The sequence below is a fragment of the Pseudophryne corroboree genome, chromosome 6, assembly GCF_028390025.1.
Source record: "Pseudophryne corroboree isolate aPseCor3 chromosome 6, aPseCor3.hap2, whole genome shotgun sequence".
In the NCBI taxonomy this organism is placed as follows: Eukaryota; Metazoa; Chordata; class Amphibia; order Anura; family Myobatrachidae; genus Pseudophryne; species Pseudophryne corroboree.
Genome location: NC_086449.1, coordinates 215,352,551 through 215,640,908, shown reverse-complemented (window position 1 = coordinate 215,640,908; position 288,358 = coordinate 215,352,551). Strand labels below are relative to the sequence as shown.

General features: G+C 44.4%; 1 long non-coding RNA gene across 1 annotated transcript; it reads left to right on the top strand.

Moving 5' to 3' along the window:
• Window positions 1-81,832: 81,832 nt before the first annotated feature.
• On the top strand, window positions 81,833-284,230 carry LOC134935138 (uncharacterized). Its single transcript, XR_010179926.1, has 3 exons — window positions 81,833-82,088; window positions 267,962-268,133; window positions 283,609-284,230. It is a non-coding gene; the product is annotated as an uncharacterized LOC134935138 (long non-coding RNA).
• Window positions 284,231-288,358: the final 4,128 nt, after the last annotated feature.

The window sequence follows — 288,358 nt, the reverse complement described above, 5'->3', positions numbered from 1 at the left end:
ATTCAAGCCTATACAATTGAGCACGATATAGGAGGTGGAATGCACCTGTCTCAAGTGCAGTGGAGAATGATTTCAACGTTGTGCAAGGTTCTGATGCCCTTTGAACTTGCCACACGTGAAGTCAGTTCAGACACTGCCAGCCTGAGTCAGGTCATTCCCCTCATCAGGCTTTTGCAGAAGAAGCTGGAGGCATTGAAGAAGGAGCTAAAAGGGAGCGATTCCGCTAGGCATGTGGGACTTGTGGATGCAGCCCTTAATTCGCTTAACAAGGATTCACGGGTGGTCAATCTGTTGAAATCAGAGCACTACATTTTGGCCACCGTGCTCGATCCTAGATTTAAAGCCTACCTTGGATCTCTCTTTCCGGCAGACACAAGTCTGCTGGGGTGCAAAGACCTGCTGGTGACAAAATTGTCAAGTCAAGCGGAACGCGACCTGTCAACATCTCCTCCTTCACATTCTCCCGCAACTGGGGGTGCGAGGAAAAGGCTCAGAATTCCGAGCCCACCCGCTGGCGGTGATGCAGGGCAGTCTGGAGCGACTGCTGATGCTGACATCTGGTCCGGACTGAAGGACCTGACAACGATTACGGACATGTCGTCTACTGTCACTGCATATGATTCTCTCAACATTGATAGAATGGTGGAGGATTATATGAGTGACCGCATCCAAGTAGGCACGTCACACAGTCCGTACTTATACTGGCAGGAAAAAGAGGCAATTTGGAGGCCCTTGCACAAACTGGCTTTATTCTACCTAAGTTGCCCTCCCACAAGTGTGTACTCCGAAAGAGTGTTTAGTGCCGCCGCTCACCTTGTCAGCAATCGGCGTACGAGGTTACATCCAGAAAATGTGGAGAAGATGATGTTAATTAAAATGAATTATAATCAATTCCTCCGCGGAGACATTGACCAGCAGCAATTGCCTCCACAAAGTACACAGGGAGCTGAGATGGTGGATTCCAGTGGGGACGAATTGATAATCTGTGAGGAGGGGGATGTACACGGTGATATATCGGAGGGTGAAGATGAGGTGGACATCTTGCCTCTGTAGAGCCAGTTTGTGCAAGGAGAGATTAATTGCTTCTTTTTTGGGGGGGGGTCCAAACCAACCCGTCATATCAGTCACAGTCGTGTGGCAGACCCTGTCACTGAAATGATGGGTTGGTTAAAGTGTGCATGTCCTGTTTTGTTTATACAACATAAGGGTGGGTGGGAGGGCCCAAGGACAATTCCATCTTGCACCTCTTTTTTCTTTTCTTTTTCTTTGCATCATGTGCTGATTGGGGAGGGTTTTTTGGAAGGGACATCCTGCGTGACACTGCAGTGCCACTCCTAGATGGGCCCGGTGTTTGTGTCGGCCACTAGGGTCGCTAATCTTACTCACACAGTCAGCTACCTCATTGCGCCTCTTTTTTTCTTTGCGTCATGTGCTGTTTGGGGAGGGTTTTTTGGAAGGGACATCCTGCGTGACACTGCAGTGCCACTCCTAGATGGGCCCGGTGTTTGTGTCGGCCACTAGGGTCGCTAATCTTACTCACACAGCTACCTCATTGCGCCTCTTTTTTTCTTTGCGTCATGTGCTGTTTGGGGAGGGTTTTTTGGAAGGGCCATCCTGCGTGACACTGCAGTGCCACTCCTAGATGGGCCCGGTGTTTGTGTCGGCCACTAGGGTCGCTAATCTTACTCACACAGCTACCTCATTGCGCCTCTTTTTTTCTTTGCGTCATGTGCTGTTTGGGGAGGGTTTTTTGGAAGGGACATCCTGCGTGACACTGCAGTGCCACTCCTAGATGGGCCCGGTGTTTGTGTCGGCCACTAGGGTCGCTTATCTTACTCACACAGCGACCTCGGTGCAAATTTTAGGACTAAAAATAATATTGTGAGGTGTGAGGTGTTCAGAATAGACTGAAAATGAGTGTAAATTATGGTTTTTGAGGTTAATAATACTTTGGGATCAAAATGACCCCCAAATTCTATGATTTAAGCTGTTTTTTAGTGTTTTTTGAAAAAAACACCCGAATCCAAAACACACCCGAATCCGACAAAAAAAATTCGGTGAGGTTTTGCCAAAACGCGTTCGAACCCAAAACACGGCCGCGGAACCGAACCCAAAACCAAAACACAAAACCCGAAAAATTTCAGGCGCTCATCTCTAGTATGCAGTCTCCTCAGGTCCAAAATGACTGTATGTATATAAATATATGTATATATAAGTATGTATATAAATATAGTGCTGCTTCCATCCCTGACGAGGTACCATGAGCGGGTGGAGGTGGGCGGACTGATGGATGAGGCGGATTGGTGGATTAGGTGATGTGGCCGCGTTTATCATTCACCGTTGGGCCCCTCTGGAGCATGGTGCCCGATACAGATGTCCCCTTTGGCCCCCCCTGTTGCCGGGCCTGGAACCTTCTATAATCCAAGCCTAGATCTGCTGTTCTACTTTAAAGAAGCAGTGATAGACAGCTATAGTTTGTTCATTTTTATCCATGATAAAGATGATCTTAAATACAAGGTCAAACTAACTACAATATTTAATAGCTTGAGAACAAGAAAATCCTATAATGGCCCAGTTAAAGTCCTGATCTCAGTCCAACTGAAAATCTGCAGCATGATTTGAGAATTGGGTTCAACAAACATCATAGGAGGACTAACATAACAAGAAGGAAATCTACCCAAATCACTCTAGATCAGTGAGCCAAGCTGGTACATACTACTTATCCCTTTTGGCTTAAAGCTGAATGACACAGCTGTACATAAAATTAGTGTGTGCGGATTGAATAACAAAATTTCAGGATTTGTAATGTAAAATAGTTTTGCTTGGTCTGTTATGCTCTCTGCACCTATTTATCTCTACTACGCTGTTGTCATAAAGAGATTAAAAAAGCAATCATTTGGAATGTTTTGATATAGAAAATATCATAGAGAACAAAGTTTCATGTAGATATTCTGTAACATGAGAAAATGAGTCAATGATCCCTTTTCTGTACTCAGTAAGAAAGGAAGGACAATATTACTGTCCTGTTTATAGAAATTGTAATGGGTTAACCAGTTTCATTTTCACGTATGGAATTTACAGTGCATCTTGCCATATATTTGTATCATGGAAGAGGTCACAGTATTTATTTAGTATTCCAGCCTTGTCAGTCTTCCTGGTCCTTATACATATTCTGTATGTCTTTAATCTTCCACTTCAGTGCATACCTGCTGAACACCTTTCTTCCTCTGTCCTGCATCTGTAACCATCAGCCTCAGGCCATGTCAGATTTATGGGCAGATTTTTGCCTAGGATCTTGCACAAAGAAGGTATTGAGTTGATTTGAAAACAGGTACTTCAGAATGCCTGCCGTGAGAGTGATAACTGTTAGTGACTGGTCTCAAGTAATGTAATCTATAGTGAGAGACCTAATCCCCAGGTACCACTCAGTCGATACTGCAGTGTGAAAGCTTGTGTTGTGGTGTGCACAGGTACAATTTACAAGGATTTCACACTCACTTTATCTGAATGTAATATTTATAATTTAACATTGAACTCAACAATGTCAAATTTCAGCAAACCAGTGGTAGTACTAGTATCCTTCTTGTTTATAATTATTTATAGGTACAATATGTTCATACATGTATTTTCTGTTTTATCACAATCAGACTTGGGAATTTCTAATGCAATTTGTATTTTGCAATCATTCTTTCTAATGGTGGGTACACACGGTAGAGATGTGTGCTGAGCGATCTAGTACAGACCGCTCAGCACACAATCTAGAACCGGAGATACAGTAGAAACGCGGGGCCGTGCATTGCTATTGCTATGGGCATACACACGGTGAGATCAGTGCTTAATTTCTAAGCAATCTAGGTCAGGTGATGCCAATCATATATTAAGTGGGAAGTCCCAGTAGAGAGCATTTTGTCCCTCCTGGAATGGGACATGTTGGGAGGTATGCACAATTTAATATAAATTATTATTATTATTATTTTTATTATTATTATCGTTTATTTATATGGCGCCACAAGGGATCTGCAGCACCCATTACACAGTACATAATCAAATGAGCACACAAGAAAACAGCACTTACAGTTCAAGACAATATAGGACAGGTATGGAAAACCAGGGGTTAGGTGCCATCAAAGGGAGTATGGAGTATAAGATAGTGTAAGTAAGAAAAGGAAAGGCACAAGAGGAAGAAGGCCTTGCTCTTGCAAGCTTACAATCTAAATCCCCTACCTTACATCGGGCCACCCCTGTCTTAAGTGTCCCAGGCACCCCCAAGGCTTAATACCGGCCCTGTACCAGTGTAAGGTAAAAGGGAGGGGGGCACTATATTGTCTATCTGTGTAGATGTAAATAAGTATGTGACTGTATGTGTGTGACTGCATGTATTTGTATATGTGTGTGACTCAGGGACTTGCAGTCAGGGGAGGCAGAGCATCCCCTGTCATACTTTCAGTTAATCTCCTGAGATTTTCTATAACAATTATTAGAAAAATACTAAGAAGATATTTATAACATAAACAGCTTTGTGGAGATCCCTGGAGCTGAAGGGAGACGAGAGATGAGGCAGCAACAGCTCTGCCTCAGCTCTACAGTCAGACACTTCTTTGCAGAGCTGGGGCGGGGCCACACCATGGGTAGTAAATATGCACAGAAAGGGGATAATTGAGGCAAGCCTCTGAGTGTGGGGTGTGCCTTATGCACTGATGGACACTTGGATGTGCCATGTGACCAGGAAGTGCACTGTAGTCGGAACTCAGTCAGCAGCAGCAAGAGAAGCCACAGGGATGCAGGTAGGAGACTCAATGGACAATGTAGCTTAGTGTACAGAGAGTTACTGTGAGTAGGGGATGAGACAGGCTCTCAGCATTCAGACCCATCCCCATGTGTGCCTCCCCAGCTATTCACCTCACAGCACATCATTGGTGTGACTGTATATATGTTTATATGTGTGTGAGAGTAAGTATGTATGTGCATATGTGTGTGACTGTGTACTGTATGTATGCATACCCTCAAACCTTCATGATTTTGGTGGGACAGTTCTGTTTTTCAAGTACTGTCCCACATGTGGGTTGGAACAGATTAAAGGTAAGGAGGGCAGCCCAACAGCTGGGGAAGCAATGCACACAGCCCCAGTGTGAAATTAAATGAGGTTGTTACATGTGCATGCCCAAGGCTTGCACACAAGAACCCAATGCCCATGTCCCAAATGTTGCCCTTTAGGGCCCCACCCAATTGCGTATCTGTTATGAGTGTAGGGCAGTGGTTACCAAACTTTCATCAATTAGAGTATCAGCATTTTTTTCACGGCACCTCTAAAATAAAAGTTTTTTATTGATACATTTGGTAGAAAATATTAAATTGTGGAAATTGTGTCTACCTGTCATACTGAGGTTTAGCTATGTGGGGTGTACAGTTGTACTTCTGATTGGCCACATGTTTTATGATTGGCAGCCACTAGCACTGGTTTTGCCTGTCACTCTGACCATAAATAATTAGATTTGGTCTTGGACCACCAACCTGAGGCACCCCTGCAAGAGCCTCCTGGCACCCCAGGGTGCCTAGGCACACAGTTTGGGAACGGCACAGCAGACAGCAAAGACACTGACACTGTGCCAGAGTGCACCATTTTTCCAAATATGAAGAGAAAGAATGCTGGGATTAGGATCACTTACAAGGGTTCTGCCACACGACTGCCAGCACAGGGTCCATGGGTGTGTGTGTGGACCCCCTATCAGCACTGAGGTGATGACTTTGATTTCAGCACGGCTCTAACTGTGTAGAGCTTGTATATTCTTTCTGTGCTTGTGTGGGTGTCCTCTGGGTACTCCGATTTCCCCCCACAATCCCAAAATGTACCGGAAGGTTAATTGGCTCCCGTACAAAAGTATCTATCTATCTATCTGTCTATCTATCTATCTATCTATCTATCTATCTATCTATCTATCTATCTATCTATCTATCTATCACAATGTATAGAGAATGTACAACATAAAAAAACATTCTCTGAAAAGGTAATATAAAAGAACAGTCAAACATATTACGTCATTGTTTTTAGAACGTGCATTAACTCCATGTAAGGCTACACAATGGAATCATGCAGAATTCCAGAACGGAACTCTCAGTAGCTGTATTATCCTGGATCATGGTAACACAGCATGGCCCATGTTTTCCTAACAAATTGCAATCGGACACTTTCAGACACTTTCATTATTTTAACTCAGGTAATAATTAGTCACTGTCAGAGCTGGGACAGAGGTTGTACATATCAGAATAAATCTACCTTGCTGTAGCAGACACAAATGAAGCAATAAATTAAAAATAGCAAATTGTTACAGACCCTAGAGATCGCAAATCAAGATCTTTACCTGAAACTGAGAAATATTATCAGTGCAAGATAATTTCATTCATGTCTGACATAATTAAGCATCAACAGAAAAAATACTCTGCACCTTATAGGCCTGATGCAGACTGTAATGCGGGTCGGTTATGCAGATGTATCTTATTTTTTTCCCCAAGGCTCATACTCTGAGTGGAGGCCATGCAAGTATGGGCAGAGCTAAGTCGTACACAGCTCAGTTGTACCTTATTTGCAGCTGAAAGTGTGTAACTGTGCATATAACCAGTCATTCACTTGTCGACTAAATTTACCAAAGGTGTTGACGGAATTGCTGGCTACACATATCTGAGCATACGTGTAAATGCTCCAGTTTTCAGATGGATTCTCTGCACCACGGAAAGCACTCGTGCAAGTGTGAACTGATGGTATGCCCAAGGCTTACACATTTACTTCTGTACATGCATTGCTGGTGCAGTTATGGCTGACTTGCACTCAGCCCTGTAACTGCTTTGTAAGTATTTATTTATTTATTATTTATTTATTACCAGTTATTTATATAGCGCACACATATTCCGCAGCGCTGTACAGAGAATATTTGCCCATCCACATCAGTCCCTGCCCCAGTGGAGCTTACATTCTATATTCCCTACCACATGTACACAGACACATTCATACTAGTGTTAATTTTGTTGGGAGCCAATTAACCTACCAGTATATTTTTGGATTGTGGGAGGAAACCGGAGTACCCGGAGGAAACCCACGCAAGTACGGGGAGAATATACAAACTCCGCACAGTTAGGGCCATGGTGGGAATCGAACCCATGACCTCAGTGCTGTGAGGCAGTAATGCTAACCATTACACCATCCGTACTGCCCAAGTATATAGATATTTAATGCCAAATATAGGACATCTTTACAGAAATTATTAATTAATTAATTAATTAATTTGTTTGGACTGTACAAATTTACTTTTAACATTAAAAAACAGATCTACATCTGTATGATCAGTATGGATTACTATATAGTACTGCTGACCTCTATGATTGAAATATATTGTAGTTATCTTCAGAGCAGCTTATTGTTGTATCCAAAGACAAAGATATACACAAATCTTCTTCTTGTTAGACATTTATAGAGAGAAAACACTGAAGAATCTAATAGAAATACCCCAAAGGAGGCTTCAGACCACACCACTCAAGCCAATGCCCCAGGCCTACCTTTGGAATCCAGAGATTTCATCTTCCCTCTAGACCAACCGAGAACAGTCTTCAACATACTGTAGGCCCTCTACATCCAGGCCTCTTTCTGTATAGCACTAGACCACCAGAAGGTAAGCCACAGAACAGGGTCACGAGATATAAGTCCCTTTATGCACATACTGTAGGTAGCAGGCACTATGCATAACCCTAGTTATATACAGATCTTCCCTGAGGTTTTCCACTAAAATCAGACCGTATATATCCTATTTTAAGGCTACAACAAGTACATTTAATTAACAGAGATTTCTGTGTTTACCCTTTCAAATAGTTTCCATTAGTCAGGCCTTCAGTAAAGGCAGGCTTTTGGTCTGTTCATGTTAGCTTATTTTTATTTTAGTGTTCTGTCTTTATTCTGCATCTTCCCTGTTTTGTTTGCTTGTCATTTGCAATTGTATTTGTATGGTTCTGTAGCAGAGTAGTGCATTGCATTAGTCAGTTGTTTGTTGTGCATTGTCTGGCCGCATATAGTAGTTTTTTGTTAGGGTCAGCTCATCTTGTTTGACTAGCATGGGTCCAGTTAGTTAGCATAATACTCTGAGTTGTATTTTTATAATTGCACAATAAGCTAACAGACATCAGTCACGACAACCCAGCATCAATCATGGTGTGTAACTTAATTTTGTGTTCTGTTCACTCTTGGTGTGGCCCCCATATCTCTGTAAGATATCTGTGTGGCAGTCTTCAGTGCAGTGGACACTTGTAGTTCTCAGGTCTCCAGCTGCAGTAACCAGGGTTGTAGCACCATGCTTCGAGCGACAGTGCTTTGCTTCTGCTGCACATTTAGAGCACAGCTAAACAGTGTACCCCGGATATTCACCTCGCTCTTCCACAAGATTGAAGACTTGTCAGTCAGGTTGATGTGTTAAAAGGGGAAACTGTCCCAAGCGCTGTAAGAAAGTGTGGGGCGGGTAATGGGAGGAGGAGAAAAGCTTCCTCCTGACACTGGGGATAATGGGTGGCCAAAGCTCCTGCATTCATAGCTCCAAAACAGAATAACAAAAAGTGCTATAGTAAATATGAGTATGGAAATTGGTAACAATTTTATGAGTAAAATACATTTGCAATACTATCTTCTAGCTTTAGTTGCCCATAGACAAGAAGGTGCATAGAAGTTGCACAGAAATTACCACTTTTGGGCAAAACTCAGCTCCTTTTCAGGTCAACTAATCTGGACTGTTCTGCCAAAATCAAGACATTTGGGAATATGTTGTTTGCTATAAATACTATATATAGTATTAATAGTTATATGCATAATTAAATAATAATAATAATAATAATAATAATAATAATTATTATTATTATTATTATTATTATTAATAATAATAATAATAATAATATTGTTATCATGACATATAAATACATATTATTGTTTTTGCACATTACAGGTAATAACACAAATAAATATCATAACATGTTGCCATGGTCGATGTTGTCAGTGAGGGGACTCTTACTGATATGTTGATGTTTTATTATGTTTTTAACAAGTTGCTATTAGAAAGCGGAAAATAAATGTTTGTGTAACATGGAGAAGTTTGTAACGAGGGGGTTGTTAGAAAGCAGTGCACTCCTGTACTATCTCCACACTCTGCATACATGCTTGTCACTAGGACCAGGAAGCCTGCTCTCCAGTTTGTTTCTGTCACCCACTATCTCCCTGTCACCCCTGCCTGACTCACCCACTACCTGTCACCCCTGCCTTATTCACCAACTATCTCCCTGTCCCCTGCCTCAGTCACCCACTATCTCTCTGTCACCTCACCTAGTCACCCACTATCTCCCTGTCACCCCTGCCTCAGTCATCTACTATCTCTCTGTCACCCCTGCCTCAGTCACCCACTATCTACCTGTCACCCCTGCCTCAGTCACCCAGTATCTCCTGTTACCCCATATCAGTCACCCACTATCTCTCTGTCACCCAGCCTCAGTCATCCACTATACCCTGTCACCCCTGCCTTAGTCACCCACTAACTACCTTTCACCGCTGCCTCAGTCACCCACTATCTACCTGTCACCCCTGCCTCAGTCACCCACTATCTCCTGTCACCCCTATCTCAGTCAACCACTATCTCTCTGTCACCCAGCCTCAGTCACCAACTATCACTCTGTCACCCCTACTACAGTCACCAACTATCTCCCTGTCACCCCTGCCTCAGTCATCTACTATCTCTCCGTCACCCCTTCCTCAGTCATCCACTATCTACCTGTCAACCCTGCCTCAGTCACCTAATATCTCCTGTCACCCCATCTCAGTCAACTACTATCTCTCTGTCACCCAGCCTCAGTCACCCACTATCTCCCTGTCACCCCTGCCTCAGTCACCCACTAACTACATTTCACCCCTGCCTCAGTCACCCACTATCTACCTGTCATCCCTGCCTCAGTCACCCACTATCTCCCTGTCACTCCTGCCTCACCAGTTACCCACTATCTCCATGTCACCCTGCCTCACCAGTCACCCACTATCTCCATCACCCCTGCCTCACCAGTCACCCACTATCTCCATGTACCCTTGGGGATACAGTTGTGTGGCTATGCCCCTTTCTTGTGAGACCACACTCATTGTGCACGCCGTCCCTTTAAACAAGTTATCCCATCAAGGGGCGCCAAAATTTACATTTGCGGACCAATAAGAAAAAGCTCGGGATGGCCCTTGTTATACCTCAATAAACCAACACTACTGGTTAAGTAACTGGTCTGACAGATAGGCCCCATAGTAACATGTATGATGCTGTGTCATTGCTTGTTATATAATGTTGCTGTCTACACTAACATAATGTTACATACCCCTCTCTGTATACCTATGAAATGGGAAATGTATATATAGAATATGCCCCTACACATATTGCTGTTCTAGATACATACTTACATGACTGATTTATGATGATGTGCCATTGGGCCTATTTCTTATTTGCAAGCAAAGCACAAAAGCAAGCAACTGGGCAAAACCTTGTTGCACTGCAGGTGAGGCAGATGTAATGTGCAGAGAGATTTCATTTTGGGCGTAAATCTAATTTGCAGTGTAAAAATATAGCTATCTAATATTTGTAGGCTACATGAAAAAGCAGCCAGTATTTACCCTGCACAGAAAAAATATAAATGTATTTGCTCCCCTTGCAGTGCAATATGGAGCCACTGGTGGGACACAGGCAGTGAGCTGCTGGAGTGACAGAGATGTGTATAAGGGGCACTACTGTGGGCATGATGTGTAAGGAGCACAACAACTGTGGGCATTCTGTATATAAGCAGCACTACTACTGTGGGCATTTTGTGTATAAGTGCCACTTCTGTGGTCATTATGTGTAAGGGTACTACAACTGTGGGCATTATGGGTAAGGGGCACTACTGCTGTGGGAATTGTGTATATGGGGCACTACTTCTGTGGGCATTGAACATAAGGGGCACTACTGTGTGGTATAATATGTATAAAGGGTACCATTGTGTAGCACAATGTGATTAAAGGGTACTACTGAGTGATGTAAACATAATAAGGAGAATTACTATGTGGTGTAAAATGAATCAGGGGCACTACATGCAGTGTAATGTGAATGATTGTGCTACTGTGTGGTGTAATTAGAATTGGGGGTACTATTGTGTGATCACACTGCTTCTTTGTGAGATCAATGTCACTTTAGAAAATATGGTAAGGAGGGCACTAATTTATAGTTTGCAGGGGGGGGCCGAGAACACTAGCAATGGCCCTGGCTCTGTTTAATGTGAGGGCTGGGGGGGGGGGTAGGTGGTGGGGTAAATTAGTTCCACCACCTCTCCAGTAATACTTTAAGCCCTGCACATCAGGATGAGTGTAGGATAATGGGAGGGGATTTTCCCATAGGATTATAACAGCAACATATGTAAGCAGTGATCTGTTAGGAAAGTGGGTAACATTAGCAATGTACAGTGAGGAAGTAATGCATGTGTATAATGGATTGTAATGGAATTTTATGGATTGCTGAACATAACACATAGTAAATATAATAACTCATATACAGAAAACATTGTTCTTTTTTAACAAGAGGGGTCCACAAGCAAGGGTGGATTGGGATGGAAAACCAGCAAGGGAAATTTATGGAAGCAGCCCTAATGGAGGCTAGGTCTGTTGTGGGGATGCAGTCTGTTGAGGGTGCAGAATTCCTTCTCATAGAGTCTGATTCTGAGATAAATGCAGTTGCGGTCTTCCTTGTGTCCTTTGCTGTTGTTGTGTCTGTGACTCTATGCTAATGATGGTACAATTCAGTTCAATTCACTAGTGTACATCCGTGCATCCAAATATGCAGGGACTGAGATGCCCACTGTTAGTGTCTACAGACACTGCAATCATACTTTATACTTCTCTAGATGCCACCACCAGTTACACCATTGAAACTTTCACCAGTCTTGTGATAGGAGCAGATCATCCGTCTGAGTATGGCCCCTAATGTGAGAAATTCCATGTCTCTATATGCAACATCTTTCAGCAACACGCTCACACTACGTTACATCTTCATCTGATTAGACAACCCCCTGTAACCACAGAGGAATGCCCAACACATTTAAAAAATATACTTCTTGGTGTGTGTGTCTGACTCTGTACTGCAAGTCTGTACAAACACAATTGCGGTGCATGCCGGAGCGGTGCAACTCAGATGCAAGCACAAATGAAAAACATTACACATGAAAAAAATAAAACACATTGGCCCCCACAGGAAAGAGACACACATTGGGCCCTACAGAAAACAATACAACAAATTGCACTCACAGGGAAAAAATAAATAAATGTACAATATAGCTTTTGGTATTACAATTTATTTCACATTTCCACTGCTGTTTGAAAGGCCCAGTGACACCAAGAGGTTTAATAATAATAATAATAATAATAATAATAATAATAATTTTATATACATATATATATATATATAACACATTTATATATTAACATTTATGTAGCGTTAGCATATTCCATCACACTTTCTTTCAAAGTCTCCCCCTGGGCTAACCTTAGTGTCTATATCTGGTACTATTTACACACTTTTACAGGATACAAAAAGAAAAAGTTTGAGAAAACAGCTCCAGCTAATTTGTGGCATTGCAGATATAACTACAATATGTATATTTTTTAATGATCCCATATAGATTAAATAAATAAAATACTGTGTTTCTTGGGTTGTATTTACTAAAGGCCAATTTCCAACAATTTTTATTGGTTTAAAAAGCGATAAAAGTTTCTTTAAATCAATCCTTTTTTTCAGTGGCTAAAACACATACATTTACTAACACAGAAAAATGAATCTAAAAAAAAATAGTTTGTTAGTAAATGTGTGTTTTAGTCCTTGAAACACAACATCGATCTAGATTTATTTTCACCAGTTAGAAATTTATAGGAAAAATAAAAATAAAAAAGTACAGTCTATCTAACAATTGTCCTGACTTCTCGTATAAAGTAGAACTGTATTATGGGACTGATTCATAGTTGTACGGTATTGCACAGATGCAATGAAGCAGCTGTCCAATACCGTACAACTAACATGCTAATGCTGGAGGAGGAATATGAGGAAAAAGATTCCTCTTGACAGCTTTGCAGATCAAAGTGCTCCATTCAAAGATGCAACATTGGATCACCATCATGACCATCGGTGATGAAGTTTCCAGGCCTCTTCCCTGCTTGTTAGGCCAGGAAATCTGTGTCCTTCAACACAGATTCTTGCATCAGCACTCCCAGAAAACAGAGGTGAAAAGCCCCTAATTCCAGGAACACAGACCAACCAGGCCCCGCCCCCAAACAGTCTCAGCATGACAATCATTCTACGACTTAGGGCAACTGTGAGCGACAATGCATGACCCGTTCTGCACATGAGCAGAACAGGTACTACGCATGCGCAAACCAACAACAATCAGTGTAGCACACTGTTAAAGTTTTTTTAGTATTTTTGTAATAGATACATGCTAATAATTACATTTTGTGATTTTGGAAATACCAAGTCAGTAATGTGTCAGGCATAAATTGCCCATCACCTGGCGTAAGACAAGAGGAGCTCAGATGCGGCTCCACCCTCTGCATAATTCTCTTCCCTTGTGCCTTTCCTTCTCTTACTTAAACCATCTTCTACTCCATACTGCCTTCGACGGCACCAGATCCCTCGGTTTTTCTGCCACCCTTTCAGTTTCATTTGCTGATGCAGATATGTTTATATACCCTGTGCTTGTCCTATATTGTCTTGAACTGCAAGTCACTTTTTAGTCTGATTTTGCTTATTATTGGCATATCCTCACTCTGTCACAGGGGATATTGTCAGGTAACGCAATCTCTGTACTGTCATGTCTCACTGAGTACTGATTATTATACTAGAGATGAGCGCCTGAAATTTTTCGGGTTTTGTGTTTTGGTTTTGGGTTCGGTTCCGCGGCCGTGTTTTGGGTTCGAACGCGTTTTGGCAAAACCTCACCGAATTTTTTTTGTCGGATTCGGGTGTGTTTTGGATTCGGGTGTTTTTTTCCAAAAACACTAAAAAACAGCTTAAATCATAGAATTTGGGGGTCATTTTGATCCCAAAGTATTATTAACCTCAAAAACCATAATTTACACTCATTTTCAGTCTATTCTGAATACCTCACACCTCACAATATTATTTTTAGTCCTAAAATTTGCACCGAGGTCGCTGTGTGAGTAAGATAAGCGACCCTAGTGGCCGACACAAACACCGGGCCCATCTAGGAGTGGCACTGCAGTGTCACGCAGGATGTCCCTTCCAAAAAACCCTCCCCAAACAGCACATGACGCAAAGAAAAAAAGAGGCGCAATGAGGTAGCTGTGTGAGTAAGATTAGCGACCCTAGTGGCCGACACAAACACCGGGCCCATCTAGGAGTGGCACTGCAGTGTCACGCAGGATGGCCCTTCCAAAAAACCCTCCCCAAACAGCACATGACGCAAAGAAAAAAAGAGGCGCAATGAGGTAGCTGTGTGAGTAAGATTAGCGACCCTAGTGGCCGACACAAACACCGGGCCCATCTAGGAGTGGCACTGCAGTGTCACGCAGGATGTCCCTTCCAAAAAACCCTCCCCAAACAGCACATGACGCAAAGAAAAAAAGAGGCGCAATGAGGTAGCTGTGTGAGTAAGATTAGCGACCCTAGTGGCCGACACAAACACCGGGCCCATCTAGGAGTGGCACTGCAGTGTCACGCAGGATGGCCCTTCCAAAAAACCCTCCCCAAACAGCACATGACGCAAAGAAAAAAAGAGGCGCAATGAGGTAGCTGTGTGAGTAAGATTAGCGACCCTAGTGGCCGACACAAACACCGGGCCCATCTAGGAGTGGCACTGCAGTGTCACGCAGGATGTCCCTTCCAAAAAACCCTCCCCAAACAGCACATGACGCAAAGAAAAAAAGAGGCTTTTTACTGATATTTGGTGTTTTGGATTTGACATGCTCTGTACTATGACATTGGGCATCGGCCTTGGCAGACGACGTTGCTGGCATTTCATCGTCTCGGCCATGACTAGTGGCAGCAGCTTCAGCACGAGGTGGAAGTGGATCTTGATCTTTCCCTAATTTTGGAACCTCAACATTTTTGTTCTCCATATTTTAATAGGCACAACTAAAAGGCACCTCAGGTAAACAATGGAGATGGATGGATTGGATACTAGTATACAATTATGGACGGGCTGCCGAGTGCCGACACAGAGGTAGCCACAGCCGTGAACTACCGCACTGTACTGTGTCTGCTGCTAATATATAGACTGGTTGATAAAGAGATAGTATACTCGTAACTAGTATGTATGTATAAAGAAAGAAAAAAAAACCACGGTTAGGTGGTATATACAATTATGGACGGGCTGCCGAGTGCCGACACAGAGGTAGCCACAGCCGTGAACTACCGCACTGTACACTGGTTGATAAAGAGATAGTAGTATACTCGTAACAACTAGTATGACACTATGACGACGGTATAAAGAATGAAAAAAAAACCACGGTTAGGTGGTATATATTATAATAATAATACAATTATGGATGGACGGACTGCCTGCCGACTGCCGACACAGAGGTAGCCACAGCCGTGAACTACCGCACTGTACACTGGTTGATAAAGAGATAGTAGTATACTCGTAACAACTAGTATGACACTATGACGACGGTATAAAGAATGAAAAAAAAACCACGGTTAGGTGGTATATATTATAATAATAATACAATTATGGATGGACGGACTGCCTGCCGAGTGCCGACACAGAGGTAGCCACAGCCGTGAACTACCGCACTGTACACTGGTTGATAAAGAGATAGTAGTATACTCGTAACAACTAGTATGACACTATGACGACGGTATAAAGAATGGAAAAAAAACCACAGTTAGGTGGTATATATTATAATAATAATACAATTATGGATGGACGGACTGCCTGCCGAGTGCCGACACAGAGGTAGCCACAGCCGTGAACTACCGCACTGTACACTGGTTGATAAAGAGATAGTAGTATACTCGTAACAACTAGTATGACACTATGACGACGGTATAAAGAATGAAAAAAAAACCACAGTTAGGTGGTATATATTATAATAATAATACAATTATGGATGGACGGACTGCCTGCCGACTGCCGACACAGAGGTAGCCACAGCCGTGAACTACCGCACTGTACACTGGTTGATAAAGAGATAGTAGTATACTCGTAACAACTAGTATGACACTATGACGGTATAAAGAATGAAAAAAAAACCACGGTTAGGTGGTATATATTATAATAATAATACAATTATGGATGGACGGACTGCCTGCCGACTGCCGACACAGAGGTAGCCACAGCCGTGAACTACCGCACTGTACACTGGTTGATAAAGAGATAGTAGTATACTCGTAACAATTAGGATGACACTATGACGGTATAAAGAATGAAAAAAAAACCACGGTTAGGTGGTAGGTATATAATAATAAATAATACAATTCTGGTCGGACGGACTGCCTGCCGTGTGCCGACACAGAGGTAGCCACAGCCGTGAACTACCGCACTGTACACTGGTTGATAAAGAGATAGTAGTATACTCGTAACAATTAGGATGACACTATGACGGTATAAAGAATGAAAAAAAAACCACGGTTAGGTGGTAGGTATATAATAATAAATAATACAATTCTGGTCGGACGGACTGCCTGCCGTGTGCCGACACAGAGGTAGCCACAGCCGTGAACTACCGCACTGTACACTGGTTGATAAAGAGATAGTAGTATACTCGTAACAATTAGGATGACACTATGACGGTATAAAGAATGAAAAAAAAACCACGGTTAGGTGGTAGGTATATAATAATAAATAATACAATTCTGGTCGGACGGACTGCCTGCCGTGTGCCGACACAGAGGTAGCCACAGCCGTGAACTACCGCACTGTACACTGGTTGATAAAGAGATAGTAGTATACTCGTAACAATTAGGATGACACTATGACGGTATAAAGAATGAAAAAAAAACCACGGTTAGGTGGTAGGTATATAATAATAAATAATACAATTCTGGTCGGACGGACTGCCTGCCGTGTGCCGACACAGAGGTAGCCACAGCCGTGAACTACCGCACTGTACACTGGTTGATAAAGAGATAGTAGTATACTCGTAACAATTAGGATGACACTATGACGGTATAAAGAATGAAAAAAAAACCACGGTTAGGTGGTAGGTATATAATAATAAATAATACAATTCTGGTCGGACGGACTGCCTGCCGTGTGCCGACACAGAGGTAGCCACAGCCGTGAACTACCGCACTGTACACTGGTTGATAAAGAGATAGTAGTATACTCGTAACAATTAGGATGACACTATGACGGTATAAAGAATGAAAAAAAAACCACGGTTAGGTGGTAGGTATATAATAATAAATAATACAATTCTGGTCGGACGGACTGCCTGCCGTGTGCCGACACAGAGGTAGCCACAGCCGTGAACTACCGCACTGTACTGTGTCTGCTGCTAATATAGACTGGTTGATATTTAAAGAGATATTAGTAGTATACAACAATACTATACTGGTGGTCAGGCACTGGTCACCACTCCTGCAGCAAAAGTGTGCACTGTTAATTAATATAATTGTACTCCTGGCTCCTGCTAACAACCTGCAGTGCTCCCCAGTCTCCCCCACAATTAATTATAAGCTTTTAATTTATACATTGATGACTGTGCAGCACACTGGGCTGAGCTGAGTGCACACAGACTGAGTCACACTGTGTGACTGACTGTGCTGTGTATCGTTTTTTTTTTCAGGCAGAGAACGGATATAGCAGAGAGAAGTGAACGGATATATTATATTAAATAAAAGTTAACTAGCAACTGCACTGGTCACTGACTGTGGTAAACTAACTCTGTCTGCGACTCTGCACAATCTCTCTCTATCTAATCTATCTATCTCTATTCTAATGGAGAGGACGCCAGACACGTCCTCTCCCTATCAATCTCAATGCACGAGTGAAAATGGCGGCGACGCGCGGCTCCTTATATAGAATCCGAGTCTCGCGATAGAATCCGAGCCTCGCGAGAATCCGACAGCGTCATGATGACGTTCGGGCGCGCTCGGGTTAACCGAGCAAGGCGGGAAGATCCGAGTCGCTCGGACCCGTGGAAAAAAAAGTGAAGTTCGTGCGGGTTCGGATTCAAAGAAACCGAACCCGCTCATCTCTATATTATACCTATACAAACACCAGGACTTGTTATTATATCCTATATGTGATTGACCTCCTCTTCTGGCTATACTGGGATAACACATCCCCACCTTCCACCACTCTGAATTACTGACATCAATTTCCCAGTAATGTCGCCCTGAGGAGAATTCCCTGGTACTTATTACCTGAGGACACTGAAATCTCTCTGGTGTTTCTGGGCGATTCTGGTTTATATGTGACCAGGATGCAGTTTTCCTGTCACTTGATATATGTACATAATCACCAGCTGTGGTTACATCCAGTAATATTTCTGTAGGCTCCTGCATAAAGATTCCTCTATTTATATTTTATACCTCTTATTTTATTATATAATGTTGATAGTTCATATGAGATTATATCCATATCAAGAATCTCCTGCATTTTGTATCTGTGTATAACATCTCTGTCTTTTCCCTTATCACACAAGTCACTTGTGCCTGGTTCCTGTAAGACAGTCACTGAATCAGACATGTTACAGAGCTCCTCAATGTGAAGCATCTTCCTGGACAACTCATCCATCTTTATTTCTAGCTGCTGGATCAGATCAGAGACTGACAGTGAAATGCGCTGCTCCTCCCTTGAAATCTCACTCAGGGCTCTATTCTCCAGGTCTTCCAGCTGTCTCCTGATGTGTCTAAACAGGGCAGAGACACTCTCTTTTGCACAATCTACTTTTTCCTGACTTTTTGCCCTGTGGTTCTGCAGTCTCCATAATCTTTTCTCAGTCTCCGTTCTCTTTGTGTTAAGTTTCTGCAGAACATCTCTTAGGTTTTCCTTTTTCTTCTCAAAGGCCCTATCCAGCCACTCCACCTGGTGTCCTCTGTGTTTCCCAGTCAGACAGCAGGACACACATATACAGGCAGCATCTTCTGTGCAGTAATACTCCAGGACTTTCTTATGGGCAAAGCATTTCCTGTTCCCCAGGGCAGTTGTGGGATCCGATAAGACATGTTCCGCTGACTTATTGTGTACTCTCAGGTGATTGTTACACAGATGAGCCTCACACAACAAACAGGTTTTAGTAGCAATTACAGGGTAGTCCACACAGTTAGTGCAGAAGATCCCAGTCTCCTCCTGATTTGGCCGAGTAGATTGTAATCTCCCCACTATGTTACACAGAGTTATGTTCTGTATCAGTGAGGGACGCTCTTGACACTCTGTTCTACATTCAGGACAGCTGTAAACTCCAGACCACTCCTGTGTGTCCAGCAAACAATCAATACAGACCCGGCAGAAGTTGTGCCCACATCTCAAGGTTACAGGATCTGTGTAAATGCACAGGCAGATGGAACAGTCAAGCTCCTGTCTCAGATCAGCAGACGCCATCGCTGGCAGCAGAAGAGAGAAATGAAAGTGAAAGTCTCTGGCACTCAGAAAGCAGTGTACTTTGCACACGAGGCGAGGCTGTGCTGTTACTTAGGTTATATCTTTAGGATCAGATATGGGACACACATAAATGAACACTAGGAGCAAGGCTGCTAAGAGTACAATTTAAACATGCATGGGATAGAAATAAGGATAGCCTTAAAAAGAACTAAAGATCAAATAGGGTTTGAGGTTGCCATAATGTTAAAAAAGAGGCAGACTTGATGGGCCAAGTGGTTCTAAACATGATGCAAACTTACATGTACTGTAGTGCTAGAATGCTGCAGACAGAAATAACTCATACTTTATATTAGCATAATACAAATAGGTCTGACAGAGGCATCATAATTTGGGCAAATAATCACTGAGGGTATCAAACTTGATTCAAAGAACGTAGAAGAGATAGAGAGAACAGGCCTATTCAATTATTTGGCTACATTTTCTAAGAGGGTAGGACTAGATGCTGTCCCTTTGTGAACCTTATTCATGACATAGAATCTTACATGCCTAACCACCCAGAATGGCTGGGAGGCTCCCAAAAATTGGGTGCCAATCCCACCCCCAGAAAGGTTGGTAAGTCTCCCACAATGCCGCAGCGCCCCTGTACCCTTCCTTGGGTGCCCACTTACAAAGCACAAGTGGGCAGTCTAAGGGGACTTGTTGAGGCGATTTGTGGTGAATCGCTTCATCATATCCCCGCCCCCCACTGTACAATGCCTCTAATATCGCCATTGCATAGCTGGGGTGTGGCAATGATGACGCGATCGTGACTGCCATGCGCCCTGTGCTGCCTTCATTATGCGGCCACGTCCTGTTAAGCCCCAATGCCGCATCACGCCGGCCCTCCCCGGCCCCTGTTGCACCAAACTGGCTGCCCTCTCCTTGAGGGAGCAGCCAGAAAGTCGGCATCCCTGCATAGAATAGATGTGGGACACCAAAAAGTAACAATGAATATTTGGAAAAAAAATGCTGTCATTCGAGAGGGAGCATTACAACCAGTACTGCCTCATATGCGCGGCACCCAGATTAAGCACACATCGAGAAACAAATGGGCTATTGCAGTGGGATGTGAGAAGTTCCATCATTACATACAATGGTAAAAAAAAGACCACAAGGCACAACAAAGCACGTAAGAACCACCAGGGTAATGTAAACCAGATAAAGACATTGCAATTGCAAAAACATTATCCATGACATTCCCTCTCAGAAAGGATGAACAGAAGGAACTATCCCTAAAAACCATACCTGGAGAAATGACTGCATAGTATAATAGCAAACATTCCAGTGACAAATGGAAAGCCATACAAAACAAAGCAAGTGAGATAAAGCTAAGAAGAAATGGAAGTGGAAGAGGCTGATCCATGCAGTGGTGCTGTGTTACATCCATGTAAATATAACCTGATTGCATTTCTGCTAATATGTGTCAGCAGTCTAATCTATTGCGGTTTTAGTTACATGTTTACATGTGTCAGGAGCAAATATGCATTAATCATCATCATCAAGTCAAAAACTGCATTTGTCTTCTGTAGTTTAGAAACTCTGGTTTGGTATTCAAGCCTCCAGGGCACACTTTGTTTGGTGCAGTACATGTGTAGCAACCTTGTTAACCAGTAGCTGCTGTATAATGGAACTTTGACAAAGAGGCGCTGATGTAATACAGAGAGAATAAAATATACTGAGCGCAAGGAAACCAACTGCAGTCTGGGGACTTCATTTCCAAACACACATTAGAACCATCACAACCTTTTAGCTTATCTTCTAAATTATTGTTCAGTTTGGCCTCATTTATAGCTTAGATTGATAAAAAAAAGAGTGTGTGAATATAGGAATTTCATTTATTAAATGTGTTTTGTGTATTTTAAGTTTTTTATATTGTACAAAGGGCCTAATTCTGAGTTGATCGCAGCAGCAATTTTGTTAGCAGTTGGGCAAAACCATGGGGGTAATTCCAAGTTGATTGCAGCAGGAATTTTTTTAGCAGTTGGGCAAAACCATGTGCAGTGCAGTGCAGGGGAGGGGGGGGGGGATATAACATGTGCAGAGAGAGATAGATTTGGGTGTGGTGAGTTCAATCTGCAATCTAAATTGCAGTGTAAAAATAAAGCAGCCAGTATGTAATATATTCTCGTTGTTTCTTGATATTACGGCTAACAAATATTTAGACTAAATATTCACCAATGACAATACTAATATTTATCAGTTAAAGAAACACTATCATATAATAGTATATACTTGCACACTCAAACAAATAAAGATAGTTCTTTTATTTCACAGCAACTGACGATTCCAGCAAATCTCCGCCTTGGAAGTGAGAAGTGTCAAAATAAACTCAAAATTAAAGTTATCACATACACAATAAATGTATACAGTTACTGTTCACAACTGAAATATAAACAGTGTTATACCCAGCAATTACTCTTATAAGCTATTACTATATATGTTCTAGAAGCTATGTTAATCCTTATTACCTCCCACTAATGTCTACACTGCGCAGTGACTGGTGGCCATAACGTTGGTGCATATGAAGTCTTTTAAGAGTTAATCTGAAGCACATTTAATAGAAGCTCTTGTTCTCCTGTACGCTTAATCCCAATAGAATACTCTTTATGATCCCTGATGTTAACTGCGATATAATCGGATTCAGTGACTCTCAATGTTGCTCAAGTCTGCATAAATACTAGAGATGAGCGGGTTCGGTTCCTCGGAAACCGAACCCGCCCGAACTTCAGTTTTTTTTACACGGGTCCGAGCGACTCGGATCTTCCCGCCTTGCTCGGTTAACCCGAGCGCGCCCGAACGTCATCATCCCGCTGTCGGATTCTCGCGAGGCTCGGATTCTATATAAGGAGCCGCGCGTCGCCGCCATTTTCACACGTGCATTGAGATTGATAGGGAGAGGACGTGGCTGGCGTCCTCTCCGTTTTTAGAGAGTGAGACTACTAGAGTAGAGAGAGACACAGTATTATTTACTTTAGTAATTTTGGGGAGCATTAGGAGGAGTACTACTACTTGCTGAAGTGATAGTGTGACTGTATATCTGACTTGTGGGGGAGACAGTGGGGAGCAGTTAGAGTCTGAGAGCAGGAGTACATATTTTAACGTACAGTGCACACTTTTGCTGGCACTCTGCTGCCAGAGTGCCACACTGCCATTGTGACCACACTGACCACCACTATATATTGTGATTGTCTGCTTAGGAGTACTACTTGCAAGTTGCTGATAGTGTGACCAGTGACCTGACCACCAGTTTAATTAATCACCACCAGTTTAATATATATATATATATATATATATATAATTGTATATAATATATATATAATTGTATATGTATACCACCTACCCGTGTTTTTTTTTTTTCTTTCTTCTTGATACATACTACTATAGTAGCTTACTGTAGCAGTCTGCGGTGCTGCTGAGCTGACAGTGTCCAGCAGGTCCGTCATCAGTCATTACATAATAAATATATATACCTGTCCGGCTGCAGTACTAGTGATATTATATATATATATATATATATTAAATTCATCTCATTATCATCCAGTCTATATTAGCAGCAGACACAGTACGGTAGTCCACGGCTGTAGCTACCTCTGTGTCGGCAGTCGCTGGTCCATCCATAATTGTATACCACCTACCCGTGGGTTTTTTTTTTCTCTTTCTTCTTGATACATACTACTATAGTAGCTTACTGTAGCAGTCTGCGGTGCTGCTGAGCTGACAGTGTCCAGCAGGTCCGTCATCAGTCATTACATAATAAATATATATACCTGTCCGGCTGCAGTACTAGTGATATTATATATATATATATATATATTAATTTCATCTCATTATCATCCAGCCTATATTAGCAGCAGACACAGTACGGTAGTCCACGGCTGTAGCTACCTCTGTGTCGGCAGTCGCTGGTCCATCCATAATTGTATACCACCTACCCGTGGTTTTTTTTTCTCTTTCTTTTTGATACATACTACTATAGTAGCTTACTGTAGCAGTCTGCGGTGCTGCTGAGCTGACAGTGTCCAGCAGGTCCGTCATCAGTCATTACATAATAAATATATATACCTGTCCGGCTGCAGTACTAGTGATATTATATATATATATATATATATATATATATTAATTTCATCTCATTATCATCCAGTCTATATTAGCAGCAGACACAGTACGGTTGTCCACGGCTGTAGCTACCTCTGTGTCGGCAGTCGCTGGTCCATCCATAATTGTATACCACCTACCCGTGTTTTTTTTTTTTTACTTTCTTCTTGATACATACTACTATAGTAGCTTACTGTAGCAGTCTGCGGTGCTGCTGAGCTGACAGTGTCCAGCAGGTCCGTCATCAGTCATTACATAATAAATATATATACCTGTCCGGCTGCAGTACTAGTGATATTATATATATATATATTAATTTCATCTCATTATCATCCAGTCTATATTAGCAGCAGACACAGTACGGTAGTCCACGGCTGTAGCTACCTCTGTGTCGGCAGTCGCTGGTCCATCCATAATTGTATACCACCTACCCGTGGTTTTTTTTTTCTCTTTCTTCTTGATACATACTACTATAGTAGCTTACTGTAGCAGTCTGCGGTGCTGCTGAGCTGACAGTGTCCAGCAGGTCCGTCATCAGTCATTACATAATAAATATATATACCTGTCCGGCTGCAGTACTAGTGATATTATATATATATATATTAATTTCATCTCATTATCATCCAGTCTATATTAGCAGCAGACACAGTACGGTAGTCCACGGCTGTAGCTACCTCTGTGTCGGCAGTCGCTGGTCCATCCATAAGTATACTAGTATCCATCCATCTCCATTGTTTACCTGAGGTGCCTTTTAGTTGTGCCTATTAAAATATGGAGAACAAAAATGTTGAGGTTCCAAAATTAGGGAAAGATCAAGATCCACTTCCACCTCGTGCTGAAGCTGCTGCCACTAGTCATGGCCAAGACGATGAAATGCCAGCAACGTCGTCTGCCAAGGCCGATGCCCAATGTCATAGTACAGAGCATGTAAAATCCAAAACACCAAATATCAGTAAAAAAAGGACTCCAAAATCTAAAATAAAATTGTCGGAGGAGAAGCGTAAACTTGCCAATATGCCATTTACCACACGGAGTGGCAAGGAACGGCTGAGGCCCTGGCCTATGTTCATGGCTAGTGGTTCAGCTTCACATGAGGATGGAAGCACTCAGCCTCTCGCTAGAAAAATGAAAAGACTCAAGCTGGCAAAAGCACCGCAAAGAACTGTGCGTTCTTCCAAATCCCAAATCCACAAGGAGAGTCCAATTGTGTCGGTTGCGATGCCTGACCTTCCCAACACTGGACGTGAAGAGCATGCGCCTTCTACCATTTGCACGCCCCCTGCAATTGCTGGAAGGAGCACCCGCAGTCCAGTTCCTGATAGTCAGATTGAAGATGTCAGTGTTGAAGTACACCAGGATGAGGAGGATATGGGTGTTGCTGGCGCTGGGGAGGAAATTGACAAGGAGGATTCTGATGGTGAGGTGGTTTGTTTAAGTCAGGCACCCGGGGAGACACCTGTTGTCCGTGGGAGGAATAGGGCCGTTGACATGCCTGGTGAAAATACAAAAAAAATCAGCTCTTCGGTGTGGAAGTATTTCAACAGAAATGCGGACAACATTTGTCAAGCCGTGTGTTGCCTTTGTCAAGCTGTAATAAGTAGGGGTAAGGACGTTAACCACCTCGGAACATCCTCCCTTATACGTCACCTGCAGCGCATTCATAATAAGTCAGTGACAAGTTCAAAAACTTTGGGCGACAGCGGAAGCAGTCCACTGACCAGTAAATCCCTTCCTCTTGTAACCAAGCTCACGCAAACCACCCCACCAACTCCCTCAGTGTCAATTTCCTCCTTCCCCAGGAATGCCAATAGTCCTGCAGGCCATGTCACTGGCAATTCTGACGAGTCCTCTCCTGCCTGGGATTCCTCCGATGCATCCTTGCGTGTAACGCCTACTGCTGCTGGCGCTGCTGTTGTTGCTGCTGGGAGTCGATGGTCATCCCAGAGGGGAAGTCGTAAGCCCACTTTTACTACTTCCACCAAGCAATTGACTGTCCAACAGTCCTTTGCGAGGAAGATGAAATATCACAGCAGTCATCCTGTTGCAAAGCGGATAACTGAGGCCTTGACAACTATGTTGGTGTTAGACGTGCGTCCGGTATCCGCCGTTAGTTCACAGGGAACTAGACAATTTCTTGAGGTAGTGTGCCCCCGTTACCAAATACCATCTAGGTTCCACTTCTCTAGGCAGGCGATACCGAGAATGTACACGGACGTCAGAAAAAGACTCACCAGTGTCCTAAAAAATGCAGTTGTACCCAATGTCCACTTAACCACGGACATGTGGACAAGTGGAGCAGGGCAGGGTCAGGACTATATGACTGTGACAGCCCACTGGGTAGATGTATGGACTCCCGCCGCAAGAACAGCAGCGGCGGCACCAGTAGCAGCATCTCGCAAACGCCAACTCTTTCCTAGGCAGGCTACGCTTTGTATCACCGGTTTCCAGAATACGCACACAGCTGAAAACCTCTTACGGCAACTGAGGAAGATCATCGCGGAATGGCTTACCCCAATTGGACTCTCCTGTGGATTTGTGGCATCGGACAACGCCAGCAATATTGTGTGTGCATTAAATATGGGCAAATTCCAGCACGTCCCATGTTTTGCACATACCTTGAATTTGGTGGTGCAGAATTTTTTAAAAAACGACAGGGGCGTGCAAGAGATGCTGTCGGTGGCCAGAAGAATTGCGGGACACTTTCGGCGTACAGGCACCACGTACAGAAGACTGGAGCACCACCAAAAACGCCTGAACCTGCCCTGCCATCATCTGAAGCAAGAAGTGGTAACGAGGTGGAATTCAACCCTCTATATGCTTCAGAGGTTGGAGGAGCAGCAAAAGGCCATTCAAGCCTATACAATTGAGCACGATATAGGAGGTGGAATGTACCTGTCTCAAGCGCAGTGGAGAATGATTTCAACGTTGTGCAAGGTTCTGCAACCTTTTGAACATGCCACACGTGAAGTCAGTTCAGACACTGCCAGCCTGAGTCAGGTCATTCCCCTCATCAGGCTTTTGCAGAAGAAGCTGGAGGCATTGAAGGAGGAGCTAAAAGGGAGCGATTCCGCTAGGCATGTGGGACTTGTGGGTGGAGCCCTTAATTCGCTTAACAAGGATTCACGGGTGGTCAATCTGTTGAAATCAGAGCACTACATTTTGGCCACCGTGCTCGATCCTAGATTTAAAACATACCTTGTATCTCTCTTTCCGGCAGACACAAGTCTGCTGGGGTTCAAAGACCTGCTGGTGACAAAATTGTCAAGTCAAGCGGAACGCGACCTGTCAACATCTCCTCCTTCACATTCTCCCGCAACTGGGGGTGCGAGGAAAAGGCTCAGAATTCCGAGCCCACCCGCTGGCGGTGATGCAGGGCAGTCTGGAGCGACTGCTGATGCTGACTTCTGGTCCGGACTGAAGGACCTGACAACGATTACGGACATGTCGTCTACTGTCACTGCATATGATTCTGTCACCATTGAAAGAATGGTGGAGGATTATATGAGTGACCGCATCCAAGTAGGCACGTCAGACAGTCCGTACTTATACTGGCAGGAAAAAGAGGCAATTTGGAGGCCCTTGCACAAACTGGCTTTATTCTACCTAAGTTGCCCTCCCACAAGTGTGTACTCCGAAAGAGTGTTTAGTGCCGCCGCTCACCTTGTCAGCAATCGGCGTACGAGGTTACTTCCAGAAAATGTGGAGAAGATGATGTTCATTAAAATGAATTATAATCAATTCCTCCGTGGAGACATTGACCAGCAGCAATTGCCTCCACAAAGTACACAGGGAGCTGAGATGGTGGATTCCAGTGGGGACGAATTGATAATCTGTGAGGAGCGGGATGTACACGGTGATATATCGGAGGATGATGATGAGGTGGACATCTTGCCTCTGTAGAGCCAGTTTGTGCAAGGAGAGATTAATTGCTTCTTTTTCGGTGGGGGTCCAAACCAACCCGTCATTTCAGTCACAGTCGTGTGGCAGACCCTGTCACTGAAATGATGGGTTGGTTAAAGTGTGCATGTCCTGTTTATACAACATAAGGGTGGGTGGGAGGGCCCAAGGACAATTCCATCTTGCACCTCTTTTTCTTTCATTTTTATTTGCGTCATGTGCTGTTTGGGGAGTGTTTTTTGGAAGGGCCATCCTGCGTGACACTGCAGTGCCACTCCTAGATGGGCCAGGTGTTTGTGTCGGCCACTAGGGTCGCTTAGCTTACTCACACAGCTACCTCATTGCGCCTCTTTTTTTATTCTTTGCGTCATGTGCTGTTTGGGGAGTGTTTTTTGGAAGGGCCATCCTGCGTGACAGTGCAGTGCCACTCCTAGATGGGCCAGGTGTTTGTGTCGGCCACTAGGGTCGCTTAGCTTACTCACACAGCTACCTCATTGCCCCTCTTTTTTTCTTCTTTGCGTCATGTGCTGTTTGGGGAGTGTTTTTTGGAAGGGCCATCCTGCGTGACACTGCAGTGCCACTCCTAGATGGGCCAGGTGTTTGTGTCGGCCACTAGGGTCGCTTATCTTACTCACACAGCTACCTCATTGCGCCTCTTTTTTTCTTCTTTGCGTCATGTGCTGTTTGGGGAGTGTTTTTTGGAAGGGCCATCCTGCGTGACACTGCAGTGCCACTCCTAGATGGGCCAGGTGTTTGTGTCGGCCACTAGGGTCGCTTATCTTACTCACACAGCTACCTCATTGCGCCTCTTTTTTTCTTTTTTGCGTCATGTGCTGTTTGGGGAGTGTTTTTTGGAAGGGCCATCCTGCGTGACACTGCAGTGCCACTCCTAGATTGGCCAGGTGTTTGTGTCGGCCACTAGGGTCGCTTATCTTACTCACACAGCTACCTCATTGCGCCTCTTTTTTTCTTCTTTGCGTCATGTGCTGTTTGGGGAGTGTTTTTTGGAAGGGCCATCCTGCGTGACACTGCAGTGCCACTCCTAGATGGGCCAGGTGTTTGTGTCGGCCACTAGGGTCGCTTATCTTACTCACACAGCTACCTCATTGCGCCTCTTTTTTTCTTCTTTGCGTCATGTGCTGTTTGGGGAGTGTTTTTTGGAAGGGCCATCCTGCGTGACACTGCAGTGCCACTCCTAGATGGGCCAGGTGTTTGTGTCGGCCACTAGGGTCGCTTAGCTTACTCACACAGCTACCTCATTGCGCCTATTTTTTTCTTCTTTGCGTCATGTGCTGTTTGGGGAGTGTTTTTTGGAAGGGCCATCCTGCGTGACACTGCAGTGCCACTCCTAGATTGGCCAGGTGTTTGTGTCGGCCACTAGGGTCGCTTGGCTTACTCACACAGCTACCTCATTGCGCCTCTTTTTTTCTTCTTTGCGTCATGTGCTGTTTGGGGAGTGTTTTTTGGAAGGGCCATCCTGCGTGACACTGCAGTGCCACTCCTAGATGGACCAGGTGTTTGTGTCGGCCACTAGGGTCGCTTAGCTTACTCACACAGCTACCTCATTGCGCCTCTTTTTTTCTTCTTTGCGTCATGTGCTGTTTGGGGAGTGTTTTTTGGAAGGGCCATCCTGCGTGACACTGCAGTGCCACTCCTAGATGGGCCAGGTGTTTGTGTCGGCCACTAGGGTCGCTTATCTTACTCACACAGCTACCTCATTGCGCCTCTTTTTTTCTTCTTTGCATCATGTGCTGTTTGGGGAGTGTTTTTTGGAAGGGCCATCCTGCGTGACACTGCAGTGCCACTCCTAGATGGGCCTGGTGTTTGTGTCGGCCACTAGGGTCGCTTAGCTTAGTCATCCAGCGACCTCGGTGCAAATTTTAGGACTAAAAATAATATTGTGAGGTGTGAGGTATTCAGAATAGACTGAAAATGAGTGGAAATTATGGTTTTTGAGGTTAATAATACTTTGGGATCAAAATGACCCCCAAATTCTATGATTTAAGCTGTTTTTTAGGGTTTTTTGAAAAAAACACCCGAATCCAAAACACACCCGAATCCGACAAAAAAAATTCGGTGAGGTTTTGCCAAAACGCGGTCGAACCCAAAACACGGCCGCGGAACCGAACCCAAAACCAAAACCCGAAAAATTTCAAGTGCACATCTCTAATAAATACAGATGGGGTTAATAGTTTGCTAGCTGTACTGTATCCTTAAGTTATTTGCATATGACGGCCTCTAGTTATCCTCAACAAGTTCTGTGACACTGTACTGTGCTAAAATTCCTTGAGTGTGCCTGAGAGTGAAATATCAATTGCCTCTTCTCTTCTTTAATTACTATAGCTTACTGAGGAAGTTTCTGTGTCTAAATCAATATTTCAAAGTGACAAAGTGAGCCGCTGGTATCACTCTTATTCGCTGTGTCTATGCCGTGTCTGAGGTAAGTGTGTTTCCAGATACAACTAAAACAGTAGCTTTCTCTAATTAACTTTTGCTTCTTAACAGGAATTAATACTGTCTCCTTTAGTGCTGACTGCCACTTTAAGAAATAAGCTTTCCCAAACATCACTTGTAGACAGGACAAATGCAATATTGTGAACTATTATAATAAATCCCCTTTGGTGGGAAGCTGCAGTTGAACAGTCTCTAATGTGACACTGGGCTATTCTCCCTTCAGTGCAGGGCCGCTCTGTGGCCGTTGAATAGTTTTTACTGTGGCACTGGGCTATTTTCCATTCAGTGTGAGGCCGCTCTGTGCTGGTAACTATTCGGGCCCACCTCTAACCTTATAAGGGATAGCCGGAGCCGCCTACTCCACTCCCCGCTAGTGTCACTCACTGATCCGGCCGCCGCCCAGCTCCGATCAGGTTGGTTCAGCAAGCCTCAGCCACTTCCCAGAGGGTGTCACTCGGCAGAGCTCTCTCACCATCCAGCTCCGGCAGGCCTCCTCGTCTATCGCCGCCGTCGGTGCTCTAATCGGATCGGGATTCCGCCACATGGCCGGGGAACACCGGAGCCGCTAACAGGTTAACTTCACAGTTCTCCCCGCTGTCTGTCACTGGCCAGATCTCTGTGTCTTCCTCAGCGACCGCGCTGCTCTCACTGCGCAGCTCCGGCCCCGATCTCCTTCTCCTCAGAACCACCCAACGGTTCCTCTCTTCTCCTCTTATAACCTCTCTGCCAGGGCCCTGGATCAATCCCGCCAGAGGTCCCCTGCACGAGCTGGTTGATCCGCTAATAGTCTCGTGCCAGCACCCCTCTCCTCGGTAGGCAGTGTGGCAGTCCAGTAGACCCAGATTCAGGCTGACAGTACCAACTCCCCTCTGCGAGGGGCATTAATTCACCATTACCTCTTTTTGTGAAAGTATTTATATTAAATATGCCAATATCCTCCTAGGAGAGGCTATGTGTAATTATATGAATTTTATTTTATCCCTATCTACACAGAGCACATTTATTAACATTATAACCTTATTACCCTATTACAACTCATTGCCCACACAGGGGCCTATCAAAGTGCTACATCCAGGTTTTAACAGGGTGTTACAAGTATTTACCCTGCACAGAAACAAAATAACCCACCCAAATCTAACTCTCTCTGCACATGTTAAGTCTGCCTCCCCTGCAGTGCACATGGGGGGTAATTCCAAGTTGATCGCAGCAGGATTTTTGTTAGCAATTGGGCAAAACCATGTGCACTGCAGGGAAGGCAGATATAACATGTGCAGAGAGAGTTAGATTTGGGTGGGGTGTGTTCAATCTGCAATCTAATTTGCAGTGTAAAAATAAAGCAGCCAGTATTTACCCTGCACAGAAACAAAATAACCCTCCCAAATCTAACTCTTTCTGCACATGTTATATCTGGCCCCATTGCAGTGCACATGGTTTTACCCAACTGCTATCAAAAATCCTGGTGCGATCAACTTGGAATTACCCCCATGGTTTTGTCCAACTGCTAAAAAATTTCCTGCTGCGATCAACTTGGAATTACCCCCCATGTGCACTGCAGGAGGGGCAGATGTAACCTGTGCAGAGAGAGTTAGATTTGGGTGTGGTGTGTTCAATCTGCAATCTAAATTGCAGTGTAAAAATAAAGCAGCCAGTATTTACCCTGCACAGAAACAAAATAACCCTCCCAAATCTAACTCTCTCTGCACGTTATATCTGCTCCCCCTGCAGTGTACATGGTTTTGCCCAATTGCTAACAAACTTGCTGCTGCGATCAACTCAGAATTACCCCCAAAGTGTGTGTAGAAGTGCACTTCAAAGTACAAGTGAAAGGTGCAAAATTATTACTCTAGGGGTCGTATTTAATTGATGTGATGTGTGCTGTTATGCTGATGGTCACAAGGTGCAGAAGAAGTTGTCAGAACACCAGCACTTTGTGGATATCCCTGCTAATTTAACATCCACATTAGCGTGCATGCCAAACCCCAAACTTTCTAAGGTCTGAGCTAGTGTTAAATATAATTCACGTTCCGGGTTGGAAGTGGCAACACAAGAAATGCTTCTAAAAATATTTTCTTTCCTCCACTTCATCTCATTTCAATAATTTTGCTGCAATAATATGACATCTAATGTTTGCACTTTTCCGTAAAACTAGTTTTCCTACTTTGCATTTAGCAAGCTATGTTCTAGCTCTGTCTAATTGCTCCTTTCCACCAGGGCAAATTGCTGCACCTCCAAAAACACCATCTTGCTTTCCAAACCAATGCACTTTGGCAGAAATGAAACCACCCCTGTGTAAATCGTGTTGCACAATGCTGTCCAACAGGATTTTGCACTGTGAGTATTCACAAATGAATTCAATCCAAAGTGGTGCCTTTGGTGACAGTTGAGGACGAGGCCCGTTAATAAAGGTCAAGCCCCTTTGAGACCCCCTTTTGACCCAGGTTAATAAAGGGGTTTGACTCTTTTGATTTTTGTTTATGTCTATTTTGGTGACTGCACATATCTTTTATAAATATGTATGCCATTTTCCAAGAATGGGTTAAAATCACTGGCAAGCCTAGATCTTGCCTCCAGGAGATGTGGCTGAAGTTCCACTGTCCCTGTGCACTGTCCCTGTCCTCCTTTTACAGTTACAAAAGTGGGCCGGTCACATGATGACACATTGCAGCTCCAACAATACTCTGCTCTCTTGTAAACATTACAGTGACCTGATTGGCTACACATCATTCTAGCCTCACCCACCTCAAATCTTGAAAAAACACAGACATGCTGGATATAGTACTAAGGGAATAGTCCCCTGACCTTATTCTTACTTCATATTTAGTTCATGAATTAATTAATTAATTAATTAATATGCTCTACATATTGAAAGATTTTTGATGAGTGCTCCAAATAAAGTTATCTATTCAAAAGGCACATTTAGGACATATAAGTTCTAAGTTGACAGTGGCCTGGTCTGCTGTATAATAGACATCTTCTTTAACTTTGGTTTAATGTCTTGCTCTCTATTTTTCAATTTCCTGTCCTGAAATTTTGAAACTTGGGAGTAATAATCTCATATCAAAACAAAGATTATAGATATAGTTTAGTAACAGTACAGACTTGCACAGTCAACCTTCATCAATCATGTATGACCTTGATTGTCTTGATAGAACTTAACTCTGACCAGAGGAATTGCATTTCAGTGGGTTGTGGGGCTTGTGTACAACTTTTGTTAGCCTTCTCTCTGACTGCTCAATTTAATGAGACGTTTTGCCTTATATGTAACAGGGTCATTTGTCAGAAATGATGCCTTGTTCAAGGCAATGTCCCATGCTCTAAGCACTGTACATTATTGTCCAAGGTTTATTATGAAAAATAGAGCTGATTAATAAAGGCTGTGTGCAATGTTTTGTAGCACATCTTCATCATAAATATATTTGCTGGAACGTGCATATATATAACATGTAGGTTTCCTTTCAGGGGAAATGACCAATGCAAACATCGGATCTCACTCGGCCTCCTTAGCAACGTTACTTCACAACAATACTTCATGTATACAATAGGTGGTTATCACTTGTATTATTAAAATGTATCAATTATTACACATTAGTGTTTATCAATTAATTTATACGAGTAAAAAGTTTGTATTATTGCAGGATAAAAGTAGACTTATTTCATAGTCAGATTTATCATCAGGCCTAGCAGTCCTGTGCCTAGGAGACACTAAGGTAGAAAAGTGTCACTTTGGCTAAAAGGCTCCAGTTATGTAAATTGGAAGGATTCAGTATGATGTCCCAGATGTCGGGTTCCCAGTGGTCAGGAGACCGATGCTGGGATCGCGAGCGCAGGGTGTTCCCTTGCTGGTTTGCTGTACTCGCCACGCTTTGGGCCCAGTGACGATCTTTGCTCGCCACAGGGTTATGTTCACCCTCGGGTGGTGGTGTGGGCCGGGTTGTCTTCAGTATGCCGGCGCCGGGATCCCAACACCCGGCATACCGACAGCTTTTCTCCCTCCCGGGTTCCACGACCCCGCTGGAGGGAGAATAAATAGCGTGGCGTGCGTAGCGCGCCACTTTCCCTGCAGCATCGCGCCACTTTCCCTGCAGCGTGGCGAGCGCAGCAAGCCTGCAAGGGGCTCCTTTGCGCTTGCCACACTGTCGGTATGCCGGTGGTCGGGCTCCCGGCGCCGGTATGCTGGTCGCCGGGAGCCCGGCCGCCGGCATACCATACTACACCTGTGTGGGCCACCACTCAAGTGGGGAGTCCGGGCGGCAGTTGGGATTGCGACTGCTGGTATTTCACCAGGTGTCAGGAATCCGGTCTCAGTATCCTGACTGCCGTGATCCCGGCAACCGGCAACTTTATTACCTTACAATTGGAGGCATACTGGGCCTGATTCAGATGTGGTTGGAGTTGCTATCACTGCTCCCTCCTTGGAAGCAGCAGTGGTAGCGCTGTTTGGTAATGAAGCAGGCAGTGTCGGACTGGGGCATGAAGGGCCCACCGGGGGAATGCAGTTACAGGGGCCCATATTTAGGGGTGTGGCCAGCCTACAAAGGGGGTGTGGCTAGCCTCCACAGAGGCTTGAAATACTCAATAGTTTAGTGCAGTGTAATGCAACATATCTACCATGTATAATACAAGTGCACAGTCTGGAACCTGATCCCTAGAGGAAGAAGTGGGCCCTCAAGCAGTGGGGCCAACCGGTGGTTTCCCTGGTACCGCTGTGGGCCTGTCCGACCCTGGCAGCAGGAGGTTTCTATTACAGGCAGACAACTCCTGCTACAGTAGTGATCCGACCTGCATCCTAGGACGCAGCATCGGATTAGTCATTCACCTTTGGGTGACTTGCGGCACCCATGGTGACACACAAGCCACCTATCACAGTGGCCAGGAAATCTCTGTCCAACAACGCAGATCCCTGGCCTCTTTCCTTTTCTCCCCCTAAACGGCGCCAGCCTCCATTTGGAGAAACGGAGAACTTCACTGCCGGGCTGCATGCTACATTGAGGGACCCGTTCGCACATGTGTTGAATGGGTCCTGCGCATGGACAAAGTACCACTAATCAGTGCTTTGCATTTCCCGTCACAGATCCTTCGGGACCTGAACAACCCCCACTGTCTGCAGATAATATACTTTTAGTACACAGTAAAGGTAATTTACTAAAGTGCAGAATTTGCCGTTAATTTTGGATAATTGCATTTATCTGTCCATCTTGTGCATGCCCAGGTTCCAGAAAAATCAATCTACACCTATGTTTGTAGAATTGTAGTATGTGTTACTTTTCTGTGTTTTCATTGCATTTTCCGAAATACACCTAGAAATATACTTTAACGTATAAAGCATGCCTTGAGGGGGTTTCATTAAAGGTGAAACTTGAGTCTCACAACTCAGAGTATGTATAATATTCAATATTCAATTTGCAGGGAGATAAATGTCTGCAGCCACCGCTATAGAGGGAATGCCTCCCTATAGCCTTCTTTTCCCTCCTTTTAATAAAATTTTAGATAGCATAATCCACAAAGCAAATCTCATCAGTGCATTATGGGCCTGATTCAGAGATGTAGGCTAATACATTTACAACTACAACCATGTATACAGCGGATGTGCGAAAATATGCTAATGCTGTAGCCACCTGGAAATGTATTGAGATGCCGACCAGTGGCTTGAAGGATCCAAGCAACTGTGTACAACATCAAAAATTCAGCGGTGGTTGCAGGTCCTTTAGCAATTGCTCATCTGAGTAACTCTATGACTGCTCAGAATGTCTGTGGGAATTAAGACACTGGCACCTTGTCTTCTGCATGTGGGATCGCAGTTGTAGGCTGAGACACGCCCTGAAAACATGTCTGTCATTTTACCGCCACTCCCCGTAAGATGTAAATCCATCCAAACAGTCTTTGACTGTTTAATCCATTAATGGAGAACTCCACACTGCAAGCGACGTTACTATGGTACCTAGGTGCCTGCTCAGTGAGACTGTACACATTCTATCGATAATGTATCAACTTTGTAAATATCAGCATTGTGTAAGAATAATGAAACCAAGAATCACTGCAGTATGGCTGTACCAATGTACAATATGTAACACATGTCCATTTGTATACGTGCCTATTTGTCCATAGATTGTAAGCCTGTGAGTAGGGCCTTCCTTCCTCTATGTCTGTCTGTCATTACCCAGTCTTGTTTTATTACTTTTTGTTCCCATTTGTAAAATGCAATTGAATATGCTGCCGCTATGTAACTGTTAATAAATCATAAAAATAATAAATAGCTAAGTGTGCCTGCCTGACACATAAAATATGGGAAAACAACATTATTATGCTGCAAACACCCTCAGAATTTTTAAGCATTCAATTTAGGTGCACTGAGCCCTTTATCTCTAGATTTAATGATGGGCCCTTCACCATCCAGTGTATCATAATTTAATATGAATACACACAGCTGCCATATTGGCAGAGCTATACTGACTATGGGGAAAGTGGAGAACATTTTAGGATAGGCAGCTAATAAGTTGTATTTTGTCTCATTACAATTTGCAGTCACTTGTAGCACTGATGTGCAGAATTCTGAAAGTTGCTATTTAGGGCCTTCCTGCATTCTGGATACCGGATTGGGTATGATATGTCGACAGTCATAATATCAACATTCATCATCTTAACATGAGAATGTCAACATGTCTATACTGTTGACATTCACCATGTTGACAGTCATCTTGCAGACAATGATTAAATGTCAGCATATCATCCATGGCAGTCCAGTGGTGACTAACCTGCTCCCGACAGCTGCACGGTAGCGTCCAGTTTACCTTCATGGAGAGGACCTTTCCCATAACCCCCTGGGTCCATGTCACAATCTATTTGGAATAGTAAAGTGTGGCGAGCAAAGCGGAGTGAAGCGAGACACCGAGCCCGGAGCATGGCGAGTGAAGTGAGCCCACGAGGGTCCAATGCTGCATAGAATAAAAAAATTACCCAAAACAAACGGAGAATGAAGAAAACATATAGGTGCTGTAAGGGCGGAAGTTCTCTCCTGCCCTCTTATTTTGTCACTTTCAGGTCCTGAGCACGAAGGTAACATAGACACAACCACAGCTGCAGTGGCTCTAGTGGCTTTTTCTGGGTCCTGGCAGTCATGTGACCATCACTTCCGGGTCAGAACTCAGATCCCTTGGTGTTCGGATGAGTATTTCACCACTATTCCTAATCCCTACCCCTAACCCTCACTCTAGTTTTTAATCCTAAATTCCTCCAGTTTCCTCCCACAATCCTCCCACAATTCAAAAATATACTGGTAAGTTAAATGGCTTCCCTAAACAAATTAACCTTAGCGTGAATGTGTGTACGTGTACATATTGTAGGGAATATGTTACTTTCCCTGTACTTGGTACTTCAGAGACTGGGCATATGAGCCCCAAGTACAGGAACATGATGCTGCGGTAGGAACAGGAGTTCAGCAGCAACCACTACGGAACCCTGACTCCGTTGTCTCACCCACGTGGTCAGTCTACGCCTGCGACACTATGTTTGCTTGGGCACATGGCAGCTGCGTTTGAAGGGCGGATTAAGTCTGCCCAACTCCGATGCCCCCCGGTCTTAGTTGGAGACAATGTGTAAACTGAGACAGGACGAGAACAAGGGGAACTTCTAACTAAACAGAAACACTGAGTTAGGGGCTACTACAGAACACTAACAAAAGGTATGTGCGGGACAGCCACCAAGACAAAAAGCAACAAAAGGAAATGCTGTCCACACGCCTACACGACACCGCCATATACCGGCGAGGACAGCTAACGCAGAGACCTCCGCAGAAAACACCAGAGCCAAAACAAAGAGAATGATACGGCCAAGGCCGTAAGGCACAGCAAAGCCACTACTCACAACACCGGTGTAGATACACGCAGGTGGACAGGAACCTCAAGTCCGCAGACACTGGCACACAGGATGGGAAGCCGGACAGATATCAATGAACGGCTCTGGACACCTGGACTAAGGACTCTGGACTCAGGGCTACTGGATCACAGGAACACACCAGGGCAGGAAGCAGCTCACAAGAAACTGACAGGTTCTCACTTAAGGTAGGAATGCAGGTAGAGAGTAGTAAACTCCAGATTCTGCCAGAACTGAGTATGCAGGATTCCACTATCAAACAGGACCTGGACACCGATACAATATTGGACATGAAACAAACCAGGAACATACAGGTATCTCTAACAAACGTCTATCACCAGCTCAGAACTGCAGAGCTATCTAGGTAATAAGGGAACACGCCCCAATCAGGATGGCTGGAAGCCAGGCACAAGATAATGACCAAAACAGCTGCAGGTGAGAGTAATACAGACAGCCAGATTGCAGTACAGAGACTCACCATATAATGATCAACTATCAGACAGGTGAGGCTAAACACATAGAAACAGGCTGCAATTACACCGACTCACCACCGGCGGCCAACAAGAGTCTTCTAAACCATTGCAATGGTAATCCTGGCATGCGACTAGAACTATAGTACAAAATACATAAACGGAAAGCAAACAGGAATGAACCACTGCTTGTGGTTCATAACAGTACCCTCTCCTTAAGGGTGGACTCCGGACACCCCATATAAGCCAAGGAGAACAGAAACAGAAGAATAACATAAAATACATAACCAAAATGCAAAACATAAATCAGCCACTGCCGTGGCTCATAACAGTAACCCCCCCCCCTTGAGGAGGGGTCAATGGACCCCAAAATTCAGGTTTTCCAAAACAAGGGAAACATAGAAGAAAAAAAACTGACACACTGGTCTGAAAGGCAAGAAAAAAGAAACAAGCTTCTTCTTTTTCCCCTGTGTCTGCTTGGAGACACCAGGAAAGGAATAAATCTCTGGCTCAAAAAAAGTCTTCAAAATTTATAGGTCGAGCAGTCAGACGATTCTTCCCTTTTCTACTAGAACGCTTAGGCACATACAGATGTAGCCTCTGTTATCTTGACTGTTTCTTCCGTCTAGACGGGCGTTTAGTCACGCTAAGGCGATAGCTTAGCTTGCTGAGTTTAATCACAGGCAGGCGCGTTGAGGCGATACTAGATACTCAGCATGCATTACACATCTCCACCACTGGGTGGCTAATGCTCCACTAATACAGTACTTTCGATCGTATAGCGGCAGATTTATCTACAGCTCTGGCAATTGGTCAGTGACGACTGTAATGTTAATACTGTAGATGGTGATCTATGGTCAGGCAGTGAGAGTTCTCAATATACAGTACAGTACTGTAAATACATTACTGTAGTTTATACAGCAGACACAAACGAACATGTTAAAACACTTGTGTATGCAGACGCAAGTTTGTGTATGGAGTATGTGTATGGAGTATGTGTATGGAGACGCAACTAATTGTGGAAAAGGAAGAATGTACAATGCATAAACACTGTGCTTATAAAATACATGTACATGAGCGTCTGAGTTCCCTAAGGCATAATGGGGATGGTGGAAAATACCGTGCTTTTGAAATGCAAGAGTCCGATTCCCCTAAGGCATAAACCAACACCAATGGGGAGGGGTCGCTGTTTGCTGTACTTTTACACATGAAATTGTGAATCTCTCATAAGGCATCATGGGCTAGCGATGAAGGCTCCCACCTCCCATGCTGGGGGTCCTGGGTTCGAGTCCTGAAGTGCCATTTTTTTATTGTAATGTGTTCCCGTGACATTCACTTACAGTACATATTATTTTATTTTCATTGTAAGACAGTCAATGGAAGGGTGCACATAAGTTTCACATAAATCAAAGTAAATCTGCAGGAGCGATTCTTTACGCTAAATGCAAATACACAGCGGTAATGAGTTTAAATGAGTGTATTCTGATGCAACTAACTGGGCAAAACAGTACTGTAGATCTTCGGCGTTTGTGTATTGCACATGACCTGAACTCCCTCCCTGTCTACTGCATGACCTGTGCAGGCTCCCAGGGGTGAAGGGCGATGGGGGAGGGGGAGGGGGAGAGGGAGGTGGTGGAAAATACCGTGCCTTTGAAATACAAGTTTGAGCGTCCAAGTCCCCTAAGGCATAAACCAACACCAATGGGAAGGAAGTGCCAACCTTTTTTTTAATGTGTTCCCGTGACATTCACTTTAATATAATTTTTTTCTCTCTCTAGTACATTCAATGGAAAGGTGCACACAGGTTTCACATAAATCAGAGTAGATCTGCAGGAGCGATTCTTTACACTAAATGCAAATACACAGCAGTAATGAGTATAAATGAGTGTATTCTGACTGAGCAAAACAGTACTGTAGATCTTCGGCGTTTGTGTATTGCACATGACCTGAATTCCCTCCCTGTCTACTGCATGACCTGTGCATGCTCCCATGGGGGAAGGGCGATGGGCTAGCGGGAGGCGGTGGAAAATACTGTGCTTTAGAAATGCGAGCGTCCGAGTCCCCTAAGGCATAAACCAACACCGATGGGGAGGGGTCGCTGTTTGCTGTACTTTTACACATGAAATTGTAAATCTCTCATGAGGCGTCATGGGCTAGCGATGAAGGCTCCCACCTCCCATGCTGGGGGTCCAGGGTTCGAGTCCTGAAGTGCCATTTTTTGTTATTGTAATGTGTTCCCGTGACATTCACTTACAGTACATATTATTTTATTTTCATTGTAAGACAGTCAATGGAAGGGTGCACACAAGTTTCACATAAATCAGAGTAAATCTGCAGGAGCGATTCTTTACGCTAAATGCAAATACACAGCGGTAATGAGTTTAAATGAGTGTATTCTGACGCAACTAACTGGGCAAAACAGTACTGTAGCTCTTCGGCGTTTGTGTATTGCACATGACCTGAACTCCCTCCCTGTCTACTGCATGACCTGTGCAGGCTCCCAGAGGGGAAGGGCGTAGGGCGAGATAGTGGAAAATACCGTGGTAAAAAAAAAGGCATAATCAAACTGTCACACAGTAACAACGTAGAATGCCTGGAACGCACGACGTCTGAGATGCACGACGTCTGAGACGCATTGCGCATAAGGACGGTGTCATGGCTGCTATCAGGCACCGTCCTCACGTTCTCGGTGAGCTCCGTCTCCTTGTTCGCTGGCGGGACAGAACTCTCGCCAGCAACAAGGAGAAGGTGAGAGCCTATAGAAGGGCAAGCAGGGAGATCCTCCGGAAATACAACCGGAGGAGGTCTGTGAGGTCACTCCAAAGGAAGTGGAGTGACCTCGTCCGGAGGACTCCAAGGCGCCTGCAGGCCATAAGGGATTGTAAGTACATTACTGTAGATTACTGTACTTTACGTTACTGTAGTTACAGGTACAGTACGTTATAGCACGGGCTGCTGTAGCAGCAGGTATACAGTCTATACAGCACTGTATCTGTGGTAAACAAATGGTTAAACAAGGCCCAAACATTAACCAGGGTCAAAAGGTCAATTTGGTTTTTTTTTACACTTTTCCAATTTTTTTTACATTTACTATCCATGTCAAAAGCGACACCATCTAGGTCGACACACCATGTCAACCTATATCTGGTGTCAACCAATTGGTGTTGACCTAGATGGTGTCGCTTTTGAAATTCTACTGGAGAAGACGACCGACCTGCGTGGGAACATAAGGTAAGTATGTGTATATGGAGGTGTGTATGTATGCATTAAAGTTATACTTTCAAGGTGTGTGTGTGTTGTCTCTACTGGGGTATTTTTTTAGTAGTAGTACTACAGGTACCAGCGGGCCCATTTTTCCGCCACATGCTGGTACTTGTGGTTCTCCATGTACCAGCTTGCGGGGGAGGCTTGCTGGGCCTTGTAGTACTGCTACTAAAAACAATATCATTCACTTTGAACAAAGGCTATCAGCCTCCCATCCGCAGCCCATTGGATGGGGGGGACAGCCTTGGGCTTCACCCCTGGCCCTTGGGTGGCTGGGGGGGGACCCCTTGATTGAAGGGGTCCCCACTCCCCCAGGGTACCCCGGCCAGGGGTGACTAGTTGGATATTTGATGCTTCGGCCGCAAGGCACTGTATAAAAGTGACCCCCGGCTGTGGCATTATCGGTCCAGCTAGTGGAGCCCGGTGCTGGTTTCAAAAATACGGGGGACCCCTACGCTTTTTGTCCCCCGTATTTTTGGAACCAGGACCAGGCGCAGAGCCCGATGCTGGTTGTTTAATTATGGGGGAACCCCTGTCCATTTTTTCCCCATATTTCTGCAACCAGGATCGGCTCAAAGAGGAGGGGGGACCCCACGCAATTTTTTTATAACATTTAAACATATTTTTTTTTTTAACAAGGTGCACAATGAAGCCCAGCACGGATCTCTCAGATCCGTACGAGATTCATTGTATTAAAGTCGGCAGTGTTTTACAAGTCACTCACGTAAAACACTGCAAAAAAAAAACGAATGACATCGACATCGGAAAACCCGAAAATGCAGAATACGGCAGCTTAGTAAATTAGTCGTAATCAATTCAAAAAGTTGCATATTTACACTTTCGATGTCATTCGTGATTGAACTTTGACCTCAAACGGGAAAATACGAATCTTAGTAAATTTACCCCAGTGTATTGTGCAGTGTACTGTATCAATTCCTGCAGTGCATAGAGTATGCAATGTTGTGCAGTGCATCGTGTGGTGTAATTGCAGTGTGTCGTGCAGTGTACCTGCAGCGTATTGTGCAGTGTATTGTACATTATCATTCAGTGTAACGTGCAGCTGTAATTGCAGTCTCCTGCCTTCCAAGCTGAGAGTCCCGGGTTTTATTCCGAAAGTGCCAATCAATATTTTTTTGTTATAAGGGAGATTTGTGTTTCAGATAGTACAGTATTCTAAGGTACGTTACTGTTGCAGAAATTATTCTAAGGTACGTTACAGTGGCCTAATGTGTTCTGACGTGCATTACTCTTGCATAATTTGTTATAAGGTTCATGACTGTGGCAGATCTCTACTTTGTGACATAATGTGGATATACTACTGTGACGTACAGTACAGTAACATGAATAAGGTGCTCTACTGTGTGAAACAATGTGAATAAAGGACAGTACTGTGACATGATGTGAATAAACTGCACTACTGTGACATGACGTGAATAAGATGAATTCAGGTGAGTGCTGCATCATCTGTCATGAAATAAATTTATACTGTAATGAACAGTATTGAGATGGTTAAGGGTGGGAGGGCCGCATGTTGATGTGTGTCATAATGTTTATAAGGGCAATGCTAATGTGTGTCACAATGTCTATAAAGGTAGTGTTCTGTCTAATACCCTTGACCTACTGTACTGTAGCGATACTGTAAGTGTACTGTTTGTCACATTTAGAAATGTGCCCCTTAAGTTTTGAAGACAGTACAGTACACTATGCCCTCCTGAGTGATTAGGTGCAGGGTACTAGAATTAACAATTCCATTGATTGTGATGTCATAAAGATGCTGTCAATGTGGAATTTCATTGGCTGTACAGTATGCTGCCATTATACTGCCTATATATTTTTACAGGGCTGGTAGCACGACGGCACAGAAGGCGGGACAGGCGCCGCCAAGCTGGTAAGTATTGTCAAATACAGTAGTGTACATAGTGATTTATACAGTCCCACCCCCCTGTCCTGACCAGCACAGATAACTCACTGCAATCCGGATGGGAGGGAGGGTGGGACACTTCCTGTGAGATCCGGTGGCCCGTGATGTTAAGAATGTCTGTTTACAAAAATAAATGTAAATATTAAACACACAGTATAAATTACATTGTAGATATCTGAATACCCGTGCTTCGCTACGGGATGAGGATGGTAAATTACAGTGATAGTTGTTTGTTAATTTACGTTTGTTGGCAATCTAATATACTGTATACTTTATGCATACTGTATCTTGCTTCTCTGATGCAGATTGTGTAGTGGCCTCACCCCTTTTTGGTCCCCTCGCTCTTCCCACTATACAACTCTCAGTCTGTGGCTTCTTTCTGCCTCCATTCCCCTCCTCACATCATGTCACTGCCACTGTCACATGCAGCCCTGTTATCACTGACACATCACTCATCCCCTGATATACTCTGTGCTGCTGGTGACCCTGCTCCTCCCACTATATAACTCTCAGTCTGTGACATCCTTCTGCCTCCATTCCCCTCCTCACATCATGTCGGTGCTCCTGTGAAATTATCTTTTTTTTATAGTTTCTTATATAGCGCAGCACATTATCTATCTCCTGATATACTCTGTGCTGCAGGGGGACCATGCTACTGTATTTCCAGTATATAACTCTCATTGTGTGGGTTTGTTCTACCTGCATTCCCCTCCTCACATCATGTCACTGTCCGTGTCACATGCAGCCCTGTTATCACTGACATACTGTATCATGCATGTCCTGATATAGTCTGTGCTGCCTGCCCACCCCTATGGGTGCTAGAGGTGTCTTATCAACACAGTATTTGTTCACAGCCTGTAAGTCATACGTGTACCGAGTGTGTTGTAAATAGGTCCAGGCAGTCAGGAGTTAAGCTGTCCGCTGATATACTCTGTGCTGCTGTATCCCCCCTAGGGGTGGTAGGGATTTCTAATTGTATTAGTGGCGTCCACCGTGTTTTAATACGCTCGTATGACAAATTTTCTCACAGTACCACCACCACCTACCCGCCCGCACCCGACGCATGGCCTGGAGGAGGCGCCGCCAGGCACCAGTGCAGCCGGTAAGCACACTACTCTCTGATTACTGCTTTGCTTCCCAATGGTATTGTGTAACGAGAACTCTGGTGTGACTGTCATCGTTACACTACTGTACATGTGTCCTGGATACTGTACAGTACATGTTACAACTTGACTGCTTCACTTACAGCACAGTTATTTTTTTCCCCCTACAGTACCACTGCCAGCTGCCCACCCACACCCACCACAGGGCCAGAAGGAGGAAGCGCCACCAGGCCCCATCTCATCCGGTAAGCACACTACTCTCCAATTTTTGTGTAACAAAAATTCTGTTGCGACTTTCATGACTTGGGATCACGGCGGTCGGGATCCTGGTGCTGGAATCCACACACCCCTAAAAATGGCGGTGCTGATGTCTCGAATTGGGTGGGAGGCCGACTTCATGATCCCAACAGACAGGATCCTGATCGTAAGGACGCCGGATGCAATGCGTATACAGCCAGGGAAGGGAGAGTTAAGTTTAGGCACCACCAGGGGGGACTTAGGGTTAAGCACCAAGGGGTAGGTTTAGGCTGCAGGAGGGAATCTTTAGGGTTAGAGGGGAGAGGGTTATTACAGTCTCAGTGGTGCAAGTACAGTAGAATTTTTTTCTTAGTGGAACTGATAGTTGAAATGGGTGTCATGAGGGGGCATGGTAACACAAAACTAGGGGAGTTGCTACATGACAATAGTGGCATGGCCTCATTATGCCAGACACTGTAATGCCTCTTACACATTATGCCAAACACCATAATGCCTTACATACAGTATTATACCACACACCATTATGCCTATTACAGTACATATTATGCCACACACAGTTATGCCACTGACACCATTTTATGTACCAGACTCAAAATTGCCCCTTATAAATTATGCACCAGTGGAGGGCTGATGGTACTGTGTATCACCATCAAATTTCTTAATGGTACTCCATACCACCCTACTGTTCTTTAACAACTGGGTACAGTACTTAACGAACCATTGTTTGGATTTTTGCATTTGGAAGTTTTGCATTCGGGGTGCCATCATCTGGATACTGAGCGATACTGAGGGAGCGAGTAGGGTTAGAGTTATGCTGCGGCCATGGGTGGATAGGTTTAGGCAACACCAGGGGGGACTTAGGGCTAAGCACCAAGTGGGAGGTTTAGGCTGCTTGAGGGTAGGTTTTTGGTTCGGGAGGGGTGGTGGAAATATACTTAACAACCCCCTGTGGGGATTTTCCGATTTGATATTTTTGCATTCGGGATGCCATCGTCGGGATACTGAGCGCCGGCATACTGTATCTTATGATATTTTATTATTTATTTTTATCCATTATTTACTGTACTGTATTTCATTGTACTGTACAGTAGCTTATGTTACAGTGTTATTTTTCCACAGCAGCACGTGCCCCACCCACCCAGGAGCCCCCACCTGACCAGCAGAGCTCCGGAACTGGTAATCATTATTTTTGTTACAGACACACTAGTTTCCTACAGTATTACTATAATTTTTTTATTTTACAATACTTGTTATCTTTTACACACAGATCGCCTCATTATTGACACGGAGGCGGAGGAGGAGGAGGAGATGGGGGAGCCCTCAGGCCAGCCTGGTAAGAATTGTAATCTACTGTACAGTACTCTACTGTACTGTATTGTACATTTCTTATTTATTGATTTATTAACAGTTTCTTACCGTATATAGTGCAGCATACAGTATTCCGTTGCGCTTTACAATTAGAATAACAGTCATAGAACAAAACTGGGTAACAACAGACAGACATACAGTAGAGGTAGGAAGGCCCTGCTCGCAAGCTTACAATCTATAGGGAAATAGGTGAGGTTATGTGTTCTGTAGAGAGAGGATGTAATTGGATAGGGAAGCATTGAAGGTTATGTTGGTGGGTCTGAAATATGATACAGTAGGCTTGTCTGAAGAGGTGAGTTTTCCAATTGTGTACCAATGGCTTGGGTTCGCGTGACCAGTGGTCAGGATTCCAGCAGTCAAGTGAACGACAGCGGCATCCTGATTGCAGAAATCCCATCAGGTTGAGGTATGGTATCGAAACCCTCCTCCACTACCCCCTAACCCTCCATTAATACTCTGATTCCGGCCTCTTCATTCTGAATGCCGGGGTCCGGACAGCTGGTATTTTAGATGCAGGTACAGTACGTCCCCTACCAATGGACGGTCATTCCACACTCCGGCTAAGAATGTCTCTCTGCCTCTCTACTTCCTGTAGCACTGTACTACTGTAAAGTATTGGATAATACTTTAGTACAGTAGTATTGGAAATAACAATGTCAAATTTGACTCTTCTTTTTTGGCTTATAATTTTTTTTATATTCAACACAGATGTTGCTTACATGGAGTCGGGGGAGGAGGGGAGGAGCCACAGTATAGTAAGTACAGTAGAATTTTCTCAAGCCCATTCTTAAAAGTATTGAGCGAGTCCACTTTTATTACTTTTCATGCAGGGAATTCCAAACATGTACAATATTTCCCTCACTGTGAAGAACCCTTTTCGCTTATGTGTGCGAAATCTCCTCTCCTCCAACACGAGTGACTGTGCACGTGTCCTCTGTGTCGATCTTATCAAAAACAGTTCCTGTGTATTGTCCCCTTACTGCATATATTTGTAAAGGTTAATAATGTCCCCTCTTAATCTCTTCTTTTCCAATGTAAACATGCCTAGCCTAGCAAGCCTTTCCTCGTATTCCAGCTTCTCAGTCCACTTGAAGTCCACTTGATCACTTTGTTCGCCTGCCTCTAAACCTTTTCTAGTTCCACGATATCCATTTTGTAGTATGGTGCCCAAAATTGTGCATCCTACCCACCCTCCACTAGCATAACCCTCCAATCATACTCTGAATCCAGACTCTGCATTCTGAATGTCGGTATCCCAACAGCCGGTATTTTAAAGACAGGTACAGTATAGTACAGTACTATACTGTACATCCCCTACCATTGGACAGTCATTCTTTTCCTATTCTTCATTTTTGCTTTATAATATATATTTATATAATTTTATATATATATATATATATATATATATATATAAAAAGGATGATAAATAGCGCCTTCTAGTGCAGTAAATAGGAACCTGATTTTCGATAACCTTCACCAGTATAATACACCCTTAAAAATGCATAAGTACCAGTTCAAGTGGACATATCCACTTTTTGTGTCACATAGATCCGGTGGGTAATCACAACCAGGATGATTTTCTTCACCATAAAAGAACCTAGTGTATCTCCAGTCCCAGTTCGTTTGGAGAACTACAACAGGGGGGGGGGGGGTGTTTTGGGTTGGGAGGTAGAGGTAGAATGCCACAGATAGTGTAGTATTTTAAACACAATTTTAATGGGTTATATAAGATAAAAAAATATGCCCGTACATTTATAAAGATAAAAGATAGCTTATCTGATATACAACAGTTCGATCAGGTCAATAGTCTCAACGCATTTCGTCCCTGTGGCGTCTGCAGCCTGGACTTCGTCAGGAGTATGCTGTCATATTGGCCCTCTGTTCTTTTTATCCTGCAGATAATTACTTAATTAGGGGGTGTGTTTACCACCCTCTAACATGCTCTGTGTCTAGCCACTCCTATTGAATTTACATATTTCTATTGTTTATCTTCATAGAGACACCAATAGCGAAGCTGTCCCGCTTTTGGCGGCTTCCGGTAGCGCGATGACGTCACGCCGCCGGAAGCGCGATGACATCACTCCGCTGGTCACCGCCGTGGTTCGCGTCACCTGCGTCCTGCCTTCATATCTCGCTTTCGCGAGCGGGATACCATAGCCAAGACACATAGTGACGTGCTTCACTCTAGTCACATGTCCTAAGCGCGAATGTCCACGCATGCGCAGGGGGTATAGTGGTCCTATTGCCGCCTCCCTACCCATATGTAGAATCCGCGCCCAGTTGGACATATGACATTATGGACTGTTTTCAGTTTGTATACTCAGGCTTTCTCCTAAACATAGTACATAAACTAATACAGTATATTCAATTAATATACAGGATAAAGACAAGGGACTAAAATACTACCAATAGATAAAACCATAGATGCAAATTTTAAAAACCAATCCTAAAACAACTTAGGTAACAGTAATGTAGATAGCAGCAGAATGGATCCCGTGATGTAGATCGCAGCAGAATGTATGCCATGATTTGACATTAAGAGAGAAAGTATAAAATATAAATTAATTATTAAAAGGGGGCAATTTCATAATTATCATTTGGACCGTGGGGCACAAGAGTATTTAGCTCAAAAATCCAGTACATTTCACGTCTAGACAATTTGTTTTTGCGGTCCCCACCTCTAGGGCCCATCTTCACTAGTTCAATAACTTTGAACCTTAGACCTTTCACATCTGAGGCATGGAATGTTTTGAAATGACGGGGAATGGTGTGGCTTTCAACTTTATTTTTTATGCTTCTTACGTGTTCCTGGATTCTTATTTTCAGGGGCCTTTTTGTTTTCCCTATATATTTTAGATTGCATGGACATTCTAGCATATACAGATGTGTCCACATACATCTTTGCTATATCCCGCCATGTATGGCACAGTTTTGCATGCCATATGCTCAGAGATTTAGCCATGCCTTGTGATTTTTCTTGATTTGCTTCTTTAATATGTTACTTTATACATATTCTATTATGGCAAACACAAATTTTAAAATTCATCCACTCGCTACTTGTGAAAAACAGCTTAGCCATGTTTTGCATGTTGTGCCAAATTTGTAAAAAAGCAAAGATGTAAGTGGACACATCTGTATATGACCCATGCAGTATTACAATTTATTAGTTCTCTAATCGGATACACTTTAGAGGCATTGAAATTTTCCACATTTTGTGTGTTTGTATGTATATATTTGCAAATATTGCAATGATTACATTTGTAGAAGCCCTTCAGAGAACAGTCAAATATCCCTTTCTTTTCCACTGATTTAATTTTCAGCATACTTGGTGCCAGATGATCTTTTAGATTTCTTGCTTTTTTGAAAATCATTCTTGGTCTCTCTGGCAAGACCTCACTAAGGATAGAGTCCAAATACCCCAGAAGACGAGATTCCTCTAATCAAAGGAGATATCAGGAATGGAAAACTATCCCCACTAGGACGAAGAACCCACAGAGATCATCCTATACTCCTAAACAGACGGCCTTTGAACATAAGAATAGATTCAAACCCTTAGAACGATTGAATTCGGAAATAGAGGGAGAGGATTTTTTTATCTCCAGTGGCCTCACATGCAATACAAAGAAAAGCACCGTATCTACAAGAAACTATACATCGACCATCCCCCCTAAAAAGAAGGTTCATCGAAGAAGAGGAAGATGAGGAGGGTCTAAACGGGTACAAAAGAAAAAGGAACATCCGTTACTAGAGAAACCAAGTGTAGGGGAAAATGGAATCTTTAATCTTTCGGATTATGAATTATCACAAGCAGAAATCACGTTACTTACCAAAGATTTATCCTTTGCACCCACACCTAAACTTAACCAGTTTCAATTGTTCACAGATTTGAATAAATTCGTTAGAAAATTAACATTAAAGCAACATTTTCTAAGGAAGGAGCCAAATAAGGACTTTGAAAGTACATCTAGATCAGGTTTAAGGTTACCTTCTAGGTACTATCCATTGGAATCCAAAAGCAGTCAGATCGAGATGTTCTACCAGTTGGTTAGGAAAGATCTGTTTGAGGATACCTGGACATAGGTACAAACCAACAGTAACCTCACGAATTTAGAAAAACAAGCCCTGAAACAGCTGAAAAATAACACCAATATAGTTTTAAAGAAGGCAGATAAGGGTGGTGGCCTCGTGATTTTAAATAGAACAGACTACGAGGCAGAAGCATGGAGGCTCCTAAATGATATTGAATCTTATTCTAAATTAACAAAAGACCCCACTGTGGATTTTGTAGAAGAACTAAGGCCCATATTGGTGAATGCATTACATAAGAGTATCATTAACAAAGATCTGGAATTAAGTGAGGAGCACAAGAATTTTATATGTGTTTTAATTGATTTTACCCTCACCCATAATTATTTTAAATTCCTTGATCAGTTTTTTATTCAAATATGTGGTATGGCTATGGGGACGGTGTTCGCCCCCAGCTTTGCAAACCTCCATATGGGTAGCTGGGAGCAGAAATATATTTACAGTAATAATCCTTTTACAGAAAATATTATCTTTTTAAACGATATATTGATGATATTTTATTAATTTGGGAGGGAGAGGAGGAAAATTGTCATCATTTTATAGAATATATAAGTGTGAATGAATATAATTAAAAATTCACATATAAGAAGAGCCATCTGGAAATTGAATATTTGGACCTCATCCTGAAAGGGGACGAAAACAGCATCCAAACCACTAATTATATTAAAAAGGTAGATACCAATTCCTATGTGCACTACAAAAGTGGCCACCTGCAACAGTGGAAAACGAATATTCCATATTCTCAATTCTGTAGGATTAAAAGAAATTGCAGTGAGGAAGATCAATATAAGCAACAACTTCAAATCTATGCAAAAAGGTTTGAGGAGAGGGGATATCCCAGAAAACTTACAGAGGAGGCCATTAGGAAAACAATTTCGAAACCTAGAGAGGATCTTTTAGTATATAAAACTAAGGAACCCACTTTGAATGGAGTGAATTTTATTACTTCTTATAATGAACATGAGAAGAAGATATGAAGGATTTTAAATAAACACTGGGGTATATTAAAAATGGACTCTATCCTTAGTGAGGTCTTGCCAGAGAGACCAAGAATGATTTTCAAAAAAGCGAGAAATCTAAAAGATCATCTGGCATCAAGTATGCTGAAGATTAAATCAGAGGAAAAGAAAGGGATATTTGACTGCTCTCTGAAGGGCTTCTACAAATGTACTCATTGCAATATTTGCAAATATATACATACAAACACACAAAATTGGGAAAATTTCAATGCCTCTAAAGTGTATCTGATTAGAGAACTAATAAATTGTAATACTGCATGGGTCATATATATGCTAGAATGTCCATGCAATCTAAAATATATAGGGAAAACAAAAAGGCCCCTGAAAATAAGAATCCAGGAACACCTAAGAAGCATAAAAATAAAGTTGAAAGCTACACCATTCCCCGTCATTTCAAAACATTCCATGCCTCAGATGTGAAAGGTCTAAGGTTCAAAGCTATTGAACTAGTGAAGATGGGCCCTAGAGGTGGGGACCGCGAAAACAAATTGTCTAGACGTGAAATGTACTGGATTTTTGAGCTAAATACTCTTGTGCCCCACGGTCTAAATGATAATTATGAAATTGCCCCCTTTTTATAATTAATTTATATTTTATACTTTCTCTCTTAATGTCAAATCATGGGATCGATTCTGCTGCGATCTACATCACGGGATCCATTCTGCTGCTATCTACATTACTGTTACCTAAGTTGTTTAAGGATTGGTTTTTAAAATTTGCATCTATGGTTTTATCTATTGGTAGTATTTTAGTCCCTTGTCTTTATCCTGTATATTAATTGAATATACTGTATTAGTTAATGTACTATGTTTAGGAGAAAGCCTGTGTATACAAACTGAAAACAGTCCATAATGTCATATGTCCAACTGGGCATGGATTCTTCATATGGGTAGGGAGGCGGCAATGTGACCGCTATACCCCCTGCGCATGCGTGGACATTCGCGCTTAGGACATGTGACTAGAGTGAAGCGCGTCACCATGTGTCTCGGCTATGGTATCTCGCTCGCGAGAGCGAGATATGAAGGCGGGACGTAGGTGACGCGAACGACGGCGGCGACTGGCGGCATCATGTCATCGCGCTTCCGGCGGAGTGACGTCATTGCGCTACCGGAAGCAACCAAAAGCGGGACAGCTTCGCTATTGGTGTCTCTATGGAGAGAAACAATAGAAATATGTAAATTCAATAGGAGTGGCTAGACACAGAGCATGTTAGAGGGCGGTAAACACACCCCCTAATTAAGTAATTATCTGCAGGATAAATAGAACAGAGGGCCAATAGGACAGCATTCTCCTGACGAAGTCCAGGCTGCATACGCCACAGGGACGAAACGCGTTGAGACTATTGACCTGATCGAACTGTTGTATATCAGATAAGCTATCTTTTATCTTTATAAATGTACGGGCATATTTTTTATCGTATATAAGCCATTACAACTGTGTTTAAAATACTACACTATCTGTGGCATTCTACCTCTACCTCCCAACCCAAAACACCCCCCCCCCCCCCCCCCCTGTTGTAGTTCTCCAAACGAACTGGGACTGGAGATACACGATGTTCTTTTATGGTGAAGAAAATCATCCTGGTTGTGATTACCCACCGGATATATGTGACACAAAAAGTGGATATGTCCACTTGAACTGGTACTTATGCATTTTTAAGGGTGTATTATACTGGTGAAGGTTATCGAAAATCAGGTTCCTATTTACTGCACTAGAAGGCGCTATTTCTCATCCTTTTTTTAGATTCATTGTTTTTGGACCGTTTGGAACATCGGTTCACCTGGAGGAAAAGCTACCACCCATAATATAGGATAGAGCGGAAGGACTATTTATATGAACTGGAAGTATATCTAAAGACTGTATACATCTATTCTATGTGGGTGGTGTAGCGCTTGATACCATTACCCCTTTGTCTATATATATATATATATATATATATGTATACAAGATCCACGGCACTCCCAATTCCCAAAATTCACTGAATGCAAGTGATGTGGCCGGTGCCCTCCCTGGTAACAGCAGCGCTGTGTCCAATGTAACAAGCAAAGTCGGGCGGCACTCACGGCGCAGAAATGAAAACAGACAAGCAAGTCTGATAGTCTGATCAACGTTTCAATGTCTATTATAACATTTTATCCTGACGAAAATGTTATAATAGACATTGAAACGTTGATCAGACTATCAGACTTGCTTGTCTGTTTTCATTTCTGCGCCGTGAGTGCCGCCCGACTTTGCTTGTTATATATATATATATATATATATATATATATTTGTTTTATATTCAACACAGACATTATTTACATGGAGCCGGAGAAGGAGGAGACACAGTGTAGTAAGTACAGTAGGAATTTATCTCGCACATTCTTAAAAGTATTGACCAAGTCTGCCTTTCCTACTGTTTCTCAGGCAGGGAATTCCAAACATGTACAGTACTGTCCTCATTGTGAAGAACCCTTTTTCGCCTCTGTGTGCGAAATCTCCTCTCCTCCAACCTGAGCGGATCTTATAAAAACAGATCCTCCACAAGCTCCGTGTATTGTCCTCTTACATTTTTGTAAATTGTAATCATGTCCCCTCTTAATCTCCTCTTTTCCAATGTAAACATGCCTATCCTAGCAAGCCTTTCCTCGTATTCCAGCGTCTCAATCCACTTGATCAGTTTGTCCGCCCGCATCTGAACCTTTTCGAGTTTCACAATATCCATTTTGTAGTATGGTGCCCAAAATTGTGCATCCTACCCACCCTCCACTAGCCTAACCCTCCAATCATACTCTGATTCCGGACTCGGCATTCTGAATGTCGGGATCCAGACAGCAGGTGTTTTAAATACAGGTACAGTACAGTACTGTATGTCCCCTACCACTGAACAGTCATTCTGCTCCTACTGTATTATGAATATCTTTCTGCCTTCTGTAGCACTGTACTACTGTAGACTACTGTGCAATTTTGTAGTAACTGTACTCTACTGTATTTTGTTTATAAGCTTTTTTTTATTTTCCACTCAGTAATTATTGACAGTTAGGAGGAGGAAGAGGAGGAAGAGGAGGAGGAGAAGCCCTCTACCCAACTTGGTAAGTAAACTGCAGTATTGTACTGTACTGTACATTGTGTTAAACCAATGGGTTGCGTTTGCGTGACCAGCAGTCAGGATTCCAGTGGTCAGGTGATCGACAGCGGCATCCTGATTGCAGCAGTCCCAACAGGGTGAGGTACGGTATCCTAAACCTCCTCCACTACCCCCTGATTCTGGCCTTGACATTCTCGTCTCTGTGTGCAAAATCTACTCTCCTCCAACCTGACTGAATTTTTGTTATACTGTATTCAACACAGAATACATAAGTATATTTCAAGGAATTTTTTTTTTCAGGCCCTACACTGTCACAGGCCGTGGCGGAGGAGGAGGAGGAGGACCAGCACCCTCTGTCCCCCACCACACTGCACCCATCAATTAAGTCCAGTCCATCTTGCCTCTGTAGAGCCAGTTTGAGCAAGGAGAGATTGATTGCTTCTTTTTTTGGTGGGGGCCCAAACCAATCAGTCATTTCAGCCACAGTCGTGTGGCAAACCCTGTCGCTGAAATTATGGGTTTGTTAAAGTGTGCATGTCCTGTTTATACAACATAAGGGTGGGTGGGAGGGCCCAAGGACAATTCCATCTTGCACCTCTTTTTTATTTATTTATCTTTGCATCATGTGATGTTTGGGGCAAATTTTTATAAGTGCCATCTTGTCTGCCACTGCAGTGCCACTCCTAGATGGGCCAGGTGTTTGTGCCGGCCACTTGGGTGCTTAGCTTAGTCATCCATAGTGATGAGCATCCAGCGACCTTGGTGCAAATTTTAGAACTAAAAATAATATTGTGAGGTGTGAGGTGTTCAGAATAGACTGGAAATGAGTGGAAATTATGGTTATTGAGGTTAATAATACTATGGGATCAAAATTACCCCCAAATTCTAAGATTTAAGCTGTTTTTGAGGGGTTTTTGGAAAAAACCCACCAGAATCCAAAACATGTCCGAATCCAAAACCAAAACACAAAACCCGAAAAATTTCCGGTGCACATCTCTAGTTTTAATAAAGTCCAGGAGGGAAACATTCTCCTAATGAAGATACTACAAACAATAGGACACAAGGACGTGCACTGAGACTGGAGGGGGGGAGGTTCAGGGGGAATTTTAAGAAAAATTACTTCACAGAAAGTGCAGTGGACAAGTGGAATAGCCTCCCATCAGAGGTGGTAGAGCCTAAAACAGTAGAGCTACAGTATTTAAACATGCATGGAAGAGACATAAGGATATCCTTACAAAGAAATAAGGATCAAATAAGGTTTGATGTAAAAAATGGTAAAACAAAGAGGCAGATTAGATGGGCAAAGTGGTTCTTACAGTATTTGTCATCAAATTCTATGTTTCAGTATGTGCAACATTGTGTTGAAAATAGTACAGTAGTGTATTTCCTGGAATTGCCTCTGTGTACTGTTATTTTAGCTAGGGGATTGTGACGCTCCTTCAGCATTGCCCCGTAGCCTGCAAAACTTATGCCATCTCTCACTCCATATCCGAGCGCTGCCTGCCACGTGGTAGGGGTTCAGGGGCGGCGGCCATTTTGCCAGTGTGCTGTGCGATCGAGTCCGGTGTACCGTAATGTGCATAGATCTCACTTATCCCTATCACCCCTGTGTATTTTAGCTAGGGGATTGTGACGTTCCTTCAGCATTGCCCCATAGCCTGCAAAACTTATGCCATCTCTCACTCCATATCCGAGCGCTGCCTGCCACGTGGTAGGGGTTCAGGGGCGGCGGCCATTTTGCCAGTGTGCTGTGCGATCGAGTCCGGTGTACCGTAATGTGCATAGATCTCACTTATCCCTATCACCCCTGTGTATTTTAGCTAGGGGATTGTGACGCTCCTTCAGCATTGCCCCGTAGCCTGCAAAACTTATGCCATCTCTCACTCCATATCCGAGCGCTGCCTGCCACGTGGTGGGGGTTCAGGGGCGGTGGCCATTTTGCCAGTGTGCTATGCGATCGAGTCCGGTGTACCATAATGTGCATAGACCTCGCTTATCCCTATCACCCCTGTGTAATTTTTAAAGCTAGGGGATTCTGACGCTCCTTCAGCACTGCCCCGTTGCCCGCAAAACCTATGCCGTCACTCGCTCCATAGCTGAGGGCCTCCATGGGGCAAGGAGTCACAGGTGGCAGCCATTTCAATTGAGTCTGCCCTGCTACAGAATTGTATGTGTACCCTATGGCGCATAGAACCTTAACAGTACATCTGCTCCTGCAGCTTTGCCCTGGTTTATGTGAATAAAAAAAATAATAAACTGTCTGGAAAAAACTAACATGCATTCGTACTTTAGGAATCGAACCCGAGACTCTGAGTATAGGAAGCGGAACACTTCACCACTTCGCCGCAGACAGATGAATAAATCCATTATGCCATAATGGCTACGGGATTAGGATGCTAACATACTGTACAATATTCCTAATATCATTAGGCAATAATGAACTTCTAACACGTCCATTTGCGTCAGTGTACACTACTGGTTTTATGTTGCTTTGTCTGCAGGACTTGGACGCTTACATATTCCAAAAGTACTGTAAATAGACCATATATGCTGTACTATTTGCATCTGTACTGTATATACTGTATTAAATAATGCAGCGTAATGAGACACTGTACATACTGTATGCAGCGTAACGAGACGCACTAATAAAGTAATCCTTACTATATATGTCAGTATTGTATTTTACGGGAGACCACACGCATGCGCAGTGGTGATTGTAAAAAGCGACATCTGGTGGATGATCGCAAGTATTACATGTAAAGGTAACGCCAAACGCTCTGTCTGCCTCCGTGCGATTAGATACGCCTCTCTGTGACTAGGCGCGCCCCCCTATGCCTCGGAACACTGCGTATGCTCAATCGGGACAAACGCCTCAGCCAGTCAAGATAAAGGTGGCTACATCTGTAAGAAATCTCATCAGTTTCAGAATCTGAGAACAGACCATAGATTGGTTCCATTCCCCTAGGTACTGAAACTTTAGAAGATTTCCTGTAGGGAGAAGACAGAAAAGCACATCCAGCAGCAATGGCAATAGGCTGATTTTTGTGCTGACTGGCTGGAGTGCTTCACTGTGACAAAGTCACTAAAGACCTTACTCGAGGCTGTGACTTTCTGAACCCCACCAGGGGCAGTGGCCTTCAGAACCCCTTCTGGGGCAGTGGCCTTCGGAAACTCCACTGGGGTCAGCACCTCGGGCTCCCTCTCTGGGACCAGACCGTCATGCTCCCTCTCTGGGACCGGACCGCCGGGCTCCCTCTCTGTGACCGGACCGCCGGGCTCCCTCTCTGTGACTGGACCGTCGGGCTCCCTCTCTGGGACCGGACCGTCGGGCTCCCTTTCTGAGATTATGGCCTCTGAGACCCCTACTGGGGCTAAATTATTAGAGACGCCTCCAGAGGAAACAACAGAGGAAACGGCTTCTAGAACCCCTCTCTGGGACCGGACCGTCAGGCTCCCTCTCTGGGACTGGACCGCCGGGCTCCCTCTCTGGGACCGGACCGTCGGGCTCCCTCTCTGGGACCGAACCGTTGGGCTCCCTTTCTTAGATTATGTCCTCTGAGACCCCTACTGGGGCTAAGCCATTAGAGACCCCTCCAGAGGAAACGGCAGAGGAAATGGCTTCTAGAACCCCTCTGGAGGCTGTGCCTTTCGAGACCCTACCTGAGGATACTGATTCAAAGATCCCTTCTGAGGTTGTGATTCTCGAGTTCCCTCCTTGAGCTATGATTTTAGATACCCATTCTAGGATTGTGCCTTTCAAGTCCCTACCTGGGGTAACAGCTTCTGAGACCCTTTCTGGGATTGACACTTGACCCATTATATCCGATGCCCCTCTTAAACCCCGAGCATCGGGCACCACTCCAAGACCCTGAGCATCGGGCACCACTCCTAGATCCTGAGCATTGGGCACCGCTCCAAGACCCTGAGCATCGGGCACCGCTCCAAGACCCTGAGCATCAGGCACCGCTCCAGGACCCTGAGAATCAGGCACCACTCCAGGACCCTAAGCATTGGACACCACTCCAGGACCCTGATCATCAGGCACCACTCCAGGACCCTGAGCATCAGGCACCACTCCAGGACCCTGAGCATCAGGCACCACTCCAGGACCCTGAGCATCAGGCACCACTCCAGGACCCTGAGCATCAGGCACCACTCCAGGACCCTGAGCATCAGGTACCACTCCAGGACCCTGAGCATCAGGCACCACTCCAGGACCCTGAGCATCAGGCACCACTCCAGGACCCTGAGCATCAGGCACCACTCCAGGACCCTGAGCATCAGGCACCACTCCAGGACCCTGGGCATAAGGCACCATTCCAGGACACTGGGCATCAGGCACCATTCCAGGACCCTGGGCATCGGGTACTGCTTCAGGACTCAGAGATTCCACTACCGGGGTTTGCAACTCTGATTTAACAGGAAAGTCAGGAGAGGATAGAAACATTCTTCTTTGGTTCCTGAATCTATAATTGGGCTCCCTAGCCCAAGGACCCCAATTATAGGACAGAGTGCTTTTTAGTGTGGGTTTTGTGACAAATACCTCTGCCACAGTGGAGACAATAGTAGGTCTTGAATCCTGACTCAACTTGGCCAGAGGATAGGACTTGTCGCCACACTTTGGCTTGCGCAACTCACAGGTCTGCAGATACTGGCTTAAACCCCCACAATATAGGCATAAAATTAAGTTTCTGCAACGCAGACACTCCTCTTCTGAGAGCCTCGGCCACAGAAAACTTTTAAACCTTTTCTCTCCAATCAAACCTGAGGATTCTCTTGTCACAATATTGTGAGCAAGAATCTCTTTTAGAGATATATGAACTCTGAACAACTTCTGGCAGGATAAGCAAAATTTTGGTAAGAAGGTTTTGCAGTTGCTTTAAGGATAGCTGCAAAACCTCCAGCCGTTCAGGTCTCAAGGCACCGAAAGCAGAGTTCAGGGCTGAGAGAGATGCCAGCAGGGCTTGCATAGTTGGCACAGGAGGATTTCAGGCTAGGCAGACAAGACTGGGCTGGATTCTGAACTAGACAAGACAAGACTGGGCTGGATTCTGAACTAGACAAGACAAGACTGAGCTGGATTCTGAACTAGACAAGACTGGGCTGGATTCTGAACACTGGACTGGATTCTGAACACTGGACTGGATTCTGAACACTGGACTGGACCAAAAAAAAGAAAAAACCTACTCCATTTAGCTTTGTTTCTTTTTTTTGTAGTAAGGCTGGTGATAATGTTACATTCCCTGTACTTAGTACTCAAGAGACTGGGCAGATGAGCCCCAAGTACAGGAACGTGATGCTGTGGTAGGAACAGGAGTTCAGCAGCAACTCCTATGGAACCCCGACTCCATTGTCTCACCCACGTGGTCAGTCTACGCCTGCAAGACTATGTTTGCTTGGGCCCACAGCAGCCACGTTTGAAGGGCGGATTAAGTCTGCCCAACTCCGATGCCCCCCAGTCTTAGTTGGAGACAAGTCATAAACTGCGATGGGACGAGAACAAGGGGAACCTCTAACTAAACAGAAACACTGAGTTAGGAGCTACTACAGAACTCTAACAAAAGGTATGTGTGGCACGGACACCAAGACAAAAAGCAACAAAAGGCAATGTTGTCCATATGCCTACACGACACCGTCATATACCGGCGAGGACAGCTGACGCAGAGACCTCTGCAGAAAACACCAGAGCCAAAACAAAGAGAATGATACAGCCAAGGCCGTAAGGCGCCGCAAAGCCGCTACTCACAACACTGGTGTAGATACACGCAGGTGGACAGGAACCTCAAGGCCGCAGACACTGGCACACAGGATGGGAAGCCGGACAGATATTAATGACAGGCTCCGGACACCAGGACTAAGGACTCTGGACTCAGGGCTACTGGATCACAGGAACACACCAGGTCAGGAAGCAGCTCACAAGAAACTGACAGGTTCTCACTGAATGTAGGAATGCAGGTGAAGAGCAGTAAACTCCAGATTCTGCCAGAACTGAGTATGCAGGATTCCACTATCAAACAGGGTCTGGACACCGATACAATATTGGACATGAAACAAACCAGGAACATACAGGTATATTTAATAAACATCTATCACCAGCTCAGAACTGCAGAGCTAGCTAGGTAATAAGGGAACACGCCCCAATCAGGATGGCTGGAAGCCAGGCACAAGATAATGACCAAAACAGCTGCAAGTAAGAGTAACACAGACAAGAGCCAGATTGCAGTACAGAGACTCACCACATAATGATCAACTATCAGACAGGTGAGGCTAAACACATAGAAACAGGCTGCAATTACACCGACTCACCACCGGCAGCCAACAAGAGTCTTCTAACCCATTTCAATGGAAATCCTGGCATGCGAACAGAACTATAGTACAAAATACATAAACGGAAAGCAAATAGGAATGAACCACTGCTTGTGGTTCATAACAGTATCCTCTCCTTAAGGGTGGACTCCGGACACCCCATATAAGTCAAGGGGAACAGAAACAGAAGAAAAACATAAAATACATAACCAAAATGCAAAACAGGAATGAGCCACTGTCGTGGCTCATAACAGAATATAGGCCCTCATTCCGAGTTGATCGGTCGCAAGGCGAATTTAGCAGAGTTACACACGCTAAGCCGCCGCCTACTGGGAGTGTATCTTAGCATCTTAAAATTGCGACCGATGTATTCGCAATATTGCGAGCACAAACTACTTAGCAGTTTTAGAGTAGCTCCAGACTTACTCTGCCTGTGCGATCAGTTCAGTGCTTGTCGTTCCTGGTTTGACGTCACAAACACACCCAGCGTTCGCCCAACCACTCCCCCGTTTCTCCGGCCACTCCTGCGTTTTTTTCCGGAAACGGTAGCGTTTTCAGCCACACGCCCATAAAACGCAGTGTTTCCGCCCAGTAACACCCATTTCCTGTCAATCACATTACGCTCGCCGGAGCGATGAGAAAGCCGTGAGTAAAAATACTTTCTTCATAGCAAAGATACTTGGCGCAGTCGCAGTGCGAATATTGCGCATGCGCACTAAGCGGAATTTCACTGCGATGCGATGAAAAATACCGAGCGAACGACTCGGAATGAGGGCCATAGATTGTAAAGTCCACTGGGACAGGGGCTGATGTAAATGGCCAAATATTCTCTGGAAAGTGCTGCGGAATATGTGTGCGCTATATAAATAGCTTGTGATAAATAATAAAAATGTATTTTCTTGTAACACAAAATACAAACATGGAAAAGAAGGTGTACACGATACATATTTACATGTATGCAAACATACAACTCTAAATCAAGCAGATTATCTCCTTTTTTTGTAGAGGAAACAAGCGTCTGTTTTAGTAATGTTGTTGAGTTCTTACTGGCCGTATACAATGTTACTTTTACATCTCTTTAAAGGGATTAATAACATTGTAAGGTCCATGAGAAATGTGTACTCCTTTACATGTCATCAACCTGAATATACTCTGTAACCACTGATTGTGACAAAGATTCATTAACTTCTAAAAAGTTGGGGGACACAAACTTATCTATTATATCTTTGTGCTGCAGTAATGGTTGCTTGTCACTTTTTTGTACTATAAACACATAAATAACAAAAAGTGATCCTGTAACCTAAGGGTAAAACTACTGTTATTTCAGTGGTTTCATAAATGGTTATTAGCTGCATAAAAACGGGGCTTTAAAAGTGAATGCACAGTCTACCCATAATATGTCTAGGTGTTAATCGTAGCCATAATAACAAACATCAGTAAACAGATGGGTACATTTGCTTTTCAGCTGCACATGCATTTTCACTCACATGAACCCAGCATTTGTAAGGTCTACAATTAGAGTTGTATAAACTACACGCTCTAGCTCCTTCTTATACAGTTTTGCCATTCCTTGAACGCAGCGACCTAATTGATAGCCTCCATTGTATGCAGCTCACGTCAATAAATACTAAAACTGAATGAGAATCAATATTGTGTTAGTATTGGGATTAGGCTGGCTGTTTCCTGCTTTACTCTGGGAAAGATGGATATGAGTAAATAAAATTACTATTTGTCTGAATCTCTGCCTGGGGATTATATATTGTGTTTTTTTTCTGTAGAGGCAAAGCAGTGAAATCAGTGCAGCCCACTTATATATGCTGGATTAGATCTAACATAGAACCATAAGTAGAGTGTTTGGCCTGGCGTCCAAATATAATAAAGTGTTTGATTCTCACAGACCAATAGATGGACTATTCTCAGGTCAATGGCGTAAGGCGTAAACCAACCTACTTGTATCATCAGCAGTAATAGTAACACCATTTCTGATAGGTTATAACACAGAGGCATATATAAGTACAGAGGTGCCCCTGTGCCCATTTCTGCTGCTGGTAGTGTCATCTTTTAGACAATATCTTCAGAAACATGGTGCATGCAAAGAAGATAGCAAAGATTGCAGCACAGTGTCTGATTGTGCTATCTCTTGTGCCAGAACCATCATTCCAGAGACATGACCGGAAAGATGGCACCACCAGTAGGAAGAATGCAGAGAGGCCAACTGCATGGGACACAGTCTTTTCTTGGTGCAGTGCATGAGGCCCACCTTGATCCTGATAATGTCGATATTATCTTAAACCATAAAACTATACCTTTAAACACACTTTTACCATGGAGCCGCTGCGGCCGCTAGACTTAGTACACACGCTACGTACTCTGTACGCTATTTGCGTACAGAGTCCCGTACCTTATACGGACTTAGCGTACAAACGCCGCGCTGGGGGTACAAAGTACACACAGCGCGCGCACACTCTTGATATACTTTAAACCTTATTCGTAATGCAATGCAATGGTATTATTACACTCTAAACCTTATGCAGCAAAGCACTGCAATGATGTTACACCTTAAACCTTATGCAGCGCTGACAATACAAAGTACCCGCAGCGCGTACACAACTTATCAATACACTCTTAAACCTTATACAGTTAGGTAATGTAATACGTTTTAAACCCTAGCAGGGAAAAGAGGACACAACACAGATTTGTAGTTAAAACACTGGGCTCCGACACCTCAGCATATATATCTGGAAGGGTAGACAATACAATTTATACACTACAATACAACAGAGTAAATGGCTACAGTCAATGTACATACGTGAGAATATTCGCTTGCGCAACCTGGTCCAGTCCTCCGCTAATCAGGTAGATAGCGTTAAGAGTCTTCTGACCGGCCAGGCAGCAACAGGCTTTTTATACACTACTTCCAAAAGCAATACAATGGATACTGTAATCCCTTTGTCCATTGGACACAGGAATGCACTTTTACAGTACAAGAGAGGTCATAGGTCGATTTGAATAGGTGGGCGATGTCTTTCTTAACTGCTCTTGTGGGTGGTCTCCTCTGGATTCCCGCCGCATACATAATATACAGTAAATACAGTTTTAACCTATATTCTGCTTCTGCACCTAACTATCCTCAGGAACATGCGATCTTCCTCAAACCAACACCAGAATGTTTCCCTTAAAACACCCTACAGCTGGATACCAAACACCACCTTGTAACCTTGTTCTGTCCCCTCCTATCCTGTAAAGCTGAATCCCTTTGTTCTGTAACCATTTTAAACAGCTATTTCTTTCTGATGTGGTGCAGGGGGGCTATGTGTACATTGTGCACTATTTGGATTAAATATGTAATGTTTTGATAACCCTCCATGCGTTCACAAACTCCGCCGTAAATACCCATACCACGTGCAGGACCGCGGGAGCGACCATACGCAAATTGCGGATATGTGCACGCACGGCGGAACAAGTGCACGCGCAGCGGGCATGTGTGTGTGGTTAGTAAGTGATGTGTGTACTGGAATATTTTTCGACTTTGACAATCCACATTTGGCAATGTGACATCATGATAGGCAATTTGGTGCACTTACGCCTAGAAGTAGGACACCAAACCAGCATTTCTGTGACATGACAGCTGCTTTTTAGAAATCAGGTCTGAGGTGATGGTTCCATGACTGTCGGGACCCGGAAGCCACTAGACCACCATGGACAGTTTGTCGACAGTTCATCAGTTTCAGCTTTTTTGTGATAAAGACAGAAAAAAATGCTGTTTTTAAAAAAAAATAGGTGGGATTGCATCTTTAATCTAATAAACTATTTGGAAGTACTCTTTAATCTGACCAGCTCTTATTTAAAATTTTGGAAGATTTACAGAAACCCTTTCTTTTTATTTTTTTATTTTTCATAGAACAGCATATTTACAAAACACCACAAGTATTGGAATACATTACCCCCAAATGACTGCACCAAACCTGTATTATGCTTTTTTTCTTTTTTTTCGGTGTGGTTTTAGACTTCTTGTAATCCTTTGTACTATATACTGTTTTTATTTCTGTAAAGCGACTTTGAGTCCTGCTTGAGAAACGTTCTATATAAATAAAATTATTATTGTTATTATTATTATTATTATTATTAGAGATGTGCACCGGAAATTTTTCGGGTTTTGTGTTTTGGTTTTGGATTCGGTTCCGCGGCCGTGTTTTGGATTCAGACGCATTTTGGCAAAACCTCCCTGAATTTTTTTTGGCGGATTCCAAGTGGGCGGCACAAACACCTGGCCCATCTAGGAGTGGCACTGCAGTGTCAGGCAGGATGGCACTTAAAAAAATTGTCCCCAAACAGCACATGATGCAAAGAAAAGAGAAAAAGAGGTGCACTGTGGTCGCTGGATGGCTAAGCTAAGCGACACAAGTGGGCGGCACAAATACCTGGCCCATCTAGGAGTGGCACTGCAGTGTCAGACAGGATGGCACTTAAAATTGGCCCCAAACATCACATGATGCAAAGATAAATAAATAAAAAAAGAGGTGCAAGATGGAATTGTCCTTGGGCCCTCCCACCCACCCTTATGTTGTATAAACAGGATATGCACACTTTAACAAACCCATCATTTCAGCCACAGGGTCTGCCACACAACTGTGGCTGAAATGACTGGTTGGTTTGGGCCCCCACCAAAAAAAGAAGCAATCAATATCTCCTTGCTCAAACTGGCTCTACAGAGGCAAGATGTCAACCTCATCATCATCCTCCGATTCCTCACCCCTTTCACTGTGTACATTTACCTCCTCACAGAGTATTAATTCGTCCCCACTGGAATCCACCATCTCAGGTCCCTGTATACTTTCTGGAGGCAATTGCTGGTGAATGTCTCCACGGAGGAATTGATTATAATTATTTTGATGAATATCATCTTCTCCACATTTTGTGGAAGTAAACTCGTACGCCGATTGCTGACAAGGTGACCGGCTGCACTAAACACTCTTTCGGAGTACACACTGGAGGGGGGACAACTTAGGTAAAATAAAGCCAGTTTGTGCAAGGGCCTCCAAATTGCCTCTTTTTCCTGCCAGTATACGTACGGACTGTTTGACGTGCCTACTTGGATGCTGTCACTCATATAATCCTCCACCATTCTTTCAATGGTGACAGAATCATATGCAGTGACAGTAGACGACATGTCTTTAATCGTTGGCTGGTCCTTCAGTCCGGACCAGATGTCAGTTTTCGCTTCTGACTGCCCTGCATCACCGCCAGCGGGTGGTTTTGGAAATCTGATCCTTTTCCTGGCAGCTCCAGTGGCGGTAGAAAATGAAGGAGGAGCTGTTGGCGGGTCACGTTCCGCTTGACTTGACTAGTGTCTCACCAGCAGGTCTTTGAACATGTGCAGACTTGTGTCTGCCGGAAAGAGAGATACAACGTAGGCTTTAAACCTAGGATCGAGCATGGTTGCCAAAATGTAGTGCTCTGATTTCAACAGATTGACGACCCATGAATCCTGGTTAAGCGAATGAAGGGCTCCATCCACAAGTCCCACATGCCTAGCGGAATCGCTCCGTTTGAGCTCCTACTTTAATCTCTCCAGCTGCTTCTGCAAAAGCCTGATGAGAGGAATGACCTGACTTAGGCTGGCAGTGTCTGAACTGACTTCACGTGTGGCAAGTTCAAAGGGTTGGAGAACCTTGCACAACGTTGAAATCATTATCCACTGCGCTTGAGATGTCAGTTTTCGCTTCTGACTGCCCTGCATCACCGCCAGCGGGTGGTTTTGGAAATCTGATCCTTTTCCTGGCAGCTCCAGTGGCGGTAGAAAATGAAGGAGGAGCTGTTGGCAGGTCACGTTCCGCTTGACTTGACTTGTGTCTCACCAGCAGGTCTTTGAACATGTGCAGACTTGTGTCTGCCGGAAAGAGAGATACAACGTAGGCTTTAAACCTAGGATCGAGCATGGTTGCCAAAATGTAGTGCTCTGATTTCAACAGATTGACGACCCATGAATCCTGGTTAAGCGAATGAAGGGCTCCATCCACAAGTCCCACATGCCTAGCGGAATCGCTCCGTTTTAGCTCCTACTTTAATCTCTCCAGCTGCTTCTGCAAAAGCCTGATGAGAGGAATGACCTGACTTAGGCTGGCAGTGTCTGAACTGACTTCACGTGTGGCAAGTTCAAAGGGTTGGAGAACCTTGCACAACGTTGAAATCATTATCCACTGCGCTTGAGACAAGTGCATTCCCCCTCCTTTGCCTATATCGTAGGTAGATGTATAGGCTTGAATGGCCTTTTGCTGCTCCTCCATCCTCTGAAGCATATAGAGGGTTGAATTCCACCTCGTTACCACCTCTTGCTTCAGATGATGGCGGGGCAGGTTCAGGAGTGTTTGCTGGTGCTCCAGTATTCGGCACGCGGTGGCTGAATGCCGAAAGTGGCCCGCAATTCTTCGGGTCACCGACAGCATCTCTTGCACGCCCCTGTCATTTTTTAAAAACATTCTGCACCACCAAATTCAATGTATGTGCAAAACATGGGACGTGCTGGAATTTGCCCACATGTAATGCACGCACAATATTGGTGGCGTTGTCCGATGTCACAAATCCCCAGGAGAGTCCAATTGGGGTAAGCCATTCTGTGATGATGTTCCTCGGTTTCCGTAAGAGGTTGTCAGCTGTGTGCCTCTTATGGAAAGCGGTGATACAAAGCGTAGCCTGCCTAGGAATGAGTCGGTGTTTGCGAGATGCTGCTACTGGTGCCGCCGCTGCTGTTCTTGCTGCAGGAGGAAATACATCTACCCAGTGGGCTGTCACTATCATATAGTCCTGAGTCTGCCCTGCTCCACTTGTCCACATGTCCGTGGTTAAGTGGACATTGAGTACAACTGCATTTTTAGGACACTGGTGAGTCTTTTTCTGACGTCTGTGTACATTCTCGGTATCGTCTGCCTAGAGAAGTGGAACCTAGATGGTATTAGGTACCGGGGACACACTACCTCAAGAAATTCTCTAAGTCCCTGTGAACTAATGGTGGATACCGGACGCACGTCTAACACCAACACAGCTGCCAAGGCCTGAGTTATCCGCTTTGCAACAGGATGACTGCTGTGATATTTCATCTTCCTCGTAAAGGACTGTTGGACAGTCAATTGCTTACTGGAAGTAGTACAAGTGGTCTTCCGACTTCCCCTCTGGGATGATGATCGACTCCCAGCAGCAACAACAGCTGTGCCAGCAACAGTAGACATTACACTCAAGAATCCATCGGAGGAATCCCATTCAGGAGAGGACTCGTCAGACTTGCCAGTGACATGGCCTGCAGGACTATTGGCGTTCCTGTCTAAGGAGGAAATTGACACTGATGGAGTTGGTGGGGTGGCTTGCAGGAGCTTGGGTACAAGAGGAAGGGATTTAGTTGTCAGTGGACTGCTTCCGCTGTCACCCAAAGTTTTTGAAATTGTCAATGACTTCTGATGAATGCGCTCCAGGTGACGTATAAGGGAGGATGTTCCTAGGTGGTTAATGTCCTTACCCCTACTTATTACAGCTTGACAAAGGCAACACACGGCTTGACACCTGTTGTCCGCATTTCTGTAAAAATAATTCCACACCGAAGAGGTGATTTTTTTTGTAATTTGACCAGGCATGTCAATGGCCATATTCATCCCACAGACAACAGGTGTCTTCCCGGGTGCCTGACTTAAACAAACCACCTCACCATCAGAATCCTCCTTGTCAATTTCCTCCTCAGCGCCAGCAACACCCATATCCTTATACTGGTGTACTTCAACAGTGACATCTTCAATTTGACTATCAGGAACTGGACTGTGGGTGCTCCTTCCAGCACTTGCAGGGGGCGTGCAAATGGTGGAAGGAGCCACCTCTTCCCGTCCAGTGTTATGAAGGTCAGGCATCGCAACCGACACAATTGGACTCTCCTTGGGGATTTGTGATTTAGAAGAACGCACAGTTCTTTGCTGTGCTTTTGCCATCTTAACTCTTTTCAGTTTTCTAGCGGGAGGCTGAGTGCTTCCATCCTCATGTGAAGCTGAACCACTAGCCATGAACATAGGCTCAGCTGTTCCTTGCCACTCTGTGTCGTAATTGGCATATTGGCAAGTTTACGCTTCTCCTCAGATGCTTTTAATTTAGATTTTTGGGTCATTTTACTGAACTTTAGTTTTTTACATGCTCTCTCCTATGACATTGGGCATCAGCCTTGGCAGACGACGTTGATGTCATTGAATCGTCTCTGCCATGACTAGTGGAAGCAGCTTCAGCACTAGGTGGAAGTGGTTCTTGATCTTTCCCTATTTCACCCTCCACATTTTTGTTCTCCATTTTTTAATGTGTGGAATTATATGCCAGTAATATTATTATATCAATAGCAATGGCCTACTGTACTGTACAACTATATACTGTTGGTCACCAAAAATGCTTCACCGTACTACTATATATACTGCTCACAAAAATGCAGCACAGATATGGAATGGATACTTGCAGTGACACAGAGCTGCAAGATACAGCTATGGCCCTCTGTACTGTACAACTATATACTGTTGGGCACCAAAATGCTGCACTGTACTACTATATATACTGCTCACAAAAATGTATCACAGATATGGAATGGATACTTGCAGTGAAACAGATCTGCAAGATACAGCAATGGCCTACTGTACTGTACAACTATATACTGTTGGTCACCAAAATGCTGCACTGTACTACTATATATACTAGAGATGAGCGCCGGAAATTTTTCGGGTTTTGTGTTTTGGTTTTGGGTTCGGTTCCGCGGCCGTGTTTTGGGTTCGACCGCGTTTTGGCAAAACCTCACCGAATTTTTTTTGTCGGATTCGGGTGTGTTTTGGATTCGGGTGTTTTTTTCAAAAAACCCTAAAAAACAGCTTAAATCATAGAATTTGGGGGTCATTTTGATCCCAAAGTATTATTAACCTCAAAAACCATAATTTCCACTCATTTTCAGTCTATTCTGAATACCTCACACCTCACAATATTATTTTTAGTCCTAAAATTTGCACCGAGGTCGCTGTGTGAGTAAGATAAGCGACCCTAGTGGCCGACACAAACACCGGGCCCATCTAGGAGTGGCACTACAGTGTCACGCAGGATGTCCCTTCCAAAAAACCCTCCCCAAACAGCACATGACGCAAAGAAAAAAAGAGGCGCAATGAGGTAGCTGACTGTGTGAGTAAGATAAGCGACCCTAGTGGCCGACACAAACACCGGGCCCATCTAGGAGTGGCACTGCAGTGTCACGCAGGATGGCCCTTCCAAAAAACCCTCCCCAAACAGCACATGACGCAAAGAAAAAAAGAGGCGCAATGAGGTAGCTGACTGTGTGAGTAAGATAAGTGACCCTAGTGGCCGACACAAACACCGGGCCCATCTAGGAGTGGCACTGCAGTGTCACGCAGGATGGCCCTTCCAAAAAACCCTCCCCAAACAGCACATGACGCAAAGAAAAAAAGAGGCGCAATGAGGTAGCTGACTGTGTGAGTAAGATAAGCGACCCTAGTGGCCGACACAAACACCGGGCCCATCTAGGAGTGGCACTGCAGTGTCACGCAGGATGTCCCTTCCAAAAAACCCTCCCCAAACAGCACATGACGCAAAGAAAAAAAGAGGCGCAATGAGGTAGCTGTGTGAGTAAGATAAGCGACCCTAGTGGCCGACACAAACACCGGGCCCATCTAGGAGTGGCACTGCAGTGTCACGCAGGATGTCCCTTCCAAAAAACCCTCCCCAAACAGCACATGACGCAAAGAAAAAAGAGGCGCAATGAGGTAGCTGACTGTGTGAGTAAGATAAGCGACCCTAGTGGCCGACACAAACACCGGGCCCATCTAGGAGTGGCACTGCAGTGTCACGCAGGATGTCCCTTCCAAAAAACCCTCCCCAAACAGCACATGACGCAAAGAAAAAAAGAGGCGCAATGAGGTAGCTGACTGTGTGAGTAAGATAAGCGACCCTAGTGGCCGACACAAACACCGGGCCCATCTAGGAGTGGCACTGCAGTGTCACGCAGGATGTCCCTTCCAAAAAACCCTCCCCAAACAGCACATGACGCAAAGAAAAATAAAAGAAAAAAGAGGTGCAAGATGGAATTGTCCTTGGGCCCTCCCACCCACCCTTATGTTGTATAAACAAAACAGGACATGCACACTTTAACCAACCCATCATTTCAGTGACAGGGTCTGCCACACGACTGTGACTGATATGACGGGTTGGTTTGGACCCCCCCCAAAAAAGAAGCAATTAATCTCTCCTTGCACAAACTGGCTCTACAGAGGCAAGATGTCCACCTCATCATCATCCTCCGATATATCACCGTGTACATCCCCCTCCTCACAGATTATCAATTCGTCCCCACTGGAATCCACCATCTCAGCTCCCTGTGTACTTTGTGGAGGCAATTGCTGCTGGTCAATGTCTCCGCGGAGGAATTGATTATAATTCATTTTAATGAACATCATCTTCTCCACATTTTCTGGATGTAACCTCGTACGCCGAATGCTGACAAGGTGAGCGGCGGCACTAAACACTCTTTCGGAGTACACACTTGTGGGAGGGCAACTTAGGTAGAATAAAGCCAGTTTGTGCAAGGGCCTCCAAATTGCCTCTTTTTCCTGCCAGTATAAGTACGGACTGTGTGACGTGCCTACTTGGATGCGGTCACTCATATAATCCTCCACCATTCTTTCAATGTTGAGAGAATCATATGCAGTGACAGTAGACGACATGTCCGTAATCGTTGTCAGGTCCTTCAGTCCGGACCAGATGTCAGCATCAGCAGTCGCTCCAGACTGCCCTGCATCACCGCCAGCGGGTGGGCTCGGAATTCTGAGCCTTTTCCTCGCACCCCCAGTTGCGGGAGAATGTGAAGGAGGAGATGTTGACAGGTCGCGTTCCGCTTGACTTGACAATTTTCTCACCAGCAGGTCTTTCAACCCCAGCAGACTTGTGTCTGCCGGAAAGAGAGATCCAAGGTAGGTTTTAAATCTAGGATCGAGCACGGTGGCCAAAATGTAGTGCTCTGATTTCAACAGATTGACCACCCGTGAATCCTTATTAAGCGAATTAAGGGCTCCATCCACAAGTCCCACATGCCTAGCGGAATCGCTCCGTGTTAGCTCCTCCTTCAATGTCTCCAGCTTCTTCTGCAAAAGCCTGATGAGGGGAATGACCTGACTCAGGCTGGCAGTGTCTGAACTGACTTCACGTGTGGCAAGTTCAAAGGGCATCAGAACCTTGCACAACGTTGAAATCATTCTCCACTGCACTTGAGACAGGTGCATTCCACCTCCTATATCGTGCTCAATTGTATAGGCTTGAATGGCCTTTTGCTGCTCCTCCAACCTCTGAAGCATATAGAGGGTTGAATTCCACCTCGTTACCACTTCTTGCTTCAGATGATGGCAGGGCAGGTTCAGTAGTTTTTGGTGGTGCTCCAGTCTTCTGTACGTGGTGCCTGTACGCCGAAAGTGTCCCGCAATTCTTCTGGCCACCGACAGCATCTCTTGCACGCCCCTGTCGTTTTTAAAAAAATTCTGCACCACCAAATTCAAGGTATGTGCAAAACATGGGACGTGCTGGAATTTGCCCATATTTAATGCACACACAATATTGCTGGCGTTGTCCGATGCCACAAATCCACAGGAAAGTCCAATTGGGGTAAGCCATTCTGCGATGATCTTCCTCAGTTGCCGTAAGAGGTTTTCAGCTGTGTGCGTATTCTGGAAAGCGGTGATACAAAGCGTAGCCTGCCTAGGAAAGAGTTGGCGTTTGCGAGATGCTGCTGCTGGTGCCGCCGCTGCTGTTCTTGCGGCGGGAGTCCATACATCTACCCAGTGGGCTGTCACAGTCATATAGTCCTGACCCTGCCCTGCTCAACTTGTCCACATGTCCGTGGTTAAGTGGACATTGGGTACAACTGCATTTTTTAGGACACTGGTGAGTCTTTTTCTGACGTCCGTGTACATTCTCGGTATCGCCTGCCTAGAGAAGTGGAACCTAGATGGTATTTGGTAACGGGGGCACACTGCCTCAATAAATTGTCTAGTTCCCTGTGAACTAACGGCGGATACCGGACGCACGTCTAACACCAACATAGTTGTCAAGGCCTCAGTTATCCGCTTTGCAGCAGGATGACTGCTGTGATATTTCATCTTCCTCGCAAAGGACTGTTGGACAGTCAATTGCTTACTGGAAGTAGTACAAGTGGGCTTACGACTTCCCCTCTGGGATGACCATCGACTCCCAGCAGCAACAACAGCAGCGCCAGCAGCAGTAGGCGTTACACGCAAGGATGCATCGGAGGAATCCCAGGCAGGAGAGGACTCGTCAGAATTGCCAGTGACATGGCCTGCAGGACTATTGGCATTCCTGGGGAAGAAGGAAATTGACACTGAGGGAGTTGGTGGGGTGGTTTGCGTGAGCTTGGTTACAAGAGGAAGGGATTTACTGGTCAGTGGACTGCTTCCGCTGTCGGCCAAAGTTTTTGAACTTGTCACTGACTTATTATGAATGCGCTGCAGGTGACGTATAAGGGAGGATGTTCCGAGGTGGTTAACGTCCTTACCCCTACTTATTACAGCTTGACAAAGGGAACACACGGCTTGACAAATGTTGTCCGCATTTCTGGTGAAATACTTCCACACCGAAGAGCTGATTTTTTTGGTATTTTCACCAGGCATGTCAACGGCCATATTCCTCCCACGGACAACAGGTGTCTCCCCGGGTGCCTGACTTAAACAAACCACCTCACCATCAGAATCCTCCTGGTCAATTTCCTCCCCAGCGCCAGCAACACCCATATCCTCCTCATCCTGGTGTACTTCAACACTGACATCTTCAATCTGACTATCAGGAACTGGACTGCGGGTGCTCTTTCCAGCACTTGCAGGGGGCGTGCAAATGGTGGAAGGCGCATGCTCTTCACGTCCAGTGTTGGGAAGGTCAGGCATCGCAACCGACACAATTGGACTCTCCTTGTGGATTTGGGATTTCGAAGAACGCACAGTTCTTTGCGGTGCTTCTGCTTTTGCCAGCTTGAGTCTTTTCATTTTTCTAGCGAGAGGCTGAGTGCCTCCATCCTCATGTGAAGCTGAACCACTAGCCATGAACATAGGCCAGGGCCTCAGCCGTTCCTTGCCACTCCGTGTGGTAAATGGCATATTGGCAAGTTTACGCTTCTCCTCCGACAATTTTATTTTAGGTTTTGGAGTCCTTTTTTTACTGATATTTGGTGTATTGGATTTGACATGCTCTGTACTATGCCATTGGGCATCGGCCTTGGCAGACGACGTTGCTGGCATTTCATCGTCTCGGCCATGACTAGTGGCAGCAGCTTCAGCACGAGGTGGAAGTGGATCTTGATCTTTCCCTAATTTTGGAACCTCAACATTTTTGTTCTCCATATTTTAATAGGCACAACTAAAAGGCACCTCAGGTAAACAATGGAGATGGATGGATACTAGTATACAATTATGGATGGACTGCCGAGTGCCGACACAGAGGTAGCTACAGCCGTGGACTACCGTACTGTACTGTGTCTGCTGATAATATAGACTGGATGATAATGAGATGTAGTATGTATAAAGAAGAAAGAAAAAAAAAACCACGGGTAGGTGGTATACAATTATGGATGGACTGCCGAGTGCCGACACAGAGGTAGCTACAGCCATGGACTTCCGTACTGTACTGTGTCTGCTGCTAATATAGACTGGATGATAATGAGATGTAGTATGTATAAAGAAGAAAGAAAAAAAAACCACGGGTAGGTGGTATAGAATTATGAACGGACTGCCGAGTGCCGACACAGAGGTAGCTACAGCCGTGGACTACCGTACTGTACTGTGTCTGCTGCTAATATAGACTGGATGATAATGAGATGTAGTATGTATAAAGAAGAAAGGAAAAAAAAACCACGGGTAGGTGGTATACAATTATGGATGGACTGCCGAGTGCCGACACAGAGGTAGCTACAGCCATGGACTACCGTACTGTACTGTGTCTGCTGCTAATATAGACTGGATGATAATGAGATGTAGTATGTATAAAGAAGAAAGAAAAAAAAAACCACGGGTAGGTGGTATACAATTATGGATGGACTGCCGAGTGCCGACACAGAGGTAGCTACAGCCGTGAACTACCGTACTGTGTCTGCTGCGACTGGATGATAAATAATGATATAAAAAATATATATATATCACTACTGCAGCCGGACAGGTATATATTATATAATGACGGACCTGCTGGACACTGTCTGTCAGCAGAATGAGTTTTTTATTTTATAGAATAAAAAAACACCACACAAGTCACACGACGTGTGTTTAACTTTTACAGGCAGACAGTCAATCACAATACAATATAGTATACTATACTGGTGGTCAGGTCACTGGTCAGTCACACTGGCAGTGGCACTCCTGCAGAAAAAAAGTGTGCACTGTTTAATTTTAATATGTACTCCTGGCTCCTGCTATAACCTAACTGCTCCCCAGTCTCCCCCACAATTAAGCTGTGTGAGCACAGTCAGATATTATACATAGATGATGCAGCACACTGGGCTGAGCACAGATATGGTATGTGACTGAGTCACTGTGTATCGTTTTTTCAGGCAGAGAACGGATTATATTAAATAATATAAAACTGCACTGGTGGTCACTGGTCAGTCACTAGTATAACTAACTAATACTATCAGCAAAATTCTGCACTCTCTGTCTGAGTACTCCTCCTAAGCTCCAGTAAATGAAGTGTCACTGTCTCACTCTGTCACTAGTATAACTAACTAATACTATCAGCAAAATTCTGCACTCTCTGTCTGAGTACTCCTCCTAAGCTCCAGTAAATGAAGTGTCACTGTCTCACTCTCACTCTCCTATCTATTTCTTCTCTAAACGGAGAGGACGCCAGCCACGTCCTCTCACTATCAATCTCAATGCACGTGTAAAATGGCGGCGACGCGCGGCTCCTTATATAGAATCCGAGTCTCGCGATAGAATCCGAGCCTCGCGAGAATCCGACAGCGTCATGATGACGTTCGGGCGCGCTCGGGTTAACCGAGCAAGGCGGGAAGATCCGAGTCGCTCGGATCCGTGTAAAAAATCATGAAGTTCGGGCGGGTTCGGATTCCGAGGAACCGAACCCGCTCATCTCTAATATATACTGCTCACAAAAATGTAGCACAGATATGGAATGGATACTTGCAGTGAAACAGATCTGCAAGATACAGCAATGGCCTACTGTACTGTACAACTATATACTGTTGGTCACCAAAACGCTGCACTGTACCACTATATATACTGCTCACAAAAATGCAGCACAGATATGGAATGGATACTTGCAGTGACACAGAGCTGCAAGATACAGCAATGGCCTACTGTACTGTACAACTATATACTGTTGGTCACCAAAATGCTGTACTGTAATACTATATATACTGCTTACAAAATGCAGCACATATATGGAATGGATACTTGCAGTGACACAGAGCTGCGAGATACAGCAATGGCCTACTGTACTGTACAACTATATACTGTTGGTCACCAAAATGCTGCACTGTACTACTATATATACTGCTCACACTGAGCACAGATATTTGCAGCACACTGAGCACAGATATGGAGCTTTACAGGCAGAGAACGTAGCCACGTCCTCTCCGTTCAATCTCCAATGCACGAGTTAAAATGGCGGCGATGCGCGGCTCTTTATATAGAATACGAATCTCGCGAGAATCCGACAGCAGGATGATGACGTTCGGCCGCGTTCGGGTTAACCGAGCAAGGCGGAAAGATCCGAGGCTGCCTCGGACCCGTGTAAAATAGGTGAAGTTCGGGGAGGTTCGGATCTCTACAAACCGAACCCGCTCATCTCTAATCATTATTATTATTATTATTATTATTATTATTACTATATAAGCATTCAAATTCATTCTGCATATATACAGTGTTTGCCATATGAAGTAAAGCATTCTCACATCAGTGTGCTACAGAAATAAGTAGTGTTATATTTCATAAAAAACGAGAAAAGTAAAAATGAATGAGGTAAAAAGTGATAATATTCTGTACTCTCTGATACATTTTTCTCTTATAATGACCATGGACCTATTCAGAGATGAACGCAGAACACTGCATACGGAGCAAGATCTGCGTCCATCTCCGCACATGCTGGGGGCCGCCCAGCACAGGGCAAGGCTGCACAGTATGTGTAACTCCGCCTCCTGATGCGACCGCAATTACATTGCGGACACATCGTATTAAAGTTGACCCCTGGCAGCGTAGTGGTCCGCTGCCATTTTCTTAATTGGAGCAGCTGCATGTGACGTAACACAGCCACCCCGAAAATGCTCCCGGCCCGCCCCCGCATGCGCACACCACCTAAATGCAGCCACTGCATACAGACGCGGGTCAGCATTTAGGTCTGACACCCCATGTGCGAAAAAAGGGCATGTCAAATTTTGGTTCATTTGCTACCTCCAATGATACATAAATATGCATACATGTATATATACTGTAGAAAAAAAAGGAAATTGAATAAGCATAGCTCCAAATTGGAACGCTTCTTTCAGGAGTTACGCATTCTGTATGTAAATTAATGAGAATGAAACAGGTAGCTTATTGTAAGTACAATGTAAACATTTAAATGACTGAGGGGATCAGGCTGTGAATTGTGGTGACCACAGTGAACACATACATTAGATGCACACTATGGGGTAAATTTACTAAGATTCGTATTTTCCCGTTTCAGGTCAAAGTTCAATCACGAATGACATCGAAAGTGTAAAACTGCAACTTTTTGAATTTATTACGACTAATTTACTAAGCTGCCGTATTTTGCCTTTTCTGGTTTTCCGATGTCGATGTCATTCGTTTTTTTCCCCAGTATTTTACGGCAGTGATTAGCAAAACACTGCCGACTTTTTAAAAATGAATCTCGGCCGGATCTGTGTGATCCGTGCTGGGGTTCATTTTTTTTTTTTTTTTAATTAAACAGTGTAAAATCATAAAAAAAATTGCGTGGGGTCCCCCCTCCTAAGCATAACCAGCCTCGGGCTCTTTGAGCCGATCCTGGTTGCAGAAATATGGGGGAAAAAATGACAGGGGTTCCCCCATATTTAAGCAACCAGCATCGGGCTCTGCGCCTGGTCCTGGTTCCAAAAATACGGGGGACAAAAAGAGTAGGGGTCCCCCGTATTTTTAAAACCAGCACCGGGCTCCACTAGCTGGACAGATAATGCCACAGCCGGGGGTCACTTTTATATAGTGCCCTGCGGCCGTGGCATCAAAAATCCAACTAGTCACCCCTGGCCGGGGTACCCTGGGGGAGTGGGGACCCCCTTCAATCAAGGGTGGGAACTTTCTGCTCAGCGGTGACGTCACTTTAGGTCAACCGCAGGGCAGAAAGTTCCCACCATTGGTTACAATGGAGCGCATAGGCGCTACATTGTAACACTGCCGCGTGCTGCCTGTCAGTCAGTACAGGAGCACACAGCCGATCAGGAGAGTGCTACAACGTGGCGCTCCCTGATTGGCTGAAGAAACCCACTTAGACAGAAGTCAGAGTGGGTTTCTGGCATTCGGGGAAAGGAGTCCCATGTGAAAACATGGGGCCCCTTTCAGTTCGTGGCTCGGGTATCCGTTTTGTTATTTTATTCAAGTACCTGGATTACAAATGGTTGCCCCGAGGACCCTGGGACCCGGGATCTGGTGAGTAGAATTTATTCAACAGGTACCCCTTGGATTCTACTGGAGAAGAGGACCGACCTGCGTGTGAACATAAGGTAAGTATGTATGTATGTTTGTGTGCATGTATGTAATAAATCTTTACTTTCACGGTGTGTGTGTCTTGTCTTTTTTGGGGTATTTTTTTAGTAGTAGTACTACAGGTACCAGCGGGCCCGTTTTTCCGCCGCATGCTGGTACTTGTGGTTCTCCAAGTACCAGAATGGGGGGGAGGCTTGCTGGGACTTGTAGTACTGCTACTAAAAACAATATCTTTTCATTTTCACAAAAGGCTATCAGCCCCCCATCCGCAGCCAATTGGATGGGGGGGACAGCCTCGGGCTTCACCCCTGGCCCTTGGGTGGCTGGGGGGGGGACCCCTTGATTGAAGGGGTCCCCACTCCCCCAGGGTACCCCGGCCAGGGGTGACTAGTTGGATATTTGATGCCACGGCCGCAGGGCACTATATAAAAGTGACCCCCGGCTGTGGCATTATCTGTCCAGCTAGTGGAGCCCGGTGCTGGTTTTAAAAATACGGGGGACCCCTACTCTTTTTGTCCCCCGTATTTTTGGAACCAGGACCAAGCGCAGAGCCCGATGCTGGTTGCTTAAATATGGGGGAACCCCTGTCAATTTTTTTCCCATATTTCTGCAACCAGGATCGGCTCAAAGAGCCCGAGGCTGGTTATGCTTAGGAGGGGGGACCCCACGCAATTTTTTTTGAGAAAATAATCACTTTCCCACCCCTTCCCACTGATATACATGCACGGATCTCATGGATCCGTGCATGCCTATCCAATCACGGATAAAAAAAGCAGGTCTGTTTTTTTTAAGCACTTTTTTACGAGTTGTAATTTTTCACGGCAGTGTTTGTTTTTTTTTTGCTTTGCACTTCTTAGTAAATTACCGAGATTCATAGTTAAACAGCCGCGTTTTGACCGATGGTGTATTCATTCGTATTTTTTTACAACTACTTCCAAAAAATTACGAATGCCCTCATCACTGCCGTGATTATTGCTTAGTAAATTACCGAGATGACACTTTGATGAAAAAACGGCATCTCGGTCAAAATCGGGACCTTAGTAAATTTACCCCTATGAATTTGTTTAAGCGTGCAGCCAGTCAGGAGTAGTATTACACAGCTATGCTAATCACAGATAAAAGAAGGCTCATAATTGGCTGCAGGGCCGTAACTAGGTGTGTGCCGATGGTGCCTTGCCTACAGCACAAATGCACTGAAGGCGCACCATCAGGCATCACACCCCCGTACGGCCATTTTCACCAGCAAGTTTTTACTGCCTCTTGTGTCCTCGGCGCTTTTGTTCCACCGGCGCTTGTGTCCCCGCCACTGAGCGCTGTAATAGACACCATCTGGCAGCGCACACCTTCTCCCTGTCCTGCTGCCGCCGCCATCCCCGAGTCCTGCTGTGTCTGCAAGGGAGTGGGAGCAGAGTTCTTGTGCAGCCATCATGTGAAAGCAGTCATCCCCCCACTCCGTGCTGAGTCCCGCTTGTGCCGCCGGATGTGTTGTGCTGATGCTGCTAAGGGCTGCGGATCTTCGTCGCTCCCCCCACTCCGGACCTGAGTCCAGCTGGCGCCGCCGGCTGTGTGTAGCTGCCGCTGTATAGGGTACTGGAGCGACGCAGCAGCTGCCGTCCCCTAGGAGAGACCCTGCATTCTGTGGATGCTGGATTGTAGCCTCCCCGCAGGCGAGTAAAAAACACACACACACACTCTCACCCCCTGCCTGCTTAATATGTAAAATGGGGACTCTGTTACTGTAATGTGTATAAATGGGGACTCTGTTACTGTAATGTGTAAAAAAGGGGGAATCTACTGCCATGATGTGTAAATAAGAGTGACTCTGCCTGCCGTAATGTGTAAAAAGGGGACGCTGTCTGCCGTAATGTGTAAAAAGGGGGATGCTGTCTACCGTAATGTGTAAAAGGGGAACGCTGTCTGCCGTAATGTGTAAAAAGGGGGACTGGCTGCCGTAAAGTGTAAAAAGGGGGACTGGCTTCCGTAGTGTGTAAAAAGGGGGACTGGCTGCCGTAATGTGTAAAAAGGGGGACTGGCTGCCGTAAAGTGTAAAAGGGGCTGTACCTGGTGTAGTGGCACTACTGTGCAGTGTAATTTGAATAATGGAAACTACTGTGCACCGTAGTATGAATTGGTATTATTTTGTGACCACGCCCCTTCCCCCATAAAGCCATGCCCCTATATATTTTTCGCGGCCTACGGCGCACACTGCCCCTATCTTACATGGGGGGGCACCAATGCCATTTCTTGCACACAGCGCTAAAATGCCTAGTTATGGCACTGATTGGCTGCTACCTATAAAGGACACAAGCTCATTGGTTATTAACTAATTTTGTGTCCTGTGCTCCTGGTGAGCATTACCATTACTTCCACTTTATTATTATTATTATTATTATTATTATCAAAATGTATTATATCAGAACAAGATATGATGTTTTGTTTAGGCACCAGCTTGCAAGAACACTCATAGACTGTCAGTGCATGCAGCCAGTCAACTCTGGGCCTAATCATTTTTCGAGCCTCCTTCCATAGAGGACCATGTTGGATATGGCGTAGTGCTGGGCTCTTGCACAACAGGATCACCATACATGTTTGCTCTGAACCACATGTAATTTAGGGGTTTGCAAACTGCCACAATTTGCATGCCCTGTTAGTTTCAGACTGCAATCTGCTGGATAGTAACATTCCCTTTAAGACAATTGAACTTTAGACAAACTGAGAAAAATGCAGCTTTAATCATTTTTGGGGAGAACATTTCTCAGCATCAACATGACGTCCTGCATTGTTATCAGCACACTGTTTTTTTCTGGCATGCATTTGGCATCATTTGGCTATTCCACCTATAAGCACACAAGCTACTGGGTGCAGCAAACTGGACAAAGAGAATGGCAGCAGCATAAATATTTGGAAGAGTTTCCAAGGGCACTGTGGGTATTCCTCTCCTGCCACCTGTCTGCTGGTGAGCTGTCTGCATTACAGTGCTGAGAACAGTTGCTGATTACATCAGGATGACCTTGTACTGTCTGAATAAGTGAGACATCATGCAGATGAGCAAATTCCATGTGGAGTGAGAGACTCAAAGCGTCCGTGCGTATTATTGTTAAAAGACAAAAAAAGAAATGCACCATTATTCAATAAATAGCCATCTTCCCTGTACAAATATCTGTTTTTGTATGCATCTCAGCCAGTAACAGGTCTGAACCCTGTCCCTTCCTAGATTTCCCTTTGTTGTTCTAGTTAAAATGTTTCTACATCTGTAGGCTGCTGCCAACAAAGCAGTTGGGAACAGAAGGTAATCTTTCTGTTTTCGTTCCAGCCACCTTGCCCTGAATGAGTGTAATCGGCTGAGAAACAAGAGTGAAAAGCTTTCGCTCCCCCTTCTAACTCTGCTGGGGCTTGGCTTTTTTTTGGAGGGGGGTACCTACTGAGCAGTACTTTGTGTTTTATTTCATTGTGGATTATTCAGAAGGCTTCAATAGTGGCAGGTCTACAGGCCCGCAGATCAAGACACGCTCTTGAGGAAAAGGAACTCCATGTGAGTACGACGTGACTGGTAAACAATAGATTAATACCTCTTAATTTAGTCTTTAAAAAGTGCTTTACCTCCTGTGGCCTTTGGAAACTGCATCTATCATTAAAGAAAGAATAAAGACTTTTCTTTTCTTCTCATCCTTCAATATCCCACTCCATAACCTGTGATTATTGATTCTAACCCCTGTGTACATTTCATAGGTGTTAGCCGCGGCCACTTGAAAGAGATTTATTAATAATGTTATTTGAAAAGTACCATTGTTCAACTAGCATTAGATGTGACATATTTCCTGCTTGTTGTGACAAAACATTTCTTCCCTTGTTACAGAGAAGTAAAATCAATTCATTGCAACGATATTTTGCTAACTTACAATTTTAATTGACATATCCAATTTATAAAATTCTCTCCGTCCGGCCTGACAAGTCTCACGGTGGTTTTCCCTGTCGGTGGGTGATTGCAGTTCTGCGCACACACATCCTGAGATAGGCGAATGAAACGGCTCTCCCAAATAAATACAGTGCGTGTTCTATTTGTACAGTTCCCTCCGTTTTATGTATTTTCTAGCTGCATAGTTTTAACCCCATGTTGGTGTAAGATTAGTCATAATAGCTATTATAAAATGATCATGTACTGTAAGTAAGACTTGATATTTGTTTCCGTGGAGTACAGTATGTTTGCAAAGGAACTAAGGACATTTATGTATTTTTAAATAGACATATTTCATATTACTAGACAATTTTCCATAGATTTTTGTTTTTGTTTTTCCTTCTATTGATATGACCACAACATGGCTTTATTTTAAAATTACCTGATAATGTTTAATGTAAACTTTTTCCTACAAATATTGGGGCTAATCTGAGTCAGCAGCATCCGTGTCTGTGTCTTTTGCAACTTTATGCAAATGCTGCTTTACAGCCCTTCCCTGGTATACAGCTGTGCGTCTGTATGTGCAGGGACTGCGATGCCCAATTTGAGCATCTTCAAACACGTAAATACTGCTTGGTGCTTCTCTAAATGCAACTGAGTACCACTGCACCTGGGACACAGCACTCAGCTTGTCTTTCCTCTATATGCCCGCCCCCAGACTCAAGTGAAATTAGCCAATGGGAGCACCTGCAACACTTCCATAAGACAGACCATCATCATGCATCTGAAGAGCCACTGCCCCGGAATGCCCAGCACATTACTGATACATTATATACCTCGTGCGTCTCACTAGCTGAGCTGAGTGTCCAACTCAGAATCAGGCCAATTGATAGACTTTGAGGCTGTTGATAAAAATAAAATAAAGAGACTCACACAATTAACAAAAAGAGTGGTCAGTGCTAGTGGAGGGCTTTTCATTATGAGAACAATTGTCACACACGGGAACAGCTGAAGCTCAACAGCCATAGAAAAAAAACAGGATTAGTGTGTGCAAACTGTATTTTACATATTTCCACAACAGAAATTGAAAGGGAAGCATCGAACAGTGAGATAAGCTGGGGCAAAGGGAGTGAGTTAGCATTGGGGGCATGATACATCATAACGTAGGCTATTCTAACAAATTCAAGTTTTACATCTCTGAGAGAAGTTTCACATGATCTCAGATTTTGACACCAGACCATTCCTCTGATTTTATGGAAGTTCCTTAGGCTTCTGTGCAAAACATCGTATCAGAATCAGAAGCACCTAAAAGTCCCAGCATTCCATGCATAGATATGGTAATATTGACCCAATCAGGGAACAAAAGATGATGGGTTCCTCAGAAAGAGACAGCTGTTGTGATCACAGATTTGGGACAGAGTGTGTCACTGAAAATAATGGGGTTTTCCAGAGGTTTAGTGCATTACATACAGTATTGTTCCCCATATATATTAAAACAGTCCGCAACAGATATTGGAGATACTGTATCTGCTGCAGATTGCAACCATAGCAGTCCCAATAGATTTCTATGAGGCTGTGATGCACCCATATGCAACAAGCCCTGGAAACTGTATCTTTCAGGAGCTTGTGCCCAATAGGCAATGCCATCTGTAGTTGAAGTTGCCTATAGAAGGCTATGGACTCCTTTATGCAATAAGTTCCCGGAGAAGGATCCAAAGGATAGCTCTCATTGCCCTGTGGCATGCACACACACATTACCATAACAAGGCTGGTCAGCACTGAGACAGCATTCCATCTGTGCTGAAAACACTGAGGCTCTTCTGGATACCCCTGTGGTGGGGTGTGTGGGCACAATGACAGTTTTTATTATTATTATTATTATTATTATTATTATTATTACTAGAATGTTGGATTCAGCAAATGCTGGGTTGACAGGTCTCTCCTTTTCATCCCTACACTTGCATCAGACATGACTCGCTTCTCTCTTTCTGTTTGCTGTTGGAAAGCACATGTCAGTCTCAGCACATGACATTTTTCATTATTATACAGAATCAGTGTCGGACTGGGGCATGAAGGGCCCACCGGGGGGATGCAGTTATAATGGACCATATTTAGGGGTGTGGCCAGCCTACAAAGGGGGTGTGGCCAGCCTCCACAGTTTAGTGCAGTGTAATGCAACATATCTACCACGTATAATAAAGGTGCACAGTCTTTAACCTGATCCCTAGAGGAAGGAGTGGGCCCTCAGGCAGTGGGGCCTACCGGTGGTTTCCCTGGTACCCCTGTGGGCCAGTCCGACCCTGTACAGAATATTATTATTTATTTTGCATAGGACATTGAATTTAGGGATTGTTATACAACAAAAGGCAAAGCACACCTCCACCATGAATGGGACACAGTACATAATCCATAGGGGTTTGGTTGATAAGTGCATTCCTGCGTGCACTCTAATCAATGTAGTAAAACATTACATAAGTGAAACAACCCTCTCACTCTCATGATTTAAGCCACAATTCAGACTTTAAAAAAACATTTTTTTTTTTTTTAGGACAGAAAAATAAATATTTAATTGAATGGGGAGATGTAAAAGAGTAGGAGGTTGGAATATGATGTGACATTTGCAGTGCACCTCCTAAAGGTATCTCTGTGCCTTGTACTGTGGAGATGGAGCACGAGCCTTGATGTGCTTGGTCTGTTGTGATGCATTTAATAAATTACCTCCACTGAAAGCAAAACCCATTTTGATATTATTATTATTATTATCCTTTATTTATATGGCACCACAAGGGTTCCGCAGTGCCCAATTACAGAGTACATATGCACATAATCAAAACAGGAAAACAGTGACTTACAGTTGAAGACAATATAGGACAAGTACAGGGTAACTAAGCATAACTACACCAGTAAACAACATAGAGATAAGTTCCAGGTGGCCAAAAAACTGCTGGATCTGGGCAGTTGAGGATTATTAAAGTAAGAAAAGGATAAGCATATGAGGGAAGAGGGCCCTACTCATGAGAGCTTACATTCTAAGGGGAGGGGTAGACAGACAGGGGTGACACAGATGGGGTACATAGAGAACATGGAACAGAGGGTTAGCATGAGATTTGGCTGGGTTTGGTAAATAAATGGGTCTTAAGAGCCCGTTTGAAGTTTTGTAGAGAGGTGGAGAGTCTGAGGGGGAGAGGTAAAGAATTCCAGAGAAAGGGAGCAGCACGTGAAAAATCTTGGAGATAGGAGTGGGAGGAAGTAATCAGAAGACAGGAGAGTTGGCGTGCATTAGCAGAGCGAAGAGGACGGGTGGGAGAGTAAAGGGAGATAAGGTCAGAGATGTAAATGGGAGAGGAGTGGGTGAGTGCTTTGTAAGTGAGTGTGAGAAGTTTGAATTGGATTCTGAAAGGGAAGCCAGTGAAGGGCCTGTAGGAGAGGGGAGGTAGACGTAGTGCGTTTGGTGAGAAAGATAAGCCGGGCAGCAGCATTGAGGATAGATTGGAGTGGAGAGAGGTAATTGTCAGGGAGGACAGTTAGGAGGAGATTACAGTAGTCCAGTCTGGAAATAATCAGTGAGTGAATAATGATCTTAGTGGTATCCTGGGTGAGAAAAGGTCTGATCCTAGAAATGTTTTTGAGATGAAAATGACAGGTTTGTGAGAGGTGCTGAATGTGTGGTTTGAAGGAGAGGGAGGAGTCAAGGATTACGCCAAGACAGCATACTTGGGGCTAGGGGAGATAGTCGTGCCATCAATGGATAATGAGATTGTGGGAGGTGAGGCTGTGCGGGAGGGTGGGAAGATGATCAGCTCAGTCTTAGACATGTTGAGTTTAAGAAAGCGCTGGGACTATCAGGAAGAGATAGCAGAAAGACAGTTTGAGGTACGAGTGAGGAGAGCCATGGAGAGATCAGGGGAGGAGAGGTAGATTTGAGTGTCATCAGCATAGAGGTGGTATTGGAAGTTAAAAGAACTAATGAGTTCACCTAAAGAGGACGTATAGAGAGAGAAAAGGAAAGGACCAAGAACAGAGCCTTGGGGGTCACCAACAGTTAGTGGAAGTGGGGGGGGGGGCGGTAGCATCATGAGAGGAGACAGAGAAGGAATGAACAGAGAGGTAGGAGGACAGCCAGGAGAGGGCAGTATCACGCAGACCAAGAGAGTGAAGGATTTGTAGAAGGAGAGGGTGGTCCACAGTGTCAAAAGCAGCAGAGAGATAAAGAAGAATAAGCAGAGAGTAGTGGCCCTTAGATTTGGCTGCATGGAGATCATTGCAGACTTTTGTGAGGGCAGTTTCAGTGGAGTGGAGAGAACGGAAACCAGACTGGAATGGGTCAAGCAGTGAGTGAGAGGAAAGAAAGGCAGTGAGGCAATTATAGACAATACGCTCAAGAAGTTTGGAGGCAAAGGGGAGGAGAGAGAATGGTCGATAGTTGGAGAGACTGTTAGGATCAAGGGTAGGTTTTTTAAGAATAGGGGAGACAAGAGCATGCTTGAAGGCAGAGGGGACAGTGCCTGATGAGAGAGAGAGATTGAGAAGGTGGGCAAGATGGGAACAGGCAGAAGGAGAGAGGTAGCGGAGGAGGTGGGAGGGGATAGGGTCGAGCGGGGAGGTAGTGGGGGTGGAGGAACGGATGAGGGCCATGACTTCCTCGCCAGATACATGGGAGAAAGATGTCAGAGTTGGTAAGAGGGAAGGGGAGGAGTGGCAAGGGATGGGTGGTGGCTGGTTGCTGGTCTGGTGGGATGTGATATCCTGACGTATGGAGTCAATCTTGGATGTGAAATAAGTGGCAAAGTCAAGAGCAGACAATGAGGAAGGGAGAGGAGGTGGTGGTGGGCAGAGGAGGGAGTTAACAGTGGCAAAGAGGCGCCGGGCGTTGGAAGACTGGCTAGAGATGATGATTGTTTAGTGAGGTAAAGGGCAGCACTGAAGGATGAGAGCATGAATTTGAAATGGAGGAAGTCTACTTTAGAGCGTGATTTCCTCCACTGTCGCTCGGCAGTACATGAACATTTTTGTAGATATCTGGTGCATTTGGTGTGCCAGGGTTGTGGTGTTGATCTGCGAGGGTGAATAGTGGTTGGCAGAGCAACAGAGTCAAGGGCAGAAGTAAGAGATGCATTATATAGGGATGTGGCTTGTTCAGGGCATGTGAGAGAGAGAAGAGGAGAGAGAAGTGAGTCAAACAGGGAGGATAGGGATGAGGTGTCAATAGCCTCAATGTTATGCTTAGTGATGGTAGCCTTAGGAGGAAGAGATGGGGAAGCAGAGATAGATAAGTTGAAAGAGAGCAAGTGGTGGTCAGAGAGGGGAAAAGGGGAATTGGAGAAATCAGACATATCACAGCGGTAAGTGAAAACCAGATCCAGTGAGCTCCCATTCACATGGGAGGGTGAGGTGGTCCACTGGCAGAGATCAAGTGAAGAGGTGAGGTTAAGGAGTTTAGAGGCAGGTGATTTTGTGGGGTTATCGATAGGGATGTTGAAATCACCTAGAATAATGGAGGGAATATCAGAAGAGAGGAAGTGAGGCAGCCAGGAAGCAAAGTTGTCGAGGAATTTGGAGGAAATGATATCTAGATCTTATTATACAGCAAACTTGGTTTTATGTACTGTAGCTGCCACGACAAGCCTCATCTGAGCAGACATGGATTAGTAAACACAAACAAAATATTGCCACAAAGCGCCTAGGAAAACAGTACCCAATGGTTGTATAATTTAATAGTTGCTCTGCCACATGCGCTGCCACAGAACACTGTGTGTGTGTTCAAGGACGAGAAATGGGATAAGAAAAAGAGAGTGGCTGCGCAATGTGTAAGAGCATATATATGCTAATTAGGAGCTGACATGTAAGAATGTAGAAATGTTTTATTATATAGATAGCATTGATTAAGCACGTAAAAACAATATTATAGTGCAATATAGTACAATATAAAACAGAAACACCTTGAACTTAAAATTGTATGATGTCCTCCGGTTTTAATGAGGAAGCAGATCAAATTGAATGTCCATATGGGGATCCACAATCAGGTAAGCAGCTGAACAACAGATGTTAATAAACGGAGGCCGTAATAGAAAGTCTGAGTGTGGCAACAAACAAAACTGCTGTATGAATAAATACCTCTCCGTGGGCTGGTCCTGACCGAGCGTCCTCGGTCGTATGTTCCTGCAGTGCCCAACGCTGAAATTACCGGCGGTGGAGGAGGAAGCCGGGGCGAAGGCCGAGTTGTCACAGGCTATGGACAGCAGCTTGCTACCTGTGTGATAAGATGAAGTCAAGGTGTGCAAGTAGGCGGGATCCTGACGCGTTTCGTCACAGACCATGTGACTTTATATTATTATAAAGTCACATGATCTGTGACGAAACGCGTCAGGACCCCGCCTACTTGCACACCTTGACTTCATCTTATCACACAGGTAGCAAGCTGCTGTCCATAGCCTGTGACAACACTGCCTTCGCCCCGGCTTCCTCCTCCACCGCCGGTAATTTCCATCTGCTTGCTGAGTTTGTCACACTCGGATTCCCGTCCCGGCTTATCCACCTACTGTCGGTGATTTCCATCCTCTTGGTGAATTACAGAGAGACCTCGGCTCCGGTCACGGCTTTCCTAACTGCCGCCGGTGACCTCCGTCAGCACGCTGCTGATCAACTGCTTCCATCCATTAAGGGATAAACACACTCTCTCCTTCTGCTGCATTATTCAGCGTTGGGCACTGCAGGAACATACGACCGAGGACGCTCGGTCGGGACCAGCCCACGGAGAGGTATTTATTCATACAGCAGTTTTGTTTGTTGCCACACTCAGACTTCCTATTACGGCCTCCGTTTATTAACATCTGTTGTTCAGCTGCTTACCTAATTGTGGATCCGCATATGGACATTCAATTTGATCTGCTTCCTCATTAAAACCGGATGACATCATACAATTTTAAGTTCAAGGTGTTTCTGTTTTATATTTTACTATATTGCACTATAATATTGTTTTTACGTGCTTAATCAATGCTATCTATATAATAAAACATTTCTACATTCTTACATGTCAGCTCCTAATTAGCATATATATGCTCTTACACATTGCGCAGCCACTCTCTTTTTCTTATCCTATGGATTAGTAAACATAAAGCCCACAAATTAGATCTTAAACTCACTATTATTAACCACCCAGTTTTGCCACTACTTAAATTTAGGTCAAGACCTAACACTTTTTGTTAAGACTTCAGATATAATAATAATTATCGCAAAATACAACTACAACTTACTTCAACCAAACAGTGCTCTGACTTAAATATAGCCTTATAATAATAATAATAATAATAATAATAAGATTTTACTCACCGGTAAATCTATTTCTCGTAGTCCGTAGTGGATGCTGGGAACTCCGAAAGGACCAGGGGGAATAGCGGCTCCGCAGGAGTCTGGGCACAACTAAAAGAAAGCTTTTAGACTACCTGGTGTGCACTGGCTCCTCCCACTATGACCCTCCTCCAAGCCTCAGTTAGGATACTGTGCCCGGAAGAGCTGACACAATAAGGAAGGATTTTGAATCCCGGGTAAGACTCATACCAGCCATACCAATCACACCGTACAACACGTGATACCATATCCAGTTAACAGTATGAAACAAAACTGAGCCTCTCAACAGATGGCTCATAACAATAACCCGTTATTAAACAATAACTATGGCCCTCATTCCGAGTTGTTCGCTCGCAAGGCGAATGTAGCAGAGTTACACACGCTAAGCCGCCGCCTACTGGGAGTGAATGTTAGCTTCTTAAAATTGCGACCGACGTACGCGCAATATTGCGATTACAAACGAGTTAGCAGTTTCAGAGTAGCTCCAGACTTACTCTGCCTGTGCGATCATTTCAGTGCTTGTCGTTCCTGGTTGACGTCACAAACACACCCAGCGTTCGCCCAGGCACTCCCACCGTTTCCCCGGCCACTCCTGCGTTTTTTCCGGAAACGGTAGCGTTTTCAGCCACACGCCCCTGAAACGCCGTGTATCCGCCCAGTAACACCCATTTCCTGTCAATCACATTACGATCGCCGGAGCGAAGAAAAAGCCGTGAGTAAAAATACTTTCTTCATAGTAAAGTTACTTGGCGCAGTCGCAGTGCGAACATTGCGCATGCGTACTAAGCGGATTTTCACTGCGATGCGATGAAAAATACCGAGCGAACAACTCGGAATGAGGGCCAATGTACAATTATTGCAGACAATCCACACTAGGGACGGGCGCCCAGCATCCACTACGGACTACGAGAAATAGATTTACCGGTGAGTAAAATCTTATTTTCTCTAACGTCCTAGTGGATGCTGGGAACTCCGAAAGGACCATGGGGATTATACCAAAGCTCCCAAACGGGCGGGAGAGTGCGGATGACTCTGCAGCACCGAATGAGAGAACTCAAGGTCCTCCTCAGCCAGGGTATCAAATTTGTAGAATTTTGCAAACGTGTTTGCCCCTGACCAAGTAGCAGCTCGGTAAAGTTGTAAAGCAGAGACCCCTCGGGCAGCCGCCCAAGATGAGCCCACCTTCCTTGTAGAATGGGCTTTAACTGATTTAGGATGCGGCAGTCCAACCGCAGAATGCGCCAGCTGAATTGTGCTACAAATTCAGCGAGCAATAGTCTGCTTAGAAGCAGGAGCACCCAGTTTGTTGGGTGCATACAGGATAAATAGCGAGTCAGTTTTCCTGACTCCAGCCGTCCTGGAAACATAAATTTTCAAGGCCCTGACTACGTCCAGCAACTTGGAATCCTCCACGTCACTAGTAGCCGCAGGCACTACAATAGGTTGGTTCAAGTGAAAAGCTGATACCACCTTAGGGAGAAATTGGGGACGAGTCCTCAATTCTGCCCTATCCATATGAAAAATCAGATAAAGGCTTTTGCATGACAAAGCCGCCAATTCTGAAACACGCCTAGCCGAAGCCAAGGCCAATAACATGACCACTTTCCACGTGAGATATTTAAGATCCACGGTCTTCAGTGGTTCAAACCAATGTGATTTTAGGAAATTCAACACCACGTTGAGATCCCAGGGTGCCACTGGAGGCACAAAAGGGGGCTGAATATGCAGCACTCCTTTTACAAATGTCTGAACTTCAGGTAGTGAAGCTAGTTCTTTTTGGAAGAAAATCGACAGAGCCGATATCTGCACCTTAATGGAGCCTAATTTTAGGCCCATAGACACTCCTGCCTGTAGGAAGTGCAGAAATCGACCCAGCTGAAATTCCTCTGTTGGGGCCTTATTGGCCTCACACCAAGCAACATATTTCCGCCATATGCGGTGATAATGTTTTACAGTTACATCTTTCCTGGCTTTAATCAGCGTAGGAATGACATCCTCCGGAATGCCCTTTTCCTTTAGGATCCGGTGTTCAACCGCCATGCCGTCAAACGCAGCCGCGGTAAGTCTTGGAACAGACAGGGCCCCTGCTGCAGCAGGTCCTGTCTGAGCGGCAGAGGCCATGGGTCCTCTGAGATCATCTCTTGAAGTTCCGGGTACCACGCTCTTCTTGGCCAATCCGGAACCACGAGTATTGTCCTTACTCCTCGTTTTCTTAGTATTCTCAGTACCTTTGGTATGAGAGGCAGAGGAGGGAACACATAAACCGACTGGTACACCCACGGTGTCACTAGAGCGTCCACCGCTATCGCCTGAGGGTCTTGACCTGGCGCAATATCTCTCTAGTTTTTTGTTTAGGCGGGACGCCATCATGTCCACCTGTGGCCGTTCCCAACGATTTACAATCAGTGTGAAGACTTCTGGATGAAGTCCCCACTCTCCCGGGTGGAGATCGTGTCTGCTGAGGAAGTCTGCTTCCCAGTTGTCCACTCCCGGAATGAACACTGCTGACAGTGCTAACACGTGATTTTCCGCCCATCGGAGAATCCTTGTGGCTTCTGCCATCGCCGTCCTGCTTCGTGTGCCGCCCTGTCGGTTTACATGGGCGACTGCCGTGATGTTGTCTGATTGGATCAGTACCGGCTGATTTTGAAGCAGGGATTTTGCCTGACTTAGGGCATTGTAAATGGCCCTCAGTTCTAGAATATTTATGTGTAGGGAAGTCTCCTGATTCGACCATAGTCCTTGGAAGTTTCTTCCCTGTGTGACTGCCCCCCAGCCTCGAAGGCTGGCGTCCGTGGTCACCAGGACCCAGTCCTGTATGCCGAATCTGCGGCCCTCTAGAAGATGAGCACTCTGCAGCCACCACAGTAGAGACACCCTGGTTCTTGGAGACAGGGTTATTAGCCGATGCATCTGAAGATGCGATCCGGACCATTGGTCCAACAGGTCCCACTGAAAGATTCTGGCATGGAACCTGCCGAAAGGAATTGCTTCGTAAGAAGCCACCATCTTTCCCAGGACTCGCGTGCAGTGATGCAGGAGGTTTCTGACTAAAGACGACAGCTCCATGGCTTTTTCCTCTGGGAGAAACACTTTTTTCTGGACTGTGTCCAGAATCATTCCCAGGAACAGTAGACGTGTCGTCGGTACCAGCTGTGACTTTGGAATATTTAGAATCCAACCGTGCTGGTGTAGCACCTCCTGAGATAGTGCTACTCCTACCAACAACTGCTCCTTGGATCTCGCCTTTATTAGGAGATCGTCCAAGTATGGGATAATTAAAACTCCCTTTTTTCGAAGGAGTATCATCATTTCCGCCATTACCTTGGTAAACACCCTCGGTGCCGTGGACAGACCAAACGGCAGCGTCTGGAATTGGTAATGGCAATTCTGTACCGCAAATCTGAGGTACTCCTGGTGAGGATGGTAAATGGGGACATGCAGGTAAGCATCCTTGATGTCCAGGGATACCATGTAATCCCCCTCGTCTAGACTTGCAATAACCGCCCTGAGCGATTCCATCTTGAACTTGAATTTTTTTATGTATGTGTTCAAGGATTTCAAATTTAAAATGGGTCTCACCGAACCGTCCGGTTTCGGTACCACAAACAGTGAGGAATAGTAACCCCGTCCTTGTTGAAGTAGGGGCACCTTGACTATCACGCGCTGGGAATACAGCTTGTGAATTGCCTCTAGCACAGCCTCCCTATCCGAGGGAGTTGCTGGCAAGGCTGATTTGAGGAAACGGCGGGGGGGAGACGCCTCGAATTCCAGCTTGTACCCCTGAGATACTACTTGAAAGATCCAGGGATCCACCTGTGAGCGAGCCCACTGATCGCTAAAATTTTTGAGGCGGCCCCCCACCGTACCTGGCTCCGCCTGTGGAGCCCCACCGTCATGCGGCGGACTTGGAAGAAGCGGGGGAGGACTTTTGCTCCTGGGAACTAGCTGTTTGTTGCAGCCTTTTTCCCCTACCTCTGCCTCTGGACAGAAAAGACCCGCCTTTTCCTCGCCTGTTTTTCTGGGTCCGAAAGGACTGTACCTGATAAAACTGCGCTTTTTTAGGCTGTGAGGGAACATGGGGTAAAAATGCTGACTTCCCAGCTGTCGCTGTGGAAACGAGGTCCGAGAGACCATCCCCGAATAACTACTCACCCTTATAAGGCAAAACTTCCATGTGCCTTTTGGAATCTGCATCCCCTGTCCACTGCCGGGTCCATAAGCCTCTCCTAGCAGAAATGGACAATGCACTTATTTTAGATGCCAGCCGGCAGATCTCCCTCTGTGCATCTCTCATGTATAATACTGAGTCTTTTATATGCTCTATGGTTAGCAGAATAGTGTCCCTGTCTAGGGTGTCAATATTTTCTGACAGGGAATCTGATCACGCAGCGGCAGCACTGCACATCCATGCTGACACAATAGCTGGTCTAAGTATAATGCCTGTGTGTGTATATATAGACTTCAGGATCGCCTCCTGTTTTCTATCCGCAGGCTCCTTCATGGCGGCCGTATCCGGAGACGGAAGTGCCACCTTTTTAGACAAACGTGTGAGCGCTTTATCCACCCTAGGTGGAGTTTCCCAACGTGCCCTATCCTCTGGCGGGAAAGGGAACGCCATTAGTAATTTTTTTGAGATTATCAATCTTTTATCAGAGAAAGCCCACGCTTCTTCACACACTTCATTTAATTCTTCAGATGGGGGAAAAACAAGAGATGTGCACCGGAAATTTTTCGGGTTTTGTGTTTTGGTTTTGGGTTCGGTTCCGTGGCCGTGTTTTGGGTTCGAACGCGTTTTGGCAAAACCTCACCGAATTTTTTTTGTCGGATTCGGGTGTGTTTTGGATTTGGGTGTTTTTTTCAAAAAACCCTAAAAAACAGCTTAAATCATAGAATTTGGGGGTCATTTTGATCCCAAAGTATTATTAACCTCAATAACCATAATTTCCACTCATTTTCAGTCTATTCTGAACACCTCACACCTCACAATATTATTTTTAGTCCTAAAATTTGCACCGAGGTCGCTGGATGACTAAGCTCAGCGACCCAAGTGGCCGACACAAACACCTGGCCCATCTAGGAGTGGCACTGCAGTGTCAGGCCGGATGGCCCTTCCAAAAAATACTCCCCAAACAGCACATGACGCAAAGAAGAAAAAAAAGAGGCGCAATGAGGTAGCTGTGTGACTAAGATAAGCGACCCTAGTGGCCGACACAAACACCTGGCCCATCTAGGAGTGTCACTGCAGTGTCACGCAGGATGGCCCTTCCAAAAAACACTCCCCAAACAGCACAGGACGCAAAGAAAAAAAGAGGCGCAATGAGGTAGCTGTGTGAGTAAGCTAAGCGACCCTAGTGGCCGACACAAACACCTGGCCCATCTAGGAGTGGCACTGCAGTGTCAGGCCGGATGGCCCTTCCAAAAAATACTCCCCAAACAGCACATGACGCAAAGAAGAAAAAAATGAGGCGCAATGAGGTAGCTGTGTGACTAAGATAAGTGACCCTAGTGGCCGACACAAACACCTGGCCCATCTAGGAGTGGCACTGCAGTGTCACGCAGGATGGCCCTTCCAAAAAACACTCCCCAAACAGCACATGACACAAATAAAAATGAAAGAAAAAAGAGGTGCAAGATGGAATTGTCCTTGGGCCCTCCCACCCACCCGTATGTTGTATAAACAGGACATGCACACTTTAACCAACCCATCATTTCAGTGACAGGGTCTGCCACACGACTGTGACTGAAATGACGGGTTGGTTTGGACCCCCACCAAAAAAGAAGCAATTAATATCTCCTTGCACAAACTGGCTCTACAGAGGCAAGATGTCCACCTCATCATCATCCTCCGATTCATCACCGTGTACATCCCCCTCCTCACAGATTATCAATTTGTCCCCACTGGAATCCACCATCACAGCTCCCTGTGTACTTTGTGGAGGCAATTGCTGCTGGTGAATGTCTCCTTGGAGGAATTGATTATAATTCATTTTAATGAACATCATCTTCTCCACATTTTCTGGAAGTAAACTCGTACGCCGATTGCTGACAAGGTGAGCGGCGGCACTAAACACTCTTTCGGAGTACACACTTGTGGGAGGGCAACTTAGGTAGAATAAAGCCAGTTTGTGCAAGGGCCTCCAAATTGCCTCTTTTTCCTGCCAGTATACGTACGGACTGTCTGACGTGCCTACTTGGATGCGGTCACTCATATAATCCTCCACCATTCTTTCAATGGTGAGAGAATCATATGCAGTGACAGTAGACGACATGTCCGTAATCGTTGTCAGGTCCTTCAGTCCGGACCAGATGTCAGCATCAGCAGTCGCTCCAGACTGCCCTGCATCACCGCCAGCGGGTGGGCTTGGAATTCTGAGACTTTTCCTCGCACCCCCAGTTGCGGGAGAATGTGAAGGAGGAGATGTTGACAGGACAGGTTGATTTCAACAGATTGACATCCTGTGAATCCTTGTTAAGCGAATTAAGGGCTCCATCCACAAGTCCCACATGCCTAGCGGAATCGCTCCAGACTGCCCTGCATCACCGCCAGCGGGTGGGCTCGGAATTCTGAGCCTTTTCCTCGCACCCCCAGTTGCGGGAGAATGTGAAGGAGGAGATGTTGACAGGTCGCGTTCCGCTTGACTTGACAATTTTCTCACCAGCAGGTCTTTCAACCCCAGCAGACTTGTGTCTGCCGGAAAGAGAGATCCAAGGTAGGTTTTAAATCTAGGATCGAGCACGGTGGCCAAAATGTAGTGCTCTGATTTCAACAGATTGACCACCCGTGAATCCTTATTAAGCGAATTAAGGGCTCCATCCACAAGTCCCACATGCCTAGCGGAATCGCTCCGTGTTAGCTCCTCCTTCAATGTCTCCAGCTTCTTCTGCAAAAGCCTGATGAGGGGAATGACCTGACTCAGGCTGGCAGTGTCTGAACTGACTTCACGTGTGGCAAGTTCAAAAGGTTGCAGAACCTTGCACAACGTTGAAATCATTCTCCACTGCGCTTGAGACAGGTGCATTCCACCTCCTATATCGTGGTCAGTTGTATAGGCTTGAATGGCCTTTTGCTGCTCCTCCAACCTCTGAAGCATATAGAGGGTTGAATTCCACCTCGTTACCACTTCTTGCTTCAGATGATGGCAGGGCAGGTTCAGGCGTTTTTGGTGTTGCTCCAGTCTTCTGCACGTGGTGCCTGTACGCTGAAAGTGTCCCGCAATTCTTCTGGCCACCGACAGCATCTCTTGCACGCCCCTCTCGTTTTTTAAATAATTCTGCACCACCAAATTCAAGGTATGTGCAAAACATGGGACGTGCTGGAATTTGCCCATATTTAATGCACACACAATATTGCTGGCGTTGTCCGATGCCACAAATCCACAGGAGAGTCCAATTGGGGTAAGCCATTCTGCGATGATCTTCCTCAGTTGCCGTAAGAGGTTTTTAGCTGTGTGCGTATTCTGGAAAGCGGTGATACAAAGTGTAGCCTGCCTAGGAAAGAGTTGGCGTTTGCGAGATGCTGCTACTGGTGCCGCCGCTGCTGTTCTTACGGAGGGAGTCAATACATCTACCCAGTGGGCTTTCACAGTCATATAGTCCTCAGTCTGCCCTGCTCCACTTGTCCACATGTCCGTGGTTAAGTGGACATTGGGTACAACTGCATTTTTTAGGACACTGGTGACTCTTTTTCTGAGGTCTGTGTACATTTTCGGTATCGCCTGCCTAGAGAAATGGAACCTAGATGGTATTTGGTACCGGGGACACAGTACCTCAATCAAGTCTATAGTTGGCTCTGCAGTAATGATGGATACCGGAACCACGTTTCTCACCGCCCAGGATGCCAAGGCCGTAGTTATCCGCTTTGCAGCAGGATGACTGCTGTGATATTTCATCTTCCTCGCAAAGGACTGTTGGACAGTCAATTGCTTGGTGGAAGTAGTAAAAGTGGTCTTACGACTTCCCCTCTGGGATGACCATCGACTCCCAGCAGCAACAACAGCAGCGCCAGCAGCAGTAGGCGTTACACTCAAGGATGCATCGGAGGAATCCCAGGCAGGAGAGTACTCGTCAGAATTGCCAGTGACATGGCCTGCAGGACTATTGGCATTCCTGGGGAAGGAGGAAATTGACACTGAGGGAGTTGGTGGGGTGGTTTGCGTGAGCTTGGTTACAAGAGGAAGGGATTTACTGGTCAGGGGACTGCTTCCGCTGTCGCCCAAAGTTTTTGAACTTGTCACTGACTTATGATGAATGCGCTGCAGGTGACGTATAAGGGAGGATGTTCCGAGGTGGTTAACGTCCTTACCCCTACTTATTACAGCTTGACAAAGGCAACACACGGCTTGATACCTGTTGTCCGCATTTCTGTTGAAATACTTCCACACCGAAGAGCTGATTTTTTTGGTATTTTCACCAGGCATGTCAATGGCCATATTCCTCCCACGGACAACAGGTGTCTCCCCGGTTGCCTGACTTAAACAAACCACCTCACCATCAGAATCCTCCTTGTCAATTTCCTCCCCAGCGCCAGCAACACCCATATCCTCCTCATCCTGGTATACTTCAACACTGACATCTTCAATCTGACTATCAGAAACTGGACTGCGGGTGCTCCTTCCAGCACTTGCAGGGGGCGTGCAAATGGTGGAAGGCGCATGCTCTTCACGTCCAGTGTTGGGAAGGTCAGGCATCGCAACCGACACAATTGGACTCTCCTTGTGGATTTGTGATTTCGAAGAACGCACAGTTCTTTGCTGTGCTTTTGCCAGCTTAAGTATTTTCATTTTTCTAGCGAGAGGCTGAGTGCTTCCATCCTCATGTGAAGCTGAACCACTAGCCATGAACATAGGCCAGGGCCTCAGCCGTTCCTTGCCACTCCGTGTGGTAAATGGCATATTGGCAAGTTTACGCTTCTCCTCCGACGATTTTATTTTAGATTTTTGAGTCCTTTTTTTACTGATATTTTGTGTTTTGGATTTTACATGCTCTGTACTATGACATTGGGCATCGGCCTTGGCAGACAACGTTGATGGAATTTCATCGTCTCGGCCATGACTAGTGGCAGCAGCTTCAGCACGAGGTGGAAGTGGATCTTGATCTTTCCCTATTTTTGGAACCTCAACATTTTTATTCTCCATATTTTAATAGGCACAACTAAAAGGCACCTCAGGTAAACAATGGAGATGGATGGATACTAGTATACTTATGGATGACGAGTGACTGACGACACAGAGGTAGCTACAGCCGTGGACTACCGTACTGCGTCTGCTAGTATAGAGATGATAATGATATAAAAAATATATATATATCACTACTGCAGGTATATATAATATAATGACGGACCTGCTGGACACTGTCAGCAGACTCCTAAACTACTAGTATGAAGAAGATAGAAAAAAAACCCCACCACAGGTAGGTATACAATTATGGACGAGCACTGACGACACAGAGGTAGCTACAGCCGTGGACTACCGTACTGCGTCTGCTAGTATAGAGATGATAATGATATAAAAAATATATATATATCACTACTGCAGGTATATACAATATAATGACGGACCTGCTGGACACTGTCAGCAGACTCCTAAACTACTAGTATGAAGAAGATAGAAAAAAAAACCCCACCACAGGTAGGTATACAATTATGGATGAGCACTGACGACACAGAGGTAGCCACAGCCGTGGACTACCGTACTGCATCTGCTAGTATAGAGATGATAATGATATAAAAAATATATATATATATCACTACTGCAGGTATATATAATATAATGACGGACCTGCTGGACACTGTCAGCAGACTCCTAAACTACTAGTATGAAGAAGACAGAAAAAAAAAACCCACCACAGGTAGGTATACAATTATGGACGAGCACTGACGACACAGAGGTAGCCACAGCCGTGGACTACCGTACTGCGTCTGCTAGTATAGAGATGATAATGATATAAAAAATATATATATATCACTACTGCAGGTATATATAATATAATGACGGACCTGCTGGACACTGTCAGCAGACTCCTAAATTACTAGTATGAAGAAGATAGAAAAAAAAACCCCACTACAGGTAGGTATACAATTATGGACGAGCACTGACGACACAGAGGTAGCCACAGCCGTGGACTACCGTACTGCGTCTGCTAGTATAGAGATGATAATGATATAAAAAATATATATATATCACTACTGCAGGTATATATAATATAATGACGGACCTGCTGGACACTGTCAGCAGACTCCTAAACTACTAGTATGAAGAAGATAGAAAATAAAACCCCACCACAGGTAGGTATACAATTATGGACGAGCACTGACGACACAGAGGTAGCCACAGCCGTGGACTACCGTACTGCGTCTGCTAATATAGAGATGATAATGATATAAAAAATATATATATATCACTACTGCAGGTATATATAATATAACGACGGACCTGCTGGACACTGTCAGCAGACTCCTAAACTACTAGTATGAAGAAGATAGAAAAAAAAACCACACCACAGGTAGGTATACAATTATGGACGAGCACTGACGACACAGAGGTAGCCACAGCCATGGACTACCGTACTGCGTCTGCTAATATAGAGATGATAATGATATAAAAAATATATATATATATATCACTACTGCAGGTATATATAATATAATGACGGACCTGCTGGACACTGTCAGCAGACTCCTAAACTACTAGTATGAAGATAGAAAATAAAACCCCACCACAGGTAGGTATACAATTATGGACGAGCACTGACGACACAGAGGTAGCCACAGCCGTGGACTACCGTACTGCGTCTGCTAGTATAGAGATGATAATGATATAAAAAATATATATATATCACTACTGCAGGTATATATAATATAATGACGGACCTGCTGGACACTGTCAGCAGACTCCTAAACTACTAGTATGAAGAAGATAGAAAAAAAAACCCCACCACAGGTAGGTATACAATTATGGACGAGCACTGACGACACAGAGGTAGCCACAGCCGTGGACTACCGTACTGCGTCTGCTAATATAGAGATGATAAAGATGATAGAGATGAACAAAAAAAATATAACACTACTGCAGGTAAATATTTATATAATATAATGAATGACGGACCTGCTGGACACTGTCAGCAGAATGCGTTTATAGAATAAAAAAAAAAAACACCACAGGAGTGTTTAACTTTTTCAGGCAGACAATATACTGGTGGTCACTGGTCAGTCACACTGGCAGCAAAAGTGTGCACTGTACTCCTGCTATAACTGCACCCCAGTTTCCCCCACAATTCAGCTGTGTGAGCAGTGAGCACTCAGCACAGTCAGATATACATAGATGATATTATCATGCAGCACACTGAGGCTGAGCACAGATATGGTATGTGACTGTGTATCGTTTTTTTTCAGGCAGAGAACGGATTATATTAAATAATAAAGTGGTCAGTCACTAGTAACTAACTATCAGCAAAACTCTGCACTCTGAGTACTCCTAATGCTCCCCAAAATTACTAAGTAATCAACTCAAGTGTCTCTATCTATTCTAACGGAGAGGACGCCAGCCACGTCCTCTCCCTATCAATCTCAATGCACGTGTGAAAATGGCGGCGACGCGCGGCTTCTTATATAGAATCCGAGTCTCGCGATAGAATACGAGCCTCGCGAGAATCCGACAGCGGGATGATGACGTTCGGGCGCGCTCGGGTTAGCCGAGCAAGGCGGGAAGATCCGAGTCTGCCTCGGACCCGTGTAAAAAGGCTGAAGTTCGGGGGGGTTCGGATTCCGAGGAACCGAACCCGCTCATCTCTAGGAAAAACTACGGGTAGTTTTTTCTCCCCAAACATAATACCCTTTTTTGTGGTACCTGGGTTTAAATCTGAAATGTGTAACACCTCTTTCATTGCCTCAATCATGCAGCGAATGGCCTTAGTGGACATTAGATTAGACTCATCGTCGTCGACACTGGTATCAGTATGGAAAAAAAAGGGAGAGGACAAGCGCCTAATAGTGCAGTATCTTCATACCAATCTTGGTTATTTACGATAAAATGTCTATAGGTAATCTGCGTACCGGAAATTTGATTTTTAGCAGGCACATCAAAATTATAGCGGCTGATTCCTCCAATTAGTTATCTGCACCACAACTGGCCACCAGGTTTAACGTAAGCGGGTGTCTCAAAGAGGATGTCTTCCAATCGGTCTATTCGCAGGACAGCGAGGTCTGTAATTAACCAGAACGAGAGATGCCTCTCATAGTGCAGAATTTACTTATCAAATATATTGGGGTTCACATAAATCGATAGGTATTCAGCGTACCATAATATAAACACCAAACAGCATTTCATTAAAGGTCTTTTTCAAGAGTGATCATCCTCCGTGGGGATATAAAATACCGTAGTTCGTGATTCGCCGCGTGTAAATGAAAATCACAGGCTAAAAGACATAGATTTTAATTCATGTGCTAAGAGTGGTCATAAAAATAATAAAAAAAAAAGAATAAAGTTCATAAAGCTTATCTGGATAATTCGATGTTTTTTAGGCAGTACAGGGTATGTCCACAGTGAATGCCCGGGTCAGGGGTGTTCAGAACAGGTCCTCAACGCGTTTCACCTATCAAGGCTTCCTCAGGAGTGTCTATATGACCACTCTTAGCACATGAATTAAAATCTATGTCTTTTAGCCTGTGATTTTCATTTACACACGGCGAATCATGAACTACGGTATTTTATATCCCCACGGAGGACGATCACTCTTGAAAAAGACCTTTAATGAAATGCTGTTTGGTGTTTATATTATGGTACGCTGAATACCTATCGATTTATGTGAACCCCAATATATTTGATAAGTAAATTCTGCACTATGAGAGGCATCTCTCGTTCTGGTTAATTACAGACCTCGCTGTCCTGCGAATAGACCGATTGGAAGACATCCTCTTTGAGACACCCGCTTACGTTAAACCTGGTGACCAGTTGTGGTGCAGATAACTAATTGGAGGAATCAGCCGCTATAATTTTGATGTGCCTGCTAAAAATCAAATTTCCGGTATGCAGATTACCTATAGACATTTTATCGTAAATAACCAAGATTGGTATGAAGATACTGCACTATGAGGCGCTTGTCCGCTCCCTTTTTTTTCCAGATTTTTTTGCCACTAAACCTAGTGACACCCCGAAGGACTGAGCTGCCGTCTGCAGGGTATCCTGTGGAACCAGAGTGCAAGTTTGATAATTCTAAGACATTTCCTGAATATACTATACTGGTTAAAAAGGGAAGTAGCGCACCAACCATACTTTTGATTCAAACTGGTATCAGTATCCGTGTCGACATCTGGGTCTGCCATCTGAGGTAGCGGGCGTTTTAGAGCCCCTGATGGCCTTTGAGATACCTGGGCAGGCACAAGCTGAGAAGCCGGCTGTCCCGCATTTGGCATGTCGTCAAATTTTTTGTGTAAGGAGTCGACACTTGCACGTAATTCCTTCCATAAAACCATCCACTCAGGTGTCTGCCCCGCAGGGGGTGACATCACTTCTACAGGCATCTGCTCCGCCTCCACATAATTTTCCTCCTCAAACATGTCGACACAGCCGTACCGACACACCGCACACACACCGGGAATGCTCTAAACAGAGGACAGGACCCCACAGAAGCCCTTTGGGGAGACAGAGAGAGAGTATGCCAGCACACACCAGAGCGCTATATACTGCAGGGACTAACTGAATTATGTCCCCTATAGCTGCTATAATATTTACTGCGCCTAAATTTAGTGCCCCCCCTCTCTTTTTACCCTTTTTCTGTAGTGTAGACTGCAGGGGAGAGCCAGGGAGCTTCCTTTCAGCGGAACTGTGAGGGAAAAATGGCGCCAGTGTGCTGAGGGGGATAGCTCCGCCCCTTTTTCGCGGACTATTCTCCCGCTTTTTTAAGGATTCTGGCAGGGGTAATTATCACATATATAGCCTCTGGGGCTATATATTGTGATTGTTTTGCCAGCCAAGGTGTTTTTATTGCTGCTCAGGGCGCCCCCCCCCCCCCCAGCGCCCTGCACCCTCAGTGACCGGAATGTGAAGTGTGTATGAGAAGCAATGGCGCACAGCTGCAGTGCTGTGCGCTACCTTGGAGAAGACAGAAGTCTTCATGCCGCCGATTTTCCGGACTTCTTCTTGCTTCTGGCTCTGTAAGGGGGACGGCGGCGCGGCTCCGGGACCGAACACCAAGGCCAGTTCCATGCGGTCGGTCCCGCTGGAGCTAATGGTGTCCAGTAGCCTAAGAAGCCCAAGCTAGCTGCAAGCAGGTAGGTTCGCTTCTTCTCCCCTTAGTCCCTCGTTGCAGTGAGCCTGTTGCCAGCAGGTCTCACTGTAAAATAAAAAACCTAAAATATACTTTCTTCTAAGAGCTCAGGAGAGCCCCTAGTGTGCATCCAGCTCGGCCGGGCACAAATATCTAACTGAGGCTTGGAGGAGGGTCATAGTGGGAGGAGCCAGTGCACACCAGGTAGTCTAAAAGCTTTCTTTTAGTTGTGCCCAGTCTCCTGCGGAGCCGCTATTCCCCCTGGTCCTTTCGGAGTTCCCAGCATCCACTAGGACGTTAGAGAAAATAATAATAATACTGCTACTACTACTAATAATAACTAGCATAGTAGTATGAATTCCCAAGCTTGGAGGACTGCTGTAGAGGCCCTGCCTCCCAATCCAAGTTCAGTTATCCATGATAAAGAACTGAGGGGGTCATTCTGAGTGGATCGCACGTAGCAACTTTTTGCTGCTCGTGCGATCAACTTGACGCCGCCTATGGGGGAGTGTATTTTAGCATAGCAGGGCTACAATCGCTTGTGCAGCCCTGCTATGCTAAAAAAGACCAGGGTCAGACCTACATACCCTGTGCAACGGATCCAGCGACGAAGGTCCCGGGATTGACGTCAGACATCCGCCATCCAGACGCAGGGACACTCCTGCGTTCGGATCTCCACGCCCGGAAAACGGTGAGTAGACATCCCGGAACGTCTCCCCGCTGTCAATCTTCTTGCGAACGCGCTAGCGATCACTTTATTCTTTGTTCTAGCCACTGCCCTGCAAGCAACGACGTGTGTGCGCATTGCGCCTGCTGCGCAAGCGCAGTTCCGACCCGCTCGCACCGCATATAATGCGTTAAAAGTATGTGTCTGTAGTTCCTTTTGTATTTTGTCATGTACAGTGGGCCTAATTCACAGGTATATGCAAAATCAATGTTTACATACTGTACATCTCCGATGGTGTGATATCTGCAGCACTGCACATGTACAGATCTCGTTCCATGACTCCGCAGCCTGATCAACAGCCTGCAGCCACTTGGATGCAGGGGTGGTGATGGAAGCATTTGTCAAAATGGGGGCGTGTCAGGTATGTTTACAGGTAAGCAGGGTCTGCATCTTCTGACGCAGATTTACTGGACTCTGCAGCATGATTACGCAGGACATCCAGTGTAACCCTCAGGGTACTCAGATATCCATTGTTCCCGCAGATCACATGCTGAGTCTTTGGATACAGTAGTGGATAAGAGAAGCCGACAGGAGGCGTCTACTTACACAGGCGGCTCCTGCAGCATTTCTATAATTCCGCATAGTTGCCATGTACAAAGGTGCAGTGCTGTAGCTAAAGCATCCATCTCTGAATCAGGCTCTGTGACTCCAAAGCAAAGGTGGGGAGGCTGTTATCCTATTACCAGGTGGGGATCACTAGCGTATCTATAATGGGTACAAAGTGGGAGGTGCACACTGGCCCCTGGGTCCAGGGGGGCCCACACACTGCACACTCTGCACCCATTTTCTTATACTCACCTCTCCGTTGGCCCAGCGCTAGCTGCACGGTGGCAAAAATCACAAAAAAATGGCAACTATGGCTATTTTTTAATGACTTGCGCATGCGCAATAGAGCTGTCCTCGGCAACATGGCATGGGCGCCATTTTTCCAGAGACCTGTGCATGTGCAGTAGACTCTGACACAATGCCAGAGTCAACTGTGCCGCTGGAGAGGAGCGGGCCCAATCGGAGGCTGCACACAGACTCCCTCCTCCTCCCTTAAAGTGCCTCCACATTACATTGCTCTATGCAGGATTACACAGGGCAAGTAACAGCCGTCCGGCATCAATGGCAGACCTGGCATACAACAGGTTCAAAACTGTAAAAAAAAAATTCTACCATTCTTGATACATGTTTGCCACGTACTTACAACTAACAAACTCCACAAAGTTTTTTAAATTTGACACAATGGACATAACAGATGCATTTGTATATCATAAACAGATAAGCACTGTACAATAAAAAAAATCAAATAACAGCTACTGTATAAGCGGTTTCATGATACTATATAAGAAACCATTACATTTTTGTTGTAAGAAGTCTGAAAAAAACTAAAATGTAAATGTTGTTTCAGTGATTCAAAAACTGCTAGGTTTCTCGGTTATCTAAACCACTGTAGAATAAAAACCTTTATGAAAGCAATAGAGGTCTAGTCATCTTTCCTTCACCCCACTTTTGCAAAGTACTGTAGGTTTATTTTTTTGTCTTTTGTTTTACAGTTGTAATTTAGGTTAAAAAAATCTTTAATATTTCAAGGTAATCTAAGGAAACATTGATATGAAAAGAATATTATGAAAACAACCACTACACAGCTGGAAATTCACCAGCTTCCAATTCACACAAAAGCAATGTTTACCAAAAAAATGAAAGGAAGCCAATTTTTTTTGGACCTCACATAAATTATTCTCATGCTGTTGCCCTGCTGTTATTTTTTACATCATCACTGCTAACCTTCCCAGCTCACCAGGTCTTGCACTTAGTGGCCTGGTCTCTTCCTCTCTCGGGATGTTAGGAAAATATTTGTACAACATGAAATCCTGCACATTGCACACCTGTGCTTTCTCTAGGGGGGAGATTTTCATCTCAGGCTGTCCAGTCTGATCACTTCATTCAAAAATAACCTATGTCATGAGCGCTTTCTGGAAAATATTCCCCTGTCACAATGGATTTCATTTTCAGCTAAATGTTCCTCTCCCTTTCTCTTACTTTGTATTCCATCCTGTTCATGCCATTTTTCTGCATAAAGAAACAAAACAACAATTAACTTGCCAAAATCCCATAATTGGCCAATAGTTGAGAGAAGAGAATAAGTGGCAAAGTAAAAGTTTTTCCTTTATCTAACAACTGAGGCCCTCATTCCGAGTTCGCTCGGTAATTTTCTTCGCATCGCAGCGATTTTCCGCTAATTGCGCATGCGCAATGTTCGCACTGCGACTGCGCCAAGTAAATTTGCTAAGAAGTTTGGTATTTTACTCACGGCATTACGAGGTTTTTTCTTCGTTCTGCTGATCGTAGTGTGATTGACAGGAAGTGGGTGTTTCTGGGCGGAAACTGGGCGTTTTATGGGAGTGTGTGAAAAAACGCTGCCGTTTCTGGGAAAAACGCAGGAGTGGCTGGAGAAACGGGGGAGTGTCTGGGTGAACGCTGGGTGTGTTTGTGACGTCAAACCAGGAACGAAACTGACTGAACTGATCGCAGTGGCAGAGTAAGTGTCGAGCTACTCAGAAACTGCTAAGAAATTTCTATTCGCAATTTTGAGAATCTTTCGGTCGCAATTTTGCTAAGCTAAGATTCACTCCCAGTAGGCGGCGGCTTAGCGTGTGCAATGCTGCTAAAAACAGCTTGCGAGCGAACAACTCGGAATGAGGGCCTGAATGCGGATCTCATGGAAATATGAAACATGCTGAGAGTTATATGGGCAGCAGTGGAACAAGGGCACAACAAAGACTGGAATGCTGAACTGATTTCTGGGAATTTGAAGCATGTTGTGTGCTATACCTATAACACTGGCATAGGTACTAGAAGCAGATGCCCAGCGTTCAGACATTTTCAGCAGAAATCAGAAATGCCCTCCCAACTCCATGGTCTGTCGGTGAGTCCCTTCGGCCCCGCTGGGCCCTTGCGGCTGCTTTGGTTGCCAAGTGGTAAATCCGCTACTGCACGGTAGTGAGTTCGCTAACTAAACTGTCAGACCGTGTATAATGGAGTCACTCTAAAGGCACTGATATACAGTCAATACAGTCACTGACTGAGGGGTGCAAAAATGGATATTATAAGGGATGGGGGACCTGCTAATAGGGGATGGGGGATGTGCTAGAGCCAGTGGGGAAAGGGGGAAAGGGGAGGGGGGTGGGGCATGACTGATATATAATGCACACCAGGCACCCATACCTTATAAAACTTATTATTACACCCTATCACATTAGTGTTAACTGCATTATACTGAATATGAAAGCCTCTACCACTCTTACTGATCGTAACAGGTCCCCCATCCCTTATAATACTCATTATTGCACCCCTCAGTCAGTGTGACTGTATTGAATATATATCAGTGCCCCACTGATTGTAGCAGGCATCTCCCATACATGGTAGTTCTTAAAATAGAGTATAATAGCATATTGCTATATCACCAGTCAGTGCGTGCCTCCTCCCCAGCCATGATTGTAGTAGGTGGATGTTAAACACTTTACTTAAAATAACACTGTCAACCTCCCCCCCCCCCACCCCCCACTCCGTTCTGATTGGAATTTAAAGTATGTGGATCTTATATAAAATTTTAAAAAACATTGGGGTAATTCAGACCTGATCGCTGCTGTGCATTTTCGCACAGCAGGCGATCAGGTCTGTGCTGCACATGTGTATGCACTGCAATGTGCCGGCGCATCGGACGTCTTAGAGCATAATGACGGGATGGTGCGAAAAAAGTGATCACATGGGCAATTGCAAGGTGACTGACAAGAAGAGGTTGTTTGTGGGTGGCAACTGACCGTTTTGTAGGAGTGTCCGGGAAAACGCAGGAGGGACCAGGCGTTTGGAGGGAGGGTTTCTGATGTCAGCTCCGGCCCCAATCATCGCAGTGGCTAAGTAAGTCCTGGGCTGAGCAGAGACTGCACAAACTAATGTTTGTGCAGCTCTCCAACAAATGCGATCGTACACCTGCACATAGCAAATACCCTCCCCCTGTAGGTGGCAACTACCTGATCGCAGGGATGCAAAAAAACGCACCCTAGCAATCAAGTCTGAATTACCCCCTATGTATTTCTCTGTGCACATCCCAGCTTTTCTCTCTGAGCATCCAACGTCAGCTGCCTAGGGCCCTGTTGGTCTCAGGGTACCCCCACCCCCCGACAATGCTGTATAAAGGGCTTTTTCTAGCCGACCATGAGCTTCATCAAAATTGTCCAAGAGCTGGGCTGGCTGAATACTCCCAGCAGGCTGTCAGTGATTAGTCGGCTGTTTGTTGCCGGCTCCAGCCTCTGTCCCATGTCTCCAGTCTCCTGCCCCTTGTGTCTCTCCATCCTCCCTTCCTTCCATCCTCCTATCACCTGTGTCTCTCAGCCTCCCCCTCTGTGTCCATCAGCCTCACCCTCACTGTATCTCTCAGCCTCCCCCTCACTCTGTGTCTCTCTGCCTCCCCCTCTATATCCATCATCAGCCTCATCTTCTGTGTCCATCATCAGCCTCCCTCTCTGTTTCCATCATCAGCCTCCCCCTCTGTGTCCACCATCAGCCTCCCTCTCTGTGACCATCACCAGCATCGCCCTCTGTGTCCATCATTATTCCCCCTGCTGTGTCCATCATCAGCCCTCCCCTGTGTCTGCAGCCCATTTCTTCAGCTCCAGCCCAGCCCACACTTACCTCCAGCAGCCTGCTGCATGATGAGAATGCTGCTTGCTGCTCTGTTGATGTCACTGGCTTGGTTCTTCTTCATTGTGTCCAGTGGCGCGACGTCATGATGTCATGCCGCTGCACCTGGACAAAATACATTTTATTGGGCCGCACCCTTGTGGCTGTGCGGGATCTGCTACTGCCTCCTCTCTCCCCAGAGGTTGTCTGATTTTCATGTCAAACATGAGAACAGATCAAACTGTGTACCGCCTGTGGGATGGTGGTAGGGTTTACGGCTTACCGGCAACTATTTTCTTAATGGTACACCGTACCATCCCAAACAGGTGTAGTATTTGTATGCTGGCGGCCGGGCTCCCGGTGGCCAGTATACCGGCGCTGGGATCCTGACCGCCGGCATACTGACAGCTGGGTGAGTGCAAATGAGCCCCTTGTGGGCTCAATGCACTCGCCAGGCTGCGGGAACGGTGGCGCACGTAGCGCGCCATGCTATTTATTCTCCCTCCAGGGGGGTTGTGGACCCCCAAGAGGGAGAATAGTTGTCAGTATGCCATGTGTCGGGATTCCGGCACCGGTATACTGAGCGCCAGGATCCCAACAGCCGGCATACTGAATACCATCCATCCCAAACTACCTTACTTTCACCACTGCTTTTACATACAGTAAGGGGCCTAATTCAGAGTCTCTCATAATGTGGTCACAAGTCTAGCTACTTTCTATGATATGAAATTGCAAATGAACATACACCACTATTCAGAGATGTACACATCTTAGTGACCTCAAAACACCCAGTCATCTGCCTGTGAGTGTAGTCGTCATCTATATTTCCAGCATTTACACCAACACCATTCTTGCTGCAGAAGATCCAAATCTGACAGAACAGCATACACTCAACTTTGAATAGGAAGCAACACATACATGGCAAATTTATTGTACCTCACATTAATGCTCATCCAGCTGCAAGTGAGAAGCAACAGATATACTTACATCTCAGAATCGCTCTTACAAAATGTAAATGCATACGCAGCCCATGATGCATGTGCAGTTTGCTAATAAAATCACTTGTGCCATCAGCGAGTGATTTTATTAGCAAACTTAGAATCAGACACAATTAATTCAATAAAAGTAAATTACCCTGAAATGCATGCTCCTGCTGGTTGTGGTTGAGGCATAGGTACCAGCGGGTCCTCTGAATACTCAGGTGTTTCATACAGGCATACTTGCCAAGATTCTGTCTGCCCCCTCCCGGGTGCTTGTAGGGGCTTGGCTTGACATAGATGGGTGTTGTAGGGGGTGTGATAAGGCAATTGCATCATCCCAAGATATACAATGTAGAGCTAACAATTGTAAAGCATGCAGGAGGTGTGGCTTCAATGGCCATCCGGCCAGCCCATTTTATTCAGGAAGTGAGTGCGCCATCCTCTTCTTGCTGGGGACCCTCACAGCATCTATGATTCTTTATAGACTCAGGTCCAGACGCCATCCACACAGCCTCGGGGCTAGAACGTGACTGCATCCACAGCATAACCAACCCCCCTAACAGTAACATGACTTGCCTGCTGCCTCTCTTTCCCAATCATGCCCTCCCAGTGACTCCCACCTATGTCAGTGGGAGGGCGGAACTTAAGCCTAGCAAGAACCTGGACATGTCATATGTGGTGTGGAGCCTAGCTCAGAAGGAGCGAGTAGTTGTCATGAAGGGGGTGGGGGAGGGGGAGGTGCAGAGTGTGGGGGGGGTGGAGACTAAGCCCAACAGAACTTGGTTCTACAGTTCAGTTCCACTGTTGGAAGTGAGGAGGAGGAGGAGGTGGTAATCTAAAATGTCTCTATAGTATAAAAATACCAAATAGGTATACTTTTGTTAAGGATTAATGAGGCTTATCGGAGCACTCTTTTGTTCTGAAGATATTCCAAATGGGTGGAAGTATGATCTAAATGTGTTGGAATGGGAAGCTTTAATAAGGAAGAATGTTTGATATAGGAGTAGTGTGATTATAGTGTGCACAAAGTACATTTGGTGGAAATGTAACAATTGGAAAAGGAGGATCCTGTATAGACCATAATTATGATACAGTGGGAAAATGTTAAAATGGTACAGAGCAGTTAAATGATTAATAATGGGAAAGGATAAACACAGACGGTTAAGGTGTCCATTTGTTTGAGTGCCACCTGCTGACTCTCATAAAGATGGAGCTACAGATAAACCACATTTTCACTAGTTACAATCAGATATTTTGTGGAGAAAAGTAACCATCAGTTATCTCTCCGGCTGTCTGTGAATTTGTGCTGCCAGACTAGGGGGTTTATTTACAAAGCGTTTCTGATCATGTTTATGTATTATATTTTAAAGGGCAATGCATCTAAGAATTGCCCTTTTAAATATCATGCATAACCCGATCAGAAGCACCAGGTTATACTTCCTGACACTACATATATAAACCCATTGGAGTTACTTGGTTTACATGGATTGACAGAACCTTAACTTCAGATGTCTACTTACCTCACATAGATCTTGTTTTTTGGCCTAAATGCTAATTAGCGAAAAACCAGTGACTCAGTGTTCCAACCAAATTGGCCAGAACCTGACATGCCACCAGTACTTCCTGTCTCCTGGTAGGTATAAACGGCCGAGATACAGGATAGTAGTCAACAACATTATATGTGCTCAAACCAAATTGTTTTTGATAGTACAGAAGGGCACCTGGGGCAATATGTAGTTTGATTTTGATTTAGAGGGGATTTTGGCATTCTATTGCCATTCGATTTAAATTCGAGTTTGATTGAAGAGCGTTACTGAAAGCAAAATCGAATGTAAAATTAATTCTAAAGTAATATTCAAAGCACATCCCAATGGAATTGAATTTCTAAAAAACATAGATATTTTCCCATAGTGCAATATAGAATCCCCTCATTTGCTAAAGTTCGATTTGAAATCGAACTCTAAATAAAACTCAAAATCGAACTTGAAATCCCTATATTAATAGAATGAAGTTAGACATTCGATTTGAGCATCTAAACAGCATTCTATTGCTAAGAAAGTGATTGTGATGACTTTTTATGTGCCCAAATGCATGTCAAGTATTGTGAATGTAGAAATAATAACTGTCCAAGGTTTATGGTATGTTGTACACCTACCTGCAGTATGCAAATTACCACCTGACTGAGAGACCCCAGGAGCAATAATCAGAGCAACATCAGCAGTTTCATGAGTTGAATACTGCACATTTTTATACCAATGGGCATCATACCTAGTCCATGAATGTGCAATAGATAGCAGCGTAGCACAATATCGGAAACTTTTGTCATAATGAAACTTAAATTCATGAGTGTTGTAACTGCCTATCCTGGTTCATGCCATGATGCCTTCATACTCCGCAAATCATCCGTGCCTACATATACTGTAGCCACCCAATCCATGACAGACTGCACCATTGGACTATCAAAAATAGATAATTCGGGAGACATATTATTATATAATTTGGAAAAAGTGTCCAATATTGTGGTCTGCTGCTGTCTATTACATAACAGGGAGCAGGCAGAGGTGTTTTTTCCAACAACTGACTACGTGAGCACAGAAAGCAGGCAGGAAAGCAGATTAGGGCAAAGCTTATTGGCAACGATTTCAGCTGTAAGTTTTTAAAAAAACAAAACACAAAATTGTAATCATCAGTAAAGTTTTCATGTATAAATCAGTGTAAAAAGAGAGCTTCCCCTTTAATTAGTGTGCATGTGATACATTTGGACCAATATGAAGGAATGAGGAAGTTCTGTTAGATCTTGCATTTGATTTTGCTGGGGATTTTAATGGGGATTTGAAGTTCGATATTGGAAGGGTTTTCAAAATCTCAACCCAAAATCCCTTCTAAACATGAATCAAAATCGTATTCGATTTGAAAATCGAATAAAAAATTGATTTTTAGTAAATGAGGGATTTTTTCAGGGATTTAGAAAATCAAATAGAAGCGATTTTAGTTGATTTTGTAGAATCACAAAAGTGATCTCAATATCGAATGCTAGTATATATACTCCCTGATGTTTTATGGTGTTATACCATTTTTGGTATCCGGTCTCTAGGTCGACCACACTTAGGTCGACAGTCTTTAGGTCGACCACTATTGGTCGACATGCATTTGGTCGACATGATCTGTAGGTCGACATGGTCACTAGGTCGACATGAGGTTTTTTATTTTACTTTTTCATACTTTATGATTCACGTGGACTATGATTGGGAATAGCGACCTGCCATTGCCCAAAGCATGGCAAGCAAAGCCGAAGCACAAATTGGGGTTCCCGGTCACATTACGACAACCCCCCCCCCCCGAAAAAAACCTCCTGTCCACCCTTTTCCATGTCCACTTTGCTCATGTCGACCTAATGTCCATGTCAACTTGTTTCAGGTGTTGACCTAGTCACTGTCGACCAATAGTGGTCGACTCTATGATACACACCCACCATTTTTATTGTGGCCAGCTTTTGAATATGATATAATCATGGCCTCATCTATTCTACTGCCCACTGCCAATGGGGTTTAATTAGAACATTGGGGGTAATGCAGACCTGATAGCTGCTGTGCGTTTTCGCACAGTGGGCGATCAGGTACAAACTGTGCATGCGTTGTCAAAGTCAGAAAAATATCTCTATGCACACTACCATATTTGCACCTCACACAGGTCCGTGCTGCGCATGCGTACGCTCTCCCGTACGTGCGCATACTCACAGTCGCAGGCACCCGCAGGCGCACGGTATGCGTATTTACGGTAGAGTTTATGTGATCGTAGCGTGCGACTCAATCATTACATATTTTCACTATATAATGTATTTTTTAGATCATGGTCCCTTTGATAGATTCTGAAAGTTTGGTTAATATAGAATGTTCATGAACAGAGAAATCCCTCTTTGTTTGATACGAAGGGTCAGACAGGAGTAATACAGTGGTGTTTAGTATCCATCGGAAGAATATTTAATTAGAAATATTCCGGTGTTGGTTTGAAGCAGATCAATCGCTCGTGCGAATAGTTATGGACATAAGAAGTTTATGAACATTTACTTTATTTGCACTTTATTACCCATGCGGCGGGAAACCCAGTTTCCCTCCCACCTGAGCTGTTGGAAATAGTCACAGCCCACCTGTATGAATCAACCTATGACCTTTTGTTATAATGCGAGGAGGAATTCCTGTGTCCAATGAACAATGAGATTATAGGGACCATTGAATTGCATTGTGTGTGGGGCATAAATAGAAAGGCCAATCACATCCAGCTCTCACTCTTCAACGGTTATCATTGCTGAAAATCGGGAGCTGGATGTCCAGAGGCGCATGCGATCGTTTCCTTTGTGCGTAAGTTTTTCTCCGTAATCATACTGTTTCTCTCTTGTTATTATGGGCCATATCTTTCTCTCTCTTCTCTTTCTCTCATTTTTCTCTTAAACTTAATTGTATTGTATTTACTGTGTAGTTACCTGGTTAGTTAGTCTATGTTATATTGTAGTGTATGATTTGTATTTGTATTAATTCTTTTGCAAGTATATCATTCAAAATATATATATATTAGGTGTTGGACCCTAAGCCCAGGTATCTGTGTATTTCTTATAGAGTTAAGTATTCTCAGAGCGTCGGTGACGCTCAAACTGCTTTTAAGCTAGTAAGGTTATACTGTGTTGCATTTACACCATATCACTACACAAAGGGTTTACTGCATAATACACTGTTTATGGTTTAGAGATAAAGGTTTTACATTGTGAGCGTATGCGCCGCTGGTGATCTCCTCGTGGTCTCGAGCGGTCGCATCGCTATAGCGAATCATTACGGTAGTCGGCAGCCAATAGCGTGCCTGCCAGTGATCTCTTGGCCGTGAGCGAACGTAACGCTTGAGCGTCTCGACCACGGCTAAGCGATTGTTACGCAACGTGCGTACCCTTACGGTACTTCATACGTAGTTAGCGTACAGTGTTCTTAGACCTCATAAAGGGTATTATATAAGATAAATATTCTACTTTAACAATTGCGGGCTCGTCCTATCCTTCACATATCTGCACTAGGTAATTACAGCAGACATTATCCAGCAGCAAAGGGCGGGAGATCATATTCCTCGTAGTGCTGTTTGGATAAGCGTCTGCTTCTCTTAGTAAAGGGTGCTGAAGGAATCCGGGAACCGGAGGTAAGAACAACACGCTAGTCTCTTTTAAAACTGTTTATTTTTCTGTCTTGCGTACACACGCATGCATATCTGCATTTCTTTTCATTCGTGTATTTTCGTATATCACTCTCCTGTTTGCTATTATATAGTTGATAAACGTGCTAAGAGAGATTTGCCGCTATTTCAAAGTGTAAAAGTAAAGGTAATATAGTTAAAGTATAGACAAACACACAGCTCTGCCTGAGAGACAAGGCGAAGTCAGTGTGGTGCGCGGTAGATGATCAAGGATCATCTACATTGATAAACGTATAAATTGTGTAACGGTGGATCTTTATTTTGCGTACACGTGTCTCTAACAAAGGACTGAGACTTGCGTACGCAAACCAAAGGCCGACGCACGCAGCGTATATCACGCAGCGGAGCGTCCGGGTACGCCCACGTAACTCAAATCACAAGTTTTTTTTTCTCTCCTCTCAACGCGATAAATAGCGCAACGCGGTAAATAACGCAAGGCGATAAATCGCACAAATTTATTTTAAATTCTAAATTTAAATTAATAGATCCTTCTCCTAATTTGTAACACATCTGGTCTAAAGAGAAATTTCTGCGCAGAAATAGAAATAGAAACAAAAGTGTACATGTGGTGAGTGAGTGTGTTGTATACAATTTTACAGGTTGAACCACAAGAAAAGTCGAGTTCTCGTGAGGTACATGCGTGTAAGTGACGTACATGGTGGCTAGGGAGGCATCCCTGGTTAAAACATACAATTTGAGCATTAGAGTGTAGCAGACCAGGAGGTCATACTGTAACAGACCAGGAGGTCATAGCAGACCAACAGGTTCAGGTACAGCAGACAAGGAAGTCCGCTATACAGTCCACAGGCACAACACCAAGAAAGGGTTGGTGCAACACCCATATAGGCCATACAAGCTCTAGCTGAAGGAATTCGCAGCCGCAATTTTCGATTCCACTGGTCGCTCCGTACATAAGATTAGTTGCTTATGTGCTGAACGATTGTACCGCACGTAATTGTGTACATTAGTAAACCTGACCGGTACTATTTGTGTACGAAGGTCATAAACGCTATTTGTACATTCTAACGTGATTTGTGTAAATTTTTTTTATTTTAAGGGAAGTTCGCTGCTCACTCAGGAACTATCCAACAACCAATAGTTACTGGAAAGAGTAAGTGTTCTTCGGATCACCCTCACAGGTTCCAGTAAATAGAGGTTCAGGTCGCAGGGGCCCTGGGTCGAGTACGCCAGCACCATATCGGTGTGATCAGGTCGTATTGGTCGGCGTGGGCGAGTGAGTGGGGTACTCGGTAAACCGCCACCGTCAGCCTATTTTGAACATTTTGGTTTGCGCAAGGGTTGGCTGAATAAAGCAACACCTTCGAACTATGGAGGCCACTTGTTCAGGTAGGGGGCGATCAACCTCGGTTCGGGTTGATTCAGTGAACCGACCAGTTGGGTCGGCAAGGTACGTGATGTGTGAAAAATACGGTTCTCACACAGAGGTTTTATGTGATGAATGGGAGAGAATGACAGTACATGACGGGGAGAAATTCCCAAGAGTAGGTAGCTTCAGCACAGAAGTGTTAACGAATTTAAGGAGAAGGATATGTCTCATTAAATCAGCAAAGAGACGAATCAAGCATTATGATTATTTGCAGTTGTGGCAACAGGAGGGTGACATACAGAGAGGATTGGCTCAGGCGGCGGGATCTGGCTCAATCAGAAAACTGATAGCCACGGCCCCACCGCCACCATATATATCGGGAGAGAAATTGGTTGCGGAGAATGACGCACTAAGGTGTAACACACAAACACTTAGCAACTGTGTAAATGTTAAAGATAATGTTAACCAATTAACCAATGCAAGTATTAACCCGTGCAAGTTGTACCCTGTTTTGAACTTTCCTCAGGAGTGTGATCAAGAAGACGAATCGGCAACAATTTCAGCGCTCTCTCTAGCAGCCACCATAGCAGAGACCACAGTAGGCACAGCTCCACCCACGAGATTAGTAACAAGGGCCCCTAGCGGAGGGATAGGTGAGGTCGTATCTACAGGTAAGTACGGCACCATACACTATGCTGAAGCCATTTCACCACAGGCTGTAGAACCCACACAGAGTGATATTGTTAGAGTTAATCCTGTTAGGGTAATAGCTGTTCCAAATGGGAAAACTGACACATCAGGAGTCACCCCTGTGAGGAACATTGCCAAGTATAGCCCATTTTCCAGAATGGAATTAAGGACCATAGTGTCTGAATTCCCTGACCCTAGAAAAGACTTAGTTGCCAGCCAAAAATACATCAGAGACCTAGGTAACACTGTAGAGCCCAACAACAAAGACTGGCAGATATTGCTGAGAGCATGTTTACCCTCCAATGTTGACGCAACTCAATTTTTAGCTGACTGTGGATTAGATCAGGATGTACCTCTTACAGATGTGTACAACAAAGACAATGTAAAAAGAATAAGCTTACAGTTAAAGGAGTATTTCCCAGCCGTAGTTAAATGGAACAAAATATTCTCCATTAAACAGAAGGAGTCAGAAACAGCTGCAGAGTATTTTCACAGAGCATTATCAGAAATGGCAAAATACACAGGCATAGAGGACATTAAAACAAACATAAACCATCGAGAAGTAGCAGTATCGGTACTGATGGATGGTTTAAAAGAATCATTAAAGACTAGGGTACAGACCACACAACCATGTTGGCGAGGTCTGTCTGTGGCTACTTTGAGAGAGGCTGCTATTGATCACGATAGGAACATCACCAGACACAGTGAACAACAAAGTGATAAGTTAATGGCAGTAAGTATACAGGCCCTGACCACAAAACAGCCTGTGTTAACATCACCAAACCCTGTGGGTAAGTCAAATGTGGTAACATGTTATTTTTGTCACAAACAGGGACACTTTGCACGAGACTGTAGATCGAGAAATGTACAAAAATCTTATCAACCCCCTAGACAACGACACGACACACGACATTGGGAGCAGGGTCCGCAGAAACGGAGTTATGAGCCACATGCAGGGGAAACAAAAAGATACCCCCCAAACAGAGATTGGCAAGCCTCTGGTAGTTCCCAGCTAACTCCCTCACAAGTAGTTGCTGCCAGCGGGATTCAGGGAGGTCACCATACCCAATAGGGGTGTGGCCATACCTGTAATCTGCAGCCAGTAAAATTGATTGCAAGCCTTGGAAGTGAACCAGAAATTGCAATCAATGTAGCTGGTAAATCATTAAACTTTCTTGTAGACACAGGGGCGGCCAAATCAGTGATAAATTCGACAGTGGGCATGAGAACCACTGGTAAGACAATTCCAGCCATAGGGGTAACGGGAGTAGTCCAGCACTACCCTGTTAGCAAACCAGCCGAGATTACAGTAGGGCCGTTACATACCAAGCATTCCTTTTTGCTGGCTGCATCGGCACCGACCAATCTCCTGGGTAGAGACTTATTGTGTAAAATGGGGTGCGTCATTTATTGTACTCCTGAAGGTGTATTCTTGGACATACCTGAGAATCACGCTCAGGAAGTACGAGACATGTTAGACTCCCCGTCAAAATTAATGTCACATACCATTATGACAAATAGGACTCCCTCCCAAGTAGAAGAAATGACATCTCAGATACCAGAGTCACTTTGGACAAAAGATGGACAGGACACTGGATTAATGGCAAACGTAGCTCCGGTAGTTGTACAAGTAAAAGATGGTAGGATAGCTCCAAAAATCCCACAGTACCCTCTGAAGCCAGAGGTGGAGTTAGGAGTTTATCCCGTAATAGAGCGCTTGCTACAACAGGGCATTCTGGTAAGAACGTCCAGCACTGCAAATAGTCCCATCTTCCCTGTTAAAAAGAGTGGGGGGAGGGGTTACCGGCTAGTGCAGGATCTAAGGGGGATTAACAAAATAGTTGAGAGTCAGTTCCCCGTAGTGCCAAATCCAGCTGTCATCCTAATGCAAATCCCTCCCACTGCGAAATTTTTCACTGTTATTGACCTCTGCTCCGCTTTCTTTTCGGTACCTCTGCACCCTGACAGTCAATATTTGTTTGCATTCACATACAGAGGAGTCCAATACACATGGACTCGATGTTAGGGTCTCCTGCCCTGTGCTGCCACGTCGTCATGGCAACCGGGAGACAAGTGCTAGTGGAGTAACCTGAGCGCAGCTGATACTCCGGTTCGGGTCTTTTGCTGTGCAGTGGTTATAGGCTCTGTGCACGGCAGGGGATCCGGTGCTGGTTTTTGTGCTCACAGTCTGTGAGGTCTGAGTGGGGCGTGGACAGCACCTGCTTTATAAGGCCTCTTTTCAGGGTAAGCAGATGCTGCTGAATCTTTGTTGGTTAGTCAGTTCATGAAAGTTAGCCAGTACTGTGTAGCTTTGTATTTGTTTGTTGCTTACTGCAAATAGGCCTGGGGATTTGGTATTACACTCTGCCAATCCAGACCTAGCAGTAAGACTGGAGTCAGTCGTTTAGCTTGCTGGGGTTCTGTTACTACTCTGTGAACTTAGCAAGTTTGCGGCTGTATTCTAAGACTTGCCTGTCTAATCCTGTCTCACTGTGCTAGGTGTCAGGGGTCAGTTTAGTGGCAGTAAGCTAAAACCTGTGCACTGCAAGTGAGAATTAGGATTGTGGAGATTCTCCTTGTGTCTATCATTCCATCTCTGACCAAGGAGTTTACTGCCACACCCGTTGGTAACCCTTTAGGGTTTTGCTGTTGCCCTTAGCAACAGCATTTCGGGTTCTCTACGTATTAAAACACAACATCTTGCTTTCCCATCTGAGCAGTTCTAATACAAGGGAGATACCCAGTTCCTTAGCCTCTGGGCTTCTCTGTTCACTTTGTGTGTATTTTGTTACCCTATCACCTTCTGTGTACGTTATGTCATATCCCCCAGTTTGTCTGTGAGTCCATCTGTTTTGCATAACAGTTCAAACACCAGTACATTCCTGCAGACACTGGAGTGCATAACAGTTCTGACACCAGTACTTTCCTGCAGGCACTGGTGTGCATAACATATTCAGCAGCCTAATACTCCTGTTGAAATTTTGTGGGAATATGGAGCATACCCCTCAAAATACGTTGCAACAGGTGGTCGATCAGGTGCAGGTCCTGACTCGACAATTTAATGATTTGTCCATTAAAATGCACACCTCCCAGGCTGCTGGCGGAGCTCCCGCAGCAGCAGCACCTGCAGGGGTTAAGGAGCCGAAAGTAAATCTCCCGGATCGTTTTTCTGGAGATCGCTCGCAGTTCTTTTGTTTCAAGGAGAGCTGCAAGCTATACTTCCGGCTTAGGCCTCAGTCTTCTTGGTCGGAGATTCAGCGGGTGGGCATAGTGATTTCCTTGCTACAAGGAGACCCACAGGTCTGGGCATATGGGTTGCAGCCTGACTGTCCGTCGCTTAAAAGTGTTGATGCTTTTTTTACGGCACTGGGCATGTTGTATGATGACCCTGACAAGACGGCCTCAGCCGAGGCTCAGATTTCGATCCTTAAGCAAGGGCGAAGGCCAGTTGAGGTTTACTGTACGGAGTTTCGGAGGTTGGCCCATGATACCCAGTGGAATGACCCAGCCCTGAGACACCAGTACCGAAGAGGTCTTTCTAATCAGATAAAGGACCAACTGGTACAATATCCCTTGCCTGATAGCTTGGATCAGCTCATGCAGTTATCCATCCGGGTGGATAGACGGCTGAGAGAGCGTAGGCTTGAAAGGGAGACTGAGATTTCCTTCCTTCCCAAGGGAACCTCAGACTCTGAGGAATTTTCTGAGGAGCCTATGCAGATTGGGGCTACCCGCCTCTCCTCGCGTGAGAAGACGCGGAGGAGACAGCAGGGGTTGTGTTTGTACTGTGGGAATAAAGGTCATGTGGTAGTATCATGCCCAGAAAAGCCGGAAAACTTCAGGGCCTGAGGGTGATGGGAAATATCCTGTCAGGCCAGAAGTCAGAATTTCCCAAGAAGACTTTTATCATTCCGGTGACCTTGAAGATCCTCGGTCAAACTGTCAAGACTGAGGCCTTTGTGGACAGTGGGGCCGACGGGGTTTTTATGGACCGCCAATTCGCCCTGAAACACTCTGTTCCCTTAGTACCCTTGGCATCGGAAATTGAGATTTGTGGGTTAAACGGGGAACCATTATCCAAAGGTAAAATTACCTCTTGCACTAGCCAGATTTCTTTGTTTATTGGAGCCACACACTCTGAAAAATTGTCCTTTTATGTGACTGTCTGTACTTTTGCCCCATTGGTGTTGGGGTTACCCTGGTTAAGGGCCCACAATCCTCAATTTGACTGGGTCTCTGGGGAGATTCTTAGTTGGGGTACTGATTGTTTCAGGAGTTGCTTGAGCCTTCCAGTCAGGCTCTCGCAGCTAAGTTTGCCAGGATTGCCAGGGTGTTATGCAGATTTTGCGGACGTGTTCTCCAAAAAAGTTGCAGAGGTACTACCTCCCCATCGCCCCTATGACTGTGCCATTGATTTGTTGCCAAATGCTAAGCTTCCCAAGAGCAGGTTGTACTCCCTGTCACGTCCTGAGACTCAGGCTATGGCAGAGTACATTCAGGAGAACTTGGCTAAGGGATTTATCAGACCTTCACAGTCTCCAGTTGGGTCGGGGTTCTTCTTCGTGGGTAAAAAGGACGGTTCGTTGCGACCATGCATCGACTTCAGGGAATTGAACCGTATCACGATTAAAAACTCATACCCACTGCCTCTCATTTCGGTCTTGTTTGACCAGCTTCGTACTGCCACCATTTTTTCTAAGATTGACCTACGCGGTGCGTACAATCTAATCCGAATAAGAGAGGGGGATGAATGGAAGACTGCCTTTAATACCCACTCAGGGCATTATGAATATTTGGTGATGCCTTTTGGGCTCTGTAATGCCCCGGCAGTCTTCCAGGATTTCATGAATGATGTGCTCAGGGAATATTTGGATAGATTCTTAGTTGTATACTTAGATGACATCCTAATCTTCTCCCATTCCCTGGAGGAACATCAGAAGCATGTACGCTTAGTCCTCCAGAAACTCAGAGACCACCGGCTTGGGGCGAAGCTGGAGAAGTGCGAATTTGAAGTTCAGCAAATCGCATTTCTAGGATATATTATCTCCCCAGAAGGTTTCCAAATGGAGGGTTCCAAGGTACAGGCAGTCCTGGATTGGGTGCAGCCCACTAGTTTGAAGGCGCTTCAGCGTTTCCTGGGCTTTGCGAATTTTTATAGACGATTTATCGCTGGATTTTCGTCTATAGTGGCGCCCTTGGTGGCACTCACTAAGAAAGGGGCGGATGTTGCTCACTGGTCTTGTGAGGCTAAAGCGGCTTTTGCCCGTCTCAAAAGGGCATTTGTTTCGGCCAAGGTGCTGCGACACCCAGATCCAGAGCGTCCTTTTGTGGTGGAGGTGGATGCCTCTGAGATGGGTATTGGGGCAGTGCTTTCTCAGATGGGAGTGTCTGATAATCGCCTTCATCCCTGTGCTTACTTTTCCCGTAAATTTTCGCCTGCCGAAATGAATTATGACGTGGGTAACCGGGAATTGTTGGCTATTAAGGATGCACTCGAGGAGTGGAGACACTGGCTTGAGGGGGCTAAGTTTGTGGTCTCAATTCTCACTGACCATAAGAATCTGGCATATTTAGAGTCAGCGAAGCGTCTCAATGCCAGGCAGGCACGATGGGCTTTGTTTTTTGCTCGCTTTAATTTTTTGATAACATATCGCCCTGGGTCAAAAAACATCAAGGCTGATGCGCTCTCGCGGAGTTTTGCTCCAATCCAGGAGACCACCGAGGAGCCGTTGCCCATTGTTTCCCCATCATGTATTAAAGTGGGCATTACCCAGGACCTCTTATCATTAGTCCTTAGAGCACAGGAGCAGGCTCCTCCAGACCTTCCGGTAGGTCTTTTGTTTGTGCCTCCTAGGTTAAGACAGCGAGTGTTCCTGGAATTCCATGCCAAGAAGTCGGCAGGTCACCCGGGTATTGCCAGAACTCGGGAGTTGCTATCTAGGGCGGTGTGGTGGCCCTCGGTGGCTAAGGATGTGGATCAGTGGGTTCGGGCATGTGACATCTGTGCCCGAAATAAGACTCCTAGAGGGGTTCCTGTTGGCCCATTACATCCACTCTCTATCCCATCTAAGCCATGGACCCACATTTCAATGGATTTTGTGGTGGACTTGCCCAAATCCTCGGGGATGACAGCCATCTGGGTTGTCGTTGACAGGTTTTCGAAGATGGCGCACTTCGTTCCACTGGTTGGGCTGCCATCAGCCAGACGCCTGTCTGAATTATTTATGCTGCATGTTGTGCGTCTCCACGGGTTGCCACTTGATGTTGTCTCTGACCGCGGATCCCAGTTTGTGGCCAAATTCTGGAGGGCATTTTGTTCCGATCTCCAGATTTCTGTCAGCTTGTCGTCAGGCTACCATCCGCAGTCTAATGGGCAGACTGAAAGGGTGAACCAGTCCTTGGAGCAGTTCCTCAGGTGTTATGTCTCCAAGTGTCAGACTGACTGGGTTGCTCATCTGTCCATGGCGGAGTTTGCCTATAACAACGCGGCTCACTCTGCTACAGGGATCTCTCCCTTCCTTTGTGTGTATGGGCATCATCCTAAGGCCAATTCTTTTGACCCCCTGGACTCCACGCCTGGTGGTTCCTCTGTGGTTTCGGTCCTTAGAGGTATTTGGCGGAAAGTGAAGAAAGCCCTTGTGTCTGTGTCATTAGTGACCAAAAGGATTTTTGATAAGCGGAAAAGACCCTGCAGCTTCAAATTAGGAGACTTCGTCTGGTTGTCTACCAAGAATTTGAAGTTGAGACAGCCATCTCATAAGTTAGGGCCCCGGTTCATCGGCCCTTATAAGATCACCAGGGTTATCAATCCGGTGGCATTTCAGTTAGATCTGCCCCGTTCTTTGGGTATCAATAAAACATTTCATTGTTCCCTTTTAAAACGGGCGATTAGTAATCCTTCTTCAAGTGGAAGACCTTCCCCTCTTCTGATACGTGGCCAGAGGGAGTTTGTTGTTGAAAGGATTCTTGACTCCAAGGTGGTTCGGGGTCGGCTGTCATTTTTGGTGCACTGGAAGGGGTATTGCCCGGAGGAGCGGTCGTGGGTGCGCAGTTGTGATCTTCATGCCCCCAGACTGATACGCTCTTTCTTCTCGCAGTTCCCCGATAAACCCGGTGGTAGGGGTTCTTTGACCCCTCGTCAGAGGGGGGGTACTGTTAGGGTCTCCTGCCCTGTGCTGCCACGTCGTCATGGCAACCGGGAGACAAGTGCTAGTGGAGTAACCTGAGCGCAGCTGATACTCCGGTTCGGGTCTTTTGCTGTGCAGTGGTTATAGGCTCTGTGCACGGCAGGGGATCCGGTGCTGGTTTTTGTGCTCACAGTCTGTGAGGTCTGAGTGGGGCGTGGACAGCACCTGCTTTATAAGGCCTCTTTTCAGGGTAAGCAGATGCTGCTGAATCTTTGTTGGTTAGTCAGTTCATGAAAGTTAGCCAGTACTGTGTAGCTTTGTATTTGTTTGTTGCTTACTGCAAATAGGCCTGGGGATTTGGTATTACACTCTGCCAATCCAGACCTAGCAGTAAGACTGGAGTCAGTCGTTTAGCTTGCTGGGGTTCTGTTACTACTCTGTGAACTTAGCAAGTTTGCGGCTGTATTCTAAGACTTGCCTGTCTAATCCTGTCTCACTGTGCTAGGTGTCAGGGGTCAGTTTAGTGGCAGTAAGCTAAAACCTGTGCACTGCAAGTGAGAATTAGGATTGTGGAGATTCTCCTTGTGTCTATCATTCCATCTCTGACCAAGGAGTTTACTGCCACACCCGTTGGTAACCCTTTAGGGTTTTGCTGTTGCCCTTAGCAACAGCATTTCGGGTTCTCTACGTATTAAAACACAACATCTTGCTTTTCCATCTGAGCAGTTCTAATACAAGGGAGATACCCAGTTCCTTAGCCTCTGGGCTTCTCTGTTCACTTTGTGTGTATTTTGTTACCCTATCACCTTCTGTGTACGTTATGTCATATCCCCCAGTTTGTCTGTGAGTCCATCTGTTTTGCATAACAGTTCAAACACCAGTACATTCCTGCAGACACTGGAGTGCATAACAGTTCTGACACCAGTACTTTCCTGCAGGCACTGGTGTGCATAACACTCGATTACCACAAGGATTCATAGATAGTCCAAGTATATTTTCTCAGGCTTTGCATGATTGTTTACAGTCTTTCCAACCAGTGAGTGGATCAGTATTAATACAGTACGTGGATGATCTACTACTGTGTTCTGATTCATTGGAAGCATCCCTGAAGGATACGAAACAGCTCCTGTTTCATCTTTCAGAAACAGGACACAAGGTTTCCAAAGACAAGTTGCAATTATGCCAAACTAAGGTAAAATATTTGGGACACTGTCTAACACAAGGACTGAGACACCTGACCGCTGATAGAATTCAAGCAATTAGAGACATGACTCTGCCACAAACCCAGCAACAGATCAGAACATTTTTAGGAATGTGTGGGTATTGCCGTAACTGGATCCCAGGGTTTTCCATCCTAGCGTTACCCTTGCAGGAGATGGTCTCCTCAAACAAACCTGATCGGATTTCGCATACAGACGAGTCTGAGACAGCATTTGAGAGACTTAAACAGTGCCTAACGCAGGCACCAGCATTAGGTATGCCTGACTATGGGAAACCCTTTGAACTATACGGAACAGAAAGTGCTGGTTGCGCGGCAGGCGTACTAACCCAAAAGCACGGTGATGCCAGCAGGCCGGTAGCATACTACAGCGCTCAGCTAGATACGGTAGCGCGATCCCTCCCCACATGCTTGCGAAGTGTTGATGCGATAGCATTGCTAGTAACGAAAAGCGAAGACGTCGTGCTAGGTCACAACCTCACAATTCATACACCACATGCAGTGTCAGCCTTGTTAAATTCTGCCCAAACCAGACACGTCTCATCAGCGCGGTTTACAAGATGGGAATTGGCACTAATGGCCCCCGTAAACATCACCATAAGGAGATGCAGTGCATTAAATCCGGCAACATATCTCCCAGGTGTGCCTGGACAGGCACAAAGGGTGGAGGATGAGAGTGGTGGGGAAGGAGAATTTAATACAAAGGAAGACACTCATGATTGTATGGAATATTTGACCCAAAATTTTACCGCAAGGCCTGACATCAGTGACAACCCACTGGAAGATGCAGAACTTACGTTCTACACGGACGGTAGTTGTCATAGACAGTCAGACTCGGGAGACTTGTGTACTGGATACGCAGTCGTAGATGACCAAGGCACCATAGAAGCGGAACCGCTAGGCCCACCTCACTCAGCCCAGGTTGCTGAACTGGTCGCCCTAACCAGAGCATGTGAATTGGCTAAGGGCAAATCAGCCAATATCTACACCGATTCTAGATACGCATTCGGGGTAGTCCATGATTTCGGAGCCCTATGGCGCCTCAGAAATTTCATGACGGCAGCTGGTACACCGGTAGCGCATGCAGCTCACATAAAAAGGCTTCTAACAGCGATACAGGAACCCGACAGAGTGGCTGCTATCAAATGTAAAGCACACACATATAGCCAAGACCCAATATCACTTGGTAACAGCCGAGCAGACGAAGCGGCTAAATTAGCAGCTGGTACCCCCAGACAGACAGACACCACACAACTGATGGTATTTAATACCATCAACACACAGAAGTTGTGTGAGATGCAAAATTTGTGTTCCACACAGGAAAAGGCAGTCTGGAAGGCAAAGGGATATGGCCAGGAGTCCTCAGGACTCTGGACGGATGGACAAGGTAAACCGGTGGCCCCCAGATCATATCTTCCATGTTTAGCTGAGGCAGCTCACGGGCTGACTCATCTGGGCAAGGAAGGGATGTGCAAGTTGGTAAGAGCATATTGGTGTGCCCCAGGATTTTCTTCTCATGCGAGTAAAAGGGCAATGTCATGCCTTACCTGTCTGAGAAAGAACATCGGAAAAACAATACCAACAGAACCGTCCCATATCCCACCTGCCGGCGGCCCTTTCCAGGTAATACAGATTGACTTTATTCAATTACCCCCTTGTCGAAATTTGAAATATGTACTTGTTTGTATAGATGTTTTCTCAAATTGGGTCGAAGCATTTCCGGCGGCCACAAATACCGCTATGTTTACTGCTAAGAAAATTGTGCAGGAATTTGTATGTAGATATGGTATCCCTAGAATTATCGAAAGTGATAGGGGTACCCATTTTACAGGTGATGTCTTTCAAGGAATGTGTAAATTGATGGGAATTGATAGCAAGCTGCACACTCCATACCGTCCACAGGCGAGTGCGAAAGTGGAAAGAGTGAACAGCACTATTAAAAATAAACTGAGTAAAGTGATGGCAGAGACAGGATTGACATGGCCAGAAGCTTTACCCATTGTACTGTACAGCATCAGAACCACTCCCAGGTCCCCTCTTAATCTGTCTCCCTTTGAAATCTTGTTTGGTCGACAACCGCATGTTATGATTAACCCTCAGGATGATTTGAAGTGTAACAATGAAGTGACTGTAAAATACTTGATTAAAATGAGTAAACAGTTAAGGAATCAAAATGATAATCTGAAGTTAGTGATTCCTGACTTACCAGATAGTAATTGTCATGACATTGAACCTGGGGATTATGTAATGATACGGAATTTTCTACGCTCAGGTTGCCTTATTGACAGATGGGAAGGACCATACCAGGTCTTATTGACTAGCACTACAGCATTGAAGGTTGCTGAGAGAGAGACTTGGGTTCAGTCGTCCCACTGTAAGAAGGTCGTTGATCCAGAGAAGTTCTGTGATAAGGAACAGACGGTAGAGGTTGTATCACTAGAGTGTCTGTTCCAGGAGGACTAAGGCGGCACCTGAGCATCGAGAACCACAAGATCAAAAGCAGTTGTCGATCCCCTGTTCCCTTTTATTGTTTTTCTCCAACTTCCCATCCCCTCTCCCTCAAATTATTTTTTTCCCCCTTCTCATTCTTCTCCGTTTCCTCCTACAAGATGGACTTGCCCCAAGAGACTGTGATCCGGATTTTCCTGTTGACCATGATGTTGACCAGAGCAGTCTGTTCCGGCGAGAGTACCATGGAGTTCGAGAGAGGTTCTGGAATGGGTTCTGATGACAGAAATGGAGGCGTAGTTTTCCAAGAACAACTTAACCAACAAGTAAAGGCGAGTATCAGAAAACGATCCGATAGCATTGACCATAGAAGGAATTGTGAAGGATTGTTAGCTGAAGAAAACTGTATCTGTCGGCTTTGTAACAATGTCATTGAGGATGGGTGCATAAAGAAATGCCAATCCAGTTTTAATATCCATATGGACCGGCATCCCTTGAGTGACTATCACTCTTTAGTGGGTAGTGTGTTAAATAAAACAGATTGTTGGGTATGCTCTCAAGTACCTCAAGGTCATAGCAAATCAGGGCTAGTACCATTTCCTTTAACGTTAGGGGAGGTACTTGAGTTAAGTGGTGGGAGACCGGTGGACAGGAGGTTTAATATCTCCAGCCCTCCTAGTTTGAAGCTCCACCAATACCATGTGGATAGGTCCCTATTATGTTTTAACATCTCCAATCCCCGAAAGCCGGGAAATTGGGAAGTGTCATGGAGTAATCAAACCATGACCTTTTCACACAGAGCAGATAGAATGCCTACAGATACAGAGCTTATACGCCACATAGCCAGTAGAGGAAAATCTTTCCGGTATAGGTATACCTTAGGAAATAGGATTACAAGAGTTGGAGAGGTATCACCAGGATACTGTGCACATATCGTACAACCTGATACGTGTACTAAGCAGATGGAAGAATTAGGGTTAGGAGATTTCACATGGAAGGTGTGTAATATGGTTATGTCCTACTCCGTCCCATATGTTCTCCCCGATGATGCATATTTCATATGCGGGAGAAAGGCGTATAAGTGGCTTGCCCCAAACTCTGAAGGATTGTGTTATATTGGAAAAGTACTGCCTGAAGTAATGACTGTATCACATGACAAAATGAAAGACATACACCGTGTTGCCCAAACTCCTTATACTCATACTCATTACGAACACATCGTTAAACGGCACCTGATAGAAAGAACAGAGCACCCGGCCTCTGACATGATCAGTGAATCCACCGGGATTCAATTCTTAATCGCGTTAGATATCACTCACACCGCTAGAGGAGTGTTGAATTATAAATACATTTCTGCGCTCGCCAATTTGTTAGATAATATCACTGAAATGTATGATGACACGTTTAGGTATACTGGAAGGGAACTTCAGGCTTACAAAACAGAACTAGTCCAGCATAGAATGGTTCTTAATTACCTCACAGCAGTAACAGGCGGATATTGTGTCACACTGGCAACACAATACGGCGTGAAATGTTGCACATATATTACGAATAGCACCGAGGACCCGGTCGAGGTCATAGACCAAAAGATGGACGATATTCTCCAACTAAAGTGGGAATTTCGCAGAAGACACAATCTCACCCTTGCTGCTGTGAGTAATGAGCTGACTGGTTGGGTGTCATGGTTGAACCCGCGAAATTGGTTCTCCGGTTTAGGAGAATGGGCCCAAGGAGTTATAATGGATGTTGGGAAGTTTCTCCTATGTATCTTAGGTGTTATCATAACGATTGGTTTGATATTTAGATGCGATCAGGCTTTAATGAGGTGCAATCATCGTACTAGGGTAATGAGTTTAAGGAGTGAGGAAACTGTAATTCCAATGGACTTGATTTATGACCCAAATGTAGAAACAATGATGTGATGAAAATGCGATTTCTACGGTCCGTTTCTTTCACCTGTTTTTCCGTTTCCTCCAAGGTAAAAAGACCCACTTGGACGAGGAATTTGATGAGCCGATATACAGACAACAGATGGATTAAAGAAGAAGTTTTGACAACCTAATACACAGATTTTTGATGAACTATGCCATGGATCCCCAGTTTCCCTAGAAATTTTAAAATTACGCTAGCCCAACACTTTTGTAAATCTATGGACATTGACAGCTTTGCTCGCACCTTACGAGCCAAAGCACAAAGAACACTGCATTCAACAGACACCAAACAAGACCTCAATCGACGAATGTACATTTACCTGACATAGAATACCACCGCATTTACCGTAATTATGTCTTTTCTTCATTTCTACAACCCTCAGGTAATGACACACATAGTCGATAGGGAATACAGGCACAGATATCAGCAATCACATATCTTCCCCATTCATGTATCATCAACTACAATGTGCTCCCCCATTTTGTTACAACCAAAGCCAAAAAGAGCTCGGTAAAGTTTGACAGCCCATCCACAGACCCGTACCACGGGATAAGAAGGAATTCAAATGTATACTTCGCAATACCTCGAAGCTTGATTTAAAACACGTACGGCACGATGATACATGACCCCCAAGCACGGATTCATACACACATGCTTCTGCTATCTCACTAGGTCATACCCTTTTCCTACCTTCTCCTCTCCTCCCTTACCCAACCATGTAAATGTATTAACCCCTAACATATATTTTTCTCTTTTTGAAATGTTTTCAGGAAGTGGCAGTTATTGTTGACTGCCAAAGGGTGGACTGTCAAAGTCAGAAAAATATCTCTATGCACACTACCATATTTGCACCTCACACAGGTCCGTGCTGCGCATGCGTACGCTCTCCCGTACGTGCGCATACTCACAGTCGCGGGCACCCGCAGGCGCACGGTATGCGTATTTACGGTAGAGTTTATGTGATCGTAGCGTGCGACTCAATCATTACATATTTTCACTATATAATGTATTTTTTAGATCATGGTCCCTTTGATAGATTCTGAAAGTTTGGTTAATATAGAATGTTCATGAACAGAGAAATCCCTCTTTGTTTGATACGAAGGGTCAGACAGGAGTAATACAGTGGTGTTTAGTATCCATCGGAAGAATATTTAATTAGAAATATTCCGGTGTTGGTTTGAAGCAGATCAATCGCTCGTGCGAATAGTTATGGACATAAGAAGTTTATGAACATTTACTTTATTTGCACTTTATTACCCATGCGGCGGGAAACCCAGTTTCCCTCCCACCTGAGCTGTTGGAAATAGTCACAGCCCACCTGTATGAATCAACCTATGACCTTTTGTTATAATGCGAGGAGGAATTCCTGTGTCCAATGAACAATGAGATTGTAGGGACCATTGAATTGCATTGTGTGTGGGGCATAAATAGAAAGGCCGATCACATCCAGCTCTCACTCTTCAACGGTTATCATTGCTGAAAATCGGGAGCTGGATGTCCAGAGGCGCATGCGATCGTTTCCTTTGTGCGTAAGTTTTTCTCCGTAATCATACTGTTTCTCTCTTGTTATTATGGGCCATATCTTTCTCTCTCTTCTCTTTCTCTCATTTTTCTCTTAAACTTAATTGTATTGTATTTACTGTGTAGTTACCTGGTTAGTTAGTCTATGTTATATTGTAGTGTATGATTTGTATTTGTATTAATTCTTTTGCAAGTATATCATTCAAAATATATATATATAAGGCGTTGGACCCTAAGCCCAGGTATCTGTGTATTTCTTATAGAGTTAAGTATTCTCAGAGCGTCGGTGATGCTCAAACTGCTTTTAAGCTAGTAAGGTTATACTGTGTTGCATTTACACCATATCACTACACAAAGGGTTTACTGCATAATACACTGTTTATGGTTTAGAGATAAAGGTTTTACATTGTGAGCGTATGCGCCGCTGGTGATCTCCTCGTGGTCTCGAGCGGTCGCATCGCTATAGCGAATCATTACGGTAGTCGGCAGCCAATAGCGTGCCTGCCAGTGATCTCTTGGCCGTGAGCGAACGTAACGCTTGAGCGTCTCGACCACGGCTAAGCGATTGTTACGCAACGTGCGTACCCTTACGGTACTTCATACGTAGTTAGCGTACAGTGTTCTTAGACCTCATAAAGGGTATTATATAAGATAAATATTCTACTTTAACAGCGTATGCACCGCAATGTGCAGGTGCATCGCACGGGTGCAAAGCGGATCGCCGCTCAGCAACGGGTTTGCGTGATGGATCCGTTCGTATGGGTGATCGCAAGGAGATTGACAGGAAGAAGGCGTTTGTGGGTGTCAACTGACCATTTTCTGGGATGTGTTGGAAAAATGCAGGCGTGTCCATGCGTTTGCAAGGAGGGTTCCTGAAGTCTATCCCGGTCCTGGACAGGCTGATGTGATCGCAGCGGCTGAGTAAGTCCTGAGCTACTCAGAGACTGCACAAGATCTGTTTGTACAGCTCTGCTACACATGCATTCACACACTTGCACAGCTAAAATACACTTCCCCTGTAGGCGGTGACTGTCTGATCGCAGCAGTGCAAAAAACCCCTAGAGAGCGATCAGGTCTGAATTAGGTCCGCTGTACAGGAGAATGTTTTGCCTTACATTGAGAACATATTGGGGCATACTGTATGTAGCAAAGCTTGAAGAGAGATAAAGTATAGAGAGAAATAAAGTACCATCTAATTAGCTCCTAACTGCCATGTTACAGGCTGTGTTTGAAAAACGACAGGAGCTGATTGGTTGGTACTTTATCTCTCTCCACTTTATCTCCAAGCTTTGATACATATGCCCTATTGTCTGTTGACAGTAACAAAAAAGGCAGTCTTTCTGTATGGGTTGGGGCTGGGATAACGGCGGTCAGCATACCAACCCCAGGATCCCGGCAGCTTGCTACTCTCGCCACGCAGCGGGCTCGGTCGCTTGCTGCGCTCGCCACACGTTCTTTTCTCACTCTATGGGTGTCATGAACACCCACGTGTGGTAATAGTCCATGCAGGTCAGCATTCTCTCTGCCGCCGGGATCCCAAGCGCCGGTCACATGACCACATCCAAGTTCCGTATATCATGCGGCATTGGGGTTTCACTGAGCAGGATCATTGCCACAAAAATTTGTATAGGGAAACACCACACATTTTGCAGCAGGGATTAATGTGCTGGCTGTCGGGATTCCGGCGGTCAGGGCACAGACACCGGGATCCCGACAGCTGGCAATGCCACCAGTCAGAATCCCGGCACTCAGGGTCTATTACCACTCGTGGGTATCCACAACACCCATAGAGTGGGAAGAGAACTTGTGATGAGTGCAGCAAGCCACCAAGCCCGCAGCGTGGCAAGCGCAGTGAACCCATAAGGGACTGTCTGTGCTCGCCCCAGGGGCAAACACAGGATTTACTAGGGGGGTTTGCGTGTGTGTATATATAATATATACAATATATATATATATATATATATATATATATATATATATATAAAACAAATGGTGTGTCACTACAAAGAAAGAATTCTCACTGCGGCTCCAGCTATATTATCAACGCTTCAATGCTGTTTATTAAAGTGCCAATTTCATCAATGCCACTTTAATAAACGGCATTGAAACGTTGAGGGCACCCAGCATTTTTCTTGTTTATGTGGCTGTGCAGGACATATGCATGTATGTATGATATATATATATATATATATATATATTTATATATACATATATATATATATATATATTTATATATACATATATATTATATTTGTTTTTTATAAAAAAAATGTACACAGCACACGCACACTCATACATACATACATACATACACACACACACACACACACACACGCAAACACATACACAAGCGCAGACAAACATACATACATACATACATACATACATACATACACACACAAACTTCAACCTTACATATTTATACATACCAGGCAGGGGCTTAGAGAGCATGCGGGTGGCACTATGAGGGTGGAGGGTGCTCCTGTGGTCGAGCATGCACAGCCAGCAGCACCCCACAGACTTTCTCTGTGCAGAGAGCTATGAGCTCTCTGATACTGACCTCCGCGATCGCGATTGCGAACACTGTCGTTGATGGAGACACAGCTGTCTCCCTCTCTAAAATTAAATGTTCGGCTAAGGGGGGGTTTCCAGGTACTTGGAAACCCCCCCTGCGTGCGCCACTGCACCCCACTGCCGGCATACTGGTGGCCGGGATGTCATTGACGGTACACTGATGACCGACATCCCAGCGGCCGAGAAATCATACTAAACCCTTGCAGCACTGTAAACTAACTCTAGTATGAAAGGCAAATGTTCAACAGAAAACTTTTCCCATGCAGAGCTGTAGTCACTGGTGAAAATAAACAAAACTTCCTGTCACCAGTTAACTGTAGAATAAACAGCTGTGTCTATCATCTTCACATTACCCATGTGAGTAAATAATACAGTCTTTTATTTAGCTACGCTTTCATGAGAGAGAGAGAGAGAGAGAGAGAGAGAGAGGCACTGATGCAGTATGTACGTAATTGTATCCTCATATAATTTATAGTAGTATAAAGGGACATGCTGAGTTAGATTCATAAGAGTCCATAGACTAAGGGGGACATTTACTAAGCAGCGATAAGAGCGGAGAAGTGAGCCAGTGGAGAAGTTGCTCTATCAACCAATCAGCAGCTTTGTATCATTTTATAGTATGCAAATTATAGATGTTACTTCAGTGCTGATTGGCTGCCATGGGCACTTCTCCACTGGCTCACTTCTCTGCTCTTATCACTGCTTGGTAAATGTCCCTGCCAGTGCCGGCGCTAACCGCTCAGCAAAGGGATGCAGAGCAGGTAGGCGCCGGCCTGGAGAGGCGCTCTTCCTGCTCCGCATCCCTTCTTCTATACATGACTGCTCCTGCCAGCTACCGCTGCGCCTATCACACAGGTAGCGGCGCCGGCAGTAATGCGACATGTTTTTTAACAAAATCAAGCCGTGGTCCCAACACTGCCTCCACCAGCCTGCCCACCTCTCTCCCCGTGCGATAGCAGCAAGCTCCACGCTCTATCACGCCGCAGCGCCTCATATCGCTGCTGCGGCCGGCTGCCAGGAAGCCCACAGAAACATTGTCAGCGCACTCAGGAAACGCACTCTTGTGGCCGCATTGCCCACACACAGGAGCCAGATTTGCGGCATCCAGAGCGGGCGGTCATGCTGCTGCACAACAGAGCAGGTCAGGTCTCTGGGCAGAGGGAGGGAATGTGGGCAACCCTCCAGAAGTTTTGCGGTAGCCGGCTGTTACCTCTTCAGTCTGTGGCGTCTGTGTCCTCCAGTATGCACCATAATATGTACCAGTAGCAGCGGAATCATTTGGATTCAGGGAGGTAAGGACACAACAAGGGACTCATGGGTAATCATCAGGGGTGCTGGCCCTCTTCTTACTGTGTCACCCCAACCCTCCATTTCCTCTCTGTTATGTTACAGCCTTGTGTCTCTCTTGCCCCCCACCAGTGTTCTATCACAGTCACTGTGTCACCCCCTCCCCTCCCCTGTCACTGTGTCACCCCCCCGCATGTCCCATCACTGTGTCACTCCCCTCCTGTGTCCCATCACTGTGTCACCCCCCGCGTGTCCCGTCATTGTGTCACCCCCCGTGTCCCGTCACTGTGTCACCCCGCCATGTCCCGTCACCCCCAGTGTCCCGTCACTGTGTCACCCCCGTGTCCACTCACTGTGTCACCCCCCTTCTGTGTCCTGTCTGTGTCACCCCTCCCCGGTGTCCTGTCACTGTGTCACACCCCTCCCCGGTGTCCTGTCACTGTGCCACACCCCCAGTGTCCAGTCACTGTTTCACCCCCATGTCCCATCACTGTGTCATCCCCCATGTCACATCACAGTGTCCCCGTCACTGTGTCACCCCCCTCCCGTGTCCTGTCATTTTGTCACCGCCCCGTGTCCTGTCACTTTGTCACGCCCCCGTGTCCTGTCAATGTGTCACCCCACCCGTGTCCTGTCACTGTGTCACCCCACCCGTGTTCTGTCACTGTGTCACCCCACCCGTGTCCTGTCACTGTGTCACCCCCCCATGTCCGGTCACTGTGTCACCCCCCGTGTCCCGTCACTTTGTCACCCGCCGTGTCCCGTCCCATCTATACCCCCCCCTCGTCTTCTGTCACAGAATAATACCATGAATCAGTGGCAACTTGAATAAGGGGCACCACCGTGTGATGTAACGTGAATAAGGGCCACTACTGTGTGGTGTAATGTGACTAAGGGGCACTACTGTGTGGCATAATTTGAATTGATAGTACTAATGTAAGGCCACGCCCCTTTCTTGTGAGACCACATCATTTTTTGTGTCGTGAAGTATGGGATGGAAGGCGCAAATGTATACTTTGCAGGAGGGCGCTGAACACCCTAGCACCGGCCCTGGTCCCTGCTTAGCTCTAAAAATCCTCCTGAGCTATTTAGCTCACTGCACATCAGTGGCATGTAATAATAGTATATTTATGCCCATGTGCCTGAAGATATATCCAGCTTTGTGCCAGTAGCCTACAGTATATGGCAGTTATACATGAATCATATTTATTTTACACCCAGATACACTTGGTTGACATACATTAGGTCAACATAAATTAGGTCAACCCCATATGGTCGACAGACATAAGGTTGACATGAACAAAAGGTCGACATATGAGAGGTCGATGCTGGAAAAGGTAGACAGGTTCATATGGTTGACATGACAATTGTCGACACACATATGGTCGACACACATTTGGGGGGTCCATGTTTTTCACTTTTTCTTTCCTTGACTATCCATGTCACAAATCATAACCTTTAGTAACCTAGTGGTGAGCAAAGAGAAGCAAGACACAATGGCCGAAGCGTGGTGAGCAAAGCGAGCCCGCGAAGGGACGCGCTTTAACTATTGGTGGTCCAAGATACCATAACTATCCACACGAACCGCAAAACTGCAAAAAAGTGTGTCGACCATTTTTGTGTTGATCATTGTCATGTCGACCTTTCACATTGTCGATCTTTTGTACCTGTCAACCTTTTCAAATGTCGACCTTTCATATGTTGACCTTTTATCCATGTTGATCTTTTGTCCATGTTGACCTAGTGCCTGTCTACGATAGGGGGTCAACCTAATCACTGTAGACCTAATGCATGTAGATCTTCTATACCACACCCACTTACATCCAACCAAAATACATATGCAGTTGGACCTGATTTAAAGAAGAAAATAAAACAATACCCTGTAATACTGCAGGTATAATCTTCCTTCTTGTGTGCAAATAAAAGTAGCAAAAAATAAATAAATTGCAAAATACAGTTTCTATAGATCCTGTATAATAATATGCTAACACTGCTCCTCACCTCTATGGGGAGAATTAAAGTGTTTTGTGCGCCGACAGCCACTAGATGGCACCCGGCGGAACAATTCAAGTGTTGCTCACTTTGGGGTTAATTCAGACCTGTTCGCTCGCTAGGTTTTTTTTGCAGTTCTAGTCTCGCATAGTCGCCACCCATAGGGGTGTGTATTTTATTTTCCCTTTGCAAGTGTGCGAAAGCATGTGTAGCAGAACTGTACAAACAGATTTTGTGCAGTCTCTGAGTAGCCCAGGACTTACTCAGCTGCTGCGATCACATCAGCCTGTCCGGAATTGACGACAGGATCCCTGCCTGCAAATGCATGGACACGCCTGCTTTTTTCCACACACTCCCAGAAAACGGTCAGTTGCCACCCACAAACGCCTTCTTCCTGTCAATCTTCTTGCGAACGCCAGTGTGAACGGATCTTTCGCACAAACCCATCGCTGAGCAGCGATCCGCTTTGTACCTATGTGACGCGCCTGCACATTGCGGTGCATATGCATGCGCAGTTTAGACCTGATTGCCCGCTGTACAAAAACGCAGCCTAGCGATCAGGTCTGAATTAGGCCCTTTGTGCGCACAGCCGCCAGGGCTGACATTACTGTTATGTTGTCCATCGTTTTGATGGGCTGGTATCTAGTATATATGTATTAGCTGCGTTGGCACCCAAGTTGTGCTCTCAGGACCGCCTCCCCCTGCACCAAGCGCTTACCTCACACTGCAATACAGTGGTGGTCATTCCGAGTTGTTCGCTCGCAAGCTGCTTTAAGCAGCTTTGCACACGCTAAGCCGCCGCCTACTGAGAGTGAATCTTAGCTTCTCAAAATTGCGAACGAAAGATTTGCAATATTGCGAAAAGACTTCTCTGTGCAGTTTCTGTGTAGCTCGAGACTTACTCTTCCAGTGCGATCAGTTCAGTGCTTGTCGTTCCTGGTTTGACATCACAAACACACCCAGCGTTCGCCCAGACACTCCTCCATTTCTCCAGCCACTCCCGCGTTTTTTCACACACACCCATAAAACGGCCAGTTTCCGCCCAGAAACACCCACTTCCTGTCAATCACACTCCGATTCTCAGAACGAAGAAAAAACCTCGTAATGCCGTGAGTAAAATACCAAACTTCTTAGCAAATTTACTTGGCGCAGTCGCAGTGCGAACATTGCGCAAGCGCAATTAGCGTAAAATCGCTGCGATGCAAAGAAAATTACCGAGCGAACAACTCGGAATGAGGGCCAGTGTTCCTTGTGTCAGAACAGCTCTAGTCTGAGCTAGCTGTGTTTACTAGTGCAGCTACCGGGGCACTAGGGGGGTCATTCAGATCTGATCGCTGCTGTGCATGTTCGCACAGCGGGCGATCAGGTCATAACAGTGCATGCGTATGCACCACAATGTGCACCCGCGTCAGACAACAACAACAGGGATCTCCGTTCAGCGATGGGATGGTGCAAAATATCCGTTTGCACGGGAGTTCGCAAGATAATTGACAGGCGGTAACCATTTGCAGGTGGTAACTGACCGTTTACTGGGAGTGTTCTAGAAAACGCAGGTGTGCCCAAGCTATTTAAGGGAGGGCGTCTGACGTCAGCTCCAGCCCCGATCTGCTTGATTCAATCGCACTGGAAGAGTAAAAGTCCTGGGCTGCGCAGAGACTGCACACACAGAATTTTAGCATCTCGTTGTACACATAGCATCGCACACTTGCATGGCAAAAATACACTCCCACTGTAGGTGGCGACTATCTGAACGCAGGACAGCAAACAACGTAGCCCAGTGATCAGATCTGAATTACTCCCTAGGACCGTCCAGAGTGGCTGTTGCTGGAGGTTCGACCTCTGACCTGCACGTTCTGCACATTTAACCAATTGCACACAAAAAAAGTGTTAGGTGCAGGTCTGACCATATATTCTTATTCTTTTGGCTGTGTAAGTTAAAAATCTAAAAAAGGTTAATGTTCTCATCAGACTCAGTAGACATGACGGAAATTATAGTGCTTCAAGGACCGCTGAGACAGTATTGTGTGTGATGTTCTTGGAAGTACTGGCTCAGCAACAAAGTGTCCCTGAAAACTATTTTAAAACATTGGCAACTATGCCAGGCCTAATTCCAACGCAAGTCCAGAAAAGGTTTCTATTACATGGCAGTTCCAAAAAGCAGAATGTGGTGGTGCTACGTGTATGTGTGTGTCAGGGAACATTGGGTGCGCTTCAAGAAAATTGAATACTCTATGGGCGCACTTAATTTATGGTTAATAAATTACTCTTATTAATCTATTTTACTAGACAGACATGTATTTATTACCGTACATTTAAAGCTGATTTGCACCATTTGAACAATGGGGCCAGATTCAGAGGTGTCTTTGTAATGCTGTGTGACATAGGTGGTCATTCCGAGTTGATCGCTAGCTGCATTCGTTCGCTGTGCAGCGATTAGGCAACAAAATGACACTTTTGCGCATGCGTAAGCGGCGCAATGCGCACACGTGACGTACTATTACAACGAACAATGTCGTTTCACACAGGGTTGATAAAGCTAAATATTTATCGTATATAAAACACTTTAAGAGGTCTAAGAACACTGTACGCTATCTACGTAAGAAGTACCGTAAGGGTACGCAAGTTGCGTAACGATCGCTCAACCGTAGTCGAGACGCTCAAGCGTCACGTTCGTTTACGGCCCAGAGATCACAGGCAGGCACGCTAGTGGCTGCCGACTAACGTAATGATTCGCTATAGCGTAGCGGACGCTCGGGACCACGAGGAGATCACCAGCGGCGCTGACGCTTACGACGTTAAACCTTTATATCTATACCATTAACAGCGAAATATACAGTAAACCTTAGTGTGGTGTTAGAGTGTAAATGCAACCTGGTGTAACCTGATTAACTACAAAGCTGCTTGGGCGTCACCGACGCTCAGGGAATACTTAACACTATAAGAAATACACAGATACCTGGGCTTAGGGTCCAAAACCTATTATATGTATTATGACTATTATACTTGCAATAGAATCACAGAACAAATCATACACTACAATATAACATAGACTAACTAACCAGATAACTACACAGGAAATACAATGTAATACAATACAATACAATCAAGGGAAAATAAGGGAGAAAGAGGGGAGAGAGAGATGGCTTACAATAACATCAAGACAATATGATTGCGGAGAAACACTTACGCACAAGGGGAAACGATCGCATGCGCCTCGATATCCAGCTCCCGATTATCAGCAATGAGAACCGTTGAAGAGAGTGAACTGGATATGGTCGGCCTGCCTATTTATGCCCCACACACAATACAATTCAATGGTCCCTACAATCTCATTGTTCATTGGACACAGGAATTCGGCTTCGCATTATAACAAAAGGTCATAGGTTGATTCATACAGGTGGGCTGTGACTATTTCCAACTGCTCAGGTGGGAGGGAAACTGGGTTTCCCGCCGCATGACTAAGTAAGAACAAATAATAGTAAATGGACATAAACTTCTTATGTCCATAACTATTCGCACGAGCGACTAATCCGCTCCAAACCAACACCGGAATATTGCTATTTAAATACTCTTCCGATGGGTACCAAACACTACTGTATGACCCCTGTTAGACCCTTCGTACAATACAAAGAGGGATCTCTCTGTTCAGGAACATGCTATGTTAACTAAACTTTCAGAATCTATCAAAGGGACCATGATCTACAAAATACATTATTAGTGAAAATATGTAACGAATGAGTCGCACGCTACGATTACATAAACTCTACCGTAAATACGCATACCGTGCGCCTGCGGGTGCCCGCGACTGTGAGTATGTGCACGTACGGGAGAGCGTACGCATGCGCAGTGCGGACCAGTATGAGGTGCAAATATGGCAGTGTGTGTAGAGATATTTTTCTGACTTTGACAGTCCACCCTTTGGCAGTCAACAATAACTGCCACCTTCTAAAGCATTTCAAAAGAGAAAAATATATGTCAGGGGTTAATACATTTACATGGTTGGGTAGGGGAGGAGAGGAGAAGGTAGGAAAAGGGTATGACCTAGTGAGATAGCAGAAGCATGTGTGTATGAATCCGTGCTTGGGGGTCATGTATCATCGTGCCGTACGTGTTTTAAATCAAGCTTCGAGGTATTGCGAAGTATACATGTGAATTCCTTCTTATCCCGTGGTACGGGTCTGTGGATGGGCTGTCAAACTTTACCGAGCTCTTTTTGGCTTTGGTTGTAACAAAATGGGGGAGCACATTTTAGTTGATGATACATGAATGGGGGAGATATGTGATTGCTGATATCTGTGCCTGTATTCCCTATCGACTATGTGTGTCATTACCTGAGGGTTGTAGAAATGAAGAAAAGACATAATTACGGTAAATGCGGTGGTATTCTATGTCAGGTAAATGTACAGTCGTCGATTGAGGTCTTGTTTGGTGTTTGTTGAATGCAGTCTTCTTTGTGCTTTTGCCCATAAGGTGCGAGCAAAAGCTGTCAATGTCCATAGATTTACAAAAGTGTTGGGCTAGCGTAATTTTAAAATTTCTAGGGAAACTGGGGATCCATGGCATAGTTCATCAAAAATCTGTGTATCAGGTTGTCAAACTTCTTCTTTAATCCCTCTGTTGTCTGTATATCGGCTCATCAAATTCCTCGTCCAAGTGGGTCTTGTTACCTTGGAGAAAACGGAAAAACAGGTGAAAGAAACGGACCGTAGAAATCGCATTTTCGTCACATCATTGTTTCTACATTTGGGTCATAAATCAAGTCCAGGTTAATTACAGTTTCCTCACTCCTTAAACTCATTACCCTTGTACGGTGTTTGCACTTCATTAAAGCCTGACCGCATCTAAATATCAATCCAATCGATATGACAACACCTAAGATACATAGGAGAAACTTCCCAACATCCATTATGACTCCTTGAGCCCAGTCTCCTAAACCAGAAAACCAATTTCGCGGGTTCAACCATGACACCCAACCAGTCAGCTCATTACCTACAGCAGCAAGAGTGAGATTGTGTCTCCTGCGAAATTCCCACTTCAATTGGAGAATATCGTCCATCTTTTGGTCTATGACCTCGACCGGGTCCTCGGTGCTATTCGTAATATATGTGCAACATTTCACGCCGTATTGTGTTGCCAGTGTGACACAATATCCGCCTGTCACTGCTGTGAGGTAATTGAGAACCATTCTATGCTGTACCAGTTCTGTTTTGTAAGCTTGAAGTTCCTTTCCAGTATACCTAAATGTGTCATCATACATTTCAGTGATATTATCTAACAAATTGGCGAGCGCCGATATGTATTTATAATTCAGCACTCCTCTAGCGGTGCGGGTGAAATCTAACGCGATTAAGAATTGAATCCCGGTGGATTCACTTATCAGATCAGAGGCCGGATGCTCTGTCTTCTCTATCAGGTGCCTTTTAACAACGTGCTCGTAATGGGTGTGAGTATAAGGAGCTTGGGCACCACGGTGTATGTCTTTCATTTTGTCATGTGATACAGTCATTACTTCAGGCAGTACTTTTCCAATATAACACAATCCTTCAGAGTTTGGGGCAAGCCACTTGTACGCCTTTCTCCCGCATATTAAATATGCATCATCGGGGAGAACATATGGGACGGAGTAGGACATAACCATATTACACACCTTCCATGTGAAATCTCCTAACCCTAATTCTTCCATCTGCTTAGTACACGTATCAGGTTGTACGATATGTGCACAGTATCCTGGTGATACCTCTCCAACTTTAGTAATCCTATTTCCTAAGGTATACCTATACCGGAAAGATTTTCCTCTACTGGCTATGTGGCGTACAAGCTCTGTATCTGTAGGCATTCTATCTGCTCTATGCGAAAAGGTCATGGTGTGGTTACTCCATGACTCTTCCCAATTTCCCGGCTTTCGGGGATTGGAGATGTTGAAACATAATAGGGACCTATCCACATGGTATTGGTGGAGCTTCAAACTAGGAGGGCTGGAGATATTAAACCTCCGGTCCACCGGTCTCCCACCATTTAACTCAAGTACCTCCTCTATCGTTAAAGGAAATGGTACTAGCCCTGATTTGCTATGACCCTGAGGTACTTGAGAGCATACCCAACAATCTGTTTTGTTTAACACATTACCCACCAAGGAGTGATAGTCACTCAATGGATGCCGGTCCATATGGATATTAAAACTGGATTGGCATTTCTTAATACACCCATCCTCAATGACATTTTCACAGAGCCTACAGATACAGTTTTCTTCAGCTAATAATCCTTAAAAGAAAAATGTTTACAAATAACATGGCTGCTAGATCGTTTCCGGTACTCGCCTTTGCTTGGTGATTGGGTTGCTATTGGAAATTTACACCTCCATCTTTATCATCAGGACCTTTCTGGATCCTTTCACGACCTCACTGATACTCTCACCGGAACAGACTGCTCTGGTCAACATCATGGTCAACAGGAAAATCCAGATCACAGTCTCTTGGGGCAAGTCCATCTTACAGGAGGAGAAAAGAAGAAATTTGTAATGGGGGTACAGAAAATCAGTTTGAGGGGGAGAGAAACTTGTTACGATAATAAGTTCTCTCGTCTTGTTGTTCTTCTTGTTCTGCTGTCCTCTCAAAAGGTGCTGTCTCTTCAGTCTTCCAAATGAACATTCTGGTGATGCAATATTCCTTCCTAACCAGCGATCTTTCTGTAAGGAGCAAAAATCTGGCATTACCATTGGTCCAACTGAGGGGTGACATACCATCTTTAAACCATGAAAACATGAGTGAGAAGAGAGAGAAAACAAAAAAAAAAAAAAACAAAAGAGATAGAGAACAATTCATGTGCATATATACATATTACATAACTCAACAATAAACACCAATAGGAAAAGAGAAATTAAACATTTTTTTTTCAAACATTTTAAAACATGGTCAGCATTAAGAAAACATTGTCAGATTTATCAGGCTGTCATATCTACGTGTCTAATGGTTTCCTTGAGCAGTCCCTCCCCACCAGCACCTCCATATTCCACTGTCTGTATCTGGCCAGAATACATTGTGGTGGATAGGTCATGCTGGGGTTTGGTAGACTTCTGCAAGGACCAAGCGGATATGCAATGTTTGAATTCTTACCAATAATCGTCAGAGATGGGGATAGAAAAAGAAACATTTCACAGATACATTTACAACTTTTCACCCGGTCATTCCTGTGTCTTCAGTGAATGACCTCCCAATTTATTAACCGTTACCTCAGGCTTACCGTCAGTCCTAATGATCACCTTTTCCTGACTACATATCATGGGTGTGGCCCAAAATTCTTCCTATGTGATCCCTGATTATAATTGTGTGTGTTATAACTTTGCTCATTTCTTGGTCTAGGGGGTCTGACTTTATGTGGGTTATTACAGTTGCTGGCATAATGCCCTTCTCTTCTACAATGATAACAAATCCTTGGCTTTCTCCATGTGCTAGGGGCCTGGGATTCCGGTCGACTTGATGCATCCTCTAGTGCTTGGATGTTCAGTGCCATCAACCGCTCTCCCTGCGCTTCCCTGGTTCTTTGGATATTTCGGTCATGCTCGATAGCGGACTCTCTTAATGCCGCCACCGAGATACCTCTCCAATGTGGTATGGAAGTTTGTACCCTAATTTTTAGTGTGTCTTTTAAGTTGTTCATTAATACGGACACAGCTACCTCTCTGTGGTGTACATTAGTTTCAATGTCATCTATACCAGTGTACCTAGCTATATCCTGCAGAGCCCGGTGAAAATACTCTGATGCGGATTCACCTTCTTTTTGTTTTATTGTAAAGATTTTATTCCATTTTACTACTGTGGGAAAATATTCTTTCAACTGTAGATTGATTCTTTTTACATTATCTTGGTTATACTCGTTTGTTAGTGGCACTTCCTCATCTAGCTTACAATCAGCGATAAATTTCAATGAATCAACATCGGGGGGTAAACATGCCCTCAAAACTGTCCTCCAATCTTTGTTATTTGGCTCTGCAGTATGTCCTAGCACTCTAATGTATCTTTGACAAGCAACTAAGTCTTTCCTGGGATCAGGAAATTCAGACAGAATTGTTCTTAATTCTGTTCGGGAAAAGGGGCAGTACATGGCGATGTTCCTGACGGGGGTGACTCCTGAAGAGTCAGTTTTCCCATTTGGTACTGCAATTACCCTGACAGGATTAAGTCCAGTAATGTCATTCTGAATTGATTCTACAATATGAGGTACATTTGTTTGTGCGTAATGTATAATACCATACGTACCTGTGGACACGACCTCACCTGACCCTCCATTAGGGGGTTTGATTACAGTCTTTACCGATTGGGTCGCGTCCACCTGGATGTCTTGTGTGATGGCTTCTGGAAGAGGTGCCGACATCGTTCTGGGCTCACTTTCTTGTTGGTGTTCCTGAGGAAAGTTTAACATGGGGTGCGACTTGCATGGGTTAATAGTTGTACATTCAACAGTATTACAATTATCTTTGTTACATTTATTACACTTATTCTTATCATCTATACTACAGTTGCTAAGAGCGTTTTTATTGTTCACCCTTGTGCTTTTCTCCGCAACCATAATCCCCTCCATTGCCATGTCTCTCCTCTCAAGATGAAAGTTAGGTATGTAAGTTACATTTCTCTGCATGTCACTTTCCTGTAGCCATATCTGCAAACAATCATCATTTTTAACTCGTTGTTTCCAGGATTTTATGAGACAGATCCTCCGCCTTAAATTATGCAACACTTCTAAGTCAAAACTACCTATCCCGGGAAATGGTGCCTTATCCCCCGCAGTCATTCGTGTCCATTCATCACAAAAGGTCTCAGTGTGGGGACCATACCTCCTCCACATTACTAACCGAGCAGACCCTCGGGGTCTGCAAGCCTCTGGAGTCTGAATCCTGACCTCCGACCGTCTCTGTATTGTGCACTTGGCTGCCATTGTGGACCTTTCTAACACAGAAAAACTTCCTAAAATGCACCAAACACAGAACTTCGTTGGAAATCATTAAAGCTCTTCCACTGAACTTCTTCTGCTCCGGGTATCTCCGGTCCGCCTTCTAGCAGACACGTGTAGCCATTGCAGGCCCTATCTTTAGAGATTTTCCTGAGAAAATTCCCTTCCTTTTTCTTTACACAAATCACGCTTGCATGTGCTCCCTACAACACGTATGAGGGCAAGATTTACGCATGGATATACGACCTCATATCACGTTGCGTTATTGGTCACACATACAACCGTGCGGTCCAATCGTACCACTTATAGACACTTGTTGCCCATAAATGGTAGGATCATTGGCCAGAGCGTAATACAACGAAAACTTTATCACACTCTGTTGCACGTTTTCACTTCAGGCCGTGCTCATAGATCACACAGATCACAAAGTCCACAAAGCGGGATTTAATACCGTTTTATAACATAGACCACAAAGTCCACAAAGCGGGATTCAATACACTCATACCGTTTTCAACCCACTATCATTCTTATAGTTTTCTGATCAGAAAAAAATAATTTCCCGTAGTCTGATAGCTCTCCCCAGAGGTGTTGCAGTAAAGTAAGGTATTTAAACTAAGTTTTGGAAAGCTGAAATCAATTTGTGCTATTTATCGCTTTGCGTTATTTACCGCGTTGCACTATTTATCGCCTGTTAAAATCAACTTGTGGTTTGAGTTACGTGGGCGTACATAGACGCTCCGTTGCGTAATATACGCTGCGTGCGTCGGCCTTTGGATTGTGTACGCAAGTCTTTGTTAGAGACACGTGTACGCAAAGCAAAGATCCACCGTAACACAATTTATACTTTTATCAATGTAGATTGATCCTTGATCATCTACCACACAACACACTGACTTCGCCTTATCTCCCAGGCAAAAACTGTGTGTTTGTCTATACTTTAACTATATTACCTCTATTCTTAAACTATGAAATAGCGGCAAATCTCTTTTAGCACTTTTATCAACTATAAAACTGGCAGACAGGAGAGTGATATACGAAAATACATAAATGAAAAAGAAATGCAGATATATATGTGTGCGTGCAAGACAGAAAAATAAACAGTTTTAAAAGACACTAGCGTTTTGCTCTTACCTCCGGTTCCCGGATTCCTTCAGCACCCTTTACTAAGCGAAGCAGACGCTTATCCAAACAGCACTACGAGGAATATGATCTCCCGCCCTTTGCTGATGGATAATGTCTGCTGTAATTACCTAGTGCAGATATGTGAAGGACTGGACGGCCCCCAATTGATAAAGCTAAATATTTATCGTATATAAAACACTTTAAGAGGTCTAAGAACACTGTACGCTATCTACGTAAGAAGTACCGTAAGGGTACGCAAGTTGCGTAACGATCGCTCAACCGTAGTCGAGACGCTCAAGCGTCACGTTCGTTTACGGCCCAGAGATCACAGGCAGGCACGCTAGTGGCTGCCGACTAACGTAATGATTCGCTATAGCGTAGCGGACGCTCGGGACCACGAGGAGATCACCAGCGGCGCTGACGCTTACGACGTTAAACCTTTATATCTATACCATTAACAGCGAAATATACAGTAAACCTTAGTGTGGTGTTAGAGTGTAAATGCAACCTGGTGTAACCTGATTAACTACAAAGCTGCTTGGGCGTCACCGACGCTCAGGGAATACTTAACACTATAAGAAATACACAGATACCTGGGCTTAGGGTCCAAAACCTATTATATGTATTATGACTATTATACTTGCAATAGAATCACAGAACAAATCATACACTACAATATAACATAGACTAACTAACCAGATAACTACACAGGAAATACAATGTAATACAATACAATACAATCAAGGGAAAATAAGGGAGAAAGAGGGGAGAGAGAGATGGCTTACAATAACATCAAGACAATATGATTGCGGAGAAACACTTACGCACAAGGGGAAACGATCGCATGCGCCTCGATATCCAGCTCCCGATTATCAGCAATGAGAACCGTTGAAGAGAGTGAACTGGATATGGTCGGCCTGCCTATTTATGCCCCACACACAATACAATTCAATGGTCCCTACAATCTCATTGTTCATTGGACACAGGAATTCGGCTTCGCATTATAACAAAAGGTCATAGGTTGATTCATACAGGTGGGCTGTGACTATTTCCAACTGCTCAGGTGGGAGGGAAACTGGGTTTCCCGCCGCATGACTAAGTAAGAACAAATAATAGTAAATGGACATAAACTTCTTATGTCCATAACTATTCGCACGAGCGACTAATCCGCTCCAAACCAACACCGGAATATTGCTATTTAAATACTCTTCCGATGGGTACCAAACACTACTGTATGACCCCTGTTAGACCCTTCGTACAATACAAAGAGGGATCTCTCTGTTCAGGAACATGCTATGTTAACTAAACTTTCAGAATCTATCAAAGGGACCATGATCTACAAAATACATTATTAGTGAAAATATGTAACGAATGAGTCGCACGCTACGATTACATAAACTCTACCGTAAATACGCATACCGTGCGCCTGCGGGTGCCCGCGACTGTGAGTATGTGCACGTACGGGAGAGCGTACGCATGCGCAGTGCGGACCAGTATGAGGTGCAAATATGGCAGTGTGTGTAGAGATATTTTTCTGACTTTGACAGGGTCTAGCGAAGCTTTTCAGTCGCACTGCTGGCCGCAGAGTGATTGACATGAAGGGGGCGTTTCTGGGTGTCAACTGACCATTTTCAGGGAGTGTTCGGAAAAACGCAGGCATGCCAGGAAAAACGCAGGCGTGGCTGGGCGAACGGTCTGCAGTGAGCACAAGCGCTGAGTAGGTTTTGAGCTACTCTGAAACTGCACAAAAAAACTTTGTAGCCGCTCTGCGATCCTTTCAATCACACTTCTGCTAAGCTAAAATACACTCCCAGTGGGAGGCGGCGTAGCGTTTGCACGGCTGCTAAAAACTGCTAGCGAGCAATCAACTCGGAATGACCACCATTATGCAGAAGCCACAGGAGGGGTCTTAAGCAAAAATACATCCACTGTCAGCTTCTGTGATCCAAGGTAAAGCTGCGTCCGAGGAAGAAGCCACTAGCTTCGGCATGCGCAGGAAATAGTGCAGAAACACCCTCATTTTCTGGAATGCTTCCAAACATTCCACAGCGTTTGGGGCACTGCGAGTGACATCGCAGACCCAGATCTGTCCATGTGCAGTGCGGCTTCAGCTCATGTGCACATCTTAAAACATCGGGGATGCATGTTAACATCGAATTAACCTACATCTCGAATTAGGACCAATGTTAATAAATGACATAAAAGATTTAGGGGCAAAATTAAGGTTAGATCGCAGTATGCTATCCAACCTGAATTTGCTTTCCAACCTGAATCAGCCCCTTAATCCAACCTAAAAAGTATCTAGGCTAGAGGCATCATCACTTGGAAAGTCATAAAATGTAGAGTGAAAAAGTACCAGCCAATCAGCTCCTAACTGGCATTTTTCAAACACAGCCTGTAACATGCAAGGTAGGACCTGATTGGTTGGTACTTTTTCACTCTCCATTTTATCACTTTCAAAGCGATGATGCATCTAGCCCTCTCTCTCTCTCTCTCTCTCTCTCTCTCTCTCTCTCATTCCCTCTCTCTGTCTACATATATTAGTATGTCCATCCATTGGAGAACAGATGATGAGCCTTTCTGTTTAAAGAAACAATTGTTCATGACTTTAACATTTGATGCATCCTATTGGGAATTACCAAATATGATACTTGTAAAAAAGTCACACTGATGCAAAGCCTACTTTACACAATGCAATCTTATGCTGGTCACATACAGACAGGGACATTTTAACAGAGCAGGGGGTCCGTGTGCACCTCCGCGTGGGCCCCCTCCTCTGCACAGCGATGTAGTCTCCGGAATTGTGCCGGAGTCTACTGCACATGTTCAGGTCTCTGGAAACATGGCGCCCCCCATGTTCCGGAGACCAATTTAACTAATGTGCTGTAACTGCAGTTCCGCTCGCTTGACTGTGGGGAAGCTAAGCATTTAAATATGTGTAACCTCTATCCACATAATGGGAGTTACAGGAACGAGGCAGAGTACATATACAGTATGCACTGTATAATATAAAGTACTGTTTATTATTAAAAGATGTATATTAAATGTATTATTGTTCAAATATACATAAGAAATGAACACAAGCAGGGAAAGTGCCAGAGACTTTTCTAGAAACTCCCTGTGCAGTTAGAAATAACTGCCATGAGCCCTGAGTAAGGGAGAGGAGCCTGCAACAGGCAGCACTTGAGGAGATTGTAGAGGTACCTGAGGACGGTACCTCGAGAGCTGAGGAGAGGATTTTACCTCATGTGGGAGACAGAGTTCATGCTATTAGGAGAGGAGACAGGTCTTATATGTAAAGAGACAGGACCCTTGCAGCTCGAGGCAGCGGGAGAAGGGGCAGCAGTATAAGCGGGCAGCACTGACAGGTATCAGTGACAGCCAGAACAGTGCTCAGAGGACAAGGGTGTGGCGAGGCATCAGCGTTCAAGTGCCTGTATTTCCCTTCTAGAGGAGGCTGTACAGTAAGTTGTGGGAGCTACACAGCTGCTTAATGGCAATGACCAGTGCTGCATAAAGGAGAGGTCTGTACGAACTCACTGCACATCTCATACATCTGGGGCCAGATAGTAACGGGGTGGCCAGCGGTTACCTGTCTTTACCAGCAGAATTCAGTAGGCTTATAACTTGTGACTGAGCCAGCACATTCTGACAGGTTTATAGTATACACTATGCTGCAAAACCTGCATGTAATATAGCCCTCCACTGACTAAGAGGGCTTCTAGCCACCTGTACCACAGGACAGAAGGCTCTGCAAACTTAGGCATAGACAGAGTTGCACCTTACATTAATATGAAAAAGAAGGGGAAACAGCTGATCTAGTTATCACTTGAAGTGAAACAAAGAACCTACAGTATATAGAGCTAAATGACTTTCTCCAATATAACAGCACAGCAACTTTATTAGATACAGCTTATTTCCAAAGACAAATCCTTGGGACTACATTAAACTACATCAGAAGTAGAGATGTGAACAGGAAATTTTTCGGGTTTTGTGTTTTGGTTTTGGATTCGGTTCCGCGGCCGTGTTTTGGATTCGGACGCGTTTTGGCAAAACCTCCCTTAACATTTTTTGTTGGATTCGGGTGTGTTTTGGATTCGGGTGTTTTTTTTTCAAAAACCCCTCAAAAACAGCTTAAATCATAGAATGTGGGGGTAATTTTGATCCTATAGTATTATTAACCTCAATAACCATATTTCCACTCATTTCCAGTCTATTTTGAACACCTCACACCTCACAATATTATTTTTAGTCCTAAAATTTGCACCGAGGTCGCTGGATGACTAAGCTAAGCGACCCAAGAGGGCGGCACAAACACCTTGCCCATCTAGGAGTGGCACTGCAGTGTCAGACAGGATGGCACTTAAAAAAATAGTCCCCAAACAGCACATGATGCAAAGAAAAGAGAAAAAGAGGTGCACTGTGGTCGCTGGACGGCTAAGCTAAGCGACACAAACACCTCAATATCACAGGAATTATTCGTTCTAATCAATGGTATTATTGGTCCAAATCACTGGAAGAAAATGACAAAATCACAGGAATTATTTGTTCTAATCAATGGTATTATTGGTCCAAATCACTGGAAGAAAATGACAAAATCACTGGAATTAAATGGCAGTAATGTCGGGAATTATATCAAATGGCAGTACCACTGGACAAATACGGAAGTGTCAGACAGGATGGCACTTGAAAAAATAGTCCTCAAACAGCACATGATGCAAAGAAAAGAGAAAAAGAGGTGCACTGTGGTCGCCTGATGGCTAAGCTAAGCGACAAAAACACCTCAATATTACAGGAATTATTTGTTCTATAATATATATAGTATATACTGGTCACACAACAATGCAGCAGATATTGAGCACTGATGATCAGGATACTGTCTAGAACTGAGTCTGACATGGAGCTGCAAGATACAGCAATGGCCTACTGTACTGTACTACTATAATTATATACTGGTGGTCCCCACAATGCAGCACACTGAGCACAGATATTTGCAGCACACTGAGCACAGATATGGAGCTTTTCAGGCAAAGAACGTAGATATTTGCAGCACACTGAGCACAGATATGGAGCTTTTCAGGCAGAGAACGTAGATATTTGCAGCACATTGAGCACAGATATTTGCAGCACACTGAGCACAGATATGGAGCTTTTCAGGCAGAGAACGTAGATATTTGCAGCACACTGAGCACAGATATTTGCAGCACACTGAGCACAGATATTTGCAGCACACTGAGCACAGATATTTGCAGCACACTGAGCACAGATATGGAGCTTTTCAGGCAGAGAACGTAGCCACGTCCTCTCCGTTCAATCTCCAATGCACGAGTGAAAATGGCGGCTACATGCTGCTCTTTATATGGAATACGAATCTCGCGAGAATCCGACAGCGGGATGATGACATTCGGCCTCGTTCGGGTTAACCGAGCAAGGCGGGAAGATCCGAGGCTGCCTCAGACCCGTGTAAAATACGTGATGTTCGGGGGGGGGGGGGGGGGGGTTCGGATCTCGATGAACTGAACCCGCTCATCTCTAATCAGGAGCCATACGACGACAGTCCATCTAACGAGGAACCTATTTCAGTCAGGAAAGGGAGTGGAGAGCTCATTAAATATACAAACAATATATATATGCATATATATATGATCTACTAACTTCATATCTGAGATCCAAGTACATTCTGTATGAAAATTACCAGTCCAAAATGAAAGCTTTCAACACAATGTGGGTACAATCCTTTAAATTTGGGTAGCACTGAGGAAATAAGGCAATAGAATTATATTACACAACAGCGACCTACATATATATCCAGGGGTCACCTCAGTAACTCAGTGCTATCCAATGTGGTTAAACCAGTTTAAAGTATATATCTACGATCTATTGCATGAAGTTACTGCTATATCTAGTTTATAACAGGTACCGTTTTTTCCCTTACACGTTTGCAACATTAACACAACATATCTTCAGTTAATACATTTCACGTCCCTTGTAGGAGAAATCATCCTAAATTTCTCTAACGTCCTAAGTGGATGCTGGGGACTCCGTAAGGACCATGGGGAATAGCGGCTCCGCAGGAGACTGGGCACAACTAAAGAAAGCTTTAGGACAACCTGGTGTGCACGGGCTCCTCCCACTATGACCCTCCTCCAGACCTCAGTTAGAATCTTGTGCCCGGCTCAGCTGGATGCACACTAGGGGCTCTCCTGAGCTCCTAGAAAGAAAGTATATTTAGGTTTTTTATTTTCAGTGAGATCTGCTGGCAACAGACTCACTGCAGCGAGGGACTAAGGGGAGAAGAAGCGAACCTACCTAACAGGTGGTAGTTTGGGCTTCTTAGGCTACTGGACACCATTAGCTCCAGAGGGATCGACCGCAGGACCCGACCTTGGTGTTCGTTCCCGGAGCCGCACCGCCGTCCCCCTTACAGAGCCAGAAGAGTGAAGAGGTCCGGAAAATCGGCGGCAGAAGACTTCGGTCTTCACCAAGGTAGCGCACAGCACTGCAGCTGTGCGCTATTGCTCCTCATGTACACCTCACACTCCGGTCACTGATGGGTGCAGGGCGCTGGGGGGGGGGGGGCGCCCTGAGGGCAATATAAGACACCTTGGCTGGCAAATCTACATCATATATAGTCCTAGAGGCTATATAGATGTAAAACTACCCCTGCCAGTATTCCAGAAAAAGCGGGAGAAGTCAGCCAAAAAAGGGGCGGGGCTATCTCCCTCAGCACACTGGCGCCATTTTATCTTCACAGTGCAGCTGGAAGATAGCTCCCCAGGCTCTCCCCTGTAGTTTTCAGGCTCAAAGGGTTAAAAAGAGAGGGGGGGCACTAAATTTAGACGCAATATATGTATACAAGCAGCTATTGGGGAAAAATCACTCAGTTATAGTGTTAATCCCTGCATTATATAGCGCTCTGGTGTGTGCTGGCATACTCTTTCTCTGTCTCCCCAAAGGACTTTGTGGGGTCCTGTCCTCAGTCAGAGCATTCCCTGTGTGTGTGCGGTGTGTCGGTACGGCTGTGTCGACATGTTGGATGAGGAAGGTTACGTGGAGGCGGAGCAGAGGCCGATAAATGGGATGTCGTCCCCTGTGGGGCCGACACCAGAGTGGATGGATAGGTGGAAGGTATTAACCGACAATGTCAACTCCTTACATAAAAGGCTGGAGGACGTAACAGCTGTGGGACAGCCGGCTTCTCAGCCCGCGCCTGCCCAGGCGTCTCAAAGGCCATCAGGGGCTCAAAAAAACGCCCGTTACCTCAGATGGCAGACACAGATGTCGACACGGAGTCTGACTCCAGTGTCGACGAGGTTGAGATATATATACACAATCCACTAGAAACATCCGTTGCATGATCTCGGCAATGATAAATGTGTTACGCATTTCTGACATGAACCCAAGTACCACATAAAAGGGGTTTTATTTTTGGGGAGAAAAAGCAGCCTGTGTTTTGTTCCCCCATCAGATGAGTGAATGAAGTGAGTAAAGAAGCGTGGGTTCCCCCGATAAGAAACTGGTGATTTCTAATAAGTTACTGATGGCGTACCCTTTCCCGCCAGAGGATAGGTCACGTTGGGAGATATCCCCTAGGGTGGATAAGGCGCTCACACGTTTGTCAAAAAAGGTGGCACTGCCGTCTTAGGATACGGCCACCTTGAAGGAGCCTGCTGATAAAAAGCAGGAGGCTATCCTGAAGTCTGTATATACACACTCAGGTACTATACTGAGACCTGAAATTGCCTCAGCATAAATAGTGCTGCTGCAGCGTGGTCTGATACCCTGTCAGATAATATTAATACCCTAGACAGGGATAATATTTTGCTAACATAGAGCATATTAAAGACGTCGTCTTATATGAAGGATGCACAGAGGGATATTTGCCGGCTGGCATCCAGAATTAATGCAATGTCCATTCTGCCAGGAGGGTATTAGAGACCCGGCAATGGACAGGTGATGCTGCCTTAAAAGGCACATGGAGATTCTGCCTTATAAGGGTGAGGAATTGTTTGGGGATGGTCTCTGGGACCTCGTATCCGCAGCAACACCTGGGAAGAAAAAAATTTGACCTCAGGTTTCCTCACAGCCTAAGAAAGCACCGTATTTTCAGGTACAGTCCTTTCGGCTTCAGAAAAGCAAGCGGGTCAAAGGTGCTTCCTTTCTGCACAGAGACAAGGGAAGAAGGAAAAAGCTGCACCAGACAGCCAATTCCCAAGATCAAAAATCTTCCCCCGCTTCCTCTGAGTCCACCGCATGACGCTGGGGCTCCACAGGTGGAGACAGGTGCGGTGGGGGCGCGTCTCGGGATCTTCAGGGACCAGTGGGCTTACCCACAGGTGGATCCCTAGGTTCTGCAAGTAGTATCACAGGGATACAAGCTGGAGTTCGAGGCAACTCCCCCTCGCCGTTACCTCACATCAGCCTTGCCTGCTGCTCTCGGAGAAAGGGAGGTATACTGGCGGCAATTCACAAGCTGTACTTCCAGCAGGTGAAATCAAGGTAACCCTCCTTCAACAAGGCCGGGGTTACTATTCCAAAATGTTTGTGGTACCGAAACCAGACGGTTCGGTGAGACCCATTCTAAAATTGAAATCCTTGAACACTTATATACGAAGGTTCAAGTTCAAAATGGAATCGCTCAGGGCGATTATTGCAAGCCTGGAGAATTTCATGGTATCACTGGACATCAAGGATGCTTACCTGCATGTCCCTATTTACCCTCTTCACCAGGTGTACCTCAAAGTTGTGGTACAGGATTGTCATTACCAATTCCAGACGTTGCCGTTGGTCTGTCCCCGGCACCGAGGGTATTTACCAAGGTAATGGCCGAAGTACTTATCCCGTACTTGGACGATCTCCTTATAAAGGCGAGGTCCAGGGAGCAGTTGTTCATCGGAGTAGCACTATCTCGGGAAGTGCTACAACAGCTCGGCTGGATTCTGAATATTCCAAAGTCGCAGCTGGTTCCTACGACGCGTCTACTGTTCCTGGGTATGGTTCTGGACACAGAACAGGATAAAAAGGGTTTCTCCCGGAGTAGAAGTCCAAGGAGTTGGCGTCTCTAGACAGAGACCTCCTAATACAAATTCAGGTGTCGGTGCATCAATGCACGCGAGCCTTGGGAAAGATGGTAGCTTCTTACGAAGAAATTCCATTTGCCAGGTCCCATGCAAGGATCTTCCAGTGGGATCTGTTGGACAAGTGGTCCGGGTCGCATCTTCAGATGCATCGGCGGATAATCCTGTCTCCAAGGGCCAGGGTGTCGCTGTGGTGGTGACTGCAGAGGGCTCATCTTCTAGGGGGCCGCTGATTCGGCATATAGGACTGGGTCCTGGTGACCACGGATGCCAGCCTTCAAGGCTGGGGGGCAGTCACACAGGGAAGAAACTTCCAAGGCCTATGGAAAAGTCAGGAGACTTCCCTACACATAAATGTTCTGGAACTATGGGCCATTTACAATGCCCTAAGTCAGGCTAGACTCCTGCTTCAACACGGGCCGGTGCTGATCCAGTTAGACAGCATCACGGCGGTCGCTCATGTAAACCGACAGGGCGGCACAAGAAGCAGGATGGCGATGGCAGAAGCCACAAGTATTCTCCGATGGGCGGAAAATCATGTGTTAGCACTGTCAGCAGTGTTCATTCCCAGAGTGGACAACTGAGAAGCAGACTTTCTCAGCAGACACGACCTCCACCCGGGAGAGTGGGGACTTCATCCAGAAGTCTTCCAAATGATTGTACACCGTTGGGAAAGGCCACAGGTGGACATGATGGCGTCCCGCCTCAACAAAAAGCTACAAAGATATTGCGCCAGGTCAAGGGACCCTCAGGCGATAGCTGTGGATGCTCTGATAACACTGTGGGTGTACCAGTCGGTGTATGTGCTCCCTTCTCTGCCTCTCATACCCAGGGTAATGAGAATAATAAGAAGGAGAGGAGTAAGAACTATACTCATTGTTCCGGGTTGGCCAAGAAGGGCTTGGTACCCAGACCTCCAAGAAATGATCTCAGAGGACCCTTGGCCTCTGCCGCTCAGACAGGACCTGCTGCAGCAGGGGGCCTGTCTGTTCCAAGACGTACCGCGGCTGCGTTTGACGGCATGGCGGTTGAACGCCGGATCCTGAAGGAAAAGGGCATTCTGGAGGAAGTTATCCCTACGCTATTTAAAGCTAGGAAAGAAGTGAACGCAAACCATTATCACCGCATATGGCGGAAATATGTTGCGTGCTGTGAGGCCAGTAAGGCCCCAAAGGAGGAATTTCAGCTAGGTCGATTTCTGCACTTCCTACAAGTCAGAGGTGACTATGGGCCTAAAATTGGGTTCCCTTAAGGTCCAGATTTCGGCTCTATCGATTTTCTTCCAAAATAGAACTGGCTTCACTGCCTGAAGTTCAGACTTTTGTTAAGGGAGTGCTGCATAGTCAGCCCCCGTTTGTGCCTCCAGTGGCACCGTGGGATCTCAACGTAGTGTTGGATTTCCTGAAGTCGCATTGAGTTGAGCCACTTAAATCCGTGGAGCTACAATACCTCACGTGGAAAGTGGTCATACTGTGGGCCTGGGCGTCGGCCAGGCGTGTGTCAGAATTGGTGGCTTTGTCATGCAATAGCCCTTATCTGTATTTCTCTATCGTCCTTGTGGATGCTGGGGTTCCTGAAAGGACCATGGGGAATAGCGGCTCCGCAGGAGACAGGGCACAAAAAGTAAAGCTTTCCGATCAGGTGGTGTGCACTGGCTCCTCCCCCTATGACCCTCCTCCAGACTCCAGTTAGATTTTTGTGCCCGGCCGAGAAGGGTGCAATCTAGGTGGCTCTCCTAAAGAGCTGCTTAGAGAAAGTTTAGCTTAGGTTTTTTATTTTACAGTGAGTCCTGCTGGCAACAGGATCACTGCAACGAGGGACTTAGGGGAGAAGGAGTGAACTCACCTGCGTGCAGGATGGATTGGCTTCTTGGCTACTGGACATCAGCTCCAGAGGGACGATCACAGGTACAGCCTGGATGGTCACCGGAGCCGCGCCGCCGGCCCCCTTGCAGATGCTGAAGTAAGAAGAGGTCCAGAATCGGCGGCTGAAGACTCCTGCAGTCTTCTAAAGGTAGCGCACAGCACTGCAGCTGTGCGCCATTTTCCTCTCAGCACACTTCACACGGCAGTCACTGAGGGTGCAGGGCGCTGGGAGGGGGGCGCCCTGGGAGGCAAATGAAAACCTTTTTTGGCGAAAAATACCTCACATATAGCCCCCAGAGGCTATATGGAGATATTTAACCCCTGCCAAGATTCACTAAATAGCGGGAGACGAGCCCGCCGAAAAAGGGGCGGGGCCTATCTCCTCAGCACACAGCGCCATTTTCTCTCACAGAAAGCCTGGAGAGAAGGCTCCCAGGCTCTCCCCTGCACTGCACTACAGAAACAGGGTTAAAACAGAGAGGGGGGGCACTGATTTTGGCGATATTGAGATATATATAAAGATGCTATAAGGGAAAACACTTATATAAGGTTGTCCCTATATAATTATAGCGTTTTGGTGTGTGCTGGCAAACTCTCCCTCTGTCTCCCCAAAGGGCTAGTGTGGGTCCTGTCCTCTGTCAGAGCATTCCCGGTGTGTGTGCTGTGTGTCGGTACGTGTGTGTCGACATGTATGAGGACGATGTTGGTGAGGAGGCGGAGAAATTGCCTGTAATGGTGATGTCACTCTCTAGGGAGTCGACACCGGAATGGATGGCTTATTTAGGGAATTACGTGAGAATGTCAACACGCTGCAAGGTCGGTTGACGACGTGAGACGGCCGACAAACTATTAGTACCGGTCCAGGCGTCTCAGAAACACCGTCAGGGGCGTTAAAAACGCCCATTTACCTCAGTCGGTCGACACAGACACAGACACGGACACTGAATCCAGTGTCGACGGTGAATAAACAAACGTATTTCTCATTAGGGCCACACGTTAAGGGCAATGAAGGAGGTGTTGCATATTTCTGATACTACAAGTACCACAAAAAAGGGTATTATGTGGGAGTGAAAAAACTACCTGTAGTTTTTCCTGAATCAGATAAAATAAAATGAAGTATGTGATGATGCGTGGGGTTACCCCGATAGCAAATATTGGCGTTATACCCTTTCCCGCCAGAAATTAGGGCGCGTTGGGAAACACCCCTTAGGGTGATAAGGCGCTCACACGCTTATCAAGTGGCGTTACCGTCTCCAGATACGGCCGCCCTCAAGGAGCCAGCTGATAGGAAGCTGGAAAGATATCCTAAAAAGTATATACACACATACGGTGGTTATACTGCGACCAGCGATCGCCATCAGCCTGGAGATGCAGTGCTGGGTTGGCTTGGTCGGATTCCCTGACTGAAAATATTTTATTCATATAGAGCATTTAATAGGATGCATTCTATATATATGTACGTGAGATGCACAGAGGGATATTTGCTCTCTGGCATCAAGATAAGTACGTTGTCCATATCACCCAGAAGATGTCATGGACACGACAGTGGTCAGGTGATACAGATCCCATACGGCACATGGAAGTATTGCCGTATAAAGGGAAGGAGTTAGTGGGGTCGGTCCATCGGACCTGGGGACCACGGCAACAGCTGGGAAATCCAACCTTTTTACCCCAAGTTACATCTCAGCTGAAAAAGACACCGTCTTTTCAGCCTCAATCCTTCCTTTCCCATGAGGGCATGCAGGCAAAAGGCCAGTCATATCTGCCCAGACATAGAGGTAAGGGAAGTAGACTGCAGCAGGCAGCCCCTTCCCAGGAAAAGAAGCCCTCCACCGCGTCTGCCAAGTCCTCAGCATGACGCTGGGGCCATGCAAGCGGACTCAAGGTGGGGGGGTAGTCTCAAGAGTCTCAGCGCGCAGTGGGATCACTCGCAGGTTGACCCCTAGATAGTACAAGTATTATCCCAGGGGTACAGATTGGAGAGTCGAGACATCTTCTCCTCGCAGGTTTCTGAAGTCTGCTTTACCAACGGCTCCCTCCGACAGGGAGGCAGCATTGGAAACAATTCACAAGCTGTATATCCAGCAGGTGATAATCAAAGTACCCCTCCTACAACAAGGAAAAGGGTATTATTTTTCCACACTATATTGTGGTACTGACGCCAGACGGCTTGGTGAGACATAGTCTAAACAGAAATCTTTGAACACTTACATAAAAGGTTCAAATCGAGATGGAGTCACTCAGAGCAGTGATAGCGAACCGGAAAAAAGGGGACTATATGGTGTCCCTGGACATCAAGGATTACCTCCATGTCCAAATTTGCCCTTCTCAACAAGGGTACCTCTGGTTCGTGGTACAGAACTGTCAATATCAGTTTCAGACGATGCCGTTTGAATTATCCACGGCACCCCGGGCCTTTTACCAAGGTAATGGCCGAAAAGATGTTTCTTCAAAGAAAAAAGGCATCTAAATTATCCCTTACTTGGACGATATCCTGAAAAGGGCAAGTTCCAGAGAACAGTTGGAGGTCGGAAGAGCACTATCTAAAGTAGTTCTACGACAGCACGACTGGATTCTAAATATTCCAAGAATCGCAGCTGTTTTCCGACGATACGTCTGCTGTTCCTAGGAATGATTCTGGGCATAGTCCAGAAAAAGGTGTTCCTCCGGGAGGAAAAAGCCAAGGAGTTATTCGACCTAGTCAGAAACCTCCTAAAACCAGGCCAAGTATCAGTGCATCAATGCACAGGAGTCCTGGGAAAAATGGTGGCTTCTTACGAAGCGATTCCATTCGGCAGATCTCAGGGGATTTGCTGGACGAATGGTCCGGATCGCATTTTCAGATGCATCAGCGGATAATCCTGTCTCCAAGGACAAGGGTGTCTCTTCTGTGGGGGCTGCAGAGTGCTCATCTTTTAGAGGGCAGCACACTCAGCATTCAGGACTGTGTTCTGGGGACCACGGATACCAGCCTGAGAGGCTGGGGAGTAGTCACACAGGGAAAAAATTTCCAAGGAAGTGTGGTCAAGTCTGGAGACTTCTCTCCACATGAATATACTGGAGCTAAGGGCAATTTACAATGCTCTGAGCCTAGGAAGACTCCTGCTTCAAAGTCAACCGGTGCTGATCCAGTAGGACATCATCATGGCGGTCGCCCACGTTATCAGACGGGGCGACACAAGAAGCAGGAGGGCAATGACAGCAAGGATTCTTCGCTGGGCGGAAAATCATGTGATAACACTGTCAGCAGTGTTCATTCCGGGAGTGGGCAACTGGGAAGATTTCCTCAGCATAAATGAATTCCACCCGGAAAAGTGGAAACTTAATCTGGAAGTTTCCACATGATTGTAAACCGTTGGGAAAGACCAAAGGTGGTTATGATGGCGTCCCACCTGAAGCGCCAGGTCAAGAGACACTCAGGCAATAGCTGGGACGCTCTGGTAACACCGTCGGTGTACCAGTCGGTGTATGTGTTCCATCCTCTGCTTTTCATACCCAATGTATTGAAAATGATAGGAAGGAGAGGAATAAGAACTATACTCGTGGCTCCGGTTTGGCCAAGAAGGACTTGGTTCCCGGAACTTCAAGAGATACTAAGAAGGGTCTTGATTCGGCAAGAACCGTGTCTGTTCCGGGACTTACCGCAGCTGCGTTGACGCCAAGGCGGGTGAACGCCGGATCCTAAGGGAAAGAGGCATTCCGGAAGAGGTCATCCCTACCCTGGTCAGAGCCAGGAAGGAGGTGACCGCACAACATTATCACCACTTAGGTGAAAATATGTGCCAGGGTGTGAGTCCAGGAAGGCTCCACGGAAGAATTTCAACTAGGTTAATTTCTACATTTCCTGCAAACAGGAGTGTCTATGGGTCTCAAAATTGGTCCATTAAGGTTCAAATTTCGGCCTGTTGATTTTCTTCCAGAAAGAAATTGGCTTCAGTTCCTGAAGTCCAGAAGTTGTTAAGGGAGTACTGCATATACAGCCCCTTTGATGTCTCCAGTGGCACTGGGCGATCTCAACGTAGTTTTGGGATTCCTAAAAAATCACATTGGTTTAAACAACTCAAATCTGTGGATTTGATATATCTCACATGGAAAATGACCATGCTGTTGGTCCTGGCCTCGGCCAGGCGAGTGTCAGAATTGGCGGCTTTATCTCACAAAGCCATATCTGATTGTCCATTCGGACAGAGCAAAGCTGCGGACTCGTCCCCAGTTTCTCCTTAAGGTGGTGTCAGCGTTTCACCTGAACCAGCTTATTGTGGTACCTGCGGCTACTAGGGACTTGGAGGACTCCAAGTTGCTGGATGTTATCAGGGCCCTGAAAATATAGTTTCCAGGTTGGCTGGAGTCAGGAAATCTGACTTGCTGTTTATCCTGTATGCACCCAACAATGCTGGGTGCTTCTGCTTCTAAGCAGTCGATTGCTCGTGGGATTGGTAGCACAATTCAACTTGCACATTCTGTGGCAGGCCTGCCACAGTCTAAATCTGTTAAGGCCCATTCCACAAGGAAGGTGGGCTCATCTTGGGCGGCTGCCCGAGGGGTCTCGGCATTACAACTTTGCCGAGCAGCTACGTGGTCGGGGGAGAACACGTTTGTAAAATTCTACAAATTTGATACCCTGGCAAAAGAGGACCTGGAGTTCTCTCATTCGGTGCTGCAGAGTCATCCGCACTCTCCCGCCCGTTTGGGAGCTTTGGTATAATCCCCATGGTCCTTTCAGGAACCCCAGCATCCACAAGGACGATAGAGAAAATAAGAATTTACTTACCGATAATTCTATTTCTCGGAGTCCGTAGTGGATGCTGGGCGCCCATCCCAAGTGCGGATTATCTGCAATACTTGTACATAGTTATTGCTAACTAAATCGGGTTATTGTTGTTGTGAGCCATCTTTTCAGAGGCTCCGCTGTTATCATACTGTTAACTGGGTTCAGATCACAGGTTGTACAGTGTGATTGGTGTGGCTGGTATGAGTCTTACCCGGGATTCAAAATTCCTCCCTTATTGTGTACGCTCGTCCGGGCACAGTACCTAACTGGAGTCTGGAGGAGGGTCATAGGGGGAGGAGCCAGTGCACACCACCTGATCGGAAAGCTTTACTTTTTGTGCCCTGTCTCCTGCGGAGCCGCTATTCCCCATGGTCCTTTCAGGAACCCCAGCATCCACTACGGACTCCGAGAAATAGAATTATCGGTAAGTAAATTCTTATTTTTATATGGATAAGGCGGAATTGAGGACTCGTTCCCAATTCCTTCCTAAGGTGGTATCAGTTTTTCATGTGAACCAACCTATTGTGGTGCCTGGGGCTACTTGGGACTTGGAGGATTCCAAGTTTCTGGACGTAGTCAGGGCCCTGAAAAGTATATGTTTCCAGGACGGCTGGAGTCAGGAAAACTGACTCGCTATTTATCCTGTATGCACCCAACAAGCTGGGTGCTCCTGCTTCTAAGCAGACTATTGCTCGCTGGATCTGTAGCACGATTCAACTTGCACATTCTGCGGCTGGACTGCCGCACCCTAAATCTATATAAGCCCATTCCACTAGGAAAGGGGCTCTTCTTGGGCGGCTGCCCGAGGGGTCTCGGCTTTACAAATTTGCCGAGCTGTTACTTGGTCGGGTTCAAACACTTTTGCAAGAGTCTACAAGTTTGTTACCCTGGCTGAGGAGGACCTAGAGTTTGCTCATTCAGTGCTGCAGAGTCATCCGCACTCTCCCGCCCGTTTGGGAGCTTTGGTATAATCCCCATGGTCCTTACGGAGTCCCCAGCATCCACTTAGGACGTTAGAGAAAATAAGATTTTACTCACCGGTAAATCTATTTCTCGTAGTCCGTAGTGGATGCTGGGCGCCCATCCCAAGTGCGGATTGTCTGCAATACTTGTATATAGTTATTGCCTAACTAAAGGGTTATTGTTGAGCCATCTGTTGAGAGGCTCAGTTGTTATCATACTGTTAACTGGGTATAGTATCACGAGTTATACGGTGTGATTGGTGTGGCTGGTATGAGTCTTACCCGGGATTCAAAATCCTTCCTTATTGTGTCAGCTCTTCCGGGCACAGTATCCTAACTGAGGTTTGGAGGAGGGTCATAGTGGGAGGAGCCAGTGCACACCAGGTAGTCCTAAAGCTTTCTTTAGTTGTGCCCAGTCTCCTGCGGAGCCGCTATTCCCCATGGTCCTTACGGAGTCCCCAGCATCCACTACGGACTACGAGAAATAGATTTACCGGTGAGTAAAATCTTATTTTCTTTCAGTCCTGGAAACATACTGTAAGTGGTTACATTCCTTACCATGTGTCAAGCTCATTTTTACTTGGTCAGTTACTTATGATATGTATACAGTCGTATCTATCTATCACTTACTGAGTGTTTCATGTGGGTACGGTGAAACAGGGGAGTCTTAACCAAAGGACATTAATAAATCTATTCATGAAAATACAAGAGATATTGCAAGTGGTTATATATGTAACAATATATATTAAATGTAATATATATATAGTATCTTGGCATTAAGATAAACACTATTCATCGGTGGGTTTTCCCAAGTAGGCCCCATCATATATAAATACTTGTGTGGAGGCACTTAGTTTTAAAGGTAGCTCATTCGTTACATTTGTAACTCATTAGCCTGGTAAAATGAAGAGTGGGTTACATATGGGTGCATTGTGCCCCCCCCCCCCCCTATGCACCACACACATTGCACTCATTATGGAAATGCCAGTGCATATAGACCATTGCAGTTGGACAGAGCACTGAGCAATAAGATCCATTTCAGATCAGCCAAACTGGGCAGATTCAGACATTCAGCACTTGATTCATGCTGTTGGCTTAGACAAAGCTCTGTTTGTACTAGAGATGTGCGGTTCTCCAGAAATCCAAACCCACACACATTTTGTGGATCCTAGCTGAGCCATAACACCAGATCCAGATCTCCAGAGAAGTTCAGAATTCTTCACGTGGTTCTGAATTCGGATTTTAAATCCAAATTTTCAGTTTTGGATTCGGTTTTGATTGCAAAAATAACATGATTTTATCTGTTTTTATATGTATATATATTTTTTAATCTGTATCCAAAACCAAAACTAGTCAGGCAGGTCTTGCAAAACTAAAACCCTCAGACGAATTAGGACCAAAACCAGCAAAAATGAGCTGGCGCACATCTCTAGGTGTAAACATAGTAGAGATGTGCAGTGGGCACTTTTCATGTTTTGTGTTTTAATTTTGGATCTGGATCCCTGCTCGTGATTTGGATCTGGATAGGTTTTGTCAAAATTACCTTATCGAGTTTTGGTTTTGGATCTGGATGATTTTTGAAAAAAACATGAAAATAGCTAAAATCACAGAATTTTGGGGTCATTTTGATGCTATGGTATTATTAACCTCAATAACATTCATTTCCACTCATTTACAGTCTATTCTGAACACCTCATACCTCACAATATTGTTTTTAGGCCTAAAAGTTGCACCGAGGTAGCTGTATGACTAATCTAAGCAACACAAGTGTGCGGCACAACCACCTGGCCCATCTAGGAGTAGCACTGCAGTGGCAGACATGATAGCACTTAAAAAAACTAGTCCCCAAACAGCACATCATGCAAAGAAGTAAAAGAGGTGCAATGAGGTAGCTGTATGACTAACCTAAGCAACACAAGTGTGCGGCACAAACACCTGGCCCATCTAGGAGTGGCACTGCAGTAGCAGACAGGATGGCACTTAAAAAAAACTAGTCCCCAAACAGCACATCATGCAATGAAGTAAAAGTGGTGCAATGAGGTAGCTGTATGACTAAGCTAAGCGACACAAGTGTGCGGCACAAACACCTGGCCCTTATAGAAGTGCAACTGCAATCTCACTGCACTAATGGCGGATACCGGATGCACATCTAACACCAACATAGCTGTCAAGGCCTCAGTTTTCTGCTTTGCAACAGGATGACTACTGTCATATTTCATCTTCCTCGCAAAGGGCTGTTGGACAGTCATTTGCTTAGTTGAAGTAGTACAAGTGGTCTTCCGACTTCCCCCCTGGGATTACGATCGATTCCCAGCAGCAGCAACAACAGCAGCAGCGGCAGCAGCAGCAGCAGTAGGAGGAAGTGGTTCTTCATCTTTCCCTATCTTATCCTCCAAATTTTTATTCTCCATTATTCTTCTGGAGTTATATAAAAAAATGCAGCACGGGAGAGCGTAACATTTTTTGGGATTAAATATTAATAACCCCTTTATTTGGAGTAAATAATATACAGCACCACTGAATTTACATGGCAGCACCACTGTACTGGATTTATACGGCAGTACCACTGGACTAGATTTATACTGCAGTATCACTGGACTTATATGGCAGTACCACTGGACATATACGTCAGAACCACTGGACTTATATGGCAGTACCACTGGACTGTATTTATACAGCAGTACCACTGGACTGGATTTATACGGCAGTACCACTGGATTTATACGGAAGTACCACTGGACTGGATTTATATGGCAGTACTACTTAATTTATACGGCAGTACCGCTGTACTGGATTTATATGGCAGTATCACTGGACTTATACAGCAGTACTACTGGACATATATGGCAGTACCACTGGACTTATATGGCAGTACCACTGGACTGGATTTATACGGCAGTACCACTGGAATTGATTTATACGGCAGTACCACTGGATTTATATGGCAGTACTACTGGACTGGATTTATACGGCAGTAAAACTGGACTTATACGGCAGTACCACTGGACATATATGACAGTATCACTGGACTTAAACAGCAGTATCACTGAATTTATACGGCAGTATCACTGGACTTATACGGCAGTACCACTGGACATATGGCAGTATCACTGCACTTATACAGCAGTATCACTGGACATATACGGCAGCACAGGGACACCACCACTGGACTGATGCAGGAAAACACAGCACCACTGCAATGGACTGGATTTATACAGCAGCACTAAACATATTGCAGCAGAGGACACCACCACTCTGACTGGACTGATGCAGCACAAGACACCACCACTGGACTGATGCAACACAACACAGCACTGGAGTGACACACATAACACAGTGCAGGTCGCCACACCACTTTCCCGCACTGAGGAGAGAGACATGTCCTCTCGCTACTCTCTCCAGTACTGGAGTAAAAATGGCGGCGATGCGCGGCTCCTTATATCAAATCCAAAACTCGCTAGAATCCGACAGCGGGATGATGACGTTTTGCCTCATTCTGGTTTCCAAGTCTGGAGGGAAGGCCTGAGCCGGACTTGGATCCGGGCTCGGTAGTGATGTTTGGTAGGGTTCGGTTCTCAGAGAACCGAACCCGCTCATCTCTGATACATATGTGTATAATGTATAAAATAGCTGATTACAACTTTTAAGTTGACACTGCGATTGCCATGATTTCATTGACTGCTTGTAATGCATATAACGTAGAGTTATGTTCAAGAGAGCAATATCTATGGACCCCCTGAGCATGCTTTCCTGGCAGTGTGATTATTATTAGGATAAATTATAAGAGCAAGATTGTAAACCTCTTAAGTGGTTTTACAAACCTGCAGAATCTTGGTACAGATGAGGCACATTGCAGTGGGATGTACAGCATCGATCTTGTGGTTTGCACTTAGCCACACTCAACTGATGGAGAAATAAGGGGTAGAGTGCGGTACTGTCTGATGAACCAACTCTAATTCAAGATCACCAGATTGCACCATTTGTAAGAGCAAAATGTTCTCCATCTGTACATACTGGTGAAATTGCTGCTATCTGTGAATAAAGACGGCAATCCCGTGGTATATATCAGTTGATATGGTGTATGTACATTTTTTCTCAGCACTGAATCATCAATGGCAAAATTGCTTATGAATGCAAAGTATTGAGTAAGTGATTTTCATAAATACAATTTAACCTTTGAACTTCAAACTCCTTAAAAGGTTGTAAAGTCATTTTGATGTCTGTGATGGGCATTGCCAGGAATGGCACTGAACTAAGATCACCCTAAATGTAATCATTTCTACTATGCCCAGACACACAGAATAAAGTTGAAAGTGAGAAACATCAAATAACGTTTTTGTTTACTATAAATTGGTGCTGAAGTAGTACAACAGTTTATATCAAATAAATTACGATAAATTAATCTGAAAGCTAATTATGGAAATACATTTTAAAAATGACCTCAGGCACTGTGCTTCAGACATCTGGTGCCAGGACCTAGCAATGTCTCTGATGGCTGCATGATAAACCAGCCCTAACACCAACAAATACCGACAGTCCATATTTCAGCCCCTGAAAAGATTTTTATTCCTTTTTTAAGTGAACTTTTTTAACGATGAGGAGTATTGTTGAAATGTCTGTTAGAGGCAAATCTAACTTCTGATTAATAAACCCAGATAGGCAAAGATCACATCGGGGAACCTCAACAGCTTACTGCGTTGTTAGCAGCGGAAGCAGATTTTCAGCCCCATTTCGCAGCCAAGACTTACGATCTTTAAATGACCCCCACTGTGCTGTACATGGAAATAGCTAAAACTCAGTATGACAGTTTACTGAGTAATTTCACTGTGACTACTGGAGCCTGTCTTGAATGATAACAAATATATTAATCTGGTGCTTACCATGTTTTATACCTTTCCGCTATTACAAGTTAATGTCTAAAGGATTCTGTTTTTGTTGAGATTGCTGAAAAATGATAAGGTTTCCAACCAGAATAGGAATAGTAGTAGCCAGTTTGGATAAGGATACTTATTAGACACAAATGTTTATTTCTTGATTTAAGATGACAAAAATAATAATGAAAATTCAAAACTAGAAAAAAGGGAATATACTTTTATTCTCAATGAACTGGATGCAAAGTTATGCTTTAACCCATAACAAATAATAATACACTTGCTTATAATAGTCTAATTGCAGAATACTTATCTAAGCTCATTGTTCAATATGGACTGAAAAACATTTTGCATATACTGTATGCACTGCAGTGTTAAATAAACCTACAGATTATATTTTTTTAACAGTTTTCTCAAATACATTATTTTTAATATGACTGGGGCGTATTTATCAATATTGTTTTTTTAATAAGATAATATTGATAAATACGCCCAGTCATATTAAAAAATATTTATAATAATAAATAATAATAATGATACATTATTTTAGTATCACAGAAATGTATGAAAGGGCATTTGGAGGAGAATTTGCAAAATTCTCCACCAAGCCTTTAACATCACATTTTTTTTTAGTAAGCAGATTGCATCTCCCATACTTGTAATGGGAAATTTGATATGCTCAAATTTACTAAATTAAAATTGTTACAAAATACCGAAGGGAGCCCTGTGATAATAACGCCACCTTCAGATGGCATTATGCAGACTTCCCTCAAGTTCTACCACTCCAGCTTAGATCTGACAGGTAAAGCATAGTTCAGATTTGACACCTGTAATCAGCCATGTGATCTGTGTCTGTGAACTAAAATGCTGTGAAACTCCTGGTGGTATATCATCTTACAGCATTAAATAGCTGACCAGGGTAACAGAGCAGGGGCACAGCAATGAGATGACCGAAGTAACAGAGGCACTCACAGGACCACCTGACAGTGTTAGCTGAGAAAGGGAAGGATCCAGTGTGTGTGTGTGTGGTTGGGGGGGGGGGGGGGGGGTATAGCTAGCGAATACCCTGAGAAGTACAGGGGAGAGATTTTCAGGACAGAGCTTTATCGCAAGCATTCTTGTGATGTATTCAAATATTGCAATGCAAATTTGGGTGCATTTATCACATGAAATCCACTGTCTGTCCATCTGAGATGTGGGGGCATATATAATGGGGTCCGAGTTTTCCAGAGGTGCCGGATGCCTGCCGATCTTGAACATTTTTTTTAAAGCTGCAATCATTTACATGGCATAGTTTTGCCTCATAAATGATTTCTGCTTGAACAAAGGAAGGGACACTAAGGCAGTGCCTAAAGTTGTGTGACACCTTGCCATTTAAATGGAAATAATCCCTTGATCCATAACATGGGTGTGGTATGTATGTATGTCGACATTCAGAATGTCAACATTTATTATGTTGAGGCCATTATGTCAACATGCTCTGAATAATGACATTCAGGATGTCGAAATGTTCATAATGTTTAATATGTTGCTATTCATGGTGTTGACACAGACAGAATACAGACACTCCTACTTTAGCCTAACCCAATCCCTAATTTCAGACTAACCCGAACCGTGAGCCGACACTGACTTCATTCATAATGTTGACATTTTTGACGGCGACATTATGTCAGTTACAATATTATACCAGCAAATGGGGCAATTTGCGCTCTGTGAATGAGGTCCTTTGTGTATGTGTGTGTACTATGACTCTTTCACCCAATCCATTGTACTGCCGTACAGTGCAGTAATATTACATGCAATCCTATGCGCACGCAACCAGCAGGGCCTTATTGTCAGTGTGCTAATGTCTTATACAGGTCCCCAAGCACACCTCATTATAGAAACAAATAAAATGTCAAACAAACTCTATAATAAGTGCTTGCTTATTTATAAAACATAAGGGCTTCTATCCGAGATTCAGTTGCTTGAACATTTCCCTACAGGTCTGTGACATTTTCAATTGGCTTATTCCTTCCCTCTGTTAAATGGTATTGCGCAATACTGTTCTTTTTTCAATTCTGCATATTACGGTTATTGCTTGTGTACAAAGAGATACACAGTCCTCCCTACTCTCCAATCTTCTTATCAAATGAAAAATTGTTGATAACGGCTAGGTGCATATAAACATGAGTGTAGCACTTCTAGAAAGGTCACGACCTGCCCATAAGGTGGCTCCTGTTATGCCTGACCTTCAGATTTTCATCATCAGACCTGTCTGACAACTTAATAATGCAGAGGTGCTGGATTCATTTTTCCCCTCTGAAAAAGCCTGCATAGGACGCCCTTTCTCCTGATTATTTCTCTGCACTCCCGGCTGCCCTTTACAAGCCAACCACAACTCTATCAATCATGCTCTTCTCTCCTCTGTCTCAGCCCCCAATCCGGCAGGCTCTAAAGCTGCAGTGTGCCTTTTGTCTTATATAATAATAAAAGGAAAATAAATAAATAAAAAACCCTCTGCAACATATAACACTTAAAGCTGCACTCCCTTTCCTATGGAAATAGATTGAAGTATTTTAAAGCACATACATCGGTTGTGATATTGATATAAAACGTACACCACAAAAATAATATATACAGTATTTATATATGTGTATATATTTATGTATAGTTATAAAAAATATAATATGTCTCCTAGAATTTCGAATGGCAATGAAAACATTTAGAGTTCATCTTTCAACAGACAGAGGGACACAGATAATGTATCTATTAAAAAAAAAAAAAAAAGAATTTAGAAAATATTCTGCAACAAAAATAACTTACAAAATGTATTTTCCCTAGTGAGTATGCTGAAAAGTAGCAGGGCTATCAATGTACAGACACAGTGGGCAGCTGTCCAGGGCCCCACAATGCTAGGGGCCTTTTGATGGTGTAATGGTTAGCAGTACTGCCTCACAGCACTGAGGTCATTGGTTTGATTCCTACCATGGTTCTAACAGTGTGTAGTTTGTATATTCTGCCTGTGCTTGCCTGGGTTTCTTCCAGGTACCCCGGAGGAATATAATAAAAATATACTGGTAGGTTAATTGGCTCCCAACAACAACAAAAAAATTAACCCTAGTGGGTAAGTTTGTGTATGTACATGGGCAGACTAGATGGGCCATGTGGTTCTTATCTGCTATCAAATTCTATGGGGGTCATACAGACCCGATCGCAAGCTGCCTTTTTTCGCAGCCGTGCGATCGGGTCTGAACAGCGCATGCGCGAGGGACACAATGTGCAGGTGCGTCGGTCGCCGGCGACCGCCATTGCCACGGAGCGACTGAACTAATGAAGAAAGCATTCGCAGCGCCGAACGCATGAAGATCGACAGGATGAGGCCATCCGGGGGTGTCAACTCACCGTTTTCAGGGAGAGTCCTGGAAAATGCAGGCGTGCCCGGCCATTTCCAGGGTGGGTTCCTGATGTCAGCTTCTTCCAGGATCATTGCAGCGGCTGAGCATGTCCTGGGCTGTGCAGTCCAAAAGTTTGTGCAGCTGACTGCACAGCTGATCGCACCCCTGCACAGCGTTTACCCCCTTCGCCTGTAGGCGGTGACTACCTGGTCGCAGCAGTGCAAAAAATAGCCTGCGTGCGACCAGGTCTGAATTAGGCCCCATGTTTCTATGTTTCTCTCTACCTGTCTCCCATCCTGCAGCCAGACAGTGAATGGCTGTCAGCTTGCTTACTGGTGTAGCTGGAGCTATCCACCAATAAGAGTGCTGACAGCCATGCACTGATTTAGCTGTCTGCAGCATGCAGAATCAGCGTTCACCGGCAGCTCCCATCTCACAGTCCAGCAGCAGTGGCGGGTGCACTGTCGCTTGCTGCAGCTCAGGCTGAGCGGTTTCAGATGGGAGCTGTCCTGTCCCCTATTGTAGGTGTTAGCAGGGCTCCTGGGACCGTACCGATTAACTCTGAAGCAGCAGTGGGTGCATCGCAGGGCTCTGTTGGAAGAGCAGCGGTCACACTTGGCTCTTGCTGTGAACCACGCAAGTGCTGCTGTACATATATAATTACAATATTGCATGCAGCACAGTGGACAAATGATTGTTTTATCCAAAGGGATTACTTACAGTGACTTCTTGTATGAGAAATATACATACAGATGCAGCTATGCTCATCCAGCCTGCAGCTTTGCATATTCATGGCAATCCAGCCATGGCTAGTGTGCCCATGACTAGCACACACAAGCGCATCTAAATACGTGCAACCATAGGAATATATGAGCAGTGTACTACAATGCAGCTTAGCGTACTAAGATGCACCCGTGCCTTGACTCAGCACATATGCCCGTGAGGCCGAGTCGCAGGATGGATGAGCATGGCTACATCTGCATTGCTTAATTTGTCTACTTGAAAAGTAAACCTATTTCTATACTGCTAATGTAACATTTGTTGACACATTATAAGGTTGGGGTATAAAAATGTGTGGTATAAGTGTAAGGGGCATTACTGTGTGGCATTGTGTGTATAAGGGGCACTATTACTATGTGAATGTGCGTATAAGGTGCTGTGGTGAAATGTGTATAAAAAACACTACTGTGTGGTGTAATGTGAATAAGGGGCAATACAGTGTGGTGTAATGTGAGTAAGGGGCAATACAGTGTGGTGTAATGTGAATAAGGGGCAATACAGTGTGGTATAATGTGAATAAGGGGCAATACAGTGTGGTGTAATGTGAATAAGCAGCAATACAGTGTGATGTAACATGAATAAAGAACACTATCATGTAATATAATGTGAATAAGGTTGCACTACTGTGTGGCGTAACTTGAATAGTGGCACTATTGTGTGGCCACCCCCTTCCCAGCAAGAGCATGCCCCTTTTTTGGCCCAGGTGCCTTCAGTGCGCACTTTACCTATTTAAAATAATGGGTGTGGGGGCACCAATGCTCTTGCTGGCAAAGGCACCAAAATAAGAATTGCTATGGTTGAGCGGTGATGGGTGTTGATAGCTGCTGCTGTGATCTGTGCTGCTGGGTATTAGGTGCTGTGCTGGGAGAGGGGTGCTGGGTCAGAGGAGGAACTAGCGGCAGTGCTAAAGGGCACCAGCCAAATTCTTGTCTAGGGCATCAAATTGGTTACGGCCGGCTCTGCCCAGGATTGTCTGACTTTGCACTGTCAGCCTCCTTGCTCTGCTTCCTCTCTGCTGTTGCAGAAATTGCAACAGAATTGCCTTTGTATGCTCTTTCCTCTGCACTGTCCACAGGCAGATAGTTCATTTATAGGTGACGAGGTTCAGAGCACCTATTGCCGTCAGTCTTCAAAACTGTGAGCAGACAGTCATGTTTCCAGTGAAGTATTCACAGTTATATTTTAAGTCATATTAATTATTTAAGGTACAGTAATTAACTTGTGGACAGTTTGAACAAAGGGTACATTTAATATTCATAATAACTCTTACATAGGGGTAGCTGTATCAAGCCTTGGGTGAGAGATAAAGCAGAGAATAATTACCAGCCAATCAGCCCATAACTGTCATTAACAGGCTGCACTTCTAAAATAACAGCTAGAAGCTGATTTTTTTTGGTACTCTCTCCATTCTGGGCCTGATTCAGAGATGGTCTCAATGCTGATATTTAAGCCAATGGACAATGTTTTTGTACCGCACATGTATTTGAATCTCACTGCACATGGGCCACGATGGATTACCGACGTCGCTCACATAGAGGATTTGGATGCAGAGAGAGTGACAGTTATGGAGCAATTGTGGGAGTTAAAGGGGGGTGGTGACAGAAATGCAGGGCATGTCACAACCGTTTTAGGTACGTGTTGCTGTTTGCAACTGCGTCCTTGTACATAGTTCAACTGGACCCGTTGCGACGGACATCTGATCAAGAGCGTAGCTACCATAGACATCAGGGCATGCAGCTGCTATGGGGCCCAGAGCTGAGAGAGGGGCCCACCTTGCCTGTCAACGTTAGATCTGCTATATACATTTTTCCCCATTGGATGGTACATAGGTACCCTTACAAACTTTTGCCTTGGGGCCTACAATATATCTATTTAAGCCCCTGGACCTGCTTATTGTAAATGTGGTGCAACATGAACTGGAGGAAATTACATAATATAAACTGGGGCACTGTAATGTGGCACAATGCGAAGTGGAGACACTATAATGTTGCATATTATGAACTGGCATTCTACTATGGTTCATAAAATAAAGTAGGACACTACCATGAGGCATAACATTAACTAGGGCACTACCGTGGTTCAGAAATTGAACTACTGCTCTGTTATGGGGCATAAAATGAACAACTGCTGCGGAGAGATGTCTCTCTAGTAGCATTGGGACAGGGTCCCCTTCAATATGTTGCTATGGGACCCACAAAGTACTGGCTATGCCCCAGCATCTGATGGTTCAACCGATGCTTGGATCATTGTACATAAGCAATGGATCTGCAGTAGAAATCCTGGCGGCTGTGACACTCACATATATTTGCACAGTATCTGCGTACAAAGATGATGCAGAGGTGGCTTTTACAGCCATTGTTGAATCATGCCTTTATCTCTCTCCAAAGTATGATTCTTCTTCCCCATACACTTTGATCCAAAATGATGTTGCACTTTCTTACCATTCCTAGATATGTGCATTTTCATTACAAATATATAACCTAGAATATACACTTGAAAGTAAATTTACTAAGATGGGAGTTCTATTTAAGATGGGATGTTGCCCATAGCAACCAATCAGATTCTACTTCTTATTTATCTAACACCTTCTAGAAGATAATACCTGGAATCTAATTGGTTGCTATGGGCAACATCCCATCTAAAATAGAACTCCCATCTTAGTAAATTTACCCCTTGGTATATTCTCCTTCAGCCAGTTCTGGCCCTGCGTGGCATACTGGACAGTTAATAGGCAGATACATTTTCTGTTCTCCCTTTATTGACATTATTGAAATGTATTAATCAGTTTATACGGGGGATGCTGCTTTATCTGCACGACTCACAATTTTATTTTACATTTACAATATCCATACACTGCTTTACTGTATTCAGCAGACAGTATATGTCACACTAATAACATGCGCGAACCCTATCAGACCTTAGTTGGTCCCTCAGATCTTCCCGATATATGAGCAGATATATGTCTCCGGGTTGTATGCTCAACATTTTCTAAGCACATTAAACATGTTTATACTCTGTGAATGTGTTACATTAAAGCAAGAATTTCCCCTGAGCATTTTTACGCTAACCAGGCATATGAGCATTCCGAGAACAAGGCATAGATGTCACTATTCAATTGATGTCAATGCTGAGTTCACCACCAGTAATTGCTAGTAATTATTTTATGCCACATGCAAAAAAGTTGGAGGACTCAAGCTGCAATGCTAATTTTTAACATATTTGCAATTGATAGGTTGCAGAATGCCAAGTTTAATAATAATAAATAGAAATTGTTATATTATGTGAAAATTATATCTAAAAGAAAATAACAATAAATATGTAAAGTGCAAAAGTGTAATTAATAAACATTTGGTGCTGTGTTGATTTTTAACCCCTTCAACACAGCATTTCTGCACCCCTGCGGTGAGCCTGATTTGCAAGGTTCATCATATTGCAATATCTTTATGGGTTTATAATGAGTTACGATTTTACAAAAGACACTTTGCAGGGGGAGATTTACTGAGCCTTGGAGAGTGATAAAGTGGAGAGAGATAAAGTGCCATCCAATCAGCTCCTAACACTACGCTGCAGACCCAGTTTTGTTTGATCACTGTTGTTTCCATTTGTAAACCGCAACGGAATTTGCTGCACTATATTAGAATGAAACTGTTAAAAAATAAATAAATAATACAGGCTGTGTTTGTAAAATGATAGTTAGGAGCTGATTGGCTGGTAGTTTATCTCTCTTCACTTTATCACTTTCCAAGGCTTATAGTACATATGCCTCTAAACATACAGTACCTCCCAACTGTGACAATTTTGGTGGGACAGACCTGTTTTTTGGATGCTGTCCCACTGTCCCATTTGTGGGCCACGGTGTCCCGTGGTTGTGGGGGGAAGGGGACCAAGTAAAGATACTATATGAAAACAAAGCTACAATGAAAACTTTGGTGTTTGACTTTTAAGTTTTAGTTTTTTTGACACAGTGGGGTATATTTACTAAGGTCCAGATTTTGACCGAGATGCCGTTTTTTCTTCAAAGTGTCATCTCGGTAATTTACTAAGCAAAAATCACGGCAGTGATGAGGGCATTCGTAATATTTTGGAAGTCCAAGGAAAAAAATCACGAATCAATACACCATCGGTCAAATACGCCTGCAATTTGGTAGAAATCGGGAATTTACTAAAAAGTGCAATTCACAAACACTGCCGACAATAGCCAAAAACTGCCGTGCAGAAATACAAATCGTAAAAAAGTGCTAAAAAAAACCAGACCTGCTTTTTTATCCCGTGTTTGGATAGGCATGCAGGGATCCATGAGATCCGTGCATGTTTATCATGGGAAGGGTATGGGAAAGTGTTAATTTTTTGTTAAAAAATTGCGTGGAGTCCCCCCTCCTAAGCCAAACCAGCCTCGGGCTCTTTGAGCCGGTCCTGGTTGCAAAAATATGGGGAAAAAATTGACAGGGGTTCCCCCATTTAAGCAACCAGCACCGGGCTCTGCGCCTGGTCCTGGTTCCAAAAATACGGGGGACAAAAAGCGTAGGGGTCCCCCGTATTTTTGAAACCAGCACCGGCCTGCACTAGCTGGACAGATAATGCCACAGCCGGGGGTCACTTTTATACAGCGCCCTGCGGCCGTGGCATTAAATACCCAACTAGTCACCCCTGGCCGGGGTACCCTGGAGGAGTGGGAACCCCTTCAATCAAGGGGTCCCCCCCTCCAGCCACCCAAGGGCCAGGGGTGAAGCCCGAGGCTGTCCGCCCCATCCAATGGGCTGCGGATGGGGGGCTGATAGCCTTTGTTGTAAGTTATGAATATTGTTTTTAGTAGCAGTACTACAAGTCCCAGCAAGCCTCCCCCGCAAGCTGGTACTTGGAGAACCACAAGTACCAGCATGCGGCGGAAAACCGGGCCCGCTGGTACCTGTAGTACTACTACTAAAAAAATACCCCAATAAAGACATAACACACACACCTTGAAAGTATAACTTTAATGCATACATACACACCACCATATTCACATACTTACCTTATGTTCACACGAGGGTCGGTCCTCTTCTCCATGTAGAATCCATGGTGTACCTGTTGAAAAAATTCTACTCACCAAATCCAGTGTAGAGGGCTCCTCGGGTAATCCATTTGTAATCCACGTACTTGTAAAAATAAAAAAACGGACACCCGACCACGAACTGAAAGGGGCCCCATGTTTTCACATGGGACCCCTTTCCCCGAATGCCAGAAACCCCCTCTGACTTATGTCTAAGAGGGTTTCTTCAGCCAATCAGGGAGCGCCACGTTGTGGCACCCTCCTGATCGGCTGTGTGCTCCTGTACTGTATGACAGGCGGCACACGGCAGTGTTACAATGTAGCGCCTATGCGCTCCATTGTAACCAATGGTGCGAACTTTGTGGTCAGCGGTTGACCGAAAGTAACCTCACCGCTGACCACAAAGTTCCCACCATTGGTTATAATGGAGCGCATAGGTGCTACATTGTAACACTGCCGTGTGCCGCCTGTCATACAGTACAGGAGCACAAAGCCGATCAGGAGGGTGCCACAACGTGGCGCTCCCTGATTGGCTGAAGAAACCCTCTTAGACATAAGTCAGAGGGGGTTTCTGGCATTCGGGGAAAGGGGTCCCATGTGAAAACATGGGGCCCCTTTCAGTTCGTGGTCGGGTGTCCGTTTTTTTATTTTTACAAGTACGTGGATTACAAATGGATTACCCGAGGAGCCCTCTACACTGGATTTGGTGAGTAGAATTTTTTCAACAGGTACACCATGGATTCTACATGGAGAAGAGGACCGACCCTCGTGTGAACATAAGGTAAGTATGTGAATATGGTGGTGTGTATGTATGCATTAAAGTTATACTTTCAAGGTGTGTGTGTTATGTCTTTATTGGGGTATTTTTTAGTAGTAGTACTACAGGTACCAGCGGGCCCGGTTTTCCGCCGCATGCTGGTACTTGTGGTTCTCCAAGTACCAGCATGCGGGGGAGGCTTGCTGGGACTTGTAGTACTGCTACTAAAAACAATATTCATAACTTACAACAAAGGCTATCAGCCCCCCATCCGCAGCCCATTGGATGGGGGGGACAGCCTCGGGCTTCACCCCTGGCCCTTGGGTGGCTGGAGGGGGGGACCCTTGATTGAAGGGGTTCCCACTCCTCCAGGGTACCCCGGCCAGGGGTGACTAGTTGGGTATTTAATGCCACGGCCGCAGGGCGCTGTATAAAAGTGACCCCCGGCTGTGGCATTATCTGTCCAGCTAGTGGAGCCCGATGCTGGTTTCAAAAATACGGGGGACCCCTACGCTTTTTGTCCCCCGTATTTTTGGAACCAGGACCAGGCGCAGAGCCCGGTGCTGGTTGCTTAAATATGGGGGAACCCCTGTCAATTTTTTTCCCATATTTTTGCAACCAGGACCGGCTCAAAGAGCCCGAGGCTGGTTTGGCTTAGGAGGGGGGACTCCACGCAATTTTTTTTTTAAGTTTAAACATTTTTTTTTTTTTTTTTTTTTACAAGGTGCACAATGAAGCCCAGCACGGATCTCTCAGATCCGGCCGAGATTCATTGTATTAAAGTCGGCAGTGTTTTACAAGTCACTCACGTAAAACACTGCCTAAAAAAACGAATGACATCGACATCGGAAAAACCGAAAATGCAGAATACGGCAGCTTAGTAAATTAGTCGTAATCAATTCAAAAAGTTGCATATTTACACTTTCGATGTCATTCGTGATTGAACTTTGACCTCAAACGGGAAAATACGATTCTTAGTAAATTTACCCCAGTCTGAGCACATTTGTGGTAGCAATTTATTTTTCGGTGTGACTGTTTGTTCCCAGATTTAAAGACATGCATGTCTGAGTGGATGATCACAGAAGCACAGAGTATATCAGTTAATGAGTGCTGTGAAAGATTATAAAACTGCTGGATATGACAACTGGGCCTGAGGGGGTGGGGGGGTGGGGGGGCAGGCTGATAAGGGGCCATGGCTCTGAACCCATCTGCCCCAGGGACTGACTCCTGCAGCACAAGTGTTGCCAAGATGCAATATTGTTCATTTTTGCTGGATTTACTCCAAACAGGCCTGATGTTTATATTTTTAGGTGGAGATATCTTTATAAATGTGTTACAGCACTAATCAACTGTAAGTTTTGCCTGAAGACATCTTACACAAAATTGTACAAATGATTATCCTTTTGAAATGTTATTAACAAATGTATCGTCAAGAACATCTAATTAAAACATGTTTATATGTAAATAGAAAAGAATTATCTTCTACACACTAAGTAATAATGCATACCAAAATTAAAATAACTGCATAATGGTAATAATATTCTGCATACTGTAAAAGACAAGGATATTAGAAGCCACCAAGGAGTTTTATGGGCATATAAAACCACAAATTCACAGGCAGATTTATTTTATACAGTTCATGGTACTCAAAGGGGATTTTTAATATCCTTATTTTTCAGTAAGGGGTACAGTATTTCTTATATGCACTTTCTATTTGAAACAGGTACAGGCTGATTGCTTGAGGGTCTATTTTTCCTATATGGTGGTTTCTGTGCAATGGGGAACGTCTGAATAAATTGTCGTCGTCCCCCCCCCCCCCCCCTCGGGGCAAATGAGTGGGGAATAGGGGTATAGGTAGCCTTCAGGTGATAGTGTTATTGGGTGTTATTGGGGTGTAGGTGACTCCTGCACAGAATACCTTCCGTACATACCTGGTGCTGATGGCCCTCACTGAACATCCCCCTTGGAATATTGGCTACTGTGTAACTGTGGGATCTACCTCTCTTGGGAGGGATCCTCTGACAAATGAGCTTGTGTGGCATTCCTGAGGTGTGCTGTGCTGATAATCTATGGGTACCAGGGAGGCAGTGGGGGTGATGATGCACACCATCTCTTGTCCCACCGATGCTGCAGCTGTCCCTGTGTCTGTGGGCTCAGCTGCTGGCTGTGGACTTGTTCAGTGTTCAGTCTGCAGGGCTTCTATCGGCAGATACAATGGAGTGCCAGGCCATGTGTGCCACTCTCTGAGGCTGGGCCTGCGCTACCGAAGGAGCATGCTGTGTCGGATGACATCTGCAGTGCTGGCTACGTATAGCCGCTATATCCTGAGGGTCAGATAATATGATGGTATAACATGTGACACCCCCCGCCCCCTTTACTGTATGCAGCCATGCAACCCCAGTATTGCGACCCTGTAGCTGCCTGTTGATCATACTGCAGCGGTAACAGCAAAGTTTGTATCTGGGCCCCCTTAGTACCTCAGGGCCCAGTACATCTGTACCCTTAGATTCCCCTGTCACCAGACCTGCCTACAATTGGATATACTCCGTTGGTTGGATAATAACACTGCCACTAAGTGGGTGGTTTGGCCAAGCATCACTAATAGGAGTACTCAGTGACAATTAGTTTAACCCCTTAAAGCCTGGTGGCGAAGAGTCAGCCCATTCCTGCCATAATGTTCTTAAATGTTATTTATTTCATATTAAAACATTTAGCATTTTCATATATTTATATGGTCAGAGAGGTCAATGTTAACTATAATCCCTATAATCAGTATAGAGGAGGGCTCATTACCTATACATAATTTGAAGCTCATAAATAATATGTTCTATGTTTTGGGATGCAACTGTTGTATTTAAATTGACTGTAAAATTCTTAATAATGTGAAACCACCATTATTTGTTTCCCTGATATAACGCTCCCGGAATCTACATTTCTTTCATGGTCCCCTTATGTGTTATAAACCATTTCAAGTTGTACTTTTCTTTTACTCTACAGTTTCCTGGAGTTTACCCCCAATTTTTCCTGGTCCTGTAAAATGGGTGTTTGAAGGTTTCTACATTTTCTCTGCTTCCCCTCTATACCTTATTATCACACAGGCTCTCTAAATATTTACATTGCTTTAATATAGAGGAAATACCAATAAAATATATGTTTAAAAAATCTGGTATAACTTTGGTTTTGGTTTTTTTTTTTTCGTAAGTGAGAAAAGCTTCTTTAGTCTGGTGAATTTAACCACTGAAATACACATGGGAATTTTGGTAAAAGGGAGAAAATGAGGTGTACTTATTAAAGTATAATTATTAAATAAGTCTCTACATAACCAATATCTTCTAATTATGACATAAAGCATATTCATGCCAAGAGAAGCTTATCAAGCGAGCAACTTAATGATGAAATGCGGAGACTTTGTGAGAAGTATCAATCTTGCTTAGAGAGGTAGCCTACTGTACGTTCTGTGACAATGCACATCGTCACAGCAAAGCTTTTACTGCCTGAGGCAACTGCCACTACAATCCTAGATAAAGAACCATGGTAGCAGGCTGCCCAGCTGGGTGTGGGAAACACACTGCATCCAGCAAGTGTGTTTGGATCCCAGCCTGATCACTGGCACCAGAATGCAAATCTGTTACCAGCTGGATACACACTTTATTGCAGTGGCTCAACCCTGGCATCAAATCTCACTGCTGCCCATACAAGGGCAGTGAGGAGCACAATGAGATGACTGCACCAAGGCCAAAAAAGTACAGTACCATGGCAGAACTTCTTCTTGCTAATTTGCCTAGCATTGCACATAATAATGTACTCCAGCCCATTGCCTGCCTAATAGATGTCTGTACAGGTTACCGGTGTTAGATCTGCAATGGCAGCTCACTGTTTGAATAACTGGATATGGTAGCTCAACCAGCTAGACCCCTAAATGGTTATGTAGATATCTGAAGGTTTATTCAATTCCTTTTTTTATTTTAAGTATCTTAATTTACCATGTTTGTCATAGAACACAGTTTTGTAGAAAAATACATATCTCTCTATTATATACTAAAATCAGAATTGCCAATATTTTACTTCTTCTCTCCAGGATATCCCAGGCATGATGTAAAGGTGGGAGGTGCAGGGAGCATGGGTCAAAGATATAGTCATATGGTCCTATCTACGCTGCTCAATGCCACAATTTGTACTTGACGTTCACAAGATTGTGTGTGTGTGTGTGTGTGTGTGTGTGTGTGTGTCTGTGGTATAAAGATGTACAGCTCCACCAGGTGCCTTTCCTCTGGCATTTTGTATGAACGGACATGCCTCCGTCTATCAGAGAGTGTCCTGAGACCCCAAAAGCCCACTGTACCACCACCGGTATATATACAGTGTGCATATATATATATTAGAGATGAGCGGGTTCGGTTTTACTCGGATTTACTTGGGTATTTCAGGTTTTGCTTATTGGCTATCCAAAATGCGTGACATTCGTGATCCAATAAGATGCCATTTCGAGCCCTGAGTAAATCCGAGTAAAACCGAACCCGCACATCTCTAATATATATATATATATATATATACACATATATAAAGCCCGCTGTCACCACTGCATATAGTGTGTGTACTAACCTGTACCTGCTATTAGCCCAGTTTGCCTGTTCCTGTTTCTACCTGCTGCCTTCCCATTCTCCATACTGCCTCCCTCGTCTTCCCATCTACACCACCTTTTTCCCTGGTCCATGTTGCCTCCCCCTTGTGCATACATACAATCCAACACCGCAGAGCAGGAAAATGTTACAAAACAGGAAAGTGGGCAAGGCCACAGGTAAAGGGGGCATGTCCCTGCAACTCTGCTATTTAACTCAATGGGACTACAGAGACGCTGACCCCGGTATACATTTCCTTTTGCTACCTCTTCTCTGGTCTGTGGCCAGTGACTGTCCTCTTTGGGGTTTTCCTGTGGTCCAACAGCCCAAGTGACATCATGGAGCTGCCAGAAGAAGAGAGAAGCTATATAGCCAAGAGAGCAGTCATATAGATCACGCAGACTACCACATAGTTGAGTGTACATCTGTTAGATTAGCATATTTTGTCCCTAGCCCACCACTCACTCCCCTCCATATTTGTGCATCTTGTTAGAATCCTTTTCACACTTTCTCTATATTTTACTTTTAAGATATTTTCTCTCTCTCCACCCTCTCTCTATGATGTTTCTGTTGTCCTTCCTTTCCCCTGAGCTTTACTTTTTTCAGATTCACTCTCTCTCATCCATCTAGTGCGTCAGTGTCTGATGACTGTTTTATAATTTATCTTATTTTTTCCAGTGTTTCTCTCTCTCTTTCTCTCTCTCTCTCTCTCTCTCTCTCTCTCTCTCTCTGACGTAGGGGTCAATAATGTAGTGTAGAGTATAAAGGATTCAGTAATGTAGCATAGGGTATAGAGAGGTCAGTAATGTAGTGGTGGGTATACGTGGTGTGGCTATTAAATAACAAGGCTGTACTTGTAAAAAATAAACCATACTGCTTGAGTTTAAAGATAGTGGGGAAACATTAGACTATCCCAAAACGGTTTTACAAGTTTCACCCCTCTCACACAGATAGTTTACTGTCACAGTGTTTTTTACGTGCGACATAAAAATGCTTAATTGAAAAGTAGAGGAACGTGTTAGCACCCACCGCATCTTTCTGTAGTCTAACCGAGGCTTACGGACAGATTGTATGTCACATGCATGTGAGGATGTCGAAGATGATGAACATCCCAGAAGGCCTTGCACATCAAAAACAAACAAAAATGTGGAAAATAAATTGAGAAAATTGTTCGAATTGACCATCGAATGATAGCATGGGAATGATAGCAGAAATGGCAAACATCTACTAGTTATTAACCTGTGATGAAAAATGGATCTTCCAGTACGACCCTCAGACAAAATGTCAGTTCATGCACTGGTGAACACCATCATCACCAAGAACGAAGAAGGCACGTCAAAACAAATCCAAACACAAAGCAATGTTAATTGTTTTCTTTGAGATCAAGGGAGTTATTTTGACAGACTGGGTACCAGATGGTGCAACAGGGAATCAGCATTACTACAAAAATGTTTTAGAAACTTTGCGGGAAAGAATCAGAAAAAAAGAGGCAAGAGTTGTGGAAATATGGTTTTATCCTCCATCAGGACAATGCACCAGTCCACACAGCTATCTCTGTGAAGCAGTTTTTGGCTGAGAAATAGATTGCAGTGCTAGAACACGCTCCATACTCACCAGACCTAGCACGTGTGACTTCTGTCTTTCCCCTAAAGTCAAATCTGTACTCAAGGGACCCGTTTTGCCTCAGTTGATCTGTTGAGACCAATGGAAAATAATAATGCAGCAGTGTGTGGATGCCGAAGGGGAGTACATAGAAGGGGAACTAAAAATGTACTTAATATATTTAAATGTAAATCATAGCATTGGTTTCGTTATTTAATAGCCACATCACTAGTATGTCAGTAATATAGTGTAGAGTATAGAGGCTCAAGGATCAGTATGGAAGGGTATAGAGCAGTCAGTAATGTAATGTACAGTAGCATATAGAGGGGTCATTAATGCAGTGTAGGGTGTAGAGGAGTCAGTAATGAAGTGTAGGGTATAGAGGCTCAAGGATCAGTATAGATCAGTATAGAAGGGTCAGTAATGTAATGTATGGTATAGAGGGGTCATTAATGTAGTGTCGAGTAAAGATGGGTCAGTGTTGTAGTGTACAGAGGAATCAGTAATGAAGTGGCGGGTCAGTAATATCTTGTAGGGTCTAGTGAGGCCATGGATATAGGGTATCATGGTAGGGTATAGAGGGGTCAGTAATGTAATGTAGCGTATAGAGGGATCATTAATGCAGTGTAGGGTGTAAAGGAGTCAGTAATGAAGTGTAGGGTATAGAGGCTCAAAGATCAGTAGGGCAGGGTATAGAAGGGTCAGTAATGTAATGTAGGGTATAGAGGGGTCATTAATGCAGTGTACAGTGTAGATGGGTCAGTAATGTAGTGTTGAGTAAAGATGGGCCAATATTGTAGTGTAGAGTACAGAGAGATCAGTAATGAAGTGGCGGGTCAGTAATATCTTGTAGGGTCTAGTGAAGCCAGGGATGCAGTGTAGGGTATAGAAGGGTCAGTAATGTAATGTAGCGTATAGAGGGGTCATTCATGCAGTGTAGGGTGTAAAGGAGTCAGTAATGAAGTGTAGGGTATAGAGGCTCAAGGATCAGTAGGGTAGGGTATAGAAGGGTCAGTAATGTAATGTAGGGTATAGAGGGGTCATTAATGCAGTGTAGGGTGTAGAGGGGTCAGTAATGTAGTGTCGAGTAAAGATGGTTCAGTTATGTAGTGTAGAGTACAGAGGGATCAGTAATGAAGTGGCGGGTCAGTAATATCTTGTAGGGTCTAGTGAGGCCAGGGATGCATTGTAGGGTATAGAGGGGTCAGTAATGCAGTGTAGGGTGTAAAGGAGTCAGTAATGAAGTGTAGGGTATAGAGGCTCAAGGATCAGTAGGGTAGTGTATAGAAGGTTCAGTAATGTAATGCAGGGTATAGAGGGGTCATTAATGCAGTGTAGGGTGTAGAGGGGTCAGTAATGTAGTGTTGAGTAAAGATGGTTCATTTATATAGTGTAGAGTACAGAGGGATCAGTAATGAAGTGGCGGGTCAGTAATATCTTGTAGGGTCTAGTGAGGCCAGGGATGCAGTGTAGGGTATAGAGGGGTCAGTAAAAATACTAATCTTAAGTGTTTAGTATACTATTATTGAATTAAGATGCAAAATGCAGGAAAAGAATGCAATGTTGGTAAAAGAAAAACGTCAAAGGTCAGAGGTTTAATACAAGCGACCCATGCCATGCTTTGCACCATCTTTCATGCTTAAACTGAGATACTGTATGTTATTTTTTGTATATGGGAGAGGGGTGGGACACCAAAGTAAATGTTAACCCTGGGCTCCGCTTGGTCTAGAACTGGCTCTGATTCAACCCACCCTAAAAAGTCAACGGATTTGTCTGTATTAGAAATAACACTTACACAGAATCTTCCAGGCAGGATTTTTATTACAAACCAGTAGGCTCTTAAACTAAATTTTAATAAAGTAAGTTCATTATATGTCTGTTGATTTTAATTAAAAATAAATCAGAAAAATTAAAAATGCTGCTGTTGTAAAAGATCCACCTTTTGCTACAATAGAATACTGTAATAAAAAAAAAATGCTAAAATGAGGAATAGTTATACCCACCGGACAGACGTCGTACCCAAAGGGCCTAATTCAGACCTGATCGCTAGGCTGCCTTTTCATACAGCGGGCGATCAGGTCTAAACTGCGCATGCGAATGCACCACAATGCGCAGGCGCGTCGCACAGGTACAAATTGGATCGCCGCTCAGCGATGTGTTTGTGCGAATGATGCATTTGCACGGGCATTCGCAAGGAGATTGTCAGGAAGAAGGCGTTTGTGGGTGTCAACTGACCGTTTTCTGGGAGTGTCCAAGCATTTGCAGGGCGGGTGTGTGACGTCAATTCCAGTCCCAGACAGGCTGAAGAGTTCACAGTGGCTGAGTAAGTCCTGGGCTACTCAGAGACTGCACAAAAAAAACTGTTTGTACAATTCTGCTACACATGCATTCGCACACTTGCAAAGCTAAAATGCACTCCCCTGTAGGCGGCGACTATCTGATCGCAGCAATGCAAAAATCGCCTGTTAGCAATCAGGTCTGAATTTAGTCCAAAGTGCGCTATGGCCTCTCCCAACCCTACCTGTCCCACTGACAGACAAGATCAAGAAGCTACAGAAGCTGGTGCAAATAGTAAGTATAAAGCAAATATTTTGTTTTATCTAAGCTTTGAGTTCTAACAGACAATTGTTGAAAAAACAATGATTATACGTCGTTAATAATAAAGTATCAACTGTTGGTGATTGGTGCCTCGATTTTAAAATTTGGGAGACTTGGCATAATCAGGAATATAAAAAGATATATGAAAATATGCCCAGAAAATGAGCCACTTACGGTATAAAGAATAGGCTTTTTACATTCACAGGTATTGCACAAGTCAAACATAGAACTACCAGCTCACTATCCTCTCAGCTCTAATCGATAGTCACAGAATGTTACAGAGACGAGATAATAGTTGGTGCCATTATACTGTAAGCGCTGACCTCATTGCAAAGAAATATTGGTTTTTCTGTCTAGGGAAGGAATAGCGCCTAAGGAATTTAAGTCTGTACCCGAGGACCAGTTTACATTCATTATCTCACTTCACTTTCACTGAAACTCCTGTGGGCAATGCTGGAGAAAGCTAACTGCTATCAGCTGCCTACTAACTACATACAAACTGAATCACCTGTGAGCCTAACATTCTGCACATAACAGTGTGCGCTCTGGATAGGAAGTGACATGTCTGGGGATGCAGTTAAAGGCTATGGTATTATTATGAAACACTATCTGGGAGTCACTGAAGTGTTGCTCGGCAAGTGTTTTCTATATGTCTTGTGTATGAGGATGCAGTACTGTATGTTACCTTGCAATTTATATAGTATTAACATTTCCAGTACCGGAGCCATAGTTCAGAGGCTCAGGGAAAATTAATACTATTACATTTGCCAATAAACAGCTAATTATGGGGGCTAAGTATTATATGGTTCCATTCCTTTTTTGTATTGATAGCTGTGTATGTACAGTATGTATACCTATGGTGTACTGTATGTGATAATAATAAAATATACACAGCAATTATGCCATTTTTGTTTTTCATTAAATTGGTTGAAAATGAAAAGTTGAAGAGCAAACATTCATACAATATTAAAGATGCCTAAACTTGCTTATTCTTACTTGCATGTCACTTATATTTTAACATATCCCATCATTTACAGGCAGTTTTCTGAGATGCTGAATACTAGACGGCACCACCAGGCTAGTAGTAATATATGGGCCTGTTAGATTTTGCATGTGTAATGGGCCCATAGCCAGAGGCTGAACTAACATTGGTGCAGCAGGTGCATTGCACCAAGGGAGCCACTGCTGCCCAGACCAACAATGTGTTTTTCCCTGCCCCCCTCCCGCAGACCAGAGCAGTGTCAGATGAATGACCCAGTGGAGAGAGCAGGGTGGGCCCCACTGACTGTGGGACCTGCCCCTTACCTTAGGTAGGCAGAGCTGACCTTGTGTGTGCTGGACTGATAGTGGAGGGCCTTGCAACCTATCAGTACTGATGATCACAACCACATACTGCCTCTAATTAACAGACATCTGTACAGTTTTTCTGATTCACTGCTGTCTGTGAATTAAAAGCAGCCCAAAACTGGCGTAACTGGCACTTTCAGAGTCAGCCTGACCAAGTGCCAAACTGAGGAAAGCACAAGTGGCAGGGGCCTCTGTCAAAGACACAGCAGAGGTCCAATATTTTCTTGCCCCCACCAAGGTACAATACCGCTGTTCTCTGCACCGCTTCTACCCCTGTCACTGTCTCTCCCTGTCACCCACTGTTTCTCTCTGTCACCCACTGTTTCTCCCTGTCACCCACTGCCTCTCCATGCCAGTCTCTGCCTCCCCCATCTTAAGCTGTCACCCTCTGCTTCTCCCTGTCACCCATTGCCATGTGGCATATTGTGAACTTGGGTTAGAGTGGAGGATGGTCCCCCTCTTCTCCGGCGGAGCAGTATGCACAGGTCTCCAGAAACATGGCGCCCACGCAGCATTCCCAGGGACATCTCAATTGCGCATGCGTGAATCAAGACATTTTCCAACTGATATTAGCGCCAGCCACAAACAGTCTAAACAGTACCTGCTTTTATTGCGTAGAAAGATGCACAGTCAGCTCTTCATATAAGCAAACTTTTTTATGTCCTGATACAAAGTGATAATTTCCTAGAGTACTCTTGGAGCCCACCATTCATTTGTAAGGCATGCGGTCACTGCATCACTACTGCCCATCACTCCTAAAATTACAAGGACCATGTGCACAGCACAAGTCGCAGTGTGTAAGAAAATAACTGTTAAGGATTGCAGATGTAAAAATATATCCGCCATAATATAAAATGCTATATTATACTGTACAATTGAGATGAAAATCAAAAAGTACCAATAAAATAGAGTGGTTCCTTCACTTCAAGCACCATTTGACTTAACATTGGAGACTTCAGGCATGCACAATGGCAATTTTCAAAAGTGACACCTGGTGGACGAACACCAGTATTGCACTCACCGGAGACTCAATTCTTTGCAATTCTACTGAATACGCCACCCTGCATCAAGACGCAGGCATACATAATGCAACTAGTTTTTGCAGACTAAATGCCATTTTGCCGATAGATGAGCGTCGCTGCATCTGTATAAGAGCAGATAGGCCAAGGTATGCAGAGATTAATGGAGTGTCTGACAGACTTTGAGCGTGGAATGACAGTTGGTGCTTGCAGCAGTGGTGCATGCATTAGCAAAATAACTATACTGGTGAATTGTTCAAGGCTGGCAGTTGTTAAAATGTACACAGAGTGTACTTCCAGTCAAAAAAACTGTATCAGTGTGCAATGCGTGTGGTCGGAAATGTTTACTGGATGCTTAAGCAGAACGAAGAGTGGGCAGACTTGTTTAGTCCCACATACGGCAACAGGGCATCAAATTAAAGATAATCTGAACCAGGGACATGGCATCCCAACAAACAGTACCCCGTGTGTTACATTGTATGGGCTACAGATGCAGAAGGCCTGTCCGTGCGCCATTACTATTTGCAGCAAACGTGGTGAAACACCTCAAATTTGCACAGAAATACAGGATTTGGGCAGTAAATGATTGGAAATGGGTCACGTGGTCTGACAAATTATGTGTTTAATTAACCATAGAGTTGGAACGGTGAGGATATATAGAGACAACAGAACAGAAGCTTGGTTCCTCTTACATAGGCACGACTCTTCAGGCTAACAGAGGCAATGTTATGGAGATGCAGTTCATCATATTTGGGCTAATAATCCTCACAAAACATATCAACAGTTATTAGAATCTATACCTAGAATTCAAGCTGCATTAAGGGCCAAATGTGGCCCAACAAAGTATTAACCTGGTGGTCATAATAATTTGGCCACTATTGGGCATATTTACTGAAGTGCAGGTTTATAAAAGTGGAGATGTTGCCTGTAGCAACCAATCAGATTCTAGCTGTTATCTTTTAGAATGTGCTAGATAAATGAAAAGTGGAATCTGATTGGTTGCTATAGGCAACATCTCCACTTCTATAAACCAGGACTTATATACCACTAAGTGTGTATCTGCTTTTATTTTATAACTGCCCCTTTTTGGGGGGGAATTCATGCAACACTGATTTATAAGGAAGTATACTTAGAGTACTTAGAGTATTATAAAAGCAGCCTACTAGCTTCAGGAGTGTTGAACTAGATTTATTTTAACAAACTACTTAAACTGCTAGTCAAAATGTTTTTGTTAGGCACTAGAATTTCCCCTGCAAATCTCATCACAATCACCAATGCCTGTCGTTCATTGCTCCCCAAATGACAGCCAGGGAGAAACAGTTTGAAAAGTTAATTGTCCAACTAATTTGTTATACTTTTGTGGCCGAATCAAAGGCTTTCAATAACATTTGATGCTGTCGTTGAAGCAAGATTATCAAATTGTAAAAAAATACTGCAAAGCTTGCACTAGACAAGGCATTGCTCTCTGGTAATAAAAAATTTGCAGCTGTCTTTTTGCTAAGAAAACATGGCAAGATTTTGCAAGCTTATGCTTAAGCTGGAACCAGGCCAGATAAAACCCAGCTCTGAAAACCCTTGCCAGGCTGGAAGGGACAAAAAGTTCACTATTTTCCTCAAGCAAAGTTACCACACTTAAGGTGTGCCAAATGCTATATTAATCATCAAATGAAAATCTGATATATGCGCTTACTATCCACCAAGCAAAATTTAGAACTTAGAATATTATTAGAAGAAATATTATTTTTTTCTACCTCCCCTTGTTGTATTAATTATATTGAACACGTGCTGTGACAAATGACATACAGGAAAGTTAAATTACTTTTTCCCCAGTGGATAAATATTTAACAACTACATTGAAAAAAATAATTTCAGTAAGCTCAATTTAAAACAGGTGAACTGCCAGATATCTTTAATGAAGCTGAAGAATTTACAAATTGTATTTACAATGTACTGTAGTGCTAGCACAGTGTTTTTCTATGTATTTCCTCGTTGGAACATTCGTTTGACATGCACGCGTTCTGCAGATAACAGTGGTGCTTTCTGTGTATGTATAGTGTGCAGCCGTGAGATGCTTACATCACTGAATTTACACTTCAAACCACTTGTGGAAAATATATGAAATATATATAACTGAGATCTCTGCATTACTACAAGATGTAAATCTCATTACTGGTCCATTATAGTGTGCTGGGGTAATTATGTGTTTTCTTTTACATGCCTCTCACTGTTCTGAGGCGATCCGTTAAATTTGCCGGCTGTCGGGATCCCAGCAGTTAGGATGACGATGCCGGAATCCCACCAGCCGGCAATGCCGCCAGCCGGAATCCCAGCAAAACTGGACTATTCCCACTCGTGGGTGTCCTCGACACCCATAGAGTGGGAATAGATCCTGTGGCGAGCACAGTGAGCCACCGAGCCTGCAGCATGGCGAGCACAGTGAGCCCGTAAGTGGACTCATTGCACTCGCCCCGCTGATGGCATTCTGGCGGGTGCGATGCCGCTGTCGGAATATGGACAGCTAACATCCCACCCACCGGTAAATCATATGTATTCCGTTCTGAGAGGCATGCATGGGATTAGTAGTTGGAAAAAATGGCGGTCCTTGTGGTACCATTGGAAGGATCATGGGATGCCTCCAGGTGAGTTAGCTCTCAATTTAGAAGTCTATAAATGTATTTGCTATTATTATGTAGCAATACACAAATGTATGATCTAAAATGGGTACTATTATCATGTTGTGTTAGGACCACCATATCAGAGATGCCCTGAAGTGGTTGGTAGCTTAGCCATATATTTTTAAATATATGTAACTGTGATCAATGCATTACAACTATTATTTAGTATGTAAATTCTCATTTACTGGTCCAATATAGTGTGCTGAGGGAATTATGTGTTTTCTCTTGTCTATACATTGAAAAAAGTTACACAGAAAACCAGGACACAAGCTTCTGAGATTCAGAGAAGGTAAAGCAACCATGGGGCGAGGGAAGGGGGGTGTAGTATGTTATGGCAGTGCTTGGGATCCTGGCGCCCAGCATACCTGTGCCAGGATCCCGACCGCCGGCATGCAGGCAGCGGGGTGAGCGCAATAAAGACCCTTGCGCTCGCCACGCTGTGGACACCCCAAGAGGGAGAATAGTTGTCGGTATGCCGGCTGTCGGGATTCCAGCATCGGTATGGTGAGCGCCGGGATCCCGACAGCTGGCATATCAAATACCTCCCGGAGGTGGGGGGGAGTTTGGGGGAGCGACTTATCCTTGCAAAATGACAATGCAATATGAACCTTTGCAGATTATGTGGTGAAATGTATAAAATGGCAATGAATTGTTTGTACAATTAAGGATCTGTGAATAGTGACTGGCAAATGGTCTCTGTGTAAAATAACTACTATTAGTGATCTTTTGTACAATGGCGGATAGTGGAGCCTGATATGGGAAAATGAGGACATTTCAAATCTAACATGGACTCTCGTGTATGGAAGCCTTTCTACCTCTAAAGTGGTGACCGGTAACTATCCAAATAACCGAACTGTGCTAACATAATCATACCTCTATGGGATTAGTGGACATATCTGGGCATACCGTACAGGAACAGACACCAAGTGACCCAATTGTTTATTGAATGTGGTGAATGTCTTTTAATTTATTTTTATAAATTGTGAGGAGATTAATTGCTAAAATCTATTAATTTTATGTTTTTTTAATAAATTGTTATGCTATTTAAAATTGTTTCATTCCAATAACTTCATTAGTAGCGCTGACAAATTTTTTCTTGTTTTTTTTGTGTAACACAGGAGTGACCCTCCTGTTTTGTGGCAGCTGCTTGGTGCAGTAATCTCATAAAATAAGCGCCTGTTCTTCTTGCTAAGGAGTCTTTTGATATGGGAAAATGCCTACAGTTGGTGGCAGTGAGTGTGTTGTGTAAAATATCAGTGTGGGAAGTCACTGAGTTGATCAATGCCTCAGAGGGGTTGGGTTCGTGTGACCAGCGATTGGAATTACATATCATCTGTCACCATACCGAAGCCGGGATCCTGAGCGTTAGATTGCCGGCGGTGGGTCGAGAGCAACGAAACCCCTTGCGGGCTCACTGCACTCACCACGCAGTGGGCTCGGTGGCTCGCCACAGGTTCTATTCCCACTCTATCAGGTTTTAAGGAAGCGGGATACCGGCGGCGGTAAAGTGACTACAGGAGATATTTAATAAAACATAATTATCCCATAAAAGCTAGGAAATTTGATATTTATGTTCTCTGGAGATGGAGATAAATATCTCCTCACCAGTGGCAGTTGCAGAGCAGTCCACAATTCAAATAGGGGAGCCACACCAACTGCCACCGCAAAAACTCAGAGACATTGCTGTTCGGTGCTCACTGGCAGCTGGTGTGGCTCCCCTGTTTAAATTTTGGACTGCAATGCAACTGCCAGTGGAGAGGAGATACTGTATTTATCTCCATCTCCAGAAAACATAAATATCACATTTTCCAGCTTTTATGAGATAATTATGTTTTATTAAAAATCCCCCTACATAACTACATCCCCCTGAAAGTTTACTCAGTTCATGCAGTCGCCCAATATCCGGATTGGTGCTTCTCAGTTTAATGCTATCCTTAGAATTTGGTATTAAAAGAAATTTATCTATTTAGTACATTTCTTAAAAACTTTAAATCTTTGATCATTAAAAAATAAAAAAGATGTTTTCTTTTTCTGCATATATCATGATTTAAGCCAATTATTTGGGCCCTGTATTGTAAGACTGAAATAACGCTTAGCGCCTATAAGGCCTCTTGACCATATATACTATACACAGGAAATCCCCAACTGAGTATTATACAACAGTGTCTCTCAGGCCCAGTCAGTAAATCTGTGTTCTTGAGAAGATAGTTAAGATGTATCTTGCCGTTTCACCATATCTTTAGTATGCAGGTAGTGCATAGATTCAGATAAAAGAAGAAATGTCTATCTTTGAGTCCTCTGCAATACAGAATAAGTTATCAACCCACTAACATGCATTTCTGAATAGAGTCCTTTGCAGCAGAGAGATTTTATCTGTCCTGACATGCGGATTCCTCCCTTATGTCAATCCATGGAAGTACAGAGGAATAAGCTGGCTGGTAAATGTATGTGGCATACCACTGGGACCACAGCTGAATAATATTCCGCCCCCCCCTTCCCTTGGATTTACCTACCCCTCTATTTCTTTTTTCATACTCTAGTTGATTCTCATTATTCATAGAAATGAGTCGGTATGTAAACCACTTAGCTATCAGGGTCTTTCATTTAGCAAGCTAAGATAAAGGCACAAAGAAACTGTGAGAGTCTCTTTACTATAGTATATATATATATATATATATATATATACACACATACACACACACACACATATATTTATATTTATACTGTCCATTAGTATATATACTGTGTGTGTGTATATACATATATATATATATATATATATATATGTGTGTGTGTGACATATATACTTGGTGGATTATATGTTCTTTTGATTTCTTGAGTAATTGCAAGAGCAGTCACTGGCTTGTTATAGTGGGCAGAAATACATTCATTAAGCTGCGGACTCTCTTGTATCCAGCAACCTTAGGTCATTATACCTTCCAGCACTTGCAGAAGTGTGCAGTATGTGAGGGAAAGCCCTGCACCCGAACTGATGTTCCCAAATGTGAAAGTCCTTGGGTTGCACTGTGAGACGTGCTGTCCCTTGGTACCAAGGCTGTTGTTTCTCTAAGTCTGATTTGCATGCTGAGTTTGCAGAGAGATGGGAACATCACAGGCAGCTTTGTAGAAAAGTTAGCAAACAGGAGATGTTGATATTTATGATCATCTATATTCATTTGTTTGCTTTTATTTGTACTTACCTTATTTTTGCTGCTTCCTTTGAGAGATTCCAGAGAGGAGGTCCAGTGCACTGGTGTGGGGGCCATGATGATGTAATTTGCTTCATAATTAGGCTTACCATACTATCCCTATAAACTAGAGATGAGCGGGTTCGGTTCCTCGGGATCCGAACACCCCCGAACTTCAACCATTTTACACGGTTCCGAGGCAGCCTCGGATCTTCCCGGTTAACCCGAGCGCGCCCGAACGTCATGATCCCGCTGTCGGATTCTCGCGAGATTCGTATTCTATATAAGGAGCCGCGCGTCGCCGCCATTTTCACTCGTGCATTGGAGATGATAGCGAGAGGACGTGGCTGCGTTCTCTCAGTTTCTGTGTTCAGTGTGCTGCAAATATCTGTGCTCAGTGTGCTGCAAATATCTGTGCTCAGTGTGCTGAAAATATCTACGTTCTCTGCCTGAAAAACGCTCAATATCTGTGCTGCATTGTAGTATATAGTAGGAGGACAGTGTAGAATTTTGCTGACCACCAGTATATATATAGCAGTACGGTACAGTAGTCCATTGCTCTACCTCTGTGTTGTCAAGTATAGTATCCATCCATACCTGTGCTGCATTATAGTTGTGCGCAGTATATAGTAGGAGAACAGTGCAGAATTTTGCTGACCACCAGTATATATATAGCAGTGCGGTACAGTAGTCCATTGCTCTACCTCTGTGTCGTCAAGTATACAATCCATATGTGTGCTGCTTTGTAGTTGTGCGCAGTATATAGTAGGAGGACAGTGCAGAATTTTGCTGACCACCAGTATATATATAGCAGTACGGTACAGTAGTCCATTGCTCTACCTCTGTGTCGTCAAGTATACTATCCATCCATACCTGTGCTGCATTTTAGTTGTGCGCAGTATATAGTAGGAGGACAGTGCAGAATTTTGCTGACCACCATTATATATATAGCAGTATGGTACAGTTGTCCATTGCTCTACCTCTGTGTCGTCAAGTATAGTATCCATCCATACCTGTGCTGCATTTTAGTTGTGCGCAGTATATAGTAGGAGGACAGTGCAGAATTTTGCTGAACACCAGCATATATATCGCAGTATGGTACAGTAGTCCATTGCTCTACCTCTGTGTCATCAAGTATACTATCCATCCATACCTGTGCTGCATTTTAGTTGTGCACAGTATATAGTAGGAGGACAGTGCAGAATTTTGCTGACCACCAGTATATATATAGCAGTACGGTACAGTAGTCCATTGCTCTACCTCTGTGTCATCAAGTATAGTATCCATCCATACCTGTGCTGCATTTTAGTTGTGCGCAGTATATAGTAGGAGGACAGTGCAGAATTTTGCTGACCACCAGTATATATATAGCAGTATGGTACAGTAGTCCATTGCTCTACCTCTGTGTCGTCAAGTATACTATCCATCCATACCTGTGCTGCATTTAGTTGTGCGCAGTATATAGTAGGAGGACAGTGCAGAATTTTGCTGACCACCAGTATATATATAGCAGTACGGTACAGTAGTCCATTGCTCTACCTCTGTGTCATCAAGTATACAATCCATATGTGTGCTGCATTGTAGTTGTGCACAGTATATAGTAGGAGGACAGTGCAGAATTTTGCTGACCACCAGTATATATATAGCAGTACGGTACAGTAGTCCATTGCTCTACCTCTGTGTCGTCAAGTATACTACTTTATGTGTGCTGCCTGTGCTGTTTGGGGACTATTTTTTAAATCTGCCATCCTGTCTGACACTGCAGTGCCACTCCTAGATGGGCCAGGTGTTTGTGTCGGTCACTTGGGTCGCTTAGCTTAGCCATCCAGCGACCTTGGTGCACCTCTTTTTTTCTTTGCATCATGTGCTGTTTGGGGACTATTTTTTAAATCTGCCATCCTGTCTGACACTGCAGTGCCACTCCTAGATGGGCCAGGTGATTGTGTCGGCCACTTGGGTCGCTTAGCTTAGCCATCCAGCGACCTTGGTGCACCTCTTTTTTTCTTTGCATCATGTGCTGTTTGGGGGCTATTTTTTAAATCTGCCATCTTGTCTGACACTGCAGTGTCACTCCTAGATGGGCCAGGTGATTGTGTCGGCCACTTGGGTCGCTTAGCTTAGCCATCCAGCGACCTTGGTGCACCTCTTTTTTTCTTTGTATCATGTGCTGTTTGGGGACTATTTTTTAAATCTGCCATCCTGTCTGACACTGCAGTGCCACTCCTAGATGGGCCAGGTGTTTGTGTCGGCCACTTGGGTCGCTTAGCTTAGCAATCCAGCGACCTTGGTGCACCTCTTTTTTTCTTTGCATCATGTGCTGTTTGGGGACTATTTTTTAAATCTGCCATCCTGTCTGACACTACAGTGCCACTCCTAGATGGGCAAGGTGTTTGTGTCGGCCACTTGGGTCGCTTAGCTTAGCCATCCAGCGACCTTGGTGCACCTCTTTTTTTCTTTGCATCATGTGCTGTTTGGGGACTATTTTTTAAATCTGTCATCCTGTCTGACACTGCAGTGCCACTCCTAGATGGGCCAGGTGTTTGTGTCGGCCACTTGGGTCACTTAGCTTAGCCATCCAGCGACCTTGGTGCACCTCTTTTTTTCTTTGCATCATGTGCTGTTTGGGGACTATTTTTTAAATCTGCCATCCTGTATGACACTGCAGTGCCACTCCTAGATGGGCCAGGTGTTTGTGTCGGCCACTTGGGTCGCTTAGCTTAGCCATCCAGCGACCTTGGTGCACCTCTTTTTTTCTTTGCATCATGTGCTGTTTGGGGACTATTTTTTTAAATCTGCCATCCTGTCTGACACTGCAGTGCCACTCCTAGATGGGCCAGTTGTTTGTGTCGGCCACTTGGGTCGCCTAACTTAGCCATCCAGCGACCTTGGTGCACCTCTTTTTTTCTTTGTATCATGTGCTGTTTGGGGACTATTTTTTTAATTTGCCATCCTGTCTGACACTGCAGTGCCACTCCTAGATGGGCCAGGTGTTTGTGTCAGTCACTTGGGTCGCTAGGCTTAGCCATCCAGCGACCTTGGTGCACCTCTTTTTTTCTTTGCATCATGTGCTGTTTGGGGACTATTTTTTAAATCTGCCATCCTGTCTGACACTGCAGTGCCACTCCTAGATGGGCCAGGTGTTTGTGTCGGCCACTTGGGTCGCTTAGCTTAGCCATCCAGCGACCTTGGTGCACCTCTTTTTTTCTTTGCATCATGTGCTGTTTGGGGACTATTTTTTAAATCTGCCATCCTGTCTGACACTGCAGTGCCACTCCTAGATGGGCCAGGTGTTTGTGTCGGCCACTTGGGTTGCTTAGCTTAGCCATTCAGCGACCTTGGTGCACCACTTTTTTTCTTTGCATCATGTGCTGTTTGGGGACTATTTTTTAAATCTGCCATCCTGTCTGACACTGCAGTGCCACTCCTAGATGGACCAGGTGTTTGTGTCGGCCACTTGGGTCACTTGGCTTAGTCACACAGCTACATCATTGCACCTCTTTTTTTCTTTGCATCATGTGCTGTTTGGGGACTATTTTTTAAATCTGCCATCCTGTCTGACACTGCAGTGCCACTCCTAGATGGGCCAGGTGTTTGTGTCAGCCTCTTGGGTCGCTTAGCTTAGCCATCCAGCGACCTTGGTGCACCTGATTTTTTCTTTGCATCATGTGCTGTTTGGGGACTATTTTTTAAATCTGCCATCCTGTCTGACACAGCAGTGCCACTCCTAGATGGGCCAGGTGTTTGTGTCGGCCACTTGGGTCGCTTAGCTTAGCCATCCAGCGACCGTGGTGCACCTCTTTTTTTCTTTGCATCATGTGCTGTTTGGGGACTATTTTTTAAATCTGCCATCCTGTCTGACACTGCAGTGTCACTCCTAGATGGGCCAGTTGTTTGTGTCGGCCACTTGGGTCGCTTAGCTTAGCCATCCAGCGACCTTGGTGCACCTCTTTTTTTCTTTGCATCATGTGCTGTTTGGGGACTGTTTTTTAAATCTGCCATCCTGTCTGACACTGCAGTGCCACTCCTAGATGGGCCAGGTGTTTGTGTCGGCCACTTGGGTCGCTTAGCTTAGTCACACAGTTACATCATTGCACCTCTTTTTTTCTTTGCATCATGTGCTGTTTGGGGACTATTTTTTAAATCTGCCATCCTGTCTGACACTGCAGTGCCACTCCTAGATGGGCCAGGTGTTTGTGTCGGCCACTTGGGTCGCTTAGCTTAGTCACACAGCTACATCATTGCACCTCTTTTTTTCTTTGCATCATGTGCTGTTTGGGGACTATTTTTTTGAAGTGCCATCCTGCCTGACACTGCAGTGCCACTCCTAGATGGGCCAGGTGTTTGTGTCGGCCACTTGGGTCGCTTAGCTTAGTCATCCAGCGACCTCGGTGCAAATTTTAGGACTAAAAATAATATTGTGAGGTGTGAGGTGTTCAGAATAGACTGGAAATGAGTGGAAATTATCGTTATTGAGGTTAATAATACTATTGGATCAAAATGACCCCCAAATTCTATGATTTAAGCTGTTTTTGAGGGTTTTTTTTAAAAAAAACACCCGAATCCAAAACACACCCGAATCCGACACAAAATTTTCAGGGAGGTTTTGGCAAAATGCGTCCGAATCCAAAACACGGCTGCGGAACCGAATCCAAAACCAAAACACAAAACCCGAAAAATTTCCGGTGCACATCACTACTTTAAACTGGGACACTCATGAATTGCACAGGTTCTGTGGCTGATTAAAACCATGTGAAATGCAAGATTGAAGTCAGCCAGCCACAGAACCTTTGTAATTTGTGAGTGTCCCAGTTTAAAGGGATAGTATGGTAACCCCAGTGTCGGACTGGGGCATGTAGGGCCCACCGGGGGAATGCACCGGTAGGGTTCTGTGTTAGGGGTGTGGTCAGTCTGTAGATGGGGTGTGGCCTGCCACCTCATTTATTTGACTAACCATTAGAGAGTGCAACGTCTGGGCCCCTTCTGAAATATATACAGTAAATTGAGCTGCTGCATGCATGATAATGTACCAGATTAATAACGGATTAATAAAAGCAATGCACTATAGATAATACACCACAGTCCAGTATCAGGTAACATATGTATAATGTATAAGTCAAGTTCACAGTCTGGAACATGATCCTTAGAGCAGCAGGTGGGGCCCCTGGCAGTAGGGCCCACCGGTGGTTTCCCCTGTACCCCTGTGGGCCAGCCCAGGCCTGGGTAAGCCTATTCATTATGGCCCTGCCGAATATTCCCAAATGCAGAGATTGACGGCTTTCAGTTCTGGATAGGGCTGGAAAGATGCAATGGTCTCATCACACCCCCATCCTGCACACTTTCGAGATGTGTGGCAGCACTCACTGGAGCTGCCATGGGCAGAAAGCCCCATTTTTATTGTCACCATGATGACTGCATCCCAAAATAAATGTTTTTATTCATACGTCCTCAGCTTTCCATATACAAATCATAAATCAATATTCACACTATCAGATGAAGTATTAAATGAAAACATAAGAAATATGAATATGTCAGAAAAACAACTATAAATCTAAAGCATAAACTCAAGATAAATTCATAAGGTATTCAGAAGCCATATACCACAGCTAACCCATCATGACCTCAGAATCCTTGCCACAAGAGGAGCTGCCACAAGGTGAGATTACACAGTATATCATGAGGTCATCATTTAGCTAGAACACCAGTAAGACTGACGATGTCAGAACCAGTGTTTGACTTGATTTGTTTTTACATTGGTCCTAAAGTTCTCAAACTCTGTGAAAGGTACAACTGTAACATATTCAAGTCGTTTTATAGCAGTGTACTTCAGTGCTCTTTGCTCTCCTGGACCCAAGTGCATTTCTGACCTCTGTAGATTGTATATAAGTTACTGGTGTTCTCAGAAGCCGAGAGTGTACAGAAATAAAAACTAGCTTGACCAGTTGACCTATTTGCTTTTCACCGCCTGGAGTTGAAAAGATTAAAAACTGAGCAATATCTTGTTTTTCTGCAATGTTATTTTCTTATCTTGTACTGCATTTTCCTTTATTAAACACACAGAAGTGAATTCTTAGACCCTGAATACCTGTAGTCATTCAGAAGTTATTGCCAACATTCTGATTCCTGACACATTTAAAGAGGAAAGAAAACAAGTTGCACATTAATAGATTATTTTTCATCATTTACAAAATAGAATAAAGTGCACACAACTTTTTGGGCAGTAAAGTATTTTAAAAGTGCTTGGAATAAATAAACTTTAATATGTTTTTTAAAGTGGTACTATAAGTGTGCAAGTCATCATAGAACTCTGAAGAGCTGAAGAAGTGTGTCTTTACTCACAGCATTCATTGTACACTTCTTGTATGACAAAGTGGATGGCAATGATGCAACTTCTGCAATCCACATACAGTATCAGACCCTCCAACATGACCCATTCCACTAGGTACAAAATGCTCTGCTCCTGGACTTCCCTCTTAATTTATGATTTCCATCACCTGTGCTGAACTAGTTAAATGATAGCTGTTTCTTCACAGGTTATGGCAATAATAAATTAAGAGGGAAGTCCAGGAACAGAGCATTTTGTACCTAGTGGAATAGGTCATGTTGGAGGGTATGCAGTATACATCTACAAATATGTCTAACAAAAAGTCAAACAGGTTGTATGAGTTAGAAAGGTGATCATGGGTGCTGATGATAGATATCAAGTACAATGACTTGGCTCACTTTTAAAGATAGAGAGAAAAAAAACACACCTCCCAAACTCCAAACACATGGTGATAGGTTAATTGGGTGCTGACAAAAAAAAACCAACAACCTCTGTGTATGTGTATCCATGTGATAGGGGGCATACTGTAGATTGTAAGATCCGCAAGTCATACCTCCCAACATGACCCTCTCCAGGAGGGACACAATGCTCTGCTCCTGGACTTTTCTCTTAATTTATAATTGCCGGCACCTGTTTTTGAACAGGTTAATGGATAAGAAAGGCGTTTCAGCACAGGTGAGGGCAATCATAACTTAAGAGAGAAGTCCAGAAGCAAAGCATTCTGTCCCTCCTGGAGAGGGTCATGTTGGGAGGTGTTGCCATATAGGTAATTGTCCGCACTCAATATAATATTAGGGCAATGGATGTTGTCTGAATCAAAATATAATTCATTATAAATAGGCGATGTAACCATAGTGAACAGTATACTGGATATATATAGTAAGGAATAGATATGAAATAAGTTTGAATGTATGAGGTAATGTTTAGCTAATTTAAGAAATTAGGTTTGTATATGTGTTTATATATTTAACTGTATATTTGTGTTTTACTGCAAGATGGTAAAACATAGTGTAGGGAACAGGTGTATTCTGCTCTAGCCATAAATAAGGCTAGAGAGGTCACAGTATAACAAAGAATGCATTTACAATCAAATGGACACTGGAATTCACAGGTGTACATTTAGATCAGAATCAAGATTTGCAATACCTCTGGCAATTATAAAACTAGCTGGTCAATTGTCCAGTAGAGGTTAAAGCTAGGGACCATAAATTAACTACTACGAAAAGAGATCACATCCATTGATAAAACATGCTTCAGGCAAACAAATATTGTTATACTTCAAATAACCAAAGGAAGGTCTTTGATGTACAGTATAAGGAAAGGACACGTTTTATGGCACCATACCTGCTTGAGCAGAATATCCAACTTGGAGCAGAGAACGTTTTATTACACCTTGTAATCTGACAAACCTATAATTATCTATTCCATTGGAAACTATGAGAATATGATAGTTTGAATTGGTAAAATATGGGATAAAGGGAGCAGACTTTTTAGCTAGGGGTTAGAAGAAGGAGAAGGAGAGAAGGAAGGAAGTCAGTCAGGAGGAGGAGAAGTCATGGAGAAGATGCAGAAGGAATGATCCTTGGGATGGCAATCTTTAACTTGCAAGTATACACTTTATGTTAGCAATTGAAACTGTTTGTGAAACTTATGTCATGTTGTTTTATGTTATATAACGAAGGAAGCATTAGATAAATAATTAGTATATATATCACTACTGTGTATATCTTACTCTGTACGATTTGATCTGCCTGTAAATAAATAATCATATAAAAAGAGCGGTAATATTCAAGCTTGAACTCTCTATAAGGAATCTTAACTTCATAATTTCATAAGTCATATATATAAGGACTGCATATATTTTTCAGCCACTTAGTAAGCCTGACATAATATATTTGCGGATATATATGATAAACGCATATTAATTAAAATATATCCATATAGTAAATACCATATATGATATATGAAATATTAATATTCATAAATATGATTCCATAAATCAATAGAGGTATGCGCAAGTGCTGTGGGAACATGTGTGTGCTATATAAATCACTTAAAAATATAAATACAATGACATCCATTCCTCCCACTAGTCTTTTTTTAACTTTATTGATATTCAAAGCAGAATGTAGTGGTATGTCAGGTGAGCTGAATCAATCATTTGACAGCCGGCTCCCATCTACGAACCAATGGTCACAGAGGGGCCCAGGATACTGTAGTACATATTATATATGATATTTTTGATAAATAGAAGAGGGAAAGAGGGACACGACCAACATCATGCCTAGTATGCAATACTTTTTTAAACAGACTCTGCACTGAAAGATGGGTACCATTTTTATTGAGGGCTTGGTTTGGGTTAGGAGTGAGGGCTTGGTTTGGGGTTGGACTGAGGGCATGGTTTGGGGTTGGACTGAGGGCATGGTTTGAGTTTAGATTGAGGACAAGGTTAGGGTTTGGTTTGAAGGCAAAGGTTTGACTTTTAGTCATGAATTGTGATTCAGTAATGAGTAGGATTCAGGGACCCATACATACACAAGAATATGCAAAGGAGGTGCAAAAGATGTGACATCAGGAGCTGAGAGATGAATTTGCATGACATCAATATACAGAGATCATATTGAAATCTGAAGCAACAATGACCATACGTATAGATGGATAAAGCTTTACGGTATACCAACAGTATGAGTATGTGAAGATGAGGAAGAGCTGGATAGGGAGAATAAAGATACATTCAAAGACATGGGAGTACATCCAATTTAGTATAAGACTTTCCCTAAGTAGGGAGAATCTGGAGGAGCAGTCAATAACTGTGCCAAAGTCTGTGGATTTAAAAAATAATTTAAGTATAGAATAATGAAATTTGGATTAAGCAGTGAGTAGCTCATCGCCTACTAAAGTGAGGTCTATATTTGTAGTATAATGATTGCAGAAATCAGAATGTAGAGGGCCACATAGGGAATGAGATGAAAGACAGGTCAATAACTCTAAATGCACACGCTCTTCAAGTACATGAGAAAGTGAGCTGTTACACAATGCCTTGAGAAGGATGGAAGCTTCAGAGGTGGATTTGATTGCACTGTTTCCTAGGGAATTTATACTTTACTCCACTTATGACTTATTTTCTGGGACAATCCAATACTACTTCTGATCATTTCTTTATTCCATTTTACTTCTTATTCATTGACCAACTATTCAGTCCCACTATTTTTCTGTATACAATTTTCTCTATTTACAATTTTATTAGGGACAGATATAAAGACAGACAGACAGACAGACAGACAGACAGACAGAAAAATAGATAGATAGATAGATAGATAGATAGATAGATAGATAGATAGATAGATAGATAGATAGATAGATATAGATGGAGTGGGGATATAGTTGGCATAGTAATAAAAGTAACACAGACCTGAAAGATTGTCTATGGTTAAATGTGTCCAGCACAGGGGGATGTGTATGCTGGACAACATTAAATGTAAATGTTATGTTAACATTGTGCAGGCTATGAGCATACACCTGAGGGGTGTGTCTTCCCTCTCTTTGTCTGCTCTGTCATAATGTGAAGTCATTCCACTCCGGGCCACAACCCAATGATGTAATACTCCACCTCAAAACAAGGTCACACATATTCCTTGCCGTTATGCTATGTCCTCATGCCATAGCATTGGGAAGGCATTCTCATACCTCTGGTGTTTGAGATGAAATCTCTAGAGGGAGAAAAAAGGATTCTGGGGAACAAGAACACCAGAATACCAGAATTACTAGCAGCATCCCAGAGAGGTTATTAACATGAAAGCTGCTCCCTGTTACCTCAGTGTCTCTTTGATAATATCCTGTCTCTGAAGGGTATCCTGGCACTATATGGTTAACCATTTTATTATTTATTTTTATAGCACACATATTCCACAGTGCTTTACGAGACTATTTGACCACTCAAATCAGTCCCTGCACTAGTGCCGATTACAATCTATATTACCTATCACAAACACAAACACTAGGGCAGTAGTTCACAAACTTTTTGGAATCACGGCGCCCTAGAGCATCAGAATTTTTTTCATGGCACCTCCAGGACAAAATCTTCTTATTGGGAAATTTAGAAAGAAATATTAAATGAAGTAAATTGTGTTTATATGTCATCCATAAGTTCAATTGTGTGGCGAGGGACAAGATTTGCTTCTGTTTGTCAACATATTTTATGATATGCTGCCATTAGCACTGGTCTTGCCTATTACATTGACCATAAATAATTTTAATTAGTCCTGGATAACCAATCCAAGGCACCCCTGCAAGTGTCCCGATGCACCCCAGGGTGCCACGGCACACAGTTGGAGAACCACTGCACTAGGGTGAATTTTTGTCAGATGGCAGTTATACTGCCAGTATATTTTTGGATTGTGGGGGGGATACTGATGTAGATAGCTGAAACCCACACCAGGAGCGTGGGGAGAATATACAAACTCCACACAATCAGGGCTGTAAAAGGAATCAATCCCAAGACTTCAGTGCTGTGAGTCATTACTGCTAACCATTACACCATCTGTGCTTCCCATTTATAAACACTGATTTATATGGATCCCTCATATTCCATTGCATATTTACATTTGGGATCATTATTTGTTAATAATAATAATAATAATAATAATAATGATAATAATAATAACAATAATAATAATAATAATAATAATTATTATTATTATTATTATTATTATTATTAAGGCCATAAAACAAAAAATATTATGTGCAGCTATTTCCTATAAATTACATTAAACAAACAAAGTAAATGTAAAAAAAAAAATGGGTCAGAGTTACATAATTATTATATCTATTTAAATGAATGAACAATGTTTGTGACATGCTGTGACTTTCACTGAGGTTCACTGCAGTATTTGCCAAAGCTATGCATCATCAGAGCTGGAATAAATCCTCACAGAGCAGTGGGCAAAATAATGATTGTGCCGCCCCCCCTCCCCATTTTTATGGAGACCAAAATGAACTGAGACCTATGTAAAAAGCTCACACACTGTGGCATCTGCATTGGAGACAATTTTGTTTGTACTGTAACAATTTATTAACAAGTGGTAGGTTAGACGAATAGTGTGGGGGAATACGTACATGGCATCATTGTTTTATTTGACCACTCTGATCACTATAGGAAAATAGGTTGCACAAATCTGGATCTATTTAAGTTTCAAGCTATAATTACATATAATGCTCCTTCATCTTGTTTTATTAAAGAGTTTCTAAACATTAAATAAATATTAACATGAAATATCATTTTACTTGCAGCAGTCCTGCAGTGTTGGATACTTGCAGTTGGGGCAATTTGTGTAAATATTAATGTTAAACCTAACTGCGCTTTTATGGGGTGAGTGTGGGGACTAAGTGAAATGATATATATTATTTATTTAAGCATGCTCCCACACCTTCACTGTATAATTTTACTTTACCATATGTAAATGTACTCACATTATTCTTGTCCTGTGAGGGAAGGGGCAGCTTGTCTCAATCTTCACTGGTGTCACTAGTTTGGATGGTCCAAGTCCTCACACTATAAGTTGTCATTGAGGAGCATATGTACTAATCCTTGGAGAGTGATAAAGTGGAGAGAGAAAAAGTACCAACCAATTAGCGCTTTTTAAACACAACCAGTTACATGACAGTTAGGAGCGGATTGGCCAGTACTTTCTCTCCACTTTATAATTCTCTAAGGCTTAGTATATCTCCCCCTAAGCCTTAAACACGTTAGGGAGAGAACCAGGGGTTAGACCTCTTCCAATCATGGCTTCAGTGCAGTAGGTACTGCTGTTGATAGTACATGGGAGGACTGCTGATACTAGTACATGGCTTCAGTGCAGTAGGGAGGACTGCTGTTGATAGTACATGGGAGGACTGCTGATACTAGTACATGGCTTCAGTGCAGTAGGGAGGACTGCTGTTGCTAGTACATGGGAGGACTGCTGATACTAGTACATGGCTTCAGTGCAGTAGGGAGGACTGCTGTTGATAGTACATGGGAGGACTGCTGATACTAGTACATGGCTTCAGTGCAGTAGGGAGGACTGCTGTTGCTAGTATATGGGAGGACTGCTGATACTAGTGCATGGCTTCAGTACAGTAGGGAGGACTGCTGTTACTAGTACATGGGAGGACTGCTGATACTAGTACATGGCTTCAGTGCAGTAGGGAGGACTGCTGTTACTAGTACATGGGAGGACTGCTGATACTAGTGCATGGCTTCAGTGCAGTAGGGAGGACTGCTGTTGCTAGTACATGGGAGGACTGCTGATACTAGTGCATGGCTTCAGTACAGTAGGGAGGACTGCTGTTACTAGTACATGGGAGGACTGCTGATACTAGTACATGGCTTCAGTGCAGTAGGGAGGACTGCTGTTACTAGTACATGGGAGGACTGCTGATACTAGTGCATGGCTTCAGTGCAGTAGGGAGGACTGCTGTTGCTAGTATATGGGAGGAATGCTGATACTAGTGCATGGCTTCAGTGCAGTAGGGAGGACTGCTGTTGCTAGTATATGGGAGGACTGCTGATAGTAGTGGATGGCTTCAGTGCAGTAGGGAGGACTGCTGTTGCTAGTATATGGGAGGACTGCTGATAGTAGTGGATGGCTTCAGTGCAGTAGGGAGGACTGCTGTTGCTAGTATATGGGAGGACTGCTGATAGTAGTGGATGGCTTCAGTGCAGTAGGGAGGACTGCTGTTGCTAGTACATGGGAGGACTGCTGATACTAGTACATGGCTTCAGTGCAGTAGGGAGGACTGCTGTTACTAGTACATGGGAGGACTGCTGATACTAGTACATGGCTTCAGTGCAGTAGGGAGGACTGCGGTTGCTAGTATGTGGGAGGACTGCTGATACTAGTACATGGCTTCAGTGCAGTAGGGAGGACTGCTGTTGCTTGTATATGGGAGGACTGCTGATACTAGTGCATGGCATCAGTGCAGTAGGTACTGCTGTTGATAGCACATGGGAGGACTGCTGATACTAGTGCATGGCTTCAGTGCAGTAGGGAGGACTGCTGTTGCTGGTATATGGGAGGACTGCTGATACTAGTACATGGCTTCAGTGCAGTAGGGAGGACTGCTGTTGCTAGTACATGGGAGGACTGCTGATACTAGTACATGGTTTCAGTGCAGTAGGGAGGACTGCTGTTGCTAGTATATGGGAGGACTGCTGATAGTAGTGGATGGCTTCAGTGCAGTAGGCAGGAATGCTGTTGCTAGTATATGGGAGGACTGCTGATACTAGTACATGGCTTCAGTGCAGTAGGGAGGACTGCTGTTGCTAGTATATGGGAGGACTGCTGATACTAGTGCATGGCTTCAGTGCAGTAGGGAGGACTGCTGTTACTAGTACATGGGAGGACTGCTGATACTAGTACATGGCTTCAGTGCAGTAGGGAGGAATGCTGTTGCTAGTACATGGGAGGACTGCTGATACTAGTACATGGCTTCAGTGCAGTAGGGAGGACTGATGTTGCTAGTATATGGGAGGACTGCTGATACTAGTGCATGGCTTCAGTGCAGTAGGGAGGACTGCTGTTGCTAGTATATGGGAGGACTGCTGATACTAGTGCATGGCTTCAGTGCAGTAGGGAGGAATGCTGTTGCTGGTATATGGGAGGACTGCTGATACTAGTACATAACTTCAGTGCAGTAGGGCGGACTGCTGTTGCTAGTATATGGGAGGACTGCTGATACTAGTACATGGCTTCAGTGCAGTAGGGAGGACTGCTGTTACTAGTACATGGGAGGACTGCTGATACTAGTGCATGGTTTCAGTGCAGTAGGGAGGACTGCTGTTGCTAGTATATGGGAGGACTGCTGATACTAGTGCATGGCTTCAGTGCAGTAGGGAGGACTGCTGTTGCTAGTATATGGGAGGACTGCTGATACTAGTGCTTGGCTTCAGTGCAGTAGGGAGGAATGCTGTTGCTGGTATATGGGAGGACTGCTGATACTAGTGCATGGCTTCAGTACAGTAGGGAGGACTGCTGTTACTAGTACATGGGAGGACTGCTGATACTAGTACATGGCTTCAGTGCAGTAGGGAGGACTGCTGTTACTAGTACATGGGAGGACTGCTGATACTAGTGCATGGCTTCAGTGCAGTAGGGAGGACTGCTGTTGCTAGTATATGGGAGGACTGCTGATACTTGTGCATGGCTTCAGTGCAGTAGGGAGGACTGCTGTTGCTAGTATATGGGAGGACTGCTGATAGTAGTGGATGGCTTCAGTGCAGTAGGGAGGACTGCTGTTGCTAGTATATGGGAGGACTGCTGATAGTAGTGGATGGCTTCAGTGCAGTAGGGAGGACTGCTGTTGCTAGTATATGGGAGGACTGCTGATAGTAGTGGATGGCTTCAGTGCAGTAGGGAGGACTGCTGTTGCTAGTACATGGGAGGACTGCTGATACTAGTACATGGCTTCAGTGCAGTAGGGAGGACTGCTGTTACTAGTACATGGGAGGACTGCTGATACTAGTACATGGCTTCAGTGCAGTAGGGAGGACTGCTGCTGCTAGTATGTGGGAGGACTGCTGATACTAGTACATGGCTTCAGTGCAGTAGGGAGGACTGCTGTTGCTTGTATATGGGAGGACTGCTGATACTAGTGCATGGCTTCAGTGCAGTAGGTACTGCTGTTGATAGCACATGGGAGGACTGCTGATACTAGTGCTTGGCTTCAGTGCAGTAGGGAGGACTGCTGTTGCTGGTATATGGGAGGACTGCTGATACTAGTACATGGCTTCAGTGCAGTAGGGAGGACTGCTGTTGCTAGTACATGGGAGGACTGCTGATACTAGTACATGGTTTCAGTGCAGTAGGGAGGACTGCTGTTGCTAGTATATGGGAGGACTGCTGATAGTAGTGGATGGCTTCAGTGCAGTAGGCAGGAATGCTGTTGCTAGTATATGGGAGGACTGCTGATACTAGTACATGGCTTCAGTGCAGTAGGGAGGACTGCTGTTGCTAGTATATGGGAGGACTGCTGATACTAGTGCATGGCTTCAGTGCAGTAGGGAGGACTGCTGTTACTAGTACATGGGAGGACTGCTGATTCTAGTACATGGCTTCAGTGCAGTAGGGAGGAACGCTGTTGCTAGTACATGGGAGGACTGCTGATACTAGTACATGGCTTCAGTGCAGTAGGGAGGACTGCTGTTGCTAGTATATGGGAGGACTGCTGATACTAGTGCATGGCTTCAGTGCAGTAGGGAGGACTGCTGTTGCTAGTATATGGGAGGACTGCTGATACTAGTGCATGGCTTCAGTGCAGTAGGGAGGAATGCTGTTGCTGGTATATGGGAGGACTGCTGATACTAGTACATAAATTCAGTGCAGTAGGGCGGACTGCTGTTGCTAGTATATGGGAGGACTGCTGATACTAGTACATGGCTTCAGTGCAGTAGGGAGGACTGCTGTTACTAGTACATGGGAGGACTGCTGATACTAGTACATGGCTTCAGTGCAGTAAGGAGGACTGCTGTTGCTAGTATATGGGAGGACTGCTGATACTAGTACATGGCTTCAGTGCAGTAAGGAGGACTGCTGTTACTAGTACATGAGAGGACTGCTGATACTAGTACATGGCTTCAGTGCAGTAGGTACTGCTGTTGCTAGTATATGGGAGGACTGCTGATACTAGTGCATGGCTTCAGTGCATTAGGGAGGGATGCTGATACTAGTATATGGGAGGACTGCTGATACTAGTGCATGGCTTCAGTGCAGTAGGGAGGAATGCTGTTGCTGGTATATGGGAGGACTGCTGATACTAGTGCATGGCTTCAGTGCAGTAGGGAGGAATGCTGTTGCTAGTATATGGGAGGACTGCTGATACTAGTGCATGGCTTCAGTGCAGTAGGGAGGAATGCTGTTGCTGGTATATGGGAGGACTGCTGATACTAGTGCATGGCTTCAGTGCAGTAGGGAGGACTGCTGTTGCTGGTATATGGGAGGACTGCTGATACTAGTGCATGGCTTCAGTGCAGTAGGGAGGACTGCTGTTGCTGGTATATGGGAAGACTGCTGATACTAGTGCATGGCTTCAGTGCAGTAGGGAGGAATGCTGTTGCTAGTATATGGGAGGACTGCTGATACTAGTGCATGGCTTCAGTGCAGTAGGGAGGACTGCTGATGCTAGTATATGGGAGGACTGCTGATACTAGTGCATGGCTTCAGTGCAGTAGGGAGGACTGCTGTTGCTGGTATATGGGAGGACTGCTGATACTAGTGCATGGATTCAGTGCAGTAGGGAGGAATGCTGTTGCTAGTATATGGGAGGACTGCTGATACTAGTGCATGGCTTCAGTGCAGTAGGGAGGAATGCTGTTGCTAGTATATGGGAGGACTGCTGATACTAGTGCATGGCTTCAGTGCAGTAGGGAGGACTGCTGATGCTAGTATATGGGAGGAATCATGATACTAGTGCATAGCTTCAGTGCAGTAGGGACGATTGCTGATGCTAGCAGGGATGGATTGGCCAATGTGCAAGAAGGAAAGATCCCCGGTGGGCCGATGTGCATGTGGGACCCGTTTTGTTTGTTGACATGTGAGGGGTGGTGCTGCTGCCATGGTTACATAGTATAGTTCTGGTGATGCACATGTGAGGGCACTTCTACCAATTTTCCAGGGCCACTTTCAATTCCCAATCCACCCCTGGATGCTAGTACACTGTTAGTATAGGCGCCAGGTCTGCGCCCATGTTTTTATACATTTACCCCTTTAAGGTCTGGTGATGTGATTAAAATTAAGCCCCATGCTAACAAATTAGCATTTTAAGGACCATCCCTGTAGCAAACTATCTCTGGCAAGTTCATTTTTAGATGCTATTTATGATTTAAAAAAAAGTGAAACCTCTAAATTGATGGAAATTATGAAGAATTTAAAAAGACATAAAAATCAGATACTCAGATTGGCTTGTTTACTATAAACCGGTAAATACAGATAAATATTCAGCTTCCTGCACCCGTCAGTGCATCATTTCGTTCTCTTTACCAAATGTTTATTTATTTTGATTTTTAATCCAGCAGCCTTGAGCACTGTGCAATCCATATATGAATGCCTCACTTACAAATGCACAACATACCAGATTCTGACAATATATTATATTGTGCTCTCTGCATTAAGTGAGAGGTGAAGGTTGCCTGGGTCATCTAATAATAGCAAGAGACACGTATGAATTTATTCTCTCTCTTTGGATTAACATGAGACATAAATTCACATAAGCAGTGCTTCCTCATGTGTATTAAATCTACATTAATGTATCCCTTTTTACATAGGAATTAACTACATATTCATAGGCATATATCTACATGTTCTGACAGCATGGTTGGGTTGTTCATAGATATATTAGATATATTTTTGTTATTATTATATTTTTTTTATTTAGTTGCTTCTCTAAAACCTGTCACTTTTTGAAGCAACCCTTGGGCCCAGCTTGTGCCTATGCGTATCTCATCCTGAAGTCCTGAGTGTCAAATGTCAGGCCGTGTACTGTGCTGTCAAAGAGGAGAAAAGACTTAGATGATTGATGACTGGAAAGGCTGAAATATAAACCTCTGCAGCAATTGCTTCTTTTACAAAAAAACACTAGGGCTACCCACAGTGACTAGAACCAAGGTCAGTTCACATACCATTACACCCACTGCTTTAGGCTGCTAACAAGTCCTACCATTCATGAGAAACTTTTCTCGTCCATGTTTCCTCTTCTGTAATTCTGACTCCTTCGTTCCCTTCCCTCCCCCATTTCTGCTAGAACCCCCTGCCAAAATTTGCAGACACTTAATCCCAATAAAAAAGCATGGCCTTTTTTTCCCTTCAGGCTCCCTGTGCTACTTGAAGCCACAGGCTGCATCTTTCTGCTGTATAAGTCAGATGACAGGATTATTAATGGCGCAGGGCGCTGTCATATCCAATTTCATGCATATTCATGAAGAGAACTGTACAGATGAGACCATGCAATGTGGGGGGTGACCAAGCCCCCTCCCCCGACATCATGTCACAAGCAGAGATTAAATATATTTAGGTAACAGAGCATAATACCATTATGTATACAAGGTGCCCAAGTTAATGGTAGTTTTGACCTTGATTGTCACTGCATGTGAAGCTGCTGTTGTGTTTTATGGGTTTTAGCGAGGTGGAGCGTAAAAATAAAGCGTGAGTCGCCAATTGTCAAAAATACATTCGCATGCAAGATTCAGTCCATTTAAATGTAAATATTCCTTCTGTTTATGGTACATCAAATAGAGATATTAAGAGTTCTGCGATAAGGGTCAGGTGCATCCAACTGACCAAGTATCTAGCTCAGAGGTGCTGTCACCTTCTTATCTGGTGTAGGTGGATAAAGGGGCATAGCCAGAACTTTGTGGGTTCCATAGCAACATTTTGAAGGGGCCTATTTTCCCTTCTAGAGAGACACCTCTCTTCACAGCCGTTGTTCATTTTATGCCCCATAGTAGTGCCCTAGTTAATTTTGTGCCCCATATTAGTGTCCTAGTTCATGGTGCCCTAGTAATGTTATTTTCCATAGCAGTACTCTAGTTCACTTTATCTAGTTCTCCCAGTTCATACTATGTCATATTGTAGTGCCCCAAGTTAACCATATGCCACATCGTACTGCTGCCAGTGCCAGTACACATGCTACACAGTGCCCACAGTGCTTAGTGGGCAATTTCCGGAACATATTAGACAACTTTATGATCTGGTTGCAGTTGAGTCAGGCCATAGAGGTGGGCCCCCTAAGTCTCTGTGCCCCATAGTGATGGCACTCCTGCACCCACTATAGCTACACCCATAGGTAGATATCTTAAAATAGTTAGGAAAATAAATAGAAGCTAGTCTCAGTTAATCCCCTAGTTGCTCAACATAAATTCCATGGTTTTTAGCATCTTGAGATCACATGAATGTAAACATTTTATTTTTCCCTGGTTTCTTGTACGTTTTCAGGTAGTTTCTACTATGCATTCGCTATAAATTTTCAAGGAAATAATTTTACTATTCTTCATTTGGGGTGAGGAGCACTCCCCAGCTTGCCTTCAACTGAGTGTAAGCAAATGTTTATGCAGCCCTAGTAACAATTAGATGATGAATTCAATTTATTTTTGGTTGGATCTATATAATTTGACAATGGAGTCATTGGGTTAAATTTACTAACATTCGTAATTTTCGGAAAAAGGTCAAAGTTCAATCACGAATGACATCGAAAGTGTAAAACTGCAACTTTTTGAATTGATTACGACTAATTTACTAAGCTGTCGTATTCGGGTTTTTCTTTTGTTCCGATGTCGATGTCATTCGTGTTTTTTTTTCTATTTTTACGGCAGTGATTAGCAAAACACTGCCGACTTTTTAAAAATGAATCTCGGCCGGATCTGTGTGATCCGTGCTGGGGTTCATTTTTTTTTTTTTTTTAAATTAAACAGTGTAAAATAAAAAAAAAAATTGCGTGGGGTCCCCCCTCCTAAGCATAACCAGCCTCGGGCTCTTTGAGCCGATCCTGGTTGCAGAAATATGGGGAAAAAAATGACAGGGGTTCCCCCATATTTAAGCAACCAGCATCGGGCTCTGCGCCTGGTCCTGGTTCCAAAAATACGGGGGACAAAAAGAGTAGGGGTCCCCCGTATTTTTAAAACCAGCACCGGGCTCCACTAGATGGACAGATAATGCCACAGCCGGGGGTCACTTTTATATAGTGCCCTGCGGCCGTGGCATCAAAAATCCAACTAGTCACCCCTGGCCGGGGTACCCTGGGGGAGTGGGGACCCCTTCAATCAAGGGGTCCTCCCCCCCCAGCCACCCAAGGGCCAGGGGTGAAGCCCGAGGCTGTCCCCCTCATCCAATGGGCTGCGGATGGGGGGGCTGATAGCCTTTGTTGTAAATGAAAAGATATTGTTTTTAGTAGCAATACTACAAGTCCCAGCAAGCCTCCCCCGCATGCTGGTACTTGGAGAACCACAAGTACCAGCATGCGGCGGAAAAACGGGCCCGCTGGTACCTGTAGTACTATTACTAAAAAAATACCAAAATAAACACAAGACACACACACCTTGAAAGTAAAGATTTATTACATACATGCACACAAACATACATACATACATACATACTTACCTTATGTTCACACGCAGGTCGGTCCTCTTGTCCAGTAGAATCCATGGGGTACCTGTAGAAAAAATTATACTCACAAAATCCAGTGTAGATCGGTCCTCTTCAAATCCATTTGTAATCCAGGTACTTGATTAAAATAAAAAAACGGACACACGAGCCACGAACTGAAAGGGGCCCCATGTTTTCACATGGGACTCCTTTCCCCGAATGCCAGAAACCCACTCTGACTTCTGTCTAAGTGGGTTTCTTCAGCCAATCAGGGAGCGCCACGTTGTAGCACTCTCCTGATCGGCTGTGTGCTCCTGTACTGAGTGACAGGCGGCACACGGCAGTGTTACAATGTAGCGCCTATGCGCTCCATTGTAACCAATGCTGGGAACTTTCTGCTCAGCGGTGACGTCACTTTAGGTCAACCGCAGGGCAGAAAGTTCCCACCATTGGTTACAATGGAGCGCATAGGCGCTACATTGTAACACTGCCGTGTGCCGCCTGTCACTCAGTACAGGAGCACACAGCCGATCAGGAGAGTGCTACAACGTGGACCTTAGTAAATTTACCCCATTATGTATTTATTACCAGTTATTTATATATAGTGATTATAATGATTGATGACCTAGCTAGGCTTGAAAAATGGTCAAGAACGTGGCAACTACAGTTTAATGCTAAAAAATGCAAAATCATGCACTTGGGTCTCAAAAACCCAAAGGCTAAATATAGTATCAAGGGTACTATAATGGAAACTACTGAGGAGGAAAGGGATTTAGGAGTCACTATTTCAAGTGACTTAAAGGCAGGAATGCAATGCAACAAAGCAATGAGAAAGGCAAGTCAGATGCTTAGTTGCATAGTGAGAGGAATCAGTAGCAGGAAAAAAGAAGTAATAATGCCACTGTATAGGTCATTGGTACGGCCTCATCTGGAATACTGTGTCCAGTTCTGTAGACCATATCTCCAGAAGGATATAAATACATTAGAGAGTGTACAAAGAAGGGCAACTAATGGTGCATGGCCTACATCACAAAACTTACCCGGAAAGGCTAAAATATCTTAACATGTATAGTTTGGAGGAGAGAAGGGAAAGGGGGGACATGATAGAAACTTTCAAATATACCAAAGGTTTTAACAAAGTTCAGGAGGGAAACATTCTTCAAAGGAAGATAAGTATTAGAACTCGAGGACATACACTGAAACTGGAGGGAGGCAGGTTCAGGGGAAATTTAAGGAAAACTTACTTCACAGATAGGGTAGTGGATAAGTGGAATAGCCTCCCATCAGAGGTGGTAGAGGCTAAGACTGTAGAGCAATTTAAACATGCTTGGGATAGGCATATGAATATCCTTACACAGAATTAACAAAAAATTAAGGTTCAAAAAGGGTTGAGATTACCTAAAGGATAAAAAAAAGGGCAGACTAGATGGGCCAAGTGGTTCTTATCTGCCGTCAAATTCTATGTTTCTATGTTTCAAATTCTATAGCACACACAAATTCTGCAGTGCTTCAGAGTTAGATTTTGTTGGGAGGCAATTAACCTATCAGTATATTTTTGGATTGCTGGAGGAAACCGGAGTACCCGAAGGAGTACCAGAAGGAAACCCACACAATCACGGGGAGATATACACACTTCATACAGTATGGGATATGGTGGGAATCAAACCCATGACCTCAGTACTGTGAGGCAGTAATGCTAACCATTATACCATCCATACTACCCATGTCATGGTGGGCATATTAATTTGGTGGGATATGATGTGATCTTTAGTTGAATGTAGCTTTGAGTTTAGGGTTAGCCGGATAATAGACTGATAATGTATAGGTCGACATGCATTAGGTCAACTGGTACAAAAGGTTGACTGATGAAATGTCGACAGTGCTTACCGTAGACAGGTACAAAAGGTCAACAGGATTAAAAGGTCAACATGAAAATGGTCAACACACAAAGGGGTATATTTACTAAGCTCACGATTTTGACCGATTTTGTGTTTTTTTTTCAAAGTGTCATCTCGGGAATTTACTAAAGTCAAATCCGGCAGTGATGAGGGCATTCGTATTTTTTTTAAGGCAAAGAAAAAGGAATACACCATCGGTCAAACACACCTGTTATTTTATACAACTCAGTAATTTACAAAAAAATTGTATTCTCAATCACTGCCGGCAATAGCCAAACACTGCCGTGAAAAAATACAAATCGTAAAAAAAAAGCAGTTTTCAAATAGGCCTGATTTTTTTTACCGTATTCTGAGATCCGTGCATGTTTATCAGTGGGAAGGGGGTGTGAAATGGTTAAAAATCATTAAAAAAATTATCGTGGGGTCCCCCCTCCTAAGCATAACCAGCCTCGGGCTCTTTGAGCTAGTCCTGGCTGTAAAAATATGGGGGGGGAAATGCCTGGGGTCCCCCCATATTTAAACAACCAGCACCGGGCTCTGCGCCTGGTCCTGGTGCAAAAAATACGGGAGACAAAAAGCGTAGGGGTCCCCCGTATTTTTAGCACCAGCACCGGGCTTCACTAGTCAGAGAGAAAATGCCACAGCTGGGGGACACTTTTATATTGGTCCCTGCGGCCCTGGCATTAAATCCCCAACTAGTCACCCCTGGCCAGGGTACCCTGGAGGAGTGAGGATCCCATAAATCAAGGGGTTCCCACCTCCAGCCACCCAAGGACCAGGGGTGAAGCCCAAGGCTGTCCCCCCCATCCAAGGGCGGTGGATGGGAGGCTGATAGCCTTTTGTGTAAAAAAAGAGTATTGTTTTTTGTAGCAGAACTATAAGTCCCAGCAAGCCTCCCCCGCAAGCAGGTACTTGGAGAACCACAAGTACCAGCATGTGGGGGAGAAACGGGCCCACTGGTATCTGTAGTTCTACTACAAATAAAATACCCAAATAAAAACAAAACACACACACCGTGATAGTAAAATTTTATTAAACATACATGCACACTTACATACATACACACTTACCTATGTTGACACGAAGCACTCGGTCCTCTTCTCCAGTAGAATCCAGGTGTACCTGCAAATAAAATTATACTTACAAAAAATCCAGGGAAGATTAGTCCTCTTCTTCAAAGTTATAATCCACTTGGTAAAAAAGATAAAACAAAATATCCGCTACACACACTGAAAGGGGTCCCATGTTTACACATGGAAACCCTTTCCCCGAATGTCGGGACCCCCCGTGACTGCTGTCAAAGAGGGTCCCTTCAGCCAATCAGAGAGCGCCACGTCATGGCACTCTCCTGATTGGCTGTGCGCTCCTGCACTGTCAGTCAGGCGGCGCACTGTAGATACAATGTAGCGCAGCGGTGCTACATTATAGCCAATGGTGGGAACTTTGTGATCTGCGGTAGACCGCAAGGTCAAGTGGGGTCACTCTTGTGGTTGGCCCCACTTATATACCTCCTAAAATACACAATGAAGCCCAGCACGGATCTCACAGATCCAGCCGGGATTCATTGTGTTAAGTCTGGCAGTGTTTTACTAATCACTCCCGTAAAACACTGCCAGAAATTACGAATTACATCGGCATCGGAAAAAACGAAAATGCAGAATACGACAGCTTAGTAAATGAGTCGTACAATGAGTCATACAAAAAACAAAAAGTTGCAAATTCACACTACCGATGTCATTCGTGTTTAATCTCCCTCCAAATCCCGACAATTACGAATCTTAGTAAATATACCCCAAAATGTCAACAATTTTTTTTGTTATTTTGTCTCAAATTTAGGATCTGCTTTATTACTATGCATGTGAACATCTATTGGGAATAGTAACCTGCGGTGAGCGAAGCGAAGCACAACAAACCACCATGCCGAAGTGTGGCGAGTGAAGTAAGCCCAGGAGGGTACTAGTTTCTACTGATGGTGGTCAGATAAGAGGAAATATGCTACATTTGGTACAAAATAACACACAAAACGTGTGTTGACCATTTGTGTGTCGAATATTTTCATGTTAACCTTTTGTACCTATCCACCTTAAGAACTGTCGACCTTTTGTACCTGTCGACCTAATGCATTTCAACCATATGGTGTTGACCTAATGACTGTCTACCTAGATATTGTCGATCTACTAATCCACACTCATTTAGGGATAAGGAGGAATATTTGTAAAAGTGAATACAAATTATTTGATGTTGGGGCTCAGTGTGGGAAATAGGTCTATTTGTTAAATGTGAATGCTATTACTTTCCTATTGGTGCTTGCCACAGAGAGGGTGGCTTAATTATTAAACATGGGTGATATTGATTTAATGCTAGGTGGGGTTTTCTGTATTTGAAGTACCTATAGTATGTAGCATTCCAGTACCCAGAGATTGCAAACTCTAGCAGCAGCAAATAAGGAAAGCTGCAAGAAAAGGTAGAAGAGATCCGCAGAGTGGGCTACCTGTATTGGTTAATCCTGATAGGTGACTATACAAGATTCACAATTCGGAGATACGGGAGCAGCCTGGTAGCTGGACGTTGGGAGGAAAGCGCCACCATGCACTTCCCCAGGCTGCAGGATGCCATTCCAGACACTACACAAGGGGTGTACTGGGGCAGCAGCTGCCTTGCATATGTAAACAGATTACAGAACAAGCGATAATAAAATAAATAGACCTACAGTACAGTAGCTGTTTTATTAGCACAGGGAATGTGAGCATACCCCAGAATGGTGCATTTTCGCCTTGGAGCATTTGAAGTGTAAGTACTAGTAATGATGGGTTCGGTTCTCTGAGAACCGTACCCTACCGGACTTTACCATTCGAGTCCGGATCCGAGTCAGGCTTGGGTTTTCCCGCCTGACTCGGAAACCAGAACGAGGCAAAACGTCATCATCCCGCTGTTGGATTCTCGCGGGATTTGGATTCTATATAAGGAGCCGCGCGTCGCGGCCATTTTCACTCCAGTCTCGGAGAGTGTAGTGAGAGGACTTGTCTCCGTCCTTAGTGTCTGGAAAGTGGGGTGGCGATTCTAGTGCTGTCTTGTGCTGCTCAGTCCAGTGTAGTAAGTGTCTTATGCTGCATCAGTCCAGCCAGTCACAGTGTTGGTGTCCTCTGCTGCTATATGTCCCCAGTGCTGCTGGCTGCTGTATATGTACCTTGCAGTTTTTTTGTGTTGTCCTGCATCAGGCCAGGGGTAGTGTCTCTCTTGTGCAGCATCAGTCCAGTGACCACTCACAGTGGTGGTGTCCTCTGCTGCCATATATCCAGTGTTACTGGCGTATAATACTAGTGATATTGCCGTATAATTCCCATGATATTGTCATATAATTCCCATGATACTGGCGTATAATTCCAGTGATATTGCCGTATAATTCTCGGGATACTGGCATATAATTTTTGTGATATTGCATAATTCCAGTGATATTGCCATATAATTCCCGTGATACTGGCATATAATTCCTGTGATATTGCCATATAATTCTCAGAATACTGGCGTATAATTCCTGTGATATTGCCGTATAATTCCTGTGATATTGCCATATAATTCCAGTAATATTGCCATATAATTCCCGTGATACTGTCGTATAATTCCTGTGATATTGCCATATAATTCTCGCAATACTGGTCTATAATTCCTTTGATATTGCCGTATAATTCCTGTGATATTGCCATATAATTCCAGTGAAATTGCCATATAATTCCCGTGATATTGCCATATAATTCCAGTTATGCTGCCGCATAATTCCATATAAATCCATACAATTCCGTATAAATCCAGTCCAGTGGTGCTGCCATATAAGTTCAGTGGTGCTGTCCTGTGCTGTATATTATTTACTCCAAATAAAGGGGTTATTAATAGTGATGTGCACCAGACATTTTTTGGGTTTAGTGTTTTGGTTTTGGATTCGGTTCCGCGGCCGTGTTTTGGATTCGGACGCATTTTGGCAAAACCTCCCTGAAAATTTTTGTCGGATTCGGGTGTGTTTTGGATTCGGGTGGTTTTTTTCAAAAAACCCTCAAAAACATCTTAAATCATAGAATTTGGGGGTCATTTTGATCCCATAGTATTATTAACCTCAATAACCATAATTTCCACTCATTTCCAGTCTATTCTGAACACCTCACACCTCACAATATTATTTTTAGTCCTAAAATTTGCACCGAGGTCACTGGATGACTAAGCTAAGCGACCCAAGTGGCCGGCACAAACACCTGGCCAATCTAGGAGTGGCACTGCAGTGTCAGACAGGATGGCACTTAAAAATGTTGCCCCCAAACATCACATGATGCAAAGATAAATAAATAAAAAAAAGAAGTGCCCTCCCACCCACCCTTATGTCGTATAAACAGGACATGCACACTTTACCAAACCCATCATTTCAGCGAAAGGGTCTGCCACACAACTGTGGCTGAAATGACTGGTTGGTATGGGCCCCAACCAAAAGAGAAGCAATCAATCTCTCCTTGCACAAACTGGCTCTACAGAGGCAAGATGTCGACCTCATCATCATCCTCCGATTCCTTACCCCTTTCACTGTGTACATCCCCCCCTCACAGAGTATTATTTTCGTCCCCACCGGAATCCACCATCACAGGTCCCTGTGTAATTTCTGGAGGCAAATGCTGGTAAATGTCTCCACGGAGGAATTGATTATAATTCATTTTGATGAACATCATCTTCTCCACATTTTCTGGAAGTAACCTCCTACGCCGATCGCTGACAAGGTTACCGGCTACACTAAACACTCTTTCGGAGTACACACTGGAGGGGGGGAAACTTAGGTAAAGTAAAGCCAATTTGTACAAGGGCCTCCAAATTGCCTCTTTTTCCTGCCAGTATACGTACAGACTGTCTGACATGCCTACAGTGATACTGTCACTCATATAATCCTCCACCATTCTTTCATTGGTAACAGAATCATATGCAGTGACAGTAGACGATATGTCAGTAATTGTTGGCAGGTCCTTCAGTCCGGACCAGATGTCAGTTTTCGCTCCTGACTGCCCTGCATCACCGCCAGCGGGTGGTTTTGGAAATTTGATCCTTTTCCTGGCAGCTCCAGTGGCGGTAGAAAATGAAGGAGGAGCTGTTGATGGGTCACGTTCCGCTTGACTTGACAAGTGTCTCGCCAGCAGGTCTTTGAACATCTGCAGACTTGTGTCTGCCAGAAAGAGAGATACAACGTAGGCTTTAAACCTAGGATCGAGCACGGTGGACACAAAGTAGTGCTCTGATTTCAACAGATTGACCACTCGTGAATCCTGGTTAAGCGAATGAAGGGCTCCATCCACAAGTCCCACATGCCTAACGGAATCACTCCGTTTTAGCTCCTCCTTCAATCTCTCCAGCTGCTTCTGCAAAAGCCTGATGAGGGGAATGTCCTGACTCAGGCTGGCAGTGTCTCAAGTGACTTCACGTGTGGCAAGTTCAAAGGGTTACAGGTTGCACAACGTTGAAATCATTCTCCACTGCGCTTGAGTCAGGTGCATTCCCCCTCCTTTGCCTATATATCGTAGGCAGATGCATAGGCTTGAATGGCCTTTTGCTGCTCCTCCATCCTCTGAAGCATATAGAGGGTTGAATTCCACCTCGTTACCACCTCTTGCTTCAGCTGATGGCGGGGAAAGTTCAGGAGTGTTTGCTGGCACTCCAGTCTTCGGCACACGGTGGCTGAATGCCGAAAGTGGCCCGCAATTCTTCGGGCCACCGATAGCATCTCCTGCACGCCCCTGTCGTTTTTAAAAAAATTCTGCACCACCAAATTCATTGTATGTGCAAAACATGGGACGTGCTGGAATTTGCCCACATGTAATGCACGCACAATATTGGTGGTGTTGTCCGATGTCACAAATCCCCAGGAGAGTCCAATTGGGGTAAGCCAATCTGCGATGATGTTCCTCAGTTTCCGTAAGAGGTTGTCAGCTGTGTGCCTCTTATGGAAAGCGGTGATACAAAGCGTAGCCTGCCTAGGAACGAGTTGGCATTTGGGAGATACTGCTACTGGTGCCGCCGCTGCTGTTGTTGCTGCCGGAGGCAATACATCTACCCAGTGGGCTGTCACAGTCATATAGTCCTTAGTCTGCCCTTCTCCACTTGTCCACATGTCCGTGGTTAAGTGGACATTGGGTACAACTGCATTTTTTAGGACACTGGTGACTCTTTTTCTGACGTCTGTGTACATTCTCGGTATCGCCTGCCTAGAGAAGTGGAACCTAGATGGTATTTGGTACCGGGGACACACTACCTCACGAAATTCTCTAAGTCCCTGTGAACTAACGGCGGATACCGGATGCACGTCTAACACCAACACAGCTGTCAAGGCCTGAGTTATCCGCTTTGCAACAGGATGATTGCTGTGATATTTCATCTTCCTCGCAAAGGACTGTTGGACAGTCAATTGCTTACTGGAAGTAGTACAAGTGGTCTTCCGACTTCCCCTCTGGGATGATGATCGACTCCCAGCAGCAACAACAGCAGCGCCAGCAGCAGTAGGCATTACACTCAAGGATCCATCGGAGGAATCCCAGTTAGGAGAGGACTCGTCAGACTTGCCAGTGACATGGCCTGCAGGACTATTGGCGTATTTGTCTAAGGAGGAAATTGACATTGAGGGAGTTGGTGGTGTGGTTTGCAGGAGCTTGGGTACAAGAGGAAAAAGGGATTTAGTTGTCAGTGGACTGCTTCTGCTGTCACCCAAAGTTTTTGAACTTGTCAATGACTTATGAATGCGCTCCAGGTGACGTATAAGGGAGGATGTTCCTAGGTGGTTAGCGTCCTTACCCCTACTTAATATAGCTTGACAAAGGCAACACACGGCTTGACACCAGTTGTCCGCATTTCTGTTGAAGTAATTCCACACCGAGGAGGTGATTATTTTTTGGTATTTTGACTAGGCATGTCAATGGCCTTATTCATCCCACGGACAACAGGTGTCTCCCCGGGTGCCTGACTTAAACAAACCACCTCTCCATCAGAATCCTCCTGGTCAATTTCCCCCTCAGCGCCAGCAACACCCATATCCTCATCCTGGTGTACTTCAACAGTGACATCTTCAATTTGAATATCAGGAACCGTACTGTGGGTGCTCCTTCCAGCACTTGCATGGAACGTACAAATGGTGGAAGGAGCCACCTCTTCCCGTCCAGTGTTGGGAAGGTCAGGCATCACAACCGACACAATTGGACTGTCCTTGGGGATCTTTTGATTTAGAAGAACACACAGTTCTTTGCTGTGCTTTTGCCAGCTTAACTCTTTTCATTTTTCTAGCGGGATGATGAGTGTTTCCATCCTCATGTGAAGCTGAGCCACTAGTCATGAGGAACATAGGAGAGGGCCTTAGCCGTTCCTTGCCACTCCTTGTCGTAAATGGCATATTGGCAAGTTTACGCTTCTCCTCAGACGCTTTTAATTTAGATTTTTGGGTCATTTTACTGAACTTTTGTTTTTTGAATTTTACATGCTCTCTACTATGACATTGGGCATCGGCCTTGGCAGACGACGTTTATGGCATTTCATCGTCTCTGCCATGACTAGTGGCAGCAGCTTCAGCACTAAGTGGAAGTGGCTCTTAATCTTTCCCTATTTTACCCTCCACATTTTTGTTCTCCATTTTTTAATGTATGGAATTATATGGCAGTAATATATCTGGAATTAGACGGCAGTAATATCTGGAATTAGATACCATGAAATAGATACCAGATACCACTGTGACTGGAATGATGATGACCTATGCACAGTGACAGGACACTACCACAGCACCCTACAGCAGCAAGATGCAGCACAAGACACTGGACTTTTAGTCACACAATGCAGCACTGACACTGAGCACAGATATTAAGCACTGTTCAGGATACTAGAAGTGACACGGAGCTGCAAGATACAGCAATGGACTACTGTACTGTACTACTATATACTGGTGGTCACCACAATGCAGCACTGTACTACTATATACTGGTAACCACAATGCAGCACAGATATTGAGTACTGATCAGGAGAATAGAAGTGACACAGAGCAGCAAGATACAGCAATGGCCTACTGTACTGTACTACTATATACTGGTGGTCATCACAATGCATCACTGTACTACTATATACTGGTCACCACAATGCAGCACAGATATTGAGCACTGATCAGGATACTAGGACTGAGTCTGACACGGAGCTGCAAGATACAGCAATGGCCTACTGTACTGTACTACTATATACTGGTGGTCACCACAATGCAGCACAGTACTACTATATACTGGTCACCACAATGCAGAACAGATATTGAGCACTGATCAGGAGACTAGAAGTGACACAGAGCAGAAAGATACAGCAATGGCCTACTGTACTGTACTACTACATACTGGTGGTCATCACAATGCAGCACTGTACTACTATATTCTGGTCACCACAATGCAGCACAGATATTGAGCACTGATCAGGAGAACAGAAGTGACACAGAGCAGCAAGACACAGCAATGGCCTGCTGTACTGTGCTACTATATACTGGTGGTCATCACAATGCAGCACTGTACTTTTATATACTGGTCATCACAATGCAGCATAGATATTGAGCACTGATCAGGATACTAGAACTGAGCCTGACATGGAGCTGCAAGATACAGCAATGGCCTACTGTACTGTACTACTATATACTGGTGGTCACCACAATGCAGCACACTGAGTACAGATATTGAGCTTTTCAGGCACAGAACGTAGCCACGTCCTCTCCGCTCAATCGACAATGCACGAGTGAAAATGGCAGCGACGCGCGGCTCTTTATATGGAATCTGAATCTCGCAAGAATCCGACAGCGGGATGATGACGTTTTCCCCCGTTCGGGTTTTGTGTTTTAGACGGGAAGAACCGAGGCTGCCTCGGACCCGTGTAAACCATGTGAAGTTCGGGGGGGTTTGGATCTCAACGAACCAATCCCGCTCATTAATATTTAATCCAAATAGTTTTTACAGGGTTTGTCCTGTGAGGTGTAGGGGTACGCTCTCCTGTGCAGCATATTGTGTAATATAACTCCAGAAAAATAATGGAGAACAAACATTTGGAGGATAAAATAGGGAAAGATCAAAAACCACTTCCTCCTAGTGTTGAAGCTGCTGCCACTAGTCATGACATAGACGATGAAATGCCACCAACGTTGTCTGCCAAGGCCGATGCCCAATTGATAGTAGAGGGCATGTAAAATGCAAAAAGCCAAAGTTCAGTAAAAAGACCCAAAAAAAGAAATTTAAATGGTCTGATGAGAAACGTAAACTTGCCAATATGCCATTTACGACATGTAGTGGCAAGGAACAGCTAAGGCCCTGGCCTATGTTCATGACTAGTGGGTCAGCTTCACATGACGATGGAAGCCCTCAACCTCCATTTTGCCAATTAATTCCAGTGATTTGGACATATAATTCCAGTGATTTTGCCATTTAATTCCAGTGATTTGGACGTATAATTTCAGTGATTTTGCCGTATAATTCCAGTGATTTGGACGTATAATTCCAGTTATTTTGCAGAATAATTCCAGTGATTTTGCCGTATAATTCCAGTGATTTGTACGTATAATTCCAGTGATTTAGACGTATAATTCTAGTGATTTTGACGTATAATTCCAGTGATTTTACAGTATAATTCAGGTGATTCCGCAGTATAATTTCAGTGATTTGGACGTATAATTCCAGTGATTTGGACGTATAATTTCAGTGATTTGGACGTATAATTCCAGTGATTTAGCAGTATAATTCCAGTGATTTGGACGTATAATTCCAGTGATTTTGCCATTTAATTCCAGTGATCCTGCCATATAATTCCAGTAATCCTGCCGTATAATTTCAGTGGAACTGGCATATAATTACAGTGATCCTGCTGTATAAATCCAGTGATCCTGCCGTATAAGTCAAGTGATCCTGCCTTATAATTACAGTGGTACTGGCATATAAATCCAGTCCAGTGATATATATACCCTGTTGCAAAGTGGATTACTGAGGCCATAACAACTATGCTAGTGTTAGACGTGCGTCTAGTATCCACCATTAGTGCAGTGGGACTGCAGTCTCAACCCTAGATGGGCCAGGTGTTTGTGCCGCACACTTGTGTCGCTTAGCTTAGTCATACAGCTACCTCATTGCCCTCTTTTACTTCTTGGCATGATGTGCTGTGTGGGGACTATTTTTTTTTAACGTGCCATCCTGTCTGACACTTCCGTATATGTCCAGTGGTACTGACACTTATTTCCAGTGATTTTGCCGTATAATTCCAGTGATTTAGACGTATAATTCCAGTGATTTTGACGTATAATGCCAGTGATTTTACAGTATAATTCCAGTGATTTTGCCATTTAATTCCAGTTATTTGGATGTATAATTCCAGTGATTTAGATGTATAATTCCAGTGATTTTGACGTATAATTCCAATGATTTTACAGTATAATTCCAGTGATTTTGCCATTTAATTCTAGTGATTTGGACGTATAATTCCAGTGATTTGGATGTATAATTCCAGTGGGAATTGTTTGTGTCGCTTGGCTTAGTCATACAGCTACCTCAATGCACCTCTTCGACATCTTTGCATGAGGTGCTGTTTGGGGCCTAGTTTTTGAAAGGTGCCATCCTGTCTGACACTGCCATATGAGTCCAGGGGTATTGCTGTATTAGTCCTGGGGTACTGCCGTATAAGTCCACCAATTGCAGAATTTTTGAAAAATGACAGGGCATGCAGGAGATGCTGTCAGTGGACCGAACAGTTGCGGTCCACTTTCGACATTCATCCACTGCGTGACACTACTAGATGGGCCAGGTGGTTGTGTCGCTTAGCTTAGTCATACAGCAACCTCGGTGCACCTCTTTTTCTTCTTTGCATCATGTGCTGTTTGGTGCCTTTTTTTTGGATATCTGCCCTCCTGTCTGCCACTGCAGTGCCACTCCTAGATGGGCCAATTATTTGTGTCGCTTGGCATAGTCATACAGCTACCTCATTGCACCTCTTCTACATCTTTGCATGAGGTGCTGTTTGGGGCCTAGTTTTTGAAAAGTGCCCTCCTGTCTGACACTGCAGTGCCACTCCTAGATGGGCCAATTGTTTGTGTCGCTTGGCTTAGTCATACAGCTACCTCATTGCACCTCTTCTACATCTTTGCATGATGTGCTGTTTGGGGCCTTTTTTAATATCTGCCCTCCTGTCTGACACTGCAGTGCCACTCCTAGATGGGCCAGGTGTTTGTGCTGCACACTTGTGTCGCTTAGCTTAGTCATACAGCCACCTGGAAATGAATGTTATTGAGGTTAATAATACCGTAGGATCAAAATTACCACCAAATTCTGTGATTTTAGCCATTTTTATGTTTTTTTTCCAAAAATCATCCAGATCCAAAACCAAAACATGAAAGGGTGGTTTTGGCAAAACCAAGCCATAACCAAAACACGAAAGTGGAATTAGAACCAAAACACAAAACACGAAAAGTGCAAGCCGCACATCTCTAGTTACTAAGTACACAGGGCCTAATATAGACCTGATCGCTAGGGTGCATTTTATGCATACCTGCGATAAGGTAGTCGCCGCCTGCAGGGGGAGGGGGTAGTCGCTCTGCAGGGGTATGATTGCATGTGCAGAGAGTTGCACAAACAGAAGTTTGTGCAGTCTCTGCACAGCTCAGGACTTACTCTTCCAGTGCGATGATCCGGCCCGGTGCTGACGTCAGGAACCCTCCCTTCAAACGGCTGGACACGCCTGCGTTTTTCCGGACACTCTCTGGAAACGGTCAGGTGACACCCACAAACGGCCTCTTCCTGTCAATTTTCTTACGAACGCCGGTGCGATTGCTTTCTTCGTTCATCCCGTCACTGTCCAGCGATCCCCGTCGCCGAGGAGCGACGTGCCTGTGCATTGCGGTTAATACGCATGCACAGTTCTGACCTGATCGGAGTGCTGCAAAAAAAGCTAGCATGCGATCAGGTCTGAATGACCCCCTAAGTCCTCACCGTGATCATCTGATCATATTTCTGATGTCTGTTGTACACAGCACAACATAATGTACTGTACATTGTGCATATATATATCCAACTATTATATGTGCTCTAAGAAACAAAGAGGACCTGCACACAGAATTAGCCCATATTAACAAAACAGGGCTAAAACAGCTTAAAATTAGAGATGAGCGCCGGAAATTTTTCGGGTTTTGTGTTTTGGTTTTGGGTTCGGTTCCGCGGCCGTGTTTTGGGTTCGACCGCGTTTTGGCAAAACCTCACCGAATTTTTTTTGTCGGATTCGGGTGTGTTTTGGATTCGGGTGTTTTTTTCCAAAAAACCTAAAAAACAGCTTAAATCATAGAATTTGGCGGTCATTTTGATCCCAAAGTATTATTAACCTCAAAAACCATAATTTCCACTCATTTTCAGTCTATTCTGAATACCTCACACCTCACAATATTATTTTTAGTCCTAAAATTTGCACCGAGGTCGCTGTGTGAGTAAGATAAGCGACCCTAGTGGCCGACACAAACACCGGGCCCATATAGGAGTGGCACTGCAGTGTCACGCAGGATGTCCCTTCCAAAAAACCCTCCCCAAACAGCACATGACGCAAAGAAAAAAAGAGGCGCAATGAGGTAGCTGTGTGAGTAAGATTAGCGACCCTAGTGGCCGACACAAACACCGGGCCCATCTAGGAGTGGCACTGCAGTGTCACGCAGGAGGTCCCTTCCAAAAAACCCTCCCCAAACAGCACATGACGCAAAGAAAAAAAGAGGCGCAATGAGGTAGCTGTGTGAGTAAGATAAGCGACCCTAGTGGCCGACACAAACACCGGGCCCATCTAGGAGTGTCACTGCAGTGTCACGCAGGATGTCCCTTCCAAAAAACCCTCCCCAAACAGCACATGACGCAAAGAAAAAAAGAGGCGCAATGAGGTAGCTGTGTGAGTAAGATAAGCGACCCTAGTGGCCGACACAAACACCGGGCCCATCTAGGAGTGGCACTGCAGTGTCACGCAGGATGTCCCTTCCAAAAAACCCTCCCCAAACAGCACATGACGCAAAGAAAAAGAAAAGAAAAAAGAGGTGCAAGATGGAATTGTCCTTGGGCCCTCCCACCCACCCTTATGTTGTATAAACAGGACATGCACACTTTAACCAACCCATCATTTCAGTGACAGGGTCTGCCACACGACTGTGACTGATATGACGGGTTGGTTTGGACCCCCACCAAAAAAGAAGCAATTAATCTCTCCTTGCACAAACTGGCTCTACAGAGGCAAGATGTCCACCTCATCATCATCCTCCGATATATCACCGTGTACATCCCCCTCCTCACAGATTATCAATTCGTCCCCACTGGAATACACCATCTCAGCTCCCTGTGTACTTTGTGGAGGCAATTGCTGCTGGTCAATGTCTCCACGGAGGAATTGATTATAATTCATTTTAATGAACATCATCTTCTCCACATTTTCTGGATGTAACCTCATACGCCGATTGCTGACAAGGTGAGCGGCGGCACTAAACACTCTTTCGGAGTACACACTTGTGGGAGGGCAACTTAGGTAGAATAAAGCCAGTTTGTGCAAGGGCCTCCAAATTGCCTCTTTTTCCTGCCAGTATAAGTACGGACTGTGTGACGTGCCTACTTGGATGCGGTCACTCATATAATCCTCCACCATTCTTTCAATGGGGAGAGAATCATATGCAGTGACAGTAGACGACATGTGGGGTGGGGTGGTTTGCGTGAGCTTGGTTACAAGAGGAAGGGATTTACTGGTCAGTGGACTGCTTCCGCTGACGGCCCAAGTTTTTGAACTTGTCACTGACTTATTATGAATGCGCTGCAGGTGACGTATAAGGGAGGATGTTCCGAGGTGGTTAACGTCCTTACCCCTACTTATTACAGCTTGACAAAGGGAACACACGGCTTGACACCTGTTGTCCGCATTTCTGGTGAAATACTTCCACACCGAAGAGCTGATTTTTTTGGTATTTTCACCAGGCATGTCAACTGCCATATTCCTACCACGGACAACAGGTGTCTCCCCGGGTGCCTGACTTAAACAAACCACCTCACCATCAGAATCCTCCTGGTCAATTTCCTCCCCAGCGCCAACAACACCCATATCCTCCTCATCCTGGTGTACTTCAACACTGACATCTTCAATCTGACTATCAGGAACTGGACTGCGGGTGCTCCTTCCATCACTTGCAGGGGGCGTGCAAATGGTGGAAGGCGCATGCTCTTCACGTCCAGTGTTGGGAAGGTCAGGCATCGCAACCGACACAATTGGAGTCGGACTCTCCTTGTGGATTTAGGATTTCGAAGAACGCACAGTTCTTTGCGGTGCTACTGCTTTTGAAAGATTAAGAGTGTTTAACCACTCTAACTCCTGGCGCAAATAAAAATTGAATTTAAGATGGCTATACAGCAGCTGCAAGCACTGGGGGACTGCTAATTCCCTCAACCAACTAGAAAATATATACACAAAAGTGCTGCGCTTGATGTATGCTTAATAACAATTAATAAAAAGAAAAAAATATTTTTTATATATATAGGTGTCTGCTTAGATCAAATTAAAACACATATGGAACTTGCTGGTAAATTATAAACAAATTTAATTACACATACAGTAATAAACAAAAACCATTTAAAAGAAGCTCAAGCACACTGAAAGACGTTTCTTAAATGTCACTTAGTTGAAGTGATTCGTAACAATGTATCCGCAATGCTGCCACATAGACCTTAATTGTGGTCTCTTAGTATCAATGAACTGAATTGCAACAGTTAAAGCCTGCACGAGAAAAACTTTAACTCCTGTCCTCAGTGCTACTGGCGTCCCAGTGCAGAGGAAATGATGCTAATCATATTTACCCGACCTGCGGGGAGATTCAGGAGAAAACGGAGTACCTTCCAAGCGTCCGCCGCCGGCACTATCGCGGTGCAGATGCTTCTGTCCTGGCGGGCGGGTACGGACGCTGCTCTGGAGTGCTGACCTGGTGTTCCGGTGATTCCAAGCGTCCGCCGCCGGCACTAGTGTGGTGCAGATGATTCTGTCCTGGCGGGCGGGTTAGGACGCTGCAGTGGAAGACTGACCAAGTGTACCGGTGCACTTGGTCAGTCTTCCACTGCAGCGTCCTAACCCGCCCGCCAGGACAGAATCATCTGCACCACACTAGTGCCGGCGGCGGACGCTTGGAATCACCGGAACACCAGGTCAGCACTCCAGAGCAGCGTCCGTACCCGCCCGCCAGGACAGAAGCATCTGCACCGCGATAGTGCCGGCGGCGGACGCTTGGAAGGTACTCCGTTTTCTCCTGAATCTCCCCGCAGGTCGGGTAAATATGATTAGCATCATTTCCTCTGCACTGGGACGCCAGTAGCACTGAGGACAGGAGTTAAAGTTTTTCTCGTGCAGGCTTTAACTGTTGCAATTCAGTTCATTGATACTAAGAGACCACAATTAAGGTCTATGTGGCAGCATTGCGGATACATTGTTACGAATCACTTCAACTAAGTGACATTTTAGAAACGTCTTTCAGTGTGCTTGAGCTTCTTTTAAATGGTTTTTGTTTATTACTGTATGTGTAATTAAATTTGTTTATAATTTACCAGCAAGTTCCATATGTGTTTTAATTTGATCTAAGCAGACACCTATATATATAAAAAATATTTTTTTCTTTTTATTAATTGTTATTAAGCATACATCAAGCGCAGCACTTTTGTGCTACTGCTTTTGCCAGCTTTAGTCTTTTCATTTTTCTAGCGAGAGGCTGAGTGCTTCCATCCTCATGTGAAGCTGAACCACTAGCCATGAACATAGGCCAGGGCCTCAGCCGTTCCTTGCCACTCCGTGTGGTAAATGGCATATTGGCAAGTTTACGCTTCTCCTCCGACAATTTTATTTTAGGTTTTGGAGTCCTTTTTTTACTGATATTTGGTGTTTTGGATTTGACATGCTCTGTACTATGACATTGGGCATCGGCCTTGGCAGACGACGTTGCTGGCATTTCATCGTCTCGGCCATGACTAGTGGCAGCAGCTTCAGCACGAGGTGGAAGTGGATCTTGATCTTTCCCTAATTTTGGAACCTCAACATTTTTGTTCTCCATATTTTAATAGGCACAACTAAAAGGCACCTCAGGTAAACAATGGAGATGGATGGATTGGATACTAGTATACAATTATGGACGGGCTGCCGAGTGCCGACACAGAGGTAGCCACAGCCGTGAACTACCGCACTGTACTGTGTCTGCTGCTAATATATAGGCTGGTTGATAAAGAGATAGTATACTCGTAACTAGTATGTATGTATAAAGAAAGAAAAAAAAACCACGGTTAGGTGGTATATACAATTATGGACGGGCTGCCGAGTGCCGACACAGAGGTAGCCACAGCCGTGAACTACCGCACTGTACTGTGTCTGCTGCTAATATATAGACTGGTTGATAAAGAGATAGTATACTCGTAACTAGTATGTATGTATAAAGAAAGAAAAAAAAACCACGGTTAGGTGGTATATACAATTATGGACGGGCTGCCGAGTGCCGACACAGAGGTAGCCACAGCCGTGAACTACCGCACTGTACTGTGTCTGCTGCTAATATATAGGCTGGTTGATAAAGAGATAGTATACTCGTAACTAGTATGTATGTATAAAGAAAGAAAAAAAAACCACGGTTAGGTGGTATATACAATTATGGACGGGCTGCCGAGTGCCGACACAGAGGTAGCCACAGCCGTGAACTACCGCACTGTACTGTGTCTGCTGCTAATATAGACTGGTTGATAAAGAGATAGTATACTCGTAACTAGTATGACTATAAAGAAAGAAAAAAAAAACACGGTTAGGTGGTATATACAATTATGGACGGGCTGCCGAGTGCCGACACAGAGGTAGCCACAGCCGTGAACTACCGCACTGTACTGTGTCTGCTGCTAATATATAGACTGGTTGATAAAGAGATAGTATACTCGTAACTAGTATGTATGTATAAAGAAAGAAAAAAAAACCACGGTTAGGTGGTATATACAATTATGGACGGGCTGCCAAGTGCCGACACAGAGGTAGCCACAGCCGTGAACTACCGCACTGTACTGTGTCTGCTGCTAATATAGACTGGTTGATAAAGAGATAGTATACTCGTAACTAGTATGTATGTATAAAGAAAGAAAAAAAAAACACGGTTAGGTGGTATATACAATTATGGACGGGCTGCCGAGTGCCGACACAGAGGTAGCCACAGCCGTGAACTACCGCACTGTACTGTGTCTGCTGCTAATATATAGACTGGTTGATAAAGAGATAGTATACTCGTAACTAGTATGTATGTATAAAGAAAGAAAAAAAAACCACGGTTAGGTGGTATATACAATTATGGACGGGCTGCCGAGTGCCGACACAGAGGTAGCCACAGCCGTGAACTACCGCACTGTACTGTGTCTGCTGCTAATATATAGACTGGTTGATAAAGAGATAGTATACTCGTAACTAGTATGTATGTATAAAGAAAGAAAAAAAAACCACGGTTAGGTGGTATATACAATTATGGACGGGCTGCTGAGTGCCGACACAGAGGTAGCCACAGCCGTGAACTACCGCACTGTACTGTGTCTGCTGCTAATATAGACTGGTTGATAAAGAGATAGTATACTCGTAACTAGTATGTATGTATAAAGAAAGAAAAAAAAACCACGGTTAGGTGGTATATACAATTATGGACGGGCTGCCGAGTGCCGACACAGAGGTAGCCACAGCCGTGAACTACCGCACTGTACTGTGTCTGCTGCTAATATAGACTGGTTGATAAAGAGATAGTATACTCGTAACTAGTATGACTATAAAGAAAGAAAAAAAAACCACGGTTAGGTGGTATATACAATTATGGACGGGCTGCCGAGTGCCGACACAGAGGTAGCCACAGCCGTGAACTACCGCACTGTACTGTGTCTGCTGCTAATATAGACTGGTTGATAAAGAGATAGTATACTACTAATATTATATATACTGGTGGTCAGGTCACTGGTCACTAGTCACACTGGCAGTGGCACTCCTGCAGCAAAAGTGTGCACTGTTTAATTTTAATATAATATTATGTACTCCTGGCTCCTGCTATAACCTATAACTGGCACTGCAGTGCTCCCCAGTCTCCCCCACAATTATAAGCTGTGTGAGCTGAGCACAGTCAGATATATATATATACATTGATGCAGCACACTGGGCTGAGCAGTGCACACAGATATGGTATGTGACTGAGTCACTGTGTGTATCGTTTTTTTCAGGCAGAGAACGGATATATTAAATAAAACAAACAACTGCACTGTCTGGTGGTCACTGTGGTCGTCAGTCACTAAACTCTGCACTCTCTTCTACAGTATCACAGCCTCAGGTCAATCTCTCTCTCTCTCTCTCAACCCTAATCTAAATGGAGAGGACGCCAGCCACGTCCTCTCCCTATCAATCTCAATGCACGTGTGAAAATGGCGGCGACGCGCGGCTCCTTATATAGAATCCGAGTCTCGCGAGAATCCGACAGCGTCATGATGACGTTCGGGCGCGCTCGGGTTAACCGAGCAAGGCGGGAGGATCCGAGTCTGCTCGGACCCGTGAAAAAAACATGAAGTTCGTGCGGGTTCGGATTCAGAGAAACCGAACCCGCTCATCTCTACTTAAAATGTTCCTATTATAAATATTACAACAGTGGGGGTCATTCCGAGGTGTTCGCTCGCAAGCTGCTTTTAGCAGCTTTGCACACGCTAAGCCGCCGCCTACTGGGAGTGAATCTTAGCTTCTCAAAATTGCGTACGAAAGATTTGCAATATTGCGAAAAGACTTCTCTGTGCAGTTTCTGAGTAGCTCGAGACTTACTCTGCCACTGCGATCAGTTCAGTGCTTGTCGTTCCTGGTTTGACGTCACAAACACTCCCAGCGTTCGCCCAGACACTCCTCCGTTTCTCCAGCCACTCCCGCGTTTTTCCCAGAAACGGTAGCGTTTTTTCACACACTCCCATAAAACGGCCAGTATCCGCCCAGAAACACCCACTTCCTGTCAATCACATTACGATCACCAGAACGAAGAAAAAACCTCGTAATGCCGTGAGTAAAATACCTAACTGCATAGCAAATTTACTTGGCGCAGTCGCAGTGCGAACATTGCGCATGCGCAGTTAGCGGAAAAACGCTGCGATGCGAAGAAAATTACCGAGCGAACAACTCGGAATGACCCCCAGTGAGCGCACTATAATAAATAAATAAAAATAAAACATGCAAAATCACATTACATTACAGGTTTCTCTGGTTCCGTTGCTTTAATGCAAACCCAGCGGGACTTCTCTGTGGAGTTTGTATGTTTAGGGTTTGGCGTTTTCCCTTGCTTGGCAACCTGGAGAAAATCATACTGTCATCATGGCTTTTCAGTAACGTTCATGCTACATACTGTATACCAGTAGGTCCCACAAAGTTTGACTTTGATGTACAGTATAAAGGATAAAACGCTGGTGTGCTGAGCCCTAAGTGTACATGTGCTCAGTAGAGAATTGCCGAGTTTGACAAGTAATCTTACTGATGATCACTGTGTGAACTTTACAATTTTCATTATGAAAATTAATTTGAGATTTAATCTAATGAATTACAATTCATTTATTTTACCCATCTGTAGTCATTTGTAGCAATGGTTTCACCTTGTCCATGAGAATCATAAGGAGTGAACATAGCACAATTCTTATTTACTAGGTTACAGTCTAGACATTTATCTCTGGTAAAATATTTCCAAGTGACATCATATTTGGCTATAAACAGACTAGTATAGAAGTAAATCTGTAGTTCGCCATTCATGGTTTCATTTCAAAATTCAAAGGAGATATAGGGCTATGATAACTTATGCTCCCAACATGAGATTTAGTAGTTGTTAATAAAGTCTGTTGGGTCTACGGGCCTAATTCAGACCTGATCGTAGCTGTGCTAAATTTACGATCAGCTTCCCTGACATGCGGGGGGATGCACAGCACAGGGCTAGTCTGCCCCTCATGTCAGGCCCTGTCCCGCCCCTTCAATGGTCTGGGCATGCCAGCGTTGTCAAGACCACGCCCCCTAAATGGCAGCCCCTCCCGCCGAGCGACTGCCTCTGCCTGTCAATTAGGCAGAGGCGATCGCAGGGCTGAGACAGCCGTGGGCTGTCTGGCATGCATTGGCGCACTGCGGCACCGGCGCATGCGCAGTTCAGACCTGATCGGCTGCTGTGCGAAAACGCCCCAATGGGCCTAATTCAGACCTGATCGCTAGGTTGCGGTTTTTGCATCCCTGCGATCAGGTAGTCGCCGCCTGCTGGGGGAGGGGGGATTCGCTGTACAGGTGTGGGATTGCTTGTGCAGAGAGCTGCACAAACAGAAGTTTGTGCAGTCTCTGCACAGTCCAGGACTTACTCGTCCAGTGTGATGATCGGGGCCGGAGCTGACATCAGAAACCCTCCCTTCAAACGCATGGTCCCGCCTGCATTTCCACGGACACTCCCTGAAAATGGTCAGTTGTCACCCATAAATGGCCTCTTCTGTCAGTCACCTTGCAATCGCCCATGCAATCACTTTTCTTGCACCATCTTGTCGCTGCCTGGCGCTCCCCGGCTCTACGGACTGACGCGCCTGCACATTGCGGTGTACGAAAATGTAGCCTAGTGATCAAGTCTGAATTAGGCCCAATGTACTAAGCCTTGGAGAGTGATAAAATGGATAAAGCACTAAACAATCAGACATGTTACAGGCTGTGTTTGAAAAATGACAGTTAGAAGCTGATTGATTGGTAGTTTACCTCTCCGCACTTCTAAAACCGGAGTGTTTTTAGGAGTGTGCACTTCTAAAAACTGTGTAGGAGCTGGCAGTGCAGCCACAACACTCCCTGCCACTGCATATTATGTATGCCTACAGTATATGTATATATATATATATATATATATATACACACACACACACACACACACACACACACACACACACTATATATATATATATATATATATATGTATATTACAAGTAAATTAGACCATTCACTTCAACTGTTGCCTTTGATTTGATTGGTGGCATTGAAATTATAACTCAGCTTAGAGCACATTTGAAGCCTGTCAATCTTGTGGTTATCTAGCTGTTGAGTAACTATAAGACAGGTTACACAGGAGCATAAACAGCTGGAGAGGCAAATCTTGCCTATCTGTAAGCCTCCTTATCTATGAACCACTTTCAACCTCACAAAGTGTGCATTCTCCCTACTTGCTGTACATCTGGCATCCTACAGAATCTAACCTATCACCATTCATTTCCCACTCCACATGCTGTCCTCACCCTAGCATGGGAACCTGTTACCAATCAAAGACAAGTAAAATATATTCAGATGCTATGTGACTGAAACAAATTAAACACTCTACACGGCAAGATTACCAATTAACTACAAAAATCAAGACATACCTTGAATTTGTAAATTATTAGGAATATTTTGTTACATTAGACACAGCTTGATTGATTATAACTCAGCCATGTATTCATCAAGATAGCAGCAATCACACCTTGGCCATACCATTGATCCAGAGAGCACATGATCTTTAAGAGAAAATGGAACTGTCATGAAAAAATAAAAACAGAAGAGGGGATGATGTGCTGATGATAATATTTTATTTCTATATGGTAAAGTCCCTGGCAAATTACAAAAACAATCACAAATAACATTCATCATATTTTGAAGTAGCTACTGATTTCTCACCTGAGACCAAACGTAAATGGAGTCATAAGTTAGGTCACTTGATCACATGGTACATTATTTCCACTCCTGAGTTTAAAGATTATTTTGCACCATTATACTGATCACCTAATTTACCTGGATTTGAATACAAGATGAATGTTGTTGTTCTCAATGTTCAGATTATGCCCCTAACTACTCAAAAACATTCCAAGAACATTTAGAAAACATTTGAAGAGTCCTTAGTTAGCTACCTGAACATAGCATGAAGTTATAACTTATAATGTGAACTGTTTAAGAAAAAAATTAGACATCTTGGCCATCTAGTTTCCAGATAGAGAATACAAATGTATCTAAAGGATTTAGAAACAGTTCTTCAGTTAAAAGAAAAAGAGCTATACACTCTAGGAGAGGTGAGTAAATTATTAGGCTTCCTAAGCCACTATCATTTGTTATACATGACATTTTCAAAATTGCCAAGCCTCTTTAGGACCTCCTTCAGATCAGAGAAGAATCTAATTAGCGTAACACAAATACTAAATACTGAAAATGCAGAGACAAAGTGAAGAACTACCACAGTGGACAGCTATCATCTAAAACACAATTGAAATGGATCAATCGATGGGCATGGGGCAGTGCTCTATCAATGGCAAAAGGGGGAACTATGAGTAGTGTGCCCATCTACACACGCACACACACACACACACACACACACACACACACACACACACACACACACACACACTGGGGTTAATTTTATGAATGGACCCAATTAACCTACCAGTATATTTTTGGATTTGGGAGGAAACTCACGCAAGCACGGGGAGAATATACAAACTCCACAGAGATAGGGCCCTTCTGGGAATTATACTCATGATCTCATTACGACTCTTCACTCAGGAGGCCATGTTCTCATCAGGAACTTCTCAGGAGTAGAAAGGTCCGTGTAACTTATGTGCTTATTGGGAACAAAGAGTATATTAGGTTACTGAAAGAATAGGAGACATAACTATTTATCAAATATAGCCGGACATTGTTGGAAAATAATTTAGAATAGTTATCAGAATCTTTTACTATGAGTAATTATTTACCTGTAGAACAAGAAGTTCCGTTCAGAAGAGAGACAAATTCAAAACCAAGACTGGTTCAGAAGAAAAGACAACATTTAGTCTGAATGGTTGGATAACTTAGAGGAATTGTATACTTATTATGAAAAACAGGAGATACAGTATGTTTGTCCCAAGTTTCTGGCCTATGTATATTAAACCCCTACAAAATGGGTCCAGGGGATACGGGTGTGAGAGAGAAGGTAAGGCTACATCCATAAAGCCCATTTTGGGATTTTAGGCCTTCAGCCTGAGAGCAGGATAATTAGTGCCTGCACATGTAGGAGGCTGATATAAGATGTGTCAGGGGTTGCTCAGGGTCTCACTACCTGGGGAAACAGGAAGCAGGCCAGTTATGAGACACTGTGACTTACTGATTGTAAGTACTGTGCATATGCCTGTGTTTGTGGTGGGGACATTAGGTCATATCATTCTGAGAGAGGAAATCTATTATGTTTACTTAGTGTCCAGATGGGTTAGGATTTATTTTTATGTTTAGTGTTATGTACTGCACAATAAAACTAGCCACAGCTAGATTGCACAAACTCTCTGGACTGGTGTGCTGTTTTCCTGTCTGCTGTGAGTTTGGATTTGCCCATCTACCTCAGGAGAGGGCACCCTTATCCTGATCTCCTCACACTACTCATACATGTTGCCATATTACCAACCACAAAAATCAAGACTGGTTTGTAGTAATTTAACCCTGAAGTTTCAGAACTACAGAGTACAGAATATAATGGAAATTAAACAACTGTACCATCAAACGTCATTATCTCTAGAGATGAGCGGATTCGGTTTTACTCGGTTTTACTCGGTTCTCAAAACTGAATCTTATTGGCTATCCAAAACACGTGACATCCGTGAGCCAATTAGATGCCGTTTTGAGAACCGAGTAAAACCGAGTAAAACCGAACCCGCTCATCTCTAATTATCTCTAGAATCATATAAAGATGAAAGTGAGATAGAAAGTGAGAATATACTGGTAGAAACATCCCAAATACCATCCACTCTTCAGGGAACAAGAAGTGATGAGCAACACATATTTGAGAAGATCTCAAAGAACCATTAGAACTAAAGAAATCTTTACGTATAATCTTGGAAACCAATATACAGAGCATGGACACCAGCAGTAAATACTGATTTACAATACCATGATATTCAGGGGGTGTGGGTGGCACCAAAATGTACTCTATACATGCAGTTTAAGGAGATATGATGATTCCCCAACCCTTACCACATACATTGAATACAAGAGGACTCTACAACTGTTGGAGGATACAAATCTAAAACGTGTCTATGAGATAGTTCTGTAACTAGACATTCCCCTACTAACCCATTTAGGGAGAGTACATATGCATGTATCTGGTAGGAGCCACAAGGATGTCACAGATGTCACATTAATAAAGTATAAATAGTGACCTCAGAAATAATAACCAGCTGTTTATAACATAGGAATAAATAACAGTTTATAGAAGGAGATTATTGGATGCAGGTAGGACTCATAGTGAATCTTTTGCTATTGAAACAGTGAGAGCCAATCAGAGATAGTAATGTGCTCTCTCAGCTAGCAGCAGCCTGGGAGAAGGGAGGGACCAAGCAGGTCACATCTGATGCAGACATGGACATCCTCCATCGAAGTTAAAATGCCGGTTGCTACGATGCAAAAAAAGGAATTAAAAAAAATATACTATCATCACATGAAAAACATTGAGGATCTGGAACTATCACATCTCAATGTCCATCCCTAAGCAAGAAGATAGTTATATCTGCGGTTACCTGCAAATAAAAACTTGTTTTCATGGGATATCATTTCATGGGATATTCGGTTGGGTGTCTGTTTTTTCCTGTCTACTAGATAGACTTTTCAAACAGTTTAATACCCCCTTTGGAGTCCTAACCTTTGTCACTTATGTGGAACCATGAACCTATTACTGACTGATGATATCTTTATATAACTTCATTTTGAAATATACTTATTAATTACCCCTATATGCTTTAACATTTTGTAATCCTTTGGTAAATCCACATGGAGCCTTCTGTAAGTAGATCACCAGGTAGTTATAGGGCTTTCATTAAAACCCTGGGATGGATTATCATATTAAAAGACATGCCTGAATAGTAAAGTCAGTAGGACATAGCTTCTAAATTAGATTTAAAAGGGTTAAAAAAATGTACTCACTGTGGTGGTGGTGGTGGTGGTGGTGGTGGTGATGTTTCATCAAATTTTAAGGTTTTAAGGTATGCAGAATTTATGAGATGCAGTTTGTTTCACCCACATCCAGGTGTTATTGGGTAATTGCACAAACTGCTGTATATGTCGCACCAGAAAATCACCACGATACCCGGTCGCAATCCTATTACAATTCAAAACAAAAGATCTTTGTTAGCTTTGGGTGCTGGGACATTACCCTATTTGCCTCTCCAAATTCCAGTCCTGACCCTTGAAACCAGCAACCACAGTTGTATCACAGGTGTCCGTCCTTGCATTACAATACATTATTTAACCATGGTAATCTCTTAATAGTACAACTTCACAAGGATAAATGAACTATATGGAGAAATCAGTGCTCATAACAAGGCAATATTGAATAATGCTCTTTCGTTAGTCATATCTCAAAAGGTTCTTTTGTGGCACTTTTCAGGTGCAGCCATATAGTGTTCAACTTCTGCCTAACCGATAAAGACTATTCCCAGTAATCTCATTATCTAAATAACTCAGTTCATTGTTTGTGCCGTCAAATCAGAGAACTAGGAAAGATAAATTACAGGGAATGCATTAAATAGAGCTTGCATTGTATATGATTTTTCATACTCCAGTATTCAATATAAACATTGTGTGCCGTTTGCCTATAATCCCCATGCTTGTTAAGAGGCTTAAAGTGTAAAATCAGTTGATTTCAGTGTCTGTTGGAGTTCAAGGTCAAAGTGATTATGTAATGTTTTGTTTGACATATTTTTTAAATAGATACCAACCTGTCATACTGCAGTTTATTCAAAATGCTCTTTATCTGGGTTGTTAATTAAAAGCTGAATACACAATACTTTATAAGCCACATCAACCCTGGGACCAATTAAACAAAAATACCATTAAACACTATGCCATTTGTAAAACAGATTGTCCACATATGCTGACGTGTTTTACATTGAAGTCGTGATAAGAACATTTATCACACGTGGGATGCCATCATAATCTCCATTTCAAAAATAATTACAGATGTAGTTGCTTTCATGGAAGCTGATGCCACTGTGTATTTGCAGCACAGTGGCCACTAAGGTCTAATCTTTCTCTGTAAAGGAATGCATTATCTGTAAGACAACTTCAGTCCTTTAAAGTGCAACAAACTGGGGTAAATTTACTAAGGTGGGAGTTTTTTTTTTTAGAACTGGTGATGTTGCCCATAGCAACCAATCAGAATCTATTATCTTCTAGAAGCAGCTAGATAAATGTTAAGTACAATCTGATTGGTTGCTATGAGCAACATTACCAGTTCTAACAAACTCCCAGCTTAGTAAACTTACCCCTTTGAGGCGTATCTAATTGGATGCAAGGTTTTGGGCGCAAAAAGAACCTTGCAGATACTGCGCCCAATTTTGGATTGCTGCGGATCTGTGCGCTCCTTATACCCGCAGTATCCAATAAAAATAAATTAGTCACAGGTGTTTTTGCAGCCATAATTTAATCAGTCAGGTTGGACACTTATGTGTGTGTTCCGGCCAGTACAGTGGTCTCGGTGGGCATCTTTCCACTGCGGAGCAGTATGCTGGGATGGGAGGTGGATACTGGGAGGTAGTGGAGGCTCCAGAGGCGGGACTGCAGTGCTGTACAAAATTCAAATAGGGGAACCATACCAACTGCCATCACAAACTGACTACCTGGCAGAGGTGCTCCCCTATTTAAATTTTTAACTGTGCTACAGCCACTGCTGTGATCACAGACACTCAGGGGGGCACATACCTGAAAGGGTGGCACAGGGGTCCCACACACACTCAAACACACAGCTGCAGTGCTTCAGAAGGTGACTAATTAAGGACTAATTTAGCTAATTGGAATCTTCCAATTGCTTAGTCATTAGGGGAGTGACGCAGGGTTCCAGAGCAAGTCCCGTCAGTTTTTCCTAAAAATAATGCAATGATTTCTATAGAAATTACTGTGGCTCAATTTCTCTCCTTTAATTGAATAGGAAATTAAAAAAAATGCACAATTGAATATGCCCCAATATTTAAATTATAGCTAAGATATTTTATTTATTCATTTATTAACATTTTCTCTAGTGATGAGCGGATTCGGTTTTACTCGGTTTTACTCGGTTCTCAAAACGGCATCTTATTAGCTCACGGATGTCACGTGTTTTGGATAGCCAATAAGATGCCGTTTTGAGAACCGAGTAAAACCGAGTAAAACCGAATCCGCTCATCACTAATTTTCTCATATACAGTATATAGACAGCATATCCCAATGTGCTTCACAACACAAAACAGTAATACAGTTACACAATAATCATACAAGACTGGATAATAACAGACAAAGAGATCATTCGGGTTCTATCTGACTTAGAGTTTTTGGAGTATACTTAGAGGGTACATTCCAAAAGCTGGGACTCTCCCCTGTCGGTGGGCACTGAAAACTTGTCCCTACTATGCCCAGATCCAGTGATATCATCATTCCAGCAGCTGGTGCCAGCTCGAAACTCCACATGTCTTGTATGCAGTTTTATATTTTCGTCTACATTTTTTGTATATTTTGAATTGTTCTGGCTCCTGAACTCTGATCCACAAGTCCCCAGTACCTCCTGAAAGAAGGACTCTAGTTTTTTATCTAAAAGCTAAGCTAAGAAATCTATTTCTGGGAACTGGAGATATCTGCAGTCAAGCAAGCCACCCTCCCACTAGAAAATGATGAATATTAAGTCCACTCCACTACTCACCACACCCTTGTGTATTAAACACCCCCTACCACCCTGGAAGTCATGTACTGGGGCCCATTCATTCAGCTCAATGCACCATTCTACAGTAAAGTGTTCTCCCTCGTGCCCCACATCCCACCATCTGTGCAGTAAAGGAGTAATTAACAGAAATTAATGCTCCAGGTCCTACATGCAGAGCGGAAGATAGAACAACCGTTACCATCCACGGGACATCAAGCTGCCACTGATAACAGTGATGTGAGGTGAAGCAGGTGAGGCAGAGCCTTTCCTGTCATGCTAACATTTGTGCCAGAGTTTTGACTGTATAAAGTATATGAAAAATACAAAGAACATGTCTGAATTATCTTCTTTGCATTATTCTAATCATTTTTATAGCCAAAACTCTGACGTAAAATGTCTATAGCAGGTGAGGCAGTGCCTCTCCTGCCTATCTTTTCCTCACATCTCTGATCAAAACTCACCAAATTTCCAGGAGTTTATACTGCTGTACCTGTGTATAATATCCATACTGTATGTACACTTAGGCTCATATATTCCGTGTAAATCTGGCTCAGGTGCTAGCCAGTGCCTCCTCAGCCATTTAGCTCACCGCACATCCCTGGCTGATATCACCCCCCACCCCTAGTACTAGTGGATGGGTAGGGGCCCCATTTAATTGCTTTGCCCAGGTGTGTACACTGCTGTTAAGACATCTCTTAATTAGGTTCTGTCCACTCAAGATGCCACTTGCATGGAGTTGCTTGCTTATGCAAACATATTGTGTGATGCATGCACAGATCCCATTTGCAGTTTCCACTGCATGTGCAGTCTACGGCAAATCATGATATACATCCGATTTTGCACTTGCGCCTGACTCAGAAATATTCAGGGTCTGCTGCCTTGCACCCCCAATATTTGTACTGCCACTGCAAAACTAGATAAGCCTTCAGTGTCAATCAGCCAAGAGAGGCAATCAATAAGGGTATTACAGATTCCATTGACTCTAAAACTCCCCTATTGGATTCTTTCAGTGCTGGGAAGCCTCACCCCCTGTGTTCCTTCCTCTTTGGACGTGTACTGATCTTTGTTCTCCCTGTTGCAGAGTTGACATGAGGCAAAAGTCAGAGCCAACATCATTGGTAGTCACACTGCAGTTTATGACCAATGATGAGAGGAGACATGTGTGAGGTTTGGAGTCCACTAGTTCAGGGAGAGGCATACTGGACACTAAACAGAAGAAGAATGTTACAGACAGGCACCTACATTGGATGAGAGGAGATGACTGATGGTGACATTCAGTCTTACAAATGTATTTCGCTAACCATATCTATGAATGTTTTTGTCAGTCATATGAGGGGTTGTTGATTTTAGCACCACAAACAAGATGAAACCTGGTACATACAGGTCATAACATTTGAACAAATCATAGCAATATGAAACTTTCTCAGAAGAGTTAATGATGGAAAGGAAAAAAGGATGTAAACAAAAGTTACAGACTCTATATATTAAAACAGATTTGGTAAGAAAAACTCAGATCAAACTGATTAGGTAGTAAAGCAAATAACAGTATTATAGTGTCAGGTCCTGTGCTTATCTATAGAAGTGAGTTTTGCGGGAATTGCTAAAAGCGTGTATACTCTGTGAGTGTCTGGTGGCCTGAGAAAGAGAGTTCCAGAAAGTAGAAATGCACTCCGAAAACATCCATGATCCGCCTGCATTTTTGAAACCACTCCTTGTTACCACCCCCAAAAGTCACTTTCTGTCAATCGCTTTGCAATTAAATCCTCATTGCGAGCGGCATCACAGCGGCACATTGACCTATGCACAGTGCAATCGCTGTACATGCATAGTCTGCCCAAAATTGGTCAGTAGCAGGGAAGATTGGCCTTGCTTCCATCTCTGAATCCAGTCCTGAGTGGCCATATATCATAGTGTGTAGGATATGCAATACTAACGGTACTGAAACTGAAACTACCTGCATTTCCTTGGTATAACCACTAGAATTTCCTATCAAATTAAACTGATAACTACAATATATTGTTGTTTTGCAGTATCGCTCCAAATCACCAGTGGAAATGGACAATGGGGTCATTATTTGGTATAAAGTATTTGGACAGTTCCAGAAATGGACAATTGTTCTGACAAGGGGAAGGGTCTAACCACTTGAAATGCTATTAAAGCTTAATGGAGAATATAAATTACTTATATTTGTTCTGAGAAGATTAGGACATTTTTCTTTAGCTTCAAAATAATTAGAAGAAAATGCAATTTTTATCCATTAAATGGCTACGTTGAGAGATTCCCTTTGATCTCCTGATCCGAAGACTGGTTTGCTGAAGTCTTCAAATGTATGTTTGTAAAACCTAGGGCTAACTCTTTTCACTTTCTAAGGCATTCATCTTAAAGGTTACAACAAGGTTAAAGATCACTACACCAATATAGGATAACTGTATGCTTAAATGTTTCATAGCAGTTATAGGAGGTCTCAACAATACTGAAGCAATTCATTAAAAATGAATGTAAAGAGGATTTCTAATCAGTTCTGCAGTTTTGCAGTAACGCATCAATATAACTTCAAACCTTCAGTATCACTTTGATAAATATCACATGAAGGAATCTGTTCCCATAACAGCTCTTTGACTCTTTTCCTATAAAGCAACTGGGCTTCCATTATAAGGTAGTGTGCCTTTGTCATATATACTGTACAAAGCAATGTTGGCATATATACTGTACAAAGCAATGTTATCATACATTATATTCTGTAGAAAGCAATGGAATGCATGAATGTATTGCTTACCAGAATTAGGGGTCTTTTTACTAAGCACTGGATGGTACTTTATCTCCGTCCACTTTATCTCCATCCAAGGCTTAGTAAATAGACCCCTTAGTCATCTATAGCTCTTCTTTTGCTGAACAGTGATACAGTATGTTAGTGACTAGTGTCCACTAGACACAGTAAACATGCACTAGATTGCAGTGCTTTATTACATTTTTTCAATGTATTTAATCTTTTTTTTATTTTTATAGTGGACATAAAGTTTCTCTCAGTCTTTCTGATTGATTGATTTATTAATTAATTCATATTTTCATTACATGTACTAAGGTGGCAAAAATGGGTTGTAAATTTATCATAGGAAGTGCATGCAAAAATTGCTTTCACTACAATGGGAGCGTCTCTGTGCACTCCCGTAGCAGGGCTAGGCACCGGATCGCCTAGTCCCGCTGGGAGCGCACATCTGGTAATGCAGCCGCACTAGATGAGTGCGGCTCCATTGTATATATGTGCGGCGTTAGATAAATACAAACACACACACACACATACACACACACACACACACTCACACACATATATATATATATATATATATATATATATATAATGTGTGATTGTGTGTAATTAATATACTACGGGTTGAGTATCCCATATCCAGATATTCCGAAATACGGAATATTCCGAAATACAGACTTTTTTGAGTGAGACTGAGATAGTGAAACCTTTGTTTTTTGATGGCTCAATGTACACAAACTTTGTTTAATACTCAAAGTTATTAAAAATATTGTATTAAATGACCTTCAGGCTGTGTGCATAAGATGTATATGAAACATAAATAAATTGTGGGAATGTACACACACTTTGTTTAATGCACAAAGTTATAAAAAAATATTGGCTAAAATGACCTTCAGGCTGTGTGAATAAGGTGTATATGTAACATAAATGCATTCTGTGCTTAGACTTGGGTCCCATCGCCATGATATCTCATTATGGTATGCAATTATTCCAAAATACGGAAAAATCCGATATCCAAAATACCTCTGGTCCCAAGCATTTTGGATAAGGGATACTCAACCTGTATATATATATATATATATATATATATATATACACTGCTCAAAAAAATAAAGGTAACACTAAAATAACACATCCTAGATCTGAATGAATGAAATATTCTTATTAAATACTTTGTTCTTTACATAGTTGAATGTGCTGACAACAAAATCACACAAAAATTATCAATGGAAATCAAATTTATTAACTCATGGAGGTCTAGATTTGGAGTCACACTCAAAATTAAAGTGGAGAAACACACTACAGGTTGATCCAACTTTGATGTAATGTCCTTAAAACAAGTCAAAATGAGGCTCAGTAGTGTGTGTGGCCTCCACGTGCCTGTATGACCTCCCTACAACGCCTGGGCATGCTCCTGATGAGATGGCGGATGGTCTCCTGAGGGATCTTCTCCCAGACCTGGAATAAAGCATCCACCAACTCCTGGACAGTATATGGTGCAACGTGGCGTTGGTGGATGGAGCGAGACATGATGACCCAGATGTGCTCAATTGGATTCAGGTCTGGGGAACAGGCGGGCCAGTCCATAGCATTAATGCCTTCGTCTTGCAGGAACTGCTGACACACTCCAGCCACATGAGGTCTAGCATTGTCTTGCATTAGGATGAACCCAGGGCCAACCGCACCAGCATATGGTCTCACAAGGGGTCTGAGGATTTCATCTCGGTACCTAATGGCAGTCAGGCTAACTCTGGCGAGCACATGGAGGGCTGTGCGCCCCCCCAAAGAAATGCCACCCCACACCATTACTGACCCACTGCCAAACCGGTCATGCTGGCGCCTCCAGACTCTGTCACGTCTGTCACATGTGCTCAGTGAAAATCTGCTTTCATCTGTGAAGAGCACAGGGCGCCAGTGGCGAATTTGCCAATCTTGGTGTTCTCTGGCACATGCCAAAAGTCCTGCACGGTGTTGGGCTGTAAGCACAACCCCGACCTGTGGACGTCGGGCCCTCAAACCACCCTCATGGAGTCTGTTTCTGATTGTTTGAGTAGACACATGCACATTTGTGGCTTGCAGGAGGTCATTTTGCAGGGCTCTGGCAGTGCTCCTCCTGTTCCTCCTTGCACAAAGGCGGAGGTAGCGGTCTTGCTGCTGGGTTGTTTCCCTCCTACGGCCTCCTCCACATCTCCTGATGTACTGGCCTGTCTCCTGGTAGCGCCTCCATGCTCTGGACACTACGCTGACAGACACAGCAAACCTTCTTGCCACAGCGCGCATTGATGTGCCATCCTGGATGAGCTGCACTACCTGAGCCACTTGTGTGGGTTGTAGACTCCGTCTCATGCTACCACTAGAGTGAAAGCACCGCCAGCTTTCAAAAGTGACCAAAACATCAGCCAGAAAGCATAGGAGCTGAGAAGTGGTCTGTGGTCACCACCTGCAGAACAACTCCTTTATTGGGGGTGTCTTGCTAATTGCCTATAATTTCCACCTGTTGTCTATTCCATTTGCACAACAGCATGTGTAATTGTTTGTCAATCAGTGTTGCTTCCTAAGTGGACAGTTTGATTTCACAGAAGTGTGATTGACTTGGAGTTACATTGTGCTGTTTAAGTGTTTCCTTTATTTTTTTGAGCAGTGTGTATATATATATATATATATATATATATATATATATATATACAAACAAGTTGGCGGCACTCACGGACTTTTCAGAGCCAAAGACCAGACTTAGCGCTTATTGTTTCGGTTTATTTCAACCGTCATCAGATGCAATGAACAAGTAATAAAAAGACCAGGATCTGATTGAATGATCGGCCACATACGTTTGGCCGTGTCCATCAACTTGTGACTTGAAGTGGAAAAATTAGTAACACAGAATATAGCCTGATCCGTTTTATTATTGGGTAATCTTGATACAGGCACAATAGGTTCAGGTAACGCACGCTGCAATCGCCTGCTGTAACAATTTATTGCAATACCCTCTCTGAAGAAATTTGCACGTTAATTTGTGCTTCTGAATTTTCTTATCTTCCGCATCACTGCAGATGCGGTGAATGCGGAGATACTGAGAGTATGGCAAACCATGTTTTAAAGAATTAGGATGGTGACTAGATGATAACAATAAACTGTTGACGTCAGTAGGCTTATTGTAAATTGAAGTAATGAATTTACCATTATGCTTAGTGATATTAACATCCAAAAAATGTATGTTATCAAATTGTATGTCGAAAGTGATTTTTATGGAATCATCTATCGTATTTTTCCACTTCAAGTCACAAGTTGATGGGCACGGCCAAACGTATTTGGCCGATCATTCAGTCAGATCCTGACCTGTCCAGTCTTGCTTCTCATAAATTATTACCATGTTATAAACGCGGTCGGAACATCTGCGACATGGTGGTACACACTGATATTTTCCAATTTCCCTCTGGAACTAATTCCAAATTTTTATCGAGAAAACCCGGTAATTATAAGTGTACTGGTTGCACCACCTGCCTGTATTTAGAGACAGGCGACTATATTTTACATCCACAGTCCGGCCAACGCATTAAGATTTCACATGTATTAACTTGTACCAGTAGGTTTGTAATCTATTGCATATGATGTCCTTGCGGTTAATACTATATAGGCAAGACTACTTGTCAATTCAAGGAACGTATGTCTCAGGTAGTGATGAGCGGGTTCGGTTCCTCGGAATCCGAACCCGCCCGAACTTCACCCTTTTTTGCATGGGTCCGAGCAGACTCGGATCCTCCCGCCTTGCTCGGTTAACCCGAGCGCGCCCGAACGTCATCATCCCGCTGTCGGATTCTCGCGAGACTCGGATTCTATATAAGGAGCCGCGCGTCGCGGCCATTTTCACATGTGCATTGAGATTGATAGGGAGAGGACGTGGCTGGCGTCCTCTCCGTTATAGTAGAACTTAGTTAGTTATAAATTGTGGGGAGGATTGGGGACGGGGAGCAGCTGTTAGGGAGTACAGTGCAGGGTTTTGAGTTTAATCCGTTGTTTCTCTGCCTGAAAAAAAACGCTCCACCAATCCATATCTGTGCTCACTCAGTGTGCTGCACTGCTGCATGATATATCTGTGCTGAGTGCACTGCTCACACTGCCTAATTGTGGGGACTGGGGAGCAGTTATAGCAGGAGTACAGTCAGTGCACACTGCACAGTTTTGCTGACAGTGACCACCAGTCCAGTATACATTTGTCTGCCTGAAAAACACTGTGGTGTTTTTTTTTTCTTTCTTAATACTAGTTTACCAGTCTGCTGACACTGTCCACCAGGTCCGTTATACAGTATATTATATTTATATATAAGCACTAAGCAGCAGTACGGTAGGCCACGGCTGTACCTACCTCTGTGTCGACTCGTCACTCGTCGTCCATAAGTATAAGTAATACTATCCATCCATCTACATTGTATACCTGTGGTGTTTTTTTTTTCTTTCTTCATACTAGTTTAGCAGTCTGCTGCTGACACTGTCCACCAGGTCCGTTATACAGTATATTATATTTATATATAAGCACTAAGCAGCAGTACGGTAGGCCACGGCTGTACCTACCTCTGTGTCGTCACTCGTCGTCCATAAGTATAAGTAATACTATACTATCCATCCATCTACATTGTATACCTGTGGTGGCTTTTAGTTGTGCGCAAAATATGGAGAACAAAAATGTGGAGGTTAAAAAAATAGGGAAAGATCAAGATCCACTTCCACCTCGTGCTGAAGCTGCTGCCACTAGTCATGGCCGAGACGATGAAATGCCATCAACGTCGTCTGCCAAGGCCGATGCCCAATGTCATAGTACAGAGCATGTAAAATCCAAAACACAAAAGATCAGTAAAAAAATGACCCAAAAATCAAAATTAAAAGCGTCTGAGGAGAAGCGTAAACTTGCCAATATGCCATTTACGACACGGAGTGGCAAGGAACGGCTGAGGCCCTGGCCTATGTTCATGGCTAGTGGTTCAGCTTCACATGAGGATGGAAGCACTCATCCTCTCGCTAGAAAAAAGAAAAGACTTGCGGCAAAAGCACAGCAAAGAACTGTGCGTTCTTCGAAATCCCAAATCCCAAAGGAGAGTCCAATTGTGTCGGTTGCGATGCCTGACCTTCCCAACACTGGACGGGAAGAGCTTGCGCCTTCCACCATTTGCACGCCCCCTGCAAGTGTTGAAAGGAGCACCCGTAGTCCAGTTCCTGATAGTGAAATTGAAGATGTCAGTGTTGAAGTACACCAGGATGAGGATATGGGTGTTGCTTGGGCTGGGGAGGAAATTGACAAGGAGGATTCTGATGGTGAGGTGGTTTGTTTAAGTCAGGCACCCGGGGAGACACCTGTTGTCCGTGGGAGGAATATGGCCATTGACATGCCTGGTGAAAATACCAAAAAAATCAGCTCTTCGGTGTGGAAGTATTTCAACAGAAATGCGGACAACAGGTGTCAAGCCGTGTGTTGCCTTTGTCAAGCTGTAATAAGTAGGGGTAAGGACGTTAACCACCTCGGAACATCCTCCCTTATACGTCACCTGCAGCGCATTCATAATAAGTCAGTGACAAGTTCAAAAACTTTGGGCGACAGCGGAAGCAGTCCACTGACCAGTAAATCCCTTCCTCTTGTAACCAAGCTCGCGCAAACCACACCACCAACTCCCTCAGTGTCAATTTCCTCCTTACCCAGGAAAGCCAATAGTCCTGCAGGCCATGTCACTGGCAAGTCTGACGAGTCCTCTCCTGCCTGGGATTCCTACGATGCATCCTTGAGTGTAATGCCTACTGCTGCTTGCGCTGCTGTTGTTGCTGCTGGGAGTCGATCGTCATCCCAGAGGGGAAGTCGGAAGACCACTTGTACTACTTCCAGTAAGCAATTGACTGTCCAACAGTCCTTTGCGAGGAAGATGAAATATCACAGCAGTCATCCTGCTGCAAAGCGGATAACTGAGGCCTTGACAACTATGTTGGTGTTAGACGTGCGTCCGGTATCCGCCGTTAGTTCACAGGGAACTAGACAATTTATTGAGGCAGTGTGCCCTCGTTACCAAATACCATCTAGGTTCCACTTCTCTAGGCAGGCGATACCGAGAATGTACACGGACGTCAGAAAAAGAGTTACCAGTGTCCTAAAAAATGCAGTTGTACCCAATGTCCACTTAACCACGGACATGTGGACAAGTGGAGCAGGGCAGACTCAGGACTACATGACTGTGACAGCCCACTGGGTAGATGTATTGCCTCCCGCTGCAAGAACAGCAGCGGCGGCACCAGTAGCAGGATCTCGCAAACGACAACAGGCTACGCTTTGTATCACCGCTTTCCAGAATACGCACACAGCTGAAAACCTCTTACGGCAACTGAGGAAGATCATCGCAGAATGGCTTACCCCAATTGGACTCTCCTGGGGATTTGTGGCATCGGACAACGCCAGCAATATTGTGCGCGCATTAAATCTGGGCAAATTCCAGCACGTCCCATGTTTTGCACATACCTTGAATTTGGTGGTTCAGAATTATTTAAAAAACGAAAGGGGCGTGCAAGAGATGCTGTCGGTGGCCAGAAGAATTGCGGGCCACTTTCGGCGTGCAGGCACCGCGTTAAGAAGACTGGAGCACCACCAAAAAAACCTGAACCTGCCCTGCCATCATCTGAAGCAAGAGGTGGTAACGAGGTGGAATTCAACCCTCTATATGCTTCAGAGGATGGAGGAGCAGCAAAAGGCCATTCAAGCCTATACATCTGCCCACGATATAGGCAAAGGAGGGGGAATGCACCTGACTCAAGCGCAGTGGAGAATGATTTCAACGTTGTGCAAGGTTCTGCTGCCTTTTGAACTTGCATCACGTGAAGTCAGTTCAGACACTGCCAGCCTGAGTCAGGTCATTCCCCTCATCAGGCTTTTGCAGAAGAAGCTGGAGGCATTGAAGGAGGAGCTAAAACAGAGCGATTCCGCTAGGCATGTGGGACTTGTGGATGGAGCCCTTCATTCGCTTAACCAGGATTCATGTGTGGTTAATCTGTTGAAATCAGAGCACTACATTTTGGCCACCGTGCTCGATCCTAGATTTAAAACCTACGTTGGATCTCTCTTTCCGGCAGACACAAGTCTGCAGGGGTTCAAAGAACTGCTGGTGAGAAAATTGTCAAGTCAAGTGGAACGCGACCTGTCAACATCTCCTCCTTCACATTCTCCCGCAACTGGGGGTGCGAGGAAAAGGCTACGAATTCCGAGCCCACCCGCTGGCGGTGATGCAGGGCAGTCTGGAGCGACTGCTGATGCTGACATCTGGTCCAGACTGAAGGACCTGCCAACGATTACTGACATGTCGTCTACTGTCACTGCATATGATTCTCTCACCATTGAAAGAAATGTGGAGGATTATATGAGTGACCGCATCCAAGTAGGCACGTCAGACAGTCCGTACGTATACTGGCAGGGAAAAGAGGCAATTTGGAGGCCCTTGCACAAACTGGCTTTATTCTACCTAAGTTGCCCTCCCTCCAGTGTGTACTCCGAAAGAGTGTTTAGTGCCGCCGCTCACCTTGTCAGCAATCGGCGTACGAGGTTACTTCCAGAAAATGTGGAGAAGATGATGTTCATTAAAATGAATTATAATCAATTACTCAATGGAGACATTCACCAGCAGCAATTGCCTCCAGAGAGTACACAGTGATCTGAGATGGTGGATTCCAGTGGGGACGAATTAATAATCTGTGAGGAGGGGGATGTACACAGTGAAAGGGGTGATGAATCGGACGATGATGATGAGGTGGACATCTTGCCTCTGTAGAGCCAGTTTGTGCAAGGAGAGATTGCTTATTTTTTGGTGGGGGCCCAAACCAACCAGTCATTTCAGTCACAGTCGTGTGGCAGACCCTGTCGCTGAAATGATGGGTTGGTTAAAGTGTGCATGTCCTGTTTATACAACATAAGGGTGGGTGGAAGGGCCCAAGGACAATTCCATCTTGCACCTCTTTTTTCTTTTTTTCTTCTTTGCGTCATGTGCTGTTTGGGGAATATTTTTTGGAAGGGCCATCCTGCCTGACACTGCAGTGCCACTCCTAGATGGGCCAGGTGTTTGTGTCGGCCACTAGGGTCGCTTAGCTTACTCACACAGCTACCTCATTGCACCTCTTTTTTTCTTTGCGTCATGTGTTGTTTGGGGAGTATTTTTTGGAAGGGCCATCCTGCCTGACACTTCAGTGCCACTCCTAGATGGGCCAGGTGTTTGTGTCGGCCACTAGGGTCGCTTAGCTTACTCACACAGCTACCTCATTGCGCCTCTTTTTTTCTTTGCGTCATGTGCTGTTTGGGGAGTATTTTTTGGAAGGGCCATCCTGCCTGACACTGCAGAGCCACTCCTAGATGGGCCAGGTGTTTGTGTCGGCCACTAGGGTCGCTTAGCTTACTCACACAGCTACCTCATTGCGCCTCTTTTTTTCTTTGCGTCATGTGCTGTTTGGGGAGTATTTTTTGGAAGGGCCATCCTGCCTGACACTGCAGTGCCACTCCTAGATGGGCCAGGTGTTTGTGTCGGCCACTAGGGTCGCTGAGCTTACTCACACAGCTACCTCATTGCGCCTCTTTTTTTCTTTGCATCATGTGCTGTTTGGGGAGTATTTTTTGGAAGGGCCATCCTGCCTGACACTGCAGTGCCACTCCTAGATGGGCCAGGTGTTTGTGTCGGCCACTAGGGTCGCTTAGCTTACTCACACAGCTACCTCATTGCGCCTCTTTTTTTCTTTGCGTCATGTGCTGTTTGGGGAGTATTTTTTGGAAGGGCCATCCTGCCTGACACTGCAGTGCCACTCCTAGATGTGCCAGGTGTTTGTGTCGGCCACTAGGGTCGCTTAGCTTACTCACACAGCTACCTCATTGCGCCTCTTTTTTTCTTTGCGTCATGTGCTGTTTGGGGAGTATTTTTTGGAAGGGCCATCCTGCCTGACACTGCAGTGCCACTCCTAGATGGGCCAGGTGTTTGTGTCGGCCACTAGGGTCGCTTAGCTTACTCACACAGCTACCTCATTGCGCCTCTTTTTTTCTTTGCGTCATGTGCTGTTTGGGGAGTATTTTTTGGAAGGGCCATCCTGCCTGACACTGCAGTGCCACTCCTAGATGGGCCAGGTGTTTGTGTCGGCCACTAGGGTCGCTTAGCTTACTCACACAGCTACCTCATTGCGCCTCTTTTTTTCTTTGCGTCATGTGCTGTTTGGGGAGTATTTTTTGGAAGGGCCATCCTGCCTGGCACTGCAGTGCCACTCCTAGATGGGCCAGGTGTTTGTGTCGGCCACTAGGGTCGCTTAGCTTACTCACACAGCTACCTCATTGCGCCTCTTTTTTTCTTTGCGTCATGTGCTGTTTGGGGAGTATTTTTTGGAAGGGACATCCTGCCTGACACTGCAGTGCCACTCCTAGATGGGCCAGGTGTTTGTGTCGGCCACTAGGGTCGCTTAGCTTACTCACACAGCTACCTCATTGCGCCTCTTTTTTTCTTTGCGTCATGTGCTGTTTGGGGAGTATTTTTTGGAAGGGCCATCCTGCCAGACACTGCAGTGCCACTCCTAGATGGGCCAGGTGTTTGTGTCGGCCACTAGGGTCGCTTAGCTTACTCACACAGCTACCTCATTGCGCCTCTTTTTTTCTTTGCATCATGTGCTGTTTGGGGAGTATTTTTTGGAAGGGCCATCCTGTCTGACACTGCAGTGCCACTCCTAGATGGGCCAGGTGTTTGTGTCGGCCACTAGGGTCGCTTAGCTTACTCACACAGCTACCTCATTGCGCCTCTTTTTTTCTTTGCGTCATGTGCTGTTTGGGGAGTATTTTTTGGAAGGGCGTTCCTGCCTGACATTGCAGTGCCACTCCTAGATGGGCCAGGTGTTTGTGTCAGCCACTAGGGTCGCTTAGCTTACTCACACAGCTACCTCATTGCGCCTCTTTTTTTCTTTGCGTCATGTGCTGTTTGGGGAGTATTTTTTGGAAGGGCCATCCTGCCTGACACTGCAGTGCCACTCCTAGATGGGCCAGGTGTTTGTCTCGGCCACTAGGGTCGCTTAGCTTACTCACACAGCTACCTCATTGCGCCTCTTTTTTTCTTTGCATCATGTGCTGTTTGGGGAGTATTTTTTGGAAAGGCCATCCTGCCTGACACTGCAGTGCCACTCCTAGATGGGCCAGGTGTTTGTGTCGGCAACTAGGGTCGCTTAGCTTACTCACACAGCTACCTCATTGCGCCTCTTTTTTTCTTTGCGTCATGTGCTGTTTGGGGAGTATTTTTTGGAAGGGCCATCCTTCCAGACACTGCAGTGCCACTCCTAGATGGGCCAGGTGTTTGTGTCGGCCACTAGGGTCGCTTAGCTTACTCACACAGCTACCTCATTGTGCCTCTTTTTTTCTTTGCATCATGTGCTGTTTGGGGAGTATTTTTTGGAAGGGCCATCCTGCCTGACACTGCAGAGCCACTCCTAGATGGGCCAGGTGTTTGTGTCGGCCACTAGAGTCGCTTAGCTTACTCACACAGCTACCTCATTGCGCCTCTTTTTTTCTTTGCGTCATGTGCTGTTTGGGCAGTATTTTTTGGAAGGGCCATCCTGCCTGACACTGCAGTGCCACTCCTAGATGGGCCAGGTGTTTGTGTCGGCCACTAGGGTCGCTTAGCTTACTCACACAGCTACCTCATTGCGCCTCTTTTTTTCTTTGCGTCATGTGCTGTTTGGGGAGTATTTTTTGGAAGGGCCATCCTGCCTGACACTGCAGTGCCACTCCTAGATGGGCCAGGTGTTTGTGTCGGCCACTAGGGTCGCTTAGCTTACTCACACAGCTACCTCATTGCGCCTCTTTTTTTCTTTGCGTCATGTGCTGTTTGGGTAGTATTTTTTGGAAGGGCCATCCTGCCTGACACTGCAGTGCCACTCCTAGATGGGCCAGGTGTTTGTGTCGGCCACTAGGGTCGCTTAGCTTACTCACACAGCTACCTCATTGCGCCTCTTTTTTTCTTTACGTCATGTGCTGTCTGGGGAGTATTTTTTGGAAGGGCGTTCCTGCTTGACATTGCAGTGCCACTCCTAGATGGGCCAGGTGTTTGTGTCAGCCACTAGGGTCGCTTAGCTTACTCACACAGCTACCTCATTGCGCCTCTTTTTTTCTTTGCGTCATGTGCTGTTTGGGGAGTATTTTTTGGAAGGGCCATCCTGCCTGACACTGCAGTGCCACTCCTAGATGGGCCAGGTGTTTGTCTCGGCCACTAGGGTCGCTTAGCTTACTCACACAGCTACCTCATTGCGCCTCTTTTTTTCTTTGCGTCATGTGCTGTTTGGGGAGTATTTTTTGGAAAGGCCATCCTGCCTGACACTGCAGTGCCACTCCTAGATGGGCCAGGTGTTTGTCTCGGCCACTAGGGTCGCTTAGCTTACTCACACAGCTACCTCATTGCGCCTCTTTTTTTCTTTGCGTCATGTGCTGTTTGGGGAGTATTTTTTGGAAAGGCCACCCTGCCTGACACTGCAGTGCCACTCCTAGATGGGCCAGGTGTTTGTGTCGGCCACTAGGGTCGCTTAGCTTACTCACACAGCTACCTCATTGCGCCTCTTTTTTTCTTTGCGTCATGTGCTGTTTGGGGAGTATTTTTTGGAAGGGCCATCCTTCCAGACACTGCAGTGCCACTCCTAGATGGGCCAGGTGTTTGTGTCGGCCACTAGGGTCGCTTAGCTTACTCACACAGCTACCTCATTGTGCCTCTTTTTTTCTTTGCGTCATGTGCTGTTTGGGGAGTATTTTTTGGAAGGGCCATCCTGCCTGACACTGCAGAGCCACTCCTAGATGGGCCAGGTGTTTGTGTCGGCCACTAGAGTCGCTTAGCTTACTCACACAGCTACCTCATTGCGCCTCTTTTTTTCTTTGCGTCATGTGCTGTTTGGGGAGTATTTTTTGGAAGGGCCATCCTGCCTGACACTGCAGTGCCACTCCTAGATGGGCCAGGTGTTTGTCTCGGCCACTAGGGTCGCTTAGCTTACTCACACAGCTACCTCATTGCGCCTCTTTTTTTCTTTGCGTCATGTGCTGTTTGGGGAGTATTTTTTGGAAAGGCCATCCTGCCTGACACTGCAGTGCCACTCCTAGATGGGCCAGGTGTTTGTGTCGGCCACTAGGGTCGCTTAGCTTACTCACACAGCTACCTCATTGCGCCTCTTTTTTTCTTTGCGTCATGTGCTGTTTGGGGAGTATTTTTTGGAAGGGCCATCCTTCCAGACACTGCAGTGCCACTCCTAGATGGGCCAGGTGTTTGTGTCGGCCACTAGGGTCGCTTAGCTTACTCACACAGCTACCTCATTGTGCCTCTTTTTTTCTTTGCGTCATGTGCTGTTTGGGGAGTATTTTTTGGAAGGGCCATCCTGCCTGACACTGCAGAGCCACTCCTAGATGGGCCAGGTGTTTGTGTCGGCCACTAGAGTCGCTTAGCTTACTCACACAGCTACCTCATTGCGCCTCTTTTTTTCTTTGCGTCATGTGCTGTTTGGGCAGTATTTTTTGGAAGGGCCATCCTGCCTGACACTGCAGTGCCACTCCTAGATGGGCCAGGTGTTTGTGTCGGCCACTAGGGTCGCTTAGCTTACTCACACAGCTACCTCATTGCGCCTCTTTTTTTCTTTGCGTCATGTGCTGTTTGGGGAGTATTTTTTGGAAGGGCCATCCTGCCTGACACTGCAGTGCCACTCCTAGATGGGCCAGGTGTTTGTGTCGGCCACTAGGGTCGCTTAGCTTACTCACACAGCTACCTCATTGCGCCTCTTTTTTTCTTTGCGTCATGTGCTGTTTGGGTAGTATTTTTTGGAAGGGCCATCCTGCCTGACACTGCAGTGCCACTCCTAGATGGGCCAGGTGTTTGTGTCGGCCACTAGGGTCGCTTAGCTTACTCACACAGCTACCTCATTGTGCCTCTTTTTTTCTTTGCGTCATGTGCTGTTTGGGGAGTATTTTTTGGAAGGGCCATCCTGCCTGACACTGCAGAGCCACTCCTAGATGGGCCAGGTGTTTGTGTCGGCCACTAGGGTCGCTTAGCTTACTCACACAGCTACCTCATTGCGCCTCTTTTTTTCTTTGCGTCATGTGCTGTTTGGGGAGTATTTTTTGGAAGGGCCATCCTGCCTGACACTGCAGTGCCACTCCTAGATGGGCCAGGTGTTTGTGTCGGCCACTAGGGTCGCTTAGCTTACTCACACAGCTACCTCATTGCGCCTCTTTTTTTCTTTGCGTCATGTGCTGTTTGGGGAGTATTTTTTGGAAGGGCCATCCTGCCTGACACTGCAGTGCCACTCCTAGATGGGCCAGGTGTTTGTGTCGGCCACTAGGGTCGCTTAGCTTACTCACACAGCTACCTCATTGCGCCTCTTTTTTTCTTTGCGTCATGTGCTGTTTGGGGAGTATTTTTTGGAAGGGCCATCCTGCCTGACACTGCAGTGCCACTCCTAGATGGGCCAGGTGTTTGTGTCGGCCACTAGGGTCGCTTAGCTTACTCACACAGCTACCTCATTGCGCCTCTTTTTTTCTTTGCGTCATGTGCTGTTTGGGGAGTATTTTTTGGAAGGGCCATCCTGCCTGACACTGCAGTGCCACTCCTAGATGGGCCAGGTGTTTGTGTCGGCCACTAGGGTCGCTTAGCTTACTCACACAGCTACCTCATTGCGCCTCTTTTTTTCTTTGCGTCATGTGCTGTTTGGGGAGTATTTTTTGGAAGGGCCATCCTGCCAGACACTGCAGTGCCACTCCTAGATGGGCCAGGTGTTTGTGTCGGCCACTAGGGTCGCTTAGCTTACTCACACAGCTACCTCATTGCGCCTCTTTTTTTCTTTGCGTCATGTGCTGTTTGGGGAGTATTTTTTGGAAGGGCCATCCTGTCTGACACTGCAGTGCCACTCCTAGATGGGCCAGGTGTTTGTGTCGGCCATTAGGGTCGCTTAGCTTACTCACACAGCTACCTCATTGCGCCTCTTTTTTTCTTTGCGTCATGTGCTGTTTGGGGAGTATTTTTTGGAAGGACGTTCCTGCCTGACATTGCAGTGCCACTCCTAGATGGGCCAGGTGTTTGTGTCAGCCACTAGGGTCGCTTAGCTTACTAACACAGCTACCTCATTGCGCCTCTTTTTTTCTTTGCGTCATGTGCTGTTTGGGGAGTATTTTTTGGAAGGGCCATCCTGCCTGACACTGCAGTGCCACTCCTAGATGGGCCAGGTGTTTGTGTCGGCCACTAGGGTCGCTTAGCTTACTCACACAGCTACCTCATTGCGCCTCTTTTTTTCTTTTGCGTCATGTGCTGTTTGGGGAGTATTTTTTGGAAGGGCCATCCTGCCTGACACTGCAGTGCCACTCCTAGATGGGCCAGGTGTTTGTGTCGGCCACTAGGGTCGCTTAGCTTACTCACACAGCTACCTCATTGCGCCTCTGTTTTTCTTTGCGTCATGTGCTGTTTGGGGAGTATTTTTTGGAAGGGCCATCCTTCCAGACACTGCAGTGCCACTCTTAGATGGGCCAGGTGTTTGTGTCGGCCACTAGGGTCGCTTAGCTTACTCACACAGCTACCTCATTGTGCCTCTTTTTTTCTTTGCGTCATGTGCTGTTTGGGGAGTATTTTTTGGAAGGGCCATCCTGCCTGACACTGCAGAGCCACTCCTAGATGGGCCAGGTGTTTGTGTCGGCCACTAGAGTCGCTTAGCTTACTCACACAGCTACCTCATTGCACCTCTTTTTTTCTTTGCGTCATGTGCTGTTTGGGCAGTATTTTTTGGAAGGGCCATCCTGCCTGACACTGCAGTGCCACTCCTAGATGGGCCAGGTGTTTGTGTCGGCCACTAGGGTCGCTTAGCTTACTCACACAGCTACCTTATTGCGCCTCTTTTTTTCTTTGCGTCATGTGCTGTTTGGGGAGTATTTTTTGGAAGGGCCATCCTGCCTGACACTGCAGTGCCACTCCTAGATGGGCCAGGTGTTTGTGTCGGCCACTAGGGTCGCTTAGCTTACTCACACAGCTACCTCATTGCGCCTCTTTTTTTCTTTGCGTCATGTGCTGTTTGGGTAGTATTTTTTGGAAGGGCCATCCTGCCTGACACTGCAGTGCCACTCCTAGATGGGCCAGGTGTTTGTGTCGGCCACTAGGGTCGCTTAGCTTACTCACACAGCTACCTCATTGTGTCTCTTTTTTTCTTTGCGTCATGTGCTGTTTGGGGAGTATTTTTTGGAAGGGCCATCCTGCCTGACACTGCAGTGCCACTCCTAGATGGGCCAGGTGTTTGTGTCGGCCACTAGGGTCGCTTAGCTTACTCACACAGCTACCTCATTGCGCCTCTTTTTTTCTTTGCGTCATGTGCTGTTTGGGGAGTAATTTTTGGAAGGGACATCCTGCCTGACACTGCAGTGCCACTCCTAGATGTGCCAGGTGTTTGTGTCGGCCACTAGGGTCGCTTAGCTTACTCACACAGCTAACTCATTGCGCCTCTTTTTTTCTTTGCGTCATGTGCTGTTTGGGGAGTATTTTTTGGAAGGGCCATCCTGCCTGACACTGCAGTGCCACTCCTAGATGGGCCAGGTGTTTGTATCGGCCACTAGGGTCGCTTAGCTTACTCACACAGCTACCTCATTGCGCCTCTTTTTTTCTTTGCGTCATGTGCTGTTTGGGGAGTATTTTTTGGAAGGGCCATCCTGCCTGACACTGCAGTGCCACTCCTAGATGGGCCAGGTGTTTGTCTCGGCCACTAGGGTCGCTGAGCTTACTCACACAGCTACCTCATTGTGCCTCTTTTTTTCTTTGCGTCATGTGCTGTTTGGGGAGTATTTTTTGGAAGGGCCATCCTGCCTGACACTGCAGTGCCACTCCTAGATGGGCCAGGTGTTTGTGTCGGCCACTAGGGTCGCTTAGCTTACTCACACAGCTACCTCATTGCGCCTCTTTTTTTGTTTGCGTCATGTGCTGTTTGGGGAGTATTTTTTGGAAGGTCCATCCTGCCTGACACTGCAGTGCCACTCCTAGATGGGCCAGGTGTTTGTGTCGGCCACTAGGGTCGCTTAGCTTACTCACACAGCTACCTCATTGCGCCTCTTTTTTTCTTTGCGTCATGTGCTGTTTGGGGAGTATTTTTTGGAAGGGCCATCCTGCCTGACACTGCAGAGCCACTCCTAGATGGGCCAGGTGTTTGTGTCGGCCACTAGGGTCGCTTAGCTTACTCACACAGCTACCTCATTGCGCCTCTTTTTTTCTTTGCGTCATGTGCTGTTTAGGGAGTATTTTTTGGAAGGGCCATCCTGCCTGACACTGCAGTGCCACTCCTAGATGGGCCAGGTGTTTGTGTCGGCCACTAGGGTCGCTGAGCTTACTCACACAGCTACCTCATTGCGCCTCTTTTTTTCTTTGCATCATGTGCTGTTTGGGGAGTATTTTTTGGAAGGGCGTTCCTGCCTGATATTGCAGTGCCACTCCTAGATGGGCTAGGTGTTTGTGTCAGCCACTAGGGTCGCTTAGCTTACTCACACAGCTACCTCATTGCGCCTCTTTTTTTTTTGCGTCATGTGCTGTTTGGGGAGTATTTTTTGGAAGGGCCATCCTGCCTGACACTGCAGTGCCACTCCTAGATGGGCCAGGTGTTTGTGTCGGCCACTAGGGTCGCTTAGCTTACTCACACAGCTACCTCATTGCGCCTCTTTTTTTCTTTGCGTCATGTGCTGTTTGGGGAGTATTTTTTGGAAGGGCCATCCTGCCTGACACTGCAGTGCCACTCCTAGATGGGCCAGGTGTTTGTGTCGGCCACTAGGGTCGCTTAGCTTACTCACACAGCTACCTCATTGCGGATCTTTTTTTCTTTGCGTCATGTGCTGTTTGGGGAGTATTTTTTGAAGGGCCATCCTTCCAGACACTGCAGTGCCACTCCTAGATGGGCCAGGTGTTTGTGTCGGCCACTAGGGTCGCTTAGCTTACTTACACAGCTACCTCATTGCGCCTCTTTTTTTCTTTGCGTCATGTGCTGTTTGGGGAGTATTTTTTGGAAGGGCCATCCTGCCTGACACTGCAGAGCCACTCCTAGATGGGCCAGGTGTTTGTGTCAGCCACTAGAGTCGCTTAGCTTACTCACACAGCTACCTCATTGCGCCTCTTTTTTTCTTTGCGTCATGTGCTGTTTGGGGAGTATTTTTTGGAAGGGCCATCCTGCCTGACACTGCAGTGCCACTCCTAGATGGGCCAGGTGTTTGTGTCGGCCACTAGGGTCGCTTAGCTTACTCACACAGCTACCTCATTGCGCCTCTTTTTTTCTTTGCGTCACGTGCTGTTTGGGGAGTATTTTTTGGAAGGGCCATCCTGCCTGACACTGCAGTGCCACTCCTAGATGGGCCAGGTGTTTGTGTCGGCCACTAGGGTCGCTTAGCTTACTCACACAGCTACCTCATTGCACCTCTTTTTTTCTTTGCGTCATGTGCTGTTTGGGTAGTATTTTTTGGAAGGGCCATCCTGCCTGACACTGCAGTGCCACTCCTAGATGGGCCAGGTGTTTGTGTCGGCCACTAGGGTCGCTTAGCTTACTCACACAGCTACCTCATTGTGCCTCTTTTTTTCTTTGCGTCATGTGCTGTTTGGGGAGTATTTTTTGGAAGGGCCATCCTGCCTGACACTGCAGTGCCACTCCTAGATGGGCCAGGTGTTTGTGTCGGCCACTAGGGTCGCTTAGCTTACTCACACAGCTACCTCATTGCGCCTCTTTTTTTCTTTGCGTCATGTGCTGTTTGGAGAGTATTTTTTGGAAGGGCCATCCTGCCTGACACTGCAGTGCCACTCCTAGATGGGCCAGGTGTTTGTGTCGGCCACTAGGGTCGCTTAGCTTACTCACACAGCTAACTCATTGCGCCTCTTTTTTTCTTTGCGTCATGTGCTGTTTGGGGAGTATTTTTTGGAAGGGCCATCCTGCCTGACACTGCAGTGCCACTCCTAGATGGGCCAGGTGTTTGTGTCGGCCACTTGGGTCGCTTAGCTTAGCCATACAGCGACCTCGGTGCAAATTTTAGGACTAAAAATAATATTGTGAGGTGTGAGGTGTTCAGAATAGACTGAAAATGAGTGGAAATTATGGTTATTGAGGTTAGTAATACTATGGGATCAAAATGACCCCCAAATTCTATGATTTAAGCTGTTTTTTAGGGTTTTTTGAATCCGACAAAAAAAATTCGGTGAGGTTTTGCCAAAACGCGTTCGAACCCAAAACACGGCCACGGAACCGAACCCAAAACCAAAACACAAAACCCGAAAAATTTCAAGTGCACATCCCTAGTCTCAGGCTCTCAGCACAGAAGCGCTATTAAACAGATTTTGGAAGCGAAATCAATTGATCAACCTGTTGCCAAGCATTTCAAGGAACGCAAACATAATTTATCAACTTTGTGATATAAAATGCTTGATCATGTCCGTTTTTGAAAACGAGGTGGAGATAGGGGTAGGATTTTATTGCAGAGAGAGGCACGTTGGATACACCGTTTAAACACGGTGACTCCATACGGCCTCAACGAAACCCTCTCCCTCACATGCTTTATGTAACATCTAGCTTCTGTACTTTTAATCTCATGTTTTTTGGTACTGCTCTTATATTTGTTCATTAGGTAGAAAATGCTCTTAGTCAGTGATGTTGAGTTAGACACCTTGTTCTCATGTTGCATATTGATTTATATTCTAATATGAGATTGTCATGTGTTTTAAACAGCTTAACCGATTCTTCATTGTATGCACTGGATGTTACTATGCTGATGGTGTACACTAAAACAGGGAGACGTCATCTGCTGGGCAGGCTTGTCAGTGTGAGATGACGTGACCGGAAGTACGTCCCCGAGGCTCCGAGGATGATGCACGTGTGGTGAGAGTTTTCTTGTATAAAGGTATGTCTTTTTATTACTTGTTCATTGCTTCTGATGACGGTTGAAATAAACCGAAACGTTAAGCGCTAAGTCTGGTCTTTGGCTCTGAAAAGTCCTTAGTGCCGCCAACTTATTTGTATATACTGCGGTCACACACCGTGGATGGCACCCGGCAAGATGCATTCTAAGCTACATTGAGTGCCGAATATCTTCTACATATATATATATATATATATATATATATATACATACAGTATTTTTATATATATATATATATATATATATACATACATATAAAACATGTGAACATGGGAGTGATGGTGGTATGTGACATCTTTTCATATGATTTTCTTATACTTACATTTTAGATTTCACATCTGTAAGACCATTATCAATTTCATATTACATATCATTTTTGAACTTTGTCTTATAAAATTATATAATACATAAAGCAGGTGTTTCTGCCAGAGATACGGCTTCTCCCTACCTATCCAAAGCTACAGCCAGCATTGACTGTCATTATGTGGAAAAGGCTACCATTGATAAGTACTGTATGGGAAAGTCTATTTAGCAAGGACCGTCGTAGTGCCAGTGTTCTCCTTTTGCTATTGGCCGTCATCAGTTTGTTATTCAAATAAAGATATTCAAATATTTGTAATCTTTTTGTGTGCATTTCTCTCTCTCTCTCTCTCTCTATATATATATATATTTATGTTTTGTTTTTTTGTCATTGACAGTAGAGCTGGGAGGCCAAGTCCTGATTGTTCTATTTGTGCATTTATGAAAACTGCTAAAGCAAACTATTATTATTTAATTGCGGTGATAGCACATTTTCCATCACTGCGATCAGTGGCTATACTGTACAAAGACTTTCTTATCGCTGCTTGATAGTAAATAAAGCCCTTGGCAATAATACAATGTATTTGTTACCATGTCAGAGCGTTATGACAAGATTGCAGACATCACTTGGCATGAAGCAGCCTCTCGTGCTTAATATTACCGTGACGTAAACTGGTTTTGTCATCCATCCTTCCAGTCTTGTGTTTCCCTGGAAGTGAGGCAGTGACGCCATTTGAGCTATATCGGTTAAGGGCAGAACACCAGGCGCTGTGACAATATGCCCTTGACATCCAATGAGTCTCGGAAAGTGCTGCTGCAGTAAAATTAATCATTGGCCTCATTAAGGGCTGTTGGATCTAGTTTCAGTGTCTGACATGGGAATCACTTGCTCCTCTCAGCAGCACTGTCTGCAGGATGTTTCTGTTAACATTACATTTCATATCTGCATGCCAGCTTAGGTCCTGTGGGAGGGCTATTCGGAGAAGGGTGGAGGGAAGGGGTGGTGGGGGGAGATGTGGTGCTTGTCCTGGCAACTAGAAGAACTGGCAGCATTTCAGATAATGCTGAAAGAAAATGAGCAGCTAAGTTTGGCAATAGGTTGGTATTAGCTGTGATACGAGAACGTATTTTATCCCTGCTGTTTGTTCCCAGGATACACAGTGACTTCTAATTTAATTAGCAACACTTTTCTCTATATCTAATAGTTTTTACTACAATAGAAATACAGAATCAAAAGAATTGATTATTCTGCTATTGCTAGCTAAGAAACACATTATTCTATCCGTTAATAATTTTCTTATAGTGCACTTGTGTACTAATCTACCGTCATCAGTTTCTTGGTAATGGGGCCATTTTTAGATATGTGCCCTCACTGCCAACTGTTTATATGTGTGTACTATTGGTGGTGGAACGCAGGTTATAATAATAAATATCAGTGGAGCTTGGTGCATTAAAAAGCCAAGGATTTAACCAGGTATAGGGTTTCTTGAAGTGTAGTAGAAGTTGATTGTACAGCTGTACTCACAGTTATACACTTAGTAATCAGGATGGAGAGAAGCGTGAGCAGAACATACAGAGCACCAGCTGGTGATGTGTAAGGGTAGTGGTGCAGCAAGCTGACAGTATTCGCAGGATATAGCAGGACACTTTATCTGGGTTTCTGGAGCTAATTGAAACACGTCCATGTACCACTGTGGTGCTCTAACACAGTAGAAAGATGGTGCCGCACATGTAGAGAATCAGTCAGTAAAGGAACATTCATGGAGTTAGCACAGCAACGCACTCCACATTGAAACACATGCACATCTGTATAGCACTAACTGTAAGGCTCACGGCATCTTACTCACTGACGACAATTGGTATTGGGTTCTCTCTGTACCCGGAGCAAAAGACAAATACAGTTGTGTATATATATCAGTGGTAGACTAGGCCAAGATATTTGATTATTTTGAACAGTGGTAGCATGTATACTGCTAAAAGCATGGAAGATAGTATAGAACCTTGTGGAACACCATATAGCAGTGGCAGCGGTCATGATGAGTATACTCCTTATGACCTGCCAGTGAAAAATTTATTGAACCAACTAATGACTGTGCCATCCAGACCACAGAAATTTTCAGGCGCTCAATTAGAATACAATAGTCCAGAGTATCAAATGCTGCAGAGAATCCAGATGGATTAAAATTGAACAATGACCTCAATCTCTTGCCATTAGATGATATTTAAAGACACATACAGTACCATGGCTGTTTAAATGCTATTTCTTCTCATGAATCCTGACTGGAATGGATTCTAAATATCATGGATTTACAGACAGGTTTCCGGTTAGGTTGCAGCCACTTTCTCAATACTCTTTCCAAGAAAAGGAAGGAATGCACAACAGTAAGCTATTTGAGGAGCACAATGCATAAATACAAACATAGCAATAACACTACAGCCAAGGAGTGACATAGACAGGGGAAAGCTAGGGCTACTTGCTGTCGCTGGAATCAGCAGGCAGTAGTGAGTTGCAGGGAAAGGTAAAACTTTCGCAGTGATCCTGTATGCATGGACAAGCAGACAATGGGCCTAATTCAGACCTGGACACTCTAGCGGCAGGGTTCACAGACTGAAGGCCAATGCAGTGTGCACACGCGCAGAAGCCACACTGCGCGTGTGCAAACAGTGAGATGCAACGGCATCTCGCTTGTGCGATCGCCTCTGCCTGATTGACAGGCAGAGGCGGTCGCGGGGCAGGCCAGTGTTCTTTAAAAAAATTGTAAGAGTCCTGGAAATGAGAAACATAAAATTTGATGGCAGATAAGAACCACTTGGCCCATCTAGCCTGCCCTAAACACATGTACACGCACACACACTTACACACTAGGGTTAAATTTGGTTGGGAGCCAGTCAACGTTCCAGTATATTTTTGGTTTGTGAGAGGAAACTGGAGTACTCGGAAGAAACCCACGCAAGCACAGGGAGAATAAACAAAATCTACACAGTTAGGGCCGTGGTGGAATTGAACCCATAGCATCGGTGCTGTGAGGCAGTGATGCTAACCATTACACCAATTTGATATTTTTTAATTTTAGGACAGATAAGGCATTCCAGAATACATGTTTCTCAGTTACAAAAAAGCTACAAGTATGATTTAAGACTGTAGGAGTTTACTGGGGTACCTGGAGTAACAGACGCTGCTGTGCATTGTAATATGAGTAACGGACGCTACTGTGTGGAGTAATGTGAGTAACGGATGCTACTGTGCAGTGTAATGTGAGTAACGGATGCTACTGTGCAGTGTTATGTGAGTAACGGACACTACTGTGCAGTGTAATGTGAGTAACGGATGCTACTGTGCAGTGTAATGTGAGTAACGGACACTACTGTGCAGTGTAATGTGAGTAACGGATGCTACTGCGCAGTGTAATGTGAGTAACGGATGCTATTGTGCAGTGTAATGTGCGTAATTGATGCTACTGTGCAGTGTAATGTGAGTAATGGATGCTACTGTGCAGTGTAATGTGAGTAACAGATGTTCTTGTGCAGTGTAATGTGAGTAATGGATGCTACTGTGCAGTGTAATGTGAGTAACTGATGCTATTGTGTGGTGTAATGTGAGTAACGGACACTACTGTATGGTGTAATGTGAGTAACGGATCCCACTGGGTGGTGTAATGTGAGTAATGGACGTTATTGTGTGATGTAATGTGAGTAACGGACGCTACTGTGAGGTGTAATGTGAGTAATGGACGCTACTGCACTTTGTAATGTGAGTAATGGATGCTATTGTGCGGTGTAATGTGAGTAACGGACGCTACTGAGTTGTGTAATGTGAGTCACGGATGCTACTGTCCTGTGTAATGTTAACTGATACTATTCTGTGACCACGCCCCTACCCCATGAAGCCACACGCCTATATCTTTTTGCACCTGTTTTAAATGTGGGGTGGGAGGGGGCACCGTTTCTTTTTTGGCACAGGGCACCAAAATTACTAGTTACGGCTCTGAGTATGTTACTAACATAAATTCTCTATAGTGCACTGCATAATTAGTGCCACTAAATACACCATCATAATATGCAAACATATCTAAAACTGATAACAATATATAAAGTATACTATTTATACAAGAATGCTGCATATGGTAGCTTTTGGAAGAAATTAGAAGGGTACCATTTGTGTAGCCATCTGATGTAACAGAATGACTAGACGTAACCCTACAGGTCAGAGGTAATGTGATCCAGTGAGTTGCGGGAAACAAAGGCACTTCTTAATGGCACAAGCAATAAAAACTATGATTGTCTCATAAAACAGGGCTCCCGTGTGTCCCACTTTTCCTGCTAAAATCTTTAAGTCACAATGTGTGTTTTCCCAAAATTTTAGACTACCAATTTCTGCACATTAACAGGATAAGTGAGACTAGGGAAGAGACGGATAATTTTATGTTCTAAAAAAGCCAAAATAGACTGGCAGCACTGAATGTTTGCTGTAATTTATAACACAGAAACTTGTAAATTAAAAACTAATAGACCATAATAAACTTCAGTGACCCCCACTAGGCACCCTTTTACATTCTGTAGATTGTTGAGCCTGTCACAGAGTAGAGCATAGGGATTTACTGCATTTATTAAAAATGTCCTTTGAACAGCAAGGAAAGCTAAAGGTATGAGGGGACCAGGTAGATGATGTCATAAAGAAGCATGAGGGGTTTCTTGTATATAAAGGGGCATGACTAAAGGGGCATTGAGGGCATTCAAGCTACATGAGGGGGCGCACTTGTATATAAAGTGCATGTCTGAAAGGGCATTGAGGGTATAAAGATACATGAAGGGGCGCTTTGTAAATAATGGGGTATGGCTGAAGGGGCACTGCTGGTATAAATATACTTGAGGGTATTCTCTTGTATATAAAGGAGAGTGGCTGAAGGGGCTCTGGTGGCATAAAGGTGCATGAGGAGGTTCTTGCATATATAGGGGTTTGATTGACGGGGCTCTGATTACATAAACTGGCATAAGGGATCTCTCTCTTGCATCTATAGGGACATGACTCGTGAGGGGACTCTGATGAAAATGGCATATAAAGAGACATGAGGGGTCTCCAGTGGTATGACTGAGGTGGATCTGGTAGGATATAAAGTGGCACATGTAGTAGTGATGGCATAGAAAGGGTTATGTGGAACAGATGGCATATACATGATTATGTGGAATGGATGGCATACAAAGGGGTATGTGGGTGCTCTTATGGTATATAAGGTGCATGAGGAAACTCTGATGTATATAAAGGGAGATGTTGAGCAAATGGCATAGAATGCAGCATTTGCTAACAAATAAATGTTTGCAGCCCTTCAGGGGTTTTGCCCTTGTCCACAGTCATGCTCCCTGTCCGGGAAGCTGAAAAGAAAACGGTGGCAGCTTTTGTGGGAAACAATCCGACCAGTACACTGCAGCAAAAGTGCTGGGTTTTCATGCCCACCACTTAGTAAATTTACTCCTATGACTTCTCATCCTTTTACAAATTGGCCCATTACACTTGATTTTGCCAGCAATAGGGTTTTTTCTCCTTTACACAACAAAGGATTACCACCATATTAAACAAGTACAGTATCATACAGATCTTTGGGCCAGTATTGCAAGGACAACTGAGCATCACTCAATTTTCCTGGTGACTTTTTCTCCTTAAAACTGATATCAGATTTTCTATTGCCTTTATAAGCAGCTATAGAAACCTATGTTAGTGCTGCTGAATAATAAATAGACCTGATAATGAGAATGTATTTTGGGTTTATGGTTACTCAGCTACTCCAGCGATAGGGGCTCAAAGCGTAAACCAAATATGCCTATTCTCTCAGAGCATCAAGGGGGAATCCCAAATTGCTGATGTATCTCCCAGATGTCCAAAAAAGTAGCCAATTCTCCTGGAGCCCTCTCATAGCATCCACTTCCCAAGCAAAGAGGGTGGTCTGTACGGCTTGATGGAGCAATTTGCAAGTAATCGTATCATTGTGGCCTTGTCCTCCACTTTACAGTGCTGGTAATTGCTACACCGTATAGCAGGGGACAGGGCCATGATCACACCCCTGCACTGCTGACCTGGAGTGGGCAGAAGAAAGTCAGCAAGTATGATTTGGCCTTTAGTGGTCTATTCATGAAGCAGTGAAAAGAGTGAAGAAGTGAGCCTGTGGAGAAGTTGCCCATGGCAACCAATAAGCTGCTCTGTTCAATTGTATAGTATGCAAATTATAAATGTTACTTCAGTGCTGATTGGTTGCCATGCAACTTCTCCACTGGCTCACTTCTCCACACTTTTCATTGCTTCATGAATAGACCCCTTAATGTCCATTTGTCGAAGGAGGATTACAGTTCTTCTGAAACGTAAACGTCTGCAAATATTCCATGTATGTGTGTGTGTGTGTGTGTGTGTGTGTGTGTGTGTGTGTGTGTGTTCCAGCATAACTCTTGAATGCCTGGAGCAATTTACACCAAACTTGGTACACATATGACCTACAATCTGGAAAGAAATACTGTGGAGGTAAGACACCCCTAGCACCCCTAGGGGTGGGAGTGGGAAGGGGATGACATGTAAAAATCCATAGTTTTCAGGCATAACTCTGGAATACCTGGAGCAATTTACACCAAACTTGGTACACATATGAGTCCAATCTGGAAAAAAATACTGTGGGGGTAAGACACCTCTAGCACCCCTAGGGGTGGGGGTGGGAAAGGGATGACATGTAAAAATCCATAGTTTTCGGCATAACTCTGGAATGCCTGGAGCAATTTACACAGAGGCACTTATGGGTAGGGGCAGAGGCACCCACGTGTAAGGGCAGAGGCACCCACAGGTAGGGGCAAAGGCACACACGAGTAGGGGCAGAGGCACCCACATGTAAGGACAGAGGCACCCATGGGGCAGAGGTACCCACAGGTAAGGATAAAGGCACACACGGGTAGGGGTACAGGCAACCATGGGTAGGGGCAGAAGCTCAAACAGGTAGGGGCACAGGCACTCACAGGTAAGGATAGAGGCACACATGGGTAGAGGCAGAGACATACATGGATAGGGGTATAGACATACGGGTAGGAGCAGAGGCACCTACGGGTAAGGGCAGATGGACACACAGGTAGGGGCACAGGCACACACGGTTGGGGGCAGAGGCAAACTTTAGTTTCAAAGCTAAGCAAGTAGACCTAGGGCCCTTTGACATAGAGTCAGCCTGCAAACCTAATATATTTAACATACAGTGGGCGGAGCTTGGCCTGTCGTCCCAGCATGTACAGCAGTGAGCAAGGCAGCAGCAGAGGTGGGACGGGGCAGAGAAGGAGGTGGATTATTCTCCTCAGCACCAGCATTTTGAAGGCATCAATCCAGGGAAGCCCAGAGGTGCGGCCTGTCAAAGATTGGCATTATTCTTTAAATTCTGTAGCGAATCACGGGTATTCAGCTAGTATATATATATAAAAGTCCAAAAGACCGGCATTCCTCTGCTAGTTCCATAATTGCATACTGGTGCCATCTAATCCCTAGAGGAATAAGTAATGTATAATTTGCAATAGTGGCACTCAGTGACGACTTTTTCCAAAGATTAAAATACCATCACTCTGGATTATTTCATCATTTCAGGATCATTTAGTTAGACCCTTTCATCAGGATACATATATATATATATATATATATTGATATATATACAGTATATATATAATGTATAAAATACTTTTTTATTATATGTTTAACCACTTGCCTGGCATGGTCGTATCAGATGCAACCACACCAGCAAGTATCTTATCTGACCTGGTCACACAGGATGAAGAGAAACGTACCTCTGCTGCTGCTCACAGAGGGACCGGAAGGTCCCTCTGCCTTCCAGCCCCCAGTGTTGCAATGCTATCGATCATTGCTGATTGGTCAGTACAGCAGCCCCCGCCCCCAGCAGCTGCTGACAACAGCAGCCACTGGTAAGTGTAAAACAAACCCCCCAAGCCTCCCACTTGTACCTGGCAACTGTCCGGGCTCTAAAACGTACAATGGCGATCGTACGATGTTACCGATGTTCCGATGATCACAATGTTCCCGACCGATGTTTGGGAAAACAACATTTTTGTAAAATAAAATTGTTTTTTTGTTTTTTACTAAAATCATTTTGCATAGGGTTAAATTCATGTTCTTCACCTACTTCACTCATACAAAAAACAGACAATTTCTGAGCGGTGAGCGGTTTTTTGGGGAAAAAATTGTCAGTTAAGTGGTTAAGATGTTTAATTAATATTATTATTATTATTATTATTATTAATAATAATAATAATAATAGCAATAAAAACAGTTACTTATATAGCGCCAGCATATTTCATTGCACTTTACAATTGGGAACAATAAAAAGAATGCTTTACATTAAGTAAGCTATTTCTTAAATGCTTTTGCTTTGCTAACACCAGGGCCGAAACTAGGATTTTCATCACCCGGGGCAAGGCAGTAATTTGGTGCCCGCCGACACCCTCCCCCCCCCAAAAAAAAAAAAAACGAAATAAAAAAAACAAAGAAACAAAACCCTGTCAGACTACAGTAAGTGGATTATCAAACATTTTCAAAAAAAGGGGACACTATTGGACAATATTCCCCTATGTGCCTCAAATGCCCAATGTGTCACATGCACCTCCAGCTACCTGTTCAAATACATGCTCCTCTGTGTGTCCACATACATTGCACTATATCACTGCACTATATCATAACACTTCATCACATCACTACATTCCCCTATCCACTGCACTACTAAACTACATCCCTACACGCTGAACTACATCACTACACTACATGCCCCTATATACTGCACTACATTCCCTATATGCTACACTACATCACTACACTACACTACATCCCCTTATATGCTACATCACATCAGTGCACTACATGCTTCTATATACTGCAATACATCACTACACTACATTCCTCTATAAGCTACACCAAATCCCCCCATCTGGGAGGCAAAGCGGAGGTTGATACTGCTAACTGGGAGCACAGCTCCGATAATAAAGTCTGTCTTTAAACTCACCACAAAACTGCTGTTTTAGTACTCGGTGAAATTTGGAGGATATCCAGGCTCTAAGTTTCCACTGTCAAGTGGATAGCTAGCAAAGTGAACCTTTGCACCTGTTAACAAGCATAAGCATTGACAGTAGCCAGCATAGGAGAGATCCCAGGTACTGGAGCTCACCCGCACAGCGTCGGAGCCAGCTCTGGGCAGACAGGTGGGTCAGAGACACTGCCCTGGGAGCTGTCTGCTGTCTCACTGGAGCAGCACAGTACTGCCGGTAAAAAAAACAAACCAAAAAACCCTGCTCCTCTGTAACTCTTCAGCGTCCCCTCAAATCCTGCACCCGGGGCGCATGCCCCCTTAGCTAGTAAGCTAGTTATGGCCCTACTAACACCATCCTGAGATGACGCTAGCCATCGCGGAGCTACTGTACAAGTATCAATCTCAGTCTTATTAAATAGATTCCGCATGCAAAAGGTATGAGAGATTTCAGCTAAAATTCAGCAAACTCCAAAAACTTTCAGTTTGTGAGTACCAAGATCATCTTCAGACGGGTCTGGTTCTCAGAGCACCATTCCTTCTTCTGGTAAAAAGATCCAGGGTGGCGAAGAGGGATCCCTCTGCCACCACCTGTCAATGTGCGCATGCGTGACACATGTCATACATGTATAGTCAGTTGGATGGGCTCCAGTATCATTGCTTTTCAGAGCAGCTGTCCCCATAATGGAACAATATTGAATTATGTATCCACTGCTGCAACTCGCAGAGAGTTAGATACTTACTCATCGGGGACCGTCCAGCGCCCCCCTCCCCCCCCCCCCCCCCCCCCCACACACACACACACACGCACTCCCCTCCGTGTTGAATACACCCCTTTGCCTTTTCTTAAATTGACCCCCATATTTTAAAGTCTCCTCATTTATTACTGACTTTTATTGATCATGCAGCTCCCCGGAGACCTTGTGTCTAGTTCAAGGATTAGGGAAGTGACTGGTCAGAGGGCAGCAGAGGGCACTAGAGACCAGTTCAGGTTAAGCTGCGGTCACTTTATCTTTTTTCTGTTGTTGACACAAGGACATGAGGTCCTGGCCTAAGGTTTTCCTGACCAAATGTGTTTACAAGCAGGTCAAGGACTTGTGGACAGATAAGCATTACAAAAACAACTTTACAACTGAGAGAACAGCAGTTTCAAAAGTGTGATTATAGCAATTTCTGCTGTCAGTAAATAAGTGGTTGTGTAAAAGGCTGAGAGAAAATGTCCATAGTGAAAAAGAAAGTAAAACATAAAATGACTATACTAAATACTCCAAAATATTCTGTCAGTTCTCACATGTGATGGTATTACTTTTATGCAAAATATTTATAACGCATCCAAATACTTTTCAGACCTGTGCAACAGGAAAACAAATCAATAAGATACATAGCTGCCAACCAACACTCTCTACAAACAAATGATTTGCATAATTACGTGGGTGTGGCTGCATTTATAAAGCTGCAGATTACAACATCTGTCTGTCTGAAGAGGTGGCCAGGCTTGATGACACAATTTACACCATTATGACAAGTACCAGCCTATTTCGCAGGTGACTGGACAACCTTCAGGGAGATTTTCCTATTCATCCAGGTGTTTGAAGGTCTCTCTATAATCCAAGAGTCTCGCAGAGGAAAATATGGTTTAAATCAGGCATGGCCTACCCGTAGCTCTTCAGCTGTTGTGAATCTACAAGTCCCATCTTGCTTTACTAGCTGTTTGTGGATGGGTATGCTGGGACTTGTAGTTTCACAACAGCTGGAGAGCCACGGGTTGGCCAGGCCTCGTTTAGATGGTCCTGGTTGAGGCACACCGGCAATATGTGCAAAAATTTCAAAATGCAGCAATTTTATGTAAGTACATGACTAATGTAGGTTGTACTTCATGGCCATTTTATACTAAACCCTACAATATGATCAAGGTTATTTATTAACTTATTAACATTTACTAACATTTATTTATATACTACCAGCATATTTCATTGCACTTTTGTATTGGGGACACCATATCCTCCAACTGTATCTTTTTGGCTAGTACAGTACCGTTTATGGTCTGTTTCGGCCAAAAGAGGCTATGTACCAGTTTTCAGCATCTCCCATTCCTATTGAAGCCTTTGAGAACGCTGCTTAGCCCATGCCCCTTTACCCGTGACCACGCCCCCTTCCCTTATTTGTACCGATATTCAGCTCGGCAGTGTTGGAGGGTATGGGACACATTATTAAAACAAGACTAGATATTAACGGACAGACATAGTGATAAAAGGGCTCTGCTCTCATGCTTACAATTTATACTTTATATTTTGTTCCCTATTAACTATTAGTATGACCTAACATTCTACTCACTTTCCTTTATAAAAGAGAAACTCTGGTTATTTATAAAAATGCAGTCTCATGCATTCTTTTTCCTAAGTGCATCTAGTTTTACATGCACAGTGCAAGGATTTGGGTTCAGGCATGAATGGTCGACCATGTTATGGTCGACAGTCATTAGGTCGACCACTATTGGTCGACATTGACATGGTCGACATGGACACATGGTCGACACATGAAAATGGTCGACACATGAAATGTCGACATATGAAAAGGTCGACATGAGTTTTTTAACTTTTTTTGGTGTCGTTTTTTGCGTAAAGTGACTGGGAACCCCAATTAGTGCACCGCGTCCCCTCGCATGGCTCGCTTCGCTCGCCATGCTTCGCGCATGGTGCCTTCGCTCCGCTACCGCTTCGCTCGGCACACTTTACCGTTCCAATCGTAGTCCATGTGGATCGTAAAGTATGGAAAAGTTCCCCAAAAGAAAAAAAAGTTAAAAAACTCATGTCGACCTTTTCATGTGTCGACCTTTCATGTGTCGACCATTTTCATGTGTCGACCATGTGTCCATGCCGACCATGTCAATGTCGACCAGTAGTGGTCGACCTAATGACTGTCGACCATAGCATGGTCGACCATGTGAACGGATACCAAGGATTTGTAGGTAAAGTTTGCAGAATCTGTGAAGGTGCAAATATTGTTTTGCTATTAAAAGTCTCTTGCTCACCAACTAACATTGGCCCTCATTCCGAGTTGTTCGCTCGCCAGCAGTTTTTAGCAGCCGTGCAAACGCTATGCCGCCTCCCACTGGGAGTGTATTTTAGCTTAGCAGAAGTGCGAACAAAAGGATCACAGAGCAGTTACAAAATATTTTTTGTGCAGTTTCAGAGTAGCTCCAGACCTACTCAGCGCTTGCGATCACTTCAGACTGCTCAGTCCCTGTTTTGACGTCACAAACACGCCCTGCGTTCGCCCAGCCACGCCAGCGTTTTTCCTGGCACGCCTGCATTTTTTCGAACACTCCCTGAAAACGGTCAATTGACACCCAGAAACGCCCTCTTCCTGTCAATCACTCTGCGGCCAGCAGTGCGACTGAAAAGCTTCGCTAGACCTTGTGTGAAACTACATCGTTCGTTGTAATAGTATGATGCGCGTTCGCATCGCGCCACATACGTATGCGCAGAAGTGCCGATTTTTTGCCTGATCGCTGCGCTGCGACCGAAATCTGCTAGCGAACAACTCGGAATGACCCCCATTGTGTTTATGTCAAGAAATGAAAGTGCAAGCTGTATGGAAGAGTGCATGTATTATCCATGGCACTGAAATTGATTAACCATTTAATTTCAATGGGGTTTTCAGTATGTAGAAACACAACTGAAATGAATGGGCTATTGCAATCAGTGGAAGAGCTTAGCAAATAATGGATTATAAAAAAAAAAATCAAAGTAATTTGCATGGTCACATAAAAGCCAGAACCAACAGTCAGAGAAGCACAATGTGGTGTCCTTGTGTAACAGTAGTAACCGGCAACAGAATGGTCAGTGCTATGGTGTAGATGAGGGGCAGGGCTGTAACTGCTGACTGGCCAGGTACTTGTCAGATGAAAGCACGGCACAATGCTGGGGAAGGCTCTTCGTGGATTATCCCAGATTTGCCTTTTAGGGGGGAATTCAATTGTACTGCCAGCTATTTGATGCCCCGGAGCTATACCATTAGCTCATAAGCAGCGGCAGCTATTATCGGGGATTTTTTTTCCAGAGATTCAGCAAGCTCCCAAAAATATGATCAATAATTAGACTTTTTTCGTGAATCCGGTAGCGTAAACATATAGGTCCGTTAACTTATGACAGCTTCTCTGTGTTTTTGCCCGAAAATAGAATTTTTTTCAGGCAACAAAAATGGGGGCTAATTGGATAGTCCAACAAAAATTTTTGAAAAACAGAAGAAAAAATTGAAAACACCCATTGTTTTCTCCTGAAAAAAAAAATATCATGCCTAATTGAATTCTCCCCTTAGTCTGATCTTCTGGCTCTGCGCACAGAAACAGAACCTCCATGAAACTGAAACTACACTTATCAGCATGATCTGATCGTGCTTGAAAGGAAGCCCTTTAAATGTCTTTACAAAATAATAAATGTAATATGCTAAAATAATACAGAAAACTGGCGCAGAGGGCATTAGGCACAAAGGGACAATTTTGGAAACGGCCAATGCGTCAAAATATGCACAAGGTTTACACTAGCTGGCAGCAGGTATATAGCTTTTACAGTGTAAATATATTTGAGCACATTAATGTGCTGCCCTGAAGAGCTTGCAATCCAAGCCAACTGCTACATGTAAACTTTTGTTTCTGCCCTATTGGTGGTTTTTCTGCCTCTCAACTGAATGACACCCTGCACCTATCCCCTTCTGTGAAAAATTCTAGTAGTTGATAATCTGTGTAAAAAAAAAAATAGTTTTACAGGAAAATACTTCTGGTCACAGTAGTACAACTAATTTTTCACAGCTTATTTTGTTCCTGTAAAAGGACACATGAGATAATGGCAGCTGTAAAGAATTAGACCTCCATGCTTATTGCTCATACAGCAGCAGGGGGGGATTCAGCAGTCTAAACACTGTAGGAGTTTATTGTGTGACACACGCATGAATACCAATTCCTCCTACAAACCAAGGACATGAAGGCATACTGAAATAAAAGCCTACAAAACATCACCCCATACATACAGAAAGAGGATTTTATGGAAACTCCCCCACTGAAGCCGTATGTGTAAATCTGTGTTAATTATATGTGCTTCAGATGGGTTTTTTTTAATTATTATTCCTTTTAAGTCCTGTGCATATTTTACAACCTGCCACAGCATGATAGCCAGGCCAGAAATTCTAAAGTACCCACACTAAGAAAATCAATAAACTGGTATTAGCGCAACAGGAATAACAGAACTTCCCACTAAATTGTTGGTATTCTGAAACTCCAGGATGCCATGGAATATTACATATCTATTTCTCTTTAACAGATGTTGTGATTTGCAGGCTGAGTTGTAAGGCTCAGTACTGTCACTTTATCCTTTAGGTTGGTGTCACACTGGCACTCAACACTAACGGCTTTACAGCTAGAAAAGGGCTAGTATTAATAGCGCTCAAGTGCATCTGTCCAGATAAACTGAAATGAATGGGAAATGCTTATCCCAAGTTTCTCATAGCAGATTGCATGCCACCAACCTTACCCATCTACCATAAAGACAAAGCCAAAACAATATTAAGCAAGGTGTGATTTATTTTTTTAAATTAGGACTAATGTATATGGACATTTTTCACTGACCTGAGATCTGAAAGTGAGGATAGACCAAATGATATCTCATTTAGGGCTCTGTTTATGTAATAGTCATAAATACAGATTTTGCGATCAACAGAAAATAATTTTTAAGGCTAATTAGCAAAATCGATTAATCTTCAGCTCAACAGCAATAGTGGGCTTTCAGATACAGACTGGTAAAATAAAATGTAAAAAAATAAAAAAATGTGTAAAATATAAAAAATAATTTAAATAAAGTTTTAAAGAAAGTCACCTTTAATAATATATTGCTTTGATGGGACAAGTGAACTGTTCCCAAACAGCCACACAAAGGCAGCATAAGGGATCAGCTGGCAAGCACATATCTTTTGGATGCTGCTGTAAATTTTTCTAAGCCGTCATAGCTGGTAAACAATAATTTAAAAAATTAGGTTTAATTGTTATGCTTGTCATTTTTACTTACAGAATTCATAGAAATGTTGTTCCTTTTAACTTACATTTATTTTTTCTGACATAGGTGCCTATGGAGGAGAAGGAGAAGGAGGAAAAGGAGGAAGGGGGCGGGGGGAGAATGAAGAGGAAGAGGAGGAGAAGGAAGAGGAATTAAGTTTGGGATTGGTAAACCAAGCAAATTAAAGGCTGTATGGGTCTGTTTGTAACACAAATGAATCGGGTTTACTCTACAAGGTGCTATGGTGGCACTACTTTTAAATTAATATTCAGATGTAACATGTTGTATTTGCAAACATATCCATTTGAGAGTCCTGTATATAAAGGACATGTCTGTTAATATGATATGTCCCAACAAAAACACAATTGTGTATAAATAAAATCTAGCAGGGACAAAAATAAAATATTCAATTTGAAATGCTGTTAATGTTTAGGTCTCAAAACTTACTCAGACTACATTTTCTTACTAGCTACCGGCTGTTGCCAAACATTACATTTCTTTATGTAGTCTAACTAGAAAAAAATAGCTTGGTGAGAGTGAGACGCATGTTTGCTGTGCACGCAGATTCATAGTAAAAAATGTAAAATAATAAATTTTATTGCTCATAGTAAAATTATTGATTTCTTGTAAATGATTCAATGGCCAGGTTAGTGTTTGAACATAACAGGGGAGGGGTCCTGGGGTGCACGCCGGTAATGAGAGGTGCGACCCTGCGGAGACCTTTCAGTAGTACTACATACACAGACAAGGTTGCACGTGGACAATTCAAACACTACCAATTTATTAATAATAATCACTACAATAACATTTTGCACTTTGTGAAAGGTTTTTTGCATAGTTATGGCCATAAGTAACGGCTTGCCCACCGCGTCCAGGTGACCTCATTAGTTGGGCAAGTATCTACGGTGCGGGACACCCCAAAATGAAGCAGCTGAGTGACCCCAGGGCAACACTAAAGTGACAAAATATATAGTGAAAAAGTGAAAATAGGTTAGTGAGAGAGGCTGCTGAAAACAGCAGGGGTAGATTAGTGAGAGGTAATGATTTAAGTGAAGGTGGGAAATGAGCTACATTGAAACAAAACACATGATAGGGATGAAAGTAAATACAAAAATAAGTGTTAATCTGTGTTGCTCCTGAGGCCAAACAGCCACAGCAGTCCAGGGGAACCCACACCCCAGAAATCCACCCCCCATCTGATAATATTTGAACATTATCTGTGGAATAAGAAATTACATACCGTGTTTCCCCGATAATAAGACACTGTCTTATTTATTTTTTTTCAACAAAAAACACCCTAGGGCTTATTTTCGGGGTAGGGCTTATTTTACAGCCACATGCCCCCAGTCCTGCTTTTACAGCCCCCAGTCCTGCTTTTACAGCCATCATGCCCCCAGTCCTGCTTTTACAGCCCCCAGTCCTGCTTTTACAGCCATCATGCCCCCAGTCCTGCTTTAACAGCCACCAGTTCTCCTTTTACAGCCACCATGCCCCCAGTCCTGCTCCTCACCTACAGCACTTTCCAGTTCGTTGCTTCTTCTTGCTTTCCGCCAGCACCGCTGCTCCGCTCCCGCCGCGTACAGAAGCCGCGTGATGTGCGCGGTGACATCATGCGCAGGTCGCAATGCATCCCTGGGACTGGGAGCTGGAGTCTTCAACGGCTGATACAGTACCGTACTGTACAGCATCCCTCAAGCAGGGCGGCGGTGAAGGGGGTTAGTGGGGGTGGAGCTGGGGGCATTGAATTTAGTGCACGGACTCAGGGAACGGGAATTTTGATAGGGCTTATTTTCGGGGTAGGGCTTATTTTGGACCAGTTTCCAAAAGCAAGGGTAGAGCTTATTTTCGGGGTAGGGCTTATTATCGGGGAAACACGGTAACACTTACAAAATCAGACACCAATCAAATCCCTGAATGAAATCAAGCTCAGTTGACATACGTATAGTGTTTCTCCCATGGGGACCTATTAGTTTATTTTCAATTTCCAATGTGGTGAGAAGATTGATCAAGAAACAGACAGCTTAAACAGAGTTTAAATATTAATAGTAAAAATAAAAAGAATGTATAACAACTAAAGTACCAAACAGACGTGGCAAAATTGTGGCAAAGGAATCTACAAGATCCTATCTTGTTTCACTATTTCACAGTATATGTGTAAATTCATATTGCATGGAATGTATCGTTAACAAATGAAGCTGCACCTATATCGGTCAGCTGCTTGGAGTGGTTTGGGTAAGACTGGGAACCAGGGGCACCAAGAGGGAGGGTAGGTGGCACTGTTTACCAGGCCCAGGCTAATTGGAGGGATTCAGATCAGCTGCTGAGGAGACAAACATGACATGTGGCACTGCTTTACGGCATGTGCAAAGTATTTTTTTTTGGACGGGTCATCACAACTCCTACCTGATTTGGTCTGCTACCAGGCCCCATTCAGCTCTCAGCAGCCTTGCTAGGAACAACTGTAGTGAAAGTTCACTAGAGAAACATGCAATATTTTGCAGCCAAAAACAAAATGTGGAAATATTTTACAAAATAGTTGAAAAAAATGTTTCTCACGTCTAATTACAAAGAATTAGATAAACAACCAGATGTCAGACGTTTTTGAAAATAACATGCAGTAGTGTGCTGCAGAGTGCAGATGCTTATAGAATAAGATGGAGACCTTAAATGTATTATATTTATAGGGGCTCTGCTGGCTGCCATTGACATGTTGCAAGGTGGACTACAATTGTGGGAGGAAACAATACTAGTAATTCAAGGGGTTAATAGAACATGTCATCTGTTTGACCTTTTGGAACTAGCTATGTAAATACTATTAATATTTTCCCGTAAAATCTTGTTAAGCCAACCACATGGAACTGTTTTGCAATTCTGTTTGGGTCTTGTGGTCTCTGAATCATGACCTTTATTAAGATATTTTAGAGAAGGACTAAAACACAAGGGTTTAAGTCAAATGTCTGTGTTATAATTGTAATTCAACAGGGGAAAAGAAAATAAAACATTAAAAGTGTCTGATAATTGGTCGAAGGGGTCAAGAACCTACAATTCTATGCTTGTCAAATGGAAATACAGGTTTTGCCCACTAAATTTATTAAATACTTACTGGGGACTCAATTAAATAATTCCAAAGTATTTCAATGTAACTTATTAGGTGTGGTAGGGTATCCCAGAAGAAGCAGCACAGGAGAAGTTTTGTAGGCAGAAGAGAGGCAAAGTTATTAGATATGAAGGTGAGGCAAAGGTATCGGAGGTAGATGTAATTGAGAATTATGGAGCGCAATTGATTACTGTGATCTGTAGATGAAGGACTACTAACAATAGCTAGAATCTCCCTAAATTAATCTGGGGAGTAGAACTTTCAGCCTTGTGGCTCTTCCCCGCACAGTTCGAGAAGCCTCCTCTCTAGAATCCATCAAAAATAGTCTCAAGACTTTCCTATTTACTCAAGCATTTTACTAAAATCTACTGTTAAGCTTGTTTTGTATTTTGTGCTGTAAGGAAAATTTATAGCACTTTGAGTCCTATCAGGAGAAAAGTTCCTAATAAATAACATTATTACAGGTTGAGTATCCCTTATCCAAAATGCTTGGGACCAGAAGTATTTTGGATATTGGATTTTTCCGTATTTTGGAATAATTGTATACCATAATGAGATATCATGGCGATTGGACCCAAGTCTAAGCACATAATGCATTTATGTTTCATATACACCTTATATACACAGCCTGAAGGTCTTTTAATACAATATTTTTAATAACTTTGTGTATTAAACAAATTTTGTGTACATTGAGCCATCAGAAAACAAAGGTTTCACTATCTCACTCTCACTCAAAAAATTCTGTATTTCGGAATATTTGGATATGGGATACTAAACCTGTATTATTATTATTATTATTATTATTATTATTATTTGAAATGAGGTGTAGACGAGGTATAGATGTATGAAATGGTATTTAGGGCTTTACAGATGAGGGTAAGTAATATGAACTGGATTATAGAGCACATAGGGAGTCAGTGTATGGACTGGTAAAGTGGTGTGGAGGGGCTGGGTTTGTGTGACCGGCAGTTGGGAGACTGCCGGTCACCATTCTGATGGTGGGATCCTGGCTTTTAGATGGCTGGCAGGGGGGGAGGGGAGCACAAGTGCAACAAAGCCCCTGGCGGGCTGGATGCACACACCAAGCAGCGGGCTCACCACAGGTTTTATTCCCACTCTATGGGTGTCGTGGACACTCACGAGTGGGAATAGTCCCTGTCGCTCGGCATGTGGACCGTCGGGCTATTCACCTTTTGGGTTCCCAGCGGTATAGTAAAACAATAGAAATGAGATACCACTTATAAAAGCGCTATACTTTCAAATAAGTGGTATCTCATTTCTGCGGTTTTACATATTGGTGTTGGTGAAGGAGTGAGAGTGCCTTCAAGTAGACTGTCATACATTTAAGCTGCTAATTAGCGCACCTGTGGATTTCCTACAAACCTTTTTTTTCACATTTGTTGATTGTCCCTGCGCATCCCCTGTGGAGAATGTGGTGAGGCAAGAAAAGATCTTATGTAGGGGGATTGCTGAAGGGGTAGATGGTAAGAATGTTATACCCCTTTTCCACTAGCTTTTAAAACACTGGTAAATGCGCGGGGGCGCGCATTAACCTGTATTTTTCCCTAGTGGAAAAGGTCCTCCTGCAAATTCCTGGATCAAGTGATCCGGGAATCCTACCCGGGTAGCTTGCCGGGTTGAACACGTGTTCAACCCGGCAAGCTGTGTAGTGTGAACGGGAGCCATGTCGAGGTGACACGGCTTCCGTTCACAGTGTAT